The 243,377-nt window shown below is 44.2% G+C and overlaps 4 protein-coding genes across 16 annotated transcripts; 1 reads left to right on the top strand and 3 right to left on the bottom strand.

The window, feature by feature from the left end:
• Positions 1-21,729: 21,729 nt before the first annotated feature.
• Positions 21,730-23,114, bottom strand: LOC132365230 (transcriptional enhancer factor TEF-4-like). Its single transcript, XM_059921919.1, is given in 2 exon segments — positions 21,730-22,563; positions 22,566-23,114. Coding segments are annotated over 2 exon segments (1,302 nt in total). The 5' UTR covers positions 23,091-23,114; the 3' UTR covers positions 21,730-21,786.
• A 27,296-nt stretch (positions 23,115-50,410) lies between these two features.
• On the bottom strand, positions 50,411-56,159 carry ANAPC13 (anaphase promoting complex subunit 13). Its single transcript, XM_059920294.1, has 3 exons — positions 56,049-56,159; positions 54,605-54,730; positions 50,411-50,816 (listed from the first exon to the last, which is right to left on the bottom strand). The coding sequence occupies exons 2-3, from the start codon at positions 54,701-54,703 to the stop codon at positions 50,691-50,693; spliced, it is 225 nt and encodes a 74-aa protein (XP_059776277.1). The 5' UTR covers positions 54,704-54,730; positions 56,049-56,159; the 3' UTR covers positions 50,411-50,690.
• Positions 55,856-138,061, top strand: CEP63 (centrosomal protein 63). Of its 11 annotated transcripts, XM_059920283.1 has the most exons (16): positions 56,323-56,579; positions 58,763-58,800; positions 63,989-64,057; positions 65,008-65,185; positions 88,045-88,140; positions 88,983-89,105; positions 94,510-94,623; positions 122,980-123,213; positions 123,491-123,630; positions 124,434-124,571; positions 127,182-127,296; positions 128,481-128,678; positions 130,403-130,489; positions 134,598-134,803; positions 135,585-135,864; positions 137,663-138,061. In XM_059920283.1, the coding sequence occupies exons 1-16, from the start codon at positions 56,337-56,339 to the stop codon at positions 137,819-137,821; spliced, it is 2,418 nt and encodes an 805-aa protein (XP_059776266.1). In that variant the 5' UTR covers positions 56,323-56,336; the 3' UTR covers positions 137,822-138,061. The 11 variants fall into 11 exon arrangements, with proteins under 11 accessions (XP_059776271.1, XP_059776275.1, XP_059776270.1 ...); XM_059920288.1 differs by lacking the exons at positions 56,323-56,579; positions 58,763-58,800 and adding an exon at positions 55,856-56,141; XM_059920292.1 differs by lacking the exons at positions 56,323-56,579; positions 58,763-58,800 and adding an exon at positions 55,961-56,141 and having other exon boundaries at positions 63,971-64,057.
• Positions 138,062-153,780: 15,719 nt separating this feature from the next.
• On the bottom strand, positions 153,781-201,732 carry KY (kyphoscoliosis peptidase). Of its 3 annotated transcripts, XM_059920280.1 has the most exons (12): positions 201,554-201,732; positions 198,216-198,278; positions 194,375-194,437; positions 189,753-189,842; positions 183,703-183,777; positions 181,876-181,938; positions 178,247-178,329; positions 174,030-174,138; positions 171,967-172,084; positions 163,542-163,730; positions 162,053-162,243; positions 153,781-158,153 (listed from the first exon to the last, which is right to left on the bottom strand). In XM_059920280.1, exons 1-12 carry the CDS (start codon positions 201,687-201,689, stop codon positions 157,258-157,260), a joined length of 2,076 nt encoding a protein of 691 aa, XP_059776263.1. In that variant the 5' UTR covers positions 201,690-201,732; the 3' UTR covers positions 153,781-157,257. The 3 variants fall into 3 exon arrangements, with proteins under 3 accessions (XP_059776263.1, XP_059776265.1, XP_059776264.1); XM_059920282.1 differs by lacking the exon at positions 189,753-189,842; XM_059920281.1 differs by lacking the exon at positions 198,216-198,278.
• Positions 201,733-243,377: the final 41,645 nt, after the last annotated feature.

Below are 243,377 nucleotides of genomic sequence, written 5' to 3'. Positions count from 1 at the left end.
AAACAACCTTCCTTCCATTGCAAAGCCTCCCTTTCGCCCTTTTCTTTCTTCTAGGGTCCTCATCTCAAGCCCCCTCTCTGGAGCAGGCACCTACAGTTCATCTCTGAGCAAGGCTGGATGCTGGTCTTGGAGGGCACGCAGGGGTGAGGACACAGAGGCCCCCTCTCAGGGAGAAGTTACTTTCAGTTCCAGCTCAACCTTTCACCATCCAGGCCTCAGTTTCCTCACGTGTAAAATGAGCGGGCAGGCATAGATCAGTTATCCACGTACAGCAGTCCCATGAGATGCTCTGGGGAAAGCGACACTTTGGACAGTAAGCTGTGAGCCACCTGGACCACCTGGGAAGGCCTGCAGGTGAAAGGTCAGCTGCTGCGTTGCACCCAGCCCAGCCGCCCACCCTGGTGGGACACAGAGCTCTTTCCTGCCAGGTGCCTGCAGGCAGCTTTCTGGGAAGAGCCCGCTGTGGGTCTCTGGAGGCCTTTCCTAGTCAGAGCACAGGGCTGTGAGGCTCTGGGCACCCTCTATGACGTATGGCCTGTGGTCACATCCCGCCTCCGTGGAGCTGCTCCCGCTGCAGTGGGGCCTGGTGCTCTGCAGGCTGGTGGTTAAGGGGGCAGGACCCAGCCAGGTGCACAGCCGCAGCCGTGAGCAAGCGGGGCTTCGCTGCCTGCAGCCCCAGACAGCCTGCCTCATCCTGCCCCTTCTCACACCCTCCCCCAACCCCTCCAGCTTTTCAGAGATTCCCTGGGGCAAGTGAGACTCACGCTGAAGTTCGGAAGATACTGTGGAGGGGCAGGTCGGCCTTGCCTGGCGGGGACCCCTGTCAGAGTCACCAGCAGGGACATTGCACGGCTTCTAGAAGCGGAAGAGGGGCAGTACCATCAGAGCAGCTGAGTTAGTCTGATTCCAGAAAGAGGTGACAAATGAACCATCCTTGGTGAAGGAAAGGAAGGACAGTGCACAAAGCCTCCGGTTACTGAGACCATGGTGGCAAAGGTCAGTGAGAGGGAGATGGTGACCTCAGCCTCTGCGAGGTCGACCAGGAGCCCAGCTGGCACAGCTGCAGGAGCCAGCAGGAGGTCTGGCTTGAGTGTAGACTGAGTCATCCCGGGACGGCGGAGTCCAGGGTAGTCACCCCTGTGAGTGATGAGCACCTTGAGGGAGGTCAACGTCACGGACGTGTCTGGAAGGTGAGTCAGGGACCCACAGGACAGAGGTCTCGGCAATCCTGGGAATGGCTTCCTCTACTGCCTTTTTCTCATGTGTTTTCTCCCCTGAGTGACCTCAAAGGAATGAGAGCCTCACAAAAGACATTTCTACAGCAAAATGAGCCAGTGTGCATCAGCGCTCCAACGGGTGGTAACTGTGGGGATTCAGAGGCTGATAACTCTTCTCTTCTTCCCTCCCTCCCTCCCTCCCTCCCTCCTTACTTCCATCATGTCTATATTCATCTTTCAAATATTTACTAAACAACTACTGCGTGCAGGCAGTGTGGCTGGGGACAGAGAGATGAGCGAGACACGGATGGTCCCTGCTCCCACACGCCCTGTGGTCTATGGCGGGAGAAGGTCACTAAACAATCACAAATAATCAAGTGCAATTTTAACCTAGTCCTGGGGGCTCTGAATGCCTCTAAGTGGACTTGGCAGGACCTGGAGGGCCAGGGAGGGCTTCCTCAAGGGCAGTATGCTTAGGATGAGACAGACAGGGTGGAAACTTCACAGGGAAGAGTGTTCCAAGCAGAGGAGACAGAGGAAGTGGAGGCTTTGAGAAACAGTGTGGTCAGTGTGGCCTGAGAGAGGGGAGTGACGGGGAGGGACAGGAGTCAGGCCAGGCAGGGCCTTGGGGGGCTGCGCTGAGGATGCCGGGATTTATCTTAAGGGCAATTCTCAGGTAGGGAAGGGTGGAGGACAGGGTCTCCGGTGGCGCTGCAGTTGTGAATCCTGCTGGTGGAGTGTTCTGATCCCCCACCATAGTCACACCTGTGTAAGGGTGCGAGCCCACGGTCAGGGAGAGAGAGGCTCCGGACCAGATGTTCTGCCCCAGGAGGCTGGCTTCCAGGTGTCATCCTGCCCAGGCCCACAGTGGGTTGAGTAAGACTTGGATCAGCATGTCGAATTTCTAAGGGGAAACGATTGCAGTTGCTGGAGGGGTGCCCTGTGCTCTTCTAATGGACAGTCTAGGCCTAGATAGAGGCTGCTGACTGCCCTGCTCCAAGCCAGCAAACCCTGGGGTCACGGAACATAGCAGCCTCTTCATCGCGAGGTGGTACCTTACTCTAGGAATTGGAGAAATCCCAAGGAAGAACCAAGTAGTTCACAGACACTTTGATACAGTAGAAAGAGTCCAGGCTTTGGAGCCAGAAAGACTTGGACTTGCATTCTGGATCTGCCACTAGCTGTGTGGTTCACTTAACCTCTCTGAGCCGCATGTCCTCATCTGTGACTCAGGAACAGTTGCAACAAGCTACCCTTATCCAGTTGTTTCAAGGATTACAGATGGTGTTTGTAAGTAGTGGAGGTAGGGAAATGTTCACACCATCTGAGAGAGGTGGCTTTTCACCTGTGTTCTGAGAAAGGAGAAACTTCCTCTGCCATCAGGGCCCTGTGACAGTCCTTTATCCATCAACCATCACTGCCAGAAAGTCCTGCCCTGCGCCTCTCTGCGTAGCAGCTGGAGCCCATCTTCCTTGATCTGTCCCAAGATGAGACTGGCCGCGTCTGGGCACCATCACCAGTGAGAGGTGCCTGAACCCCTGGCCACTTACAGGACTCCTCCCCTAGTTCCCACATCAGAGCTTACAGATGCAGGGAACACTGGTACCGCTGAAACAGCAGGAAGGCTGCCTGCATTAAACCCTGTCAACGCAGGCATAGACACCCCCTCCCCATCACTGTCTTTGAGCCACACACCAACACCTATCACTGCAGCACTAAACCTTCCCAGGACCAAAGCAGGAGAGACCCACCCTGAAGTGAGCAGGGGGCCAGGATGAGGATACAGGGTTCTGGGGCTCCAAACACACACATACATACACACAAACAAGGACACACATGGGAACACATAATTATGTAACACACACAAGGAGAGACGTGTCAGGGGACCCAAAACCTAGAGACCCCCAGACACTTCAGTCCATGAAAATGTTATTTAACTTTTCCAGACCTCAGGTCTCCTGTCTGTGAACAGGGAGGATAATAAGAGGGTAATGGGGTTAAGGTTACACAGAAGGTACGTGGAACACTGCGGGGCCCAGAGTGGACGCTCAGTTTTCGTTAGCTGTGATTCATTACAGTTGGAAACCTTCATAGGACACAGACAGACATGGGAACACCAGTACACCAGGCCCTCAGGATCAGATCACAGGCACACATACCCCAGGTCTGGTCACAGATGTAGGTGCAGGGGCCCATCTGAGAGAAGCCTGCTGGTGGCCAGTGTGGTAAGGCCCACACGGTTTGGCCTTGGCCCAATTAGGCCTGGTCTGTTTCAGCCAGACTGCAGAAAAAAAAAAAAAGAACGAAAAAAGAAATTGCCTGGCAAATTCTCATGAGCAGAATTTTGAGGAGTGTGGAGGGGGAGACCAGGGAGAGAAGGAGGGTGTGAGGAGAGTAGGGGGGCTGGGCCTGAGAGTCAGAGCTTCTCTCCAGAGTTCAGATAGTCTGTTTTTAGCTGTCTAATGACTGGGCCTGCAGAGTCGCCCCGTCCCCAGCCCCTGCCTCTTCAGTGGAAGGTGTGTTGCTAGCAGCACCTGACATAACAGGTGTTCGGAGATGACCCAAGAAAGGGGGCTGTGTCCCCATCTGAGTTACTGCAGCGCTGGCCACACTTAGAGGCAATGCATAAGAGATGATGGATTCAGTGGGAGCAGGAAATCAGAGCCTGCTGACCAGGACAAAGGGAAGGGGCCTGAGGCCACTTGAAGACGGGGATTGGAGCCATTTCTATGGCTGGACGGCCATCTGGGTGGCCAACTTCTGAATTATAAACAGAGCTGAAATGTGAGCACATCTGTCCAGCTCTCACTAAAACAATATCCCCACCTGCTAAGGGAGGCTGGAGGGAGGGTGTGGGAATTGTGTGGGTTTCGTAAGAGGAAGCTCTGTGAAAGGTGAGTGTGGAACCAAGGAGACCTACATTGCGGTTGACCTGAAAGCAGTGCGCGTTAGATGGTGAGGGGCTCCTCCAGGAACTTTCTCTCCATTCACTAAGAGATTTCCCCTGCTCCCACACTGCGTAGATTTAAGAGGAGTCTGTGAGTGGCCCTCGGATAATCAGTCCCTATCATCTTTCTTTCGAGGATGAAGCCTCCCTCCCCCCCAAAATCTGTGATTGACACACACCGGCTCTGGATGTCACTGGGGGTTAAAGGAGGGGGTGAGGCGCTTTTGAAGAAAACGTGGCCATCTGGAAGGTGCAGGTGCAAGGGCTGGGCTGGAAGGTGGCAGATGGTTTGGTTTTCTGAAGACAAATTAGGGAACACGGAAGATGACAGACAGGCAGGTGTTGTGAAAGGGTTTTGCCCAGGTGAAACAAAGAGTTTTTTCTATTTAAATTTGGGATAAGCGCAAAGATTTCATCACTATTTATTAACTGCCTTTCAAACTTTGCCCACAAACACAGGAGGAATCTCTTTAGGGCAAGTTAATTTGGGAAATAACTCAAGCAATAAAAAGAAGAGAAAGGAGAAGACAGGCAGTCCTAGCATCCCTTACCTGCAATTCCAACAGGTAAGACAGCTCTGAAAACTGCAAGTTTTAAAAAAACTCATTTGGCAGCACGACCTGACCTGAACTGACCTGTAGGTCTTTGTCATCTTTATCCCACATAGTGCAAACGTTTGGTGCAGAAATACTGATGCATTTGACTATTGAGTCCTGCCCCAGGCCCCACCGGGGTTTTACATAATACAAGTAATATGCACTATAGTAACTTTCTAAAATCCCCAAAGTTCTGGATTCTGAAACACATTTGGCCCCTGGGGTTTGTGGACGGGCCCCGCCCACCTCCAGGGATGGCTGAGAATGAATGCTGGGTGGGCTGCCTTGTGGTGGGTCTCAGTGTGGGATGCTCAGGTGAAAGAGAGTGGGAGAGGCTCCAAGGAAAGGCTGCAGCTCTTTGTATGGGTACATTTGGGGAGGGGGTGGGGTACACTTGGGGAGGGGGTGGGGTACACCTGGGAAGGGGATGGGGGTACCCTTGGGGAGAGGGGATCAGGGGTACACTTGGGTTAGGAGGAGCAGGGATATGGTACATGCCCAGGCTGGTTCTACTGACTCCAGGTTGTGAAATAAAGAAAAAGAAGGAGAAGCCCTTAGGAAAGCCATCCTCCTGGATGAAATGATAATTCACTTTGACATAGCGCTAACGATTAAAATATTTTTGATGGCAGTTTTCTTTTTAACAGACTCATTTTGTTAAGTCCACCTGCCAAGCCACTCCCACTCCTTTTACAACACATTTCAGAAGTCTGGGGTGTGATTTTGCTGTCCCCTGACTTGCCTTTTTGTCTCCATCAGGTGGGTCCCAGTTCTTGGCCCCTCAGTGTCCCTGTCTTGGCAGTGAGGAGGAAGGTGGAGGTGGGAGGGATCGGGGCCAGGGGATCATAAATAGATTCCGCCTTCCCCGTTCTTCTCACTGAGGCCTCCTGAGCTACCCCAAACAGCTGCAACAGCTGCAGCCGTGGCCACAGGAGTGTTGGTATCACCCAGGACACAGCATCAGGTAAGAGGGGTCCTGCTGGCTGGGAGCTCCAGAGCAGCTGATGAGAAAGGCTCAACAAGTAAACAAACACCCAGAGAGCTCTCATAATAAAGGAGAAAACTTACAAACTTTTTGGACAATTTTTTAAAAATAGAGCGTAATTCAAGAAGAAATATCCTGTGTGGTGTTTCTGCAGAGAACCTTGAGTGACCTGCATCTGTAACAGTGGTTTTGCCATTGACACAAATGTAAATTTTTAATGATTTTTTTGTTGATGTGACCAACAATGGAAGACCTCAAAAGAGGCTCCAGACCAGTGATTCTTTGGGGGCCACCTCGAGCATTCAGCACAGGCACTCCTGTTACAGAGGATGTGGTGCAGGCTGTGCTAGGTCCCCTGCACAGGGCGCAGGAAGAGATGCTCTCTGGCAGAGCTTATTAGGCAGGAGAGGCTAAGGCTCTTGGTGGGAACCCAGAGTCCTCTTCACAAATTAAAGGACTTCCAAAAGAAGGAGGAATCAGGGAACCAAGACCAAGGGGAGGAGTCTCTATAGTCACCTTCTGTCTGACTCCATCGAAAGAATGCTTCCCAAATGATGGAATGGGCTGTAGGGGGAAGTAAGGAGCTTCTCATCACTGGAGGTGTTGAAGCAGAGGCTGGCAAGTCATTGACAGATGGGCTGTCGAGGGAATTCATGTATCAGGTGGGGGATTAAAATAGACAAGTTATTCTAGCAGGAAAGACAGTGGAGAGAGGGTTTCTGAATCCATGGGTGGAGGGGGTTAGAATTTACAGTTGTCTTTGGAGCCACTGATCTGCCGCTCCCCAAATCTTACATCGTGAGTTGCTGAAGCCGGTGGGCAGGTATCGTGTCCTTTAAGCTGTTGGGGAAGAGAGGTTGAGGATCTCTGGGCTGATGCTCTCACCTGAGGTGCTTGGAGAAACAAATACCTGGGTAACTAATGGACAATACTGCGTAAGAGCTTCCTAGGAGTATTTCAGCCCAGGAAGGGAAGCTGAGCTCGCATTTGACAAAAAGCAGACTTCCCAGGGGTTGGCTTCTTCCCCAGGTAAGCAGGACCCCGAAACCCCACTGCATTCACTGGCCTGGCTAGGGGCTGCTTCTGGTCTGTAGGCGATTGAACATAAAAGACTGTGGTGTCGGCAAGTATTTAAAACCAGGAGAAATGTGGATCTATCTAATTTATGTCTGTCTCCCACTGCCTATCCCCAGGCCAAGCGCTATCCAATAGAATTCTCCGCGATGTGAAAATATCCTCTGATCCAATATGACAGCCACTAGCCACAGGTGCTCCTGAGCACTCGCAGTGTGGCTAGTGACAACGAGGAACTGAAATGTTTAGTTTCATTTAATTTTCATTGGTGTAATTTAAATAGCCACATGCTGCTTAAGTCTACTATGTCAGATGGCACAGTACTAGACTATTTTGTTCATGGGTTCTGCATCCATGGATTCAACTAAGCTCAGATCAAAAATATTCAGAAAAAAAAATTCCAGAAAGTTTCAAAAAGCAAAACTTGAATTTACAACTATTTACATAACATTTACATTGTATTAGGCATTAAGATGATTTAAAGTATACGGGAGGATATGCATAGGTTACAAGCAAATAGTATGCCATTTTATATAAGGGATTTGAGCATCCTTGGATTTTGATATCCCAGGGGGTCCTGGAAAAAATCCCCCATGGATACTGAGGGACAACTGTATTTATTCTTTGAGAGCAGGCATTGTTTTTTAAAAAGTCTTTGTGGGACTTTCCTGGTGGCCCAGTGGTTAAGACTCCGGGCTTCTACTGCAGGGGGTGCGGGTTTGATTCCTGGTCGGGGAACTAAGATCCCGCATGCTGCGCAGCACGGCCAAAAATAAAAAAAAACTTTTTGTCTTCAACTCCTTGGATAATGCCAGTAAGTAGATACGCGATAAACAGATAATAAATGAAAATGAGGACTTTCTGGGAGGTTTCTGGAGAGAGCATGGTTGAAATCTGAAGGCTAAAGGATTGCTTTTAGTAGATTAATGTAGAAAGCAAGTCACTGGAGATTGTTGGCTGGTTTGTCTGCAGTTTTGTTCTCAGTGGTTTTGGTAATTTCTGCCATTTGCATTTTGACAAATGTACACAAACGTGTCACCACCACCAAAATCAAATATAAAACGTTTCACCCCTACTAAAAGTCCCCTTGTACCCAGGGTCGGTTTCATGGGTGTGCGACCTGTGCCCTCACACGGGGTCGGGGAGTCAGGCTCAGAAGGGCCCCTCGCTCGGTTTAATGCTCTGCTGTCCCTGCCGTGAAATTCTTAACTTCTGAACAGGGCGCCCCACATTTTCATTTTACACTGGGCCCCACAGATTACGTAGCCAGTACTGTTAGTACCTCTTCACAGCTTATCCCCTCCGGCAACCCCAGTCTCAAGCAACCACTGATCTGCTTTTGTCGATATAGGTCAAATTTGTCTTTTTTTGGAATTTTGCTACTGACCCAAACTTGGGTTCACTCGCCTGGTTTGCAGCAAAGCCAATGTACTGACACCAGGTTGCGGTGAAGGAAAATACAGGGTTTATTGTAGGGCCAGGTAAGGAGAATGGGCAGCTCATGCTCAAAAGACCAGAACTCCCCAATGGCTTTTAAGGAAGGGTTTTTAAAGACAGTGTGAGGGAGAGGGTCACAGGGTGCACAATCAGCTTGTAGGTAATTTTCTGATTGGTGGGTGGTGAGGTAACAGGGAAGGTCACGGGGGTCAGCATTATCAGTCCTCAGGCTCCAGCCCGTCTGGGGGCTCATGATCACCATGCAGTTAGCTTCTTCCACCTGGTGGGGGTTTTAGTATCTGCAGAACAGCTCAAGGATATGGCTCAGGATATTATCTAGCCCTTGAGGAAGAACTAAATGTCCTTGATTTTGTTTTATGGCTAAACTATTTTTATTTTGTCTCGCTTGACTCTTTTTCTGTGTCTCTGCATTTTCTCACTTCTCTGATTAAATTTGCTATTTGGAACTCAGGGAAGGCCTAGGAGGCTAAAGCTTTTACATAAACAAGAGGCATGGGACATGCAGGTGCGTACCTGGGAAGGCCCCACAGGGTCCCACTCAGTTTCAGTTTCATATAAATGGACTCACAAATATGCACTTCTTTGTGTCTGTTTTCTTTTACTCAAAACAATGCTCTTGAGATTCATCCTGTTTATGTGATTAGCAGTAGCTTGTTCCTTTTTTATTGTTGACTAGTATCCATTTGTGTGGATATGCCACAATGAGTCTATCCATTCATTTGTTGATGAACGTTTAGGTTGTTTACAGTATTTGTATATTATGAATAAAGTCTTTGTGTGGACATAGGTTGTAATTTCTCCTGGGCAAAAACCTGGGGATGGGATTGCTGAGTTGTAGTTTAAGTGTATGGCTAACTTTTCAGAAGCTGCCAAACTGTCAAATCGCCAAAGTGTTTGTAGCATTTAGTATGCTCACCAGCAATGTGTGAGAGTTCCAGTTGCTCCACATTTTCGCCAGTTCTCTGTATGTCCATCTTTTAAATTTTAGCCATTCTAATAGATGGGTCATATCTCTTATTGTGATTTTACTTTGTATCTACTTGGTAATTAGTGATGTTGAGAATCATTTCACATGCTTTTGATTATTTGTGTATCTCCTTTTGTGGTTTCTGTCCAAATCTTTTGCCCATATTTGTTTGTTTGTTTTCTGATTATTGAGTTCTTTATATATTTTAGATATACATTCTTTGTCAGATGTGTATGTATTTATCAGATATATTTTCTGCCATTTTGTGGATTGCCTTGTCATTTTCTTAATAGTGTCTTTTAAAAGTAGAATTATTTAGGACTTGCCTGGTGGTCCAGTGGTTAAGACTCTACACTTCCACTTCAGGGGACGCAGGTTCAATCCCTGGTCAGGGAATCTTCATGCCGTGTGGTGCAGCCAAAAGAAAAAAGTAGAAGTATTTTTAACTTTGAGGAAGTCTTTCCTATTTAATAATCTTATCTTTTACGGTTTGTGCTTTTTGGTATCCTAAGAAATTTTGCCTACCCTAAGATTACAAAAATCTGCTCTTAAGTTTTCTTTTAGAAGTTTTATAGTTTATTCTTTATCTTTAGGTCTATGATGCCTTTTGAGTACATTTTTGTGTATGGTATGAGATAAGAGAAAAGGTTCTTTTCCTTTTTTTTTTTTTTAAACATACTATATCCAGTTGTTCCAGCACCATTTTTCCAAAAACTTCTCTTCCAACATTAAATTACCTTTGCACTTGTGTCAAAAAACAATGGCCAAGTAAGTGTGGGTCCATTTCTGGATTGATACGTGTATCCTTATGCTAATGCCACATTGTCTTTCTTTTTAAAGCATCTTTATTGGAGTATAATTGCTTTACAACGGTGTGTTAGTTTCTGCTTTATAACAAAGTGAATCAGCTATACATATACATATATCCCCATATCTCCTTGCTCTTGCATCTCCGTCCCACCCTCCCTATCCCACCCCTCTAGGTGGTCACAAAGCACCGAGCTGCTCTCCCTGTGCTATGCTGCTGCTTCCCACTAACTCTCTACTTTACATTTGGTAGTATATATAAGTCCATGCCACTCTCTCACTTTGTCCCAGCTTACCCTTCCCCCTCCCCGTGTCCTCAAGTCCATTCTCTACATCTGCGTCTTTATTCCTGTCCTGCCCCTAGGTTCAGAACCATTTTATTGTTTTTAGATTCCATATATATATGTGTTAGCATACGGTGTTTGTTTTTCTCTTTCTGACTTACTTCACTCTGTATGACAGACTCTAGGTCCATCCACCTCACTACAAATAACTCAATTTCATTTCTTTTTATGGCTGAGTAATATTCCATTGTATATATATGCCACATCTTCTTTATCCATTCATCTGATGATGGACACTTAGGTTGCTTCCATGTCCTGGCTATTGTAAATAGAGCTGCAATGAACATTGTGGTTCATGACTCTTTTTGAATTATGGTTTTCTCAGGGTATATGCCCAGTGGTGGGATTGCTGGGTCATATGGTAGTTCTATTTTTAATTTTTTAAGGAATCTCCATACTGTTCTCCATAGTAGCTGTATCAATTTACATTCCCACCAACAGTGCAAGAGGGTTCCCTTTTCTCCACACCCTCTCCAGCATTTATTGTTTGTAGATTTTTGATGATGGCCATTCTGACTGGTGTGAGGTGATACCTCACTGTAGTTTTGATTTGCATTTCTCTAATGATTAGTAATGTTGAGCATTCTTTCATGTGTTTGTTGGCAATCTGTATATCTTCTTTGGAGAAATGTCTACTTAAGTCTTCTGCCCATTTTTGGATTAGGTTGTTTGTTTATTTGATATTGAGCTGCATGAGCTGCTTGTAAATTTTGGAGATTAATCTTTTGTCAGTTGCTTCATTTGCAAATATTTTCTCCCATTCTGAGGGTTGTCTTTTCATCTTGTTTATGGTTTCCTTTGCTGTGCAAAAGCTTTTAAGTTTCATTAGGTTCCATTTTTTAATTTTTGTTTTTATTTCCATTTCTCTAGGAGGTGGGTCAAAAAGGATCTTGCTGTGATTTTTGTCATAGAGTGTTCTGCCTATGCTTTCCTTTAAGAGTTTTATAGTGTCTGGCCTTACATTTAGGTCTTTAATCCACTTTGAGTTTATTTTTGTGTATGGTGTTAGGGAGTGTTCTAGTTTCATTCTTTTACATGTAGCTGTCCAGTTTTCCCAGTACCACTTATTGAAGAGGCTGTCTTTTCTCCATTGTATATTCTTTATTTTTAAATAAATTTATTTATTTATTTATTTTTGGCTGTATTGGATCTTCATTGCTGTGCGAGGGCTCTCTCTAGTTGTGGCAAGCAGGGGCCACTCTTTAGTCGCAGTGCTCAGACTTCTCATTGCGTGGCTTCTCCTGTTGCGGAGCTCGGGCTCTAGGCACAAGGGCCTCAGCAGTTGCGGCTCATGGGCTCCAGAGCGCAGGCTCAGCAGCTGTGGCACACGGGCTTAGCTGCTCCGTGGCATGCGGGATCCTCCCAGACCAGGGCTCGAACCCGTGTCCCCTGCATTGGCAGGCGGATTCCCAGCCACTGTGCCAGCAGGGAAGCCCTCCATTGTATATTCTTGACTCCTTTATCAAAAATAAGGTGACCATATGCGTGTGGGTTTATCTCTGGGCTTTCTATCCTCTTCCATTGACCTATATTTCTGTTTTTGTGCCAGTACCATACTGTCTTGATTACTGTGGCTTTGTAGTATAGTCTGAAGCCAGGGAGCCTGATTCCTCCAGCTCCATTTTTCTTTCTCAAGATTGCTTTGGCTATTCGGGGTCTTTTGTGTTTCCATACAAATTGTGAAATTTTTTGTTCTAGTTCTGTGAAAAATGCCATTGGTACTTTGATAGGGATTGCATTGAATCTGTAGATTGCTTTGGGTAGTATAGTCATTTTCACAATGTTGATTTTTCCAATCCAAGAACATGGTATATCTCTCCATCTGTTGGTATCATGTTTAATTTCTTTCATCAGTGTCTTATAGTTTTCTGCATACAGGTCTTTTGTCTCCTTAGGTAAGTTTATTCCTAGGTATTTTATTGTTTTTGTTGCAGTGGTAAATGGGAGTGTTTCCTTAATTTCTCTTTCAGATTTTTCATCATTAGTATATAGGAATGCAAGAGATTTCTGTGCATTAATTTTGTATCCTGCTACTTTACCAAATTCATTGATTAGCTCTAGTAGTTTTCTGGTAGCATCTTTAGGATTCTCTATGTATATAGTATCATGTCATCTGCCAACCGTGACAGCTTTACTTGTTATTTTCCGACTAGGATTCCTTTTATTTCTTTTTCTTCTCTGATTGCTGTGGCTAAAACTTCCAAAACTATGTCGAATAATAGTGATGAGAGTGGGCAACCTTGTCTTGTTCCTGATCTTAGTGGAAATGGTTTCAGTCTTCACCACTGAGAATGATGTTGGCTGGGGTTTGTCATATATAGCCTTTATTATGTTGAGGTAAGTTCCCTCTATGCCTACTTTCTGGAGGGTGTTTTTCATAAATGGGTGTTGAATTTTGTCAAAAGCTTTTTCTGCATCTATTGAGATGATCGTATGGTTTTTCTCCTTCAATTTGTTAATATGGTTTATCACATTGATTGATTTGCATATATTGAAGAATCCTTGCATTCCTGGGATAAACTCCACTTGATCATGGTGTATGATCCTTTTAATGTGCTGTTGGATTCTGTTTGCTGGTATTTTGTTGAGGATTTTTGCATCTATGTTCATCAGTGATATTGGCCTGTAGTTTTCTTTCTTTGTGACATCTTTGGTCTGGTTTTGGTATCAGGGTGATGGTGGCCTCATAGAATGAGTTTGGGAGTGTTCCTCCCTCTGCTATATTTTGGAAGACTTTGAGAAGGATAGGTGTTAGCTCTTCTCTAAATGTTTGATAGAATTCGCCTGTAAGGCCAGCTGGTCCTGGGCTTTTGTTTGTTGGAAGATTTTTAATCAGAGTTTCAATTTCAGTGCTTGTGATTGGTCTGTTTATATTTTCTATTTCTTCCTGGTTCAGTCTCGGAAGGTTGTGCTTTTCTAAGAATTTGTCCATTTCTTCCAGTTTGGCCATTTTTTTAAAAAAATTCTTATTTATTTATTTATTTATTTATTTTTTGGCTGTGTTGGGTCTTCGTTTCTGTGCAAGGGCTTTCTCCAGTTGCGGCAAGTGGAGGCCACTCTTCATCGTGGTGCATGGGCCTCTCACTCTCGTGGACTCTCTTGTTGTGGAGCACAGGCTCCAGACGTGCAGGCTCAGTAGTTGTGGCTCACGGGCCTAGTTGCTCTGCGGCACGTGGGATCTTCCCAGACCAGGGCTCGAACCCGTGTCCCCTGCATCGGCAGGCAGATTCTCAACCACTGCACCACCAGGGAAGCCCCCAGGTTGTCCATTTTATTGGCATATTGTTGCTTGTAGAAATCTCTCATGATCCTTTTGTATTTCTGCAGTGTCAGTTGTTACGTCTCCTTTTTCATTTCTAATTCTATTGATTTGAGTCTTCTCCCTTTTTTTCTTGATGAGTCTGGCTAATGGTTTATCAATTTTGTTTATCTTCTCAAAGCACCAGCTTTTAGTTTTATTGATCTTTGCTATTGTTTCCTTCATTTCTTTTTCATTTATTTCAGATCTGATCTTTATGATTTCTTTCCTTCTGCTAACTTTGGGGTTTTTTGTTCTTCTTTCTCTAATTGCTTTAGGTGTAAGGTTAGGTTGTTTATTTGAGGTGTTTCTTGTTTCTTGAGGTAGGATTGTATTGCCATAATCTTCCCTCTTAGAATTGCTTTTGCTGCATCCCATAGGTTTTGGGTTGTCATGTTTTCATTGTCATTTGTTTCTAGGTATTTTTTGATTTCCTCTTTGATTTCTTCAGTGATCTCTTGATTATTAAGTAGTGTATTGTTTAGCCTCCATGTGTTTGTATTTTTTACCTATTTTTTCGTGTAATTGATGTCTAGTCCCATAGCGTTGTAGTAGAAAAAGATACTTGATACGATTTCAATTTTCTTAAATTTACTGAGGCTTGATTTGTGACCCAAGATATGATCCATCCTGGAGAATATTCCATGAGAACCTGAGAAGAAAGTGTATTCTGTTTTTTTGGATTGAATGTCCTATAAATATCAATTAAGTCCATCTTGTTTAAATGTGTCATTTAAAGCTTGTTTCCTTATTTATTTTCATTTTGGATGATCTGTCCATTGATGAAAGTGGGATGTTAAAGTCCCCTACTATTTTTGTGTTATGTCGATTTCCCCTTTTACGTCTGTTAGCATTTGCCTTATGTATTGAGGTGCTCCTCTGTTGGGTGCATAAATATTTACAATTGTTATATCTTCTTCTTGGATTGATCCCTTGATCATTATGTAGTGTCCTTCTTTGTCTCTTATAATAGTCTTTATCTTAAAGTCTATTTTGTCTGATATGAGAATTGCTACTCCAGCTTTCTTTTGATTTCCATTTTCATGGAATATCTTTTTCCATCCCCTCACTTTCAGTCTGTATGTGTCCCTAGGCCTGAAGTGGATCTCTTGTAGACAGCATATATACGGGTCTTGTTTTTGTATCCATTCAGCCAGTCTATGTCTTTTGGTGGGAGCATTTAATCCATTTACATTTAAGGTAATTTTTTTTTTTTTTTTTTGAGGCGAGGAATACGACTTTATTCAGAAACCCAGCAGACTGAGAAGATGGCAGACTAGTGTCTCTGAAAAACCATCTTATCTGGGTCTGGATGCCAGTTTCTTTTATAGAATCAGAGAGGGAGAGGCGGTGAGGAAGTTAAATAAAAGGGCCATCAGTCTTGCGAAACATCTCCTGGAATGACCCTAAGGTAATTATTGATATGTATTTTCCTATTACCGTTTTCTTAATTGTTTTGTGTTTGTTATTGTAGGTCTTTTCCTTCTCTTGTGTTTCCTGCCTAGTGAAGTTCCTTTAGCATTTGTTGTAAAGCTGGTTTGGTGGTGCTGAATTCTCTTAGCTTTTGCTTGTCTGTAAAGGTTTTAATTTCTCCGTTGAATCTGCATGAGATCCTCACTGGGTAGAGTAATCTTTGTTGTAGGTTTTTCCCTTTCATCACTTTAAATATGTCCTGCCACTCCCTTCTGGCTTGCAGAGTTTCTGCTGAAAGATCAACTGTTAACCTTATGGGGATTCCCTTGTATGTTATTTGCTGTTTTTCCCTTGCTGCTTTTAATATTTTTTCTTTGTATTTAATTTTTGATATTTCGATTAATATGTGTCTTGGCATGTTCCTCCTTGGATTTATCCTTTATAGGACTCTCTGCACTTCCTGGACTTGATTAACTATTTCCTTTCCCATATTAGGGAAGTTTTCAACTATAATCTCTTCAAATATTTTCTCAGTCCCTTTCTTTTTCTCTTCTTCTGGGACTCATATAATTCGAATGTTGGTGCGTTTAATGTTGTCCCAGAGGTCTCTGAGACTGTCCTCAATTCTTTTCATTCTTTTTTCTTTATTCAGCTCTGCAGTAGTTATTTCCACTATTTTATCTTCCAGGTCACTTATCCATTCTTCTGACTCAGTTATTCTGCTATTGATTCCTTCTAGAGAATTTTTAATTTCATTTATTGTGTTGTTCATGATGGTTTGTTTGCTCTTTAGTTCTTCTAGGTCCTTGTTAAACGTTTCTTGCATTTTCACCATTTTATTTCCAAGATTTTGGATCATCTTTCTATCATTACTCTGAATTCTTTTTCAGGTAGACTGCTTATTTCGTCTTCATTTGTTTGGTTTGCTGGGTTTTTACTTTGCTCCTTCATCTGCTGTGTATTTCTCTGTCTTCTCATTTTGCTTAGCTTACTGTGTTTGGGGTCTCCTTTCTGCAGGCTGCAGGATCGTAATTCCCATTGTTTTTGGTGTCTGCCCCCAGTGGGTAAGGTTGGTTCAGTGGGTTGTGTAGACTTCCTGGTGGAGGGGACTAGTGCCTGTGTTCTGGTGGATAAGGCTGGATCTTGTCTTTCTGGTGGGCAGGACTGCATCCAGTGGTGTGTTTTGGGGTGTCTGTGACCTTATTATGATTTTAGGCAGCCTCTCTGCTAGTGGGTGGGGTGTGTTCCTGTCTTGCTAGTTGTTTGGCATAGGGTGTCAAGCACTGTAGCTTGCTGGTCATTGGGTGGAGCTGGGTCTTAGTGTTGAGATGGAGATCTCTTGGAGAGCTTTTGCCATTTGATATTACATGGAGCCAGAAGGTCTCTGATGGACAAATGTCCTGAACTCATCTCTCCCACCTCAGAGGCACAGGCCTGACACCCAGCCAGAGCACCAAGACACTGTCAGCCACTCAGTCAGAAGAAAAGGGAGAAAAAAAAGAAAGAAAGAAAGAATAAAATAAAATAAAGTTATTAAAATAAAAAATAATTATTAAAAATAAAAAAATTAAAAGTAATAAAAAAAGAAATAAAGAAGAGAGCCACCAAATCAAAAAACAAATCCACCAATGATAACAAGCAGTAAAAACTATACTAAAAGAAAAACAAAAACAAAACGGACAGACAGAACCCTAGGACAAATGGTAAAAGCAAAGCTATACAGACAAAATCACACAAAGAAGCATACACATACACACTCTCAAAAAGAGAAAAAGGAAAAAAATATATATATCTATATATTAAAAAAAAAAGGAGGAAGAGATCAACCAAATTAATAAACAAATCTACCAATGATAATAAACTCTAAACACTAAACTAAGATAAACATAAAACCAGAAACAAATTTGATGCAGAAAGCAAACCCCAAGTCTACAGTTGCCCAAAGTCCACCACCTCAATTTTGGGATGATTCATTGTCTATTCAGGTATTTCACAGATGCAGGGTACATCAAGTTGATTGTGGAGATTTAATCTGTTGCTCCTGAGGCTGCTGGGAGAAATTTCCCTTTCTCTTCTTTGTTCACACAGCTCCTGGGGTTCAGCTTTGGATTTGGCCCCACCTCTGCCTGTAGGTTGCCCGAGGGCATCTGTTCCCCGCCCAGACAGGATGGGGTTAAAGTAGCAGCTGATTAGGGGGCTCTGGCTCACTCAGGCCGGGAGGAGGGCGGGGTACAGAATGCGTGGCAGGCCTGTGGAGGCAGAGGCATGACGTTGCAACAGCCTGAGGCTCTCTATGCGTTCTCCCGGGGAAGTTGTCCCTGGATCACAGGAACCTGGCAGTGGCGGGCTGCACAGGCTCCCAGGAGGGGAGGTGTGGAGAGTGACCTGTGCTTGCACACAGGCTTCTTGGTGGCTGTAGCAGCAGCGTTAGCATTTCATTCCTGTCTCTGGTGTCCGTGCTGATAGCCGCGGCTCGTGCCTGTCTCTAAGCTCGTTTAGGTGGTGCTCTGTATCCCCTCTCCTCGTGCACCTCAGGTACGTGGGGAGTTTCTTGCCTTTGGGAAGTCTGAGGTCTTCTGCCAGCATTCAGTAGGTGTCTTGTAGGAGTTGTTCCACATGTAGATGTATTTCTTTTTTTTTTTTTTTTTTTTATTTATTTATTTTTAAACATCTTTATTAGAGTATAATTGCTTTACGATGGTGTGTCAGTTTCTGCTTTATAACAAAGTGAATCAGTTCTACATATACATATGTCCCCATATCTCTTCCCTCTTGCATCTCCCTCCCTCCCACCCTCCATATCCCACCCCTCTAGGTGGTCCCAAAGCACTGAGCTGATCTCTCTGTGCTATGCGGCTGCTTCCCACTAGCTATCTATTTTATGTTTGGTAGTGTATATATGTCCATGCCACTCTCTCACTTTGTCCCAGCTTACCCTTCCCCCTCCCAGTATCCTCAAGTCCATTATCTAGTTGTAGATGTATTTCTGATGTATTTGTGGGGAGGAAGGTGATCTCCACGTCTTACTCCTCCACTATCTTGAAGGTCCCCTGCCACATTGTCTTGATAGTTATAGTACTTAGTAAGTCTTGAAATCAGGTAGGTAAGAACTCCAAATCTGTTGTTTATAAAAATATTCTTAACTATTCTAGATCCTTTGTACTCCTTTATAAATTTTAGATTAAACTCATGAACATCACATTGAATCTATAGATCAATTTGGGGGGATTTGATTTCTTAATGATATTGAGTCTTACAATTCATGTACTCTGTCTCCATTTATTTAGTTCATCTTTAACTTCCTTTAGTGATATGTTGTAGTTTTGAGTACCTGTCTGCACATTTTTTGTTAAATTTATTATTAAATATATCATGCTTTTTCAGTGGTATTGTAAATGGAATTATAAAATTTCTGTTCGAATTGTTCATTGCTACTGTATAGAAATACTTCTGTTTGATTTTTGTATATTGACTTTGTATTCTGATATCTAGAACTTATTACTTCTAGTAACATTTTGTAGGCTCATTAGATTTTCTATGTACACAATTGTGTTATCTGAAAATACAATTTTACTTTTTAAAGGTTTATTAATTTGTATTGTGGTAAAATATATATAACATAAAATTTATCATTTTAACCATTTTAAAATGTAAAGTTCTGTAACATTAAGTACATTCACAATGTTGTGCAACAATTACTACCATCCATCTCCAGAACTTTTTCATCTTCCTCAGCTGAAACTCTGTACACAGTAAACAGTGTAGTTTTACTTCTTACTTTCCAATCTGAATGCCCTTTATTTCCTGTGCTTGTGTCTTACACTGACTAAGACCTCCTGTACAATGTTGGATAGAAATGATGATAGCAGACATTCTTTCCTTCTCCCTGATCTCAGGGAGAAAGCATTCTATCTTTACTATTAGATATGAAGTTAGCTGTAGGTTTTTCATTGATGCTGTTTATAGGTTGAGGAAATTCCCCTCTGTTTCTGATTGGTTGAGAGTTTTTACCATGAATAGATGTGGAATTACGTCAAATGTCTTTTTTTTTTTTCTTGAGACAGTCATGTTGTTTTTCTCTTTTATTCTGTCAATATGGTGGATTATGTTGATTGATTTTCAAATGTTGTCAAGTTTGCATTCCTGGGATAAACCCTACTTGTTCATAATACTTTACCCCTTTTAAATATTGCTAAACTTTCTGTGCTAATGTCTTGTTAGATATTTTTGTGTTTGTATTCATGAGGGATATTGGTCTATAGTTTTCTTTTCTTGTAACATCTTTGCTTGATTTTAGTAACAAGGTAATGCTGCCCTCATAAACCAAGTTGGGAAATGTTCCCTCCTCTCTTTTATAAAGAATTTATGTAGTACTAGTATTAGTTCTTTCTGAAATGTTCAAAAGAATCCATTAGTGATACCATCTAGGACTGCAGTTTTCCTTATGGAAAGAAATTTATTTACAAATTCAATTTCTTTAGTAAGCATATGATTATTCAGACGTTTTATTTCTCCTTTTCCAGTTTTGTTAAATTGTATTTTTCAAATGATTTGTTCATTTAAGTTGTCAAATTTATTGGCATAGAGTTGTTCCTAATATTCCCTTTCATCCTTTTAATGTCTATAGCATCTGTAATGATGTGCCCTCTTTCATTCCTGATATTAGCAATTTGTGTCTTCTCTGTTTTCTTCTTGGTCAATCTACCTAACTGTTTATCAATTTTACTGATCTTTTAAAAAAAAACTAGAGGTTAAAAATTGATGTTCTTATCGTTTGTCCATTTTCATTGATTTTCACTCTCTCTACTTTGGGTTTAATTTGATCTTCATTTTTTAGCTTCTTAAAGTGGAAGCTTATATACTTGATTTTAGACCTTTTCAAATATAAACATATAAAGCTATTAATTTTTACCAAGTACTGCTCTAGCTATATTGGTCTAATTTTGATATGTTGTGTATTCATTTTCATCCACTTCAAAATATTTTCATCATTTCTTCTTTGACCCATAAGTTATTAGGAAGCTTGTTTTTTAATTTCCAAATATTTGGGGAATTTTCCCCCTAGATATATTTGTTACCAATTTCTAATTTAATTCTGAGTGGGCAGAGAACATATACTTCAATATTTTTATATTTATTGAGACTTGTTTTATGGCCCAGAATATGGTCTATACTGGTGAATGTTCCATGTGTACTTAAAAAGAATGTATGTTCTGCTGTTTTTGGTGGAGTGTTCTATAAATGTTATGAAATCAAGTTGGCTAATTACTGTTCAAATCTCCTATATACTAGCCAGTTTTTCTGTCTACTTGTTCTATAAATTAATAGAGAAATGTTGAAATATCTAACTATAATTATGGATAAAGTCTATTTCTCTTTTCAGTTCTGTTAGTTTTTGCTTCATGTGGTGTGAAGTTTTACTTTTGGGTACATAAATGTCTAGGATTGTTATGTCCTCTTGGGGAATTGACACTTTTATCATTATGAAATGTCCATCTTTACCTTTGATAATATTCTTTGAACTAAAGCCTACTTAATTAATATTAATATAGCATTGTTAGCTTTCTTATAGTTAGTATTTGCATTTTATATCCCTTTCTACAAAAGACATTTTTACCTTTAACTTTTATGAGTCTTTATGATTAAAGTAGGATTCTTATAGACAGCATATAGTTGGGGCTGTTTTCTTTTTTTTTAATCCAGTTGGTATTTCACTTCAACTCCACTTTTAGTTTTTAGCTATATGTCTTGTTTTATTTTTTACTGGTTGCAATAAGATTTACAATGTATATCTTTAACTTACCACAGTCTACATTTAAATAATATTATATCACTTCAGGTGTAATAGAGAAATTTACAGCAATATATTTAAGCCCCTAATCCTTTGTCCTATTGTTATCCTACATATTACTTCTGTTATGAATCCTACAATATATTGTTATTATTTTTTTCTTCGAACAGCCAGTTATCTCCTAAATAAATTTTTTTTTTTTTTGTAAAATAGCTTTATCCTCTGTCAAAACACAAACCAACACACTTTGAGGGGAGGGGAGGAGAAGGAGGCAACACAGTCTAGCCCCACGGCTCATTTAGAAGAGGACATGAGATTTAAAAGCCTCACCCCACTGCTTGTCCAGCTGAGAAAAAGTCACGACCCTAACACCCACTTATAAACATCTCTTGTTATATTAAAAAATATATATATATTTCCAGGGCCCACCTGGTTCTACTCCTGCACAGAAAGGGTTAACATTCAAAATTCAATATCAGGGTCCCGGGATGGGGCTGGTAAGGAGAGGCAGATTGGGAAGAAGGGGGTGCTGAAAAACAGAGAGGGACAAGCCAATGTGTAACTGGGGCCCTCCAAAACATCCAAAACAGAGAAGGGGGAGGTTGCCTGTCAGAGACAGAAACCAGTGCTGTCCCAGGGGTTGTCTCACTCCTGTCCCCAGTGTCAAATGCTCTGGAGTGATCTGTCCTTTCAGACACCCCTGTCAGGTCCCAATATCAGGATCCATCCATCCTCTCAGTCCCAGCCCATTCGACTCACCACCGAGCTTTTAAGGTCCCAAGAGGGAGCAGCCCACCCCCACCCCCACCAAGTAAGAAGCGTGAGGAAAGCTGGAGGTCCTTCCTGGGAGGAGGGTATTCCGGGGGTGAGCCACTTCTGGGGTCCCCCTTCAGTCCCTGACCAGGCGGTAAATGTGGTGCTGGGCCCCCCGCTCACTGGTGGAGACCTCGAAGACATAGGCGGTGCAGAGCAGCAGTTCCTGGGTGTCTCTGTTTGTCACCATCTGGAGGATGGTGAAGTTCTCCAGGACACTGTTCATCATATAGCACTTGGGTAGCTGCCAAAGCTTGTGCAGGAAATTCACCAGGTGCTCACACATGGGTGAGCGCAGCAGGCGGTACACGAACCTCCCGTCCTCCAGCTGGGCACGCTGCGTCTTGGAGGAACAGGTGAGGGCCATGTGCTCCAGGCTCTTGTACTGGCTGCTCACTCCATAGAAGCCACCACTGCTACCGCCAGCCCCCACCTCCTCGCCACTCGGGCCCCAGTTCAGGTCCGCCCAGAACTTGACCAGGAAGAAGGCGTGGGGGGGCCCACGATCATACAGCTCCCGCAGATCACCCTTTTTCTCAGGGAATTTGTCATAGATCTGCCGGACGTCCACACTCTCGAGGGGGGGTGCTCCGGGGCTGGGGCAGTGCTGGCTGATGTGTACAAACAGGTGCCTCTGGTAAGAGTCAGCTGAATCCGGAGGTTCCACAAAGGCCGAGAACTCCACCAGCTGCAACCGAGCAGTGCCCAGAGCCCGAGCCTGCCAGGCTGGGGGTGATGGGGCAGGTGGGGACAAAGCAGGAGGTGAGAGGGCTTGGGGGGGCTCGTACCCTGTGAGGTCAGTAGATGGAGGAGTCAGTGACAAGGAGAACGGTGTCTGCGAGAATGGCTTCTGGAATCTGGAACATTCCAGGGGGGCCCAGAACCCCCCGACCAAAACTGGAAAAGCTCTGGGGCCTGAGGACCAGCGGGACCAAGTTTGGCCTGCAGGGAAGGTAATGAGGTGAGCTGGGCTGAGGACATGGTGGCCATTGTCTGGAAAGCCTTGTCCACATTCAGGGCCTTGAGCTTGGACTGGATTTCCCTCGATTTCCTTCGGGCCAAAACCTGGATATGACTAGAGACCTGTTTGCGAGTTCGAGTCTTCCCTGTTCTCAGCTTGATGTAGCGGGCAATCAGTTCATTCCGACCATACATCTTGCCTTCATCGGACAGGATGATTTTCCGCCGGCCACAGGGTGGGTAGATGGCCAGGGCCTCCTGGAAGCTCTGCTCGATGTCTGGACTCCAGACACCCTCTGCGTCTGGGCCCCCGTCTCCACCCGCCCCCTCACTGCCGCCAGTGCCCTCCTCGCTTCTTTCCTCACTTCCTGTCCAGCCGCTGCCATCGTCCAGGGGGACCCCAGCCCGGGGTTCCCCCATCTGGGCCTCCCGGCCTGGGGCTGGGGAGCTGCCCTAAATAAATTTTTAAATGAGGAAAAGGTATTTTATATTTACCCACTTATTTACTATTTCTGACACTTTTCATTCCTTTGTGTAGGTACCAGATTCCATCAGAGTCATTTTTCTTCAGCCTGAAAAAATTCTATTTATATTTATAAAAATTTTCTATTTATATTTATAAAAAATATTATTTTGTAAAGTAGGTCTGTTGACAATGAATTCTCTCAACTTTTGTTTGTCTGAAAATATCTTTATTTCACCTTTAGTTTTGAAGCCTATTTTCACTTCTTATAGAATTCTGGACTGATTTGTTTTTTCTTTCAGCATTTAAAAAATACCATTTCATTGTCTTCTGGCTTGCATTTTTTCTGATGATAAATTTATGGGAATTCTCATTTTGTTTTCTTTTTTTTTTAATTTATTTATTTATTTTCAGCTGTGTTGGGTCTTCGTTGCTGTGTGAGGGCTTTCTCTAGTTGCGGCAAGTGGGGGCCACTCTTCATCGCGGTGCGCGGGCCTCTCACTGTCGCGGCCTCTCCCGTTGCGGAGCACAGGCTCCAGACGCGCAGGCTCAGTAGTTGTGGCAAACGGGCTTAGTTGCTCCGCGGCATGTGGGATCTTCCCAGACCAGGGCTCGAACCCGTGTCCCCTGCATTGGCAGGCAGATTCTTAACCACTGCGCCACCAGGGAAGCCCCCTCATTTTGTTTTCTTTATGTTGTATGTCTTTTTTTTTTTCTCTGTCTGCCTTTAAGATTTTCTCCTTATCCTTGGTTTTAGCAATATGCCTTCATGTTGTTTTATTTGTGTATGCCCTTCTTGGAGGTTAGTAGAGCTAATTAGATCTGTGATTCAAAAAAAAATTACCAAATTTGGAAATATTTCAGACATCATTTCTATATGAACACATATGTTCAACCACTTGACTTGTTTTCATGGTTCACAAGTTCTATTACTTTTTTCAGTTTTTTTTTCCTTTCCATGTGTCAGTTTGAGAATTTCTATTGTTCCATCTTCAAATTCACTTGCATTTTCTTCTGCAGTATTTTATCTGATGGTAATTCCATTCACTAAACTTTTCATTTCAGATATTGTATATTTTATCCCCAGAATTTCTATTTGTTCTTTCTTAACCCTTCTATTTCTTTCTTCATTATGCCTATTTATGTTAACATATATATAATAGCTGTTTTAATATAATTGTTTGCTTATTCCAAAATCTCTGTCAGTTCTAGGTATGCTTCTGTTGCCGATTTTTTTCCTAGTTATGGGTCACATTTTCCTGCATCTTTGTATGTCTAGTAAATTTTTGTTGGGTGCTAGGCATTGTCACACTAGCCTTTTTGAGTGGATTTTTTTGTTTTTTGTTTTTTTCTTTAAAGAATATTGAATTTTGTTTCAGCATACACTTGGGGAATTTAGGATCAATTCAATTTTTTGAAGATTTGCTTTTAAATTTGTTAAGGCAGGTCTAGAGTCGCCTTTACTTTAGGTCTATTTTAGCTCTACTGTTAAGATATAACCCCCTAGGGTCTCTACTAAGTGCCCTTGGTGTCCAGTGAACTCTCTTCCTTGGCTGGATCTATACTATCTCATATCCCTGAGTAAGCTCTGGGATTGTGCACCACAGATTCCCAGTACTTCTTTGCATAGCCTCTTGGAGTTTCACCCTAAGCATTCACAGCTTGGTTTTCAGCAATAGACTCAAGGAGACCACTATGTAGATCCAGGAACTCCTTCTTCCCATAGTTCTTTCCTCTCTAGTACTCAGCCCCATAAATTCCAGCCATTTCTGCCTCTCTGAACTCTGATCTCTGTCTGTTTAACTTGACAAGACTGTAATGTTATTCTGCACCACTGTCTGGAAAAGTGGCTCCTGACAGAAAGCCAGAGCAATTGTAGGGCTCACTGTGCTTCCTAACTCTCCTCGACCAGTGTCCTGCACTGCCTGTTGTCCTGTACTTGGAAACAGCAGTTTCATACGTTTTGTCCAATTTTATCATTTTTTTAATAGTGGGAGGACAAGCCTGGTACAAGTTACTCTATCATGCCTAGAAAGGAAAGATGGATTTTTAAAAAGACCACATTCATAGCAGTGGTGATTCTAAACATTTTTTATAGAGCCACATACCAAGGGACTTTGGGAACTGGAAAGGACTTTGGAGAATATGAGGTATGGAGATTTGACAATGGTAGCAGAGGCCCAGGATGCCAGGAAAAGGATCTCAGCAGAAAATCTGACAGTTTAATCTAGAACAATTGTAATTCCTGGTGTGCAGGCTGAGAATAGGATAGGAAAAGGATTTGAGTATTTTCTATCTAAACATTATTTGCTTCTTCTTGAAGCAGAGAACCCAGTATAAGATGGACCAGGGACTTTTCTTCTAAGAACTGGGTCTCAACCCTGGGTACATATTAGAATAATCAAGGGAGTGTTTACAAATCCTGATGCTCAGAAGTACTGAAAAAAAAATGTCAGTCTCTAGATGGGTCCAGGCATCTGTATTTTTTAAAGCTATTTAGGTAATTCCATTGTGCTGCCAAGGTTGAGGCAACTGACCTAAGAAGCTCCACAGTCAGCATGAGGGCTGTAGTTCTTTCTCCTTGGGGAGCTGTATCAAATGCTCTCTCTGTATCAGATGTGTATCTCACCTACTTAACACCCTCTTCCTTTACTTTCCTGAGCATCTTCTCACCTTGCTGTTGTTCTGCTCAGAAGGAGGCACAGGTGATGAGACAGTGGGGAAGGCCAGGCAGGATGCGTTGCAGTGGGAAGGAGGAGTGTGGATCCAGGAATGGCAAGGGAGGTGGGGGCAGAGACCAGAGGATGCAGAAACAGAGGGGGTCTCCACTGCCCCTTCCCCTTCTCCTGCTCTCACACTTTCTTCTTATACCCAGGCCCATATGAGTTTGGAGCTGGGCAGCTCGGTTGGCGACTGCCCAAGGACTTCTGCCCACACTTCCTGGCCACAATTCTCCTTTCGGGGTGGTGAAAGGGTCCTGGAAGTCCCTTCCTATTTACCGAAGAAGTGTGGGCTTGTTTCTTGGGAACAGAATCCACAGACTTTCTGTGATGAGAAGCAGCCTGGGTCAGAGCTCCTGCCCTGCAGCTGACTCCAGAGTGATCTGGCTCAGTTGCTTCTCCTCGGTGCCCCTCTGTTTCCCCACCTGTAAAATTAGGGGACCACGCTGCATGGCTTTCCTGGTCTTCCATCTCTGATAGTTTGGACACGTGAAGGAGGCCTTGGGTTCCATTGGGAAGACTCCAGAACTAGACTCCAGAACTTCTCCTGAGATGTGTGGTGTCTGGTGGATGCTGTCTCTGATCTCCCCTCCTGAGCGTGCCTAGCTCTGAGAAGCAGGTTGGAAATGGAAATCTTCGGCAGCTGAGAAGCTGTCAGGTGGATCATTTGATGTGTAACAAAGAATCAGTGGAATTGGATCGTAGCATGTCCTTTTCTTTCTTTTTCTTTGAAACTGAGAAAAATGACTACTTTGAAAGGGTCATGCGGGGGACAGACTAAATGTCTATTTTTATCTTTTTATTATTATTTTTAAAAATATTTATTTATTTATTTTATTTATTTGACTGCGCCGGGTCTTAGTTGTGGCACGCGAGATCTTCAATCTTCGTTGTGGCACATGGGATCTTTAGTTGCAGCATGCAAAGTCTTTAGTTGCGGCACGTGGGATCTAGTTCCCTGACAGGGGATCGAACCCGAGCTCCCTGCATTGGGAGCGCGAAGTCTTAGCCTCTGGACTACCAGGGAAGTCCCTAAGTGTCTATTTTTAAAGGAACCATGCAGTACTACCACATCGTCTGGGGAGGGAGAGACCTGCTCTCTCAGGACTGAGCGAGTGCCATGGAGTTGCCTGGGGATTAGGTGGGGTGAGGGTGGAGAGCCATATGGCAGGTGCCACAAGAGGTCCTCAGAGGACGTCTGGGGGCTGGGAGAAGCCAGCCAACCAGACAAGGGGCTCAGCAGAAGGAGCCTGGCCCTGTCTGAGAAGATGCGTGGAGCAGCGGTGGAGGAGAGATTTCCGGTCATGGGTGAGGGGCCAATGTCAGAGTTAGGTCTCTAGGCTGGGCCCTGCAGCAAGGCTCTGGTGGGGCTCAGCCCAGCCACCCAAGGAGACATGCCTTCACGTGGACATTAGGCAGAGGGGCAGCAGTGCTGGGGCAGAGGATGAGTGCGGAGGCTATCTGGAAGCATGTCTCCAGAGCCCACCAGGGAGCAGACTTCAGACAGCCCGGATTCCCTGACTGGGAGGACGAGGGCTGAAGTAGAACAAGACGTGGTCTTTCCTTTACAAGCTGGGGTGTGAGGGATGCTTCTTACAGCAGTACACAGAGATACCACACAGAACAGGGCAAAGAGCTGATTACAAGAGCAGAATGTGTAAGACCCAGTGCCTTTGGGTGTGTTTATAGAACTGCTGCTGTGATTATCACCATTGCTAACGATCCATCATGGGAATATTTTCATGAACTGTGGCCCAATTTTATGGATCCTTTTGTTGACTTCTTCTGGGTAACAGGGGTACCACAGTCCAGGCCTGATCCTCAGATTTGAGGGGCCCAGGCCAAGAGTGCAAAGGGAGGCTTATGTACTGAAACGTTACAGATTCAGCTGACAACCAAAGTTAATAGCAATGGGAATGATGTAATAAAACTGTAAAATGTTCCTTAGCCACCATATATACACAACTGCTGTGAATGCAGCACTAATTGAGAACATCTAGAAACACACACTGGAACAGGAAGAGAACAGGAAAGTAGATGCTCAGTACGACTGGGAAATTATATTCTGTTATGTAAGAATCTATTGCATTCATACTTTCTGAGAGGAAGGATCAGGCAGGTTAATTTGTCTTTCTTGATCTGAGCACCCCATCTCCACCTAAGCACACTGCACCTCTCTGAGGCCGCCCCTTCACAGCAATCCGACAGTCACTTTGTTTTGAGAATTCAGGACAAAAGCTCTGGGGACAGGTTTTCCCAGGCTCTCAGTGGTGCTCATCACGAGGGTGGATGTTTGGATTTTGTGTCTGTAACATGTGGGGTGCTCAAAAGTATGGGGCCCCTCTCGCTGGGTTAGCATTGTTTTATTTCATTTTATTTTCTCTTTGGACCTTAGCTACAGAGATTTTAGTTCAGTGTACTCCTCATTTCACGATACAATATAATCCTTGGTGTGTCCAGGGGCCTCTTAACATTGGATGCAATATTCAGGATGAGTTTTTCAAAGAACTATTAAATTAGACTAAAGATACTGCTAAGATGTTCTATTCTATTTTGAGAAATATGACTTAAAATTAGTTTAAGATAGATTCAGCTTAATTCTTGAATTTTTTATCAAAACAATTTTCAGGTGTTTTCTTTGATATCAGTTACTAAGCTCCTGAAGATCATAAGGATTGACACCATTGGGTGTAGATGGGTGTTTATAGAGGCGGGTGTCTAGATTTGCCCCAAGGAGAATATAGGGAACCAAGGAAGAGGAACTAAACTTGCGGGCTGGGCTGCCTGCCTGTGAGGATTGTGTCATCACTGGCCTGTCCACGTGGCCACTCCTGGCGGTCAGCCACTTCCTGTCGCCCTGTGGCTGCACTTCCCACCACTGAGACCCCCAGTTGTCATTCAGCCATCACAGCTGGCACCTCTTGAGCCTTGGCAAAGTTTCTGGTGTCTCCTCAAACCCCAGGGGTCCGCCTGCGCCCTCTGTGCCCACTTCCCCCATCTCAACCCTACTGTCTTCCCCAGAGGCCAAAGGCTCTGCTTATGGAAAGCCTCCCTTGGTGTCCATCACGGCAGTGGAGGCTGGAACCGTGAGTGAGGCCACCAGCATGGCTGACCCTGTGGGCAGCCACTGGAGTGAGCCACGCAGCTCTCCCTTCAAGAGGGAACCTGTCCAGAGGAGCTAATAGGCTCCGGCTGCACCGCCCCCAGGATCCGTTGCTGTGTTACAGCCGAGGCCCCACTCTTCTGGGCAGCAACAGGCAATGACCACGTACATGACGGTCTCTGTCCAGTGCAGGGCTCCTCTCATGGGCAGTCCTTGTTCCGGAGCTCCCAATGGGGCTGGCTGAGAGTTTCTGGGGGTTGTACTGCTCTGAGGCTCTTGCTGCTTAATTCTCCTTCCTTCCTTCTGTCTTTCATGGGGTCAGAACGGCATTGTGGTCTGAAGGCTCTCCCTGCCTCCCCGCCTTCTTCTCAGTCATCTCCTCCAGGAAATCCCTTGTCCTCCTAACTCCATCTTGGTGTCTGCTTCCTGGAGAACCTGAACTGATGTAACATGTGAGGAAGTCTGTGTGAGAAATACCACATGTGGCTTTTCAGCTGTCAGCAGAGAGGGCGAAAACGGTTTGAGGGCGGGGCGGGTCAGCAGTGGCCTGCCCAGAGCCACTTGCCCCTGAGGGCATGGCTGGAGCAGGAAGTGAGATGGGGAGAGCTTTGCGCCTTTGGTTTCTGTGCCTCCAGCGATCTCCCCTTTTCTGGGTGGAGTATAGGCACCCTGGGGTCCAGGGCTGCTGCTCACCTTCTGCCTCTGGCTATTATTGGCCCCCATCCCACCCCCAACTCCTTGCAGGGTTTTTTTAACAGGTGGAGTATGAAAGGGAAGAAACTGGCCTCATGACCCTCTTTTCATTTGGCCAACTTACCTACATATAAGTCATATCTGTATTAATTCCTGGCGCAAATACCTCTTAAATGTCTGTCTTCACCTCTACAATGTCATCTCTATGTGCAAAGGGGCCCTGTCTGTACTGTTCAGAGCTGATTCCTTGGAACCAAAAATGGTGTCTGAAACATAACAGCAACTCAGTAATGTTGGCTGATGAATAAATGAGTGAGTGAATGCAGGATGGACCATATTTTTATACTTCCAGTAGCTATAAAAGTGAGTGAAGAAATAAAAGCTTTCCCAATAGTTCAGTATTCTAGCCAAAAAATACACCCCTCCCATGGCTACCTTTCTAATGGGCATGGTCCCTGTGTTGGGTCTGGTTACCCTCTCGCGCCATCACTGAGCAATCCTTCCCTCCTGAATATCTGTCCCTGCCCTAGAGATGCCATTCCTGTATTTAAGATGTTGTTTAAAAAAAATTCCTTGTAGGAAGCCTCTTCCCCCACCCTCTGTACCCAGACTTCCCTGAGAAGCTAAAGCCAACTCCACATTGGCCAGCATGTTTAGAGTGCCTGGAGATTACTCCTAACTCAGGAAAGCCTGTGAGATGACATTCCAAAGAGTACTCCTCCCATCTTCTTTCATTTAAATAATTACGGGTCTCTTCCTCCTGAGGTGCTGAAAGAAGTTTCCCATGGGGCAAAGTCCTTGGAAGGTGATCCAAGCCTGGCTTTGTTGATGTGCATGCATACTTTAAAAACCATCTTCTATCAATCATCTCAGGCACTGGGCACGCTAGCAAGCAATTATTTATATACCAAAAGGAAAAACGATAGTCACACTTGAGAGTTGAACTGAGCTCGAGGCTCTGGGCTTTCAGAGTGGAGGAGGGAGGTCTCTGTCTATGCTTCCCTTCACAGAGGACCAGAGGAGAGCTAATGGGTTGAAAAGGCAGTAAGCACCCCATAGGCTGGGTGTTGCTGAGCCGTGGCTCCTTTAACAAATAAGGTCAGCTTGCTCTTACGGAGTACGTTAGATGTGCTCACAGAGAGAGCTGGGCTCTGGATAAAGTCTTGTGTTCCCTTCCTCCTTGGTCACCTCAGGACACTAAACCAATTAAAGGGCAAGTTGCCATACCAGGGATGAGTCCTTTCAACACAAGAGTCTTTATAGCTGAGTCTCAGTCACTCACTTGCTCTGTTTTCCAGAAAACATTATGTTACGTAGGAGGAAATCTCTCCAAGAGCAAGGTGGGAAAGAGTAGGTTCAATCAATCATTTATTCATTCAACAAACGTTCATGACATGTGTACCATGTGCCAGGAATTGTTCTAAGAGCTGAGGATGTGGTAGTGAACAAAGCAGACAGGGTTGCTGCTCTCACAGAGCTTATGCTTTCATGGAGAGGAAACACTAAAACAGGCAGAAAATAAATGAGCAAGACAATTTCCAATAGTAATGAGTTCTTGGGAGACAATAAAATGGATAATGTGATGGAGAGAATGGGCGCTCTCTGGGCACATGTTGAGGACAAAGTTGCTAATTTGGGTTGGTGGTCAGGAAAGAACTCACCAAGGACGTGCCATTTGAGCTAATACCTGAACAACCCCAAGAAGCCAGCTATACAAAGACTTAGAAGTAGGGCTTTCTGGGTAAATGGAAGAGCAAGGACCAAGGCTCTAAGATGGGAATGAGCCAGATGTATTTGAGGAATCAAAAAAAAGTCCAAGTGATTCAAGTGCAATGAAATTGGGGGAGAAGAAGAAGTCAGAGATATAGATCATGTGGTGAAAATTGCCAACCTGCCACACTAAGGAAAACATTAACTGTTCTATGCCCATCTCGATCTCTAGACCCCTAACACTAGGTGCCAGTGGGGCAGGGAGCTGACTTTGGCCACTTCCATAGTCACACATATATGCAGGTGTATGTAGAATCCTTTGTTCCCACCAGGCTTCTGGCTGGTCTCTTCCATATTTTACTCTCATCTTGGCCAAGTCAACAGAAGTGACTTTGCAGATAAGCATTCCAAACCAACTACAGAATTCCCATTTAAAGAATTGGTGTTCTACAAAAGGGAAGTGGTTAGCCCTCTATGCTTTCCAGTGAGGCCTCTGACTTCCATGTTAACTCTCTTATTATGCAGCATCAGGCTATAGACCAAAGCTGATTCAGAGAGTTAACGCCAAAGCTTCTCAATGATCAAGCCAGGACCTTGCAGAGTTTTGCAGTACCTTCATTCATTTTCCCTAGTGATTGTATCTTCTCCTACTTTCTGTTGACAGCTAGGGTCAGAAGAGTCATTTGTGATTCATGTTTCCCACCCAGTGAAGGGATCTCAGTGCCAACATCCTTGTCAGGAAGCCATCCATCCTTGACTGGATTGTTCCTCTGATAAGGAGGTCACCTCCATCTGAAGGAGTTGGTCCCTTTGTTGCACAACTTTATTAGAAAACTCATCTACCTGCTGAATGGACACAGTAACATCCATCAACATGGTATTTGAAGACTTATTGTATAGTATTAGAATCTTCTCTTCTCCGGATTACATCACCAGTTCCTCAGCTGCTCTCCTTGGTGAAGTTTCCAGATCCTTCCAGGCACTCAGATACACTTGTATCAGTTAGGATACAAGTTTGTTACCCTTTTGGTAACAAATGACTGAAAATCCAAATCAAATAGATTTAAGCCCCAAAGAGAAATTATTGGCTCAACTAACTGAAAAGTCCAGGAGATGCTCCAGGACTGTCATGGTCCAGGGGCTGGTTTCTCCCTGTCCGGCTGACAGGCTCAGCCTTACTTGGTGTTTGGTTCATTCTAGCACCCCATGTGATGGCCTTCGGAGCTCCAGGCTCCAGAGTTTACAAGTGATGCTCTGACTGGCTGGTCCTGATCACAGTCTCACAGGTGGAGAAGGGGTACGAATCCACGGCACTAGGAACAGGTACACTGACCATGGAGGAGAGGCGGTCCCCCAGAAGAGAAGTGATGTACAGCTACCTGGAAAAAAGAGTGAATAGATGCTTTGGGGGCAAAACAATAGCACTCCAACTAAACCACAGATTTAAAAGTAACCAGGAGGGGATATGGGGATATATATATGCATATGGCTGATTCACTCTGGCACACAACAGAAACTAACACAGTATTGTGAAGCAGTTATACTCCAATAAAGATCTATTAAAAAAAAAAAGGTAACCAATATGTTCCACTTCATCTGCTTGGGGTACAATTGAGGTCATATCTCTCTTTGCAGTATTCCAATTAAACATCTCGTGCCCCCAATCTCAACTCATGTTTTCTCTCTTCCTGGGGTCTACCCTGCCAGGATAAACTGAGAAGTGTCCAAGTTGTTAACTTGTGTTTGTTTCATCCTGCCTCACAGTGGAGAAGAACTCAGACCTATCCCAGAAGCCAGGAATCAGGCATCACAGCTGATGTCTCTGATGTCCCTGGAGACCTCTGCTGCTGTTGGGACCCTCACCACAGAAGGATGTCACACCACTGGTCACAGGTGAAAATCAGTGGCCAGTTGGGACTGAGTCTCCTATTCAGGTGCAGCCTCTGGCAGAGGTGGAGGGTCTGCAGGTGGGGATGGAGGCTGACTTCCTTTTCCTCTCCCTTCCCACACCCTCATGCTGAGGCTCATACTTTGGTGTCCTCAACAAAGCATGGCCTGAACTCTAAGCATGTACATAAACAATTCTTTAATGGTTGAGGGCTTTTGAGGATGGAGAAGAATTACTACTCCTGCACTTTGTTTACTGGTTCATTCATCAACCTTCCAAATTTATCAAATGATTAACATTCCACTAATCTTAAATGTTCCATATTTCTCTACATATTCACACAGCAATTACACAATTATAAATCAAAACTCATTGACTTACAAATTAAATTTTCCCAGTCATTTTTTCCCACTGATGGAAAATTATTTAATTTTCTAAACATTTATCATATTCTAAATCATATTCTAAAATTACAAATTCATTAGATTAGACTTTCTTAAATACTTCAAATACTTTAAGAAATAATAACACTCCAAATATCACAGTCATTATAAAACTGATTATTAGATTTCTATTAAAATCATTTACAAAAGTGCTAGTACCTAGATTTAATTATTATTATTTGTTCTTATCCTAATTCTTACTTTTATTCTAATATCTCATTGAAGTTCTCTTCCTAGGGTTTACAACGGTTTTAAGGTTTTATTTTAAAATAGAAACCATCTATGTTTCTAGCTTTGTCATTGTAAATAGACTGCTTGTACCAAAGGACGCTTCTAGAAAATTCAGCTTCAAACTTGGTAAAGTCCAATTTACTTCACAATGTTAATGTAGCTTACATCTGGGGAGTGGCAGTGGGAGGAAAAAGGAGAAACTTTAAAGTTTACTGTATATACTTGTGTATCGTTGGAATTTTTAATCAAGCATTTACAATTTGTAATAACAAATGCAATTCTAAGTGCTCTGAATAATACAAACTAAACAACCCATGGTAAACACTGTTAATACTTTTTGTGGTTTCTTCTAGTCTTTTATTTCTCTGAGGCATGTATTCCATTTTGTACAATTAGAATCATAATCCATACTTGATTTTTTTCATCCTACTTTTTAATTTTAACTTAACATCATGTCACAGGCACTTTCTCACCTTAAATATTCTTGGGAAACAAAGGGATTGTAACAGCTGCATGATACTTTATCATGAGGACGCACCATAATTCATTGAGTCATCCTCCTATTGCTGGCAAAGAATTGCTTCAAATCTGGGACGTACAGGAAAGAGCATCCCATTTTTCTTATTTTCCAGATGAGAACACTGCATTCCCCGAAGCTAGTAACTTGTCCAAGCACGGCCAGCTGGCCAGAGGCTCTGCTGGGACCTGGCACTCCCAGGCCCAGCCCTCTGCCCTGGCTTCACCACATGCTGCCTCCTGGGCCTCTGCAAGGCACTTTTTGGAACCTAACTGTAGGTCACTGCCTACATTCTTTCTAAATTACATTTTCTCATTTGGGGCCCGTTATTCCTGCCTGTCAAGCTCATTTCTTATCTTCTGTCATATAACCATTAGGTAATGAGGGACACCATAGCCAACATTGGAAATTATGGCTTTTCCCTCTATCGAGATGTGCTTCCTGAATCATCTCTGTGCCAACGAAGGGGGACTATTGTCATCACTTTTATCAGATAATTCCAATAGTCACCAGCAATTATGGGGAAGGGTGCTAATGAGCATACCTCTGTCCATGTTTCTCGGGGATCTCCGGGTTCTCACCTTCTGTGATTAACACACCAGCAGATGCCTGGGCTCTGCCTAAGGGCTGATGCTCACGAGGTGGAAGAGGAGTAATAATTGGGTGGGAAAAGAGGGGAGGAGGGAACTAACATCCGTGGCCGACTCCTTGCCCAGCTCTGGGTACCAGGGTGTGGATGCCACAAGCATCACAGGAGGGGGACCGTGGAGGACGGGACTGGTGTGCCTGGGGGGAAGCAGGTGGACCAGGGTAGCTCCCTTTTACTCAGTCTCATCTTGAGGCTGTACTGTTCAGTTCTACATGGAGGAACTCAGCATGGTACAGGAGACTGCTCTAGAAGGGCTGAGCCTTATTCTGCTTCTTCCTTCACATGGTATGAAACACATTTTATCCAAGCTTTACAAACAAGTCTTGACATCAGTGTCTGTCATCACTAGAACCACTTTTTGAGTCACCTAATGTTGTATTTTTCCAGGATTCCATGTTCCCTCCCACCTAATTTCTTGGAGATACAGCCCCTTTAAAAATCTGTCTTTGGAAATGTTGTGGCTTGGGCTTATCCTGCATTAATATTTTTTATGTGTATTGCTTTTCAGAAAATGCTTAATTCATATGAATGTGATTGGCAGGCGCCACAGAATGTGATGGTTTCTATTTATGGTTGATGTTAATCCCTTGACCTTATGGTAGTTTAAATTTCTGGTACAAATTCCTTTTCCACGATGTTATAGCTCCTTCCTGGACTGCTGTAATTGTGTAATTTATCAATGTGAAAAATGGACTTTGAAATGTAATAGTCCAGAGCTAATATGGGGAGCAGCAAGGGAATTTAGTATGCTTAGAGAAGAGCTGTTTCCATGGAAACTAATTCCTTTGAGCAAGGTCCCTGGGTCCCCTGGCTGCAGGGTGATTTGTGTGTCCAGGTGATATGACCTGGATTCCAGGCTTAGCTCTGACATGAATCACCAAGTGAGGTAGGCAAGTCCCTTAACCTCTCTGGGACTTAATGTGCTTATCTGTGACTTGAAGAAGGCAGACAAGTTCAGTGTTTACTAGACTTTGGAGTATTAGTGACTGGTAATATATCTTTTAAAAGTTTTTATTTGGGAATCATTTTAGATTCATAGAGAATTTGCAATGGTAATACAGAGAGTTCATCCAATGGGTACAATCTGGAGTCGGTCAGAAAGGGACACCTTGCCTGGAGAACACTTTCTCATGACAAATAACTGGGTACCCTGGGCTGAGATGATCTCGTCTAAGGCCCTTTCAAATCAGTCAGGCTAGTGCTGCGTGCTGTAATGGTGTGGAGGCCACCATGCCAACAGCAGTGGGGACCTTTCAGTGTAATTATCAGTGAGATAATGAAAAGCTGAGTGATAAAGGTTTTTTTCAAATAAGATTTTTATAAAAGGATAAAAGGTTTTTTATAAAAGGATAAAAAGTGATTTTTAAAATCCTGTTTAAACCCCCTTTTTAGAATCACTGGGATTAAAAAACAACAATAGTAACAGTGTAATTATCACTGAGAAAACAAACACCAGCCCATGGTTTCCCATTAGGGAGTCATCATTTCAAGAGCTAAAGGAATGACAATTTGGAAATACATTGACTTCTCCCATCTTTATGTCCTATACACTCACTTTTGCAATGATGTATATAAATAGTTTTTGCTTGCCCTCTAAGCTTTTAAAAATTAAAACAGTTTCTACTCCTTCCCTCCCTCCCACACACACTTTCTCACGAGCAGACACATACGTGAATACACTCAGACCTCTTGTGGATCCACATATTTTGGGCATGTACATGAAACCATTTATGGGGGTTTAATCCATGAATCATAAACAGAAGATTCTCATTAAGAATGGGCAGTGGCTTCTTAAAGCTTGCATAGTACTTACGGTATTATGTACTCTCAACACTTTATGGGAGTCTCAGAGATTCACAGCAGACTCTGCATTGTAATATTAACTCAGATACGGTATTAAGCCCAAGAGGCAATAATCTGATACAGTAGCAGCCCTTTATTCAGGGCCTGGCACAGAGTACGTTGTTAAAAATATTTGCTGAGAAAATGAATGACATTCCCCCCCCCATTTTTCACAACTAAATAAGGGAAATAGGGGTTTCAGGGTAAAAGTTATAAGGCAGAGCTTTAGGGAAAACCCAGTGACTTCAGGATAAATAGCAACTATTCCTGGATTACTCACTGAAACAATTTTTAAGTTTCTATATAAATTTCAACATGGCTGTTGGCAGTTGGGCAGATTCGTCACTTTCCTGTGAATGAAATTTCATCTTTAGTGTAAAAGTGGCTCTGTTTCTTGAGCCCATGTTTTGGGGGTAGCTGCTGCTCTCCGCAGCCCACACAAAGCCATCAGGGCCTGGCCCTCACACTGCTGAGAGGCCAACACTTTCCTTCTTGGTCTCAAATTAGTTTCACTGAAACCCTATCTTTATGTGGGTCAGGGCTTCCTTTTTCCTTAAAAACTTTTTTTTTCCCACTTCAAAAACAAACAAAAAAACACCCTCCTATTTCCAGAAATTCCTTGCAATTCTTTATTTCCTGTTGGCTTCTTCAGGGGCATTTTTTGCTAATGAAGTTTCAAGATGATTTCTTGAAACTGTTATAAAGTTATGTAACTTTGCTGATTTAAAACTATCTTCTTTGCTAAATTCTTAACTGTTGAGTCTCCCTCTCTTTTCAGAACAGAGACTCGTTCTTAACTATTGATGATCACGATGGTGAAACTAGGGAGGATTTTACACCATATCGATCTCAGTTGCGAAGAATACGAAGTTAAGCATTTTTCCCCTTTTCTGTAACTGTCCTCTGCTCTGTAACAGTTGTATTACCTACTATTTTAACCCTGCTGATTCCTACTATTTCACGAAAACCCACTTTTGGACTCCAGGGTCAACCATGGGCTTGTTTCTGGGTTCCTGGGACATGCTGTCCAGAAGACAACCTTGTACCAGGAGCCAGGACATGGGGCCCAGCCCCCGATTCTGCCTTGGTTTCCCTGTCTGCAAAGCACAGAGCCCGCAGTGAGTGTCTTTACGGTTCCTTCAGGCCCAAGTCTGCTTCTGTCTAGGTATTCTGCCAGGCATTCTATTTCTAAAGACCTCAGAGAAGAAAATTCTAGAGTCCATGGGTTCTTTTTTTTTTTTTATTTTTAATTGAAGTATAGTTGATTTACAATGTTTCAGGTGTACAGCAAAGTGATTCATATACATATATATTCTTTTTCAGATTCTTTTCCATTGTAGGTTATTACAAGATATTGAATATAGTTCCCTGTGCTATACAGTAGGACCTTGTTGGTTATCTATTTCATGGGTTCTTTTCTTTAATTTTTTCTGCCTGTTAGCTCTAAAAATTTCTTCCTTCCATCATATAGATCTTTTCCCATTCAGTCAAGATCCGCTTCTTCAGCCACAGGGATAGTTGGCATTTGTGTGCTGATGGATGTAGAATAGTTGACTTTTCTTCATAAATGTTGACTACCATAATTATTCATTTGTTTCGGAATAACGATTACAGGTGGGATGGCCTGGTGCAAGAAGGATGGGCTGGGTTGGGCAGACCGCCCTCCGACCTTGGCTCTCTGAATTTCCTTCCCCCCTGTGTAAAGTGGGGACCTGGCCACCCTGGCCGCAGGGCTGTTGTGAGGCTGAATTGAGACGACGCGGAGGGGGCCGTCCTCAGGCTCTGCGATTTTGGGGCCGCCCATCTCCCGCTGAGGCAAGGATCGGCTGTGCACCGCCACCTCTCAGGAGCGCCTTTAGACCCGGTGCAATGCTTGGTGGAATGCGGGGGGCTATAAATAATAAAAAGAATAAGGTGAAGATAGAGACTCCGAGAGAATCTGCCTCCCTGTGATTCCGTTGGGGTGCCGGGCAGGGAGCGTTTATTCGGAGCACCGCAGCTCCCTCCTGTGCTTCCCCCGCCCAACCCCGGGTAAAAAACAAACAGAAAAACTTTCCCGAACTTTCCCATTCCTCCGTGGCCTGGCTGCGAACGCTGAAATTCCAACCCGTGTTTGTTGTCACCCGCGGGCCCGTTTCCATAGTTACCCAGATTCCAGGCGCTGGCCCGGGGCCCACCACAACGCATCCCCCAAAGTCTCCTTGACGGAGGAGAACCAGAGCGAAGAAGGGCCCTCTCCTTCTCCCCGCAGCCCTGCCTCACCCCCGGGTCGTGTGCGATGTGTGTGTTATAGGTGGTTCTGTTCAGCAGCAGTTTTGGGGGGTAAGCACGATATAATTTCCTCCACTTCTCTTTTCCTCTTTGAAGCTGAGGAATTACTTTCTTATACCAAACATTACACACTTGGCAAACACTCCAGATGGTTCTCATTAAAATTCCAATTCCTTTTTTTGCAATTCCTTTTCCCCCCATTCTTCTCACACTGCTATCTCAAAAATAAACACCAGGTGGAAGACTGATGAAGGGTCCTGTGGCCATGAAGGAGCCCCCTGGTACTCTTCTTACCAATGGCCACCTCTGCCCTTCATGGGGCTGGCTGGCATAAATATACACCTGGGGTGGGGCATATTTCATGTTAAAGGTGCCCTTGGCTTTGGTCTCTGTAGGAAGAGGGGCAGAGAGACAGCTAGGTCCCTGCTCCCCACTAGGCCCTGGCCCAGACTCTGCCAGCAGAGGGACTGGGGAGGGGGCTGCTGACCACCCCAGTTAGTGCACACTGAGGCCTCTGCAGCGTACTCAAGACACAGGAGTGAGACACACTTGCTTTAAGAAGCCAGAGGGAAGGATTGCCAATGCTTTTTGGCCATAATTGCAGCCGAGCAAGCCACAGGCTTTGCTCCCACATCTGGAAAAATTTGCTTGCGCAGGAAAAGTGTGTATGTGTCCAAGGATGTGTATTTGATGTGTTTTTATTTCCAACTTTATGAGAAAAAATTTTAAAATAGTTGAAAAAATAATACAGTGAATACCCATATCCCTCCACCTAGATCCAACAAGTATTACATTTTGTCATATTTGCTTTCTCTCTCTTTCTCTCTCCCTCTCTCTCTCTCTGCGTCTTTCTAGATAGATGGAGAGATGATAGATAGATCAATCTCTATGTCAAATGTCTAGGCATTTGGAAGTTGGAATCTTGCTCCTGTAGTGTTTTATAACATTTTATGTATTATAATTATGTAATATATGAGTACATTCTTATTGTAAAATATTCATACGTTCAAATAATACAGAAGATTAGAGAGTAGAAGCAAAAGCCCTGTCCTGGTCCCTCCTCAGCCTGCCTCCTCACCCTTCAGGGTAGTTTGGTTTGTGTCCTTCTTGACCTTTGTCTGATTTTTGCAGACATATGCATGTTTAAATAGAAACATATACTTTTGTTATATGTGTTTTTAAACATAAATGAGATCATACTATACATGCTCTTTTGCAATGTGTTCTTCACTTTAAAATATGTCTGAGATCTTTCTATGTTAGTACTTGGAGCTCTGCCTCATTCTTGAACTACTGTGGAGTAGTTCCAAAAGATGGTTGTACAGTAATTTTCTTAACTATTCCCTCTTGATGGACATTTCAGTTATTGTTATTTTTCCATTTCTCACAATGATGCAGTTAATATCCTTAGAAGATATTTCCTTCAGGACATGTAGTAGTATTTCTCTTTGACAGCCGCTTAGAGGTAGAATCCTGAGTTGGATGTGATGCATATTTTACATTTGGATAAATACTGCCAAATTGCTTTTCAAAATGGCTCCTCCAACATACACAACCACTGAGAGACCCCACTTCCCCTCATCCTCATGAACGTTGAATTTTATCAGTCTTTTTTAAGTGTTCACATTCTGATGAATGAGCAATGATTTCATTGTTGGCTTAATTTGCATTTCTTTGATTATTTGTAAGGTTGATCATTGTATCAGAGTTCAACTACAGATGACAGAAACCACTCTACATAGTTTATGTAGAAAGATAGGTAGAAAGAGGGTAGCGGAACTACTTGGATTAAAATAGGGGATTGGGTGCTTACAATTTTGTCAGATTAGGTGGAAGAGCAGGTTCTAGGTTGGGATCCTAGGACTGGCTCCCAGATCTCTAGCTCAGAACAGACCCAGCAAAGCAGGCTCCCCTTCTGCCACGACCAGGAAAGTGGGGATTGGAAAGCTGTGCCCTGACTGCTGACTTGGCAATCTGGGAACCAGGAAGCCTCAGCCACACCTGGTCTCCAGGACCACACTGCCTCAGCTGCATAGCGAATGCCTTGCACCCTGTCCACAACACCCATGAAGCTGGAGACTGCATCTAGACACAGATCTCTACTATGTTGATGAAGGAAAAAAACAAACCTAACCGAACCAAATATGAGAAATAAGGATTCCCCCTTAACTCAGTGTACCAGCAGAGTCAGTAGATCTCCTGCGGGTACATCTGCCCAGGGGAAGCCAGGTCATAGGCAGAAGCTCAGCTCTAAGGGAGCCTGAGAACTGTAGGCATTAGCTTTTCAGGCTCCAGCATGTGGCAAGGCAAGCTACAAAGTGGTAGGCACAGAGTTGAGTGAATCAATTTGAAGAGTTTGTCATGATCATATTTTCATGTTTTGTACCTTCTTATTTTTTTCTGTGAATTGCCTGATTAGACCTATTGACTATTTTTCTATTTGGGTTACTTTATCTTTATAATTTGTAGAAGCTTTATGGGTTATCTGGAAAATAATCTTTGTTATATATATTAAGACCAACTTCTATTCTTTCAACATTATATTTTTTGCCATGTAGAAATCTTAAATTTATCTAGTTTTATACTTTCTGGTTCCTAGGTTTTGTAGATTTAAGAAGGCCTTTCCTATCTCAAGGTTCCTAAAGTATTCAACTACATTTTCTCCTAACAACATCTTTAAAAATTTTTTATGTTTAATTCTTTAAATCATCTTGAATATGTGATGTGAGGTAGGGATCTAACCTAGGTTTTATTTTCCCACATGGAAAGCCAGTTGTCCCAGCATAATTTGTTGAATGAATTTACTTTATTATACTTTAAATTTGCAGAAGTTTAAAAAATATAGAATGACTGCTTAGCTTTTGCTGATGCAGAACCAGGGTAAAGCTTTAAAAAATTAACTTGTTATCACTTCACATTTTGGTTCTCTTTAAAATAGGGGTTTGGCATATCTTAAAGCAGAGGTATGACAAGATCATTCCCCTAATCAACGACCTTGATTGAGCCTCCTTTTCTTCAATACCTAGGTTTAATCTCTGTGGACTAGCCCTCTGCCTGCTCATCGCCCACCATGGGCCTTTCCAATCTTATTTCCCTCCTCCTTTGCCTAGAAGAGAGGTCACAACATTTGATTTGGCTGACAAAAGCAGAGAACATGTGCATATATCTATGTCAGCACTTTCTTTATGACATTGTAATAATCGTTTATGATGCTTCTCTCACCAACTGGTATTTCTCAATGCGGTCACCATCAATATTTCAGAATAATTCTTTACTGCAGTATATTTAACAGCTCTGGCCAAAATACCACTAAATGCAGCAGTAGCCTTTGACACCTCCCTTCCCCACCACTCCAGTCACTGTAACACCAAAATTTCTCACGTTTCTAAACATACCAGCTCTGCCTCTTAGTTGGAAGGAAGTGAGAGAGGGAAGGAAAAACTGGGATTGAATCAGGAATGACAGGATATCATCACTAAGGGACGTTCCCAATTCCCCTTTTCATCTCTAGATGTCCAAAACCAGCCTGTCTTTCAAAGGCTATCTTTTCTACAAAGCTTTTCTAAATTCCCTCAGCTCTAGACCTATTCCTCTTCTGCCTTCCTTCTTTCATGGCATTATCTTTATATCTCCATCCATCCATCCATCCATCCATCCCCGTGTCCATCTATCCAGTAAGTATTTACTGAGCACTTATAGTACACCAAGCACACTGACCACTTTCTTCTTAGATTATGACTCTTTGCCTAAGTGTCTTATCTGATCTGTTGTAATCTCAGATAAAATCCCACATCTGATCTACTTTTGCATCTCCCAGAGTGCTTCACACGGAGCTGGTGTTCCTGCTGAACGTCAGTAGAATGAGTTACTGAATGCTGACACAAGTTTTAATGTACGTTCCAAATCTTTATTCAAAGGCAGTGGAAATACTTTTTTAAAAAGCAATGTCGTTCTGATTTTCACTATATCTACATTATAATTTTCAAAAGTTATCCATAACCCCAACACTATCCTTTTCCAGAAGAAGATAGAGTAAGATGTGACAATTTCCTTCTTGGCCGGTCTAATCTTGTTCCAAGAGGCAACCACTGCCAATAATTTGCTGTCTTTCCTTCCAGACTTATAAAAACATGTTTATGTACATTTGCATACAGATATACCTACATGTACATTTTTTATGTTTAAATTAGCACATATGTTGAGTTATATGAAACATGAATTTTAGAATAAATTGTGAATTTATGAAGTAAATAAATTAAGATGTCTAATGTAAGTGTATACAGTTCTTTATAACTACAAAACAGTTTTGAATTTATTGTACTCATTTTATTCCCTAACCCTGTGATGTAGGCTCAGAGAGGTTGACAGGCAGGCTCCTGGTCACACAGCTGGTAAGTAATAGAGCTAGAACTTGAACCCAGATGTTTTGCCTTCTAATTCATTGCTGGTTCTATTATATAAAATAATCCCCGAGGATTTGGGGGGAATAATTATCTACATAATAAAATGAATTATTCTTTGCTTGACTTCTGAGTATCAGTGTAGAATTTTTTTGGAAACGCTTATTTTATTATATTGAAAACAAATAAGAGCTAATATTTATCAAGTGCTTCCCATGTGCCAGAAATTGTTCTAAGCACTTTACTTGCATTGTCTCATTTAATCCTCCAATAAGCCATCATGTAAGCAGTATTGTCAACCCAATTTCCAACATGGAAACTCAGGTTCAGAAAGGTAAATAACTTATTTGAGGATGGGCACCAGATGTGCTACGCTGGTTTTTTTTTTTTTTTTTTCTACGCTGGGTTCGCAACCTAGGTCTTTCTGCCTCCAAAGTCTGTACTTTTAGCCACGATACTTTGCAAGAGCCTATATATGCTTTACTTATATGTAATTTCATATAAGTAACTATTATGTAAAATAAAACAAGATGCAAATGTGATGTGAGTTCTACTTTAAAGGAATTTGCAACATGAAAGAAGAAAGATAAGTCTAATGTATAGAGGAAGATATTTAGATAAATGCTTGAATAAGAGAAAGGGAGAAAAATAGCAAGAAAGAGAAATAGGAACATACACAGAGAAAGACTGATTCCTTGATTGATTTTAGAGAAAGACTGAAACCTGGTGAAAGAGGCAGGAAGCAGTCAATGGGAGGAGGGGCGACCAGAGCCACAGCCCTTCCACTCCTGTCTTGAGTCCAGTCCATCGGGAACCCTGCAGCCCGTACTGTACTCCTTATACTCCTGAAGCCTCTGCTGCCTGTACTCCCCGGCTAAGAGCTTGGATTTGTCAGCACTGGGCAGCCCTGGCTGAGCAGGAGCTGTGAGTGGGGAAGAAGGAGCATCTCCCAACATCTGCATAGCCCTGGGAGTTGAGAGCCTGAGCTGGGAGGAGAGCGGCTGGGAAGGCGAAAGCCAGGAAGATGGGCCTGAAGAGAAGGGCCTCAGCAGGCAGGCCTGTTCCCATGTGTCTGGGCTGAGCTGGGGTAGGCGGCGGAGGGTCTTATTGGATGACAGATGTAAGGTGTCCCCACTGGCAGAGAGGCAGGGAAGCTGCCACCTCGCTCTTCCTCAAGAAGACCTCAGAGTTAGACTGCCTGCCAGCTAGAGTGAGCACCGATCTGTGAGCACGGCGGTGGGGGCAGCGGGTAGTGCTTGAGGCTGAGCTGCATGGGCAGAGGTGTCAGGAGAATGGAGGCAGGACCACGGCAAGGGTGGAGGAAAACCCCTTTGGCCTTGGGTGGTGGCGCGACGATAAAGGGGAGCTGAGTCACTAGGGGAGGCATGGAATCACTGGGATGGGTTTATGCATCAACCTCCCTCACTTCCTTTCCAGTCATTTGGCTGTTTTCACATTCTCCACCCTTTGCCAACTCCTCACCTCCCCCATCAAATCTGGTGTGTGTGTGCGCTGTGTGTGTATGTGTCTTTGGGTGTATTCATGCACAGTTGGCTCTAGGCAAGAATATGAGCTAAAGACAGAGGAAATTGTGACTGAAGATTTCGACCTATAAAAGCAGCTTTTTCATATGGCTTAACACAGAAGGGTAAACTAAATAAAAACCTAGGTAGAACCCGTCACGAAGGAATGTGTTGACGGTGGTTCCCAGCGCTGTAGTTGTGCTTCTCCTCTTACTTGGTCAGAGGCTGTATCGTGAGCCAGCTGCATTGTTGTACCCAGGGCGACAGAGCACACATCCATATAGTAGTTGGCCGAGCTCCAGATGAAATTTGGGCAAGAACATGCCTGGGATTGGGTGATCACCTCTCTTCAGGTTCTCTTAGCCATCCACAAAAATCTGTCTTGCTGCACTTCTAGCATTTCTATACATACCCCTCACCCCAGTGTCAGCTATCAGGCAGCAAGAATGACAGAGATGCTCAGGAAACAATTTCAGCAACTGCACTTGTAGGATTTGGTGAGGAGCCAGAATACATTTCAGGACTCCGCAGGAAGCCTGGAGGTCTGCACCAGCTTTTCTCTTGCTTTTCCTGGACCTGCCTGCTTTTCTGTCACCCCAAAGGCCGATGCTCATGGTGTCTTGAATTCTCACTACCAAGGTGGAACCCCTACAGATGGTTGTCAAGGACCAGCTACAGAATTTACGGACCCCAGTACAAAATGAAAATGTGGGCCACTTGTTCAAAAATGATTACTGGTTTCAACAGAGCCACAGCAGGGCCTTCTGCGTGCAGGGCCTGTATGTCTGCACAGGTTGTGTGCCCACGAAGCCAGTCCTGGTTGGCTCAGGTGCAGAGGCCAAGGCCAGGAAGGCCACAGACGTGAAGTCTCCTCAAGAGTTCGCGCAGCTGCTTTTCCCCGACAGCCCCTAACCTCCCCCATTACTTCCCAGAGGAGCCCATGGATGAGGTGCAGCGTGGCAATGGACTGGGGGATGAATTTAACCGTGGCAGGGCCACATCAAGGAAGGAAGATTTGGGAAAAACAGTCTTTCTAGAGTCTAATAGATCATTCCAGGATGGTACCTAACATCTCCAAATAACTTAACACAAAGAGCTGGAAAACAGCATAGTAAAGAGTCCCCAGGGCAGACTATGAGTATAAGCTGGGGTCACCGGTGGGCAAATCCCCTGATTCTGGCTACCTTCTTCTGTAACCCAAATTCTGAACTCCCCGCACCTTCCACGTGCCCTCTTGGCCCCCCACAGAGCGGGAGTGAGAAGCCCACTAGGTGAGCTGTCCAGTCCATGTGTGGCCAGCCAGAATTCCGGGGACTCACACAAACCCTTACCCAGCACACTGGGAATCCAGATATGCAGAATCGCTCCCAAGCAAAACACCACATTTATTCAGGACCTTGAGTTAGAGTTTACTTAAAGTTCCGCCAGCAATTCTGACTTTCTTAAAGGAATTGAGCGCCTCCTGCTGGGTACATTGACATCAAACTGTCAAAGCACCAAAATCTGAAAACACATCTTAGGGATTTGACCTTGTACACAAACCAGTGACAACAACATGACTCATGGTGGTAAAATTATGAGTTACATGAATTATATATAGGATTGGTAATAAGTTGAATTTTTAAATGTTTCATGACTCCTACATTCCTAGTAAAAAATTTTCAGTTTTTTTTAATCTCAATTGTAAAAGAAGGTAGACATTTGGAAGTTCTAAATGATCCAATAGGATTTTCTTCCCATTTCAGAATGCAGTGGTCACAGAAGGTTTTTCAGGGGATGTCACGTGGTCCAGGAAGAGGACACAGATTTTAGGATCAGACAGCCTAGGTTGGAACCCATTTACTATTTGAGTGACTTTAACTTGGAATGAGTTATTCAATTTTAAGCTGCCATCACTTGATCAATGAGGACAATAATATCCACCTTAAAAAGTGGACATGAGGGCTGGAGGTCACGTGTCTAAAACACAAAGAAGCCCTCAGTTAACTGTATTATTGTTACTATATTATTAAGAAGTGGGTTTAAGTTGGACTTCAAAGGATCGGCAGCTCTTGGACCAGATTCTCCATTGCTAGAGGACAGAGGCTGCACCCAGAGTCCTGTGTCTGGCTCAGAGAATTTCCCCCTTGGTCACAGGTTAGCACTCACACTGGGCACCCGAGTCTCTATTGAACCACACAACCACCATCCGGGGTGCTGGCTTCCTGACACACACCTCTCACCTGGCACTTGTGGGCAATGACCTCTAAGATACTCCAAGTCCCTCTACTGCCACCCCCATATTGCTGGTTCAAGCCATCATCATCCCTCACTTGAGCCAAGGCAAAGCTCTTCTGTCTTTCCACTTCTGTTCTTACCTGCTCAAACTCAGAGTGACTTATGTTAAAAAAAATAAAACCTGATCAGGCCACTCCTCCACCTCCTCCTGCCTCCCCACCCACCTTGTTCGGGACACCAGCTCCACCTCTGAGCTTTATGCAATTTGCTCTTGGCCATCAATCCTCACCCCCCAATTCTTCCCTTGGCTACTCCTACCCATCCATCAGGTGTTGGCCCACAAACTCAAGGAGGGTACAAGAAATATCATGTTTTCTTATTTTATTCAGAGCAAATTAAATCTTTTCGGCTCCATTCTGCTGTGCTGCAGCAGAAGTTAGATCTGTGGTCCCTGAGGCATCCCTTCCTCTTTCAGGGTCTCACAAGCATTTAGGATGTTCATAAATGAGCTTGAAAATGGGTGAGGACCTCTACTCTCCAGTCCATCTGTGTCCCTACTGCTATCCTCACCATCAACTCTGAGGGGCCCTTGAAGGAGGTGGTTCCAGTGCTAGGGTGTCTTTGCCCCAGCTGGGAGACTCAGGTTGACTTCAGGTTTCCCTTGGGGCACCCCCAAACCGCAAGCCTCTGAAGTTCACCATCTCCCTGGGTACCACCAGCCACTGGGGCGCAGACTTCCACTACTCCTAAGAGGCTCCTCCTCTCCCTCCCTCCCCTGCTCCCCAAAAGGGGGTAGGGTTGGTTTTGAGTATATGCTCTCTGCTGTGAACAGGAAGCACTAAGGACCTGGCCACTTCCTTGGACAATGGAAAAAATTCAAATACAAAATATTTGAAATTATGTGCTATAAAAGCTACTTATCACAAAGTTTTGCTGTGATTATCTAATCTAAACCAGGTCCCCAGTCATACTCCCTATACCCTGCAATAGTCACTGCTGGGGCCCAGATCCCCTTTGCCCGTCTGTCTGTGCACCCATTCCCTGACTGTGTTGGCTGCCAGGAGATGCGCTGTTCCCTGGAGAGCCCTGTCCCCTGGCAACGCCTGGTTATGCCCTCCCTGGGGGACGGAGGGAGGGCAGAGCCAATGGCTGACTACCGCCAACACGAAGGCCTAGGATCTTGCTTCAAGGTGGGAAGACTCTTGGTAACATCATGCTCTGTAGCTCCTGTGGGATCAGGCAGAGGCCAGACTCCAGCTGAAGCCACATCTTTGCTCAGGTTCTTCCCCTGCCCTACCCTGCTTCCCTCACAGGTTTCTCCTGAGCGCACAATCTCAATAAATTCCTTGCACAAGAAACTGCTTCAGATTTTGCTTCTAGGAACCTAAGGGACATATTCTATTTTTTCTTCCTAGCATGTGTCACAATTTAAAATCAAAGATTTGTATGCCTATTGGTTTAATGCTTGTTTCCTTCACTAAATGAAGGCAGAAGCCATACTTATTTTGTTCACTGCCATATTCTCAGCACCAAGTGAGGTGCCTCCCATAGAGGAGAGCAACACACATGCTTTGAACTCGAAAGTTACAGGAACCAAGGCGCAGGAACCAACTGGAAAGCTATAGGGACACAGCCTCTCAGCCTCCCTCTGCAGACACTTTCCTCCTTGGGTATTCTGGCACATAAGGTTGAAAAGGCACCCTACAATGGCAGCCTAGCATCTCTCGTGCCCATCATCCTCAAGTCAGTCCTAGATGGGAAGATTCCAAAGCTGCAGTTGACAATTTGGCCCAGAATTTGTCACCTAATTCCTCATGAGCTATTGGTCTGTCACCACATCACAGGTCACAAACTTGGCGTGGGGGCAGTTTTCAGATAAGGGTCACAAGCCAAGCAGATAAACCAACAGCTGCCTGTCTTACAAGCCTAATTCTGATTCAGCTGAAATCCAGACAGCTTTCGTATTTCACTGGTCTACCAGTACTCCTGGGAAAGGCTGGGTCCACAAGCAAGGCTGGATTCATATGAACATCTCCTAATATCCAGATGTCAGTGTTTCAGGTATTATATACCACAAATAAAGTTGTAGTAAAGCCCTCATTTAACTAGAACGTGGAAGAACTGTGGAATTTTAGGTACTTTAATTTTTTGAAAAGCTTTGTTTTCTCTTGGTATAAAATGTTTTTTCTGAACATCATAATTCTCTTTTCTACTGGGTTGTCTGTCTTCAGTTATTGAGGGACTGCTGACCTGGGGTCTTTATTCTGAGATAAATGACTTCTAGGCAAGTCACTGATCCACAAGGAGATCAGCCTGGGTGTGTCTGGATGTCAGGTGAGTTGTTACAACCATGTTTCTGATCGAAACCCTAAAATTGGCTCATTTGTTTTGTGGTATACTTCCTACTCCTAAAAGGTATGTAAATAAAATGACCCAGTTAAAAAAACAATGAGAAGAGAGATTTCAATTTTTCAGTGTTTCCAGTTTTTCAATGAGGGATACAGATGTAAAAGCCAGGGCCTCTTCCCACCGAGTTTACAATCTGGGGAGAGAACAAGAGAGATACCACATAAAAGAGGCAAATAATTCTAGGAGATAATGTCCATCAATGCGTTTTTCAAAATACAAGTTCTTTCACAAACGTGTAACTAAATATTGACTCCATGGTGCTTCAGTTATATCTGAAAGGGCTTTGAGAAAATAAGAAATCCAGTTACTGGATAAAACTAGTGGTCTATCTCGCCTTTCCAGCGGCACCAAAGGAAGCTGGAGGGAGAGCAGGGGTTAACTGTCAAGATAGCTTTTAATTTGTAAATTTATCCAAAGTTTGAAAATATCATGGGGAATCTTAGGAATCCCAGTAGTCAGCGAATGGGCTATCTATATGTCCATTACATCTACAGACTCCACACACACCCACTCAGATGATTCTCAGAATGGGGGTATATGATAAGTTAATTCTCATGTCTGGCTTCGTTGTTCTTCGCCTTTCCCTCTCATATCTTCAATCACCTGTGTCACAGGACACATATAAGTAGTTGGGAAGTGTTAAACTGACAGTAAAGCAAAATCAGAGTTAAAGGCAAATGTTTAATGAATCATGCTCAAATACTAGCTAGTCAATGAAGAACTTTAGGTTCAAAGGGTCAGATATTCTGCAATCCCAAGAAATCGCAATCAGCTTCTCGTTCTGGTTGTGTATTTTCACATTGCATTTTGTGGCCACAAAATTAGTTGTACATTTTTGAGCGTTGATCTAACACTAAAAGATTCAAATTAGGAGGCTGAAAGAAAACATTTTGTATCTGTGTATTTAAAAAAAAATCTGTGGATGAACAAGGAGCCAGGCGTCAGTTTCCAATGGGGGGAACGTTCTCATGGAGGTACTGTAAGGCCAAGTCAGTCCACTTCATTTCTTGTTCTTTAACAGACTCTGTGGTGCCGCCATTGTCCTGTTCAGGTTCAGGAAGCTCATTCTGAAAAGGTACAATGGACATTCAGGACGATGTTACACTCTACATTAACAAACCCCTTAAAACCCAAGAGCACTTGGAATTAAAACCTGTGAGTTCCTAGAAACAGGCAGCATAGAAGCGTATCCTAAGGAAAGAGCTAGAAAATAAAAAATGTGAGGAAACATCAAAAGTCACGCTCAAACGTGCCCCATCCGTCTCCAGCCGGGAGTGATGGCATTATGACTCTGGTACTTGTATGGCAGGCAGCATGGCAAAAGGCTCAGGACACAGGCTTCTGGGAGCCCCTGGGATCCAAGGCCATGACTCCACCATTTGTTGGGTTACTCAGGCAAGGTATTCAGACCCTTGCAGCCTTTGCTTCCTCTTAGGCAATGAGAGAAAAAAGTAGTCATCATCTCACAGGACTGCTGTGAGGGCTAAATGAGGAAATGCAGGTCAGGTGCCCAGCACTGCGTGGGGTATCCAGTGCAAGGACTACCTGTCATCCTTACTAGCGGCTAGGAACACTGAAAAAAGCCAGTACTAAATCTTTTTTGGGGAAGGCTGCTTTACAGAATACCACATTTGCTGGCATGTTCCTTAAGCACAAGAAAGGTATTCAAAACGATCCTGTATCCAATGTGCCTATATTATAATGGAGGTAGGAGCACTGAAAATGTAACACAATAGATGAGGCTTCCCCCTAGTGGTGGAGCAGGGCAACAAAAAACAACATAGCCTACCCACAATTTTCTTAAAATGGTAAGCCATGGGCCACACTTAGTGTAGAATCTGGGGTAGTTTTCTTATATATTTCCAGCTTTACTGAGATTTAATTTACATATAACATTGTGTAAGTTTAAAATGTACAATGTGATGACTGGATACACATATATATTGTGAAATGATTACTGCAATAAGGCTAGTTAACACATCCATCACCTTGCATAGTTCACCATTTTTTGGCGTGTGGTGAGAAGTTTTTGATAGTTTCCTTGTATTTTAAATTTAAATTTATTACTACTGGAACTCTGTTTCATACTAGAATTCACTGATACCAATATATTTCTTTTCAGTTATCTGAATTTAGACTTTTTTTTAAGGGTAGCAAACTGCTATTCAATATCCAGACTTACGATTTCCCACTGGACTCCAATGTGCAGTATATGAATATAATAACTTTTTTCCTTCAAAGTGATGTTCAATATGAATAAAATGATTTAATTACAATATGTACAAGTATGTTTGAATCACATCTTGCTCTACAAATACTCAGATTCAAACATACTTGTACAAATTGAAAGGAACTACCATTTTCTCTAAAGCAATATTGCAAAGAGAAAGTTTTGTTTCAATAACTACTTACAGCTGACAAAGCATAAACAAGTCCTTGGTTAATCAATTATTTAATTCAGGTATTATTTAATTTCATCTTGTTCTAAAATAACACGTTTTTCATTTGGTCACTATTGTCTCTTGCAATGAATGCCAACATATAAAATTGCATATATGCCTGGAAAACAAACACAAAGTATCATAAAGTATCGTGAACACAACAACCATCTATTGTGGGGTACTGCAAAAATGGCCACAATTCTTTGTAGCCACTCTTATGAAAAGGCACTATTTCCCCAGTCTTGCATTGGGACTGATCATGTGACTTCTTGGCCTAGGCTCCATGAAGCCTTGCAGTTTCCTCTCATGCTGCTCTTAGAACCCTAAAATGATTGTGAAGTCTGGGCTAATCTGCTGGATCATGAGACTGTGGCCTAGTCAGCTCATCATCCCAGCCTCCAGCCAGCCTGCTGGCCGACTGCAAAACACCACCAAGTCCAGCAGAGATCAACCGAGCTGGCAAAGATCAGAAGACTCTTTCAGCTGAATGACAAAATCATGACATAAATAACGGTTGTTTTAAGCCACTATGTTTTGGGGTTATTTGTTAGGTAGCAGCAAAAGCTAACGACACAAACATTGCCTTAGAATCACAAGTCCTGGGAAAAAACACAGATTAGCAACAGGGCCAGGCTACAACTTGGAAGTCAGCATGGAAATCTACATCTCCTTCAACCCCTTCCACACAAATGGTCCCCAAATCCTGCTATTAGCATGTCCAGAATTCAGCAATTCCCCTCCACTTTCTTGCTTTTGTTTAGGTCCTCCTCCCTTGCCTAGACACTGCATTAGCTTCCTAATTGGTCTCTTTGCCCTGTCACTGGCCCCTTTCTCCTTGGCACACATTCTCTAACAATGCTGCTAAACTGATTTTCTAATATATTTGAGCACGGCAGATCTCTACTTTGAAGACCACTCACTCCTGGATATCCTCAGGATGAGAGCTAAGCATGGCATCAAATGCTCCTCTCAAAATTGGGTCCAAGATCAACTTTTCTCCCTACCTTTTATGAGAAGTATAACCTCTATCCACACTGAATTGCCTCACCATCTCCCAAAGCAGTTTAAAACTCTGAGACTTTGCACATCTGTCCCCTCTGCTGGTTGGCCCTTGTCTACCCTCACTAAACCTCTTCCTCCCTATGACCAGCTTAAATGTGATTTTTCTCTCTGAAGCCCTTCCTGATGCCCACCAGGCAATCAGCCACTTCTTACACTACAGAGCTGTTCACAACCCTCACTTAGAACACTTACTATTACAATTATTTATTGATATATGTTGCCTCTCTAGACTCCGAGGGGCAGGAACTGTACTTATGTTTACCAAGTCTTAAGGCACACAGTAGGCTTCAAGAATTGCTTGCGGAATGAAGGAACCACCACCGGACAGGATCTGGAGCCTCACAGACTTCGGTGTGAAGTCCAACTTATTGGCTACCAACCTTTGGGCAAGTTCCCCTCTTTGATCCTGTTTCCTTCCTGTACAGTGGGTAGAACACCACCACCCCTGAAGGGTGTTTTAAGGATACAGATAATGTATGTCAGATTTCAACCTTGGTCTATGACACAAAACAGGTATTCAATAAGTGGAGCTATAATTCTCATTATGCTCTTTTGACTATTTTCCTAAACTTGAACTAAGCTGTTACTTGTTATTTGTTATGTGTATTTTTCACTGAACATATTACCTCTTATTCTTAGATGAAAATGTAAATGGCAGCAGCACACGGTCTGCCTGCAAGCTCTATTTTATTAATGGCTCTTTGCAATTGGAAGGCTCTAAAGAAAAACAGTCTCTGTTCTCCTTGCTAGGCCTCTGTGACATAAATAGGATTTTTAATAAATATTTATTCAAGCAAAATGTTTAGATCACTTATTACGTGAGGTTTAACAAACTCATTGCAGGAGAATTTTCCAGAGGTCAGGAAAGAAAAGAGCATGATGGTCTAAATGCAAAAGAAGAAAAGCCAGGTCTCTTCCAATATTTTCCAGGGAACCTAGAATAGGTATGTGTTCCAAAAACGTGAGTTTCTAAAAATGTCAACTGACAAACCACAGGTAGAGAAGAAATAAAGTGCATATGCCACTGCTTCTTGTTCCTCCACATGGTGTGCATTAAACTTTCACTATTTGGTTTACTAGCTTTGGTGTGGTGGACAGAACATGGCTCAGAAGACCTGGGTTCTAGTTCTAGAATGACCCCCTAACTGAGCTGGTCACGTCAGCCCTCTGAACCACATTTCTCTTCAAATACAAAGTCAAGCTAAATGTTCTCCAGAAGCTTCTAGAGTTAGAGGACTCCACAGCTTTGATTTCTTTGCCTTACTAGTTTATTTGTCTTGATATCCTACCCCTACTAGGGTCTACCAGATCATACCTTTAACCTATCACCCTCAGCACAAATTACAGCCTACCAGTGGTATTGCAACATCCTCATAAGGCAGCTTGTCTTCTCGCCAAGCATCGTCAATCAAATCCAAGATCCTTCCATCTCTCTGTACCTCACTGTCCATTCTCCTGCAGCTTTGATCTTGCCAGCTCTGTAAGCCAAAAAGATTATTTCTTAAACATGAAGGCTGAGGAGATGCTGTAATTCAGCAGTAGGGCTCTCTAGGCTTTTTAGCCTGAATGTGAATTTTGGCATGATATCACCCTGGGAAAGACTCATCTCATCTGGGTCAGGTTGCAGTTTATTTATAAGACCATCGTCCCTCCCAGCTGATTTTCCCAGTCACACACAGATTCCACCTTTCTGTAAAGTTTTCTCAGATCACTCCAGCTTCAGCACACATTCCGCCCTTCACCGGTTCTTGCTTGTCCTTATGATCCACTAAACAAGTTAGGTCGTCTTTGTGACTGATTGCTCAGGCATTAGTGTTTCCAATTGCTGTGTGTAAATTTTGTATTAATGACTCACCATAGCTTTCCCCAATCTGGCCTCAATCTTTTCCCACCTGTCCCTCTTCCAAACACCTCTAACCCTGTCATACTTTCCAACCTTTGCACTTAAAGGTCTCTTTGCCCCATCACTAACACCTACTCTTCCTTCCAATCTCAAAGTTGGGCGTCAGCTCATCGGGGTCAATATCCCATTTCCAGAATTAGGCGTTAAGATGCCTTCACTCTTCAGGAGCTGGAAGGGTGGAAAGCATAAGGCGTGCAATGACCAGGACACGGCCACTGTCCCAAGCACTTGGCCACACTTGCCAGAATAAGCCATTACCACTTTCCTGAACAAAATTTGTTTTACACATGTGACTATCCCAATGCTTGGAATGCAGTATCTTGTTCCTTTTTTCCCCAGCTAACCCCCAGTCAGTCTAAAAAGTTAGCTCCCAGGTCGCCTCCTGCAGGAACTTTCTCTAAGCGCCAAGGAGAACGCGGTCCCCGCCCCTCTGCAGGCCCCATAGTTCCCTGGGCGCAGTGAATGGTCCCCATCGGGAGCTTGTCACACTGCCCGTCACAGGGTCTTCGCAGACAGGCGGTGCGTACGTTCCCCGGGGCAGGGCAGTTTTATCCATCTCTGATTTAGAGCTCTACAACGTGTAGTTACAGGAGCAAAGCTAGAACTCCTTTTCCCGCGCTAAAAATGACCCTCGCAGGCCACCACCATCCGTACAGGTGTAGGAGGCGGCCCCACAGCCGCGGCTTCCGGCCCGAGGCAGGATATACCAAATGCGGCAGCGGGGGAAGCCCAGGACCGCCGCTCAAGTCCCTTTCCACCCCTCCCGACGTGCGGTAAGGGGAGTGGTTATGAGGATGAGGTGAAGAGAACGGCCTCGGCCAAGAGAAGCAGCATAAGTCCGAACGCGCTGCCGCTTCTCCAAGACCTAGGCTAGGGAGGCGGGAAACCCTTACCAGCACCCTGCCCAGCGCGGCGCCCGCCTCCACCGGACCACACCCTCAGTGTCACGTGACCGGCACGGTCTTCTCTCCGGTCCCCAGATATGGGTGAGCCCATTTGCAGGCGCGGAGGGGGAGTCTGGGAGGACGTTGCTTCAATTAAAAGTGAGGGGGCAGTGGGCGGAACGAACGTGCAGACGACGGTGGCTGGACGTCAGGTTGGCGGTGACGCGCGTGCGCGCCCCCGGCCGGAGGTAACGGCGGGAAGCTTCGGGGGCGCGCTCGCGGCATCCCCGTAACCGCATGTGCGAACGTCGGACTGGCGAGGGGCGGCGGTGTCCACAGGCAGCCCTGGCTGCGGTGGGGCCGCGGCCCGAGCGGCCGTATGGCCCGGGGCCGGCTTCTTCAGCGGCCCGCTGGCCTCCAGGCTCGACCCCGCCGGCCCGGGTCCGCCCCGGCGCCCCACCTCTCGGCCTTGCGGCGGACGCTCAGCGGACCCGCGAAGCCAGATATGGCCTCCCGCAGCGCACTGTCCGGGCCAGCCAGGTGGTCAGCCCTTCTCCGGAGGCCGGGCCGGCGGGAGGGCTGTGGGGTGGGCGAGCTGCTCATCTTCCCCGAGCGGAGTCGGCCGCGGGCCAGTCTTCCACTTCAGGGGAGAGACCCCCGGCCCAGCCCTCCCGCCTGGGCTGCCTCATCTGGTTAGCTTCCTAACATTGTTGAGACTTAGGTCTTTGATGGCAGGTGTTAGCGGTTCATTTATGGGTGGGAAGTTTAGCAAGTTGTAAAAAGTGAGTTGATTTAAAAATCTTAATGTTAGTACATTAGGTACGGAAATGTGTCAGAAATCATGAAGGACTGAAGTTGGGGAACCCTGAACTTATGGATTGCTCCATTCAAATCAGGGATGGGAAATAAATAATGAAGTAAGGGAATAAAAGGAACGGGTTCTTAGAATAATCATGAAGGTATTTGAAGGCAGTAAATCTCGGCTCATAATGTGGTTTTTTTTTTTTTTTAATGTTTCTTACAACATCAGGGTAAAGATGAGCTTGCTCTCAGCGACTAGTCTTCATTTATAGTTACAGCACTCTTACTTGCAGAGTAGTTTTCCTTGAGCCTTACAGATGATTCCTAAGCCAGTCTTAACATTTTTTTTTCTTCGTTTAATAAAAGCAGTATTGTAGGATTTGTGCCCTGTCGTTATACAGTTCCCCACATGCTTGCATTTAATTTTATTTAATAGATACGAAGAGGAAATCATAAGGATCATTAGCTACATGTTACCTTCAAATATTTATATTTATATTGATCATAGCTGTAGCTTAATGATATAACAAAGGGTATGTATTTTCTTATTTGGAATGCAGTATCATCTTTAGGTTGATTTTTATCCTGAGCTTCTTGCCTTTTGACTATATCATTACCAGTGATCAGTATGGTAAGAATGACTGAAATTAAAATGGGTTAGATATTTATAAACATTCAGTTACACTGCTCTTTAAAATGTATTCAGGTTTTAACAATTCTTTATAGTTATTGTATATGTTAATTGTACTGATGCCACTTGTCTCCCATTAAAAGGTAGAACACCTTTGCTTGTTCCTTCCCCTTCTCACTTACGTAGTAGTGGTGGCAGATGGTGACAGCATCAGTGGTCCACTTTATCAGAGCTTCCTACTTTTAAGCATATGTCAACTTGATTTGAAATTCAGCTAAAGCCAACATTGACCTGGGTTTCAGGAATTGAATTTTCGGTTTTTATGTTACTTTAGGTTATTTTTCTTCAAGAACTAAGTTTGTGTTTTCAGTTTTACAAAACCACAGTATTGTCATCACATCTATGAAAATTAATAAAAATCCCATAATGTCAATATTCAGCCTGGGTTCAGGTTTCCCCACTTGCCCCATACATGTATTTTTATAAGTAGCTTGTTTGGATCAAAATCCCGTAGAGATCCACGTGTTGCATTGAGTTGATAACACCTTTTCAATCTTTTTTAATATAGCAGTTTCATTGCCTCTCTTTTCCCTTAACATTCTAGATTTAGTTGATTGCATCCACATGGTATGCTTTAACTTGTACATCTATTCCCTTTATTCCCTCTAAACTGGTAGTAAGGTCTAGAATTGCACTGTCCAATATAGTAGGTATCAGCCATCGGTGACTATTTAAATGAATTAAAATGAAATAAAGCTAAAAATTTCAGTTCCCTAGTGCATTGGCCACATTTCAAGGGCCCAATAGTTTGGTGTATATGTAAAATATTTCCATAATTGCATAAAGTTCTGTTGAACAGCACTGCTCTAGAAGCTTGATCAGATTCAACCTTGACTTTTTTTGTGGGGTTGAGGGCAGGGCAAGATTTCATCAGTGGTGCAAAACAGGGAGGCACATGATGTCTGAGTTTTCTCTCTGTGATGTTAAAATTGAGCATCGTAGTGGGTTCAGGCGTTGTCGGCCCAGTCCATCCATCATGAAATTCTCCATGAGCCTTTTGCTTAATGGTGAGATCCTTTCGTGGATTTAGGTTGCCTATATCCACTATTGCATTAGCAGTTGCAGTACGGTGATTTTCTGATTCTGTCATTCTTCAGCATTTATTAGCTGGAAATTTTTTATGAAGAAGAACTTTTTACTTCACCAGCTATTTGACTACCCCACCAGCTATTTGAAATAGTTTGTATAGGAAAGACGAGAAAAATGCTTAATTCTTTCCCTCTATTTTCAGAGCACAGTAATGAGTTGGTGGCCTAGCAACCTCCAAAGGTAACCATGAGGGTTTTGCCTTTTTTTTTTTTTTTTATCATCATGAAATTATAGACTTGAATATATTTGAACTGTTTCAACCTACTGCAGTCTTTTTTTTGGGGGGGGGGGCTTCTCAAGTTGTCCTGTTGTTGGCGAGTGGCAGCCTGTTTAAGTTGGCTTCTGTCCACTTTGATATGACCAGTAATCTTTGAAAGTTTCCTTCTTTTCTGGTAAAACATATTCCTGGCTCATTTAAACATTTCTGGCCACCAAGAAGCCCTGGTTCCTTTCAGTGGGAGATGGTGTTTAGAGACCAGTCTGGGTGCTGAAGGCACTCTTGCTACTAGATTGGTCACTGGTTTTAGGATTTACAGTGGCCAAAGTTAGGAAATATGTACATGTTTTAAAAAGAGAAATATCCAGAATTCACACTGATATTTCCAATTTAATTTCATAGTTTTTTTTAAACACTTGATTTTATATTTGTATCTTTTTCTCTTTTGCCTATTAACATACTTTTTCTGTATTATATATAATGCTTTCAAATTAGTGATACCAATTTTACTATTAACAATATGATTCCTGAGTGATGTTTAGGGTTTCTGTATAGTACATTTTTGTCCTTAGTGTGTATCCCAGTTGGAATATGTACAGTAAAATTGTTGCATTTTAAAACCAATGAAACAATTTGTTATATGGTAAGGCTGCCAACCTGATATATAGTTGATAGTTGATTTATTTCATTTTGTTTCCAATATTTTTCAATACTGCTTTTTTTTTTTCCAACTGGATTTGTTTCATTATATTATAAAACATTAGCATAGTGCCTATAAAACAAGTAGCTGTTAAGGTATACATCCAGACAAGTTTAGCTTCCTGTTTTCTCTACCCTATTTCCCTTCCTTATAGGTATCATATTTACCAGCTTTGAGCTTATCCTTCCAGAAGAACAAATACACTATATATATTATATATTTATATATAATTATATATCCTTAATATATTCTGACATTTGTATTATACATAACATATATAATATATAATTTATATTTATGTAATATATATAATATATATAATATATATCTATAATTTTCTCCCTTTCTTAGGTAAAAAGTAGTGTTTGCATATACTGTTTTGTATCTTGCTTTTTTCATCTAATATTATATGCCGTGTAGATCCCACCATAGACATATGTAGAGGTCATTTTCCCTTTTCACAGCTTCATAGTATTATTCCATTGGTGGATGAATAGTCAACTAGTTCCCTGTAGATAGGCATTTGTGTTGTTTCCTACTCTTGCAAATAGTCCTGCAATGTATATCCTTCTGCATGTATGGTTTTGTATTCTTGCCAACATATGTTTGGGATAGATTCCTAGAAGTGGCATTGTTGGATCAAAGGGTAAATGCATATATATCAGTTGCTAAGTATTGCCAAAATTTCCTCTATAGTAGTTGTACCGTTTTGCATTCCTACCTACAGTGTATGTGAATGCCTGTTCCCATAGCCTTGTCATCAGTGTGCATTTTCAAACTTCTAATTTTTCATTAATCTAATACAGAAGAAAGGGTAACCCAGTGTAGTTTAAATTTGTGTTTCTCTTATTGTGAGCAAGGTTGAGCATGTTTTCATACGTTTAAGGTCATTTGCATTTCTTTTTATGAGAACTCTTTGTTCATATCTTCTGCACATTTTTCTATAGATTTTAATTTTTCCTTCAGTTTTTAGAAGCTCTTTATATATTTGGTTAATTAACCCCTTGTGATAAAACTTTCAATTAATGTTGTCATTTATCTTTCAGCTTTGCTTACAGCGTTTTTCCCATGTAAAAGTGTATTTTTGTCTACTAAGGTTTCTTAGTCTTAGCCCCTTATTCTTTCTGGATTTTGAGTCATAGTTTGGACAGTGTTTTAAAATTTCATTTTTATTTTGGAAAATTTCTTTGATACTTTATCTGATAATTTTTTCCCTTAAATTTAAGTAGGAACCTTTCTGGGCAGTCATAAATGATATTGATTATTTATTGGAGCAGGCACAGTTTATCAGTCATAGTATATCTGTCATAGCCATAGATCTTTGTAATCACAGTAACACCGAGGCAGGTAAGGGACAAAGCATTGTTATCTTCCTTTAAATGAGACTTGATGAGTAGGCATATTCCTTCTCTTAGTGCACATATCTAACCAGAGTTTTTATTTTCTTCCTGTGTCCCATTTTGTGAGTAATTTGATCTTGGGTGCATACTCTGGATATTTTTCCTGATCTGTAAAATAAAGAGGTTAAATTGGAGCCCTTCAGGTTCTTTCTAGCTCTTAAATTCCAATATGTTAATGAATATCAAAGATTTTCCCATTATTAGATACCCTCTTTGTTTTTTGTTTTTTTTATTTTGGTTGCGCTGGGTCTTCGCTGCGGCACACGGGCTTCTCTAGTTGTGGCGCGCAGGCTTTAGTTGCCCTGCAGCATGTGGGATCTTAGTTTTCTGACCAGGGATTGAACCCGCGTCCCCTGCATTGGAAGGCGGATTCTTAACCCCTGGACCACCAGGGAAGTCCCTAGATAACCTCTTTGGATTCTTTTTTCCCTAAGATTTAAAGTATGTTTTCCCTGCTTCCCAGACTTGGTGAAAAAGCCTGTATTTCCTTTAACCATTTTATTCTAGATTTCACTGATTTAAAGTAGTCTTCATTTGAAAGGAGAGTTTTAATTATAACTTCTGTTCGTTGATATCTTGGTCTAACTGCAGAAATGATTAAGAGTGTCCTGTACCAATTGTAGAGCTACACAGTTTCCATTTAACTACATTAACATTTCATGTTAGTGGCAAGGAGTAGCAGATTATCAAACAGTAATTGCTTAAATTTGTATTTATTTGGATAAAGAATAAAATTTATATAATTACCACATGGCACAGGCAAAAAAGAAAGCAAGTGATGTAGTGCATGGAGCTGAATGAGGGTCAGGTTGGTTAGGAAAGGAGTCAGTGATATAGCTATGAGAAACTCAGGTGAGAAAAGTCCACAGAAGAGCTGAGTCCTTGCTATTTACCTGATCCTCAGGAATGAGAAATGATGGTGTTTGTCAGCTGCTCGAGGAGATAGTGAAAGTATTGTTAAAAGATCATTATATATTAGTAAGATTATTTTCCACAGAGAATGTTACTGGTTCCTCCCCACCCCATCCCCACCTTTTTTTTTTAAAAACAGAGATCTCCTTATCTAAGTCTTAGACCATGATTTTAATTTCTGAAATGGCTATTTTCCCCTATGTGGACTATTTTCACTGTTGTGCTACTGCCACCTGGTGGCCATGGTGGTGACGTCATAGTTAAGTTTGTATATTTTTTCCTGTGTCCAGACTTTTCAATTTGGTTTGATTTTGTTTATGCCAAGAACACATTATTAAATCAAAAGAAGATATGCTGATGTATTTTAAGATCCGGAATACTGTAAAATATATAAAGATTGCACATTGGCTGGAACTTAGGAGTCACATTGCCTAGGTTTGAATCCTAGGACTGTGGTTTGTAGTTTACCATAATCAAGTTATTTAACCTTCTGAGCCTCAGTTTCCTCAAAGTAATAGTATTTATGTTTTAAAATTGTTATGAAGATTGAATCTGACAATATAGACAGGCAGAACAGTTGAGTATTCAGTGACTTTTAGCTTCTATTATAAATATTCCTAATTACTAAATAATATCCAGAAAATATATTATGTATTATATGTTACTAAATCTGTTTCTAATATATATTACTAAATGTATTTTCTAAGAATAACATGACCTAAAGGAGTATAATTTTACTAATGATAGTTTTGAATAACTGTAGTAGCTCTGTCCTTAGGAAGAGCACTTTCCTACGTATTTAATAAATACACATGTAGAGTTGTCAGGAGCATGATACAGAATATATGTAATTGGCTATTAGAATCCCATTAAAAAGCTGGAAGAAACCGTGCAGATTATATAGATCATGCTTCTTACTTTATAGAGGCAAAGACTGAAGTCCAAGGACACAAAGCTACTTAGTTGCAGAGCAGGACTCTATCCTGGGTTTCCATCTGCATGGTACTGTGTGAACTGTGTACTGCCTCTCAGTTCCCTAGAGTGGATCAAAACACAGAATCTGCGTTGTGTTGTAATTGACTGTATCATTGTTTGAAAGAAAGTGGAATAGACCATGAAAGCGTTTTTCTTTAGGTTTTTATTTTGTCTAATGTTGGTGTAATACAAAGGATAAACCAACTGGAAAGAAATCCTCTCTGCCATATTTGTGCATGAATAGTTATTTAGTACTCCTGTTAGTAACTTTAGAAATAGATGCAAATAACGTGTAGTGGTTGTATTTTCCAGTCTTCTCATTCTCCTGTGTCTCTGTTTTACCTCCCTTCCCTTCTTTCTCTGCTACACTCTTCTCTGTAGTTTTCCAGCTATGACCAGTTTGCATAGGGGGGGTAGGTGAAAAGGGAGGGGAATTGAGATAAGTTCAGTCAAAAGCATTCAGCACAGGCCAGGTTGAAATGCAACTCTAAGCCCTGGAGCTGCAGGCGTGAAAAAAACTGGTTTTCTACCCTTTACGGTTGAATAGTAGGGGAAAAAGGTGTGCAAAAGGACATTCCCAGGGTGGTGTAACTCCTATGAAAGAACCTGTTAAGGACTAGGAGCAATGAAGTACAGAGGAGGGAGGGCCCACGTAGCTGCCTCTTAGGTGAGGGAGGGTGTTCTAGGAGCTTCATGGGCCTGTCATCTAGCGGGTGAATAGGATCTCCCATGATGGACCAAGAAGTTGAAGCACAGGGCATTTAACCTTTTTACAATATCTCTTTAAAAGAAGCTACACTTTTCCTCTGACCTCTCATTTTGTTAGTGTCAGTGTTCCTCTGCTGCTAGCACCCCACCTCCACCCAGGCCCACTCTTACATGAGGAAGTAGGGATGTGACAGTGAGGTATTTGACTTCAGTCGTGCAGGGGGAGTGTCAATGGCAATTCAGATCATTTTAAATTGTTGTGTTTTAGTCTGAAATGTGTTTGGTTCTAGTATTTCTTGAAGAGATATTCCTTGACTGCTTCTACAGTCATCTTAAGAAGTGCTGCATTTTCTCATTGCTATTTGTGTGCTTTCATTCACATTCTTAAGTTTGTAAGTTGGAATGTTAGAACATAAAAAATGAATTTTCTCCTGACAGAGTTCTTTGCTTTCCCAGTTGCCAAAACAAAGGGGATTTGGCGATGGAGGCTTTGTTGGAAGGAATACAAAATCGAGGACATGATGGGTAAGTTTGCTTTGACCTTAAGCTTCTCACTGAGTTTAAAAAGCATGTCTGAGTTATGCCTCTGACCATTTTGTGCTTTGGGTACAGAAGCAGAAGTGTGAGCAAAATCTAAGCTGATCCATGTCGTGTTTGTGGACAGTATCGCTCCTTGGGGTGTTTCCCTCATCTCAGCAGTGTGAAGCTGGATGCTTACCATCATCCCAGTTAAGTTTTCTGCTTTTAAAAAGCAAAAGGCTATAGAGGTTTTGTGACACTAAGAACAAATGCTTTTTTTAAAAGAAGTATTTAAGCCTTAGGAGTTATCTCTCTGTGGCCATTCCCGGAAACCTCTGAATCCAATACATCTATGTCCAATTCTGTTTCTACCTTTGTAACATCTGGCATCTCCTGAAACACTGAAGGACATCAGTAAGTTTACAACAATAAGGTAGGATGTGGTAAGTTTCTAATAATAAGTTGGAAAGAAATAGTTGGAATAAATTTGGCTCAAGGATGGAGGTTCTTAAAACAGCTCTTAAAATTGTATTGTCATTTTCCCAATAGCCTACTTGTTTCCAAAGCTTTTTATTTTGTTTGACGAGCTGAGAATGTGACATATGCTTGCCTGGATTCTTCCTGAAAGCTTCCCTAAAATGTTACAGAAGAGCTAGTTGTTTGTTGTGGAAGTCTCACTCACAAACCAGACTTCAAACATAAACCTTGCGTTTGACCAGTTGACTTAGGCTTTAGGTCGGCTACTGGAGGAAGACAAACTTCCGTGGAATAAGTGATCATCTTATGTGAGCATTAAAAGGAAAAGCTCAGAGATCCTGTTCTCTGCTTCTGATAATTTATTTGTTGACACTGTTCCACTTCAGGTAGCTTTACATCTGCTGTATTTTTACATGTGAAAGATGAAAAGCCACTTGGAGATATGTTCTATGTTCTTAAGGGTCTGTCCTTATTTATAGGGGATTTTTGACATCCTGTGAAGCAGAACTACAGGAGCTCATGAAACAGATTGACATAATGGTAGCTCATAAAAAATCTGAGTGGGAAGGACAGACACATGCTCTAGAAACTTGCTTGGACATCCGTGAACGGGAACTTAAGGCTCTCAGGAGTCAGGTGGATATGAAACACAAAGAGGTAAAGCGGATGATTTGCTACTCTTTGATATTTTCACCTTACCTTTTATAATAAATATGTTTCTTAAATATGTGTTGAAGAAAGCATTTAAAAAATTTTGAATTCAATTTATTTAAAACAAAACAAAACACAGTTCACCCATTTCTCCCACCCCCCGATCCAAGCCTTGTCTCTTGCAGCCACCAATCTGTTCTCTATATTTATGAGCTTATTTTTTGTTTGTTTCTGTAGATTCTACATGTAAGGGAGATCATACAATATTTGTCTTTCTTTGTCTGAATTATTTCAGTTAGCGTAATGCCTTCAAGTTCTATCCATGCTGTGGCAAATGCAACTGTTATTTTTTGGCTGAATAATATTCTTTATATGTGTGTGTGTGTGTGTGTGTGTGTGTGTGTGTGTGTGTACCACAGTTTCTTTATCCATTCATTGATCAATAGATACTTAGGTTGTTTCTACATCTTTGTTATTGTAAATAAAGCTGCAGTGAACAGGGGGGTGCATATATCTTATTGAATTAATGTTTTTTTGTTTTCTTCAGATAAATACCTAGAGTGGAATTACTGGATCATATGGTAGTTCTATTTTTAATTTTTTGAGGCATCTCCATACTATTTTCCATAATGGTTGCACCAACTTAACATTCTCACCCAAGTGTACAAGGGTTCCCTTTTGTCCACACCCTTGCCAGCACTTGTTATTTGTTGTCTTTTTGATACTAGCCATTCTGCAAGGTGTGAGTTGATATCTCTGTGGTTTTGATATACATTTCCCTGATGTTTAGTGATGCTGACCATCTTTTTCATGTGCATGTTGGTCATCTGTATGTCTTCTTTGGAAAAATGTCTTATTTGGATCTTCTGCCCATTTTTCAGTGGATAGTTTGGTTTTTTGCTATTGAATTGTAAAAGTTCTTTGTATATTTTGGATATCAGCCCCTCGTCAGATACATGATGTGCAGTTATTTTCTCCCATTCAATAAGTTGCCTTTTCATGTTGTTGATGATTTACTTTGCTGTGTAGAAGCTTTTTAGTTTGATATAGTCCCACTTGTGTAGTTTTGCTTTTGCTGCTTTTTTGCTTTTGCTTTTGGTGCAGATTCAAAATATCATCACTAAGACCTATATCAAGGAGCTTACTGCCTATGTTTTCTTCTAGGAGTTTTATGGTTTCAGGTCTTATGTTCAAGTCTTTAATCCATTTTGAGTTAATTTTTGTGAATGGTGTAAGATAGTGGTCCAGCTTCATTCTCTTGCATGTGGCTGTCCAGTTTTCCCAACATCATTTATTGAAGAAACTGTCCTTTCCCCATTGTATATTCTTGGTTTATTTGTCATAAATTAATTGACCATATATGTTGGGTTTATTTCTGGGATCTCTATTCTCTGTTCTGTTCTGTCAATCTAAGTCTCCGTTTTTATGCCAATACAATACCGTTTGTATGTAATAATAGCCTTATAATATACTTTGAAGTTAGTGTGGTGCCTCCAGCTTTGTTCTTTCTCAAGATTGCTTTGGCTATTCAGTTCCATGCAAGTTTTAGGATTTTTTGTTTTATTTCTATGAGAAATGCCATTGGAATTTTGATAGGGATTGCACTGAATCTGTAGATTGCTTTGGATAGTATGGCAGTTTTAACAATATTGATTCTTTCAATCCATGAGCATAGAATATCTTTCCATCTATTTGTGTCTTTTTCAGTTTCTTTCATTAATGTCTTGTAGTTTTCCGTATACAGATCTTTCATCTCCTTGGTTAAATTTATTTCTAGGTATTTTATTCTTTTTGATGCAGTTGTATATGGGATTGTTTTCTTAATTTCTCTTTTTGATAGTTTGTTATTATTTTAAAAAACACAATCGATTTTTGTATATTGATATTGTATCCAGTAACTTTATTGAATTCATTTATTAGTTCTATTAGTTTGTGATAGAGTCTTTAGGGTTTCCTAGCTATTTTCACGTGATCTGCAAACAGTGAGTTTTACTTCTGCCTTTTCAATTTGGATGCCTTTTATTTCTTTTTCTTGCCTGACTGTTCTGGCTAGGATTTCCAATACTATGTTGAATAAAAGTGGTAAGAGTGGACATCCTTGTCCTGTTCCTGATCTTAGAGGAAAAGCCTTGAGCTTTTCAACATTGAGTATGATTTAGCTGTAGGCTTGTCATATATGACCTTAATTATGTTGAGGTATGTTTCCTCTATACCTGCTTTTTTGAGAGATTTGAGATTTTATTATAAATGGATTTAAATTTTGTCAAATGCTTTTTATGCATCTGTTGAGATCATATGATTTTTGTCTTCATTTTGTTAATGAGGTGTATCACATTGACTGATTTACAGATGTTGGACCATCCCTGTATCCCTGGAATAAATTTCACTTCATCATTGTATATGATCTTTTAATGTGTTGCTGAATTCAGTTTGCTAATATTTTGTTGAGAATTTTTACATCTATGTTCATCGGGGATATTAGCCTGTAAAAAAAAATTTTTTTTGTTTGGTGGCACTCTTGTCTGGTTTTGGTATCAGGCTAATACTGGCCTCATAAAATGTGTTTTGAAAAGATTCCCCTTCTTATATTTTTTGGAAGAATTTGAAAAAGCTTGATATTAATTCTTCTTTGAATGTTTGGTGGAATTCACCAGTGAAGCCATTTGGTCCTGGACTTTTGTTTGTTGAGAGTTTTTTTTTACTGAATTGATCTGCTTGCTGGTAAGTGGTCTGTTCAGATTTTCTATTTCATCATGATTCAGTCTTAGTAGCTTATATGTTTGTCAGAGTTTATCCACTTCTTCTAGTTTGTCCAATTTGTTGGCATGTAATTTTTCATAGTAGTCTATATGATCCTTTGTATTTCTGTGGTGTCACTTGTAATATTTCCTCTTTCACGTCTGACTTACTTGAGTCTTTTCTCTTTTTTTTCTTGGTGAGTCTAGCTAAGGTTTTGTCAATTTTATTTCTCTTTTCACAGAACTAACTCTTAGTTTCATTGATCTTTTCTGTTGTCTTTTTAGTCTCTATTTCATTTATTTCTGCTCTAATTTACTAACTTTGGGCTTTGTTTGTTCTTTTTCTAGTTCGTTAAGGTGTAGTTAGGTTGTTTGTGTGAGGCTTTTCTTGTTTCTTGAGGTAGGTGTTTATCACTATGAACTTCCCTCATAGAACTGTTTTTGCTGCATTCTGTAAATTTTGGCATGTTACCTTGAGAAAAACAAAATGGGAATGTATTTTTTGATTTCTCTTTTGATTTCTTCTTTGCCCATTGGTTATTCAATAGCATGTTATTTAATCTCCACATATTTGTATATTTCCCATTTTTCTTCGTGTAATTTCTCATTTCATGCCACTGTGGTTGGAAAAGATACTTGATATGATTGCAGTCTTCTTAAATTTATTAAGACTTGATCTGTGGCCTAACATATGATCTGTCTTGGAAGATGTTCCATATACACTTGAGAAGAATGTATATTGTGTTGCTTTTGGATAGAATATTCTATAAATATGTGTTAAGTCCATCTGGTTTAACATGTTGTTTAAGGCTGATGTCTCCTTATTGATTTTCTGTCTGTATGATCTTTCCATTGATGTAAGTGGGATATTAAAGTTCCCTACCATTATTGTATTGCTGGCTATGTCTCCCTTTAGGTCTGTTAATAATTGTGCTACATGTTTAGGTGCTCCTATGTTGGCTGCATAAAGATTTACAAATGTTATATCCTCTCATTGGATTAACCCCTTTATCATTATGTAATGTCTTCTTTGTCTCTTATTAAAGCATTTGTATTAAAGTCTTTATTTTGTGTGTGTGATATAAGTATAGCTACTCCATCTTTCTTTTCTATTTCCATTTGCATGGAATCTCTTTTCCCGTCCCTTCACTTTCAGTCTGTGTCCTTATATTTAAATTGTATCTCTTACAGGCAGCATATGTAGGTGTGTCTTGCTTTTTATTCCTTCAGCCACTCTATGTCTTTTTGTTGGAGAATTTAGTCCATTTACATTTAAAGTTATTATTATGGGTATGTGCTTATTGCCATTTTGTTAATTGTTTTCTAGCAGTTTTTGTAGTTTTTCTCTGTTCCTTTTTTCTTCTCTTGCTCTTTTCCTTTGTGGTTTGATGACTTTCTTTAGTGGTATGCTTATGTTCCTTTCTCTTTCTCTTTTGTGTATTTATTCTAGGTTTTTGCTTTGTGGTTGCCGTGAGTCTTACACTTAACGACTTATATCTATAACAGTCTATTTTAAGTTGATAACATCTTAAGTTTGATCCCATTCTAAAGCTCAACATTTACTCTCATGTTTTACGTTTTTGATGTCACATTTTATGTATTTTTACCTTGTGTATCTTTTAGCTAATTATTGTAATCATAGTTCTGTCTTTTAACCTTTATACTAGCTTTATTAGTGATTAATCCACTACCTTCACTATATATTTACTTTTCCAGTGAGATTTATCCTTTCATATGTGTTCTTGTTACTAATTAGCATCCTTTCTTTCAGCTTAAAGAAGTTCCTTTAAAATTTCTTGTCAGGCCAGGTTAGTTTAGTGGTGGTGAACTCCTTTAACTTTTGCTTCTCTGGAAAACTCGTTATCTCTTCTTCAATTCTGAATGAAAACTTTGCTCAGTAGAGTATTCTTGGTTGGAAGTTTTCTTCTTTCAGTACTTTGAATGTATCATGCTTTCTGGCCTGCAAAGTTTGTGCTGAAAAATCTGCTGATAGTTTTATGAGGGTTCCCTTGTATAGAACTAGTTGTTTATCTTCTGCTTCTTTTAAGATTCTCTCCTTGTCTTTAACTTTTGACATTTTAATTGTAATGTGTCTTGGTGTGGGTCTCTTTGGTAGCATCTTTTTTGGGACTCTCAGGGCTTCCTGGATCTGGACATCTGTTTCCTTCCCCAAGTTAGGGAAGTTTTCAGCCATTATATTTTCAAATAAGTTTTCTGCCCCTTTCTCTCTTCTCCTTCTGGGAGCCCTATAAAGTAAATGTTAGTCTGTTTGATGTTGTTCCATAAATTCCTTTTTTCATTCTTTTTTCTTTCTGCTGCTCTGATCGGGTAAGTTCCACTGCTTTGTCCCTGAGTTGACTGATATTTTCTTCTGCTTCATCTAGTCTGCTGTTGAACCCCTCTAGTGTATTTTTTTCAGTTCAGTTATTACATTCTTTGGCTCTGTGACTTCTATTTGGTACTTTCTTATATTTTTTCATCTCTTTGTTGAAGTTCTCACTGTGTTCATGTGACTTCTATTTGGTACTTTCTTATATTTTTTCATCTCTTTGTTGAAGTTCTCACTGTGTTCATCCATTCTTCTCCCCATCTTTATGACCATTACTTTGAACTCTTTATCAGGTAAATTACAGATCTCCATTTCATTAAGATTTTTTCTGAGGTTTATCTTATTCTTTCATTTGGAACATATTCCTCTGTTTCTTCATTTTGCTCGACTCTCTGTTGGTTTCTGTACAGTAGATGAAACAACCACTTCTTGCGGTCTTGATCGAGTGGCCTTGTGTAGGAGATGAACCTTGTTATTCAACCCTGCGTCAGTTCCTGGTTGTCTCTCAAACCTCTGTGCTTGTCCAGGCAGCCTATTATATTTTTAGTAGCTCCCAGTAGTTGAGGATGTACCAAAACCTGTCACTGTCCCAGAGTGGAGGATCTCAGAACCTAGATTCAGGTTGACTGGAAGCTGGACCCTCAGGCAGCAGCTTTTAAAGTATGCAAATATATACAGTTCTGAGGGGTGGTGAGGGTAGACCACATTGGTCCTCAGAACCAGGTGATCTGGAGGTGTCCACTTTGTGGGCTCCAGATGAACTATTTTCTGGGTGATACTGATGGGTTGGAGCAAGGCAGAGGGAGAGTGCCTAGATGGCGTCCACAGCCTATATTCCTTGATAGCAACTCCGTAGGCCACTAAATGTGAGCCAAACCTGAAGCCTGCTCCTCAGGCTGAAGGTCCAAGACAAGTAAAGAGGACTCTTTCACAGAAACCCTAGGGAGTGTGCCTCATTCTGCTTTCTGTGCAGTGCCTTGGGGGTGGTAGCCTGCCAAGAACTATCCCTCTGATTGCCATAGTCTTGTGGGATCCAGGAATGCAAATCCCTCCAGTCACCTAGAGCTAGGTAATCGAGGGGAGTCCCCTGGGCACCAGCCACGTGTATAGCTACCCTCCAGGAGACACTGGTGCACTAGAGGCAGCAGAGTGTGAGAGCAAAGGTAGCGCCTGCCCTCCAAGGTCTCTGGAAAGGATTAAAGTCAACTCCAAGATGCATGCCTAAAAAAAAAAAGAAAAGATGCATGCCTAATCAGAAGCTTGCCCCTTAGTTAGCAGTCAGGATGATCAGTTCATAGTCTCCCTTCGCAGAAAGATTGAGCTCCTGGGTCTCTTGCCTTTGCTGTGCCCTCAGGGTTGTAGCTGTTTAAGAACTCTTTCTCCTTGGGCTACAGTCCTGTAGGACCCATGAGTATAAGCCCCACTGACCACCAGAGCCAGTTGATGTAGAGGTGTTCCCTAGCATCCGTCACAGAAATCCAGGCACCAGACAGGGGAATGAGCTCCTTTCTGGGTGACACCAATTATTACAGTTCCTTGGGACCCAGAACACAAGCTCCCCTGGCCTCCAGAGCCAGGTAACCAAGATCATATCCTGGGTAGCAGCTGTAAAAGTCAGGACACCTGATGTGTGTAAAATCTCCCTTCTGAGAGATACTGGTGCTCTGGAGCACAGCAAAGGTAGTGCCTGCCAGTCTTTGTTCCCAGAGTGTTCCAGCAGGCTCCTAGATGTGTGTGTTGAACTAGACGCCTGCCCCTCTGATGGAGGTTTTAATATAAGCAGGTGAGCCTTATTCACTTTACGTCTAAGCATGATTGGCTGCGTCTGAGCTGGACTCTGGGGTGGGTGAGTCTAAGCACATGAGCCCTCTAAGAGGTGTTTCTCATCACTATCATTTTGTGGGTCTTGGGACACAAGACCCATTGGTTTTCAAAAATTAGATGTTTTGGGGGCTTATCTCTCAAATGCATGTCTTAAAAGCTGGGGTGCCCAATGTGGGGTTTGAACCCTTTGCTCCTCAGGAAGTTTTGAGTTCTCTTCTGGTTGTTGGTTGCTATACCAGGGGTGAGGTTTATGTTGAGATTGTGTCCCCATCTCCCCTGCAGGCTTTTGTATGGTTTTCTTCTCTTTTACCCAATGTGTGGTTGTCACTCAGCTAGGCTTTAGGTTCTTTTTTCAAGAAGAAATTGTTCCATATTTAGCTGTAGATCCAGTGAGTCTGTCGGAGGAGGTGAGTTCAGGATCTTCCTACATTGCCATCTTGAACTGGTGATACTGTCTTTTTCATAATGCAAAGAAAGCATTTGTGTGTCAAATTCTGATGGTTTCTTTCAGAAGAATTCATTGGTGAAAATGCATAAGAATAGTAATATTTATTTCAAGGATCATGTTACCTTGGTCACATGGAATACATACAATAACTTCTTTAAGAAAATGTAAAGGGTGTCACATGATTTTTGTAAAAACCTTCATTCTATTACATGCCTATGTTAATAATCACCGAGTTTAGCGAATGTTGTTTTTGGCCTCATTGTATGACTAGTGTAAAAAGTTAAGCCCCAAATTCAATAATTGGCTTCTTTTGGTTAGGTTTAAAATAAAATTCAGGAAACTCTTCTTAAAAAATTTATATTTGCACTTGTTGACAATTAGGGAAAAAGAAAGAAAAGAAAATAAATATTATTTGAGATCTCATCACCCAATGTTATTGGTGATTTGGGGGAAAAGTTTAATAACATTTGCTAATTGATTTCTCTTAATTTAGCTGGTACAGTGAAAAGAACATTGAATATTGGAAGGGAAGCAGAAAGCATATATAAGTGCAAGAATTGCCCCTAAATTTCTGGCATCAATGTTGACCTCAGAAGGATTGGAAGAGTTGTAGGGAAACACTGGTCCCAAGCCCCACTTAGATGGGCTTTCCTACCAGTAGGATCACCACTCATTAGTGCTGTCATTCAGCTTCTTCAGGGGTGTTTCTGTGAATGGTAGATTCTGTTGATGATACTCACTTATCAAGAATATTTTAGAAATGTTTCATGTCACAAGGAAAGAGTTAGGCTTCATAAAGTGTTTCTTTCCTTGTCAAGAGAATCTCTCAGTTGGCCATGTGCACTTTGGGTCAAAGCAGTACAGTTGACCCTTGAACAATGTGGGGGTTGGGGGCATCGACCCCAATGCACTTGGAAATCCACATATAACTTTACAGTCAATCCTCCTTATCTGAGATTCCACGTTCATGAATTCATGTAGTACTGTAGTATTTACTGAAAAAAAAATCCGTATATAAGTGGACTCATGTAGTTCAACCATGTTGTTCAGGGGTCCACCGTACATAGTAACATTGGCCGTGTTAGATTCAGTGTTCTGAGAATGCCACTTGCTAAACTGGAATTTATTTTAAAATTTGGGTAGACTTTTGAGAATGTATTTTAAAATTACACCTCATGGGACTTCCCTGGTGGCGCAGTGGTTAAGAATATGCCTGCCAATGCAGGGGACGTGGGTTTGAGCCCTCGGCTGGGAAGATCCCACATGCCACGGAACAACTAAACCTGCGAGCCACAACTGCTGAGCCCGAATGCCACAACTACTGAAGCCTGTGCGCCTAGAGCCCATGCTCCGCAACAAGAGAAGCCACCACAATGAGAAGCCTGTGCACCACACGAAGATTAGCCCCCGCTTGCCGCAACTAGCGAAAGCCGGTGCGCAGCAGTGAAGACCCAATGCAGCCAAAAATAAATAAATAAATTTTAAAAAATTAAAAAAAATAAAATTAGACCTCATGAAAAGATATAGAAGGTGGGTAAAAAAGTGCATGGAATGATAATCATATTTGATTTTTTAAAAATTGTAATTTAGGTAGGGTCAGTGCTCCTTGGTAAGTTACTTTAGTTACTACTTCTTTATTGCTCCTGGGGCCAAACAAAAGTAGTTCTGTTTAGAAAGTTAAGGTGATAGTGCTTTCCTAGTTAAAAAACACTATACAGTTGACGCTTGAACAACCTGTGGGTTGGGGCACTGATCCCCGATGCAGTTGAAAATCTACATATAACTTTACAGTTGGCCCTTGTGTCTGCAGTTCTGAATCCGCAGATTCAACCAACTTTGGGTGGTGTAGTACAGTAGTACATATTTATCGAAAAAAATCCATGTATAAGTGGACCTGTACAGTTCAAACCCATGCTGTTCAACCATCAACTATATATGTGGATATCTAAGTTGTTTAACTTTGTTAGAAACCCATTAAGGAAATTCCTGTGTGTGTGATCATGAGAATATTCATGCCCAGGCTGTTGAAACTTATTCCTGCAGCTTAGTTTTGATGTCAAGGGCATTACTGCACTACAGGCAGTAATAAAACTACTCGTTTTGTTGCGCTTCACTCTATAATGCTTTGCCGATACTGTATTTTTTTACAAATTGAAGGTTTGTGGCAACCTTGTGTTGAACAAGTCTGCTGGCACCTTTTTTCTAACAGCATTTGCTCACTTCATGTCTCTGTGTCACATTTTGGTGATCCTTGCAATATTTCAAATCCTCTACCAACATAAAGATTATGACTCACTGAAGGCTCTGATGATGGTTAGCATTTTTTTTCATCAATAAAGTGTTTTTAAATTAAGATATATACATTGTTTTTTAGACATAATACTCTTGCACACTTAGTTGACTACAGTACAGTGTAAACAACATTTATATGCACTGCAAAACCGAAAAAATTCATGTGACTCATTTTATCACAGTATTTGCTTTATTGTGATCTGGAAGGAACCTGCAGTATCTCTGAAGTATGCCTGTACTTAATACCTTAAAGAGGAATTAAAGAGATTGAGTAGATAGGTTCCTTGGTAAAGATTTGAAGATTACAGGTTTGGCCTGGGGACATAAAAGATGTTTAGAAATGTAGCTGTCAATGATTTGCAGCTTCATTGATTGGGTTGCTGGAAGTTGATTAAGTTTCTAGAGGTAAAGTGTTTTTACCAAATACTAATTATAGGAATCTGTTCCATAGAGTTTGTCTGTGAAATTGTAATTTCACTGTTATTGGTAATACCATGTTTATAATCTACTTTGAATAGCACATGATAGAAGAACTAGAATATAGAGCTTTAAGTTTTTGTCAGTTTTATTTGTTTGAAAGTTTCAGGCCTAGAAGCAGTCAGTCCTATGGTATAAACCAGTGCTACTGAAATGACAGGTCCATGGTGAGATAAAAGGCTTGCACCAGAATGTGAAGTAGTACATTGCATCCTTCACTTCACAGAAAGTTTTGCTGTATAAAACTGTCAGTTGCACTACACAGTGTGTTTTGTAACATAGTTGATTTACATTCTGCTTCAAGGTTCTTATCTCACACTGGATTGCTGTTGTGACCAGCTCCAGCCCATCTGCAGATCATACTTGGAGTACTAGTATAAACAACTCATTTCATAAGTGAATGATCTGTTTTCTGATTACATTGTTGGGATTCGATCGGTTTTAATGGACATTTCTGCTGCTGTTACCTTCTAATGCCCTACAGAGCAGGTAGAGCTAATGAAACAAGTAAGGAATTTGGAGTCCTGGCTGTGCCTTTTCTCAGCTGAATGGCCTTGGCCAAATAATTTAACCTCTCTGAGCCCATTTCATCATGTGTAAAATTAGGATATAATCCCTATGTTCCCGTGTTGTTGTGAAGATTGAGTTACTGTTTAAGAAACCACTTTGAAAACTCTAAATTGTAGTTAAAACGATATCATCCATACTGACAGTTTTCAAACCTTCGCTTCCATTTCTCTAATGCTATCTCTTGCTCTCAGCAATTAACCTCTTTTTTCCTCCTCTTTTTCTTTAAGAAATTTAAATATTGTTGCGTGCCCATTATGAACCAGACTCTGGTAAATAAATGAAATTAAACAATCTTTTCTTCACATTTTATATTTATGCTTGCCTCACATAGTAAATGAAAAGAAAAATGGTTCTACAAAGCTCGTAAGAAAAAACAGTGATCATCTGCCCTATTCCTCTGAACCTAGGATTCTTGCTTCTCTGAGGCAGTCATTTCAGTGTCTTTAACTCTTTTTGTTGTTGTTGTTATTCTCTTCATATTTCTATATAACATTTTATGGCAATATTCTTAATTTTCAGTTTTAACTATTTATCTATTAACTTGCTGCTATAAAAAATAAGGGCTTTGCTCTCATATACAATTTCCATCCCCTCACCCTGCCAGAATTGTATATCTTAATTTTTGGTTAGGTCAGTGTTTAGTGTTTATATCATTAAGATGGTAATTATTATTTACAACTGAGTCAGATAGCATAATAATAATCAAACTTATTTCTTGTACAATGTTTTTGTTTTCTGGGGAATTAGTAACTGTCTCATTTTTATTTGCTTTTTTAAAAAGTACCTTCTCAATGATAGGAAGAATTGATAATGCCAATATCTAGATTTGCCATGGATCTCTTTCTATCTTTTATTGCTTCTGCTTTTTTTCACTTTTGTTGTCTTATCTCCTTGTGTGTGTGGGATTACTTTCTGAGTGGGTTATCAAGCACTGTATTTGTAAAATTATTTGAAGAAATAGTTTAAGACACAGAATAGTGTTTTTTTTCCCTTTGGAGAAAGTTTAGGTTGCTTTTTCCAAGTTTCTGGAGTCCCTAGCACTTTGGAGATGCCTGGGGACAGACATTAGCACTCTCTTAAGATCATCTTAAACTGAGTTTAGAGATTCAGATGTCTGCAGTTGATTGGCGATTTCAAGAAGGCCTTTTCTACATCTGGCTCATTCTTACTCCTAGGGTACAGCCTTTCAGGGTCCCAACTCAAAGCAAGGAGGGGTTCAGAGCTGTCTTGGGCACCAAATCTTTTATTCTCATAGCCCCTCGAAGTTATCAAAACCCCCATTTGGCCTCTTATCCTTTCAGCTGCCTTCTCTAGTTTCAATTAATACTTGCCCCAAACTCTGGGCTCACCTCCCTCCACCTCTAGCCTAGCCCAGATGCTGACCTGGTAATTCTTCCCTATCATGTTAGCACTTGACTTCAGGCACATTTTTTAAGAAATCTTACTTATATAGTTGTCCTCAGTGTATGGACTGGCCCAGAATACCTAGTCTGCCATTACCAAATGTTAAAGTCTGAAAGATTCACAATTAACTAAAAACATCCTGAGTGAAATTTACTACTAAATTCTACAGCCAATCAAACTTTCAACCAGATGTGAAAAGAGAATAAAGGTATTTTCAGACATATAAAATCTCAAAAGAATGTTCTACCAAAATGAGAAGTAAACTTTTGAAGAAGATGACAGAGAATTTTTTTAAAAAGCAAAAAGCAGAAAAGCACAGAAAGCCTCCAGAATAATGGTGAAGGGAGTTCCCAAGATGACAGCTATACAGGTAGCCTAGAGTAACTTACCAATATTTGAGAATGGCAAGCTCCAGGAAGGATGTTTTCACAGGAAGAAAGAAAGTAAAAGAAAGAAAAGGAAAGGAAATTACAATAGCTATGTTTACTGTGTTCAAGGAGATAAAAGATAAGATTGAGCATTTCAGGAAAGAATTGGAAACTATTAAAAGATGAGTGGAAATCATAATGTTGAAAAATAGAATAAATGAAATTAAGGCCTTAAAGATTGAGATAATTGGTGAACTGGAAGATATGACAGAAGAAAATGTTTGGAATAAAGCACAGACAGAATGATAGAAAATATAGAAGAGAGGATAGGAGAAAGGAGGATACAATGGGAAGGTCAAATATGAGTGTTTTGGGAATCCCTGAAGGAGAAAACAAAGTGAGAATGGGCTAAAGCAATATTTGAAGATAAATTGACTGAGATTTTGCCAAAAGTGAGGAAGGCCATGTACTTAAGAAATCCAAAAACCTCAAGCAAGATAAACAAAAAGAAATATTTACCTAGGTTGACAACTAAAGACAAAGAGGACATCTGAAAAGTTATCAAAGAAAACAAAATAAAACAAAACCAGATATTTACCAAGAAGAAAAGGTGATCTACGAACAGCTTCTAACAGCTGACTTGTCAGCTAAAACAGTGAAAGCCAGAAAACAATAGAATGATGTCCACAAAGAAATGACTTTTTTTCCCTGCCAAACCAGAAATAAATTCTATACCCAGAATAAAGGTGAAATCAAGACATTTTCAGAGCAACAAAGATTGAGAGAATTTGTCACTAGGAGACCTGCACCAAGGAAATACTAAAAGAATGTCCTTCAGGCAGAAGGAAAGTGACCCCAGATGGAAGCTCAAGGGATAAAGGAAGAAGCGAAAGACGACAGTAAATATGTGGGTAAATCTAAACGAATATTTACTGTATATAGCAACAAGAGCCTTCAGTTGAACATATATGTGGAATTATGATGGCATTTCAGTCAAGTTGGTGGGGGGTAAATGGAATTAAAGTATTTCTATAGTCCTTGGGTTGCCTGGGAATTGGTAAAACTAATGTTAATGTTAGCTAATGTTAATCTAATTAACATTAGTTAAGTCTAATATTAATTAGTTAAGTTTTAATCTTGAGAGAACCATTAAAAGTATATAGTAATATGTTAATAGAGTATATGTCTTCTAAGCTAACAGAAGGAGAAAAATGAAGTAAGAAGTTATCAGCCCCAAAGAAGGCAAGAAAGGAGAGAAAAAGAAACATAGGAACGTAGAGCTTATTAAGTACAAATAGCACTTAGTAAGACAATAGATATAAATCCCAAGAGGTCCGGTAAATGTAAATGTACTAAATGGCTTAATTAAAAGATAAAAATTGTCCAACTGGGTAAAGATAATTGAACTCAATTATTTGATGTTTATAAAGATACAGCAAAGTTGAAAGTAAAATGTAAAATTAAAATATATACCATACAAACACTTTGAATAGAGGGATGGTGTAGCTAAACTGTACTTGAAGCAGAAGCAGTGAACATTACCAAAGGTGAAGAGAAACACTTCATAATGAAAAAATATGAACTCTCAGGATATGTAACTGTAGCAGATATTCTTATTGGCCTGTATCACATCCTCCTTGCCCCCGCATTTCACCTGGATATTACATACAGCTCACTGTGTACTGCCAGCATCTCACTACACTGTGCTTCTCTTTCTGGAAACTTAAAAGCTGCTCAGGTGAAACCTGGGATTGTGGGGGCAGTTAACACTCCTGGGGCAAGCCTCAAGCAGTGGAGGGACTGGAATCAGTGGATAAACTCTCCAACTTCCCATCCCTTAGAGGAACAATTCTGAAACACATTCTGTTTGGTTCCTTGGTGAGTTCCCTGTGGGAGTGGCTCCAGTGCTTACTGCAGAAATCAGCTCAGTAACACACTTTATTGGCTTTCTTTCCTTCTCTGGATCTCTCTCTTCATTTCCTTACTGTGTTTCCTGGGATCACGTCCAATTACCTACCTGCCCTAAAATCTACACTTTTGGGAGAACTCAAACTAAGACAAAAAAAAAAATCTGAATTTGTAAGTATCTAATTAATTTTAAATTTCTCTCTCTCTCTCTTATCTGTATGCAAAGAGTGGCAGAACTACAGGGAGGAATAGATGAAGCCACAATTGTAGTTGGGGATTTTAACCCAATTTTCTTAGTAACTGATGGAACAAGAGACAGATATCAGTAAGGTTGTAGATTTGAGCACCATGATCAACAAACTTGACCTAATTTATATATACAGAACATTGCACAAGAGAACTGTGGTGTACGTTTTTTTCTAGCACAAGCAACTCTTTCCAAAACTGACCATATGATAAATCTTGCCACAATTCAGAGTCTTGAAATAATGGAGTATGTTCTTTGAACATAGTGGAAACAAGTTACAAAAAGATACCTAAATACTAAAAACCCTTTGACGTACTTTTGTAAAAGGTTTTCTCAGTTTATTTGTTTTTAATTTTAATGGGATTTTTTCAAATAAAGAAGTTTCACATTTTGCAGAGTCAAATCTGTCATTCTCAAATGACTCTTTCATTAGTTTTAAGCTCAGTTTCTCCCTGTCCAGGAATTCAGTAAATACTCATTTAAATCAAAAAAAAATTTTTAAGCAGTTTTTTCTATTTTAATGGCTATATTTAATCATTCCTCTGGTTTGAACTTCAGAATCACTTTCTCGTTCCAAAAAAGAATTCTACTAGAATTTTTAATTGGAATTGCATTAACTCCTTGTTCTTTTTTATTATTTTATTTTCATTGGTTTAACTTTCTAACTAAAATAATTCATATAGAATCTAGTTTAATACATTTAATGCTGATTTTTATTTGTTAACTGATGATATGCTATATTTTCAACTTCTTTTTTTTTTAATTTTTTTTATTTTTACAAGAGATAAATAGACTGACACCAAGCATTGTACATGGATGACCACAACAAAAGCAACAATGATTGCCATTACCAAACATGAAACACACTCATACTATGTCATAATATTGACATTCAGTCCAGTAATCCTCCACTGTAACAGCTCCTTTACTTTGCAGTGAAAATTGATTTGTATATTCTTTGCCTCTGAGTCCTTGTGGGATTTTTTCTTCTTTTAAATTCAAACAGAAAGTCACAAAAATTATACTCATCCTCATCAGTTCACTCAGTCCCACGTAATTAATTTTTTTTTCATCTTGATCTTTTGTTAGCACTTTTATGAGTTCATCAGTTTTTCATTAGAGTTCTGAAAATGCTTATTCATTCAGTTCAGCAGTACAGTCAGTTACCAGAAACCTGTACTTGTCAGAGTCTTTTCCATGAATTTCCTGAAGATGAAACCCTTTTATAGAAACATATTTACAAAATCATCAGAGTACACCCAGAACTGTCTGTAAATGACAAAAGACTTAAAAATGACCACGGTTAAAGATTTGATGAAAGTTCATAATAATGCAGTTGACAAGAAAATTAGTTATTTCTGAGATATACATTTTAAAGTAATAACTAGGATTATGACATAACATTATACCAGAACATATAAGATTTTTAGAAATTTCATGTAATGTCTGAAACATTTATATTAACATATTTCCATACAAATAACCCAATGAAAGTTTAGTATTAGTTGTTTTGTTTGTTTGTTTGTTTATACTGCAGGTTCTTATTAGGCATCAATTTTATACACATCAGTGTATACATGTCAATCCCAATCGTCCAATTCAGCACACCACCATCCCCACCCCACCGCAGTTTTCCCCCCTTGGTGTCCATATGTCTGTTCTCTACATCTGTGTCTCAACTTCTGCTCTGCAAACCGGCTCATCTTTGCCATTTTTCTAGGTTCCACATACATGCGTTAATATACGATATTTGTTTTTCTCTTTCTGACTTACTTCACTCTGTATGACAGTCTCTAGATCCATCCACGTCTCAACAAATGACTCAATTTCGTTCCTTTTTATGGCTGAGTAATATTCCATTGTATATATGTACCACAAATTCTTTATCCATTCGTCTGTTGATGGGCATTTATGTTGCTTCCATGACCTGGCTATTGTAAATAGTGCTGCAATGAACATTCGGGTGCATGTGTCTTTTTGAATTATGGTTTTCTCTGGGTATATGCCCAGTAGTGGGATTGCTGGGTCATATGGTAATTCTATTTTTAGTTTTTTAAGGAACCTCCATATTGCTCTCCATAGTGGCTATATCAATTTACATTCCCACCAACAGTGCAGCAGGGTTCCCTTTTCTCCACACCCTCTCCAGCATTTGTTGTTTGTAGATTTTCTGATGATGCCCATTCTAACTGGTGTGAGGTGATACCTCATTGTAGTTTTGATTTGCATTTCTCTAATAATTAGTGATGTTGAGCATCATTTCATGTGCTTCGTGGCCGTCTGTATGTCTTCTTTGGAGAAATGTCTATTTAGGTCTTCTGCCCATTTTTGGATTGGGGTGTTTGTTTCTTTAATATTGAGCTGAATGAGCTGTTTATATATTTTGGAGATTAATCCTTTGTCCGTTGATTCATTTGCAAATATTTTCTCCCATTCTGAGGGTTGTCTTTTCATCTTGTTTATGGTTTCCTTTGCTGTGCAAAAGCTTTGAAGTTTCATTAGGTCCCATTTGTTTATTTTTGTTTTTATTTCCATTACTCTAGGAGGTGGATCAAAAAAGATCTTGCTGTGATTTATGTCGAAGAGTGTTCTTCCTATGTTTTCCTCTAAGAGTTTTATAGTGTCCAGTCTTACATTTAGGTCTCGAATCCATTTTGGGTTTATTTTTGTGTATGGTGTTAGGGAGTGTTCTAATTTCATTCTTTTACATGTAGCTGTCCAGTTTTCCCAGCACCACTTATTGAAGAGACTGTCTTTTCTCCATTGTATATCTTTGCCTGCTTTGTCATAGATTAGTTGACCATAGGTGCATGGGTTTATCTCTGGGCTTTCTATCTTGTTCCATTGATCTATGTTTCTGTTTTTGTGCCAGTACCATATTGTCTTGATTACTGTAGCTTTGTAGTATAGTCTGAAGTCAGGGAGTCTGATTCCTCCAGCTCCGTTTTTTTCCCTCAAGACTGCTTTGGCTATTCGGGGTCTTTTGTGTCTCCATACAAATTTTAAGATGATTTGTTCTAGCTCTGTAAAAAATGCCATTGGTAATTTGATAGGGATTGCATTGAATCTGTAGATTACTTTGGGTAGTATAGTCATTTTCACAATGTTGATTCTTCCAATCCAAGAACATGGTATATCTCTCCATCTGTTGGTATCATCTTTAATTTCTTTCATCAGTGTCTTATAGTTTTCTGCATACAGGTCTTTTGTCTCCCTAGGTAGGTTTATTCCTAGGTATTTTATTCTTTTTGTTGCAATAGTAAATGAGAGTGTTTCCATAATTTCTCTTTCAGATTTTTCATCATTAGTGTATAGGAATGCAAGAGATTTCTGTGCATTAATTTTGTATCCTGCAACTTTACCATATTCATTAATTAGCTCTAGCAGTTTTCTGGTGGCAGTTTTAGGATTCTCTATGTATAGTTTCATGTCATCTGCAAACAGTGACAGTTTTACTTCTTCTTTTCCAATTTGTATTCCTTTTATTTCTTTTTCTTCTCGGATTGCCGTGGCTAGGACTTCCAGAACTATGTTGAATAATAGTGGTGAGAGTGGACATCCTTGTCTCGTTCCTGATCTTAGAGGAAATGCTTTCAGTTTTTCACCATTGAGAATGATGTTTGCTGTGGGTTTGTCATATATGGCCTTTATTATGTTGAGGTAGGTTCCCTCTATACCCACTTTCTAGAGAGTTTTTATCATAAATGGGTGTTGAATTTTGTCAAAAGCTTTTTCTGCATCTATTGAGATGATCATATGGTTTTTCTTCTTCAATTTGTTAATATGGTGTATCACATTGATTGATTTGCGTATATTGAAGAATCCTTGCATCCCTGGGATAAATCCCACTTGATCGTGGTGTATGATCCTTTTAATGTGTTGTTGGATTCTGTTTGCTAGTATTTTGTTGAGGATTTTTGCATCTATATTCATCAGTGATATTGGTCTGTAATTTTCTTTTTTTGTAGTGTCTTTGTCTGGTTTTGGTATCAGGGTGATGGTGGCCTCATAGAATGAGTTTGGGAGTGTTCCTTCCTCTGCAATTTTTTGGAAGAGTTTGAGAAGGATGGGTGTTAGCTCTTCTCTAAATGTTTGATAGAATTCACCTATGAAGCCATCTGGTCCTGGACTTTTGTTTGTTGGAAGATTTTTAATCACAGTTTCAATTTCATTACTTGTGATTGGTCTGTTCATATTTTCTGTTTCTTCCTGATTCAGTCTTGGAAGTCTATACCTTTCTAAGAATTTGTCAATTTCTTCCAGGTTGTCCATTTTATTGGCATAAAGTTGCTTGTAGTAGTCTCTTAGGATGCTTTGTATTTCTGCGGTGTCTGTTGTAACTTCTCCTTTTTCATTTCTGATTTTATTGATTTGAGTCCTCTCCCTCTTTTTCTTGATGAGTCTGGCTAATGGCTTATCAATTTTGTTTATCTTCTCAAAGAACCAACTTTTAGTTTTATTGATCTTTGCTATTGTTTTCTTTGTTTCTATTTCATTTATTTCTGCTCTGATCTTTATGATTTCTTTCCTTCTGCTAACTTTGGGTTTTGTTTGTTCTTCTTTCTCTAGTTTCTTTAGGTGTAAGGTTAGATTGTTTACTTGAGATTTTTCTTGTTTCTTGAGGTAGGCTTGTATAGCTGTAAACTTCCCTCTTAGAACTGCTTTTGCTGCATCCCATAGGTTTTGGATCGTCATGTTTTCATTGTCATTTGTCTCTAGGTATTTTTTTATTTCCTCTTTGATTTCTTCAGTGATATCTTGGTTATTTAGTAACGTATTGTTTAGCCTCCATGTGTTTGTCTTTTTTACATTTTTTTCCCTGTAATTCATTTCTAATCTCATAGCGTTGTGGTCAGAAAAGATGCTTGATATGATTTCAATTTTCTTAAATTTACTGAGGCTTGATTTGTGACCCAAGATGTGATCTGTCCTGGAGAATGTTCCGTGCACACTTGAGAAGAAAGTGTAATCTGCTGTTTTTGGATGGAATGTCCTATAAATATCAATTAAATCTATCTGGTCTATTGTGTCATTTAAAGCTTCTGTTTCCTTATTTATTTTCATTTTGGATGATCTGTCCATTGGTGTAAGTGAGGTGTTAAAGTCCCCCACTATTATTGTGTTACTGTCAATTTCCTCTTTTACAGCTGTTAGCAGTTGCCTTATGTATTGAGGTGCTCCTATGTTAGGTGCATATATATTTATAATTGTTATATCTTCTTCTTGGATTGATCCCTTGATCATTATGTAGTGTCCTTCCTTGTCTCTTGTAACATTCTTTATTTTAAAGTCTGTTTTATCTGATATGAGTATTGCTATTCCAGCTTTCTTTTGATTTCCATTTGCATGGAATATCTTTTTCCATCCCCTCACTTTCAGTCTGTATGTGTCCCTAGGTCTAAAGTGGGTCTCTTGTAGACAGAATATATATGGGTCTTGTTTTTGTATCCATTCAGCAAGCCTGTGTCTTTTGGCTGGAGCATTTAATCCATTCACGTTTAAGGTAATTATCGATATGTATGTTCCTATGACCATTTTCTTAATTGTTTTGGGTTTGTTTTTGTAGGTCCTTTTCTTCTCTTGTGTTTCCCACTTAGAGAAGTTCCTTTAACATTTGTTGTAGAGCTGGTTTGGTGGTGCTGAATTCTCTTAGCTTTTCCTTGTCTGTAAAGCTTTTGATTTCTCCATCAAATCTAAATGAGATCCTTGCCGGGTAGAGTAATCTTGGTTGTAGGTTCTTCCCTTTCATCACTTTAAGTATATCATGCCACTCCCTTCTGGCTTTTAGAGTTTCTGCTGAGAAATCAGCTGTTAACCTTATGGGAGTTCCCTTGTATGTTATTTGTCGTTTTTCCCTTGCTGCTTTCAATAATTTTTCTTTGTCTTTAATTTTTGCCACTTTGATTACTACGTGTCTCGGCGTGTTTCTCCTTGGGTTTATCCTGTATGGGACTCTCTGCGCTTCCTGGACTTGGGTGGCTATTTCCTTTCCCATGTTAGGGAAGTTTTCGACTATAATCTCTTCAAATATTTTCTCGGGTCCTTTCTCTCTCTCTTCTCCTTCTGGGACCCCTATAATGTGAATGTTGTTGCGTTTAATGTTGTCCCAGAGGTCTCTTAGGCTGTCTTCATTTCTTTTCATTCTTTTTTCTTTAGTCTGTTCCGCAGCAGTGAATTCCACCATTCTGTCTTCCAGGTCACTTATCCTTTCTTCTGCCTCAGTTATTCTGCTATTGATTCCTTCTAGTGTAGTTTTCATTTCAGTTATTGTATTGTTCATCTCTGTTTGTTTGTTCTTTAATTCTTCTAGGTCTTTGTTAATCATTTCTTGCATCTTCTCAATGTTTGCCTCCATTCTTATTCCGAGGTCCTGGATCATCTTCACTATCATTATTCTGAATTCTTTTTCTGGAAGGTTGCCTATCTCCACTTCATTTAGTTGTTTTTCTGGGGTTTTTTCTTGTTCCTTCATCTGGTATATAGCCCTCTGCCTTTTCATCTTGTCTATCTTTCTGTAAATGTGGTTTCTGTTCCACAGGCTGCAGGACTGTAGTTTTTCTTGCTTCTGCTGTCTGCCCTCTGGTGGTTGAGGCTATCTAAAAGGCTTGATGGGAGGCTCTGGAGGTGGGTAGAGCTGCCTGTTGCTGTGGCAGTCAGAGCTCCGTAAAACTTTAATCCACTTGACTGTTGATGGGTGGGGCTGGGTTCCCTCCCTGTTGGTTGTTTTGCCTGAGGCAACCCAACACTGGAGCCTACCCGGGCTCTTTGGTGGGGCTAATGGCAGACTCTGGGAGGGCTCACGCCAAGGAGTACTTCCCAGAACCTCCGCTGCCAGTGTCCTTGTCCCCACAGTGAAACAGAGCCACCCCCGCCTCTGCAGGAGACCCCCCAACACCAGCAGGTAGGTCTGGTTCAGTCTCCCCCAGGGTCACTGCTCCTTCCCCTGGGTCCCGATGCACACACTATTTTGTGTGTGCCCTCCAAGAGTGGGGTCTCTGTTTCCCCCAGTCCTGTCAAAGTCCTGCAATCAATTCCCACTAGGCTTCAGAGTCTGATTCTCTATGAATTCCTCCTCCCGTTGCCGGACCCCCAGGTTGGGAAGCCTGACGTGGGGCTCAGAACGTTCACTCCAGTGGGTGGACTTCTGTGGTATAAGTGCTCGCCAGTCTGTGAGTCACCCACCCAGCAGTTATGGGATTTGATTTTACTCTGATTGCGCCCCTCCTACCGTCTCACTGTGGCTTCTCCTCTGTCCTTGGACGTGGGGTATCCTCCTTGGTGAAGTCCAGTGTCTTCCTGTCGATGATTGTCCAGCAGCCAGTTGTGATTCTGGTGCTCTCGCAAGAGGGAGTGAGAGCACGTCTAACTCCTTGTTCTTACAAGAATTTTATTTCTGTATTTTTTTTATTCAGGTATAATTGAGATATAACATTATATTAGTTTAGTTATACAATGTAATGATTCGATATTTGTATATATTGTGAAATGATCACACAGTAAGTCTAGTAACATCTGTCACCATACGTAGTCACAAATTTTTTTTTTCTTGTGATGAGAACTTTTAAGATCTGCAGTTTTTTTATTTTTAAATTACCATTCTGTATTGTGATTGAGATTACTACTTACTATTCCAAGTTCTTCCTTTCCCTTCTAGCTATTAGTAGATGAAATGCTAACTGGTTATTGAAAGATGTAGAGAAATGCTGATGGATATTGATGGAAGTGAGGGCTGGGCATGAGCTAGGCTGCGGCTGGCATCAAACCACTGAAAAATGGGTTAGGATAACATGCTCACTCTGGCTGGTGAAACTGGTTTTCTTTGAAGTGGGGTAAATGGTAAAGCAGGTACAAGTCGCCTGCTGTCTTTCTGTCTGATGTTACTATTTTGTACTTTGATTTATAGAATTTATTCTTGAAGTCTTATAGATTTTTGTTCCATATTTGTAGATTCCAAGGTTCTTGTAACTTTATCTCTCTTAATTTTATGTGAGGTTTTTTTTTTCGATAAAAAGCGTTGGGGAGAATAAATGAGACAGAGGAAGTTTCCCTGTAAACTTAGAAATTCTAGAACAGCTGCTTGTTTTCCATTTTTTGGCATTGTTATGGATTATTAAATAATTAGATATTTGACTTCCTGAGAAATTGTACAGTTGAGAACGTGTATTCACAGATAAGTACAAAGGTTATTTTCTATTTTTGTGTTTCAGGGTTATTGTTTCAATGCTAATAGTGAAAAATGCTACCACCTCTCTGCTTTTAGGTTGGAATGTTGCGTCAGCAGGTTGAAGAACATGAAAAAGTCAAGCAAGAGATGGCCATGGAGTATAAGCTGGAGTTCAAGAAACTACATGAAGAAGTAAGATTTTAATTCTGTTATGTGTTGTATAATTCTGTCTCTTCAACCCATGAGAATTTTGTTAATGAGCCAGTTTCTACTTCATAGAGTGGATGTATATATACCAAGGGAGGTGCAGGGGTGGAAATCTATTTCTCTGTTCTTAAACCCAGGTAAAGAATCTTGCCTATTTATATGTTTGATACTACCTACAACAGCGCTTCTAAAATGTGTTTGTTGGTTGAGTACCTGAAAGAAATAGAGCTATTTTTGTATAATACCATGAAATACTGATACCAAAAGCTTATATTAAATGTTTTAATTTTTAAGTTGAATCAGTTACTAGATTTTAAATAATGGAGGATCCAAAGGTTTCAGAAGCATTTTGGGATAGATAAGAAAAGTAAGAAAACTCTATCAGTTAACTCAGTTTTATTCTTCAGATTGGGAAAAAACTGCTTTTATTTTCATTTAATTCCACAGTACTCCTCTCTTGCTTACTTACTCAGTGTTCTGCAGGAGAATGGTTCAAGAACCACAGGCCTAGAGAAGAGAGGGGTTTTATTTGCTGCTTTTATTGTGGGGGCAGGTTTGGGGGCCCCTAAGTGTAAGGCGATTGTACATTGTAAGAAAAATTAAACTTCTGTTTATAAAATATTTTCCCTTTATTTTTTTCTTTGACTCAATATATTTCTTTTCTGGTGTTTATTTTTTATATGTAGTTTTGAGTTATTTTATCTGACATGCTGTCTATTTTCAGGGGTACTAGTGAGCTCTATGCGTGCTTTCATAATGCCAATTTGTTGTATCAGCACTATTTACACATTCTTAAATTTTAAGTCTAAAAATAACTGTGTCTACAGTTAGGCAGACTGAAGAGAAGCTATGAAAAGCTACAGAGAAAACATGTAAGAGACTTCAGAGGAAATGCCAAAAATCACAGGGAAGATCGGTCTGAAATTGAGAGGTTAACTGGAAAAATAGAGGTATGTTCATAGTACAGATTGGCTCATAGTGTCAACCTTCATGTAGGAAAATGCTGTTTCTAATAGTGCTATTTCCTGAAACCAATTTTCTCTCATCTCTAGGACTACTACTGAGCTATTTCAAAGGTGGAAGGGTGATGCGCTGTGCATCCTGTCACCAGGATGGTTACTAGCTATCAGTAGCTCTCAACAGGGCAGTACCATCCTTTGAGGGCATTGGAAATGTATGGAGACATTGTTTTGGTTGTCAGAATGACTGGGAGTGAAACTGGTGTGTAGGGCACAGGGACCAGGGACACTAAACATGGTTTGGACTTTTCCACACAGGAAGGAGTATTGAACCCAAAATGCCAATATTGAGGAACATTGACTACCAGTTACTAGCTGTCCTCCATGGGCAGTGTCCTTGTCTTATTTATCACCTAACAGCGTAGGGGCTTTGTAAGTGTTGAAGGTACTAAGTGTTGAAGCTTTTTTGTACAGAGTACTCTGCATATCAGATTGTTTATCGTCAGTTCCCATTTAGATATGGTAAGTAACTTACCTCCGCCTTTGCTGACTTTGTTTTTATTAAAACTGATAACTCCATGATTATTGTATATATTCATTCCCTAGAGGAGTTAAGGGAGCGGTGGGTTAACACCACCAAGAGTAGATGAAAGAGCAGCACGAGGCTGTCACTTTTTTCCCCTTAGATCCCCTCCTCTGTCTATGCTCTTGGTTCTCAAGTGTACCTAAGAGTCACCCAGGGCCCTCTTTAGGCTCTCAGAGATTTTGATCCAGTTGTATGGCATGCGAGCTAGGACTCTGCATTTTATCTAGCTTCCCTAGCCAATGCTAATTTGAGAAACATTGTTCGACATCTTTGTGTGATTACTTACAATTTTTCTACTCAGTGACCTGTCACCCACAAATGCCAGTATGTTATTACTACCTAGAATTTTAATTTCTGCATTTAATATTTTTTTACATCTCAATATTTTTATACATTTGAAGAGCTTAGAATCAGATACTGCTTTCCCTCCAGCCCTCTTCAGTGAAATCTGGGGTTTTTTTGAAAAACCCTTCATGTTCTTGTTCCCCATTACCACTTCCTGACCATTGTCTTTTCTTTGTACCTCAGAAACTCCATCTTTTTTTTTTAACATCTTCTTTAGAGTATAATTGCTTTACAATGGTGTGTTGCCACTCTCTCAATTTGCTTTATAACAAAGTGAATCAGTTTACATATGTCCCCATATCTCTTCCTTCTTGCATCTCCTTCCCTCCCACCCTCCCTATCCCACCCCTCTAGGTGGTCACAAAGCACCAAGCTGATCTCCTTGTACTATGCGGCTGCTTCCCACTAGCTATCTATTTTACGTTTGGTAATGTATATATGTCCATGCCACTCTCTCACTTTGTCCCAGCTTACCCTTCCCCCTCCCCGTGTCCTCAGGTTCATTCTCTAGTAGGTCTGCATCTTTATTCCTGTCTTGCCCCTAGGTTCTTCTGACCATTTTTTTTTTCTTTTTTTAGATTCCATATATATGTGTTCACATACAGTATTTGTTTTTCTCTTTCTGACTTACTTCACTCTGTGTGACAGTCTCTAGGTCCATCCACCTCACTACAAATAACTCAGTTTCGTTCCTTTTTATGGCTGAGTAATATTCCCTTGTATATATGTGCCACATCTTCTTTATCCATTCATCTGTCGATGGACACTTAGGTTGCTTCCATGTCCTGGCTATTGTAAATAGTGCTGGCAATGAACATTTTGGTACATGACTCTTTTTGGATTATGGTTTTCTCAGGGTATATGCCCAGTAATGGGATTGCTGGGTCATATGGTAGTTCTATTTTTAGCTTTTTAAGGAACCTCCATACTGTTCTCCATAGTGGCTGTATCAATTTACATTCCCACCAACAAGAAACTCCATCTTTGATTTTCATGTCATCAGCATATACCACCAACCAGTGTACATACAGCCAAAGTTAGTCATCTTCTGATCCCTGGTTACTCCCCTGTTCAAAGACTTCAGCTCCCAGTTCACTGTCATTCTCTCCAACCTTGCTCTTACCGTAATTCTTGAGGATTTCAGTATCCACAGGGATGATGCTTATAATACTGTGGTCTTTGAGTTCCTTGGTGTTCTTTTCTCCACAGATATCTTGATCTCCTATCTGTCTCTTCTCCCTTTTCCCATTGCCATTTCTTAGGTGTTATCATTACCAATACTTGCAACCCTCCTAGAATCACATTTTTAAGCATCACATTCTCCAACTACCATCCCTGTCTTTTCAGCTCTCTCCCTCTGGCTCCTGATGCTCGATACTCACCTGACCCCCATCCCTTAAAGTGCTTGGATCCTGCCACTTGTCACCACTCTGTCTCTACCTTGTGTCCTCAGTTACCAGTCCTTACCCAGCTTCCATCCCATGGTTACACTCCTTATAGTCCCCTTCAATTCTGTGCTCTCTCTTACTTCATCGCCTTTGCTTGGCAAAACTGTAACTCTCGTTAAATCCAGCTTTCTCCCCACTTTCTACCTGTCGTGTGTGGCAGACCATGGCTGGAGAAAAATATAATCGTGCTGACTGGCCTCATTTTAAATTCATGGTCACTCACCTCAAATGGGTCCTCATGCTGCCCAGAATCATATTATATTTCCCCTCACTCTCCTACTTTCCATAATGACTGTTTCATACTTTCTCTTTTCTTGAATTTTCAACACTTTGCCCCACATCCTCACTTTTGGGGATGATCTTTCTTTCTATTTCATTGAGAAAATAGAAGCTAATTTTCACAAACTTCCAACCTTGTGTCTACCTGCCTATTTGCAACTGCACCCACATACTCTGCCTTCCTGCTGGAGGGACTGTCCATGCTCTCCCTATTCCCTACCCACAACATCATTCTAGAAATGCTCCTCTCTTCTGCATCTTCAGGTTTTTCCTCCCTCCTGGATATTTTCCACCAACATGCAAACTTCCCCCCTCTTAAATATCCTTTCTTGACCTCTCTCTTCATCCTCTGGATACTGCCCCATTTTTCTCCTTCATTTTATAAGTAAACTACTTTAAGTACCTATACTTGTCTCCAGTTCCTTTCCTTTCATTTTTCTTACACCCACTCAGTAACGCTTTTGCCCCCTCTCTCTGCAGAAGCTATTTGCATGGAGGTCACCAGTGACTTCCCCATTACTCAAGCCTGTGGCCAGCCCTCATGTTCCCCATCCTGTCTGCAACATTGGACCCAGCTGGTCTCCGTCCTCCTTACAACTCTTTCTGGATTTGGCTTGGAGAACGATTGCACTTTCCTGGGTTTTCTCCTACCTTGTTTGCCACTCTTTCTCAGTCTCTTTTGTTCCCCAACCTTTTAGCATTGGAACACCTTACGGTTGTGTCATTGTACTCTTCTTTTTTCTGTCTAGGCCCACTCCCTTGGTGATATCATTCAGTCTCATAGTTTTAAGCATTGTGTATATGTTGATAATTCCCACATTTGTATATCTAGTCCTGACCTCTCCTTTTTGCTACAGAATAATTTGCAACCTCCTGTTTCACATCTCCAATGTCTAAAGCTGTCTCAAACTTGACATGTCCAAAATAAAGGTCCTGATTTTTTTCTCTCCCATCTTCCAGCACCATTTCTGTTTCAGTTAATGGCAACTCCATTCCTCAGATTGCTCAAGCCTAAAAACCTTGGAGTCACCCTTGATTTCTCTTTTCCCAGCACAATAGCCAGAATGATTCTGTTGTAATGTAAGTCAAATCATGTCCTCTCCTGTACATAAGCCTTCCAGTAGCTTCTCTCAAAAGACAAAGTTATCATAATGACCTACGTAGTCTCACCGCCTGTTAACTCTGACCTTTCCCTTCCTTTTTTTCCTTTTACTCACTTATTCCAGCCGCACCAACCTCCTTGCTCATCCTTGAACATACCAGGATGCTTCCACTTCAAGGCCTTGTACTTGCTGTTCCCTCTTCCCAGAATAGTATAACTTCATCCCTGTCTCCCTTGGTGTTTACTTAAATGTTACTCAGTGTGGCCACTCCTTTTTAAAATTGCAGCCCCCAACTCTGAGCACTTCATGCTGTATTTTCCCCAAAACAGGTACAGTTGGCCTTCTGTATCTGTGGGTTCTGCATCCATGGATTCAACCAACCATGGATCTAAAATATTCTGGGGAAAAAAAATTCCAGAAAGTTCCAAAAAGCAAACCTTGAATCTGTCATGCGCAAGCAACTATTTACACAGCATTTACATCGTATTTACAACTATTTACATAGCATTTACATTGTATTAGGTATTATAAGTAATCTAGAAATGATTTCAAGTATATGGGAGGATGCGCATTGGTTATATGTGAATAATACACTATTTTATATAAGGGATGTGAGCATCTGTGGATTTTAGAATCTGCAGAGGCCTGGAACTAGTCCCCCACAGATACTGAGGGGTGACTGTATTACTATCTAATGTACTGTACAATGAATGTGTTGCCTATCTCCCTCCAACTGAGTGGGGCTAGAATTTTTGTTTTGTTAAATAGTGTATCCCCAGCACGTAGAACAATACCTGGCATGTATATGGTAGAAATAATGAATAAGTGAGTATCAGCTGGTGAACAGTAATTACCCTAAGCTAGCATGAGACTTCTGGAGTTGAGGCTCCTGGAGGACAGTGATGGAAAGACTGAGTTTCCTTTCCCTTTGGTTTGCCTCATTTTCATAAATACTGGGCTCATTTTTTTGATTATGCAACTTGAAGTTACTATTGATCCATCATTAATTTTGAACTGTTTGGCTTTGGGTTACAGATATCTGCTAAAATTTAATACAGATATTTCTTGTTATTCATGTCTTTGCAGTTCTGTTGAGATAATAAAAATTTGGATATCAAAGGATACTGTGTTAACTGAATCTATTTGGTTTCTGAGTTTTAGACACTGACAAGAATTGGGCTGCCCAGGGATTTATCTGAAAATTTAGTTGAATCCGTTCAGTTCCTGGGTTTGGATGTCAAGAATTTGGGCAGTGAGGGATATCTGTAATCATATTTTGAAATTTTCATTATCTTAGCATCAGTTTTCTGAAAAATCACTAAAAAAATTATTAGCAACCCTTAGGTGGCAGCAGATCTTTGAAAATCATGAATCCAGTATTTAGCATCTGTGTTTCATACTCTTCACCATTAGGGTGTTAAATTTAGAAAGACAGATCTCCAGAGGCACAGTATGTAAGGAATTTAGTATTACTCTATAGTTCTATCAGCTAAGTGAGTAATGGGGCTCCTGCTGTGGAGAAAGGTGCATGTGTACCCAGGGACCTGGGGAAAAATTAAAGTAAAAGTGAATCTGGAAAGTAGTGACAGCAAGGGGAAGCACTTAGAAGTTAAGTACCTTAATTGCCTCTTCAGGAATTTCGTCAGAAATCACTGGACTGGGAGAAGCAGCGCTTGATTTATCAGCAACAGGTATCTTCTCTGGAGGCACAAAGGAAGGCTCTGGCTGAACAATCAGAGATAATTCAGGTAAGTTTAAGACATTTTGGGATAATGAGAGGCAGAGAGGTTTTAATTAAATTTGAGCTAGCTTAATGCAGTGCGCATGTGCTCACCATGTCCACCCATGTCCCCACGCCCTCTTGCTCCCTTGCTTGCTGCTTTCCTCAGCGGTTCCTAACTCCTCACTCGTGCTCTTTCTTGCTCTCTCACTCTGTCGCTGTCTTGCATTCTCATGCTCACTCAACACTCACATTTGTTTCACTCTCCTAATCTTGGTCTCTCCCTGTCTCCTTTTCTCTTTCTACCTCTGCTCTCTCTGTCTCCTTTTCCATTTCTTTCTGGCTCTGGCTTACTTATTCTGGCTGCTTCTGGCTCTTGCCTTGGTTCCACTTCTGTCTGTGTCTTGTTCCATCTCTGATAGTTCGGGGTGCCTTGGCTGAGGTCCCTCAGCCAGGGAGCTTCGGCCAGTCCACCTGTTTGGACACAAATATTGAAAGATTCACGCTAGCTAAAAGCAGTATCTTTGTGGCAACAGAAACACTTCTTAGAACACTACTAGAAACTGTTTTTTAATGAAAAAGTAATGGCTTAAACAAAACAAAAAATTAGCTACCTAATTTAGGAACTTTCTTCTTAGAACATATTCAGTTTGTTTGCTTTTTCAATTAAAAACCAAGAACAAAAGGGAAATGAAAGTAGAGGGTAATGAATATTTGTGACCATCTTCTGTGTGCTAGACACTGTCTCAATGCTTCTTCTAAAAGTAGTTATCTAGAATATATAGTTATATGTTATCTGTTTAATACCATGATAATTTGTCAAGGTTGGTAGTTATCTCAGTTTTACAGAAGAGAGAATTACTGGAGAAGTTAAGAGAGCTAGAGAGAAGCTCTAAAAAAAATTTTTTTTAAGAAACAATCTGTATTATTTGCTGCTCTAAGTCTCAGTAATATATTGGCTTTTAATCATCCCCCCTGAAATATCAGCAGGCTAGTAAGCTACCACAAATGGCTCTGCTGTTAGTGAGTCTACTCAGAATGGCAAGAGGGGCCCACAGCAATCTCAAGGAACAAAATTACTTACTAGGCTGTAGCAAGCTATGCAGCCAGAGTGGGCCAGCAAAATCCTGGATGTCTAGACCAGCATTTTTTGGCCTGAATGCTAAAGCACTGTATAAACATAAATAGCTATAAGATATTGTAGACTTCAGATTGGCAAAATAGAAAATTGAGTCCTAGTTTTTAAGTTCTCAATTATTCATCTATGTAGTATGCTTATTGTTGATTGTAGATCCTTTTTTCAAATTACTATTGTGATTACTCAGCATAATTAAAGCTTCATTGTTAGTAAAAATGAGATTTTTATTTACTATAATTTAGCTGGGGCTAGAGTAAGATGCCTTTAAAAAGCCAATGTTTGTTTTCCCTACTTAAAGGTATTAGAATTATTCTTCTGATAGTTTTCTTTAAACTAAAACTGCTCTGATTAAGTAAAAAATGTTACTTATATTTCTTTTTCCCTTTTGGTCCTCATTTAAAAAATTTTTTTAAAATAAATTTCTGTATACTCATTACTCAGCAATAATAGTTATCATTTTGCCAGTCTTTAAAAAAATTGTGGTAAAAAGCATTAAAACTTACCATCTTAACCATTTTAAAGAGTACAGTAGTGTTAACTATATGCCCCTTGTTGTGTAACAAATCTCTAGAACTTTTTCAGCTTGCAAGACTAAGACTCTTTGAGCAACAACTCATTTTGTCTAATTTGTTTCATCCTTCCCTACTTTTTACTTTTGGCTGGAATATTACAGAGCAAATCACAGACATTGTCTTATTTCCCAACAGATAGGACTTAAAAAAAATAAACATACCAGAGTCACATTAACAGACTAAATAACTTCTTAAATAATTTAATATTTAGTCTGTTCAGATTTCCTGAGTTGTGTGAAATAATGTCTTGGACTCCAGTTAAGGTTGAAACATTGCATTTTGTTGATATGTGAATCACCATTGAACAATAAAGGTAGAAAATCTTGCAGATTGGATAAATGGATATCAACATCCACACTTCCCCCCAGTTTGAAAAAAATTTTTGATGTAAAGTTTTTTCTTCTGTATTTTTTATCATCTAAAAGTGGAGTTCAGGGAATTCCCTGGTGGTCCAGTGGTTAGGACTCAGCGCTTTCACTGCTGTGGGCAGTTCAATCCCTGGTCGGGGAACTAAGATCCCTCAAGCCACGTGACCAAAAAAAAAAAAGTGGAGTTCAGAATAACTTCTCACTCTTTGAGTCATATATTTGCTTGATTTTTTTCTTTTAGTCAGCTATTAAAATGACATAATACATGTTCATTTTAGAAAAATGAGAAAATGTAGATGAAATGAGAATTAAATAAAATCACTCATAATTCCATCCTTTAGAGATTTACCATGGTTAACATTTGCGTGTAAATTTCTTCTGACTTTTTCTGTGTTTGTATGCCGTGTACACTGCATTCATGTACATTTGGTAGGAAAAACACTATGTGTGTGTATGGGAAGAGAGGAATAGTTGCAAACTTAAAAAATTACTAAGAATGGCAAAATGTTGATAATTGTTGAAGTTAGGTGATGTATAGGGGTTCACCATCTTACTCTTTCCATATTGTATACGTTTGAAATTTTCCATAAAACATAATGTGAAAATGTAAATTATATGCTTACAATGTGACAAGCAGTATGCTAAGCACTTTATAATGCAATATTTTATTTAATTTTCACAAGTTAAAAATTTTCCTTTTTAAATACGACATGTCAACAAATGTGAGTCATAATGATTGTATAGAAGTTCAGTCTACCATTAAATGTCTTAATTTATATAACCAGTCTTTTGTTGTGGAACATTTAGTTTTTTTACTTTTTCACTCTTATAAGTAGTGCATGGGTGAACATCCTTATTTAAATATTTAGGAGTATATGTCTATTTATTTTCTTGGGAAATGACCCTAGAAGTGAGATTGCTGCATCAGAGTAGTCGTACATTCTTAAAGATTTTAATATATATTGTCAAAGTACTCTTCAAAGGTGCATTGATACACACTTTCACCAACAGTGTTTGGGAATGTCCATTTCCTCACACTTTCTCAATATTGTCCATTTCCTGCCACTCTCAGTATTGGGCACTATTATTTATTTTATTATTTTTTAAAATTTCTCCTACTTTTAGTCTTGTCTTTGTCAATCTGATAGGTGGAGAAAATGGTGTCTGATTATTTGTTTTAATTTGTATTTCTTTAATTATGAACGAGATTGAGCATTTTTTTCATGTACTTATGGCTATTTCCATTCTTTTGTAAATTATTTGTGTTCTTTTCTTTGCTCTTTTTTTTTTCTGGTTATTTTATTTATCAAAATCTGTTGTAATTTTAATCAGTAGAGATAATATTTTAAACTTTGTTAATTAGGAGAATACTTGCTTTCTATAAATTCAGCATATTTTTTGTTTCACAACAATAAAATAAAAATGTCTAAATGTACAAAGCACTAATCACTCTGACATATTATGTGGAAGAATGTAGAGCAGTTCAAGTCACAATACACTGATTTTCAAAAACCAGTATATTTTCTTCTATTTCAATCAAGCATTAGAGCCTGAGACCGAGAAGAGGTCATAATGAAACCTTATCCAACCAAATCAGAACTAAAAAAAAAAATTTTTTTTTTTTAATTTTTATTTATTATTTATTTATTATGTTTATTTTTGGCTGTGTTGGGTCTTCGTTTCTGTGTGAGGGCTTTCTCCAGTTGCGGCGAGTGGGGGCCACTCTTCATCGCGGTGCGTGGGCCTCTCACTATCGCGGCCTCTCTTGTTGCGGAGCACAGGCTCCAGACGCTCAGGCTCAGTAGTTGTGGCTCACGGGCCCAGTTGCTCCGCAGCATGTGGGATCTTCCCAGACCAGGGCTCGAACCCGTGTCCCCTGCATTGGCAGGCAGATTCTCAACCACTGCGCCACCAGGGAAGCCCAAAAAAAAATTTTTTTTAAACCAATAATGCACTTTTGTAGTCTCTTAGCACAGTTACCAAATGCTGCTTACATACATTCAACATCTAGCTTACTGGCATGATTTTTTATAAAAATGAGAAACTTTTGCAGATATATTATTAGAAGGTACACAGATTGCATTACATTAAACACAAAGGCAGTGTGGTCCTTGTAGGAGAAATCAAGTCAGTACCCCCTGGTAGAAATGTTCTATAAAAATGTGTCACGTTGAAGCGTCAGTGTTTTCAGCCAATTATCTGTCCCTGATGTATTTCCTTGGAGTATATGATCTGTCAGGACTTCAGGTTTCTTAATTCAAAATATCTGACTGAATTTAGGTACATCTGGAAAGCAGCTGAAAGGGTTTCTCCAATAGTCTGACATCACAGAAAGTGGGTTGAGAAATCCCTCTCTTTACCCAAAGGCATACTTGTTCTACTTCAGTCGTCAACAGCTCACAAAGGAAAAGAAAAAAAAAAAAAACAATCAAAACTTCCCCTCACACACAATCCCACACAAGCTAAACAAAAACTACCCCCTCCCCCCATAAAACCCCAGCACCAAAGTGTCAGTCATTCCTGGGAAATAGAACATACCCCTTGGATTCTCTGATTTATTAGCTGTTCAAATTTGAAGGACAGAAATGACCTTATGTCTTTGTGGGGAGGAGGGAAGACGTGTTAATAATGACCAGAGAGCCATTGAGAAAGTGCATTATCTATTACACAATCAACTTAGAGACCTGTCCTCCAACAGAGGTGGCCACAACTTCATTTAAATTCTTTGCTCATTTTTTTAAGTATATTTATATTTTACTATTTTGAAAGAGCTCTTCCTACATTAAATATATTAACTCTTTGCGGTTTCATTGCACTTGTGTGTGTTTTCCCAGTTTACCTTAATTCTGCTTAGTAATTTTTATGGAAATACAATTGTTTTATAAACAATTGTTTAGAATGGCTTAATTCTATTAGTTTTTTCTTTAAGGTTTTTATCTTTGTTGTCATACTATAAATCCTTACTAAGCCAAGATTTCTTCTAATGCTTTATAATTTCTTCTTAATATATTTGATCTGAAAATTATTTTGGTATAAGGAATTTGATAGGAATCTATATTTGTTTTTTTCCAAATGGTTATCCACATAATTTGTTGACTGTTACATTTTGAGAACTTTATAGAATGATTCTAAAATTCATATGGAAGGATAAATGAATGGTACTAGGCAACATTTTTAAAAAGAAGAGTAAAGGTGATGTTTCTTTTATCAAATATTAAAATGTATTAAATTTAAAAGTACAGTTGTTAAACAACATGACATTATTAGATGCAAAGACAGAATGATGGTTATATAAGCATAGGAAAAGATCAGTATAGTCACTAAAACATAAGGTCATTTCTGTTTAGAGGTCAAAGAATCACTTGCTCCTTTCCCTCCTGCTCAAATAATATAAGAGTGAAAAGGAAACATTCAGGGAAATCTTAGAGAACATAAGAACATTTGAAAAAAAAATTAAAAGTATTAAGCCAACACAGAGTGTAAAATATTTAGCTTATTCATAGTATGTGAGAAAAGTAAAGGCTGCATTGTATATGTTTTCCTTTTGAAATATTTAGATGAGCTATGTGGTATTGTTCAAGTTAGTTTTAGATCCTCTGTTCAATTATATATTTGTAGGTTTGAATATATGTTATATTTTTAAAAACACCATTTTCCTTACGAGGAAAGGATGATCCTAACTCAAATGTTAATCTGTTTTCTTGGTAGAATTATCACAGAGTTAATTGAATTGGCTCAGACCTACTGTTTAAAAGTTTATGGTGACAGAGACACAACAGTGATAAGAAGGTCTTACTGGGAGCTGTACCATTAATGGGCTGGCTCTTCAAGCTGCTACTTAGTGGAAATACTGCAGAGCTGTGGCCTGCACTGACACATTTGGAGTTGACTCTGATGGGGAGCTTCGTAAAAATTGATGCCTGCAGTGGCCATAACTTCATGTTGAGATCCTTTGGAAAATAAAAAACCCTTGTTGCTTTGTATCATATTCTTCTCAGTAATCTCACTATATGGAAAAGTTATTTTCTTGAAGTCCCAGGATTACATACCACAAAGCCAGGGGAGGATTTGTGTTCAACCCCCAATCCCCAGCCCTTTCCAAACTATTCTCACACTTTAGCTGCCCACCCTTGGTTTTTGTTTTTATCTCCATGACATAAATTGCTTTCTTAATTATTTCTTTACTTTTAACCACCTCTGTTGTGATTTGTGTTGTTGAAATAATTCTACCCACTCCACTAGAATAGTTAGGATGCTATATATTATATTAATAAGAGGAAACTCTGGTTTCTGGTTCAAAAAATTAGTGGCAGTGGTTAGTGGGAAAAAAAAAGGTTTAAAAATATATTAGCCTTAAGATACCTCTAACACCAGATATTTAAGAGAAATAATCATTATTTTATAACTGGTTTATATCTTTATTTCTGACTCTCTTCATATTGGAAGAGGTAGTCTTGAGATATTCTAGTGTAGCTCTGTTCAATAGAAATATGAGTCACCTATGTATAAAATTTTCTAGCAGTCACATTAAAAAAGTAAAAAGAAACGAAATTAATATATTCTATTTATCTCAGTTTATCAAAAATATTATCATTACATTTACATTTTTAAAAAATTGAGTCTTTGAAATCCAGTGTGTATTTCACGCTTTGAGTACATCTCAATTTGGATTAGCCACAATTCAGGTGCTCAGTGGCTATGTGTGGCTAGTGACTGCTGTATTGGCCTAGTTTATTCATTCTAGTTAATGAAAATTTAGAATTTGTTCTTGCAATGATTATGTAATTTTCACTATGCTTAAAAACGGTGTATTTGTATGTGATTGAATACTGAATTAATTAAAGATAGGCTATGCCTGCCCACAGCAGTCATGGCCAGGCTTTACAGTCAGCTGGCCTGGGGACCAATCCCACCTACAAGTGTGCCTGCAGTAATTGTGGTCCAACCAAAACAAGAGGGCACACCCACACATCCACACAAGGGGATACCCCCGGAGCACTTGGCTGAAGATGTAGCTGATATACCTCATACATAGAAACAAACACAGAGTTAGGCAAACACAGAGGAGACAAAGGAATATCTTCCTAATGAAAGCTAAGACCAAACCTCGGGGAAAGAAAACTATATGAAGCAGAGATAAGCAATTTACCAGATAAAGAGTTCAAAGTAATAGTCATAAAGAATCTCCAAACTTGGGACAAGAGTGGATGAACTCAGTAAGAGCTCAAAGTGATAGAAAATATAAGATCCAGTCAGAACTGAAGAATACAATAACTGAAATGAAAAATGCACTAGAGGGAATCAAAAGCAGATTAGAGAATGTAAAAGAATGGATCAGCAATATGGAAGACAGGGTAGTAGAAATTATCCAATCAAAACAGCAAAAAGAACAAAGGATTTTAAAAAATGAGGATAGTTTAAGGGATCCCTGAGATAACATCAAGCATACTATCATTGGCATTATAGGGGTCCTTGAAGGAGAAGAGAGAGAGAAAGGGACAGAAAACCTATCTGAAGAAATAATGGCTGAAAACTTCCATAACCTGGTGAAGGAAACAGGCATGCAAGTCCAGGAAGCCCAGGAGGAGTTCCAAAGATGAATCCAAAGAGGCCCACATAAAGACACAATATAATTAAATGTTAAAAGTTAAAAATAAAGAGGATCTTAAAATCATTGACGTGTGTGCGTGCGTGCGCGCGCGCGCGCGCACACACACACACACACACACACACACACACACACACACAGGAACTAGTTATATAAAAAGGAATCCCCCATAAGGTTGTCAGCTGCTTTTTAAGCAGAAACTTTACAGGCCAGAAGGGACTGGCATGATATATTCAAAGTGCTGAAAGAAAAAAACTTACAACCAAGAGTACTCTAACTGGCAAGGTTAGAGCTTCAAAGGCTCAGGGGAGAGTACAGCAGCTGGCTTGCGGCAGGCAGAACAGAGAGAGACCAACACAGACAATCCTAGCCACCTCGCCGTACTCCCCAGATGGAGACATGTATCTGATGGTGCACGTGGGGGCTGGGTGCTGAAACTCGGGCTTCAGAGGACAGACCTGGGGAGAGGACTGGGGTTGGCTGCATGGAGATAGCCTGAAGGGGCTGGAGTGTTGGCCAGTCCACAACTGGGAGTGTGTGCAGGACAGAGCCCAGGTCCACTTTAGAAGCCCCATGGTTAACATGCATGCAAAGGGAGAGGTGGGGCCCCACGATAGGAGCCTCATTCTCAGCGTGCTTGCAGTGGGTATGGCTCTGCCTGTATGAGCTCTGGGAGTGTGCAAGCGCGGGAGGGTTGCCCACACATGGAAGCGGGGCTGAAATCTGAGCAGGTCCCCAGGGGCCACATGACTTTGGAAGCAGGGCTGAAATTTGAGCCATGTCTGACGGCTTTGCAACTTAAGTGGATTTACGCTGAGGTGCCTTTGTAAGCTCATTGTTAGCAGGACATCAGAGCAGATTACTGGTGCTCCTGTGGTTGGAGTGGGTCTGGAGTTAGCAGCTGTGAGCTTTGTGGGCAGGCACTCATGGAGCCAGGGCCAGGGTCTGCACTGATACTGTAGCTCCCATGGTGGGTCCAGGTGCACAACTACTCGTGACTATGGTGGGTCCCAGTGCCTGACATAAGTAGATCTGTGCCAGTGGATCTGTGCTGGTGACTTTGTGAGCACAGTGCCTGAGGACACCTGGTCCTACATTCCCACAGCTGAGGTGGGCCTGAAGGCAGTGTCAACAACAGTGTACTTTGTGAGCATGCACAACAGGTGCCGGACAACAACACAGAGCGTGCTTCCTGGTGGACAGCTCCTGCGGAGGAATACTCAGTGACTCCTCTCCCAGTGGAAGTGCTCCAGTCCCACCTACCCCACACTGCAGCTCACAAACAGATCTGGGGGCTTCTACTCCAACAACTTGGGAGAGACCCTGTTCCTGACAGGGCTTTGACAACCACAGAGCAAAGAGGAGGCCCCGCTCAACATCCAGTGCAGGCTCTGGTCACTACAACACCAATCACACCCTGTATCAAGGGGATAACAGCCAGCACAACCTGAGGAAAGACATGGCAGGCACCCATACTAAAAGCCCTTGCACCAAAAACATTAGACTCATGCAGGCCACACAGGGATGCTTCCATATAAGAACAGCCCTTCAAGACCACAGTAGATAACTATTTCTCCTAAATTTATAGAGTCAGAGAAATATAAGGATAATGAAGAAGCAGAGGAACCACTCCCAATTAAAAGAATAAGAGAAATTCCCTGAAAGAATAAACAATGAAACAGACCTCTCCAATCTACCAGACCCCAAGTTCAAAAAGGAGGTAATAAAAATACTGAAGGAATTAAGAAAGGCTATGAGTAGAAATGTAGATCACTGTAACAAGGAACTAGAAACTATAAAGAGGAGCCAATTAAAATTAGAAAACTCATTTGCCAAGATGAAAGCTGAACTAAAGGCAATAAATAGCAAACTAAATAATGCAGAAAAATGAATAAGTGATCTGAAAGATAGAATAATGAAAATCACCCAATCAGAACAGCAGACAGAAAGACAAATGAAAAAAAATGAAAGCAGTGTATGAGACCTATGGGGTAATATAAAACATCCCGACCTATGCATAATACAGATCCCAGAGGAGAAGAAAGAAAAGGGGATCGAAAGTTTATTTGAAAAAATTATGGCTGAAAACTTCCCAAATGGAAAAGAAGCAAGAATCTATAGGGAAGAGAAAATCACAATTGGAAAGTAAATCACTTAAATAAGCCAGTACATAGATTAAAATTTCTTCGTGTGTGTGAAAGTGATGATAACTACAATGAACAGCAGAAGGATAAACATGAAGATGTAAAAGAGGACATCAGAATCATAAGGTGTCGGGGAGGGGAGTAAGAAAATGTAGATTTTTTTTTCAAGAATGTGTTTAAGCCTATATGACTATCAGTCTAAAGCAAGTATATAGTAGTGGGTTAACATACTTGAAAAACAGGGGTAGCAACAAATCAAAAGCATACAGTAGATTCATAAAAACCAAACAAAAGAGAACTCAAGTATAATACAAAAGAAAACCATCAAACCACAAAAGGAAAAACAAAAAGAAAAAGAGGAACAAAGAAGAAATACAAAATCAACTGGAAAATAAGGTTTAAAATGGCAATAAATACATATCAATCAATAATTACTTTAAATGTTAGTGAACTAAATATTCCAGTCAAAAGACAGAGTGTCAGACTGGCTAATAAAACAAGAACCTACAGTATGCTGCCTACAAAAGACCCACTTTAGGGTGAAGGATGCACAAAGATTGAAAGTGAGAGGATGGAAAAAGATATTTCATGCAAACAGAATGACAGGAAAGCAGAGGTAACAATACTCATATCAGACAAGATTTAAAGGTCATAAAGACACTATATAATGATAAAAAGATAAATACAAGAAGTTATTACACTCATTAACATATATGCACCCAATATAGGAACACCTAAATACATAAAACAAATACTAACAGACATAAAGGGAGAAATTGACAGGAATATAATAATAGTAGGAGACTTTAACACCCCACTCATATCAATGGACAAGTCTTCCAGACAGAAAATCAATAAGGCAAGAGATCCTAATTGACACAATAGAACAGTTAGATTTAATTGACATTTTCAGGACATTTCATCCAAAAAAAAAAAAAAAGACTTAAAATACACACTCTTTTCAACTGCACATGTAACATTCTCTAGGATAGACCACATACTAGGATGCAAAACAAGCCTCAGCAAATTTAAGAGAATAGAAATTATTTCAAACATCTTTTCTGATCACAATGGCATGAAACTAGAAATCAACCACAGAAAGAGAAACGAGAAAAAGAAAACAATGATTATGTGGAGACTAAACAACATGCTACTAAAAAACACTGGGTCAATGATGAAATCAAAGAGGAAATTTAAAAATACCTTGAGACAAGTGACAATGAAAACAACCATGTGAAATCCATGGATGCAGCAAAAGCAGTTCTTAGAGGGAAGTTCATAGTGATACAGGCCTTCCTCAAAAAACAAGAAAAATCTCAAATAGACAACCTAACCTACCACCTAATAGAATTAGAAAAAGAAGAACAAACAAAACCTAAAGTCAAAAGAAGGAAGGAAATAATAAAGATCAGAGAGGAAATAAATAAAACAGAGATTAAAAAAACAATAGAAAAATAATAAAACCAAGAGCTGGTTTTCTGAAAGGGTAAACAAAATCAATAGACCTCTTGCCAGGCTCACCAAGAAGAAAAGAGAGAGGACCCAAATAAATAATATAAGAAATGAAGGAGGAGAAATAACCAATACTGCAGAAATACAAAAAAAAAAAAAAAACCATAAGGTAATACTGTGAACAATTATATGCTAACATATTAGACCACCTAGAAGAAATGGACAAGTTTCTAGAAACATACATCCCACCAAAACTGAATCAAGAAGAAATAGATAATTTGAAAACCCCGATCACTAGAAGTGAAATAGAATCTATAATAAGCAAAAACAAAAAACAAAAACAAAAAAAAACCCCTGCAAACAAAAGTCCAGGACTGGATGCCTTCAATGGGGAATCTACCAGACATACAAAGAAGAACTTATATCGATTTTTCTCAAACTATTCCAAAATAGAGGAGGCAACACTCCCAAAGTCATTCTATGAAGCCATTATCACCCCAATACCAAAACCAAAGACAGTACCAAAAAGAAAATTACAGGCCAATATCTTTGATGAATATAGACGCAGATATCCTCAATAAAATATTAGCAAGCCGAATCCACCAACTCATAAAAAAGGTGATACAGCACAACCATGTTGGATTCATAGGGTCACAAGGATGGTTCAGCATATGCAAGTCAATCAATGTGATACACCACATCAACAAAAGAGAAGACAAAAACCACAGGATCATCTCAATAGGTGCAGAAAAAGCATTTGATAAAATTCAATACCCATTCATGATAAGAACTCTCACCAAAGTGGATATAGAAGGAATATATTTCTACATAATAAAAGCTATTTATGGCAAACCCACAGCCAACATAGTACTCAATGGTGAAAAGCTGAAAGCCTTCCTGCCAAAATCTGGAACAAGATAAGGATGACCACTGTCACCACTTCTATTCAGCATAGTACTGGAAGTCCTAGTCAAAACAATTAGACAAGAAAAAGAAAAGGTATTCAAATTGGGAGGGAAGAGGTAAAATTGTCATTATATGCAGATGACACAATACTATATATAGAAAACCCTAAAGACTCCACACAAAAACTACTAGAACTGATAAACAAATTCAGCAAGGTAGCAGGATACAAGATTAACATACAGAAACCTGCTACGTTTCTTTACACTAACAATGAAATATCAGAAAGGGAAAGTAAAAAAAAAAATCCCTTTTAAAATTGCATCCAAAAAAATAAAATACTTACAGATAAACCTAACCAAGGAAATGAATGACTTATTTTCTGAGAACTATAAAACTTTGATAAAGGAAATTGAAGGTGATTCAAAAAATGGAAAGGTATCCCGTGCTCTTGGATTGAAAGAATTAATATTGTTAAAATGGCCATACTACCCAAAGCAGTCTACAGATTTAATGCTATCCCTATCAAATTACCCATGACATTTTTCACAGAACTAGAACAAATAGTTCTAAAATATATGTGGAACCATAAAAGACCCAGAATTGCCAAAGCAATCTTGAGGAAAAAGAACAAAGCTGGAGCCATAACCCTCCCAGACTTCAGGCAATACTACAAAGCTACAGTAATCAAAACAGTGTGGTATTGGCACAAAAACAGCCATATGGATCAATGGAACAGAATAGAGAGCCCAGCAATAAACCTCACACACCCACAGTCAGTTAATCTTTGATAAAGGAAGCAAGAATATACAGGGGAGAAAAGACAGTCTCTTCAGCAACTGGTGTTGGGAAAGTTGGACAGCTGCAGGTAAATCAATGAAGTTAGAATACCCCCTCACACCATACACAAAAACTCAAAATGGCTTAAAGATTTAAATATAAGAAAATGACGCCATAAAACGCCTAGAAGGGAACATAGGCAAAACATTATCTGACATAAATCATAGCAGCGTTTTCTTAGGTCAGCCTCCCAAGGCAATAGATAAAATAAAAAATAATAAAATGGGACCTAATCAAACTCAGAAGCTTTTGCACAGCTAAGGAAACCATAAACAAAACGAAAAGACAACCTATAGATGGGGAGAAAATATTTGCAAACAGTGTAATCAGCAAGGCATTAATTTTAAAAATATAGAAACAGCTCATACAACTCAGTAACGAAAAGGCAACATAATCAAAAAATGGGCAGATGACATAAATAAACATTTCTCCAGAGACATACAGATGGCAAATAAGCACATGAAAAGATGCTCAATATTGCTAATTATTAGAGAAATGCGAATCAAAACTACAGTGAGGTATTACCTCACACTGGTCAGAATGGCCATCATTAAAAAGTCTACAAATAATAAATGCTGGAGAGGATGTGGAGAAAAAGGGACCTTCCTACACTGTTGGCGGGAATGTAAATTGGTGCAGCCACTATGGAAAGCAGTATGGAGGTTTCCTTAAATACTAAAAATAGAGTTACCATATGACCCAGCTATCCCAATCCTGGGCATATATCAGGAGATAACTGTAATTCAAAAAGACACATACCCCCCAGTGTTCATAGCAGCACTATTTACAACAGCCAAGACATGGAAGCAACCTAAGTGTCCATTGGCAGATGAATGGATAAAGAAGATACGGTGTATATATACAATGGAATGAAATAATGTCATTTGCAGCAGCATGCCATTTGCAGCAACATGGATGGACCTAGAGATTATCATACTAAGTGAAGTCAGAAGAAGACAAATATCACATGGTATCACTTATATGTGGAATCTAAAATATGATACAAGTGAACTTATTTACAAAACAGAAACAGACTCACAGACATAGAAAACAAACTTATGGTTACCAAATGGGAAAGCAGGGGTGAGGGGAGGGATAAATTAGGGGTTTGGGATTGGCAGCTGGAAGCTACTGTGTATAAAATAACAAGGACCTACTGTACATCACAGTGAACACTATTCAATATCGTGTAATAAACTATAATGGAAAAGAATATGAGAACCTATATATATATATATATATATATATATATATATATATATATATATATATATATCTTATGTATATGTATAACCGAATCACTTTGCTGTACACCAGAAGCTAAGACAACATTGTAAATTAACTATCTTCAATAAAAAAATTGAAAAACTAATACAATAATAAAATTAGGTAAGTGATACACAAAATAAATGTAAAATATGCCATCAAAAACAAAACAGGGAGTAAAAATTTAGTGCTTTTAAATGCACTCAAATTTAAGCAACAATTTAGTTAAAATAGGTAAGTTGTTACATATGAACCTCATGGTAACCACAAACCAAAATCCTGTAACAGATACACAAAAAAGACAAAGGAATCCAAACATAACACTAAAGAAAGTCATCAAATTCCAAGGGAAGAGACCATGAGAAGAAGAAAGGAATGGAGAAGTACAAAACAACCAGGAATTAACAAAGTGGCAATTAGTACATACCTATCAATAGTTACTTTAAATGTAAATGGACCAAGTGTTCCAAAAGACAAAGGGTGGCTGAATGGATAAAAAAAGGCAGAGATTCACCTACAGGATCTCGCTTCAAATCTAAAGTCTTGCACAGACTGAAAGTGAAGGGATGTAAAAATATATTCCACGCAAATGGAAACAAAAAGAAAACTGGAGCAGCAATACTAATATACAGAATAGACTTTTTTTTTATAGGTTTATTCCCTCATTAATCAAAAATTTAATGTTTAGTTAGGCATAATAGGAGAAAGTGTTACAGAGGTGGATATAATTCCATCCCATTAAAAAATTTGCATGTACATTTTATTTATTTATTTTTATTTATTTATTTATTTTATTAGTCATCAATTTTATGCACATCAGTGTATACACGTCAATCCCAATCGCCCAATTCATCACACACACACACCCCCACCGCGGCTTTCCCCCTTTGGTGTGCATACGTTTGTTCTCTACATCTGTGTCTCAATTTCTGCCCTGCAAACTGGTTCATCTGTACCATTTTTCTATGTTCCACATATATGCGTTAATATAAGATATTTGTTTTTCTCTTTCTGACTTACTTCACTCTGTATGACAGTCTCTAGATCCATCCACGTCTCAACAAGTGACCCAATTTTGTTCCTTTTTATGGCTGAGTAATATTCCGTTGTATATATGTACCACATCATCTTTATCGATTCATCTGTAGATGGGCATTCAGGTTGCTTCCATGACCTGGCTATAGTAAATACTGCTGCAGTGAACATTGGGGTGCATGTGTCTTTTTGAATTATGGTTTTCTCTGGGTATATGCCCAGTAGTGGGATTGCTGGATCATATGGTAATTCTACTTTTAGTTTTTTAAGGAACCTCCATACTGTTCTCCATAGTGGCTGTATCAATTTACATTCCCACCAACAGTGCAAGAGGGTTCCCTTTTCTCCACACCCTCTCCAGCATTTGTTGTTTGTAGATTTTCTGATGATGCCCATTCTAACTGGTGTGAGGTGATACCTCATTGTAGTTTTGATTTGCATTTCTCTAATCATTAGTGATGTTGGGCAGCTTTTCATGTGCTTCTTGGTCATCTGTATGTCTTCTTTGGAGAAATGTCTATTTAGGTCTTCTGCCCAATTTTGGATTGGATTGTTTGTTTTTTTAATATTGAGCTGCATGAGCTATTTATATATTTTGGAGATTAATCCTTTGTCAGTTGCTTTGTTTGCAAATATTTTCTCACATTCTGATGGTTGTCTTTTGGTCTTGTTTATGGTTTCCTTTGCTGTGCAAAAGCTTTGAAGTTTCATTAGGTCCCATTTGTTTATTTTTGTTTTTATTTCCATTACTGTAGGATGTGGATCAAAAAAGATCTTGCTGTGATTTATGTCAGAGAGTGTTCTTCCTATGTTTTCCTTTAAGAGTTTTATAGTGTCCGGTCTTACATTTAGGTCTCGAATCCATTTTGAGTTTATTTTTGTGTATGATGTTAGGGAGTGTTCTAATTTCATTCTTTTACATGTAGCTGTCCAGTTTTCCCAGCACCACTTATTGAAGAGACTATCTTTTCTCCATTGTATATCCTTGCCTCCTTTGTCATAGATTAGTTGACCACAGGTGTGTGGGTTTATCTCCGGACTTTCTATCTTGTTCCATTGATCTATGTTTCTGTTTTTGTGCCAGTACCATATTGTCTTGATTACTGTAGCTTTGTAGTATAGTCTGAAGTCAGGGAGTCTGATTCCTCCAGCTCCATTTTTTCCCCTCAAGACGGCTTTGGCTATTTGGGGTCTTTTGTGTCTCCATACAAACTTTAAGATATTTTGTTCTAGTTCCGTAAAAAATGCCATTGGTAATTTGATAGGGATTGCATTGAATCTGTAGATTGCTTTGGGTAGTATAGTCATTTTCACAATATTGATTCTTCCAATCCAAGAACATGGTATATCTCTCCATCTGTTGGTATCATCTTTAATTTCTTTCATCAGTGTCTTATAGTTTTCTGCATACAGGTCTTTTGTCTCCGTAGGTAGGTTTATTCCTAGGTATTTTATTCTTTTCATTGCAATGGTAAATGGGAGTGTTTCTTTAATTTCTCGTTCAGATTTTTCATCATTAGTGTATAGGAATGCAAGAGATTTCTGTACATTAATTTTGTATCCTGCAACTTTACCAGATTCATTGATTAGCTCTATTAGTTTTCTGGTAGCATCTTTAGGGTTCTCTGTGTATAGTATCATGTCATCTGCAAACAGTGACAGTTTTACTTCTTCTTTTCCTTTTATTTCTTTTTCTTCTCTGATTGCCATGGCTAGGACTTCCAAAACTATGTTGAATAATAGTGGTGAGAGTGGACATCATTGTCTCATTCCTGATCTTAGAGGAAATGCTTTCAGTTTTTCTCCATTGAGAATGATGTTTGCTGTGGGTTTGTAGTATATAGCTTTTATTATGTTGAGGTAAGTTCCCTCTATGCCCACTTTCTGGAGAGCTTTTATCATAAATGGGTGTTGAAAAGCTTTTTCTGCATCTATTGAGATGATCATATGGTTTTTATTCTTCAGTTTGTTAATGTGGTGTATCACATTGATTGATTTGCATTTATTGAATAATCCTTGCATCCCTGGGATAAATCCCACTTGATCGTGGTGTATGATCCTTTTAATGTGTTGTTGGATTCTGTTTGCTAGTATTTTGTTGAGTATTTTTGCATCTATGTTCATCAGTGATATTGGTCTGTAATTTTCTTGTTTTGTAGTATCTTTGGTTTTGGTATCAGGCTGATGGTGGCCTCACAGAATGAGTTTGGGAGTTTTCCTTCGTCCACAATTTTTTGGAAGAGTTTGAGAAGGATGGGTGTTAGCTCTTCTCTAAATGTTTGATAGAATTAACCTGTGAAGCCATCTGGTCCTGGACTTTTGTTTGTTGGAAGATTTTTAATCACAGTTTCAATTTCATTACTTGTGATTGGTCTGTTCATATTTTCTATTTCTTCCTGGTTCAGTCTTGGAAGTCTATACCTTTCTAAGAATTTGTCCATTTCTTCCAGGTTGTCCATTTTATTGGCATAGAGTTTCTTATAGTAGTCTCTTAGGATGCTTTGTATTTCTGCGGTATCTGTTGTAACTTCTCCTTTTTCATTTCTAATTTTATTGATTTGAGTCCTCTCCCTCTTTTTCTTGATGATTCTTGGCTAATGGTTTATCAATTTCAGAGTAGACGTTAAAACAAAGATTGTAACAAGAGAAAAAGAAGGTCATTACATGATGATAAAGGAACCAATTCATCAAGAGGACATAACACCTGTAAATATGCACCAAACATAGGAGCACCTAAATACATAAAGCAGACATAAAGGGAGATATTGACAATGATGCAGTAATAGTAGGGCGCTGTAACACCTCATTTACATGAATAGATATGTCATCCATACAGAAAATCAATGACACAGCATTGGCCTTAAAATGATACGTTAGACCAGATGGACTTAATAAATATATAAAGAATATTTCACCCCAAAACAACAGAATGCAGATTCTTTTTAAGTCCATATGGAACATTCTCCAGAGTAGATCACGTTAGGTCACAAAACAACTCTCAGTAACTTTAAGAAAATTGAAGTTATATCAAGCATCATTTCAATACCACAATGGTATGAAACTAGAAATCAAGCACAAGAAGAAAAGTGGAAAAAACCACAAACGTTGTGGCTAAAGAACGTGCTTTTGGACAACCAGTAGGTCAATGAAGAAATGAAAGAGGAAATTTAAAAAATACCTTGAGAGAAATGAAAATGGAAACACAACATTCCAAAATCTGTGGGACACAGGAAAAGCAGTTCTAAAAGGGGAATTCATCACGATACAGGCTTACCTCATGAGACAAGGAAAATCTCGAATAAACAGTGTAACCTTGCACCTATAGAACTAGAAAAAGAAGAACAAATATAGCCCAAAATTAGTAGAAAGAAGGGAATGATAAGGATCAGAGCAGAAATAAATGAAATAGAGACTAAAAGGACAATAGAAAAGATTAATGATACTAAGAGAAGGTTCTGTGAGAAGATAACCAACTTGATAAACCTTTAGACAGACTTATCAAGAAAAGAAGAAAGGGCCCAAATAAATAAAATCAGAAACAAAAGAGGTTACAGCAGACACCACAGTAATACAAAGGATCATAAGAGACTGCTATGAACAACTTTATGCCAACAGTTTGGAAAACCTAGGAGAAATGGATACATTCCTAGAAAATTTCAATTTTCTAAGGGTGAATCAGGAAGAAATAGGAATTTTGAACAGACTAATCACTAGTAATGAAACTGAATCAGTAATCAGAAAACTTCAAAAGAAAAAAAAAAAAAAAGTCCAGGACCACAGCTTCACAAGTGAATTCTACCAAACATTTAAAGAAGAGTTAATACATGTCCTTCTCAAACTGTTCCCAAAAAATTGAAGAGAAAGTCTTCCTACACTTCCAAACTCATTCTGCAAGGCCAGCATTACACTGATACAAAACCAGATGGAGATGCAACAAACAGAAAATTATAGGCCAATATCCCTGATGAACATACATGCAAAAGTCCTCAACAAAATATTATTAATCCAATAATACAATAAAAGGATCATATACTATGATTAAGTGGAACTTATTCCAGGGATAAAAGGATGGGTCAATATCTGCAAATCAATTAGTGTTATACACCACATTTAAAAATGATAAAAAATCATATGTTCATCTCAGTAGATGCAGGAAAATCATTTGACAAAATTCAACATTCATTTATGATAAGAACTCTCAAGAAAGTAGGTGTAGAGGGAACATACCTCAATATAATAAAGGCCATATATGACAAACACACAGCTAGCGTAATACTCAACTGTGAAAAGCTGAAAGCTTTTCTTTTAAGATCAGGAACAAGACAAGGATGCCCATTCTCACCACTTTTATTCAACATGATATTAGAAGTCCTAGGCATTGCAGTCAGACAAGGAAAAGAGATGAAAGGCATCCAAATTGGAAAGGAAGAAGTAACTGTCACTATTTGCAGATGGTATGTTACTATATATAGAAAACTAAAGCCTCCACCAAAAAACACTATTAAAACTAATTAATTCAGTAAAGGTGGAGGCTACAAAATCAATATACAGAAATCTGTTGCTTTTTTGTACACTAATGATGAACTATCAGAAAAATAAGACTTCTGTCCCATTTACAACTGCATCAAAAAGTATAAAATACCTAGGAGTAAGTTTAACCAAAAAGGTGAAACACCTATACTTTGAAAACTATTAAGATGTTTTTGAAAGAAATTGAAGATGAAGATGACACAAATAAATGGAAAGATGTACAGTGCTCATGGATTAGAAGAATAAATATTGTTAGGATGGCCATACTACCTAAAGCAATCTACACATTCAGTGCAGTCTCTATCAAAATTCCAATGACATTTTTCACCAAACTGGAACAGATAAATCTGAAGTTTGTATAGAACCACACACACACAAAACCAAACCCCAAATAGCTAAAGCAATCTTAAGAAAGAAGAATAAAGCTGGAGGTATCATATTCCCTGATTTCAAACTATACTATAAGTCTATAGTAATCAAAACTATGTGGTACTGACACAAAAACAGACACATAGATCAATGCACCAGAATAGAGAGTCCAGAAATAAACCCACGCTTATATGGTCAATTAATTTATGACAAGGGAGCCAAAAATATACAATGGGGAAAAGACAGTCTCTTCAGTAAATGGTGTTGGGAGAACTATTCATCTGTAGACAAAAGAATGAAACTGGATCACTTTCTTATACCCTGTACAAAAATAAACTCAAAATGGATTAAAGACTTAAATGTGAGACCTGAAAGCATAAAACTCCTAGAAGAAAACATAGGCAATATGTTCTTTGGCATCGTTATTAGCAATATTCTTTTGGAACTGTGTCCTCAGGCAAGGAAAACAACAGCAAAGATAAACAAGTGGGACTATATCAAACTAAAAAGTCTTTGAAGAGCAAAGGAAACTATCAACAAAATGAAAAGGTAGACTACTGAATGGGAGAATATATTTGCAAATGATTTATTTGATAAGAAGTTAATACCCAAAATATACAAAGAACTTAAACAGCTCAACATCAAAAAACAACCTGAGTAAAAAATTGGCAGAGGACCTGAATAGACATTTTTCCAGAGAAGACATACAGATGGCCAACAGACATGAGAAAAGATGCTCAGCATCACTAATCATCAGGGAAATGCAAATTAAAACCACACGGAGATACCACCTCACACCTGTCAGACTGGCTATTATCAAAAAGGTAACAAATAACAAGTGTTGGTGAGGGTGTGGAGAAAAGGGAACCCTCAAGCACTGTTGGTGGGAATGTAAATTGGTGCAGCCACTACAGAGAACAGTATGGAGATTCCTCAAAAATTAAAAATAGAACTACCATATGATCTAGCAATTACACTTCTGGGCATTACCCCCCCCCCCCCCCCCCGCAAAAAACGTCAAAAAGATATATGCACTCCTCTATTCATTGCAGTGTTATTCACAGTAGCCAAGGTATAGAAGCAACCTAAGTGCCCACTGACAGATGAATGGATAAACAAGATGTGGTATATGTATACAGTGGAATATTAGTCATGAAAAAGAATGAAATTTTTACCATTTGCAACAACATGGATGAACCTAGAGAGTACTACTCTAAGTGAAATAAGACAGAGAAAGACGAATTCCATATGACCTCACTTACATGTGGAATCTAAAAGACGAAACAAACAACAAAACAGGCTCATAGATACAGAGAACAAATGTAGTTGCCATGGGGTTGTGGGGGCGGGGAGTTGGGCAAAATAGGCTAAGGGAATTAAGAGGTACAGACTTCCAGTTATAAAATAATTAAGTCATGGGGATAAAATGTGCAGAATAGGGAATATAGTCTATAATATTGTAATAACTTTGTATAGTGATAGATGGCTACTAGACTTATCATGGAGATCAATATGTAATGTATATGTGTAGAATCACTATGTTGTACGCCTGAAACTAACATAATATTGTATGTCAACTACAGTTAGAAAACATAAAGAAAAAAATAAAGCTATGTTCTTCTAGAACAAAAAATTTCACAATTTGCATGGAAACACTAAAGACCCCGAATAGCCAAAGCAATCTTGAGAAAGAAAAACGGCGCTGGAGGAATCAGGCTCCCTGACTTCAGGCTATACTACAAAGCTGCAGTAATCAAGACAGTATGGTACTGGCACAAAAACAGAAATATAGATCAATGGAACAGGAGAGAAAGCCCAGAGATAAACCAACTCATGTGTGGTCACTTTATCTTTGATAAAGGAAGCAAGAATATACAATGGAGAAAAGACAGCCTCTTCAATAAGTGGTGCTGGGAAAACTGGACAGCTACATGTAAAAGAATGAAATTAGAACATTCCCTAACACCATACACAAAAATAAACTCAAAATGGATTAGAGACCTAAATGTAAGGCCAGACACTATCAAACTCTTAGAGGGAAACATAGGCAGAACACTCTATGACATAAATCACAGCAAGATCCTTTTTGACCCACCTCCTAGAGAAAGGGAAATAAAACCAAAAATAAACAGATGGGACCTAATGAAACTTAAAAGCTTTTGCACAGCAAAGGAAACCATAAACAAGACGAAAGGGCAACCCTCAGAATGGGAGAAAATATTTGCAAACGAAGCAACTGACAAGGATTAATCTCCAAAATATACAAGCAGCTCGTGCAGCTCAATATGAAAAGAACAAACAACCTAATCCAAAAATGGGCAGAAGACCTAAATAGACATTTCTCCAAAGAACATATACAGATTGCCCACAAACACATGAAAGGATGCTCAACATCACTAATCATTAGAGAAATGCAAATCAAAACTACAATGAGGTATCACATCACCCCGGTCAGAATGGCTATCATCAAAAAGTCTACAGACAACAAATGCTGGAGAGGGTGTGGAGAAAAGGTAACCCTCTTGCACTGTTGGTGGGAATGTAAATTGATACAGCCACTATGGAGAACAGTATGGAGGTTCCTTAAAAAACTAAAAATAGAACTACTGTACGACCCAGCAATCCCACTACTGGGCATATACCCTGAAAAAACCATAATTCAAAAAAAGTTATGTACCACAATATTCATTGCAGCACTATTTACAATAGCCAGGACATGGAAGCAACCTCAGTGTCTATCGACAAATGAATGGATAAAGAAGATGTGGCACATAGATACAATGGAATATTACTCAGCCATAAAAAGAAACGAAATTGAGTTATCTGTAGTGAGGTGGATGGACCTAGAGTCTGTCACACAGAGTGAAGTAAGTCAGAAAGAGAAATGCTAACACATATATATGGAATCTAAAAAATAAAAATAAAAGGTTCTGAAGAACATAGGGGCAGGTCAGGATTAAAGACACAGACATAAAGAATGGACGTGACACGGGGAGGAGGAAGGGTAAGTTGGGACGCAGTGAGAGAGTGGCATTGACATATATACACTACCAAATGTAAAATAGCTAGCTAGTGGGAAGCAGCCGCATAGCACAGGGAGATCAGCTCGGTGCTTTGAGACCACTTAGAGGGTGGGATAGGGAGGGTGGGAGGGAGACGCAAGAGGGAGGGGATATGCGGATATATGTATATGTATAGCAGATTCACTTTGTTACACAGCAGAAACTAACACACCATTGTAAAGCAATTATACTCCAATAAATATGTTTAAAAAAAAAAAAAGAAAGCTATGTTCTTGATGCCACAAAACTAGTTGTTTAGTTTTTAAGTATCAAATCTTGGCCAGCTGGTTAAACTATAGCTTAGTTAAACTATAACTTCAATACCAGTTTACTTTAAGGTCACAGATCTGAACTGAATAATGTTAAATAGCTGTTAACAGTGTTAAAAAGACAATGCTAGTGTTTTGCAATTATGTATTGTTTTTCATCCTGAGCGTCCAGTTGAGCAGTGGTTTTCTAGCTATGTTCTGTCAAGCCCCAGGGCTGCTATGCAGTTTAAAGTAGGGTTGGGGAGGTTCAGCACACTGGGCTCTTTCTTATCATCCTCATCCAATGTCTTCAGGTATTTATTCTGTTCAGAATTCTATGTAAGATTTCCCCTTGTTGGGGGTGGGTAGTTTATATTGTATTTTAAAAGTTTGGAGACAGTTGCATCCTGGCAGTTATTCTTGTGCATTTAAACCTATTTGATGTTCTTTTTTCACACTGTTGCAGGAATCTGGTAAAAAAATTTTTTTGAATCTTTGTGCTGGAATCTTGGATCTGTAATTTATATAAACACTATCTGCCTCTTTGCCTTTCTCCTCCCACCCTCTTTCTGGCTTATGGGCATTGTTGAGCGTCTACTTTATGCACGCACAATACAGCATTTTGGCCCTGTACTATTCACAATAAAATCCTTAAATCCACAGCAGATAGATTTCCCAGAGACATTTCCACTTAAACTTCTAAAATAAAATTGTGTGCTTTACCTTTTAAAAATATTTAGAATAATGGAAGTTTTACTTACACAAATGATTTATGTCTGTCTTCAGTGTGAAGATGAAGTACCTTTCAGGATGCTGGATTAAAATTTGTGAAAACTAGAAAGTTGGGAGCTAAAAACCGGTATAGCTGGGATACATAGCCTAAAAAATCATCCAAGTTATAGGAACTGCAGGTCCATGAGACAGTTGCTAAAGTGGTCTTATTGGTATGTAACTCAGTAGATAAAGCATAGAAGGAAACTTTGAGATGCACTATATTTAGTTGAGTCTTTTAGCTCAGGGAGTGTCCAAAAATTGATGACAGAACAAATCCTTCCTCCCCTCCACGCACCTTTTTCCTGAAGGAACAAAATTCTACAATTCTCTTCTCCCCACTCCTTTCCTCCTACAGGTAAACATTTTTGTGGTCAATTTGAATCATTGGAATGTGTGTGATTTTCATGAAAAGAATGTTAAAACACAATAATTAACTACATGCAACATGTTTTGGGGTGGGGAGAGAGGAAAATTTGATCTGGAAATTTAAGTGGTTTAGTGACTTTTAAAAAATTTTAATTTCTGCACTTCTGTAAGAAATAAAATAATGCACTATAGTTCCTTTTTCCTATGTTTTAAATAAGAGATAAATCCAGTTTTCCTATATGATGAGTCATGGATATAGTTAAACTTCTGCACAAGTAGGTAGAATAATGCAGCTGTCTTTTCAGTAGGTAGGCAGCATCTCTTCTCCATCCCTCCATAAACACATCCATCATTATAATATCATACAGATTATTTTCACTGCCATAAATTTCCTGTGTTCTGCCTATTCATCACTCCCCTGCCTACCCTCCCCATAATCACTGATCTTTTTATTTTGTCTATTGTTTTCCCTTTTCCAGAATGTTGTATAGTTGGAATCATACAGTATGTAGCCTTTTCATACTGGTTTCTTTCACTTAGTAATATGAGTTTAAGACTCCTTCATGTGTTTTCATGGCTTGATAGCTTATTTCTTTTTAGCATTGAATAATATTCCATTGTCTGGATATACCACAGTTTATTTATCCACACACCTACTTGGTTGCTTCCAAGTTTTGGCAGTTATGAATAAAACTGCTTTAAACATCCATATTCAGGTTTTTGTGTAGACATACATTTTCAAACTTCTTTGGGTAAATGCCAAGAAACACAATTGCTGGATTATATGGTAAGAATATGTTAAGTTTTGTAAGAAACATCAGACTGTCTTCCAAAATGGCTGTAACATTTTGCATTCTCACCAGCAATGAATGAGAGTTCCTGTTGCTCCTTATCCTTGCCAGAATTTACTATTATCAGTGTTCCAGATTTTGGCCATTCTAATAGATATGTAATTGTTGTTTTAATTTGCATTTCCTTGATGACATATAATATAGATCATCTTTTCATATATAATATTTATTTGCCATCTGTATTCAAGTCTTTGGCCTATTTTTTAATGGAGTTGTTTTCTTGTTGAATTTTAAGAGTTCTTTTTATATGTTGTATAACAGTCCTATTATCAGGTGTGTCTTTTGCAAATATTTTCTCCCAGACCTGGCTTGTCTTCTCATTCTCTTGACATTGTCTTTCACAGAGTAAAAGTTTTCAATTTTAATGAATTTCGGCTTATCAGTTATTTCTTTCAGGGATTGTGTCTTTGGTGTTGTATCTACAAAGATATTGATCTCAGAGAGATAGCGGTCCTGAAGAGAGATCTTAGTTTCCTGACAAGGAATTGAACCTGGGTAGTCTGGATGAAAACCAGGAATCCTAGCCGCTAGACCACCAGGGACTAGAGGCTAGAAGCATTGTGGACCTGGCTCTTACCCCCACTGAAAGCAAGAATGTTTCAAGAAGGCAAAAACTGTAAAAACAGGTAGAAAGTTTATTATTAGAGACACAGCATATCATGTGGGAGAGCACACAGAGAAGCAGTTTATTTAAGACAGAAGCAAGGCAGAAATACACACCAGGAGAGGAGTGCAGTCATCCTGAATGAGGAGTGCAGTAAGTCAGAAGCTAGGCATAAATACACACCCAGAGAGAAAGAGTACGTGCGTCCTGTCTAATGAGGAGGAGTGCGGTAAAGAGTTGATTTAAATCCCTTATGTAGGACAGTTCTTCCAGGTCTTTGTTTACCTTTGGCCAGTTATCTTGTTTCTTTTTTCACACCTGACTGGTCCTAGGACCCTCCCCAAGATGCGTGCGCAACTTTTTGCTAAGATGGATCCCACTGCAGAGGCCTGTGGGGATATGTCCACACTTATTATGGGGTGGTGTCCCCTCTCTTTTGGACCCCCAAGGAGCCTTCCTGCACATATGCAGACAGGGAAGTTTTCCTTGACCTCAGGACTGGTCATCTTTTTACTTCAGCGGAGCTCAGCTTCTGCCACCTGCTTTGTCCTTGGAGTGGCTGAGTGAGAACAAAGCTTCAATTTTACTTCACTTGCAGACACCAGCTGTCCAGCCCAGGGGTCTGTCTGTCTCCTACCTCAGTAGGTCCTCTATCTCCTGCTGTACCCAAAGTCATCTATGTTGTCTCCTATGCTATCTTCTAAGAGTTTTATAGTTTTCATTTTACATTTAGGTCTGTGATCCATTTTAGTTAATTTTTGTGGAGAGTGTAAGGCCTTTGTCTGGATTCATTTTTTTGCATGTGGACGTCCAGTTATTCCAGCACCATTTGTTGAAGAGACTGTCTTTGCTCCATTGTATCACCTTTGCTCTTTTATCAAAGATCAGTTGACTATATTTATAAAGGTCTATTTCTGAACTCTATATTCTGTTCCATTAATCTATTTGTCTGTTCTTTTGCCAGTACTACACTGTCTTGATTACTGTAGCTTTATAGTAAATCTTGAAGTTAGGTAACATCAGTCATCCATCTTTGTTCTTCTCTTTTGATATTGTATTGGCTATTCTTAGTCTTTGCCTCTGCATATAAACTTTAGTTTGTTGATATCCATAAAATAACTTGCTGATGTTTTGATTGGGATTGTGTTGAATTCATAGATAATATTGGTAAGAACTGACATCTTAACAGTATTGATTCTTCCTTTCCATGAACATGGAATATCTCTTCATTTATTTAGTTTTTTAATTTCATTCATCAGAGTTTTGTAGTTTTTCTCATATAGATCTTGTACATATTTTGTTAGATTTATACTTAAGTAATTTCTTTAGGTGTTACTGTAAATAGTATTGTGTTTTTAATTTAAATTCCACATGTTCATTGTTGACATATAGGAAAGTGATTGACTTTTATATATTAACCTTATATCCTGCAACCTTGCTATAATTGCTTACTAACTCCAGGAGATTTTTTTTTTTTTTTTGGTCAATTCTTTCAGATTTTCTACATAGATGATCATGTTATCTGTGGACAAAAACAGTTTTATGACTTCTTTCCTGATCTGTATACCTTTTATTTCCTTTTCTTGCCTTATTGCATTAACAAGGATATCCAGTGTGACATTGAAAAGGAGTGGTATGAGGAGACATCCTTGCCTTGTACCTGATCTTAGTGGGAAAGTATCAAGTTTCCCCCCTTTAAGTATAATGTTAGCTGTAAGGTTTCTTTAGATAGTCTTTATCAAGTTGAGAAAGTTCCCCTCTATTCCTAGTTTTTATCATGGAAATTTTTTTTTTTTTAAATTTTTTTTTTTTAATTTATTTTATTTATGGCTGTGTTGGGTCTTCGTTTCTGTGCGAGGGCTTTCTCCAGTTGTGGCAAGCGGGGGCCACTCTTCATCGCGGTGCACGGGCCTCTCGCTATCGCGGCCTCTCTTGTTGCAGAGCACAGGCTCCAGACGCGCAGGCTCAGCAATTGTGGCTCACGGGCCCAGTTGCTCCGCGGCATGTGGGATCTTCCCAGACCAGGGCTCGAACCCGTGTCCCCTGCATTGGCAGGCGGATTCTCAACCACTGCGCCACCAGGGAAGCCCCTATCATGGAAATTTTTAAAATCATAAATGGATTATATATTTTTAATGAGCTAATGCTATATGTTTTTATGGAAGTAAAACTCAGTTTCATTTTAGTTTTCCTTATTCATTGATTATTCTTTTACCTTTTCACTTTTACCAGTTGGTAATTTGTGTGTTTCTAGGCTCAGCTTGCCAATCGGAAACAAAAATTAGAGTCTGTGGAGCTGTCCAGCCAGTCAGAAATTCAGCACCTGAGCAGTAAGCTGGAGCGGGCCAATGACACCATCTGTGCCAATGAGTTGGAAATAGAGCGCCTCACCATGAGGGTCAATGACTTGGTTGGAACCAATATGACTATTGTGCAAGACCAGCAGCAAAAAGAAGAAAAATTGAGGGAATCTGAAAAACTGTTAGAGGTATGTTTTTAAATTGTAATATACTGTAACTGAGGAAATGTGTGTATGTGTGTTTTAAGAGAGACTAATGAACTTGGAACTAGGTTCCAAGATCTATGGTTTCTTCCCTGCTCTGTAGCCAATAGATATTGATATTAATAACAGGATCAGATATTAATAACAGGCCTTATTAATGTGGTGCCTGTTATATAACTTACAGTTTGACTCCCTGGCTACCTTTTCTCATGAAATAGAAAAATTTAATAACATCTGACTTTTTTTCTGAGTATTTTTGCAGGTTCTGCAAGAAGAAAAGAGAGAATTGAAGGCAGCTCTTCAGACTCAAGAAAATTTCATGCATGAGACAAGAATACAAAAGGAGAAGCTACAAGCAAAATTAAAGGCAACTGAGACTCAACACACAGTAGAGACCATAAGGTATATTTAATCTTAAATATTATTAATCTTAGCCACGGGGTGGCTTAGCATTAAGCACCATTTTAAATATTGCATATTCATAATTTTGTGTTTGATCATATTATAGGTTTTCTTATTCAGTTTTAATTTCTGAGTTAAATTTTTTTAGCTTTAGAAAATATTGTATGATTAGTTTTTTCTGCCTGCAGTTTGGGTCCCCTAACCAAGAGACTCTGATATTTAGAAAGTTAGGAACCCTTTTGTCAATCCATACCCTTGCCAAAACTGCACACGTGAAAGGAATTATAGTCTACGTCTCCTGGGAGACCTCCCTTCCTTGGTAGAACAGGTCATGTTTAGTAGCTGCTTATCATCAATACCATCAATAAGCCAGCTATTGAGATAGCCCTTTAAAAAAATCCTAAAGTTAATTTTGTTTTTATGTATGAATTGTTGCTCTGAAGTTTGTAATTTAAGTCTGGTGCACATTTCTGTTTTTGTCTATAACTTTTCAGTTTCTTTGACTCAAGGTATCAAGTGTCAACAAGGTGATTTTTGTCATTTTGTCTTTTTCCCTTGAAAAACAGGCCAAATCCCAGTTGAGAAAGGAGTAAACTGTTGCTGACTTTTTTAGAAGCATCATCTCTGCCTCTTTACTCTCCCAGTTTTTTGTTTTGTTTTGTTCTTTTGTAAATCAGGAAACAAATTGAAGAGTTCTGAAGAGTTTCATTACCAAAAAGAGTTGGGAAATATGAACTGGCTGTGTGTTGTTTTTGTTTGCAGAGATACAAGGCCTTTAACAGTCCTCCTGTGTCTTCCCATAGGTCACTGGAGGAGTCTCAGGCAGAAAGGAGGTATGCCTCTCAAGGGCAGGGAGACTTAGAGAATGTGCTCTCCCGACTGGATTTTACCCACACTAGTGAAGAACTTCTGCAGGCAGAAGTGACTCGTCTGGAAGGCAGGTAGGTAATTACATACATTTCAGAAACATTCAAATTGTTAGAAACTATTTTCAATCATGTATTGATAAAGTAAGCTAATATAACAAGTGAAAATATGTTTTTTTCTCTATCATTCACAAATGGCCTAACTTCTTATTTCATTGAGGTTAAAGGAGAACTGTAAATCTCAGTTAAAGGAGAACTTCCTAATATTCTTACCACCAAACCTACCAGTTAGCCTGCAATCTGTCTGTGTCCTTAATCTGTTAGAGTGAATGAATCAGTGGATGACGTCTGTGCTCCTAAGACTCCACTTACGTACTGATTCTGCAGCTTCTCCTTTTCTCTTTTACATCATCAAGTTTTTAATATCTGCTAAATCATTTCCACTAGTATAAAATATGTTTTAATATTCCTCATCTTGGGAAAAAAATGAAAATCCTCCTTTAATTCTATATCCCTGTCAAGTTACTTCTGTATTTCTCTGCTGTCCTTTAAAATCAAGTTCTTCAAAAGAGGTGTCTCTATTGACTGTACATCTTCACATTTCTCCTGTGCAGAAGGCCTTCAGTTAGGCAGCCTTTCCCCTCTACCAGCCACGCCACTGGAGCTGCTCTTGGGGAGATCTCCCTGGACACGTGGTGCTCCTTCCTTCTGTGCTGAAATGCTGTTGATATTTCCTAGTGTGTTGATTGAATCCTGACTTACGCTATACCATGCCCAGCTCACTTGTATCACCATACTGTGAACTTTTTTTATCATCCTGCTAAACTTTCTGATCGGGAAGAGTTTGATATTTTGTTTTAAACGTAAATCATGGTCATTTGTACAGTAGTATTTTCTGTGTGTAGAAGATAAAAATACAATAAATTGTTAGCCTTTAGGCAAACAGATAACCAAAAAATTGCCATTTTACCCTTTTAAGTACAGTAATAAATTTTTTGTCCTATCTTTAAGTAATATATCTTTTATTTCTGTTTTTGCAAACCACTAAATATTTTCTTTACATATTAAATATACATGCATACACACACAGAGTTTTTGCTTTATTTCTTTCTCACCTTGGAATACTTAAGATATTCTTAGTTGTCATTACTGAGGTATATTTGCATACTTTAGATTGAATAAAATAAAAGCTTAGGATTCTTATTGACATTAGAACTAATATTTACATTTTTTATCCTGATTTTCCATTGATTGACTTTTTAGTGATCTTTTACATGTTTTGCTGTGCTCTTAGCAGGCTCTGAAGACTTGCCTCTTGTTTCTGACACACTGCCTCTTGCATTGTGACCTGGGACACTTTAGTCTCTTTAGGCCTCGATTTTCCCATCTGTAGATAGGACAAGATTATCTGATTTTCTTCTCTCTCTATCTCAGTGTTTGACACACTGTAGTCACATTCTAAGTACCAAATAAATAAGCATTCTAGGATTTTTAGAAATAAGTAAAGTTGGAATAAATGGATACAAATACCAGTGTTCAGTAATAAAACAAAGACTTCCAAAATTATTTTTCTGTTTCAAAAGGCAAGTAGAAAAATGAACCCTTTTAGACAGCTTATTTGTGTTGTTCAGTTTGAAGAGAATATTCCCTGAAACAGGAACTGGAGGAATTTAAGTGACTGTTTTTGTGTTGTTGTATTGTAGAGATGTTATTTTTGAACGGTAGCTTATCTGGTAAGTTGGCTGTGTGGGTGAAACAACCTAGATAGTTATTAAGCCTGTATTGGACAGTCTGGAACCAAATGATGCAGGGCATAAGGGTATGGTGGGCAAGGTTAGAGGGAGGTAAGAAGTAAAAGACATTATTTTAATCATAGAATTTGTAGTTCGAGAAACATAATATGCACATTAAAGGACCTAAGAGCAATTTAAAGTGAAAATTCTAGAAAATGTCTACATTCAAGCTCTAACAATTGAAAATAGACTGTTTTCAAGGTGATTAAGGAATGAGGGTCAGTGTGGCTCTATCCAGGTACATGTTGATCTGATTCTTGAAAGGGTGTTTACTATCCATTGCCTGGTAGGAGGGGAAGGTGCTGTGTGGTCAAGGGGATGGTGTGTGAAGAGACAGGAAGTCAGGCTTAGCTAATGGCACATGGCAGACAGTAAAGCCTAGCAATTTAGCGGCAAAAAGACTTTATTAGTAGATATGAGCTGTGAGATAAGAGAGGTATGGTGCCCCTGAGGTTCTTGTATCTGATGAGTGATTGATTCTTAAGTAAGGGTGACAAGTGGGAAACTCTTTGAAGAAGATTATTTTGGCAGCTGTGTGTAGGATGGGATTGTAATTAAGTTGGTGAAGACTGAGATTATGATGCAGCTCCTGTACAACTAGAGAGAAAAAAACTACCTAAGTTGCTATAATCTTTAGAATTTTGTAACCAGTAATATTCTAAGCAGAGAGAAAAAATACAGGTAAACACAGAACTCAAAAGTATCTCCAGAAGTGTGAATTGAATTTAGCTGCCTCCGGTGATAAGGAAATCGGAAATGAGTTTTATTTTGGGGTGGGAGGTGATGTTTAAGGGTATTTCTTGGACATCAAGAAGGTAGGTTAGGTAACTCAATTTGTGGGTTTCAGGGTTTTGTTTTATTTTAAATATGTGACCTTAATTTTGTCATACAGCTTGGAATCTGTGAGTACAACTTGTAAACAGCTGAGCCAAGAGCTAATGGAAAAATATGAAGAATTGAAGAAGATGGAAGTGCATAACAATGAGTACAGGGCCGAGATTAAGAAGGTAAAGGTCCGCATGCCTGGGATCACAAAGCCCTTTGTTTTTATGGACTGAGCTGTGGGTTGGGAGGTTACAGGAATTATTTTTAATGAGAGAAAAGTGTAATCCAGAGGCCATTTGATGCTCACGAGTAGAGAGTACATGGAAGGTGCTTAGGAGAGTGTCTTTCTGTGTCATCCCCAGGGATGCCGTGTAAGTATTTTCAAGATAGTTGAAGCCTGCCCCTTTGAACTCTACAACGTTATTTTATATAATTCCTTTATTTATTTATTTATTTTTGGCTGTGTTGGGTCTTCGTTTCTGTGCGAGGGCTTCCTCCAGCTGCGGCGAGCGGGGGCCACCCCCCATCGCGGTGCGCGGGCCCTCCACTATCGCGGCCCCTCCTGCCGCGGAGCACAGGCTCCAGACGCACAGGCTCAGCAACTGTGGCCCACGGGCCCAGCTGCTCCGTGGCACGCAGGATCTTCCCAGAGCAGGGCTCGAACCCGTGTCCCCCGCACTGGCAGGCAGACTCCCAACCACTGTGCCACCAGGGAAGCCCTACAACGTTATTTTAAATGTGCCTTGATGAAAAGTTTTCTAGAAGCTACGCACCTTCTTGCTTGCACAAGCATATGAACATATTATATGAGCTGGCATTTAATATTTTCTTAGTGACCAAAGGTGGTGATGGATGTGTATTCTCTTCTGTGCTGTTGGTAGTTATATCCTCATTGACATTTGAAGTGTGCAGAGTTTGTCTCTATGTTAGTGGGCCCTGGCTGTCCTGTTTGTTGACTCATATTTTTTTATTACTTCTTTGAGATTACGTCTAGCCCCTTTCTTCCTCTTGCCTTTCTGTTGTCTTCTGTGGACCAGGAAACTATATAAGCAAAATTTTTAGATTTGCAACTAGAAAAAGAATGAAGGTCACAGGTGCTGTCCTCTAAACAATGTGGCTTCGACTTTGATACTGGTTCTCAGCATTTGAGTAAGGCATCTCTCCCTGTTTTGAGATCTAATAGGTAATTGTGGGTATAACCACCTGACCTTCAGTACAGATACGCAGCTTGGTAAGTTGCTAATTTTCTGCAGATTTAATCAGGGAAAAATTCATGTCTTGAGGTAAGGTAAAAATTACTTTATTATTATATTTTTCTATCTAACATGTCTTCTCTTAATTTTTAATGCCTTCTATTTCTTTGTAGTTGAAAGAACAGATTTTGCAGGCTGAACAGAGTTACAGTTCTGTACTAGACGGAATGAAGATGGAGATCTCCCAGCTAACTCGAGAGTTACATCAGCGAGATATCACTATTGCTTCCACCAAAAGTTCTTCCTCTGACATGGAGAAGCAACTCAAAGCAGAGATACAAAAAGCAGAAGAAAAAGCAGTAGAGCACAAGGTGAAATGAACAAAAATTCTCTTTATTTGAAGATTGTTTTTGTTTTTTGATTTTTATATTTATTTATTTATTTATTTTTGGCTGCGTTGGGTCTTTGTTGCTGCGTGCAGGCTTTTTTTTTTTTTTTTTTTTTGTGGTGAGCAGGGACTACTCTTCGTTGCGGTGCACGGGCTTCTCATTGCAGTGGCTTCTCTTGTTGCAGAGCACAGGCTCTAGGCGTGTGGGCTTCAGTAGTTGTGGCATGTGGGCTCGGTAGTTGTGGCTTGTGGGCTCTAGAGCTCAGGCTCAGTAGCTGTGGCGCACGGGCTTAGTTGCTCTGCAGCATGTGGGATCCTCTCGGACCAGGGCTCGAACCCATGTCCCCTGCATTGGCAGGCAGATTCCCAACCACTGTGCCACCAGGGAAGCCCGTGAAGTTTGTTTTTGAAGATTCAACTTATTAAAGGTATAATTTCCGTAGTAGTTAATTCGGTAAATTTTTATTAGCCCTCTTCTTCAGGCTAAGGGTAGGCTGGTTAACAAGCAGTCTAGTGGAGACTGGTGGGAGGTGAGAGTAGATGAGGCAAGTGAAGAGACCCTCTCTGTGGTGTGTAGGGTGTGTAGTGAGGCTGTGCCACGTTCGCTGTGACAGACCAGAGTTCAGATGGGGCGAGTGGCCGGGGATGAGACTGGAAAGCAGTGACCTGCTCCTGAAGGGCCTGCCCACCCTGTGCAGGAGTAAAAGGTCTCTGTGGTTGTCGTGTGGAGAATAAGTGAGGAGGCAAAGAGACCACTCGGATGCTGTCACAGCAGCGAGATGGTGGCCCGAGCACTGCGCCAGGGAGGCAGAGGGAAATGGATGCATCCTGGAGAAAATCGACTGGGCTTTGTATTTGATTGGACCGGGAGAATGAGTTAGACAGCGTTAGGAAAAGATGTCACTCAGGATTCTGGCTTGGGCAACTGAATAGAAAGTGATGCTCTTTAGTGAAATACAGAAAAGATAGGGAGCAGGTTTGAGGAGGATAATGATTTTGTATAAAGTGTACACAAAATAGGCAAGCTGGCACATGGGACACTGGTTTGAGATAAAGGCTGGACTTCCATATGGAAATATCTAGTAGTCAATTCCACAGAAGGCCTGGAGTTCAAGATTAAAATCAAGGTAAGACATTTAGCTGCGGAAATCTTTGCATGAAGTTGGCACTGGAAACCCTGAGAGACTTTGATATTATAATGAGAAGGCATAGAGTATGAAGAGGAGAGACTTGCACCAAACTTAGGAATCTACTCATTTAGGGTAAAAAGGTGTTGGAATGGAGCTAAAAAGAAAAGTAGCAATAAGGAAGGAAACCAGGTAGTTTTCACAAAGGAAGCAGGAAGGCAGGGAAGGAAGGAATCTTTTCAAGTAGGAATGGCTAAGCAGAAAAGCTAAGGAGAATGAGGACTGAAAATAAGTTTTACTACCTTGTGAAAGGAGTGCAGTCCACATGATGCTGGAGGTGGAGGCCAGTAAGAGGAGTGCTGGCGGTTACCAGTGCCTGATTCATCTTCTTAGAATAGTATTCTAATTGCATGCATATGAAGTCATGTTGAAACACCTTTTCAACAACCTTTCAGAAAGTATTTGTATATATGGATGAAGAATGTGACCTCGCCTAATGAAAATTACATGTGGAAAAATTTTATAAGATGCGTTTGATTTATTTGTTACATTTATTTGTTTTTTGCTTTTCCCTTCTCAGGAGATTTTGGCTCAGTTGGAGTCACTCAAGTTAGAAAATCATCATCTTTCTGAAATGGTGATGAAATTGGAATTGGGTTTACATGAGGTACATAAATAGAAACTTAAGTTTTTCTACTATCCAAGCCTTTAAAGAAACCACTTTGTAAATACTGATATTGTAAAGAGAAAGTTAAGATCAAACTATGAAACGATCCTTCTGCAAAAACTTTCTCAAATGAAAAGAAGTCAAGACAGTGATGGGAGTGAGCACAATATGACTCTCCACTCCAGCAATTGGAAGATTTAAAAAAATATTATGTATGTGATAAAATACACAATGTGTTCTTAATAGGGCAAATGTATGTAAAGGGCTTAGCATAGTGTCTGGCATTTAGTAAGTACAAAATAAATGTTTGATGCTGTTATTATTATTACTGAAATTATTGTGTTCACAATATCTTTTCATTATGAAGTATAGGATCTTTTAAATAGTTTGGTTTTAATTATATTTTTACAAGATATAGTTCATTTCATCAAATATTCTAGAATCTTTTATGTTCAAAGTATTTTAGTAGACAATGTAATGGACACAAAGATGAATTAAGACAAGATTCTTACCTTTACAAGATTGAGGGTAATCTAGTAGGGAGGATAAGAAATGTAAACAAACTGCTGTGAAACCAGAGAACATGATCAGCTAACAGTGAGTTATAAACTGTGTGGATGCTCTTTGAACTATTTTGTTATAAAATCTTTATAATTTTCAAAATGACCCATCTGGTCTGACCCATCTTTTCTTGATGTAGGTGAGATGCCCAGAGATTGTAGAAATTCTTTTTTTCTGTATTTCCAGAGAGTGTGTGCCTCCAAAGATTCATGGTCACACAATGCCCCTATTTGCTCCTAAGTAGTTTTAGTTCCACACTCATGGATTATGGAGGCTGGGGTGGGAGAACATGCAAAAAACTACATGAATACGTTACTTCAGCTAAAAGAAAATACGGGGGACCATTTTTATAATCTTTTGAGAGGGTGAGACTCTCTTAGCATCACAAAACCATAAAGAATTTTGCAACATAAGGAATTTTACAACATAAAAATATAAAATTTCTGGATGACAAAAGACCCCATTAAAAAAGACTAATAGACTAGAGGAAAACAATCTATTAACAGATAAAAGGTTAATATAAAATATTAATATATAAGGGTTTCCTGTAAAGATAATAAAAAGCTTAGAATCCAGTAGAAAAATGGGTAAAGGACATAAATAGATAATTCATAGAAGTAATGCAAAAATCCAGTAATGAAGAAAAGCAGTTACACCCCTTTAATAATCAAAACAAAAGAAATAAATATTCTTTTATTTATTGGCTTGACAGTGACTTTTTAAATCCAGTATAGCCAGCGTTGGCAGGGATATAGAGGAACAGGCCCTTCAGTGCTCTGTTAATGAGAAAGTGAATTGACATAGCTATTCTAGAGGGCAATTTAGCAATATCCATTAAACTGTATGTAAATACATGTAGCCTATAAAGTCCTGAGTCATGTGTTTTTCTGATTTTGATCATCATTGTTTTCCAGAAAGGTCATATCAGTTTTCATTCCCAAAGAACCCATCCTATAGGAGCAAAGGCATAAAAATGGTCATTTCAGTGTTGTTTGCAATATCCAAAATTTTGAAAAAAACTAAATGTTAATCTATAGAGGGACAGTTAATCATGACTTTCTATACTAGGAAATATTATGCCATCATTTAAGGTGGCAGATGAATGTGCACATCTAATCTTGCTCCCTCCCCAAATACCTCTAAAACTATAATGAAAGGATTTTTTTTTTTTTAAAGCACAAACCTACAAGGATGGAAAAAGTGGGAGAGGAGACAACAGCTAAACATTTTGTAAGGGGGAAGATGGAAGGAAGGAAGGAAGGAAGGGGGAAGGCGGGAGGGAGGGAGGAAAATGACTTTATATGCCCTGATTAAATCCAATACTAAGTTAGTGGTGGAGAAAACCAAGAACCAATCTGATATGCACCACAGAATCTTCAGAAGGCTCAGGATTTGGCAATAGCTGATTGACAGAATCTTATCTTATGCAGTGATTACCTATTCATATTTAAGAGTTGGGAACTCTCAGGGATGCGTAAGCCAGACTATGACCAGAGACTCTGTTCAGCTTAATTTCTCCTGAAACCTCTATCTAACAGTGGTGATAATGTCCTTTCTTTACACAGCAAGGTGTGTGCTTGCTATGCACTTTTTATATTACCTTCCACATTCATTTATCTGTAATTGTTGTTTTTTTTTTTTTTTTTTGATGTGGACCATTTTTAAAGTCTCTTGAATTTGTTACAATATTGCTTCTGTTTTATATTTTGGTCCCTTGGCCGCAAGGCATGTGGGATCTTAGCTCCCCGACCAGGGATCGAACCCGCACCCCCTGCATTGGAAGGTGAAGTCTTAACCACTGGACCGCCAGGGAAGTCCCTATCTGTAATTGTTGATAATAAAATAATAAATTTGAGAAAAATTTAAAAGATTCCTGCCTGGCAAAAGCAAACATTATCTTCTTTTAAAAAGTATATTTAATGACATCAGACATCAAACTCTGGCTGGTGAGAATCCTGTTAGCAGTTTATTCTTCCTCCGGTTTTGAAGTTACACAGAGTGTAAACGTGGTGTACGTATTAAGAACAATTATTGGAAAGTGCCATTTTGCATTTTACCATGTAGGAAGGTGATATTACTTTTACAAATGAATATTTTAGCTAAATAACTTTTAATAAAAGTATCTAATTATCTTAATAGTAAAAGCAATAGCACTGATAAATTATTTACCACGGTAAAAAAAATTGACAGTAGTTTATAGTTTAACTCCTATGTCCTGCAAATTTTTTTTTGAGATTTTAGCATTTTGTAACTTACTGTCACTGCTAGAACAGATAGTTAAACGGTTGTATTTTAAGATTTATTTTTTTGTTAGGTAAATTCTGTTTGTCAAACCACTGTTTACCAGCTTATTTTCGGAAAGTTCTTTATAGAAAAGACCAAACTAAACATCAAATTAAATTCCAAAGAAGATAACCGTAATTTTTCAGAATGCTAATGAAAATATTTTGTCATTGGAAGAAAATGGTCCAGACCTCTGTTTTTTTAGGTACTATATTACCAGGAAACACCTAGAATTGAAGAACAATAAATAATCACAGAATTCAGACCAGATCAGAGTAGTCATACCTACCTTATCCTTGAATACTGCCTTATCATGTCCAAATTTATTTCACATAGGTGCCAACATTATGTAAAAGTCTTTAAGACCAGAGAGTTGTTTATTTAAAAGTTGTCCCTGCCAGCCGGAATTCCTTTTCAGAACCTTATGTCCAAATTTCTTTCTTTGAAATAGGTCTCTTGATTTTCTTCCACAGGTATTCTGGGGCTATTCAACCTTCTCTTTCCTGTTTTTTTTTTTAATCAGTAGCTTTTTTTTTAAGTTAAAGCGTAGTTGTATAATTGTATAGTATAGTTACAATATTATATTAAAGTGTACAACATGATTCAGTATTTTTATAGATTATAGCCCATTTAAAGTTATTGTAAAATAATGGCTTTATTCCCTGTGCTGTACAATATATCCTTGTGGCTTATTTATTTATAAATATACATGCATTTGTACCTCTTAAACCCCTACCCCTATCTGGTCCCTCCCCCCTCCCCTCTCCCCATTGGTAAACTACTAGTTTGTTCTGTGTCTGTGAGTCTGTTTCTGTTTGGAATATTCATTTGTTTGTTTTATTTTTTAGATTCCACATCTAAGTGGTAACATACAGTATCTGGATTTCTCTGTCTGACTTATTTCACTAAGCTCAACGTTCTCTTTCTTGAGGAAGAATCCATGGCTGCTCTTTTCTTTCTTTTTCCCTGTCTTTGATTCTCATCTGTAGCTTTCTTCCATCCTAGTTCCAGGCTTCCTCCAGTTCCTTGGATATTCCTTGGCACATCAGGGAAGCCCATTGTGCTCCTCGTTTTCTACCCCTATTTACTGTAAGAAACAGAACGTTGTTTCTCTTTTAGGCGACCAAAACCAAATCTTCACTTTTTCCTGAGTTAAAGCCATAGATTAACTAGTCACAGCTGAAAGTAATTTTCCAACAGCAGTATCACAGATTACAAGTTATTCTTGTACAAATTAAGTGACTCTAGTATTCTTTTTTATTAGGCAAAAGAGGTTTCACTAGCAGACCTCCAGGAGAATTATATTGAGGCATTAAATAAATTAGTGTCTGAAAATCAACAACTACAGAAAGATTTGATGGATACCAAAGCTCAGCTGGAGATTTCTACTCAGATTTGCAAAAAAAACCATGACAGGATCTTTAAACCAACACACAGCAGAGTACCTGAGTTCAAGAACACGGAGTTCAAGTAAAATTTCTTCATAGTTTATTTAAAATATGTATCTTTATAATATAATTCTCATTTCTTTGAGAATAATTTCCAATTTACAGAAATTAAACCTTCGTCAAAGGACTCTGTTTAATCCCAAAGTACACCGTGCACAAGTAAAACTGTTAGGTTAAGAGGTGCGGGAGTTCTAAGCACTTTCATCGAGGCTTCTGGATGTAGGTGTAAATGGCAGCCTGTTCCACTGAGCCTCCTCATGCCGCCTCCCACCTCTCCAGCCCCACTTGCCCCATAAGAAGTAGAAGTTGGCTTTTTATAAAAAGCTTCTTTCGTATTTTTGGTCAACTAATGATAGACTGTTACCTAAGAAGTCAGCATTCAGTGAAAAACCACCTGGCTTCAGCTCGTACGGTACGGCTTACACATTTTCCTACCAGGAGCCTTTGCTGACACCCTCACCCCGACTCCCACCTCTTCCCCACATGAAGATAAGGGCCTTCTCTCTGCACAGTGCTTCCCTCTATCCTAAGCACCAACCACACGGGGTCACCCTGGCAGCTTGCTTATCTTCCTTGCTGTATTGTTAGTGTGTGGGGAGCAGGGGCCTGGCGGTGGGGATCGCGGATTGGGGCCGGAGTGACGGAAAGAACATCTAGTCGGAGCGGGCTGCTCATTTGGTAAATTACAGCCTTCTCCTTAGCCTGGTCCTGTGATTGTAAGTGAACTTCCAACAACAAGGATGTTTTAAAAGAGGAAAGTTGCTACAACGTTTATCTGTTTTATTTTCTAATCCGCTATCCAGGCCAACCAGTGGCCAGCTCAAGCATGACGGGATGAAGGCTGAGCACTACAAAGCAGGTCTTCATTCTACGCAAGGACAAGCGTCGGATAGCGTAGAGCCTGTGTCCAGGGGCCTCAGCCCCCCGAGTCATCAAATCAGCCCTTGCTGCTCCACCAGCTCTCTGCCTTCCAACTTACTGTGCAAAACTCACTCTCTGCCTTCAGTGCTAGATACAGATGAAACCAATTTTTCTGACACTGTCTCTGAAAGTATAAATGACCAGGAAGACTTTCTATCTTCGGTATGGAGACTTGCTGAGCTTACTAGTTTATTAAGTTTATTTAGTTTGATTTTATTTTTTATTTTAAGGCAGAGCAGTATTCCCCCCCCCACCCCTTACTGGTCTCTCTCTTAAGCAGCCTTTGTTATCCTCAATTATTTCTGTCTTAAGGTTTTGCTTGTGAAGACACTGTCGGCCACGACTACTTTTCAAAATGCCTCTTATGAAATATAATATAAGTTATAGGTATTCATTTCTTTTTAGCCTGAATGGGATATTCCATGCCTGCCTTTTTCAGAGAGGGTCAATTTTGTATTGGGATGATTGGTTCAAGGAATATCTCTGCCTGCCAAATAGTCCTGGGGCATAGACAGTGGGGAAGGAGAAAAGGAACGGTTGGAAAGGGAAAGAGGTGGGTAGAGGCGGGTGAAGGAGTCGCATCTGACGTGTCTAGAACGTGGACTGGGTGCCACACAGTGGTGGCCCTGGTGACAGAGGCTGCCTTTCCACATGGACTGGCCCCTTGTTCCTTCCTGCAGCTGCTCTGAGGACTCCACTCCACCATCTTTTTTTTTACCTTCTGTGCGGAAGCACTCGCCTCTGGCCATTCATTCCCATCAACCTCCCGTGGTCCTGTACCTGTGAAAGTTCAATATTTTTGACTTTTTAATGTGCCATCAAGTCCATGGGAAGGTTTTCTTTTAGTTGTCAAAATACATGTAATATATGTAATTCTGAAATCCAAAAAAGTCCTGACAACTAACTTTCTTCCTAAGTTTGTCAGCAAAACTTAATTTGGCACTGAAACCTGACCTGGCCTGAACTGAACTGATGTGATAGTATGTATAGACTTTATTGATCCCACTTAGCATTTTACTTCAGAAATATCAATGTGTTTGATTACGGGAGTTACCTCAGACCCCTCATGAGTCTGTATTTGCGAATTCATCTACTCACTAAACTGTTTGTAACCCCTGAGCAGTACTCATGAGCACTTCCACAGTCATTCGTGAACATGTGCAGAGGTGCACAAAATTTGAGTCACTGGACTTGGATGTTTCCAGCTGAGGTCAGTCAAGGTGGCACTTTGCCCTCTTGTTTCAGCTCTTGTGCTGAGTTGAGATACCCAGAGGATGGAGCCCCTGGGGGGCAGCACAGTGCAGTGCAAGAAGCTCGGATGCTGGCATTGAACAGGGTTTGAACCCCAACTCTGGCACCCTTTAGTGGGGTGGCCTCGAGCAGGTCACTAAACACTCTCAACCATGTTTTCTCTTTTGTAAAATAAAGAAAATAGAATCTGCTGGATGAGTTGTTTTTAGGAGTTAGGATTATAGTCTATGTGAAGTGTGTGTGTGTGTGTGTGTGTGTGTTTCCCATAAGAGCAGTGTTTCAGTATTCACTAATTCAGTGTTTGAGATGACTTTCATAGGAAATAACTACTGCAAATGAGGATTGACTGAATTTGGTACATGTGACCTTTCTAAAATCTAAATTCTGAAACCAGTGGTTTCAGGTAAGGCACTGTGGACTCAAATTTTGGAAGAAGGAAAGTATTGATTTTAACTGATATCTAATTTATTATAGGTAGATTTTCTATGCTTTAAAACGAAAGTAACATTCAGATTTTAAAAGTGTGTTTGAAATAATAGGCATTAAGTATTTCTCTTCTGGGGTATAGAAGGATATACAAATGCTTTCAGAGGAAAGCATTTTTTAAAAAAATCACCTTTTAATATTGCTAGTTAGAAAATATCATGAATAATGTGTCTTAGAAATATACTATTCAACTTATATATGTCAAAATGTGTTTCTCTTCTAGTGTCCCTTGCCTCTGTCTCCTCTTGGTTCAATAGCCACAAGATTTTTGGAAGAGGAGGAACTGAGGTCTCATCACATTCTAGAGCGCCTAGATGCCCATATTGAAGAACTTAAAAGAGAGAGTGAAAAGACAGTGAAACAATTCACAGCCCTAAAGTAGCCTCGTAAAAACTCACAAACTTGGAAATAAAAATAAACACCGAAGAGTTACTGTCATCCTGAAGTAGCGGCTCTTTGAAAGGCTGAACATATAGAAACCATAAAAATGAGATGTACTAATAAAGCTGCCATGAGGAGTTTGAGAAACTGATGTTAGCTCTAAGGTGTTTTCACTGCACTGGTTTGTCTGAAGGACTTTTTCCAGCAATAACTTGTAAATAAACCACTTTGCTAGACTTTTTCTCTATCGTAAAGTGATACTTTCTCACGCTGACTTAAATGTGAATAGCTGTAGACTAATTAAAGTAAAGATTTTATGATTCGTGTTGAAAATAAAGTAACTATAGGAACTTCCTCTGAGCGCAGTAGCATTGTATGTAGTGGAAGCATGGATTCCAGACTCAGAGCGATCCAGGTTGGTGTACTGGTTTTGCTTCTCATTAGGCAGCTGGGCTGGTAATGTGTGAGGTTGGGCCGAAGTGTGTAAAGGGGCTGAAGGACTTTGACAGGAAGGCTTCTCTTGCTCAAAACACAAGTGGAGGAGAGAGGTGGGGGTGGAGCCTGGGGCTGGGTTAGTGTGGGCGCCTGGGGACACACGTTGGAAATCTTGCTATCTGCATTTCTGAGGAGAGGTCTAAAGGGGAGACAGAGCTCTCAGGTGCAGGGGCATTTGAAGCCATGGAGAGCTGAGGAGGAGGAGGGCAAGGAGAGAAAAGGCACAACTTAGAACTTGGTTGCCCTGAAGGACACCAGCACAAGAGCATCATGCAATTAGATCCAGCAGAGGCGCTGGAATGTGCAACTAGAGACCAGCAGGTGAGGTGTAGGGCTCTTGCCGCCCAAGGATGGGGCTCCTGTGATCTGACCCTCTCGGTGGATCTTTCCCATCAGCATGGAAACATCCTGTTATTTCTTCTTTCTTTAAAGCAAAACAAAACCTCGGTTCCATATCCTCCCTATCTACTGCTCCATACATTTGCTCCCCTTCACACAGACATCTCTGGTGAGAACGGTCTGCAGTGACCATTGCCATTGTCTTCTTAACCCTCTCCATCCCCACTTCCCTCCCTGCCATGAAACTGCTCTCCTGCTCTAGAGGTCGCCAGTGACCTCCTTAGTCCTGAGCATCATTTCACACACTTGGCCTCTCCCTCTTCCTCTCCTGGCTTCTCTGACCTGACACTCCTGCCCACTGGCCACTCCATCTCGTTCTACTCCTGTGGCTTTTCCTCTTCTAAAGGCCCCCCTAGGACTTCGATGTGGGTTTTCTCACTCAACATGCTCTTCCCTAGACTGTTCCATTCAACTTCAAGCCTTTAGTACCATCTGTAGGCCAGTGACCCCTGCATTCAGAGCTGATCTTGACCTCTCCCCAGAGCTGCTGCCTTACATATTGAACTGCTTATGGAATATCTTCACTTGAATGTCTGATAAGCATCTTAGGTTGAACATTTCCAAGAGAGAACTCTTGATTCTCCCTCTTGCTTAGATTCCGTGTCAGGACAGCATCATGTGTGCCGATTGCTAGGAGTTATACTTAATTCCTTCCTACCCACACATCTGTATCCAAGCCATCGGGAAGTCCTGTCCATGCTGCCGCCTATCTCAGGCCCAACCATTTCTCTCCTTCTCCACGGCTGCCAACCAGTCACTCACCTAGATTCTGGCAGTAGCCTCCTAATTGGTATGACGACTCCTACTCCTGACCCCACTAATTCATTCTCCACAGTGCCTCCAGAGATATCCTTTAGAAATGTAAATTAAACACCGTCAAGCCTTCAAAGGCTCCTTACTGCTCTCAGTTTAAATCTGAATTGCTTGTCATCGCCTACAAGGCACTCAGTACCCCATGCCCGCCTCCGTCACCCACAGCATCATCGTCCTTCCCTCGTGCTCCAGCCATGCTGGCCTCCTTTCTGCCTCTCGAGTGCTGCCAGCTGTAACCTTTGAGGGTTGCTGTGCTTGCCGTTTACCTGGAGTCCCTTTCTCTCACCGCGCCTGCCATAGGCGCTTTCTCCAAAGCCTCCCTGACTGCTGTCTCCAAAACCCGCTTCTCCCAGCTTTTCTCGCTCCCTGCCCTGAGTTATTTCCTTCATAGTACTCGCCTCTCTGCAGTCATTTTGTTACTTGATTTACGTTTTTATTGTCTATTCTGCCTTTAGAATTAAGCTCCTTGAGGGGAAGGACTTGGCAGTCTGGTGGGGCCCTCATCTCTCCACACAAGCCCAGCACTTGGAGGTGCTCAGTTCAAAGAGCAGTGAATAAATGTCCTTCCTCAGAGGCAACACATTTTCCCTTTGTGCCTGCGTACATGCCGTCCCTTCAGCTAGCCCCTCTTCCCACACGCTCCACCCCCGCCCCCACCACCCCGTGCCCTTAGTACCTCGACTGGCAAGGCTTTCGTACATCCCAGGGGGAGTTCCTCCTCGTTTCTCACAGCGCCGAGCACCCTTGCTTCCTCTTCCATTTCTGTCTCTGCCACTGAACCGAAAACTCCTCAAAAGCAGGGGCCATCCTCAGTCAGCAGGCTGCCTAACACATAATAGATACTAAGCAAATACGAGGTGGATGAAAATCACCACCATTCTAGCTTTCATTGTACTGACCTCTAAAACGGGGATAATACTTCATGGGGTTGAGAGGATTTACTGAAAAGATATTTTGAGAGCGCTTTGCAGACTCTGAAAATACTGTACCAGTGTGGACTGGTATGAGGAGATTCTGAGTTTCAGACTGTCCCAAGGTTCCACTTAGAATATGTAGGGTACAACCCCTGCTTCTGGAATGCTCCTAGTACTTGTTGACTAGGAGGAACAATGGCAGACTCTGTAGTCACTGGAAACACTTAAGGAATCATGAGGTGCTATGTATTTCCTTAAATTTATACTGTGTTGTTTAAAGTTGAAGTAGTTAATGATTGTCTGAATTTGTCAGAACATTTGATTGTAATTTCATCTCTCAACTTCATTCTTCAAAAAGATATGCCAAATATTAAAATGTGTCAAAATTAAATTTGAGTTAGTTTCTTCATATACAATACATTTTACAAAACCTCTCGGTGATCAGGGTGCCCAAATCAGCTGAAAAGATAAGGGTGCTGTTGTCTACTTTTGGGTTTTCAGATGGTGTTTTGTTGGGTGAGTTATTCTTCTTGGCCTGGATTCTAGTGAAGTTGTGTTTAGATTTCTACACAGATTTTAGCTGAAGAAGACAAAGATGAGTTCCCACTATGGGATGGACACGACCTTTCCATGGAGCCTCATTTGATTTCAGCAAGTCTAGGAGGCAGTGAGTGTCATTGTCCCATGTGACAGGGAGGATTTAAGTGGCTTGCCCAGGGTCCCAAAGCTCCAGCTCTTTCTAGCAGCGCCTGGGGATAGAGAGTGTGGACTCTGCAGGCACACAACCCTGTTCCTAATCCTAGCTCTGCCACTTATTAGCCCTGTGACCTTGAGCAAAATAATTAACCTCTCCATGACTTCATTTTCTCATCTGTAATGTGGGGGAAATAAAAATTGTACTTACCTCCTAGGATTTGTGAAGATAAGTATTTGTAAAGCACTTAGAACAGTGCCTGGCCTAGTAAACATGAAAGTATCTTGTTGAATAGAAACAATACAATGCTATGTGTTTCTATTATGTCTGCTTAGCTGCAAAAAATTCTACCTTCCCTTTCATACACAGACATGTAACACCTGGTAAACTATAGGTGATGGTTGTCTGTTTGCAAAATATCCTTGAGTCCAGAACCTAAAACTTTGCACGTGAGAAAAATAACTACAAGATAAGCTCTACCTGTCACTGAGAATGTACATTAAGCAAACAGCTGTCATGCATGGTGTTTCATGAAGTGCACAACATGAGGTGCAGAATGGCAAGGTTAGAAAAAGAAATGTGTTGACTTGTTCTAGAAACAGCTTGAAATAGTATATAAAAATGCTTTAAAAAGGAACTAACAGTGGGGTTGGGCCAAAGGACAGGTGAGGGCTATAAACGCTGGTCACAAACAAACAGCTAGTCCAGTCCAGCTGCCAGAGGCAGGCAGCAATGCTGCTCTGAGCTTCTTCAGGGCCAGAGTAGAGACGAAAACATTATTACTTATTTATTTATTACTTGCTTAAGTACATAATTAAATTATTGTTAATTAATTATTACAAAATCAAAACACCATGGGTTCAGGAGAAGCACTCTCTTCCTCAGTGTGTGTATGAGCCGTGGGAGCGGGACACAGCATTTTTGTAACTGACTAATAAGAGGATCGGTACATCCTTACAGGGGGCTTCCGTGTGGACTGCTGGCATGAGGCTGAAGTGCAGTTCAGAGGAACCGGTTCTCAGAAGTCCCCAACGTGACGGTGAGAAGCTCTCATGGTTTGGCTTGGCTTGATCAAAAGGGAACAGTTAGAGGAATGATGGACTGCGGTCATCTATAAAAGCAATCTTCTATAAAAGCTATTTCTCCACAGTGCGGTTTTAGTAACTTTAACAACATGGTTCACTCTATCTCTCTGTGGGAGCTTAGAATTTGGGAAACTTATGTTGCCCATTAAGGCCATGTTCAAATGATTTGACAATCCAATCAGAAGTAGGTTTATACTTCTCTTATGAAAAGAAGGAACCTAGTCGAGGCAAAGCTTGAATGGTGGGAAGTCCAGGAATTCCCTGATATTAAATGCAGGGAGAAGATCCATAGTTCTCACCTGACTCTCAAAGATATCTGTGAGCCAAAAAGAGATTAAGAACCACAACTTTAGGGGCCGGAATTCTCCCAGAATGGTGTTCCGTTTCCTGGGGAGAGATACAAAATTGGAGGAGCCCAACAAATTCCTATTGGGGCTGAGTTTTAAAGTGCAGTTGAATAGTCATGAAAAATTCAAGCTTTTCAATAATAAAAAGACAAATAACCCAATTTAAAAGAGAGGAAAAGATCTGAATGAACATTTCTCTAAAGAAGTTATACAAATGGCTAATAAGCACATGAAAATATGCTCTACATCATTAGTCGTCAGGGAAATGCAACTCAAAACCCTTCACACCCACTTGTAATAAAAAAAGATGGAAAATAACAAATGTTGATAAGGATGTGGAGAAATTGGAATACTCATACATTGCCGATGGGAATGTAAAATGGTTGTTACTTTGGAAAACAATTTGGCAGTTCCTCAAAAAGTTAAATTTAGATTTACCATATTACCCAGCAATACCAAGCCTAGGTATATACCCAAGATCAGTGAAAACATATGTCCAAAGGGTTGCACACGAATGTTCATAGAGACATTATTCATAACAGCCCCCAAATGGAAAAAACATAGATGTCTTAGATGGCGAATGGATAAACAAAACATGGTATATCTATATAATGGAATATTGTTTGGGAATAGAAAGGAATGAAGTACTGATGCTACAATATGGATGAAACCTGAAAGCATTACGCTAAGTGAAAGAAGCCAGTCACAAAAGAACACATATGTGTGATTCCATTTATTTGAAACGTCCATGATATGCAAATCTGTAGAGACAGAAAGTAGTTGCTGGTTGCCTTGGGCTGGGGGGTATGGCAGGATTGGGGGTGAAGACTAAAGGGTAAGGGTTACTTTGGGGGTTATGAAAATGTTCAAAAATTTGATTGTGGTGATGGCTGCACAACTCTGAATATAGCACAACTCTGAATATAGCACAACTGAAAACCATTGAACTGTACACTTTAAATGGATGACTTATATGGCATGTGAATTATATCTTAATGAAGCTCTTTCCGAAAAAAGCCTCTGATGCACAGCAACACCTAAAAAAAGTCAAGTTTATATTCAGAAAACATTACAGCACATACAGCACATGCTATTCTAAAATTTCATATTTTCCGTGTTCACACTCGGGAGTAACAGTGGCACCCCTCTTTAGAGGGTGGTGATCAAGCTCTGTCTGAATAACTGCTTGTGTGGGGGCAAGATTACACACTGAGACACCGTGGGTAAGGGCTTTGCCGGGATCCGGGCCACCGAGGGCTCCTGCTCTCCCCGCAGTGGAGCGCAGGCTTGTGCTGCCGCTAGTGGGGCAGCTTCCAGGATGACTGACGGCCCTGGCAGCAACGTCCGTGGTAAGCAACCAGGCAGAGTTTCTTGGCCAAGTATATTGTCTGGAGGGGCTACGGGAATGCTCGGCGCTCTCTCAGTGGTTAGAGGAGGGCTGTTTACAGAACGTTTTAGATGGAGTTCCAGACCACTGCTGGGAAGTGTGGGAATACAAGACTGTGCCCTAAGACCGCTTGGCCAGTCCCCAGTGTCTTTACAAGCGTGACAGCAAAACAGAGGAAGAAAAGCCAGGTACACGCCATTCACCCTCTCATTTCTTCAGCTAGGGGAAGAAGATCAGCTAAGACACCGGTCGACACCCCTTTGCCCGGTGCTGTTATGGACCCGCCACGAGCTCCGGGAGCTGTCCTGAGGCCCGAAGCCCTGGCCTGGGGAAGCGGCATGGGCCTCTCACTGGGCCATCTCTTGGATGTGTCTTGCCCCTGATGTGTAATATGGACTAAAACAACTCACCAGTCTGAATCTTTCTGCAATCTAGGATGTGCATTTCAGATCCTCAGCCTAAAATTAAATGCCACAAACAAGGCGACAAGTGTTTTCTACCAGTTAGTCCCTTCAGCCATGGCTGAGCACAGCCCTTGCTCCCAGCAGGAGCATGTGCTACAGTGTGCAGGTCCCCGTGTAACCCGACAGAGTGGTGGCTGAGGCAGGAGCCCTGTGGCTTCCCTAGTGATTCTCCTCTGGGCTGATGGGCGCCTCAGCCCAGCGTGGAACGCTGGCAGCAGCCTGTTCATATTAATAAGAGTTGGACCGTGAGCAAAGGATGGGGAAGGTTCTAGACGGGTGATGTGTCCAACCTGCTACCTTCTGCATGAGCTACTGCTTGTGGACTAAGAAGGCATCCCTTGATCTCTTTAATTTGCTTCAAAAGTTTTAACACTAACACATGGTTTAGCAACACCACTCAATTCCAGTATATTCCCAGGTTAAGTCATTCCTTAAATCCACACTTCTCAAACTGTGTTCCAGAGACCTGAAATTTTTCAAAATGTTAATAAGAGCTCCTTAGAAATGTACCAAAGCAGAATGGGAAAGGCTGCGTGTCATTCCCCCAGAGCGGGGATGGAATTGGGAGAGCTGCCTCTCTTCCTCCCACTGGCCACGACCCCTGCATCCCTCTCCCTGATGGCCTCCCCTGTGCTTTCCAAATCACTGGGAGCTGGGGGCCTTAGGCACTTAGAGGTTCTTAACATTTTGTGTGCCAGGGACTTCTTTGGCAGAGTGATGAAGCCTATGAACCCCTCAGAATAGTGACTAAGTCCACAAAATGAAATATATAATGTTAAAAAGAAAACCAATTACAATGACATTCATTTATCAAAACCTAAGAAAAAACAAATTTGTGATTAAAGTATGACATGCACCTCTTTATTAACTCATTAAATAACGAGACCCAGTGACAGGTCTATTGCCCACTATGTTTTGAAGCAATGATGCATGAAGATACTATTTTGAGGTGTCTGCAACAACTGTAGTGAGAGGTGAAAATACCTGTGATTTCTCTTGGAATAAAGCCCCAGGTACTGCTAGCACTGCTGTAGTTTATGGCCAATATTCCTAATAGAATGGAAACTAAATTTCAGTTAGAGCTTATTGAGAATAAGGATGTCGAGTTTTCCCACTCAAGTTCATGGAGCCTTAAATTCTCTCCTTGGACCTCTTGGTAGGGGGTCCATGGACTCCAGGTTAAGAATTTAGAGGCTTAGAGCTTATTTATGCTTCACCTTGTCCCTGGTCAGTCTGGTTCTCTGTGAACATTCACTTGTGTAGTGGGGGCAGTATTTGTGCTTAGTGTCACCTGTGATTCTAAGAACTCAGTCTTTAAACGGATGAGATCACAAACCAATTTATGCAAGGGGAACCTTATTTTTCATTATTCGTGGACTGACTTTGGGCATCTTGGAGAACTAGTGTCATGCACTCGACAGCTCAGAGCATTCCCCTGAGTTACAGGGGACCCTGGGCTCTGGATGCTCTCAGCATTTAGGGCAGCCAGGTCAAGACTGGGATGGTCACAGCTCCTGGCCTGGGGCTCCTCAGAGGAAAGTTAGGTTTGGCCAAGCATCCCACAGTCCCTGTAGGTGACAAACCCAGTGGGTGACAAGTGGCATCTTGGGCTTGCTGCACATGATCAGGGAGAAGCTGGACCACTCGAACGTCTCCTCCAACCGAGCTGCAGAGGGTGCCGCCGTCCGCTGTGGACAAGGAGCCCATGAAACACGGGGGTAGCTGGGGCTCTGTGCACCCAAGCAGAATTCTGTAGCCCAAGGGCAGCCACCCGGGGACTGCGGGGCAAGGGACAGGAGGTGGGTAGTTGGTGCAGGTGAGACAGGCTGGGACCTGGGAGCCTTTGCTGCAGTGCTTGCCCCTGGACACACCTATCCTCGAGCGACGGAGTACAAAGAACGGTAAGGGACTAAAAATAACTGCATGCATGTGCAGTCGGGGCAAATTATGAACAACAAAATACAAAAAGACCAAAAACCCACACAGCACCATCAAGGGGGTGGGCAGACTACCTAAGCCACCCCTCCGGCCCAACCCTTGGACCAAACCCTACGCTCACCCCATATAATTAACCAGCTCGCCGCACCCCCGCCCCTTGGGGATCGAGGAAGGGAAACTGTTACTTGTTCTTGCTCCCCCCTGCTGCAGCAGGGGCCCCAATAAAGCCTTGCCTGAATTTCTTGTCTGGCCTTTGATCAATTTCTATTGATTAAGGAGGCCAGGAACCCTGGTTGGTAACACAGGGAGGCCAGTCGGAGTTCCTGTGGGTACAGCTCTAGATGGCGGTCCTGAATATCTGTCTTCACAAAACAATCCAGTAGTCTCTGAATCTCAGGACATGCATTTTGGACTCTTGGCCTAAAATTAAATCCTACAAACAAAGCAAATGTTTTATCCAGCAATGGTCATATAATCATAGTTCTCTGTTGTGTACCCTGCCGCCTCTCACCCCAAGCCAGCTACAAGATGACTACTCCAATGAGAAACAGAAGTTCCCTAAACTAGTGTTTCTCATAATTTAACAGTTGATTTAAAAATGCTTCATTGGATTCAAAATCTCTCCACAAATTACCAGAAACTTCAACAATAAATTTGTCAGTTAAAGAAGAGGAATTGCAATGGGTCTTTAAATACATTTTGTAGTGTGATAGTTTTCAAATTAATGTTGTAAAGAAAATTATCACTACTTTGTAAAGTTTCTCATCAAGGTGTACTAGAAGGACTTTAAAGACACTGTTAGCTAAAAATATCTTAATTAGGAATTGTTTGTAACAATTTCCAGCATAAATCCTGATATAAAAAGTTAAGGTCATTAATCATACTTAAAAGCTTTTGCACAGCAAAGGAAACCATCAACCAAATAAATGAAAAGACAACTTACGGAAAGGGAGAAAATACTTGCAAATGATATGACCAACAAGGGGTTAACTTCCAAAATATACAAATAGCTCATACAACTCAATATCAAAAAAAACAAACAACCCAGTCAAAAAATGGGCAGAAGACCTAAACAGACATTTCTCCAAAGACATACAGATGGCCAACAGGCACATGAAAAAATACTCAACATTGCTAATTACTAGAGAAATGCAAATCAAAACCACAATGAGGTATCACCTCATTGGTCAGAATGGCCATCATCAAAAAGAATACAAATAAATGCTGGAGAGGGTGTGGAGAAAAGGGATCCCTCATACACTGTTGTTGGGAATGTAAATTGGTGCATCCACTGTGGAGAACAGTGTGGAGGTTCCTTAAAAAACTAAAAATAGAGCTACCATATGATCCAGCAATCCCACTCCTGGGCATATATCTGGAAAAGACAAAAACTCTAATTCCAAAAGATACATGCACCCCAATGTTCATTGCCAGCACTATTTACAATAGCCAAGACATGGAAGCAACCTAAGTGTCCATCAACAGATGAATGGATAAAGAAGATGTGGTACATATATACAATGGAATACTACTCAGCCATAAAAAAGAATGAAATAATGCCATTTGCAGTAACATGGAGGGACCTAGAGATTATCCTAGTAAGTCAGACAGGGAAAGACAAATATCATATGATATCACTTATATGTGAAATCTAAAAAATAATACAGATGAATTTATTTACAAAACAGAAACAGACTCACAGACATAGAAAACAAACTTATGGTTACCAAAAGGCAAAGGGGACGGGAGAGGGATAAATTAGGAGTATGGGATTAACAGAAACAAACTATTACATATAAAATAGATAAGAAACAAGAATTTATTGTGTAACACAGGGAACAATATTCAATATTTTGTATTAACCTATAATGAAAAAAAATCTGAAAAAATATATATGTAACTGAATCATTTTGCTGTACACCTGAAACTAACACAATATTGTAAATCAACTATATTGCAATAAAAAAAGTTAAGGTCATGAAAGAAAGCTCAGGGTTTTCATTAAAAATTTTGAAAAGATCATATTGGAAGTGTTATATAAATTCAATGTCTTTCCTAATACTTGCATTTTATTTTTATCATCAAAATTACATATGGCAGAGAAAATGTAATGAATTTTGTCTCATATAGACACCCTTAAATCCTCTCCAGTTTACCCCAGAGGGTTGTGCAAATATTATTGTCTATGCTTTTCATGGGAAGTCTTCCCTTAAATGAGAAGGGGGCCTCGGTGGCGAGCGAGGGTTTGGCATGGGTGCACTGTAGACTACCCTTCCTCCTCTTCTTTTCTGCCTGAGCTAAAATATTTCTGCAGGTAAAATGCGTTGTGATTAATAGTTAAACCTATGTGGGCTACTCAGATGACAGTTCATCCATTTATTAATTCATTCATCAAATATTTAATCAAGCAAACTCCTCATCTTAGAAGCCTGAGCACCTATGATTCCCTGAAGATGCTGGGGACACAGACCCCAGCTCTGTTCTTGCTCCCAGAACCTCTGACAAGTGTGCGTGACGGGTCTAGTAACACACCTGCGCCCTTAGCAATTTGCATCACCAATGCTTAAAGAAGGCCCCAGTGCCCAGGGGGATGGGCCGAGTGAAATGAGTCTGAGAGCAGAGAGGGAAACCTCAAAGCCGGGTCTCCACTTACCAGCTGTACGCCCTTGGGCAGTTTCTTCATATGCAGAATGTGGACTCTGATACTCGCTCAGTGAGGTTGTCGTGAGGCCAGGTGAGATGCTGAATAGGGAAGAGAATCAAAAAGCTGTTGATGGGGCCTCACAGGCAATATCCGTCACTGAAGGGGGCAGCTGTAGGAAAGCATCCACTCAGGGGCGGGCAGCTGACCCTGGCTTCAGGGTCTGGGAGATGGTCAGAGGGAGAGGGGTAGGAGGACCTGGGCACCCAGTCCGTCCAAAGGGGGCGCTGCAACTCCGTTCCCTGTGGAGCTGTTCACAGGCTTCTCGGGGAAAAGTTGCCAGTCAGATTTTAAGGTAATTTTCCTGATTTTTAAATGGTGGCACCGATTAACACTGTGAAGTCTGAACAGTAAGGTTTGTAACCTCTACCCACACCAGTGTGGAGGTGATAAGGACGACCTGGGGCCAGGGTGCATCACCACAGCCAAGGCCTCCCCACCACCCCCCCAGTCAAGCCAATGTTTACAGAGCGAAACCGAGGTTTCAGTCCTGCATTAATGGCTCGCACAAGGCAGCTTTTGCTCAAACAGTGACCAGCGGCTAAGAGGCCATCTTTCCAGAGAGAAGCCCATTGCCTTCTTTTTAAAATGGGCTTTTAACACTCTCGTTGAGCTTTAAAGATGTCAAGCAAAGCTTTCACGGACAAAGTCGATTTCCTCCCAAGATCAGGTTCTCTCCACTGCGTTTCTCCTGGGAGGTGGGGAAGGGGATCTGAGGCTGATGAAACAGACACGAAAGGGTTCTCGGTGCCCAGGCTCATCCCAGTCCTGAGGGCAAGGTGATCACAAAAGATGGGGAGCAGCCTCCAGATGCCTACGGTATCTTGGCTACATTTAATTTTTTGTCATATAATGAAATGATCAATGTTAACTTTCAGATCCCCTTGGTGTTCACATACACACTAACACATATACAGACCGGCAGAGTGCTCACCAGACAATTTGTCATCCCGCAGTCATTTCTTTTGCATAAACTTTCCTCGTCCTCCCTCATCACCGCTCTTTGTCCATATGGGAGCTGCCAGGGGCCCCTCACTCCTAACATCTGTTCTCCGTTAATCACGTGGCCCAGTTCCTCTCGGCCATTCTCGGTGTGGTTGCCCCTCTGCCCTCATGGCACAATCCTCCCCACCGTCCTCCCTGCCACCCTGGAGGGGGCGTCCTTGCCCGGTCCCTGCACAGCTGGGGCGGAATTAGGTCTGATTCCTTGTGTCACGGAGGCATTCAGTCGTCCCCCCAGTGGAAACAGAGCAATCTCAGCACAAGCCTAGGGCGGCAGTTCCCCCGGGAAGAAGGGCACTCCTCCGATCGATCGGTTGCCCTGATTGCTTTTTGGAGGTGAACACCAGGAGCACGCCCAGCCAGGTGGCAATCTTTGTGTCCTTTAAATCCACATTTCCCACAGGGGCAAAGGAGCTCGTCGCCCAGCATATAGTTTTCAGTTAGTTGGGAGAAAGAAGATGACTCAACAGTCTTTTGGGTCAACAACCATGTAAATAAATCCAGTGATTTATAATTTCGTTTTTGAAAGGACAAATTGATGTTCACTTCAAACACGTACTGATTGCTTATTCTAAATGCAAGCTACCGGGCTTCCCTGTGGCGCAGTGGTTGAGAGTCTGCCTGCCAATGCAGGGGACACGGGTTCGAGCCCTGGTCTGGGAGGATCCCACATGCCACGGAGCGACTGGGCCCGTGGGCCACAATTACTGAGCCTGCGCATCTGGAGCCTGTGCTCCGCAACAAGAGAGGCCGCGATGGTGAGAGGCCCGCGCACCACGATGAAGAGTGGTCCCCACTTGCCACAGCTAGAGAAAGCCCTCGCACAGAAACGAAGACCCAACACAGTCATAAATAAATAAATAAATAAATAAATAAAAGAACGTGAATTTCTTTAAAATAAATACATAAATAAATAAATGCAAGGTACCGTTTCATCATGAGATGGAATAACACACAAGTTCGGGGTGCTTCCTCCTTCCTGCAGCACTATGTCTGCGTGCGTGCATGTGCTCCACGCGGGTGGCTTGGGTGGTGACCTCCTGGAGCCCAGAGGTGGTCAGGACGCCTCCAGAGCAACATCCTCAGGTCTATGGTGGGAGGTGACTGGTTGTCCGCCAGTGGGCAAAGTTTGCTGGGAAGCCAGCGCTCACCCACTGGTCTGAATAACCTCCTGTATCATTTGGTCTTGGCTTGAGTTTGGCTGCCTTTCGGTCAGAATTGGCAAATAAGTGGTGCACCTCACCCTTCAGTCCAGTGTCTGTGGATCATTAGGTAATCACAATACTCTTTCCTACTGAGCCCGATGTGACCTCAGAATCCTTTTTAACCCAGTGCTCCAGGCAGCAGTGACCAAACATGTGGAGAGCCGGTTTAAGTCCAGGTTTCCTTCTCATTCTCAAACCCTGTGACTCAGCTTTGCCACTGGATACACAAGGACCTTGAGGCACTTTGTCTCTTTTATGTCTCATCCTGCAGGCGCTTCTCTTTAGAGCATCGGCCTTGGGGACAATGCTGCTCAAAGAACCAGGAGCTCTGAGTGTTCACTGGACCATTGCTTTCCGAGACATCAACCCTCCTGAAGATAGTCCTGAAAGTACTCAGGCTTTGTCAGTAAAAACTGTTTATGCTTTTTGGTCTTAAATAACAAAAGATGTGCCAGTTTTGCAGCTCTTTCCTAAGGTAACAGGTTTTCCTGGGGTTTTAGAAGCTTTCCTGTAGGAAGGTTTATTCGCTGGGCTTGTTTGTGTGGGACCGGCAGGTGCCTCCAAGGGTATTTGTGTTCCTGAACGGAAGCACCAAGCTTAGGTTATAGAGCCTCCTTCAGACTGGGCCCTGGGGGAGAAGCTGGGGCAGGAAACATCATTAGATGAAGGAAAGGCAACTCCATAAGACTATTCATGGCCAGAGGGTCCCTGACCATCCTCTGCCATCACCCTTACCAGCAGGGGGACCACCTGCAGCCACCACCACTGCACCTGTCAGAGTTCTCCCCTGGCTGTGGTGCTATCCACACACTGTGGAGCTATCCTCCACACTGTCCCCTAGAGACGTCCTCAGCACCTTGCCTCTTCAGAGTCCAGGAAAAGGAGGAGACTCTGGGATTTTACCTGCCTCCCTATTAAAACCAGGTTTTGTTTGAAGACCTACATTTTCCACCAACACCTGACCAAATTATGCCTTCTCCAGAGGTGGCGAACTTCTGGAAGGTTTTCATGGACACCTTGTCTTAACCAACACACTAGTCCTGGTGCTCAAGTAAGAGGAAGCATGGAGAGTCACAGGGCAGGTGGAGGTTCATGTCATCAGAGGAAGCAAGCACACGGTGTCACTGGGAGATGAGGAGGGCCTGAATTATGGCAGAGGCCGCTCAAAGGAGTGCCCACGGCGTTGGACTGTTCCCAATATGGAACACGGCAGAATGGACCAGATTTCCTCCCTGAAGGGGATGCTGGGGTTACTAGTGGCCACGATGAGTTTGACTTAGGGGATGGGGATGCATTTGTTGGGGGCCCAGGAGGAGGTGGAGGTAATCTGGGGGAGAGAAGTGACTTTGGTTCAGTATCTTTTGACTCAGGGATGCGGGTGGGACATCCAAGAGACGGCGTCCCAGTTGCCGCCTGAATTTTAGTTTTCTTTAGTTCTGCTCACAAAATCAGAGAGCCCCTGAACATCCTGTCAGGGGCTGTTGCTTCCCCTTTGGTCCCTCTGCTGGGTTTTCTCCAGCCCCTTGCCCTCAGGCAAGAGAGGAGCCAGCAGCGCAGTCTGCTGGGGGCTGCAGGGCAGGTTCTTAACCCAGCAGGGCCCTTCAGGTGTTCCGTCACTGACAATCCCAGGCCTACCGCCTGCCAGCATCTGTTCACGGAGACACAGCATCACAAGCTCTCTGGACCGGAAGGGATTTTAGAGGTCATCCACTGCAGCCTCGGGGCTGGCATTTTCAAACTGGTCTAAGAATTTGAGAGTCCCCCCTTCTATTATGCGGAAACTGTGTCTTCTGACTCTCCCTTACCATGCTGTTAAAGATATGGGTCACCGTGGGCCTCCTTCGTAAAGAGAAGCGTGCTGGGGCTTGTGTTTGTGGGTCTAGCAGTGAGGGGCGTGACAAGGCCAGATTTGGGAACACGAATTCTTTTTGTCCTTCACACGACAGCTATGAGAATGGTCTCCATGGTTACGGCAGCTTCTTAGAGGTGTCTAGATTTTCAGTTTCTGTATTTCCCTAAATGTCTAATTTATGAATAATCTGTTTAGGTAACCTGCTGGAAAGTTTCTGCAGGTATATGTATATCAAGGAATATATATTTATATATATTCACAACAACAACAAAAAGTAGGCTGATAGGCATTTCTGGAACATTTTTTTTTTCTCCCACTAAAAACAGAAATTAGGATCGAATTAAAAAATTTCAAGTTAAACAAGATTCAATGAAATGAACACTGCCTTCATGTTCTTCAAAGGCACGTGAGCCGGAGAGGGGCTGGAGCTAACCTAATTATGTTTCCTTTAATGTGAAATAGCTATTTGCCTGACATTCTATTTGCATCTCACCATCACATTCAAATAGCTGGGACATTGATTTTTTTCCCTAGCGTTCCCTTTGAACATGAAAGTGTTTTTTCCTGTTTTCCCCTCCTTGTGAGAACAGTGATAAGAATGGATCGATAATTACATTGTTGGATAAAAATGAATATAAATTTTATTGAAAAACAACACGAGCAACAATGTGGGGGAAAGCATACTCAACAGCCAGCGGCCCACACAACTCAATGCACACGTTATGAAAACTAATCACCTCTTCAGAGCTCCAACTACTCATCCAAATGAAAAGAAATGATCGACCTCAGATAAACTGACGGGGGACACAGATGCAGACAACCTCTGAATGCTTAGCCAACAGCAAAGGACGCGACCATACCATTGTGGTCCCCTGTTTGCTGTGGGTGATCGAGCGTATTTCAAGAATTAAACTGGTTTGGAAAGAACCTAGTCCTTCCAGTGAGCGTGGCATCAAAGACCCCAGACCACTGGGAAAACTTCTCTATTTTTTCCGTCCTTTAAGAAGAGGATTTCACAAACTTTCTTGGCAACTTGTCCCTCCTGCTTAACAACAGGAAATACTTTGTTATGTCTAGCCTAAATCTTTCATGCTTCAGTTAATCTATTTATTTCCTTTTAATCTCAGCAGGCTGTGAGGGGTTCTCCGTGGTGGGACAATGTAACATATGGGGAACACACAATGATCACAATCAGATTGAAAACGGAGTCCAGCTGTGCTGGTGGCGCTTCCGAAACAAGCTGAAAAGAAGTTAATTGCAGTTGTGTTTGTAGCCCATTTGCCCCATTCTACTCCCCCCACCCTCCACGACCTTCCATGCCCTTCTGGGGACTTGCAGCAAAAGCTCTCTGAGTTCGATCAGTTCCAATCCTTCAATGGCGCAGGAATGAGTGTGGTCAAACTGTTCCATCCACTGCTACGGGATTTCCGGGCAAAATACTCCCCAATCCTATTACATTCACGTCGTCTCACCATGCCAGGCAGGCCCCAGTCTCGCCTCACAACTTGTGCGTGGCAACGACGTGCTCCATGTATACACGAGGAAGCGCTGAGAAGCCACGAGAAAGCACTCAGTGAATTTAACATAAACATCTCAGCTGCATTTTTCAAATTCTGTGAAAAACCCCGGTGATAGATTCAGCCTCAAGGGGATTTGCAGCGCCCGCAGCTCCGCACATCGGGCACCAGGGGGCGCCCGTGCCATTCCGCTGGCCGCTGGAACGCCTCGACCGGGAAACAAAGATAGGGATTTGAATAAAAGACTTCGAAATGCAACCTCGAATTCTACCCTGAGCAGCATGCGTGTAAAAATTCATGAAGATTGGATTTCATTTCATGTATTTTTACTTTAGTGGGAAGAAATGCACGTGTCGTCTGACTGTGCCTACAGCTGTCTTTACAAGGGGCGGGGGCGCCTGGTTAAATGAGCAGGGGGGGCTGCTGACGCTCCCCAGCGCTTTGAGAGGCTGGGCCTCTGTCTCCGTCTAGGGACAGCTCCTATTTTTCTGGGTGGCATCCTTTGTGTGTTCTAGAATGTATAGATTAATTACATTGTTTTGTAAAGGATGCATGTTGTTCTCGGCAGGACCGGCAGCCAGCTCTGGGTCCCGGGAGGGACATGAGTCATAGAAGGCACTTATTATTTTGATGAAACACAGCATATTTCTTTCAGCCCATAAAATCAAAGGGGTGAGAAAAGGCTGTTTTCAGGGTGTAAAAACTCCCCTTGTTTCCCTGTTGTGGTGCACAGCGGTTCTGCGTCTGCGGCCCTTGTGCATTTTCCAGGCATGAGTGACACGGTGCTGAATGCCTGGGTGGCAGAGCCTATCAGAGGACGGCTGGACACAGGCCAGGGCAGCTTGGCCCCCCACGGTGTACTGCCCTTGAGTTCCAGGGCCCCCCGCCTGGTGGAGGATGGGCACCCCGTAGTAACATCTCTCTGGACCCGGTCCATACTGGGTGACAGTGGGGATTTTCGGGGGAGAGACCCTAGGGGGATGATGGACTGAAGTGTTAGGAGCCTGGAACTTGAAACAGGCCTGGGCAAGAGAGGCTGCCGCCACCCACCCTGAGCTCTGGGATGGCAAGGGCAGGGTCCCTTGGTTCCCTCTGTAGCCCCAGCATGAAAGGTCAACTGACGCCATACCTGGTGCTTATTAAGTGCTCCACGAACATTTGTTGAATATACAAATGTGAGGATGAAGGCACAGGAGGCTGTGAGGATCCCCGGGGGCCCTGGCTGTAGCTGAGCCCGGGCGTTTGGAGCGACAGTGTGGGGAGGAGAGTGCTGGGCAGTGCTGGCTCTCAGGGGCTGAGGCACTGATAGGCAGGGGCTGCAGAGCTGGAGAAGCCAGGAGGGCAGGCGGAACCACCTCCAGTGTCTCCATGTGCTGGGATGGTGCTGCAGTGGCCACGCAGGGCCTCTTGGGGCCTCTCCATCCTTCCCTTCCTGCTGCCCTTGCTGGAGCCAGCCTTTCTGCTGTTGCCATGGCAACGTTGGCCCGAGGTGCTGCTAAGGGCCGGCTGGGCAGCGATGCTTCTCAGGCCCGAGCAAGTAAGGGTCTCTGGACTGTCCCTACGGAAGGCGGGCCCTGGGGGGTCTCTCTTGTCTGAGAAAGGCAGGAAGGGGCATAGGATAGCGATCAGCACAGAAACTGCTCCCAGGACAGGTCGAGGTCCCCCCAGGTGTGGCTTTGGTGGTAGGGATCTTGGAGCTGGCAGGGCCCTGTTATCGTGGGGGCCCCTTGGCGCTGCGGCATTCTCACTACTTCACCCAAAGTCTTTATTTAGGGTTATCGTCAGGGCTCCCCAAGGGCCCAGCAGCCTCCTGGGGCTTCCTGTGAAGGGTGCAGGCTGGGGCCTGAGAGGGCCTGGAGGGGCCGAGTGAATTGCTCTTAGACAGAGTGGACTGAATTACTCCCTCTGAGAGCAGAGTCGGAGGTCTTACATCCTTAGACTCAGGTGGCAGGGCTGTCAGCTATCCCTGCACCTCCTGGCCCCTACCCAGGACACCAAGAGCGGGCACTGGCTGCTCTTGGCCTTGGAGTCTCCCATAACTTTTCTGTTGCCACGTTCCCAGCACACACCGGGATTGTGGAGGCCCGCAGCCCCCAGTCAGCTGGGGGGCAGTTAGTTTCCTCTCCACAGCTACCTTCTCAGACCCTGGAAGAACAAGAAGTGGCGTCGGGAATGCGGAAGGCGGTCAGGTCTGGGGAAAAGATGACAGTCCAGCCTCCCCTGGGGTCCAGGAGTTGGTGAGAAACACCGTGATGCGCCTTGAAAGGGGCTCTAGGATTCAGGACGACTCAGCCCCGTAGAGCCCGCCCTCTCCTCTCTCCCCATCATGGGAGAAGCTTTCGGCCCGGGCAGCATCCCGGCTTTCCCACACCAGCCAGATAACAACGACGAGAGCATCAGCACGAGAACGGGGCGTCTGGGCAGTGGTGTATAGTTTACAGTACCTTAGATTTACATAGCACCTTTGTCTTCTAAAGGGCCTTTGCCTCTGTCCCCTCGGCCACCAGAACACAGACGTCAGAGCAGGGAGACTGAGGCAGAGGCCCAGAAGGGATTCCATGCAGACTCGGGGGTGTCTGGGGCTCTCTGCAGTGCCCGGAGCAGGGGTGGCAGGGCCCCGGTCCTCACTGGGCGTTCACCTTGTATTTCAGGATGTAGGAGTAGAAGTTGTGGTTGGCATTCTCCAGCACCATGACGTAGACCTCCTGGCAGCCGGCCGTGCTGCAGCTGCCCTCCCAGTAGCCCTCACGGTTCAGGGTCAGGGGCCACGTGTCCTGCCCCTTCACCAGGGCTTTGGCGACACCGTGCAGCTTCAGTTTGAACGGGACGTTGCGGTTGGCAGGCAGCACGCCCGACAGGGGCTCCAGCAGCTCATTTTCCTGCCCCCAGTTGCCGAAGCTCTCGGGGAACACGGGCCAGTTCACCTTGCTGTTGGTGCAGCACAGGAGGTAATTGAAGACGAAGATGTAGTTGCCCGGTTCCTGCCTCTTCTTGACGAAGATCTTGAGCGCGAACTTGCCGGCGTGGGGCAACTGGACTTTCAGCTCCGTCCGCTTCTCCCACTGCAGCTGGAAGATGTAGCGCCGCTGTGTCTCCTCGGTGACGGGGCCATCGTCCCCGTGCAGCGATGCCAGGACGCTGATGCCCTCCTCCACGCTGAAGCTGACGGAGCAGCGCCCGTCGCTGGTGTAGATGACGGGCTCGGGGTGGGACGGCTTCGTGATGCCCATCTGCTCCGAGAACCAGCTGGGCCCCACGGGCTGGTGCAGCTCCGCGGGCAGCCGGACGTCGATGTCTGCGTAGTGGCACTTGAGTGTGTACTCCAGCACCGAGCTGTAGATCTCCGAGTTGCCCTTGGCAAAGATCTGCAGCTTGTGGGTGCCCACAGTTGGAGGGTACACGTCCAGCTTCATCCCGTTCTTCCTGAGGCTCAGCAGCCCGTGCTCCTGCTTGCCGTTGAGCATGAACATGAACAGCGTCGGGGCGCAGCTCTCGATGGTGACTGTGACCTTCCCGTTCACTGTGGAGAGAGAGCCGGGGTCAGGTGAGAGGGGTCCGGCCTGTGCTGATGTGCTGGTAAATGTTTAACAACGGGATCTCTGGGGGGAAAGCGCTGACATATAGCGTCTGCCCATTTCCGTGGTGTAAATACCTTCACCGCGATAGTTTTAAGTCACCAGTGTGACCTCACTGAACACGATATAAGCCGGAAGCAGCACACCTCTGGAAGGGCTCCCCTACCCCCCTAGGTGGTTCTCTTCAAGAGCTGCAAGCTGGGTGGGAGGGGGTCTCAAGAAAAAAATCTGCCCCCAGCTGTATGTGCTCACCTTGCCCATTTGATTCGTATCAGATAAGTGTTGCACGAAGCCTTAACCTGATTCTAGGGCAGGGGAGAGGGCCGAGGGACAAGGAGGGCCCAAGACTCTGGCTGGAGAGCCTCCAAGTCTCAAGTCTTGCTTTCACACTGCTCCCTCCAGCATCTGGGCCTTACCTTATCACAGCTGTCATGTCAACACATCACCTTAAAAACGGGTTGGAATGGCTTCCCTCCTGGAGGCTGTGCTCAAGGGGGCAGGGCTGCTTCCTTGCGTGTCCCTCACTCTCCCTGCGCCCCCCCTGCCACCCCAGGCCGCATGTCTCTAATGGGGTCAGTGAGTGCAAGGGAGGGTCTTCTGCACCCACCTTCCCCACTCCTTGCCTCTCCCCTTGCCCTCCAGCGCTGTCTTCCTCTGTCCTGGTCATTGCTGTCAGGGAGAGGGGCTGAGTTCTCTGGTTATTGCAGCCCACCAGCACTCCCCTACCTGGTCCTCCCTGCTTCACAGGACCACAGGGAAGGGGAGGGCTTCTCTGAGAGCCTGGCCTTCCTCTCAGAAGCTGATCACCTGCTCGTCCTCCCGGCCACCTCCCCAGTCCCGTGCGTGGATGAGCGCAAAGGAAGGAGACAGACTAGTGTCTGATCCATGCTCCCTAGTAGCCTTTCCCCAATCGGGGGTCCAGTGCTCTTGCTGGGTAGGCAGAAAGCCATGCCCAGGCTCTAGGACAAGTGTCCCTGAGACTTCCTATGTAATCAGCCACGAGGTCCCCGACTCCAGGCTGCTCAGCTACTGCATTCAGTGCTACCTCCCATCGTGGGAGCGAGTGAGAATCCCCACACAGGCAGCAGGACCGGGATGGGGGCTCCATCAGCCTCCCCCCTTCCTTCTTCATGGCTCCTCCATCTGGAAGACTGTCCCTGCCTTCCCAGGTACTGCCAACTCCTCACCGACCTTACTCTCCCAAACACCTCCCCACTGCAGCTCCCCTCCACCCAGTCAGCTCTCTGAAATCTGGCCTCTGTTCCCGTGCTCCAAGTGGTCAGTGACTTCCTTGGAGGATCTGCGCCGCTGGCCATGCCCTCCTGGAAGTCCTCTCCTCGCCTTGCATCCACCACCCTCTCCAGCCTGGCTGTCTCCCCACCCTCTGACCGCCACCTGATCCCTTCCCTTTCCCGTACACTAATTGTGGCATTCTTTGTGCTTATGTGTTATTTTCTTTGTCTACACTCTTTCTCCACTGCCACCAGCCACCATGGGACCTGGTGACCTCCAAAGGAAAGTGACCAAGAACAGCAAACTTGTTATCAACATCTCGCGGTTGAATCCCTCCCCTCCCCTCACTTCCTAATCTAAGCCAGCTCAGAGGGCAGAAGCTGTCTCAGCCCTCAGCTGCTCATGGACCCTGTCCTGCTCCATCTTGCACCACAGTTGGTTGTGTGGTCCCCGTGCAATTCACCTTTGATGCATGGAGCGCTCCCAGCATCTCCACATGGCAGCCCGAGGGCTCCTGAAAATATCCACCCGGTCACTGCGGGACTCACTTCACCATCAAACCGGAGGCCAGTGGAGAGGCCTGCCCCCTCCTGCCTTGCCTGAGTCAGGACCGTCTTCGGGCCCACATGGTATTCCCTCACATCCTCCCGGGGGACACCCCTTCACGTCCCAGGGCCCTCACACATGCTCTTCCCCACACCGTTGTCCCCCAAACCTGGATAAGGCCTCCGTGTAACGTTCTGACTGCAAAGAAAGCTTTCCTGATGCCCTGGGGTGAGGCTGAGCTGCCTGGAAGTTTCTCTCCTGGCTCTGCATCTCCTCCAGGGAACTTAGCACCATAGTAATGAACTGGTTATGTGTAACACCCGTCTGTCCTCCCTGCGGGCGCCACAGGGAAGGGTCCGCCTGCCTCCTTTCCTGCCATGTCCCAGGCCTGGCCGGCATGCCTGGCCCAGGGCGTTCTTGGCAAAGGTGAGTTGACTGGCTGGGAAGACTTGAAATAAAGGTTTGGAGACCCCTGGGGACCAAGTTGGAGCCTGTGACTTCCTCTTCCCCTCACCCCTCCTTTGCCTCCTCTCACTCTCTCCTCCCTGCCTTTTGCCCACCTCAGTTTTCCTCTCAGCTTTCTTCCCATCCCCAATCTTAAGAAAACTAGCTCCAGCAAAGAAATATTCTATAAATATGCTTCATGAATATGCAATCACATTTTAGGTTTACTATATATTAAGAAACCCAGTGTTTACATTTCTCTGTCTCTTGAAAAGGCAAACCCCTTGGGGGCACTGTTTTGACGCTGGTGTGACCTGGCCCATTCCTCCCCGTGGCCCCGTGGCCCGCGACAGCTGGAGCAGGCCCCCATCTGACGTACATGGCAGAGCCGCGCTCCTGAGACGGCAGCTTCACGCCATCACCTTAGCAGCGGGAGCTGCCAGGTATTTGTAGTGTTAAAAAAAGTATTCCAGAGCTCAGCAGCCTAGTTAAGGAGACTGTTGTGAGGTGGAAGGGACAAGTCAGCTGGGACTAATGTGGGTGCCCCCATAGCCCTGAGTGTGGGGTGGGGGTCCCCCGAAGACCCTCCCACAGACCCCGCTGTGCTCACACCAGGTGAGCTCAGGCCTTCTCTCCTGGGAGCACACAGGCCCCCGGGGGCAGAGATGGGGCCCGTAGGCAGTCCTTGGAGGGAGTGTTGGGGTGCACTGATCCTGCTGGGCTGAGCCCTGACTGTGGCTCTGGCACCCCTGGGCCCAGCCCCCCATAGGCCTTGTAGTGCCCAAACACACCCAGCTGGCTGCCCGTGGCCCCTGTGGGGAGGTGGGGAACAAAGGTCAGTCCAGGCCAGCCTTGGGGACAGCTTGGCCGGGGGTCCTGCATGCCCAGCCCTGGGGAAGTCGGCTGAAGAGGCTGGTTCTGCCTTCAGGAGGGAAGGAAACAGGGCAGCGGGCAGAACCGGCAGGCATCCAGGCGGCGAGGGGAGCTCTGAGGGGCCAGGCAGCGCCCCTGGAGCCCGGCCGTCGTCTGGGGTGCTTGAGCTCAGACCTTGGAGGCCTTGCTGTGTCCTTCCTGGAGCACTTCCTCCCATCTCCCGTGATGCCTGCTCTCCTCCAGCTCCCAACACCCAGCTCAGTGGCCACCTCCCTACTACAGCCCCCAGCGCTCTGTCCTGGGACACCCCCGCTGCTCGCCCACTAGCTGCTTAGGCCACTGACACGCAGACCCTGGCTCAGCCGGGTCAACACACATTCTCTGCCAGGAGTTTAGGAGCATCTGTCGGGCACCTGAGCTGGGAGGCGGGTGTAGCCCGGGCTGAGGCAGTCCTTTCCCTGCTGTGTGAGCTGAGAGAGACTCCCCCAGCTCGGGCCCACCAGCCCTGGTGCCCCGACCCCGGGCTGAGAACGCGGCCCTCAGGCCAGGGAAACCTCGGACCCCCTACGCATCCCTGTCTTGGTTTATGCTGGTGGGAGGGGCTTCCGTCCCCGCAAATGTGACCTGAGGCTGCGTCCTGCCCTGATGGCCTGACGGCCTGGGCTGCCTCTGTCGCCCCTGCACAGCCCCCATATACAGCGTCCAGCGAGCTGGGCCCTGGCAGGGCAGCCCCACGGGCCCGGGTTACCTGTTTTGATGATGGAGGTCTGCGGGTGGGCGCTCAGCATCCCCTTGTTGTAGAACTCACTCTTGTGGTACATGTTATTCTCAAACTGCCTCAGAGATTGAGGAGGTTTGAGCAGTTGCCAGTTCTTGTTGTCCGGGAAGTGGTCCTCGATGAACAGCGCAGGGTGGGTGAGGAAGTAGAATTCATTGTAGCTGGAGGGGGAAAGCAGGTCAGTAGTCATGTGGGGGAGCAGGCCTCGTCTGTGCAGAGGGGCGGGGGGACCCACAGGGGGTCTTTGGGGCCTTCTTTGGGCTAACATATCCTAGGGGAGAGGCACCATTTCCAACCCTAACGTGGGCGCTGCAGATGCCCCCTCAGTGGCTGCTTCCATAAATAGGAGGTGAGATAGGATCTGAGGCCCCTTTTAAGAGCAGGCCACTGCCCAGGCGGGGCTGTGACCAGGTGGGGAATGGGCTGCCCCTGCTCTCAAAGCCAAAGAGATTTGAAGGGAGCAAAGCCATGATCCACAGACCAGGTGCCAGTGGAGTGGAGGGAGGGCAGGGAGGGAAAGCCTGGTGCACCAGCTCCGTCCGCATGGTGACCTGATGTGAGCAGCTGTGCAGGTGGGAGGCCCTGATGTGGTCCCTGGGGCTGCCTAGACGTGGCTCTCTGGAGGTCAGTGATGGGGATCAGGAGAAGAACGGGAGACTCATCCGACGTGGGCGAGCCTTCACTCGACCCGAGCTGATGCAGCAAAGCAGGGTGTGACTGAACGCGTCCTGCACGTACAGGCTCTGTGCACGCACTTGTATCTGCCCCGCGTGCAGGACCGTCAGGATTTTAACTGCACAAATGGGACAGCGCTCTCATTTATCTGGATGAAAAGGCATCTGAGCTGCTGATGGACATCAAGATCCAGCACGAATGTCATGGCCTTAGCTTAAGGCCTGAGCCTGAGGACAGATGCGCTCCAGCCCCCGGTACCCAGGCCACCCTGCCCCGCTGTGGCCACAGGGAACCTGAACACCCCAGCACCCCCTCCCGCAAACCAGACCCCCTTTCTCAGAGGTGGGATTCAGCTGCATTCAGCCCAGAGAGCAGGAGGAGGAATCCCTGTGTCTGGGAGAAGCAGTAGGAGAGAATTCTGGCATCTGTAACACAGTCAGTGGCCAAAGGCCTGATGGGAACTTACGGACTATTGGAGAAGCTTCTCAGCCCGGCCTTTCCTTGCACTTGGCCTGTGGGCAAATACTGTGCTTTTAGCGCTTGGGTGGAGGGAGCGTTGGGGAGCCAGAGGGGGGATTTAGACAGTGGAGAGTGAGGTGACAGAAAGGTCTGGGCCCTTATCATTGGCCTAGAGCTAGCTCACTCCCTCCACCAGAGGAAGGGTGGGAGCGGCCAGCAGCACACGGAGGCCCCCCAGCTCTCCTTCCCCTTCCATCCAGCCTTCTCCACCTGCTGCCTCCTCCATCTCCACCCACCAGACACCCCGCAGAACCGAGGTACTTACAGGAAGGTGAATTTGGAGGTGGTGGAATCCACCAGGCCGCTGCCCCAGGTGCTGTCCACCAGGTGCCATCTCCCCTCCAGGAACACGGCGTTCCAGGCGTGGTCAAACTCCCCAGAGAAGCTCTGCCCCGGCTGGTAGCCAAAGCCCTTGGAGTAGCCAGGCACGGTCACGCACTGCACGCCAGCGATCCTGGGGCGGGACAGGGCTCTGAGAGGCGGCTCCTGCCGGGGCTGCGTCCAGCACCACAAGTCTGTCTGTCTGTGGCCCCAGGCCTTAGGCGCATTTGCTGTCCGGCAGTCCCTCCGGGCCTCTCCTTTTCCCTGCCTCTCGCCCAGTCACACACACACAGCCTTTTGTCTGCAGAGCCGGGGGACAGGGGGACACAGGGCTGGCTGGCCCCTCCGGCGCAGCCTGGCTGCAGTCCCCGCTGTCTGCTCCCCCTCCAGCCTCTACAGAGCACTTGGGGATGTCTCTCCCCAGAGCCTGCCTGAGGGCTCCGTCGGCAGCCGCAGGAGGACACTGGTGCAACAGTGAGGAGCGCCTGGCGGACACGGAAACCAGGGGCATGCCAGTGCTCTCGACTCTACACGCGCGGCTGGGGAGCTGGGTCGAGGCGACACGGGTGGGGCGTCAGGCAGGGTGCTGCACGCGAGGGTGCGGGAGAAAGCTGAGCCCACCTCCACCGCCACGTCCTGCTCACGGACACCTGGGCGGGGGCCCCTGGGGCAGGCCAGCCGGGGTCCCCGTCTTGACCTGGGGAGGACTGGCCCACTGCCAGGGCCACCACAGTGCATTAAGGCCATTTGCCGACTGATCGCCCCGGCCACGGTTTCAGAGTCCCCTGTAGCTGTTACTTTGGGAGTGGAAATGCTGAGCGGTCAGCCCGAGCTTTTATCAAGACCCCCTTGACAGTGTGTTCCCCCACTGCTCACAGCCAAGCTGGCCTGGACGGTGGGGCGATGGGTGCTGGTCACCTCTGGGGACCAAATGGCAAGCTCTAATCTGGGCGCCTGTAGCTGGAACCCTGAGGCCCAGACCTGGGCTGTGGGCAGCACCCCACGGCCATGGCAAGCACCCCGAGAGTCTTGCCATGGCCAGCTGGCCCTCTCCTTCAGCAGCCCTGCCCCCACATGGCAGCTCTTCTGGCGCAGGGGACCCCCGGAGCTAGCCCTTCTGGGGCCTCTGTGTGAGTTAGAACAAGGTGCTCCTTCTTCAGGACACTTTCCTTTCACTGTGGAAGGTTGGTGTAATCAACGCCCAAACCCGTGATATCCAGGATGTTGGTGACGGCCCATCGGATGGGGGTCAGCACGAGCTGCCCGCTGACTCTGCCCTCACCTTGCATGAACCGGGGCTGTGCTCCAGGTGTCGGCCCGGCCTGAATCAGGGAAGCGGCCTCGGGCAGCTGGGGTCCCTCCGGGAGCAGGTCTGCAGCCTCAGTTGCTCTGAACAAGAGGCCATGGAGCCTCAGGCTAATGGGGTGAAATGGCCATGCACACAGGATAGGAATGGGGAAATTTTCCGTATAAAAATGACCATTTAATTAACAATTAGTAGAATATTGGATTAAATACGACTTATCTCTATTTACATATCATTTGTTGAGAGACCTAGTGAGGCAAGATATGGAGCCTGCAAATTACCAGATTCCACCTTGCCATGGGGGCCGCGCATGTGCCCACGCGGCCTGAGCTCCCCCCTCCTGCCGGGGGCAAGCCTGCTCTGCTGAGGCTCCTTATGGGCTGGGAAGTTTTGCAGCCCCCCACCCTTCTGCCTGCCAAAAGGACGTCCAGGCCTCCCAGGCTGCCTAAGAAATCCCATGGGAACAGACCAGCTGGGCCCGTGGGGAGGATTTCGGGAGCACTTGGGGGGCAGGGGCAGAGAACAAGAGAAACCAGATTCCGATGGATGTCAGGATTCTGCTGGTAAAAGCCAGCACCGACTCCCTGGAGCAGAAGGGCCTCCCAGAGGCCCGAGGCCTGGGAGGGGTGGGCCCAGGACCCCAGGGGAGGGAAGTGCAGCAGGCATGCCTGGAGAGCCCCCTCCTCATCTAGCTGCAATGGGATGAGGCCCAGGGGGTTTGTTCTCAGCCTGTGTGACCTGACTGAGTTTACAGTCTTAGAGGAAACAGCCGGCAGAGGGGCGAGGCGAGGGTCGCATGCCAGGCCAGAGGGGTGGGACTGAGGTACGTGGCATGGGGGCACCTTCCATAGGCGGTAAGGCTCCATATACTCAGAGAGTGGACGAGGAGAAGGAATGTTGTGAAAAACGTTTAACGAGGTAGGAGATGCTCCTGACACGCTGTTAACTGACAAGAGCCTGTAAAACCCCACCATCAGCACAGGGCGTGTGTGTGTGCGTGTGTGTGTGTGTGTGTGTGTGTGCGCGCGCGCGCGTGCGCATGCATGGAAAACAAGAGGTGGGGGAGGGCAGAGTCAGAGAGGCAGCACAAAAGTCATCTGGCCTCTTAGTGATGGGATTATGGGTGGTTTTAATTTTCTTCTTTAAGCTTCTCTTTATTTTTAAAATTTTCAATAATGATTATGCGTTACTTTTCGAATTGGAAAAAAATCCATAAATACTACTTGAAAATGACACATTTAGTGAGTTATTTTCCTTTCTTGCCCAGAATGTCGGTGCATATGATTTTCTAGGATGATGTGGAGGAGCGTGGAGTACTGGGACAGCAGTGTTTACACACGGGGCTGCTTTGCAGGAAGGGAGGGGAGCTGTGGGCCTCGGGAGGGTGTCTACTCCACTCTGAGCGGAGTCAAGGGGGGAAGGAGAGGTGCTGAGCGCCCATGCGGCCTCCAGGTGCTGTGAGAAAGATGGGGCTGGTGCTGATGTGGGCAGATGGCCAGCTCGAGCTCTGCCGGAGTGTCCTCCTGGGAGAAGCCGTGTCCCTGGGCGGAGGTATCCTCCCACCACGGGGGTGAAGTGGAGGTCAGAGTTGAGCACCAAGTACGGGAATAAGAATGAACACCCCGCCCCAAGCCTGGAAAGGGCCGGAGGAGGGAGAAGGGAGTGGCCAGCTGTCCTCCCAGAGGGCTCGGGGCTGGAGGGGGTGGTGACTGGGCTGAGCCGGGAGAGCGGGGCTCACCCCAGCGTGACCTTGCCAGGCTCACTGTGGGCAAAACGGAAGGTTGGCATTAAATGATCTCTACGGGTTGATTCTCTTCTGACAGGCTGAGGAGAAGCTGGGAGGGCCGTGGGGAATGCCTAGGGCAGAGTAAAGATGAAAAAACCCCCTCAGCTGTAAGCTTCTGCCATGCTTGACTATGATATGAGGATATTTTATTACCTGGCAGCAATGCGCTAGATGAACTGGACAGAGAAGTCATAATGTAAAGCATTATTGTTAATAATCCATAACTCTCATGCAAGGGTGTGGACCTAGTAATTCTAGCTGCTGGTTGCTAGACAGATGACCCGCCACCATCTCAGGTCATCAAAAGATCACCAACTGTATACACTCTGTGCAAAGCACTGTACCAGGTGCAGGCACCAGGGGATAATATCACATATCATATCATTTCAAAATGTAATAAATACTATAACATAATAAATTGTAATATTCTAAACATAAAGCTCACTGGCTACCCTAGATGTGCTCATAGTCGGAAGGGGGCAGATATGTGAACCGTCACGAAAATGCTAGTGATAAGCGTGGCCCTTTCAGGGAACCCAAAGGAGCAGGAATTTGCTGGAAAGTTCGGGGAGAGCACTGAAGAAGGGCAGAGGACGAGAAACGTTTCTGCCTCTCAAAGAACCCCAACCAGCCATCCTAGAGCCCCAAAGATCAGCCAAGGAGATGTATCTAATTAACCTCAGGCTGCGGAATCTTGGTTTTTACTTTTGACAGTTTTGAAAATCCCAGCGCCAGTGGTCTGACTGAGGAGGTGATGGATCCAGACTGTGACTGTCATTTTAAACAGAGACGAACCGGGCCTCGGCAGCAGGGTGGCTGAGTGGCCTGGGGTGGGCGGTGTACCCTGCACATATCAGCCCCTGACCATAGTGGGCTTCCTCAACTCTGACCACTTCTCCCAGGATGTCTGAGCCACACAGAAAAAAAGCGAGGGTGGGAAGGCTATAGGAGAGGCAGTGAAGCATGCTCTTTTTTCCCATCTTGATGAACACATTGTGATTTCTAATAGTAAAATTAGGAAACATGGTTTCGTTAACGTTAAGCCCAAGGGCCAGTTTAACTGGGCAAACATGTGAATTAGAATTTTTAGGGCCTTGCTGTTCCTGAAATGGTCCTCAAGAAGGTCATAGAAAACAAATTTATGGTTACCAAAGGGAAGGTGGGGGAGGGATAAATTGGGAGTTTGGGATTAAAATATACACACTACTATATATAAAACAGATAACCAACAAGGTCCTACTGTATAGCACAGGGAACTATACTCAATATCTTGAAATAACCAATAATGGAAGAGAATGTAAAAGAATATATATATATATATATGTATGTATAACTGAATCGCTTTGCTGTACACCTGAAACTAACACAACATTGCAAATCAATGTTTTTCAATAAAAACTAAGAAAGGTATATTATATAAATCCAAAAAAAGGTAAATTTTAAACTGGCAAAAAATTGTGATTTCTACACTACAGCAGGACATGAATAACCATGATTTATGTTTCACAATTTATGTAGTTGATTTCTTGTAAATTTGTCGGTGTCTTTATATTTCTGCTATATGGTCCCCTTACCCTTTTCTTATACCACCACCCTTACAACAAGGTCAGTAACTGTAATCACGGTAATAATTTTCACTCCAAAGCCCCGTTTAGAGCCTTTTGAGGTTGACTTCAGCGGCCTCCTCTCTGACAAGTGAGGAGTTGGCAGTTCAGAGAGGGAGGCTGACTTGCCTGGGGACACTCAGTAGGCCAGGGGCCAAAGCAGCGCCGGGACTCATTTTTCCTGATGCACAGTTCAGGAGGCTCTGTAATTGCACCGGCCCTTTTGTACACCGAGATTTGTTTTAATCTATAAACTTCTGGGTGGTATACAGAGTGAAATTAAAGGCTGGTTTGCTATAGTGACGTAATTCATCTTCGTGAGCGCTCTCCTTTGGTGTGTCTATAAGGACGGGAGAGTTTAGATGCACCTTTCAGAGGCCGTATATGGTGAGGATAATTTAAGGTTATTTAATGCATCCGGCCTTCTGGGCCTTTGGAACCAAGTGATGTTCTGGGATGGTCTGGGGCATGATGCCACGCAGCAGCATGCCACTGTGACAGCCGGAGGATGTGTGGAAAACGCACTGACATCTGATTGGTGGCAACCAGTCTCCTCAGCACCAAAGTCTCAAACGGGTAATAAGCTCCTGGCCTTATCAGAAGTCCCTGGAAAATCTGCTATAGCTGGTGGTGCTAGCGCGGTGATAACGGGGAGAGATTGCACTGGAGGCTGACTTAGTGGCAGAATTCTGGGGAATTAAGCTTGACCCTTGCAAGGAAGTGAAGCAAAATTCATGAAGGCTGTCGGGGAACGGAGGCAAAAGGAGAGACATCAATGCTGGACGAGAGAAAGTCAGAAAGAAACTGGTCCAGCAGTTACAAGCAACAGTGCTGACAAAAAAGGTATATTGGTTACTTGGGAAAGACAATGAAGAAATGAATGACGTTGCAAAAATATCTGAATTCCCCACCAAATTACTTTATTAAATCTGTCTTTAATGAGGCCATTGCAGGGAGGTGGAATGGACTGGCAGAAGTAATGACGGCCGTGTGGATACAACTCTTGCTAAGAGGCCACCTTGACAACTAAGCAGGGGCAAATCAGCAAGTGTGGATTACACGTCTTCAGTTATTAAGGAGTCCGCTAATGAATTTACCAAACCTTCAGCAGTTATTTTAAAGGGAAGGGGACTTAGGAAAGATGTATGGACGAGGTTACTGATCTTTAAAGCCAAAGTTAAAGGAATTCAGCGAACTGTGAGCTATTGTTAAATGTCCCAGGCAATGCAGAGAGTATTTCACACGGTAACTGCCAGGTTGGAACCTAACTTTAAATGATGCAAAACGCTGGGATGTGTTTTAATGATCAGCTTCAGGCCAGAATACGGCCGTTGTTAAGCATCTGGACCAGGCCCAAAGAGCTGACAGTTCCACTCAAGGCCAATGTCAATTTTCTGAGCCTATGTGAGTCTACGTGGGTCTGTAGGAAAGTTTTACAGAGCAAAGACACTCCAATACTGTGGGAAGACAGGGAGGATTAAAAAACACAACAATCCCCAAGTCAGGTTAGCAAACTCCAAACTGCATGTTCTCATTTAGTCCTGCAGTCCTGCCAGTAGGCAATAAAGTCCCCAGTGTACAGATAAGAAAACTGAGGCTCCCAGAGGCTTAGTGCCTTCCAAAAGGAACAAAACTAAAAAGTGGTACATTAAGGACTGGAAATCAAGGACTGGTAAACTAACTGAGGCCTGGAAGTCTTTCTGCTATAAATCTGGTACTCCTTCCATACCATGCTAAGAAGGCTTCTACTGGATAAAGAAGGATATATTCTATGACTTAAAACCCTGAGTGTTTTCAAATTTGCAAATTAAGATGAAAATGCTGAAAGGTGCTAGGCACAAATAGAGCTGAACACAGATGGATGGCTATTCCATTATTTAAAAAGAGAAGAAGGTCCATTTCATACAAGTCTGCTAAGAATATCCTGTCATTTCCTGTCACTGAGGGCCTACTGTGTGTAGGATTCTGAGATGTGTATTCACAGGGAAAGCAGAAAGGGTTGGGGGAGGCATATGAAGACATATAAGACCTATAAGACCTATAAGAAGAAATGAGCACAGGCAAAGCCTACATGATAGAACAAAGTCCAGAAAGGAATATGACAAAATGTCAAGTGTTATCTCTAAGTGGTAGGATCCAGGGTAACTTAATTTTCTTCTTTTTGCTTCTATGCACTTTCTAAATCTATAGTTAAGTTTTATTTTTAATTTACAAAAGTTAGTAAAGAAAAGCCTAAGCAAGACCTGAGCTGGGGTACGGGTGTGCCGACGGCATCCCGGGAGGGGAGGTGGGGGCCGTCCTGCAGCGGCGCCCGGAGAGCATTAGGGAGAGGAGAGCTGAGGAGCCTGAGGAGCTGGAAGCGGGGGGAGGGGCAGACGGGGCGAGGCCGGAAGGGAGGTGAGGCTGGAGCTGGGAGGACATTACGGGGCAGTGTAAGCCTTTAGTCTTGTTCAGGAACCCAGGGCCTGGGAGCCTGGGCAGGGGGCCGCTGAGGACCCCGGTTTCTGGAGAGGCCCAAAGGCATGTGGGGTGCCTGGGTCTGGGATGGGGTGGGAATGCGGGGGTTGGGAGATGGGTTGCACCTCTGCACCCTGACCCGCCGTGGTCCCCTCTGGGGCCGTGGTCTCAGGGGCGGGCCCTGGCGGTGGGGGAAGGGAAGAGCAGATGGTGAGCAGGGGGGTGGAGCGGCATGTCTGTGCTTGTTGGGCCTGGGAGGCTGGACAACTGGGGCTCAGGCTGGGAGTGGGATGCGTGTCCCCCAGGAGCAGGACATCCTGTGGCCGCTGTCCAGCACGGACGCATCACGATTGCCCGCCCGTGGACTCTTAAGTGTCTGTTGCTACTCTTGGTTTGATGAATCGCCCCCTGCAGTCCTGGCTGGCTGATGTCTGGGTGCCCGAGAAGACCGGCTCCCAGAGGGTTGCAGGGGCAGTGGGCACAGTCTGTCTACACCCTTGGGGAGGGGCTTTTCAGTGGTCCCCAGGGCTGGCTGACTGTTTCCCGGGGAACACAGCAGACCTCAGAGAGCGGGCACAGGAAGCTGTGCGGGTCGGCGGGGCTGCCCCGGCCTTGAGTCTGTCTCCAGGTCACCTAGAACCCGCAGTGAGGTCTCCAAACACAAATGAGAGCAGCCACTCGCCTGCTCTCACCCGCCTGGGCAACCTGGCCAGGTGCTCGCTCCCGGAGCAATGGAAACGGAGCCCAAAGGCTCCGAGAGACGAGCTGCTTCCTAGTTATTCAGCTTTTCCAGCTGACAGATCTTTTCAGGTGGGGGAGCTTTGGTGTCCCCCGAGGGGCCCCTGTGCCAGCCCCGAGGACAGCCTTTCACAGTCCTCTTGGCGCCCGGAGTCACTGTCCTCGCGCTCCCAGATCTGCCATTCTTCTAACCTTCAGCTGCACAGAGATGGGAGAAGGTGGAAAAAGGGCCTTTTATAACCAAATTATCTCTGTGCATTCATCTGCCATTATGTTAATGTATCCCGAAGCCCGACAGATGGTACAAAGTCAATTATGCTGGTGTTAAAAAGGGAGAAATTGACCTTTTCAGGACTCACTTGGATTCAGAGCAGAGTTTGCAAACTCGGGTTTCAGGCCTGGTACATGGGTGAAGGCGCAGGGCGCTTGGCAGGGGGAGGGGCTGGGTCAGGGTGGTCAGCCCGGGACGCCTCTGTACCTGCACATTCTCTCAAAGAGCCCAGCGTAGCCGTCACAGTTGGTCTTCTGGGTCTGCAGGATGGTGGTGGGTTTGAAGGCCTGGCGGTCCTTCTCCTGGGCGGCCTCGATGTCATACTCTGGAGGGCAGAGGAGGAGGCCGTGAGGAACCAGGTCCCTGGAGACGACCCGGCTGGTGCAGAGGAGAGAGGGGTCCACCATCTGTGGCACCGCCCCTGCCCTCCACTGGACTTCCAGCATCACTTGGGCTGGCCTCCCTCAGGCCGGGGAGAAACCGCTGTGGACTGAAGGGAACAGGGCCCCAGTCCAGGTGCTATCTGGCAAATGTCCCCTCTGTGTGTGGGTGAGGGCAGGAAGAGCAAGGCACTGGCTGAGGGGCCACCTGGCTCCTTAGGCCTCTGAGGAGGGGCTGGGAGGGGAGGGACCAAGACAGCACTGGGCTGGGGTTTGCCCGCGTGTCCCCACCACAACGCAGCTCTGCAGGCAGGGCCAGTGAGGCTGCTCACCCATCCCTGCGGCAGCCCCCAAGGCCAAGGCCTCACACTGACCTGCAGGGGGCGAACTGAGCTGCTATTAAAATGTCCCAAATAGAGAAGACAGTCACTTCAGTAACAGTAGAGCTTAAGGCATGGGGGAGGCCCTGAGGCGGAATCCCTGTGGCCTTTGAGGGCACAAAGGAGGTGTGTGTGTGGGGGTGGGGGGGTGGGGGGTGGTGTGTGTGCGTGTGCGTGTGTGGGGTGGGGTGGGGTGTGTGTGTGTGTGTACGTGTGTGTGTGGTGTGTGTATGTGTGTATGTGTGTGTGTGGGGTGGTGTGGTGTGTGTGTGTGCGTGTGTGGGGTGTGTGTGTGCGTGCATGTGTGGAGTGTGTGTGTGCGTGTGTGCGGGGGGTGGGGTGTGTGTGTGTGTGTGGTGTGTGTGTGGGTGGATGTGCGTGTTTTTGGTGTGTGTGTGTGTGTTTGTGCACGTGCATGTGTGGGGTGGTGTGGGCTGTGTGTGGGTGTGTGTGGGTGTGTGCATGTGTGGTGTGTGTGGGGATGTATGTGTGTGTGTGTGCATGTGTGCGTGTGGGGTGGGGTGGTTTGTGTGTGTGGGTGTGTGTGTGTGTGTGGGGTGTGTGTGTGTGGTGTGTGTGTGTGTGTTTGTGTGTGTGTGGGGGTGGGGGTGGGGTGGGGCAGCAAACAAAGTCCTGACGGATGTTCTGTTTCCCATCCTGTCCCCTTAAAGCCCAGGCTGCGTGCCGGGGTTGGAGTTGGAGGAGGTGGCTCCTCAGGTCCTATGGCAGATGCCCTACCTGTGTCAGGCGAGTTCATCCTCTAAGCTGCATCCCTAACTGCTGCTCTGGGAGGACAAAGAGAAAGCCCAGTGGCAGCAGGTCAGGGAAGCACTGTTGGTCTCTATGTCTCAGGGAAGTCACTAGAAGTCCATCCCACCAGCCAGCTCCTCCATAGACTGCGGGGTGCGGCATCCAGCTTCCCCTTAGCAGCTGCCTGTGGGCTTGGCTTGTGCTGGTCAGACTCTCAAGGCTGTCCCATGCAGAGCTGTGGGCAGCTGCACAGGCCCAGGTCCCCTGGGGTGGCTCTGAGAACCTGGAGACTGGGCTGAGAGCAGCGGCCGAGGCCCCCACTGTGGGAGCAGGGAGCCGGGAGAGGGTTGCCCACCCTTCCTGGCGCGGGTGTTTTGAGAAACCTCTGGTGTTGCAGTAACTTTTCAAATAGCTATGGCTCATCCCCAGCCTCCTCCTTCTTGGAGACGACCTTCTGCCCTGGGTTCTCATCTCTGCGGAGCAGGTCGCCCAGGAAGGCAGGACTGAGGGAAAGCTGCCGCTGGGTGAGGGGCCTCAGCTCTGGCTGTGGGCAGTGGGCCACGTGGGATCCCCGCCCATGCACCCTTCATGGAGACTGCTAGCACACAGTGAGTTAACCTTGGTTATTGAACCCAGCCATATGAGAGCCCCTCTCCTCCACCTTCCCTCTTCCTCCACACACATGGGTGATGGAGTCAAGCCCAGAGACGTTCCTCTGGGAACAGGGTCCCAGAGCCAGTGGCCCCACAGGCAGGCCTACCTATGTGGTGGCAGATCCAGATCCAGATGGCACGGACCCTCTCCAGGTCACTGTGGGCCTCCTGGAGCAGGTCGCTCACCAGCGCGTCCAGGCCGCTCTTGACTGTCACCTGGGAAGTGGGAGGGGTGTGCCACGTCAGGGCCCAGCCAAGGGCTGTGGGGAGCCCGGTGTCTTGCCACCTGCAGCCAGCACTGCCCTTCCTCTGGGCAGAGAAGGAGGAGAGGCCCAGAGGCTCAAAGGCTGGGCTTAGGGCAACCTTGATGCAGGGCTGGACGCGGCGGGCCGTGCTGACCAGCTGAACCACTGGCCCTAGAGCCATCACATCTTCTCTCTGCAGCTCCTGGGCCAGCCAAGTGGCCATCTGGGCGCTGTAGCAGCGCCTAGTCATGGTCAACACTACCCGAAGCAATCGACAGATTTAGCACAATCCCTATAAAAGTCCAACAGCCGTTTTTTGCAAAAATGGAAAAACCAGTCCTCAAATTCATATGGAATTCTAAGGGGCCTGGAATAGCCAAAATGATTTTGAAAAAAGATGAACAAAGTTGGAGGACACAGATTTCTGGATTTCAAACGTACTTAAAGTTACAGAAATCACAACAGTGTGATATTGACATAAGGGTTATATAGACTAATGAAACAGAATGGAGTCTAGAAATAAACTCATACGTCTATGGCTAATTGACTTTTGACCAGGGTGTCAGGTCCATTCAATGGGGAAAGAATAGTCTCTTTAATAGATGGTACCTGGCAACTGGATATCCATATGCAAAAGAAGGAAGTTGGACCCCTACATTATACCACATATAAAAATTAACTCAAAAATAATCAATGACCTAAATATAAGAACTTAAACCATAAAACTCTTAGAAGAAAACACAGGGGTAAATCACTGTGACCTTGGATTTGGCAATGGATTCTTAGATATGATACCAAAAGCACAAGATATAAAAGAAAAAATAGATTAATTTGGCTTCATAACAATAAAAATCTTCTGTGCATCAAAGGACAGTATTAAGAAAATGAGAACATAACTTATAGAATGGAAGAAAATATTTGCAAATCATATACCTGATAAGGGTTTAATATCCAGAATATATAAAGAACCCTTATAATTCAACAACAAAAAGACAACCCAATTTTAAAATGGGCCAAGGACTTGAATATACATTTCTCCAAAAATGTATAAATGGCCAATAGACACATGAAAAGATGTTCAACGTCATTAGTCACTAGGGAAATGCAAATCAAAACCACAGTGAGATACTATTTCATACCCACTAGGATAGCTATAGTAAAAAAAAAAAAAAAAAAGGCAATCATAAAAAAATTGGCAAAATTTGAAGAAATTAGAACCCTTGTACATTGCTGGTGGGAATGTAAAACGGTGCAGCTGCTGTGGGAAACAATTTGGCAGTTCCTCAAAAATTTCAACATGGGATTACCATATGACCCAGCAATTCTACTCCTAAGTATATACCCAAAAGAACTGCAGACAGATACTCAGATACCTGTTCACCAATGTTCATGGGGCAACATTCACAATAGCCAAAAGGTAGAAACAATGCAAGTGCCCATCACAGATGAATGGATAAACAAAATGTGGTATATCCATGCAGTGAAATATTACTCATCCATTAAAAGGAATGATGTTCTCAGAGATGTTACAACATGGATGAACCTTGAAAACACAATGCTAAGTGAAACAAGTCAGACACAAAAAGACACAGTGTATGATTCTTACTTATATGAAATATCTAGACTAGACAAATTCATAGAGACAGTAAATAAATTAGAGGTTACCAGGGGCTGGGAGGAGGGAGAATGGGGAGTTATTGCTTAACAGGTACAAAGTTTCTGCTTGGGGTGATTTTGGAAGTAGACAGTGGTGATGGTTGTACAACATTGGGAATGTAATTGATGTCACTGAATTGTACACTTAAAAACGATTCAAATGGCAAATTATATGGCATATATTTTACCATAACATATAAAAAAAGAGCAAGTTAGGTTTTCTGCAGGGATCCTCAGGAGGAAACAGGGCTGGGGTTGCTGGAAAGGCAGCCCTGGCCATGCTCACTCTTTCTAGAGAAGCAGGGGCACCTGTGCTCTTACCTCTGCAATGGTTGCCCATGCCTCGGTCAGCTCCCACCCTAGGTCCTCCTGACCTGTTCTCCCCTGGGACGGTTCCGCCGCTCACCCGGGAGCTCCAGCACCCACCCTCTGAGCACAGGGAGACCGCCAGGCCCCTCCGCGTCCCCCCTCGCCCAGCTGCTCCAACACCACAGTCCTGTCTTTGTCTCTCTCCCAGGGCCTAGAAGCACACATTGCAGGCCCACATTACAGCCTGGCTGACTCCTGACTTAATCCCCAGTTTCGGTTCTATGGCTTCTGGTCCTTTGGTCCCCGCTCACTGCTCTCTGAGCCTGTCCAGCAGCGTGTCCATCCCTTCTGGCAGCCATGACAACATATCCCACCCTGCACAGACTCTGGACGCCCCCCCTTCCCTCCCCTCACTCTCGCAGATGACCTGGCCTCGGACTCAACAAGGCCCAGGCAAGACTTCCTTACCAACGAGCCCTCCTCCTGCTCAGCTGGGCTCTCTGCCGGCCTCGGAGCCCGGCCGCCTGCCTTGGCAAAGCCTGTGCTTCCTTCCTCAGGCACTGTCCTCGCTCGGCCGTGTCCTCACCTCCTCCTCCCTGTCCTGGCGGCCCCAGCCTCTCCTGTCTGCCGTGTCTCTTCAAAACGCCCCCCAGTCTCTCTCTCAGGACTGCCCACATCTAGTCTCCCTTCCTTGCCAGGCTCCTGTGGGGTCTTCCCTCCACTCCCTCCCCCTTCAACCCCCATTTGCCCTTCAGCCTGCCGGAGCCTGGCCGAGGCCTTCAACCTCCTCTGAGCTGCCCCCCTGGAAGTACGAAGGGCCTCAGTGCTGAGCAGTGGAAGGGAGCCTGTCTAGCCTCGCCTGGCCAGAGTGAACCAAGCCTGCACCTTCTAGAACACTGACCCTTCCTGGTCTTGCCCGGCCTCCGGCGGCTCCTGGCGGTGCCTTCCCCAAGACGGCACCCTCCCTATGGCTTCGGCTCTTAGCTGAATCTGGCGGCTCCCAAAGCAGGGTTTCCGGCCCAGACCTCTCCAGGCTAGATACAGCTCCAGGCTCGGCTATCCAGCTGCCCAGGGGTCATCTCCACAGGCACTAGAGCCCACTGCCTCCCACATGAACCGTCACCCCCCGACACATGCTCCTGCCCCCTCGCTCCACGTGCCGAGGAGCTACCCTGCCTGCCCTCCACCACTCAGCGCAGTGACTGGGCAAGCCCTGCCCCGCCTTCGCCTCACTGCACACACACGGGCAGGGGTCCTTCCCCTCTGCTTCCAGCTCCTCTCCGTTCTCAGTGTCCCCGCTTCATCCAGGGATGCCTCCTCCTGCCGGGACAGCTGGACACCCCCTACTGGTGTCCCTGCCTTGAATCAGACTCTCTGATCCGGGCTCCTATCATCACTCATCAGTTCAGCAAACAAGGTTCCTGAGTGTCCACTATGTGCCAACCCCAGGGTGGTTTTTCTAGGACTGTAGACGATCTCCCGGCTTATCGGCCTAGGATTGCTCACTCTGACCTTAGCAACGGGTCCAGCTCCTTAGCTGCTCCAATCAGACTCTCTGTGGTATGGCTCCTGCCCGGCTCCCAGGACCCCAGTGTGTCCCTAGGGCATCAGCTCTTGTAGCTGCCCCTCCCCACACCCGCCCCAGATGTGCCCAGGCCCAGAGGTGTGGGAGCTCAGCCGCCCACGTGTTCGGGGGTGAGGACTGCTGTGGTCATGTGGGTGCTGGCCATCTGCATCTGTGGTCCTCCCCCCATCCTCACGTCCCTTCCTTCATGGGCCGGGGCTGGCAGGGCTCAGCAGCAGCAGTGCCCCAATGGGCAGGGGAGGATGGGACAGGGCTGGCCGGAGGCGCCTGCCAACGGGGCGGCACGGGGTGTGTAGCCTGGGGCGAAAGCATCAGGACCGTGGGTGGGTTGGGAGGGCGAAATGGCCTCTGTCCGGGGGCCTTCTGTCCCCCTCCCACACGCTGTGGAAAAGCGCTCCGTACTGTCCATCCAAGGGACTCAGGATACACTCAGGAGGGGTCTGGGGAGAGCCTTTGCCGCTCTGGTTTGGGAAACTCCAAGCCGCCTTGTCGGGGTGGCCATCGCGGGCAGAGGGCCCGGCTCTCCTACCTGTGAGGCATAGGTGTCCAGTTTCTCAAACTGACGCAGGTCCAGGGGCATGGATTTCAGGCTGGAGCGATCCCAGGGGTAGGCTGGAAACACAAGGAGGTTGGTCAGGGGCTGAGACTGGCCAACAGGCCTGCCTGGCCCAGGGCTCCCTGTCTTTTTGAGGAGCTGTGACTGCCTGACCTTCAACATGATTCCCAGACTGCAACTCTCAATAGTTTAGAAGGGTTCCTCGGTCCAGCTGGTTTGGGAACCGTGGTAACTCCTCTGGTCCTCTGGGAGACTCACAGGGACAGTAAGCAGACCCCAGAGGTCAGCAGTAAAGAGAGTGATGGATTGCACCTCAACGAATTCAGCAGCCCCAGACGGACTGATGACAGAATCCCTTCTCCCCACCCCCCAGTTTCCTGCAGATTCCCTGCTAGCTCTTTCAGGAATGAATGCTCTGTGGGAAGCTTCCAGGCAGTGCCGCTCGCCACTGATGTCCTGGCCACGGTGCCCAGGGGAGTCTGAAGGGCACCCGGCTGTGGGAGAGGGCATGATGGTCCTGGGCCACCTGGGCCTCCGTAGGGTGAGGTGCGTTTGGCACCCAGACAGGCTTCTTCCCTTGCCCATGGTTAGCTGGAGACTGACCACTTGCACCCCAAGAAAGTTAAGAGTTCTGGCAACAGGTGCCCAAAGTACAGTGGGGGGCCCCTGAGGGAAGCTGGGCCTCAGAGTCACTCTTCCACACACAGCCTTTCTCAGAGGAAGCCAGGACACAGGACAGCCCCAGGCAGCTGCTGCAGGGCTGACTGACCAGTGGTCAGACCAACCCATGGATGGACGGGCAGCAAACTCCTGTCCCAGCCCAGAGAAGAGCCTGGGCTCTGGCTGGGTCTTTCTTATTCAAGGCCCTCTGAGCCAGGCTGACCAAAATCAGGCAAGCTGGATAGGAGGACAGGGCGGGGGTGAGAGGCGGATGCGGCCAAAGGGGCACTGATCCGCTGACTCCAGTGGATCAGCTCTCAGCCTGCCATGTCAGGAACCTCCGGGTGAGTAAGGGGTGCTGGTGGGACCCCCGGACATGACAGCAAGCCTGGGAAGAGCAGAGTAACATGGGAAAGTGCCTGGTGGGGCTGCACAAGGCCTGGGGTCTAGTCCGGTGACCTCCCCCTCCGGTGACTGGGCAGTAGTGCTAAAGCCAGCAGCCCAGCCTCCGGCGCAATCTACGGGGCACCTGGGGGAGTGAAAGAGACCGTGGATCACGTGGTAAGGTCAGCACTCTTCTCCCTGGGAGGGTGCAGGGTGAGGGTCCTTTGCAGGCAAGCGCAGAGCGGGGGTGTGAAGCCTCTGTGCCCGGTGCGGGGCTGCGCCTGCGTGTACCCACACAACCCCCGTGGACTGTGAGAGTCCTTTTTTTTTTTTCAGTTTAAGCAGAAAAATAATTTATTAAATGTCTTTAAGTAACTGCGTGAGCTGCAGGGAGACCAGAACAGCACGTGTAGAGGCTGCACAGCCAGAACCAGGGCTGTAAGTCAGACTGTAGAACAGCGGGGGACAGCATTTTGGAGAGTGTCGCCATTCCCACCGAGATGGAGACAGTCGTTTCCTTGGTGCTATAGACCTGAGAGGTGTGCTGAGAGGGTGGGGACGCCACCAGCGCTGGCTGGAGCTGCTCCACGACCCTCTCCGGGCCAGCACTGGAGGTCAGGCAGTGCCAGCTGGTCAGGGAGCTGGTCAACGTCTGGTCACAGAGGAGCTCCCAGCCTCCAGCCAAGTTCAGCTGTCAGGAGCAGGCCACACGGGTCCTTCTGCACTTCCCCACTGCTGTGGGTCCCTTCCTGTTAGGACCCAGGCCCTTCTCCCTTCTCAGCCTCAGACTGGATTTGGCCCCCTCTCTCTGCTCCCTCGGTCCCTGCTGATGCCCTGCAGGAGTCCTCGTGGGGGGGGGGCAGGGGGGAGGAGGGTGCGGGGCAAGGAGTGGTGCTGGTCCCTGTGACCTCTGACACATCCAGGATCCGAGGCTGTTCCTCTCCTAAGAGGGGACAGGGTGCGTGGTGGGCAGGCAGGCTGTGCAAACTCTACAGTGAGGCTGTGGCCTCGCCCGGCAACCTAGCATTTTCTTTCTTCATTTTCTGCTCCTCTAATAAGCACCAAGATTCCCTGGACGCCCCCTGCCCCCAGCCTTCTGTCCTGTACAGTCTTACCCTGGCGCTCCCTAGAAGCCCAGTGCCATCGCGGCTCAGTGACTGTCTGGTGCCAGAGCTGGGATTTCTCGCCTCCATCACTCAGATCACCTCAGGGCCTATCCTGGGTGGTCTACCATGCGGCCCTTGTCCAGCCAGACCCTCAGAAGGGAGGGGAGACACGGCAACAGGCCCTGCCAAGCTTCCCCCCTTCTTGGTGCCCTCTTCCCCCCACGGACGCTGGCTCCTGCCATCCTCTGACAAGGGCCGTCACGGTGACCTAAGTGGATATGAAGTGGACTTACACATTTAACAAGCGTCAGCTCTGCAAATGAGGTCTCCCCGCCCCCATTTCAAAGAAGGATGGTGTTTCTAAAATGGGACTGAAAAACCCTATTATTAGTTTTACCCTTTCTTGGTTCCATTCTACAATATCTGAACATTAAGAATATCCATAATGATTTATGCCTCATTAAATTTACTTTCTGAGCAGATTATATAATATTTGAATATGATTTTGCATAAATACATTTAAAATACCAGTGGCATTAACTAAGTTATTCTAATTTTAAAGCAAAACAATGGGAAGAAGTACCAAACTGTACTAAACCTTAGATGCCATCTGGTCTACTGAGGGGGAAACTGAGGCCCAGGGAAGGTGAGTGATGACCAAAAGCCGGATTCAAACCCAGGCCGTCTATTACCCATTCGGGATTTCTTCCTCTGCCCCACTCTGCTCATTCAGCATGCCTCCCTCCGTACAGATGCTTGGCATTCCATTTAAAGTTAATACAATTCTGAATTCTGTTTTTAATGTTTCCCATAATGGGCTGCCTTGTTATTGGTGGGGTTTATGCTTTAGCTTTGGGATCGCATCTGGCGTGTGAGCTTTTTACCTCTCTACCTGTGTCCGTGGCAGACGTTGCCAATCGATCATGATACTCCTGTCCCCTGAGCCCAGAGGTGGCTGGTGGGGTTTATGCTTTAGCTTTGGGATCGCATCTGGCGTGTGAGCTTTTTACCTCTCTACCTGTGTCCGTGGCAGACGTTGCCAATCGATCATGATACTCCTGTCCCCTGAGCCCAGAGGTGGCTGGTGGGGTTTATGCTTTAGCTTTGGGATCGCATCTGGCGTGTGAGCTTTTTACCTCTCTACCTGTGTCCGTGGCAGACGTTGCCAATCGATCATGATACTCCTGTCCCCTGAGCCCAGAGGTGGCTGGTGGGGTTTATGCTTTAGCTTTGGGATCGCATCTGGCGTGTGAGCTTTTTACCTCTCTACCTGTGTCCGTGGCAGACGTTGCCAATCGATCATGATACTCCTGTCCCCTGAGCCCAGAGGTGGCCCCAGACTCCAGGCACAGTGCTCCAGGGAGCCATTTCCAAGTGACCGCAGATTGGCTCGTGAGGCTAAACCAGCTTACCGTCTCAGAGAACGGCTCCAAAGAAGGCCCCGCAACTTACCATGGGCGTCTTTCCCTCCAGGCTGCCGGGGTCTTGTGTTTCCATTCTTATCGCCTTGGAAACCTGCAATATCCCCAAGGTCAGAAGTAGAGACACTTCAGAAGAAATAGAAATGCAAGCACAGATGATTCTCCGTGTGGGTGTCCTTGTTTCTGACCTCTCCTCTTCACTCTCCCTCTCACAGCCTTCTTGCTCCCATCCCCACCCACCACGGAATTGCTGCTGGGATTGCCCCGGGCTTCCTGCTGAGGAATAGGGAGGACTGGGAGCCAGTGAGGGGAAGACAAGAAAGAGAAGTGCAGTCTGTGAGCAGAGGGAGAATTTGCTTGGGCATCAAGCCTTGCGATTATTCAGTGGGCCTGCCTGGAGCTCCGCGTTCCTCCCTCCTCTGGACGCTCCTGCCGTCTTGGACCACAGCTGGGGATCCTGAGAGCACCAGTGAATTCACTACCAGATGACCCCAGGACAAGAACTGACCATGGGCAGTTCATGAAAGGGGGGAGAGGGGAATTATTCCTCGGGAAGGTTCAAGGACAACCAAATCCTATAAATCCAGGACTGCTAAGGCAGAATGGTCAGCCATTGTTATTAGACTCCACAGGCAACAGGAGAGAATTTCCTGCTGATCTGAAGCCAGGTCAGGAAGATGTGGGTCCCTGATGGAACCAGGAGGAGCCAGAGGTGGGGATGCCAAGGCAAGTTTTTCTCTGCCCTTGAAGGCCACTGTAGGCCTTCAAATGTACAGAAGTTTGCAAAGTACATAGGCCACTCTGAGAAACAGTGGGCCTTGTCTTTCTTACACCCACATTTTGTTTCTACCTACATTCTTTGATAGAATGATGGGGGTTCAAAATAGTAGCCAGATTTTTTGTGTACTTACTATACCTGGATTGTGCATTATTGACTATCTCATTTAACCTCATGACAATCCTATGAGGGATGTTGAATTATTTTCCTCCTTTTATACATGAGGAAATTGAGTCCAAAATAGAGGTTAAGCCACTTGCCTGAGGTCACACAGCTGGGATCTGAACCCAGCCAGTCAACTCCCAGGGCCTGACCTCTCTACACCTGCCTGCCCTTCCGAGGGCCTGGCTACTGAGGGCTGCAGGACCAGGCAGCCTTGGAGGAGCTGCCTCGGCCCCCCCTATGAGCGGACATGAAGGTTCACTTCATGAACCTCAGCCTTGGCTGTTCTGCAGCCTCCGTTCCTTGGCCAACATTTCCCCAGTCCCCTGTTTACCCACAGGATGGACAGATGCAGGGAGAGGACAAAGAAGGGAGCAGAGGAGACATCGTGGGCCTGGGTTGGGCCTGTGCGCACAGCATAGAAGGCAGCCAGGTACGGTGGTTAAGGGTACAGACTTCATTAGGACCTGGGTTCTGATCCGCTTCCTAACTGGGTGACTGGCAGTTATTTCACCTCTCTGAGCCTCTGCTGGTCTGAAAGGTGGGGATAATACTGGTGCATATCAAAGAGTTAAAAGCTTATTGAGTGTACAGTGCTTAGCACCGTGCGTGCCACTTTTCAGGCAGTCAATAAATGGTGTCTAAAAACAACAGCACTCTTGTGATGAAATTCATCTTTAGCTAAATGCCTTGTGTTACCCACACCTAATGGCAGAGACTTAAGAACAGGGGTTGTTGAGTGTGGAGAAGAGAGTGCCCCAGGATGAAGCTGTCCTGTCTCTGCCTCTTCCCAGCGTGTAGGCCCAGGTCACTCCTCTCCTTCCCCAAGAAGGTGTCCAGGCTGAGCTCTGGCCCTTCCAGCTACCCTCAATCCTCCCTGCCAGCCCTCCACACATGAGTAGCCCTGTACGTACGTACGTTTAGCCAAGGAGAACTTCTTGAGCAGTTGGGGCATGGCATCCTGAGGGTGGACCTCCACAGTCAGCTGTGTCCCTGCAAAGGAATAGGAGGTGATATTCTCAGCCAGACGCTGCCAGGAAAGGGTGCAATGTCTCATGACAGATGTTTGATCAATAAAACACAATTGGTTTTAGAGCTTTCTTTTGAATATGCAAATAATTTTTGTTTACAAAACCAAAAACCAAGAAATAAGCAGACAGTTTCCAGATATGGGCGAGATGGAGTAAACAAATTCTACCCTGTCTCTCCCACTGAGTGCAACTGTAGGCATTGGAAAGAATGCATGGGCTAACTATTTGAGGACTCCGCAAAGTAAATGATAGGCAAATTGGGAAAGAAGATTAGAATTTAAAGCATCATCAAATTGGCAGAGTTGACCATTCCCCACCCCCAATGGTATTACCTAGACTGGACTCAAAGGCAGCCCCAAATCCAGCAGTGCACAACGGATGCAGAGAAAAAGTGCTCTAAGAGAAGCCCTTTCTTTTGGTCTGTGGAGTGAGAAAGGGAAACTCTAAGAGTCAGAGTGGGGGAAATCCCCTGTTGTTTTTTACCCCTTTTTTCCATTATCTCCTGACTCAGCCCCCAGAGAAATTCTGCTGGTATCAGTGCAGCAGTGAGTTTGGTGGCCCGGCAGGCACCTAAGTCTTTGAGGGGAGGTACCAGTGAAGCTATGATTCCCAAGAGTGTGGGGGAAAATACTCATTGATTTTTTTCTCTCTTTGTTCTCTGCTGATTGGTTCCAGATGCAGGCAGAATTGTGAGAACTACCCAGAAGAGTGGGGAAACTAAAACCCCAGTTTTTGGGCCAGAGGACTGGGAAGTGGGTCATAAAGAGGAGGGAGCTCAAGAAAGCAATTCCATAAAGCTATGGATGAGCTCCTGTGGTCACTTCTGCATGGACGGACCTCATTCATGTTGTGCATGCTTTGCTCTCATCCTAAGCATCATATCACAGTCTTTGAGAACTAAACTAGGGGGTAGACCAATGCCCGGACTGGCAGCTGGGTGGTGCATGTGCGGGGCAGATCTGCATAGCATTGCAAAGGCTACAATCCCAAATTACTCAGTATAGAGAAACCCTAGAAAATATCAACTTAAAAAGGAAAAGAAAATCAACAGATGCTAACCCCATGATGACACAGATTTTGGAATTATCAGACAAAGACTTTGAAAGAGCCATGATAACCATGCTCTAAAAAGTGAGGGCAAATAGTTTAAAATAAATGGAAAGATACAAAGTATCAGCAAAATGTAGAAGACATAAAGAAGAAAGAAATAAAAATTTTAGAACTGAAAAATATAGTCGTTTAAAAAATTATCTGGATATGCTCAATAGCAAAATAGAGATGACAAAGCAAAGAGTCAGTGAACTTGAACATAGATCAATAGGAATTATTGAAGAAAAACAGAGAGAAACAGTGAACAGAGCCTCAGGAACTTGTGTGACAATGCCTGAAGATCTAACATTCATGTCACCGAGATCCCACAAAGAGAGGAGAAATAGTGTGGTGCAGAAAAAAATATTTGAAGAAATAATGATAGAATAATCCACAAAACCAAGAGCTGGTTCTTTGAAAAGATCAGTAAAGTAGATAAAACTCTAACCAGAGTGACCAAATAGAAAAGAGGTAAGACACAAATCAGGAATCAAGACACCAATATCAGGAATGAAATGAGTGATATCACTACAGACCCCATATATATTAAAATAATAATAAGGGAATAGTACAAATAAGTCTATGAAGAGAAATTCTGCAACTAAAATGAAGTGAACCAATTCCTTGAAAGTTACAAACTACCAAAACTCACCCAATGAGTAGATAACCTGAATTTTCCTATATGTATTTTTAAAACTAAACTTGTAGTTCAAAATTTTCCAAAAACAAACAAGCAAACAAAAACCAGGCCCAGATGGTTTCACTGGCAAGTTCTAACAAAATTTAAAAAGAAATAACGCCAATGACAATTTTTCACAAGATCCTTCAGAAAACAGAAGAGTATTGAATAATTTATATCCATTTTATGATACCAAAACCAGACAAAGACAGTATAAGAAAAGAATATTACAGACCAATATCCCTTATGGACATAAACATAAAAATCCTCAACAAAATATTAGAAAAATAAAATCCAGCAATATAGTAAAAGAATAACATACCACAACCAACTGTGGTTTACTTTGGGAATGCAAGGCTAATTCAATATTTGAAAATCAATGAATGTAATTCACCATATTAGCAGGCTAAAGAAGAAAACCCACATGATCATATCAACTGATGCAGAAAAATCATTTGACAAAATTTAGCATCCATTCAACAGAACCTCCCAAGAAGCTAGGAATAGAAGGGAACTTCTTAATCTGAAAAAGGGCATCTACCAAAAACTCAGAGCTAAGAGCGTATTTAATAGTGAAAACTGGAATGCTCTCCCCCTAGGATTGGGAATAAGGCAAGGATGGCCACTCTCACTGTTCCTAATAAACATTGTACTGAAAGTCCTACTCAGTGAAATAGGACAAGAGAAAGAAAGAAAAGTCATATAGATCAGAATGGAAGAAATAAAACTCTTCTATTCACAGATGACATGTCTGTCTACAAAGAAAAATCCCAAATAATCTACAAAAGAATTTCCTAGAACTAAAAAGTAAGTTTAGCATGGTCACAGGATACAAGGTCAGCACCCTAAAATCAATTATATTTGTATTGGAAATAAATTATTAGAAATTGAATTTAAAATTACTATTTCTCATATCTCTGAAAATGAAATACTTAAGTATAAATCTAAAAAAAAGTGCAGGAACTCTAGGCTGAAAACTAAAGAATATGATCACACGAATTAAAGAGGACTAAAATAAGTGGGGAAGCATATCATGTTCTGAACTGGAAGTCTCGATATTGTCAAGTTGGCAATTCTCCCTAAATTCATCTATAGATTTAATGCAATTTCAATCAGACTCCTTGGAGGAATTTTATAGATGGTAGATATAGGCAAGATGATTCTAAAATTTTGATAGAAAGGTACAGCAACTAGAATAACCAAACTAATTTTGAAAAAAAAATTAAGAGGACTCCAACTGATTTTAAGATGTACTATAGGACTTCCCTGGTGGCACAGTGGATGAGAATCCGCCTGCCGATGCAGGGGACACAGGTTCGATCCCTGGTCCGGGAAGATCCCACATGCCACGGAGAAACTAAGCCCGTGCGCCACAACTGCTGAGCCTGTGCTCTGGAGCCCGCGAGTCACAACTACTGAGCCCACGTGCCACAGCTACTGAAGCCCGCACGCCTACAGCCCGTGCTCTGCAACAAGAGAAGCCAATGCAATGAGAAACTTGCACGCCGCAACGAAGAGTAGCCCCCACTCGCCGCAACTAGCAAAAGCCGGTGCGCAGCAATGAAGATCCAATGCAGCCAAAAATAAATAAATTAATTAAAATCACTTAAAAGGAAAAAAAGATGTACTATAAAGCTAGAGTAATCACAACAGTGTGATATTGGCAAAGGGATAGAAATATAGCTCAATGGAACATAACAGCGTTAAGAAATAGACCCACGCAAATATGGCAAATTGATTTTTTACAAAAGTGCAAGGACAATCCGATTAGAAAATGGGTAAAAGAATAGATATATCACCAAATAAGATGTTCAACATCTTGCTGTTGTTCAACATGATTAGCCATTAGGAAAATTCAGATTGAAAGCAGAATGAGATATCACACCTATTAGAAGACCAATAATAAAAAAAATAGTGGCAATACTATATGCTGACAAGGTCATATATGCAGGTGGGACTGTAAAATGATACCGCAGTTTGGCAATTTCTTATAAAACAAAACATGTACTTAACATATGACTCAACAATTACACTTTTGGGCTTTTATCCCAGAGAAATGAAAACTCATGTTCACACAAAGACTTATACACAAATGTTTATAGAAGTTCTATTCATAATCACCCCAAACTGGAAATAACCTAAATGTCCTTTGATGGGTGAATGGATAAACACCTTGTGGTACATCCGTATCAAGCTGTACTTCTCAACAATTCTCTTAGGAATGATGGGAGGATGTGACTACAAAGAGTCTGCACAAGAGACTTTTTGGGGTGACAGAACTTCCCTGTATTCTGATTGTGGTGTTGGTGACGTGAATCTGTGCATGTGTTAAAACTCATAGAACTCCACACCAGAAAATCCAATTTTACTGTACGTTAATTTAAATTAAAATAAAAATTTTAAAATACCAACCAAACACCAAAGTCAAAGCAGAATTAAAACAAAACAAAAACTTGTATGATACAGAAAGATGTAAAATAGAAGGTGACACTGAAAAGCAGGATTATAATAAACATGCTTTTTGTATCCTGCTTTCTTCACTTAAGTCTTTACATGTCTGTGAATATAAAGTTATCTTCACAAGTCATCATTTTAAATGGCTGCATAATACTCTATTCTATAAATGGTTTATAATCATTATAAGCAATCCCTTTTTGTTGGATAGTTAACATTTCCCGAATGTTTTGCTATTTAAACAATGATGTGATGAACATTCTGATACACACTGCTTTGCACACTCTTCAAGTCAATTCCTTCAAATACATTCTTAAACATGGAACAAAAGGTATGGAGATTTTTAAGGCTTTTGTTAGATATTGGCAAACTTTTCTCATGAATGATTTTAAGTTTACGATCCTCTCAACAGTGCAAGGGAATGCCTATTTTGCTCATCCTTGCTGTGTTTGATGGCAAGATTGGCCACAATACTTTGTACTTCTTCCTAAGAAGAGGTCTTTCATTCCTTCCCTCACATTTGGCCCAGCCTGATGATGTGATCTGGCCAGTTAGCATGTGGTAGAAGTGATTCTGTGCATGCTCGGAGCCTAGGCCTAGAGACTTTGCAGCTGCCACTTCCATTCTTGGGATTCCAGCCACAACTGCCGTGTGACTGCACCCAGGCTAGCCTCCTGGAGGATGACAGACCACATGGAGCAGAGCAGAGCCATCTCAGGTGAGGCCACCCTAGACCAGCTGCTCTCCTGCCAACCCTCCCACTGACCACACACATGAACGAGCCCAGCCAAGACCTGCGATCAGCCAGGTGTGGCTCAGACGAGAATATCCAGCCAACCTGTAGACTTGTAAGCTGGTAATTGTTTTAAGCCACTGAGCTTTGGGGTGGTTTGTAATGTAAAACTAGATTACCAATACACTCACTGACATTTGATTGTTATTAATCCTTTACATTTTTTTCAATGAACAATGACATCTCATTGTTTTTGTGTATTTCTTTAATTTTCAGTGTAGTATTTTTCATATACTTATTTGCCATTTTAAATCTTATTTAGTGAATCACCTATTTTCCTACTGATGCGTTATTTTTTCCCCGTTGATTTTGTAAGAGCTCTTTTAACCCTTTGCCTGTTAAATGTATTTTCACAGAATAACAATACTGACTTTCTTGTGTAGCTCATGAACTTGTTCTGCATGCCAAAGAGGGTAATTCTCAAACAATTTTAAAAGATACAATGTGGCCTCCCGAGGGATTACTTTAAAGGGGTTAATATTCATTTTGAGTTTCTAGTTTCTAGCACATTCACTGTCAAAGAAAATCAGCCTGCGACTTGATAAGACATTAAGCATTTCAGAGTTCAAAGCATCATTCAGCTCTGGTCCCAGGATCGGGTACCATCGCCATGGGCAGCAAACTCTGCCTGTGTGTCTTCCCAAGACGCATAAGGCACAGCCGGCTCACCTCTGCCTTTGTGCTTTCTCCCCCAGAGACACTCGGAGTCAGTTTTCAAAGTGGATGCCAAGCTGTACTTGGCTGCCAGATTCCTTGTGAGAAAAATGCCCACTTTCTCCCCTTTTGTAGTTCGCAACACACAATGCTCTGAGAAGTCCTGCAGAAGTCTACTTGACCCAGTACTATTTTATCAAACAAAATCTGGAAAATGCTGAGCTGCAACAATCTCCAGAAGTGCAGGGAAGCTGCAAAACTGACCCACCTGTTGGTTTAGGGCTCAACAACAAACCTCTTCCCTGAACTTCTCCTAACGTCCGGGTACTTCCAACCACTCCAATCCAGCCACGTCGCTCTGTCAGAGAATGAGCAAGCCGAAAAATAAAATACTCTTTAAGCCCTTCCGAGGTGGGTGCTGACGTGGTCTCCCACTGGGAACTCGCCCTGGCCGGAAGCTCCACCCATCACCGTTTCTCATCCCCTCCTCCTCCCTGCACTGCCTCTTCTCTCTCCCCTCTTGGACAGGGGCTGACGTCCAGCATCCTCCTGAGGCCCACTCCTGGCTCTGCCCCAAAGTGGTGCTGGTGATCATCACTCCCCTCCCTGCCTCCCTGATGGGTGTAGGAGTGTGATTCCCGCTCCCATTCACAGGTGTGTGAGAGCACTTCCGGGAGGCTTCTCTGCTCCACACGGGCCTGGGTCTGGGCACGCTGTCCCCAGGTGAGCAGGGTCACAGTACCCATGCTTCCTAAAGGTGTGAAGTGCTAAGAGTTTGTTGACTACAACATTCCTGTATCAAATAAAACTCTTAATTTATGGAAAAAATTAATTTGGCCAATCTCCAATGATAAAGAGTGGAGCATTACTTGGAGCATAATTTAAAGTGAGATCTAAACCCTAAGTACAGTCAGATACCATGGCATTAATCTTAGTCACATCTAAACCCAAAGTAGTCCCTTCCTGGGATTTCGGGTCACCTGGCTGGCTCTCTCATGGCACCCCTCCCCATTTCTACCAGTTGTCACCCAGACAGCATTTTCTGAAGCTGAAACTCTGGCTGTCTTAGTAAAAGTGTATTAGCGATTATTTTCTGCTGCATCTGAGAAGTGGTTCCCAGGCCCTTTTCCCAGATGCTATGGGCTCTGCTTCCGTCTCCCCACCCTCGCAGACGTGGAGATGCAGCAGGCAAGCCCAAGCCCATCCCCTGGCCTGCTGCCCTGGGCCTGCCTTCTACCCCGTCAGGAGAGTCCTCCCACTCGAGAGCTTATCTCCAGGTCTCTGCGGGTTTGAATCAGGCTTTGTCTAAAGGCCTAATTTGCTCAGAATTCCTAATGCAGAGATGGCAAACAGATTTCGTGTTGTTCATTAGCTCTGACTGATTGGAAGTGGCTGCCTGGAGCGCTTATCAATTAGCAAAGATTGTCAGGTATGTGCGTGTGTACGTGAATGTGTGTGTGTGAGTGTGCACACACACACGTGGGTGTATATCAGTGTGTGGCGGCTGCAGGATTCACGTCAGATGTCTGCCGTCATTGACTTAAGGCGGTCCTTAATGCTCTCTGTAACTGGCTGCTGCCTTTACAGCCTGGATCCTCTGCCTTGGAATTTTTTCCTGCCAAGAAAACCTCAGCTAAATCATTTGTAATTATTAAAAAAACGACCCTTAAACAGCCCCTGGCTGGGTGTTCAACAGAGGTGTCTACCCAGAGTATGGCAGTCAGCTTTAGTGCAGGAAGCGTAAGCTCTGACATCCCAGGAACAGCGAGCTGAATGATGACCCGGGACAGTCCAGCTCTGTAGATCCCGCACCGGGTACTGCAGTGGCTCTAGTCGTGGGATGACAGAGAGTGTGCAGAGCTCAGGGCCAAGACCTCAGGGGCACCCGTCAGGGGGTGATGAAGGGCATCTCCTGCAGCCCTGACTGACCCTGGCTTCCACTGGGCTCTTGAAAACCCAGGGCCATTCATGATTCTTTCTGCAGAATGGAGCTCGACAGGGATGTCACAAGTCTGGAAACACAGCAGTTGGAGCCTAGTGCATGCATGATCCAAGAAGGCACTGAGGGTCTGCGTGGGGAGGAGGGTGGGTGACCTGGAAGGATGAGACCTCAACCCAAATCTGATTCGTCACGAATAACTTTCGGGGCCTGAGGTCACTGGGGCTCCTGTGATCGTTCCCCTCTCATTCAACGCACACACCCATTGCAGATGAATCCTCCGAAGCCCTTTTCTGCATGAAGATCCAAGATTCCAGTGATCTTTCCGTCACCTGTTGCATGAAGTTACCACACCCGGTGTCCCTCTGCGGGGAGCTCTTCCCCGGAGGCCGCATGACCCGCTGCTCTACCGCCTCCCTTACTCAGATGTCACCTTCCCAGGGAGGCCTTTCTCAATCACTCTATTTTAAATCATTCCCTGTGGTAGCTGCATGATGGCCCTTAAAGCTATCCATGTCCTAATTCTGGGAACCTGTGAAAGTTACCTTATATGGCAAAGGGGACTCTGCAGATGTGATTTGCTTAAGGATCTCGTGATAGGAAGGCAATCCTGGATTATCCGGGTGGGCCCGATGTCATCACCAGGATTCTTATAAAATAGAGGGGAATGTATCTACTTTACGGAGAGAAGGCAATGTCATACTGGAAGTGGAGATTGGAGTGACGCAGCTACAAGTTGGCAAGTGCCAGCAGCCTCTAGAAGCTGGCAGAGTCAAGGAAAAGGTTCTTACCCAGAGCCTCCAAAAGGAACCTGCCTGCCAACCGAGAGACTGATTAGCCCAGCGAGGCTGGCTTGGGACTTGTAGTCTCAGAACAGTTAAAGAGAATACATTTGTGTCAAGTTACCAAGTTTGTGATAATGTGTTACAGCAGCCATAGGAAACTAATACACACCCATGTGCACCACCCCCCCATCCCCCTTCCTGCTTTATTTTCTCCCCTAGCCTTATCTGACACCTTGCATTTTTCTTGTTAGGGTCATCTGTCTCCCTCGCTAGGTGTCAGCTCCACGGGGACAGGAGCCTTTGTCTGTTCTCTGATGGATCCCCAGTGGCGGCATCCAGAGCTGCTTTTTGTGGAATGGACGGGTCACCGTCAGTGTGGACTCTGGCTCAGCCCCAGAGCAGGGCAGCCTCTCCCTCGCTGTGGTCCAGGCTCCCTTAAGACCCGGGGGTCCCATCCTATCCCAACCTACAGTGGACCCTGTCCTGTTTGTCGGATGCCAAGGCCACCCTCCTTCCTGCCCTCTGGAAGCCTCAGATGCTGGGAGGTGGCATGTGAGTGGCCCATGAGAGCCGGGGTATGGTGTGCCAGGTGAGGCTCTGGAGAGCGGCAGGCCCCATCCCCCTGGTCCCGCCGCACAGGTCTGACAGGAGCACCCCACTCGGGGACTGCAGCAACCCCGGTCCCAGACTCCTCCTCTGTAAGCAGGGATAACACCATGACCCCACCGGGGATGTGGCCAGAGCCAAGCGAGAGAAGTGGCTGCTAATCCACTCTCACTTTAGTGAGGTGTCACTTACTCTTGTTTGGGGTGAGCTGCGCTGCTAGTCATTCCAGAGAAGCAGGGGGCCTGGGTTTGTCCTCGCGGTGCTCAGGGGGGTAGCAGGTCGTCGTGGGCCCACGGAGTGCCCTGGGGTTTGTCCTGGAGCCATAGTCCCAGGAATTCTGCCCTAAATGGATACTGACCTAGATTGCAAGGACAGCTGGCCACCTCCTGCTGGGAACTTGAGCTGACAGGCCCTTCCTCACTACCTGCCAGTGCCTTTCCCTGGGGATGGTGGGTTAGCCGGTGTCTCAGAGAGCAATTCCCCGAGGACCTCCGAATCCTGCAGGGCCTCCTCCTTCCGCACTGCACCCTGGACGTAACCCTTATAGATTAGGACATCAGTGCTGAGAGCACCAGTGGTGACATCTTAGGGCTGAGTCTATGAGAGCTCTCAGGCACCAGGCCCTGAGCAGAAAAACCGAGCTGGCAGGAGGGGAGGTTAGTGAGGGGGGGGGCAGTGGAGGTCTGTAACCTGGCCTCTCCTCCAGCTGTAGCTACGGAGCCAACCCGTCTCTACCCCGTCGTGCTCTCAGATCCAGTCAACTGCAGAGTCCGCACGGGGGTGCCCTTGCCTGCCCTCCCTGACCCCCCAGGACCCGTCCTGGCAAAGTGAGGATTCTTGAGGAAGGGCCCTCTCACTCCCCATTGCTGAGTTAAACTTGTCCCTGGGTGGAAGGCCCTGGAAGGCTCAGCCTCAGGAGGAGAGGCCAGGGAACCGCTGTGACTCAGTGGGAGGGAAGGCTTGCACGCGGCGAGCCAGTAGGGGGGAGGCTGGTTTCTAGGGTGGCTGCGAGAAGCAGAGCTGTGAGAAGTGTAACAGCTGAGGCCCTGGTGGTGGTTGGGGGGGCGCAGGGGGTGGGCAGGGAGGGGGTTGGGCCGCTTCTGCTCTGACTCTTGCTGGCCATGTGATCTTGGACGAAAGAAAACCTTTCTAAGCCTCAGCTCACTCATCTGCGAAATGAAGATAGTAAGAGTACCCATCAAATATGACTGTTGTGAGGCATAATTCACATGAGAATGATCATGTACGTGGTCTGGCAGGGCAGCTGACATGAAGTTAGCACTCAGCAAATGTCAGGTACAGTGATGACAACCAGGGTGACGCTGATGACAGCCGTGGACGCTGGAGCCCGAGGACTTTACTCCCCTGTTCCATGACACATGCAGCCTCTCACTGTTCTCCATGGGATGTGGGAGAGGGGAAGCGTGCTCCAGCATCCCCAGGACAGAGAGGCCCCCGCTCCCCACAGTCTGGGCTCTGCACCTGCTGTCTCTGGCCAGGACAGTGGATCCGGGCACACAGGAGCTGGAGGAGAGGTCACAGGTAGTGGCGGAACCTTACCTTGGTTGTCGTAGGAGGTGATGACCTGGGTCTGCTGGGGGTGCTGCTTCTCCACCAGGTTTCCTATTTGAGGAAGACAGAGGGACCTGCAGTGACCACTGGGCCCACGGTGGGGTGGATTTTTCCCTGGGCGGAGGAGAGAGCTGCCAGGCTCGGCCTAAACACGTGTGAATCGGCAGAGTCGCACACCTGAACGCAGAGGCAAGTGACCGGGAGCCCACGTACGCACAGCCTCACACTCTCGGCAGGTGCCGGCAGAGGCTGGGTTTTTCTAGAGAAGCTGGGGACACCTCCCATGGGCTAAGTGACCACAGCTCCTGACTTTGCTGCAGCCGGGCCCAGTTCCCAAAGTGCAGAGGGATGCTCCGCTGAGCTCCACACCTTTCTTTGGAACAGCCAGGGAGGCTCCTATCCTGATTACGGGCCTGCAGCTTCGACTGGTTAACTTTGCCAAAGACCCCACAGCCAGGTGAGACCCCGGACTTGAACCCAAGTCTCCAGCCTCCTGCCTCCCTCTGAGAGAAATGGGGGAGTACCCTGCCGCCTACTCTAGCCTAGGAGCTGGGCTGCTTGCAGTTTGGTTCAGTTTCACAGACACTTGCAGGGCACCCATTCTGCAGGGTGAATGCTCTCCATGCACTGGCGATATTCATGTCCTGGGACACAGAGCTGTCCTCAGAGCCTAGTGGAGCCACGCTGCTGTGGAGAGATGCCCAGCTGCTGCCATAGGCCATGGAGGGGGAACCCACAGGCTTATCTGCCCCTCCTACAGGAAGCACCGCCTTCCCTCCATCTCTCCCTTTACAGCTGCTGTGGTGGCCTGGTCTTGCCCTTGAACCTCTGCTTCAGAGGGGTGGGGGAAGGGCCACTACCACCCTGGACTGCCATATTCTCCCCTGGCCTCCCACTGGGCTGCAGAAAGGCTGTTGGGCCTGTCACTGGAAGTGACCACTGGCACATGTGCCTGGACCTGGTGCAAGCACTCAGGGGCACTGGCCTGACCTGGTTCCATTCATATGACATCCCTTGTGTACCCAACCAGATCTGCCACTCAGCGTTTCCCATGCCTGGGCTCAGGCAGAAGCCAGTCAAGGCGGGTGAGTGGGTGGGTCACTGAGCTGGGCTGGACTTGCGATCCTCCTGGTGGGGTCTTGCCCTGGGAAGCCCATCCTCTCCAGCCTCTTCTATAAGCAGGCCCAGCCAGGACCCTTAGCCCCACCCCGGGCTGAGGTCGGTTGGTTGGCCAAGGGCCAGGACCGCTGTGTGTGCCAACCGAGGGTGATGCAGTATGCTGGGCTGTAGCTCCAGGCCAGACCCAGGCGAGGACAGGGCAGCTGCCTCCTGTGGGCACAGCTGGCCGCATCTCTGCTCGGCTGGCTGATGGAAGAAATAGGATCTGGGAAGGGAATCCTCAAGGAAGATGATTGGCTGGCATAGCTGCAGTGGGCTATTTATAGTCAGGGTTGCACAGTTGGTTTCCCTGTAGCTGTGGGGCATTAGTCCCTGTGCTGCTAGGCAGACTTCGGCCAGGACCAAGGAAAGCAGCCAATCACAGCAGGGGAAGCCCGTTGCCGGGCAAGCTGGTGGCTCAGCCCAAACACCTGCTGCTTGGAAAAGTTTGGAGCACACGGGCTCCCCCCACCCTGTCAACGCCCCAGCCCAAGGAGTGCACAGCGCAGAAAGAGGGGGGACATGTGCCCTTTTGGACCAACCCCACGTTCAGCCCCATTTGTGCACACTCCACCAAGCACAAGCCATCAGCTGCTTCCTTCTCAGATGAAAGCCATCCAGTTTCCAGGGCTGGACAGCCTGCTGGTTACCAGGGCTGGGTGCCTTGGGCACCAGCAAGGCAAGTATGTACCCAGGACCTCACCATCAGAAAACACAGAAAGAAGCTGGAATTTTAACTTCTTCACGGATGCAAGCATGCCACTCAAAAAAATAAATAAATTTTGACTTAAATTTTAAATTGCGTATGTTGGTGGAGTGGAGGAACTTTCCCAGGCTCAAGGCCTTTCCATCCTTCCCAGGCTCAAGGCCTCTGTGCGGCCTCTCTCCAGCCCTGCACTTACCTGAAACTCTCAGTTCTTGGGTGGTTTTGCAAGAACTATAATCATTCTCTTTATTGGCTGGTACATCATACTAAGACCCACTTCATGTCTTAAGGAAGAGTCTTGTAAGAGTTATCGTGTCTCTTTGTGTTTTGTTATATTTTTTCACTAAACTTTCCCCAAACCAGGAACCCCGAAGATGGTAAAAAGAGGATGAATTCAGTATATTTCAGTCCTCTCCTGAGGACTGATAACATTAATAACATGCCCGAGAAGCCATAAGATGAATTTCCAACAACTCAGGCAAAGTAAGAGCTGCAACAAACACAGACGCAGTGTCTCTTTCCTCCCACGTGGCCCGTCTGCCCTCCACCCACCCGCACACTGGCCGAGCATGCCTCCCTGCATGGGCTGCTATGTGCTTCTGTGGCTGTCAGGTCTCTGGAGGTCTGATTCTTACTGTTATTCTCAAGAGCCCACAGCACAGTTTCGCTAACCTTGGCGTCTGCTTAGGTAGAGCTGGAACTGGTGCGTCTACCATCTGATGACCCCGTATCAAGGTTTAGGAAGCCATCCCACTTATGCATGCCCATCAGCCAGGACTCAGAGGGTGGTCCCTGGTGGGGGGGTTGTCTTGAGGATGACTTATCTCCATGCACAGTGCAGTGGACACAGGCAAGCTCTTCACCTCCAGAGTGCTGAGACTCGGCTGTGGTGAATGGCATTATGATGCAATCATTCTAACATGGCCCCAGGAGGGCAGGCGCTCCTGACTGTCCCGTTCACTGTTCCCTCTCCAACAATTAGAACCCTTCCCGGCACAAAGTAATCACTGTCGACCTTTACTGAGGGAATGAATGAATGAATTTACTTTTAGAAGTTCATCCTCCCCTTTTGTTACTGTCAGAAGGATGGCAGAGCATAGGTGCTCTGTTTTGTTCACTTGGGGTCCTGTTTCCCCATTTGTGGAGGGTCATGGGGGGGTGGGTCCCCTCCTACTGGCATTTGATGAGTCAGTCATCCGATCCTGGGGCTCACACAGTTGGAATCTGACTGAATCCCCTACTGGGGCTCTGGGAATGGAGGTCTGATTCTTACTGGAATTCTCACATGCCCACAGTGCAGTTCCACAGTGTTTGTTCCTGGAGGCCGGGCTTATGAATCTCACAATAAGGGCACAGAATAAGGCCCAGTATAACGGTTCATGCATGGCACGGCCAGAGAAATCCTGGGCCTGCAGGGGGAGACACCTGGCACCATAAAGAGTCTTTGGAAGCTGATTTCTTCAGATCTTATTGTATTCTGGATCCCAGGCCAGGAGCCACAGAACCCTTGAGTGGCATCTCCCGAGGCCTTGAGTAACACCACCCAAGGCAGGCCGCTGTCTTCTCTGTTCAGAAATATTTTCAAAAGATGGGTGCCCCAAGATGCATGGGACGCATGACCTGGGAAGCCCCACCTCCCATGGGAACACACCCAAACCCACCATCCCAAATGATGCCAAGTTCTTTATAGCTCAGCCAGCGAACAAGTGGGTTCTCAGGGTTATAGCACTGCTCCGCCCGCCTCCCCGCACATCCTCCAGGAAATTGGTGGACCTGTTGCCAAGGAAAATGTTCCAGGGTCACAGTGGCCCCAGAGGCCTGGCTGCGTCACAAGCAGCCACTGTCTGAGTGGTTAGATGTCTAGACTAGTCCTCAAACAAGTGAAACCCAATGCTTCCAGGCATTTTTCCATGTGTTGAATTCCAGAGATTGGAAAGAAAACAAAATGAAAATGAGAGAATTTACCATGTAGTTCATTTCTTTCTAATTTCTGCCATCTCCGGATTCCGTTTCCAACACCTTGAAGCCCTGTGAAGTAACAAGGACCGGCATGAGGCTCTCTGCAGTGGGAAGACTCAGGTCAAGTGTGTGATGCACCAGTTGCAGACTGATCTGGGCTAAAGCGGGGCTGGTGGAACTTGGCTCTCCCGGGCTCCGAGGGAGGCTGCCCACGAATGAAGTGCACTTGGAGGCATGAATGCAACCCTCCACATTCAAAACATTAAAAAAATATTACCACGGTAGTTTCCAAGGGTGGCGGGTTGGTTATCAGGATCATCCAGGGAGAATTTTCACAATAGAGATGCCCCTTTGTCACTCCCACATTTCCACTGCATAAATATGGAAGCATTATTGTGAAGACGTTTGCCATTCATTTTTCCTGCCTACTTCTGTATGTGGTGAATCTCCCACTTTTAGAGTCTTGATGTGGGGTGGGGGGTGGGCAAAGATGGAAACTGATGGATCCCTATGGGAACTGAAAGTGATGGTTGCCTGCCCTCCCAGCCTCCCTTGCAGCTAGAGCATGGACCTGTGTGGCCGAGGCATCCACTGAAATGAACCTGTGTCCCATTCTCTCTTGGGACCTAGTGAGGCAACAGGGAAGCGAATGGAACCGCGCTCTCTCTCTCTCTCTCTCTCTCTCTCTGGTGGCGGCTGGAAGTGATGGCTGCAAGGTCGAGTTCCTGGCACAGAACTGGCAAACGTTCTGGCAGCGCAAGCAGCTGCAATAATTTCAAGTTCCTGGCGCAGAAGGAGCGTCTAGGGCTCCTTGGTGGCAGCGGAGGCTTCCTCACCAAACCAGCCATTCTGCACAGCTTATGGTCGCGTTCCTGGAAGCTCAGCCTCCAGTCTGGGTCTCCAACCCTTTCCACCACTCTGAGCGCCCCCAGTCCTTTCCTGACACCCTTCTTTTCTGCAGAGCCCTCCATAGTCAGTGTCTGGGCCTTACCACTCGGAACCTTCACCGACACCCGGGGAGTGGAATGCACACATCCCATCCACTTTGGGGATAAAACCTAAGGCGTTGAAGCTTTTTCAGACCTGGTGCGGCAGCTTTAGGCTACCTCCTCCATGGCCAGGGGAATATACAGTAGGAGCTGAGGGCTTCTAGGCATGTTTTGGAGAAGTGCGGCTCTAAGGAAACTGCTGAGGGAATGCTAGGGCCCTGCAAGAAAGGGGAGGGGGTATTTGTTGCCTTGCAGCCCAAATTCCCAGTGCACACGCTCTCTGCCCCCTTGTCCCTCTGACTCTTTTCTGCCACAAGGACACAACAGAAAGCCACCGGGTCACACCCTTACTCAGTCCTCTGCATGTGAGAGTAACCGAGCTTTGCTCTTTTCTCAAAGCAGAGCTCAGGCCCTCCTTTGCAGAGCCGGGGAACATTCCCTGTACAGCCGGGGGCCTGGAGCGGGGAGGAGACTGGAGGAGACGCCTGGAAGTGGGGGAGGGGTGGGTTTTGGATGTCTGTGCACCAACAGGAGGCCTTGGAACAAGCTAGTCTTGTTCAGCATTTCCCCTCCTTAGCTTGTCCCAAGGAGTGGGCCCGCAGGCTGGCTTAGCCAGGGGTCTCCTGGACGTCACTGCTGCCCAGCGGGCCTTGGAGGTCACACACTCTCCCTCTTCTCTGCTCTGGTGCAGAACTGTCTGATCGTCAACAAGTGACACGGGTCTCTCCGCTGCCATAGCGCCTGGGAGAAATGTCTGTCAGGAAAATATTTGGAGAAAAATATCAGCAGAGAGGGCTCAGCAAACAGGGGTCTTCTTTCCCCGAGTCACGGTCATGAGTGTGAAGTGCATCGGTCTGGCCTCATGTAGGCTTTATGCCGGGTGCTGGACACTTCTCTGAGCAGCCCCGATGTTCTCTGTGGGGCTCTGTGTTCTCTGCCCTCTCTTTCTAGTGTCAGAGCCTTTCGGAGAGATGTGATCAGAGGGGGAGAGGGAGGAGGGGACTCATGCGCTCACCTGGAGCTGCGCTTCGTGGGGGGCCTCTGGCCTTCCGGACCGCAGTCCGTGCAGTAGGGGCAGCCGCATTTCTATCAAGGAAGGCCAATGGCCTCTGCCAATTTCCTCATTACAAATACCCCTGCGCGGGCCATCTCCCCTTCTCCCAGGGGCAGCTCTGAGAACTAAAGGACCAACTAACCCAAACAACTCCTGGGCCCCAAATCCCTCAGGAGACTGGGGCACCTGTCAACATTCTCAGCTCTCCAGAATCTCTTTTCTTTCTCCTGCTTGCCTCCCCAGGAGGTCACCAGGAGCTGCGGGGCAGCTGCAGGTTGTGGGGCTGGCGGGGGGCAAAGCCACCCATGGCACCGTTGCTTCAGCAGGGTAGGTGGAAGGTGCATGTTCAATGTGCGTAGGGGCTGTGGGGACAGAAGAACTGGGGACGGACTTCAAGGAGCTCTGGAGCTGGAAGGGAGACAGGAGGCAGGTCATTTTATCTTGAGGGCTGTGAAGCTTCGCTCGCAAAGAACCAGGACACAGTGCGTCTAGTGCGCCCTCACACCAGCCTCCTCAAGGGCTCCTGAGGGCTTCCTCAGAGACTCAGGACCAGGGGGTTCCCAGATGTATGAGGGGCTGATTTAACCGCCATTGTTATCCATCTCTACTCTCTTCACGTTGTGTCCTGTTCTCTGGAGAGTACAGAGGCTTTCCACAATCACTCTATGAAAAGTCGCTTTATTTTACCAGTCTACCCTTCCCCAGAAAGTCTGTAGGACAAGTAGAATCAATAGATAAGCCAAAGTGGGGAGAGCAGATTTCAAGTCTAACCCTACCCAAGCTTGTGTGCCTTTTTACACCTGGCATGCCTTCTACTGTAGGAGGCTGGGAGAGGGCTCAAGAAAGGGGACAGTGAGGCCATGAATTGTGCAAGGACACCAAAGGAGGGTCCCACCTCAAAGTCTGACTCAGCACACGAATCCCCCTGCGTCCCCTGTGCCCTGCAATGTGGCCTGTGGGGAGCAGGCCTCGGGCACGCAGGAGTCAGGCCCGAGGTCCTTTTCTTCCAGGGCATCTTCCAACCTGATCTGCACCCTTCAAAGAGTGACCAGGAGGAGACCTACTGCCGGGGGTGACGGAAGCACGGCAGGCCTGCACGGGGTGTCAACCGGGGCAATCGCGGGGCTGCGCGTTGCCACGGGATGCCAGAGGCGCAGCGCGGAGGCGCAGCCAGCCTTGGGGAGCGGGTCGGCCTCGGGGACCTCATTCGGGGGCGCGTAGCGCGCCCCCCCGACAGGCGGGCCCTGGGGCGAGGAGGTCGAGGGGCCGGGGGTGCGGGGCCCGGGCTGGGGGCGCATTACCTCCTCTGCGCTGCGGAGGCGCGCCCGGGTCCGCCTGCCGGTCCGAGTGCGCGCCCTGTGCGGCGCGCCGCTTCTCCGAGTGCACGATCAGCAGCATGTCTATGGATACGGCGTTGCTGTCCTTCTTCAGCTCCATGGTGCCGCCCGCTCCGGCCGGTGCGCGGCGGCCGCTCGCCAGGCTGCCTGCGCTGCAAATGGCTCGTGCGCGCCGCTGCCCGGCGCGGGAGACGGCGAGGGCGCGGGAGAGGGCGCTGCTCGCCGCCCGGCCGCCGCGCCGGGTTTCGCTGACTCTGCCAAACTCGCCATTAGGGCCCGCCCGGGAGGGCGCTACCCTAATGAAGAGGCTCTATGTCACCTTTGAAAGGAAATTCCCGTCCGGCCGCTCTCCGGAGCCTCCCTCCCCGCGCCCCCTGTCTCCCGCCCCGGCCGGCCGGGCGCTGCCCCATCCCGCGCTCCCCGGGGCCTTCCTGAGAGGGCCAGCAGCAAATCTCCGAAAGCCGCGGCAAATACAGAAATTGTACAGTGCTGTCAACAGGGAGAATCAGTGCAGGAAAAGAGAAACTGCAAGGGGGCTCCAGATTCAACTGCAAAATGTGGAGAAATTGGCCAAGTTTTGGCCTTGGCTCCACTGCCTCCCCGGGTGGGCTTGGAGGTTGACAGCTCCCTTCGTTAGAGGGAGGTGTGTGGGGCGTTGGGGTCAGGACTCCCTCCCCCGTTATGGCCCCACCAGAACTTGGAACTTGCCCACTGGGCGTCAGCCTAACAGCCCTGTCTGGTCTGAAGTGAAAGTCTTAACATCTCTGTACCTTCTAGAAGCCTGGCTCTAGCCCGCTGGGGAAGGGGGAGGGGGAGAGGAGGAGGCTGGGTGTAGGGAGCGGCCTGCCTCAGTTGGCAGTCAGGGAGCTGGACCTGAGGGCCCGTCTATTTTTAGCGAGGCCTGGCCTGCCCAGCCAGCGGCAGCACGGCCTTTGGCTCTGGGACTCAGGAGTGTTTACAGCGCATCTGCTTGGCAGCCCTTGGCACCGTGGGCCTACCGGGCTGGGGTCAGTCCCCTAAGTTGAGTTTCCACCGTTAAGAAATACCGTGGATGTGGAGACCTTCGCTCTGGGACCCTCCTTGCTGTGGAGTTAAGTGACCCTACCTTGCAACGTGGCCGCTGAGACCTCCCGCTACCTCTTGGAGGCAGACCGTATGGCACAGGCCTGGGTTCCACACTTGCTGCCCCTGTGACCTTGGACAAGCCACTTCCCCTCATTTTGTCACTCGTATCATGGGCATAATGCAGATCCTCACCAGGCTGCTGTAACAGTGACATGCATGTGAGGTGCCTGGTGCATTGTAAGTGGTCTTCAAGAGGTAGCTGTCATTCTTACCTGATTCTAAGGGCGAGGAAAGGGACAGGTGAAGTGACAAGTCAGTGATGGAGCTGGGGGTCACAAAGCTGAACTCTCAGATTCTGAAGATCTTTCCTCGCTGACTGTGGCTCACAGTTTAGTCACATGTAAAGACCACCACCCCATTGTATCACCGCCGCCCCATTGCCCACCGGGCATCCGATGAAAGGAGCAGTCACTGGCTTCCGGCAGTGTTGACTGGAGTCCTGAGAGAGCTGAGCGCAGGACCAGTAAAAGTGATGACTCGCAAGGCAGTTTCTTCATGCAGCAAGCCCTGTCCTTCTCTGTCCTGTCTGCATGTGGGCATGTACACACACACACACACACACACACACACACACACACAGGGCTGGGAGGCTGGCTAAGCCTTGCTCTCTAGATGACTAGGGAAGTAAGAACTATGGATTATTCATTATCTGAAGCTGCTGGGGTCTTGGAGATTGCCTAGGCAGCTCTCTGGTCCCAGCATCACCTCACCACTGGGGCTAAGTCCTTTGAGGGTGTGGATCACAACAGAAGCTCCTGTGCAGCACCTGAATGGGGCTGCGTGGGGAGGGCAGGGAACTGAAGCCCCCTCAGCAGACATTTGCGTTCCATCCCCCATGCTTACTCCCCTGCTGGGAGTGTCATTTTAGGAACTCGCTCACCATGCCATACCTTCCGTAGCTGCCTTTGGAGGAGGGGGTGATGACCTGGGGCAGGGGGGAGGGTGGTGGTGCTAGCCTGAGCTCCAGGAAGATGGTCTGGGACACCCTGCCTTTCCGGAATACTTGAAAACAGATCTTTTGGGGCAGGGCTTCTCCCCATGGCACTATGGACGTTCGCGGCCAGAGAACTCTTTGCTGCAGGGGGATGTCCTGTGCACTGTAGGATATTCAGCAGCACCCCTGGCATCTACCTACTAGATGCCAGGAGCACCCACTTCCCAGCTGTGACAACCCAGAACAACTCCAGTTGTTGACGTATGTTTCTTGGGGGACAAAAATGCAGTGAGAACACCGCTTTGGAAAAACCCCATGAATATAGGGGCCGTGTTGCCTTGACTGCTTTGGGAGGTGCTGCCGCTCCTGGACCCTGAGGCTGCCCAGAATTTGGACCCACTCTGCAGAGGCTCCCGCCCACAGCCCTCAGTCTTTGGGCCTGCCAGGAGCACGAGCAGAAAGAAGGGGTGCCTTCCTCACCCCCAGCCTCCCCCATGCCCGGCCCCAGGTGACCCATACCCTCATCCAGAGCCTCAGCAGTTTTGGGCTGAGAGGGAGACACCACAGGGAAGGTGATGTGGATGAGGGCATTTGGATGCATCTGGAAAGGGGAGGGGGAGCAGGAGTGAAGACTGAGGCTATGAGTTATCCGTCAGAGGGCCTATCCCTCTGCTTAAAATCCCTCTCCAGTTGTTCCTACAACCAGTGGGACAGAGAACAGACACTCAGCCTATGATTCACACCCCAGTCCAGCCTCCTTCTACAGACCCATGCCTTCCTCTTTCGCTGCCAACTCACACACGCTGCAGCCACGGCCATGTCCACTGTTCCCCGAGCGCATCTGGCCTTTCTGCTTTCAGGCTTTGCTCTGCACCCCCTGGCCCCTCCATCCTGCCACCATCTTGAACAACACGGGATTCAAGGACCTCAGTATTCTGACCCAACTAATTAATCTACACCTTCGTCTTAGGATCTGACAAGCCAGGGGATATCTCCATTTTAGGGCAGAACTTTAATTATTTTAATCACAATGAGTTGGAAATTCCAGGACACTGATAGACAAAGAGCAGTCAAATGGCTGTATTGTCTCCTTTATCCTCTGTCACATTTAATACCCAGACACGTCCAGCTGTCACCGGCATCGCTTTCACGCCTTTGCTTGAAGGGGGGATCTGTCCATTGAGTGGTTCTGAGCTCCAAGCCCACTTTGCTGTTTTGGCGGTGGGGGGTGGTTGATGGGAGGAGGCTTGCCCTTGCCAGAAGGGGTTGTGTTCTGACTCACATTATTGTTTTTCCTCAGAAATAGTAGTTCCTCAGGGACCACCAGTCCTAACTCTAACTTCTCTAGAGATTCCAAGAGGCAAGTTTTTCCCTTTTCTATAGATACCTAATAGGTAAGCCAACCCATGGAAGGCTCTTAGCCGGCAATCTGTAGACACAACATGCTTTTCTCCATTGGTGCAGTGGGGAAGGGGTGCACAGAGAGTGGGGCGACTCGGGGAAGGGCAGCCGACCAAGTCCCCGCCTCTTAACACTCTCGCTTCCCCTGAGATGGGCAAACAGTTACACGGGGGACCACACATCTTTCCCAGAAACCTTTTTGACAGCTCTTGTGGGTTTCTCCTGGAGTCATGACCAGCCTGGCTTGGCTAGCTTCTACTTCTGAGTCTTTGTTATTGCTTTCACTTCTTCCTGGAAGACTTTTTAGACCTCCCTGGCAAGCACGGTCTAGCCATCCTTCAAGGCCTGACATGAGACCTCACCACCACCCTGAAGTCTTCCTGGGTACCCTAGTTCCTGGAAATCCTAGAGAATGCCAGCTCTCTGTGGTGCCTCTCTTTGTATCCATCCCGATAGTTAACAGGACTTGGAAGATTATCCCAGCTCTGGTCCCACACTCATCAAATTTAGAAAACCTGTCAATTCCCACTGGAGCAGTTATGCCAGGAAAATGTATGCTTCCAGATTCCCTCCTAGCGGGGTGACCTTGGGCAATGTATTTAACCTCTCTGAGCTTCAGTTTTCCTCATCTGTCAAATGGGTGACGGAGTTGAGATAAAGTGCTTAGAGATAGCTTAATTAAAGCTATAGTGGCTTCCTGTATTCTGGTGAGACTCCTGTCTGTTCTGGTCTGAGGAGGGTCTCATGGATGTGGTTCCACAGTTGGGGAGGGGGGACAGAAGAAACTGGAGGCATCCTTGACCCCCTCCTGGAGCAGGAAGTTGCCTTCCCTCCTGTGTCACTGTTCTCTGTCGCTGTTCTGCCATTGCAGAGAAACTCAGTGGGCCACAGAATCCATTTCTTGCACAACTGACTTCAGATCTGTGCAGCGGAGTGTGACTCAGCATAGCTCTTCTTCCTTCCCCCCCTCCCCCCGCACCTATACTCTGTGAACACGGTGTGCATCCAATGGGATGTGCCTCTGTATTATCTCCATTTTATGGATGAGAAAACTGAGGCTTAGGGATCTCAGCAGACCTATACAAGGTCCCACAATGTCTCATACATAGCACTGATGCCCTAACCCTTGACACCATACCCTGTATGACTCCAAAGCTCAGGTGCTGAACCACCCCCTGCCCCCTGAGACGATCACATGCTTGTGAGTTGAGGTTGCGTAGCATCCCAGCCGAGGGGAAGGACAGCCGTCAGCCTGCAGGGGAGATGCTTTCAATGGTCATAATGAACACACCTTGAGCCAGGAGCCCAAGACATCTGTTGAGGTTCTTGGGAAAATTCTCTGAGCTCAAGCCCTGAGTTGGGCCTTTGGGGACAGATTTCTTAGGCTCTGTGCCATCTCAGTGGGTGAGAACTGGTGGCAGTGGAAATAGACAAAAGTTGGTGGTCGGGAACACTCAGCAGCCTTTAGGAGCAGTGAGGGATGGAGAGGGAGGCAGAGTTCTGCCATTTGCAGAATCATTAGGAGGTGTGCTGCAGAGAGGATGGTTAATCTGTAAAGAAGCCTTGTTATTTCTGCTGGGTTTGTCTTGAGGATGCTTCCTGGCACCGGCTGCAGCTTGTTCCTGAGACCCTACTATGGGCAGTGCCATCATGATGAAATGAAACAGTAAGCGCTCAGGGAGGGGGTACCTGTCTTCCTAAAGAGGAGGGTCCAGGAAGGCTATGAGGTGGGGCTGACATCTGAACAGTGTCCTTGGTGGTGAATGAGTCGGAAGAGCCCCAGAAGAAGGGTGAGGACTTTCCAGGCTGAGGAACAGCCTGTGGGGGAGGGGGTGGGGGGCAGGGAGAGTGCTGGAGGTGAGAGAGAAGATGACACGTTTCAGGAAATGAAAGCAGGGTGGTTTGGTTGATGCCGCACTACAGGGAGGAGGGTTCAGAGGAGAGCCCAAGAGCAGCAGGGGGTCAGCATGAGGGGAGGCCTGCAGTGGGTGGGGCTCCTGCTGCCAACCTGAGCTGTGATGGACGTTGTCAGCAGGGAAGGGAGAGCAGGGAGTGTTCACGAGGGGGAGGGGCAGGCCTGAGGGTATGTTCTGTGGGCTGGGCTCCTGGAGAGGCTGCTGGGTAAGGGGATGCTGGTGTGAAAAGATCGTCAGACACCACACTTGGGCTGTGTGGTGAAGGGGCGTCTGGGAGTGTGGTGCGAAGTGCCCAGGTAAGGTGGGGAGCTGGGCTCAGAGCCGGAGCACAGGCGGGGGTCAGGCGCTGGTGGAGCAGGCAGGTGACACAAGGAGCCTCCACTCCAGCTGGAGGGCAGACCCAGCTCAGCCCTCAGACACAGGTGACGATTCCTGGTGAGCGCAGGACCACGTCCTGCAGGGCTCCCTAGAGGGGTCTGTGAAACAAGCCATCCTGCCAAACTCACGCTCATTATTGAAAATTTAGGAAATGCAAGCGTTATATAGGGAAGAAAATAAAATCACCCAATCTCATCATCTAGGGATAATCACTTTTAAACATTTTGTTATTTAACATTTCCTTCAACTACAACATATAATTATTACAACATATATAATAAATGTGTGTGCGTATTTACATATATACACACATATATATGTGTATATATTTATTTAAAAAATAAAACTGGGATCACACCATATAGAGTTTGGTGTCGTGATTTTTTTGGTCTCAACACAGGTAGTGAATAGTTTACTAAAAGGTATTCAAAACCTAATTTAAAAGGCTGCTTCATCACCCACGATACCAATGTGCCATAATCCATTTTTCTATTTTCTTGTGGTTGAACTTTTATAGTTTGTTTTGCATTTTCCACTTTTATAAATAATATGTTGATAAATATCTGCGTGCTTATACCTTTGACCACATTTCTGATTATTTCTTTAGAAGTAGATTCCAGGTAGTAGAATTACTGAGTCAAAGGTTATGACTATTTTAAGGCTTGAGATAGATATAATGTCCAATCACTTTCCAGAGAAATCGTGCCTGTTTACAATCTCACTAGCTGTGTATGTCCACCTTCCTGTAGACCGTCACAAGCAGTGAATACTGTCATTGTGTGAACCTTTGTCATACTATAATTGATACATGGTAACTCTTTCTAATTTTCATTTTAAATTTACCACTGAGATTGAACAATATCTTTTACATAAATTTACGTGTGTGCGTGTGTGTGTGTGTGTGTGTGTGTGTGTGTGAAATCATTAAACCTTAAATAGTTTGTATCCTTAGTTCCTTTTTCCTACTGGAATGGCACAAACATTTAAATATTAGTTTGAAAAAAGAATACTCTTCCAAACTACCTAGAACTTTCCTATTTCATAGCAAAGTCTATGGTGAGGTCATGGCCACACTGGGATCACGTTAAAGTCTTTGAGGACCGACTCATGGTCTTCCTCATTCCTGAGTCCCCCTTCCTGTGCCTCCTATTTGTCTTGCACACAAGAGGTGCTCAATAAATGTTTGAATCAAATGGGGTGTAATGAGTGCTCCCAGCCAGCAGGACCTCTCCCTTTAGCCCAGAGGGGTACCAGCCGTCCAGAGAGTGGTAGCACTTGCTCTTCTGTGTTTCCCTCGGACCTTCAGGGGATGGAGGAGAAGGAGGTTAAATGAGGACAAGCAGCTCTAAAGCGCCTCCCCCGCTCCTGGCGGAACCATCTGGAGCACGGATCTGGGGAGAGTTTGGTTCTGACAGCGCTGCTCAGTCCCACGCAGCCGCCCCACCTCACCGCAACCGGGAGCCAGAGCTGTGACATTTCTGTTAAACACGGTTTCCGTTCTCAGCCTTTCTGGTATGTCTCTCCCCAATGGCCCGTCAGCCGTTCCCTGTCAGTATTTCTGTCCATGACACCCTCATCACCAGTCCCTATTTTTCTGTCCATGGCTCATTCCGACCCCCTCTTCTTGCATATAATGAGGTGCACCTGTGGGAAGAACCACATCCAAGTTCCAGGTAGTTTAAATTTTCGAGTCTTTATACTCGCTGGCATTCTTGGCCTTTTCCTGTGGATGGATATGATGAAAATCAATTTGTCTTTCATCATCACTTCCAAAATATCTCAGGCCATGCCAAGAGAGGTATCCAGTGGCACATGAAAGCCCATGGAGAGATTACCTCTTCAGCTTCACCAAGTGTTTATTGCCGAGCTATTGAAATGCCCCCTGCATGTTCCTCGATCCGCTTCTCTCTCCGATGGAAGCAAGGCGTCCTCACACCTACTTCCTGCTTCAAAGTTCGTCCACCTGCCGTCACCTACTTCTGTGCAGAATTCTGCATTTTTACTTCCATGAACTCATGTCGTCCTCGCTCTAACCCAAGGCTGGGCTGATGCCTTTGTGTCTGTTTTATTGGTAAAGAAACAAAGGAGCAAGAAATCTGTTCACACAGTTTCAGTAGTGTGCCAACTCTGGCTTCTAGATGGGCCCGGTGCTCACACCAAGCCTCACACACTTGCCGTCCTGCGTGTTTTAATAGAAAGGGCACAGATGTCTTTTCTGGGAGCAGGCTAAGACTTGGGTGGGCCACTTGCGGGGCCCAGAGCTGTGCTTCCGGTGACGCGTGTCCCCTGGGGAAGAGCCCTCGTGCCTCATGGTGGGAGGCTGTCTGACGGGGCGGTGAGGAGACTCCCAGAAAATGGCTTTGGAGTATCTGAACAAAAACACACCTGAAGTCAGAACAACCTTTTGATCATTACTGGAGATCTCTGGGGACTGTCGGGAGGAAGCTGGTGCCCATCTGCCCCAAGCGGGACAGGCCCAGTGGCCTAGATCCCAGGGGGCACAAGGGAGCCGGTTTTCAGTGTCAGTGAGCGCTCCAGCCTTTCCTGTTCCTGGGCAGAGCCTCTAATAGGAGACATGGGTATTTTTAGTCTCACGTGTGCAGGCACAGGACAAGGCGAGCTGGAAGGGAACAGCTAATAAACCATGGTCCTTATTAAGTTGGGAAGGATGAAATGAGGGGAGGGTGGGGAGCCTGGTGGAACTTTTTTGCACATGCCTCATTTTCAGAGAACTCTCTTTCCATAATTCACAGAGAAAGATTGAGGTCAGGGCGATTATGCATATCCCTGGTTACAGAAGCCTGAAAGTGGAGCAGCCTCACCTCCTGCAGCCTGCTGGCCCCCTCCCCACCGACCCACTCTACCCTCTGGTGAGCAGGTGGGATGGATGTTCAGCTTTGGGGTTTGGCTATCAAGGCTCTCGTGGTGGCAGGGTCTTCAAAAGGACCAGATTAGAACCCATGCCCAAGATGATCCTCGCAGCCTCAGGAGATAGTTGAGTGGTATCAACTATTATCCTGATTTCACAGGATTTGGAAACGGAGGTTCAGAGAGGTGCAGGCACTTGGGTAAGGCCACACAGTTGGGAAGTGGTGGAGCTGGGCTTGAAACTCAGTGTTCTAGATCAAGGTTTACTGTTGTTTTCCAATACATTCCACTTTTCCCCAAATGATAGTCAGTTGTGTGTAAGACTCATTGTCCATTTTAGAAACCATAAAACTTTATTTTCTATGCCAACTCTGTGTCAGGAACTCTATCATTGGAATGAGGCAGTGATCAGTGGCAAGGATACAGCTGTTGCTCTCAAGAGCTCTGGTCTTGTTGAGGGTAACATAGACCCATCCCCCTCGTTCACCTACTCCTCCATCCCCATCCCATTACCAATTCCTTCATTCCATCTAGAACCAGACACTGCGTTCCAGGCCTTGAGTCTGGTGTGGTGGGCACACAGAGATGAATGAGTCTCTCTCTTGTAGTCGACCTAGAAAACAGTGTGCAGATCCACGTATGAAGGAAACAGTGGAATTTAAGAGGATCCTGAGAGGAGCAACAGAAAGAATATTGCTGCAGGATAAGGAGAAGAGAGGGGGCTGAAGGAGAATCAACTAAGGTCACTAGCTTCTGCTTTGGGGGGAAGATGAAAGAAAGAAAGAGAGAGGGAGGGAGGGAGAGGGAGAAAAGAAGGAAGGAAGGAAGGAAAGAAGGAAGGAAGGAAGGAAGGAAGGGGGAGGGAGGGAGGGGGTAGGGAGGGAGAGGGAAGGAGGGAGGGAAGAAGAGGGGGTAGGGAGGGAGGAAGGAAGGAAATATGCATTGAATATCCACTGCATGTGAGACCCTGTGCTAAGTGCTTTCATTCGTCTTAATTATCTCAACAACACGCATTCTGGAGATGAGGAACTGGGTCTCAGATAGGGCATCTGTTTAACATGAATAAAACCTGAAGAGTGGGGCTGGGTTGAGTATGCCTGCTATCACAAAGCATCAGAGCGAGAGCGAGAGCTTGAAGCGAATCGGTCTAGGACAATTAAAGAGAGTGCTATTTGACAGTTCACTTCGGGACTGTGTTGCCTGAAGTTGTGCATGTGGACAGGAGCCACGAAGCTGATCGGCTCCTGTGGTACTCAGAAGGAGGTCATGGGGGCACGCACAACTGCTGGAGTTTGATGCCAGGTAGTATCTGTTTGACGTGGAATTGGAGCCTCCCTTGGAGGCTGCTCCAGATTCAGGGTCCTCCTGGAAGATTCCTGGCCCTGGACCCTCTCTGCAAGGATGTAGGCTCAGGCCAGACCTACTGAACCGCAGCCAGTTCAGTGTCCAGCTTTGCTTTGCTTTTCTGGTTCAAGACCTCCTCCTGGGTGTAGGGTCTTGTGAAGACCCAATAGAGCCCCAGAGAGGAGAGTTCACCTTTACTTCCCACCTGTTAGGGCTTCAGCCAGGGCTCCGTGAGCCCCAGCCCCAGGCCCCTCTGACACCCAGGATGTACAGTTTTCTGCTGCTGACACATCAGTCCTGGCACTTTCTGGATCCACACACAGTCCTCATTGTTTGATGTCACCAAATAGTTCCCTGACTGTTGTGATGAATCTCTAAGGACACTGATTGTCAATCTCTGTCCCCAGGCTGGAGTGTCCTCAGATGTTTAGGTAGGTGGTCCAATCAACCAAGGACTCTAGTGACAGCTCAAGGTGAAGGGGCCCTGTGGTTTCCCAGGCGGATGCCTTCCAACAGGTGCAGAGCTGTGGGGTTAGGGAACAGCACGGAGGCTGGGTGGGGATGGCAGTGTTAATTAGAGATTCTAGAATTACAGAGGTCTCATTCAGTTGAGCCCTGCTGCTTCCTACAAACTAGTGGGTCTTCTCCCTGGTGTCAGTCTGTCTGTCTGTTGAGAAACTGCTCGCTGGGCCTTTGCCTGCCTGCCCTGGAGAGCAGGTGCCCAGGTATCAGTCCGGGGCCCAGTGGCTCGGCCCCAGCACCCAGGACTGGGAAGGGGCATGGGTGGGGAGAGTGGCTGCTCTGGGCCCAGTTCCCTTGGCCGCCCTTCCCCCCCAGCTCTCCCCTCGTTATGGCCAGCCCACCTGCCAGCTCAGCTGTCCTTGCGCACCACGGAATCCCTGCCAGGAAGAGGGGGGAACATGAGCCGGGCCTTCTCCCCATGCATCCTGCCATCCTGTCCTCCTTCTAGCCAGGAGGGACGGGAGGGGTGCTGGGGACAGGGAAGGGCAGGGCGCAGGCTCAGCTGCCTCGGGCTGCTGCAGCAGCGGCGGCCTCCTGGATGCGCAAACCCCACAAAACCAGGCCTTCCCTCTGGAGCCCGCGCATGCGCAGGGCCTGCTCTGGTTTCTGGCACCTGGACACCTGCTGGGCCCGTTCAGCCCAGGAGAGTCTCTCCTGCCTCCCCTTCGCTTCCCTGGGTCTGGGGTGGGGAGCCCTGCTGGGTACTTTTATTTCCATCTTAAAAAAAACACTTGGGACCTAGGGAGCTCAAAGTCCTGGCGTGGACAAGCAAGTCAGAGCCTCAGTCTCCCCATCTGTAACCCAGCAACCATCATGCCTGCCGCCCTGGGTAGAAGACAAAGTGACATAGTGCAGACCGTGGCCCAGCACACGCTGACGCGGGGTGGTGCCTGTGTACAAGCCGTGCAGGCCGGCCCTGAACCTGGACATGGCTGCTTCCCTCATTGTCAGGGGCGTCTCTGTACATTGCACGGGAGGAGCACCTCTCCATGGGACCCCAGGGACAGCAGGGTGGGGCGCAAGTACTGCATTCGTTGTGTGCTCTGCTGCCGGGGCTGTCTTTTGTTTGTGTTTTCCTATAGTAGCTGCTTACTGCACATGACCGGTGCTCCTTTCAGGCAGTTCTGAGTGTGTATGCACATGTGTAATGAGGCCGTTTGGGTCCCCCACTAGTGCTGTGGGACCTTGGAGCAGTCTTGTCCCTTCTCTGGGCCTTGGTTTCCTCATCTGGACAATGGGTGTGCTGATTCCTGCCTGACGCAGCTGTTCTGGATTCTGCAGCGGGCCCCCTGCGTGGCACAGTGACCCCCCCATCCAGTGCAGAGGTTTTCTCAGCTGCCTTAGGGTCTGCTCCAGGGAAGAAGGGGGGACTTGGGGAGGACACTGCATGGGCAACAGGGGTGTGGGGGGCCCTGGCTTTTCACCAGACACTGACGCTCTCTGCAGACAGAGGTGGGGCAGCGCTGGCTGTGGGTCAGCAGCGCAAGGCCACTTCTGGCCACCCCCTGCAGGTCTGGGAGATATTGGGCAGGGGGCTTTAGGGCATGCCACCCAGCCTGGCTTCTCCCTGTCTCCTGCTAAGGGAGGGGGCCAGAGCGGAGGCCTTGACCTTGCGTTTCAGTGAGAGATGGGGCTGGCCAGTTTCCATGGAGGACCCCGACCTCCACGTGATGCTCCGGGGAAGAGCTGGGAAAAGCCTCCTGGGTTCAAGCCCCCGCCCCCTCCTCGAGGCCGGGCCTCTGGCTCTGGAGCAGCTGTTGTGCAAGCAGAGCCGGGAGCTTGGCCTTGCACAGGGTTACCCGAGGCAGGCTGGGCCCCGGGCTGGGCCAGGCCCTGGATCTCGGTGGTGACAGTGACCTGTTTGTGGCAGGACAGTTTGCACTCTCCCCAGGTGGTTGCTGAAAAGCCACCAAGGAGGGAGGAGCCTGTGTGATGAGATGGGCCTCGGGCCAAGCCTGACAGCCAGCTGCTCCACCACCAGCCTGCAGGCCTCCAGGGAGGGAGAGGGCAGGGGAAGACACAGAGGGAGAAGCAGAGGACAGAGAGGGACAGAGACCAGACACAGAGAGACAAAGAGACAGAGACAGAGACAAACACTGAGAGACACAGAAACAAAGAGACACTCAGAGACAAAGGGACAGAGAGAGGAAGAAGGAGCCACAGAAAGGCAGAGAGACACTAAAGAGGAAAGGTGCTCAGAGAGAAAGAGGCAGACAGAGGACGGGAGAAATGGAGGACAGATACAGAGGCTAGCGAAGAGAAATAGGACAGAGAGAGAGAGACAAAGAGACACAGAAGGAGAACAATAGGAGCAGAGGAACCAAGAGAGTGATGGAGGGACTGGGGGGGAGGGTGGTGGGGTGGAGAAGGGGGCAGGGGATAGAGACAGAGACAAGGAGGAACTAGAGAGACACAGGGAATCAGAGAGACAGGAGAAGACGGACATGGAGAGAGAGAGACAAAGAAATGCCTGGAGACGGGTACAGAGAGGGTGCGAGCTGGGGCAGCTGGGGCAGCTGGGGCTGGAGTCGGGGAGACGGGCAGATGCTTCTGGTCAGGCTCCTGGTGGAAGGAGCGTCTTCAGAAGGAAGAAGTCACACTTGGCTGGGGGTCCTGGGTCCAGGGTCCTAACAGTGGTTCTCAGATGTTAGTAGGCAGCAGGATCACTGGGAGGCACGTTCAAGTTCAGGTGCCGGCTCCATCCCCAGTCTAATCCACTGGTCAAGGGGAGGCCTGGAATCTGCATCTCCAGCAGGATCCCCAGGAGAGTCTACTGTGGGGTCACGCCAATCACAGTCAGGATGCTGCACTAGAAGGGCCCAGGGCCGGGTCCCTCTCCCTCCCTCTCCCTCCCTCTCCCTCCCTCTCCCTCCCTCCTCTCCCTTCCTCTCCCTTCCTCTCCCTCCCTCTCCCTCCCTCCTCTCCCCACACTGCGGGGGGGCCCTAGGGGGGCAGGGCCAGGGCTGGGAGGGCTCTGAGGGAACCGTCTCCACAGACCTGGGGGCTTCCTACCTCTTTTGTTTCATCACCAGTGATCCCAAGAAGGGTTGGGGGCCTGTCTAGCCCTGGACGAGCAGTCTGGGAAGCACCTTAGAGCTCATGATTCAGCCCTGGCCACTCTGTGCAGTTGGGGAAGCTCCATGGCTGGGCCAAGGCAATGGCGATAACATGAAATGTTAATTTATCAAGCCCCTGCCCAGGCTGTGTGCTCAATACTATTTCATTTCATCCTCTTGAATAGGGTAGGGGTCATCACTCACTCCACCTTAGAGGTGAAGACATGAGGCCCAGAGGTGACAAGTAACATGCCCAAGGTCACAGAGTTAGCAAATGGCAGATCCTGGACCAGAATCCATGTCGGTTTTACCCTAAAATCCATGCGCGCTCCCAACCTCTCCCTTATTTCTGCTAATGGCTCTTTTGCCTCTCAGGCTGAGATCCCAAACTCAGCTACCTTGGTTCCTTCCACCTGTTCCCATCCATTCGGTGTCCAAGGCCTGCCGACGCCAACCCCACAATAGTCCCTCATCATCACCATCTTTTCCCACTGTAGTGTCTCTTCCCAAATTCAGCCTTCATATCTCTTGCATATCTATCTGGACAGTAATCTTTCAAACCAATTTTTCCCTTAAACTTGTTACCTGTACCACTGGAAGGGAGAGAGATGATTTTAGGCAGCTGTCTTTCCAGGTACCCTAGAGAACAGAACCGGAGCAAATTCCTCCACTGACACTTTCTGAGAGGAGGGTGGTGGGTGGGATGCAACCCCAGGGCAGCAAGGGTGAGGGGGGATTGCCACGAGGCAGTGAGAAGGGAGAGGACAATCAGGAGGGCGTGTTACCGAGCTGACCGCAGTCTCAAGAAGCAGAGCTCGTTTCCTCAGGCACATGGGCTGTTTCCAGAGAAAATCAGTGGAACGCCTTCCCTTGAAACACTATGTCTGTGGTTGAAAGGGCCAGGGGTTCCTCTCTCTGCTCCTTCTTGTCTTTTACTCTCACCTCGAAAGGCATTAATTAACTTCCCTGTACTTCCAGGCTGTTACCTGGCTCCTCCTGGGCAGCTGTGGGACACCCTGACTTGGCGCTGGAACTGTTGCACGCCTCACCGTGGAGGGTGTGACAGGCTGCGCACCAGCTGGCCTTCACCCCCGGGAAGGTGGCAGTGTTAGGAGATGGCGTGAAGGCACCAGGGGCTGGGATCTCCTCTGAGCAGACATGGAGTAAATTAGACAACAAAACATATACCAGTACGGTTAAGTTCACGTTGTATTTAGAAACAGGTGCACTTGTGTCTGGAAGCGGCTTACTGTGTTTTCTTCCTTTCACACTACACCACACTTACAGCACTCAAACCAGCGCCAGATGTGTGGCTTTCCCACACCAAGCAATTCTGACGCTAACAGCCTGGAGCTAGCGTAGACCCCGTAGGTTAGGAGCTCAGTCCCACAAGACTGACCCCACTCCAGACACCAATTAGAAGTCGTAGGTCCCCAGGTTATCCACTTCTATCTGACTTGACTGCAAATTGGAGATTCCCGGGACCCCTCCACAGGTTTAATAATTTGCTGGAGGGGCTCACAGAACCCAGGAAAACGTTACCTACTATTGCAAATTTATCACAAAGGATAATGTGTACAGATGAACAGTAAGATGAAGAGAAACACAGGGCGAGGTCTGGAAGGGGCCCCAGCACAGGAGCTTCTACCCCCATGGAGTTGGGGTGCATCACCCTCCTAGCACCAATCTGGAAGCTCTCCAAACCCCACGCTTTTGGGATGTTTATGGAGGCTTCATCACATATCCATGATTGATTATTAACTCATTTTCCAGCCCTTCTCCCCTCTCTGGAGGATGGAGGGTGGGCCTGAAAGTTCCAAGCTTCTAATCATGGCTTAGTCTTTCTGGTGACCAGCCCCTATCCAGGAGCCCACCCAGAGTCACCTCACTGGCGCACCTATCCTCCTATTACCCAGTACCTCACAAGGGTTTGAAGAGTCTGTGTTGGGAACCAGGCACTGGGGCAGAGACTAATATATATATTATATTTATTATTTCGCAACTTGACCATATGAAAAACCCAGTGAAACATCCATGCGTCTGTTTTACAGACACATCTGCCTCGTGACACTTCCTGGAAGGGGACTCCCTGGCTCAATCGTAGTGGCCTGCAAACTTCATGATCCAGCCACTGGGGAAGGGCTTGCAGGGGGCTGCCCCCTTGCCAGACCACAACCTCTGCCTGGACCCATCTGATGGAAGGGCCAGGGACCAGAAGTGTGGGCTCCAGAGGGCTGGGGCTGCACCGTGAGGTTGCCTGGCAAGGAGGGTTGTGAGGCCCGTGAAAATGTGACATCCAAGTCTGCACTTTGTGAACTCTTGGGGTGCTCTGACCCGCTGTTTCTCATATGCCCCTGGCCAGGTCATGGGGGCGGGGAAGCCATGAAGCCCACAACCATGGCCTTCCTGTCTGCCCAACCATCCACCTTGGTGTGAGGAGGAAGTTGAGGACTGAGAAATGCTGTCCAGGTGTGAGCCAGCCAGGAGGGGAGCTGCCAGTCCACCCTTGGCTCCCAGGAGCTGGGCCTGCCCAAAGCCAGGAGCAGAAATAAGAGGTGGCATTATGAGCTCACCACCTCCTTGACCTTCAAGACAAGTCAAGAACAAGTCCTGGAGCTGCTGCTTATAGCGAAGAGGGCTTTCCACATCTTCTGAATGGCTTTCTGTCTGATCTGAGTGCTGTCCAGTTAATGCTCATGAGAAAATAATTTCTGTTTCTTCTTTTAACTGAACTCAACAGCTCTTCAGGTAGATGGCCGCTCACATCATGTATATTTCCACACAGGTGGATGCACTCTCTACTTTTCCCTTGGACTGGTCCCTTCTTAATAAGGCACAACTTATTGCCACATTTCTATCAAGAGGTCACCACCTCCACCTCCACCACCATTTTCACCTCCACCTTCACTGCCCTCATCATCTCCACCTCTACCACTCCCCTACCACCATTGTCATCTCCATCTCTATCATCATCTCCACCTCCACCACCATTGTCATCTCCATCTCTATTGTCATCTCCACCTCTACCACCATCGTCATCTCCACCTCCACCTCCACTGTCACCTCTACCTCCACCACCATCATCATCTCCACTTCTACCACCCCCCCACCAGTATCTCCACCACCCCCACAGCCTTCACTCTCACTCTCACGACCAAAAGAGTTTGTCCTACTCCTCAGAGACCCTCAATCTTCAAATTAGCCGCTAATGGAAGTGGGGCAGACTTCCGTCAGAGGTGCACACACCATGGATGCAGAGCAGCAGCCCTTTCCCTCCTCTTTGTGAACCTGTTCTTGGGGTTCTGGTTAGACACTGTGCTGGCGTCATGTCCTGGCTTCCCCCTCTACCCACTCCTCCAGCCCTGAGGCTTGTGGCCCACATAATGCAAGAGTCTGGCAGTGCTGTAATGACAGGAGCTCTCTGGCTTTGCTTACTCTTTAACTGGTTTTCATGGTCTGTCTGCACCAGGCTGTTGACAGGTGCTATCTGATGGATTGATCAGCCTCTGTGTGGTACAGATCATTAAGTATTTTGCACAACACCAGTGCTGTCCAGGCTTACTGTGACTCAGTTCATGTTACTTATTGATAAGGCTGATGGTGACTTCCTTCATGATAAAGCTCTTTAGTCTTGTTCTGTAGTTTTTGGGGGACTAAAATGCCTGGGTAACTGGATCACAGAATCTTAGGTAATAATAGAGCCAGCGCATGTTAAAAGATGGAATTTGGGGGGCTGGCAAATTATTTCTGAGCACAAGCAAATGTTTTCAACCGTTGCCAACTAGATAACCCAAATCAAATATGATTTGTGAGGCTCTCTGAGCTATGTTAGAGGACAGTTTTGCAAGTTGTTGCCCTCCAATGTGAACGTATTCCTCCCAAATCCACACACAGCCCCTCTGCATCTAAAATTTAAATTTGGGTGAAAAATCAGTTCTAACTAGGGGGTATCTGATTTGATAGGAGCACTTGGGGAAATGCTCTGGAGGATCTTAGATGGTCACAGTCTGAGCTTACAAACAGGGAAAGTGCATCCATCACTGTAAGGTAGTTCCTTCAAGAGTCAGCCATGGAAAAGAAACGGTGCTGCAGAGAACAGCAGTGAATTCCCTCTTTCATGTTAGAGGATAGCGTGGTCAGCAACACCATGGTTTGCTCTGGGTAAGTGGACTGCTCATAGCTGACTGGGGGGAATATAAACTGTTATAATACTTTTAGAGAGCAATTTAGCAACGTCTAATAAAGTTGAAATATACATGCCCCATGACCCAGCTCAGATCATTAGAGGTTGTTTATTATAGTAGCGTTTGTAAAACTTACAAACTGGGAAGTGTCCATGGTCAGGAGGGTTGTACAAATCATGATGTCCTCTCGCATTGAAAGTCTATGTGGATGTTACCATGGATGAACTAGATCTCCATGGAACTGTATGGGTAAACATCTACAACAAAAAACTGAGTGAATGAACTAGGGTTGGAATATTATAACATGATATCACTTAGATATAGTTTTAAACATCCAAAACAATATGTATTGTCCACACATGTATACATGTGTGGAAAATGTTTAAAGAATGAGTAGAATGTTCTGTTACTTGTGGATAGTGATTCCATGTGGAGAGAGAGAACTGGGGAGGGATTCATATAGATCATCAATACATCTGTAATAGCTGACTTTCATTAAAAAAAGATCTGAAGCAAACATAGAAAAATGTTAGCCTATATTCACTCCCAGTGGTGGACACATGGGTATTTGTTATGTTATGGGTGTCAACAGTGCTTTTCTGTGTGTTTGAAATATTTCATAATGAAAATAATAGATGTGAAAGGAAAACGAAAACCAGGAGTCCTGCATTTGTGGAAGCTTTTAAACAGAGTCTGTACAAGTGTCTGTGGGTACAGTGAGCCAATGCTTCTTGCATGAGGGGTGTTGGGGGCTGCAGAAATGCCCTATATATCAGATAAAAGGGTTTGAACATGATTTGTGGGATGTCACAAGTGGTGGGGTTGCCCCCATCTCTTTGAGCCAGTTTCCTCATCTAAGAAATGGAATGCTGTGAACTGAGGGAGGTTGTGTGTGGATGTAGATGGGGAGCATGGAGTCATGTACAGTAAACATTATGACCTGGGCTGGCTCAAGGTCTCCCTTGGGAACCTCCAGTGACAGACAACTTGTCAAGTTGAGTAATATTTAAACAAATGTGTAGGGTGGAGACTTTAAACAGATTTTGAAAATGGTGTTCCATTTTCAAGGACCACAAAACCCATGCTGTGTTAAAAGGGGGTGCACTGGGCTTCCCTGGTAGTACAGTGGTTGAGAATCTGCCTGCCAATGCAGTGGACACGGGTTCGAGCCCTGGTCTGGGAAGATCCCACATGCCATGGAGCAACTGGGCCCGTGAGCCACAACTACTGAGCCTGCGCGTCTGGAGCCTGTGCTCCACAACAAGAGAGGCCACGATAGTGAGAGGCCCGCGCACCGCGATGAAGAGTGGCCCCCACTTGCTGCAACTAGAGAAAGCCCTCGCACAGAAACAAAGACCCAACACAGCCAAAAATTAAATAAATAAATAAATAAATAAATAAATAAATAAATAAAGGAGTGTACTAATTCCATCACTGAGAGTTCAGAAAAAAATCCATACATCTATGACAATTGATTTTTGACATGGATGTCAAGACAATTTAATGGGGAAAGAATAGCCTTCCACAAATGGTGCTGGGACAAGTGGATGTCTACATGAAAAAGAATGAAGTTGGATACCTGCCTCACAACATAAATGCAAATTACATTAAGATGTATCATAGGCCTAAATGTAAGAGTTAAAACTATTAAACTCTCAGAAGAAAACATAGGTATAAATCTTTATCACTTTGGGTTGAGTTTCTTAGATATGACACGAAAAACATGAGTAATCAAAGAAAAAAAATAGATAAAATGGACTTCCTCAAAACCAAAAATATTTGTGTTGTCAAAGACACTAACAAGGAAGTGACTTTTTACAACTCACAATATGGTAGAAAATATTTTCAACTCATGTATCTCATAAGGGACTTATATCTGGAATATATAAAGAATTCTTACAACTCAATAATAAAAATGACAACCCAACTAAATAATGGGCAAAGGATTTGAATACACATTTTTCCAGAAAAGATACATGATGATTAATAAGCATATGAAAAGACACTCAGCATCATTTGTCATTAGGGAAATGGAAATTGAAACTACAATTAGATATGACTCACACACATTAGGATGGCTATAAAAAAAGATAGATAATAATAAGTGTTAGTGAGGATGTGGAGAACTTGGAACCCTCATTCATTGTCAGTGGCAATTTAAAATGGTGCAGCTTCTGTGGAAAACAATTAGGCAGTTACTCAAAAAGTTAAACACAGAGTTACCATATCACCCAGCAATTTTACTCATAGTTACATATACAAGAGATTTAAAACCATATGTTCACAGGCCTCAGGAAGGGAAGTTGGCTAATATGGTGAAATAGAAAGACGCTTAGCTCACCTCTTCTTATGGGCACACAAAAATTATAACTATTTGGCAAATTGGTACAGCCACTATGGAGAACAGTATGGAGGTTCCTTAAAAAACTAAAAACAGAGCTACCATATGATCCAGCAATCCCACTCCTGGGTATATATCCAGAAAAAACCATAATTCGAAAAGATACATGCATCCCAATGTTCATTGCAGCACTATTTACAATAGCCAGGACATGGAAGCAACCTAAAGGTCCATCAATGAACGAATAGATAAAGAAGATGTGGTACATACATACAATGGAATATTACTCAACCACAAAAAAGAATGAAATAATGCCATTCACAGCAACATAGTTGGAACCTAGAGATTGTCATACTGAGTGAAGTAAGTCAGATAGAGAAAGACAAATATCATATGATATCACTTATATGTGGAATCTAAAAAAATGGTACAAATGAACATATTTACAAAACAGAAATAGAGTCACAGATATAGAAAACAAACTTATGGTTACCAAGGGGGAAAGTGGGGGAGAGATAAACTGGGAGATTGGGACTGACGTATACACACTGCTATATATAAAATAGATAACTAATAGGAATCTACTGTATAGCACAGAGAACCCTACTCAATACTCTGTAATGACCTATATGGAAAAAGAATCTAAAAAAGAGTGGATATATGTATATGTATAACTGATTCACTTTGATGTACATTAGAAACTAACACAACATTGTAAATAAACTATGCTCTAATAAAAATTAATTTAAAAAATTACAACTATTTGCAGGATAACCACTGATGAAAAAGATATAAAGAAGAAACTACAATGAGATGGGTAGGAGGGGTGGAGTAGGGATACAGTCAAGTCCCATATTATCCCCAGGTAGGTGATCCAAAAACAGGTGAATAATTACAACTGCAGAGGTTCTCCCAAAGGAGTGAGAGGTCTGAGGCCCACATTGGGACTTCTGTCCAGCCCAAGAGTCCTGCACCAGGCAGGTGAACCCCCAGAGCATTTGGCTTTGAAAGCCAGTGGGGTTCACTTTTGGGAGTCCCACAGGGCTGTAGGAAATAGAGACTCATCTCTTAAAGGGCACACACAAAGTCTCACATGCTCTGTGACCCAGGGCAGAAGCAGTAATTTGAAAGGAGCCTGGGTCAGATCTACCTGCTGATCTTGGACAGTCTCCCAGAGAGTCAGACAGAAACTGTAGCTCACCTTGGGGACATAGACACTGGTGGCTGCCATTTGGGGGACCTCATTCTATCACATGGACACTAGTGCTGGCAAGTGCCATTTTGGAATCCTCCCTCTAGATTATTAGCCCCAGGACCCAGCCCTGCCCTGACCCAACAGTCTATAGCTGCCAGTGCTGGGATGCCTCAGGCCAAGCAAATAACTGGGCATGAGCATAGCCCCACCCACCAGCAGACAGGCTGCCTGAAGATCCCAGGAGCTCACAGCTGCCCCTGGACATGGTCCTACTCACCAGAGAGCCCAGGACATAGCACCATATATCAATATGCAGGCACAATACCCAGGAACCCCAGGACCCTGCAGCCTGAGATGTTGGGACACTGCTCTACCCACCAGTGGGCAGGCACCAGCCCCAGAATCCCGTTGACTCCAGTCCCACCCACCAGCAAGTCTGCTCTATCTTTGGAACTTGCTTCATGTACCAGTGGGCAGACAACAACCTCAAGACAATTGCAGTCCTGCAGGCTGTAGACCTGGCCCACCCACCAGCAGGCCAGACCCTGCCCTGAGACTGGCTGAGCCCTGGTCCTGCCTGCCAGCAGGCCAACACAAGCTTTGGGACACCCTGGACCCTGCAGCCAACTGTGTCAGGAACCAGCCTCACACACCAGCCATGTGACACCAGCTCTGGGACCCCTGGGCCCTGGAACCAGACCCCAGGACCCATCTCTGCCTGCCATTAGGCTGTCACTAGCCCCAGGATTTGGCTTTACCCACCAGTGGGTGGGCAAGAGGCCTGGGGTCACTTGGACCCTGATTCCACCCACCAGTGAACCAGCACTAGCCCTGGGGCCCCCTGGGGTTCTGCAGTCAGCCATCTCATGACCCAGCCTCACCAACCAGTGGCCTACAGTCTCCACACAAGGCAGGACCTGGCAACCAACTGGACTAGGAACAGTAGTCAGCTCACCACAACAGAAGTACTCACACAGCCCACACAGGGGGCATTCCTAGAGCATATCGCTCTGCTGAAAAGAAGACAGTACACTGCTGGGACACATAGGATGTCTCCTAAAAAAGGTGACTTCCCCAAGTTTGAGAAATGTAACCAACCTATCAGACACATAAAAATAAAAACAGCAACTTAAGTAAAATGAGGTGACAGAAGAACATGTTCCAAAGGAAGGAACAAGATAAAACCCTAGAAGAAGAACCAAGTGAAGTGGAGTTAGGCAACCTATCCAAGAAATACTCCAAAGTAGTATTGTAAAGATGATCAAAGAACTTGGGAGAAGAATGAATGTACAGAGTGAGAAGTTAGAAGTTTTTAACAAAGGGTTAGAAAATATAAAGAACAACCAAACAGAGATGAAGAATACAAAAACTGAAACGAAAAATACACTAGAGTGTCAGCTATACCCACCACCAGAGCCTCCCATCAAGCCTCTTAGATAGCCTCAACCACCAGAGGGCAGACAGCAGAAGCAAGATAAACTACAATCCTGCAGCCTGTGGAACAAAAACCACATTCACAGAAAGATAGACAAGATGAAAAGGCAGAGGACTATATACCAGATGAAGGAACAAGATAAAAACCTAGAAAAACAATTAAATGAAGTGGAGATAGGCAAACTTCCAAAAAAAGAATTCAGAATAATGATAGTGAAGATGATCCAGGACCTCGGAATAAGAATGGAGGCAAAGATCGAGAAGATGCAAGAAATGTTTAACAAAGACCTAGAAGAATTAAAGAACAAACAAACAGAGATGACCAATACAATAACTGAAATGAAAACTACACTAGAAGGAATCAATAGTAGAATAACTGAGGCAGAAGAACAGATAAGTGACCTGGAAGACAGAAAGGTGGCATTCACTGCTGCGGAACAGACTAAAGAAAAAAGAATGAAAAGAAATGAAGACAACCTAAGAGACCTCTGGGACAACATTAAACGCAACAACATTCGCATTATAGGGGTCCCAGAAGGAGAAGAGAGAGAGAAAGGACCAGAGAAAATATTTAAAGAGATTATAGTTGAAAACTTCCCTAACATAGGAAAGGAAATAGCCACCCAAGTCCAGGAAGCAAAGAGAGTCCCATACAGGATAAACCCAAGGAGAAACACGCCGAGACACATAGTAATCAAATTGGCAAAAATTAAAGACAAAGAAAAATTATTGAAAGCAGCAAGGGAAAAATGACAAATAACATACAAGGGAATCCCCATAAGGTTAACAGCTGATTTCTCAGCAGAAACTCTACAAGCCAGAAGGGAGTGGCATGATATACTTAAAGTGATGAAAGGGAAGAACCTACAACCAAAATTACACTACCCGGCAAGGATCTCATTCAGATTCTATGGAGAAATCAAAAGCTTTACAGATAAGCAAAAGCTAAGAGAATTCAGCACCACCAAACCAGCTCTACAACAAATGCTAAAGGAACTTCTCTAAGTGGGAAACACAAGAGAAGAAAAGGACCTACAAAAACAAACCCAAAACAATTAAGAAAATGGTCATAGGAACATATGTATCGATAATTACCTTAAACGTGAATGGATTAAATGCTCCAACCAAAAGACACAGGCTTGCTGAATGGATACAAAAACAAGACCCATATATATGCTGTCTACAAGAGACCCACTTCAGACCTAGGGACACATACAGACTGGAAGTAAGGGGATGGAAAAAGATATTCCATGCAAATGGATATCAAAAGAAAGCTGGAATAGCAATACTCATATCAGATAAAATAGACTTTAAAACAAAGAATGTTACAAGAGACAAGGAAGGACACTACATAATGATCAAGGGATCAATCCAAGAAGAAGATATAACAATTATAAATATATATGCACTCAACATAGGAGCACCTGAATACATAAGGCAACTGCTAACAGCTATACAAGAGGAAATCGACAGTAACACAATAATAGTGGGGGACTTTAACACCTCACTTACACCAATGGACAGATCATCCAAAATGAAAATAAATAAGGAAGCGGAAGCTTTGAATGACACAATAGACCAGATAGATTTAATTGATATTTATAGGACATTCCAACCAAAAACAGCAGATTACACTTTCTTCTCAAGTGCGCACGGAAATTCTCCAGGATAGATCACATCTTGGGTCACAAATCAAGCCTCAGTAAATTTAAGAAAATTGAAATCATATCAAGCATCTTTTCTGACCACAGTGCTATGAAATTAGAAATGAATAACAGGGAAAAAAACGTAAAAAACACAAACACATGGAGACTAAACAATACGTTACTAAATAACCAAGAGATCACAGAAGAGATCAAAGAGGAAATCAAAAAATACCTAGAAACAAATGACAATGAAAACACGACGATCCAAAACCTATGGGATGCAGCAAAAGCAGTTCTAAGAGGGAAGTTTATAGCTATACAAGCCTACCTCAAGAAACAAGAAAAATCTCAAATAAAGAATCTAACCTTACATCTAAAGGAACTAGAGAAAGAAGAACAAACAAAACCCAAAGTTAGCAGAAGGAAAGAAATCATAAAGATCAGAGCAGAAATAAATGAAATGGAAATAAAGAAAACAATAGCAAAGATCAATAAAACTAAAAGTTGGTTCTTTGAGAAGATAAACAAAATTGATAAGTCATTAGCCAGACTCATCAAGAAAAAGAGGGAGAGGACTCAAATCAATAAAATGAGAAATGAAAAAGGAGAAGTTACAACAGACACCACAGAAATACACAGCATCCTAAGAGACTACTAAAAGCAACTCTATGCCAATAAAATGGACAACCTGGAAGAAATGGACAAATTCTTAGAAAGGTATGACCTTCCAAGACTGAACCAGGAAGAAACAGAAAATATGAACAGACCAATCACAAGTAATGAAATTGAAACTGTGATTAAAAATCTTCCAACAGGGTAAGAGAGTGTCATGGACATATATACACTACCAAATGTGAAATAGCTAGCTAGTGGGAAGCAGCCGCATAGCACAGGGAGATCAGCTTGGTGCTTTGTGACCACCTAGAGGGGTGGGATGGGGAGGGTGGGAGGGAGGGAGATGCAAGAGAGAAGAGAAATGGAAACATATTGTGTATGTATAACTGATTCACTTTGTTATAAAGCAGAAGCTAACACACTATTGTAAAGCAATTAAACTTCAATAAAGATGTTTAAAAAAAAAAAATCTTCCAACAAACGAAAGTCCAGGACCAGATGGCTTCACAGGTGAATTCTACCAAACATTTAGAAAAGAGCTAACACCCATCCTTCTCAAACTCTTCCAAAAAATTGCAGAGGAAGGAACACTCCCAAACTCATTCTATGAGGCCACCATCACCCTGATTCCAAAACCAGACAAAGATACTACAAAAAAAGAAAATTACAGACCAATATCAGTGATGAATATAGATGCAAAAATCCGCAACAAAATACTAGCAAACAGAATCCAACAACACATTAAAAGGATCATACACCACGATCAAGTGGGATTTATCCCAGGGATGCAAGGATTCCTCAATATACGCAAATCAATCAATGTGATACACCATATTAACAAATTGAAGAATAAAAACCATATGATCATCTCAATAGATGCAGAAAAAGCTTTTGGCAAAATTCAACACCCATTTATGATAAAAACTCTCCAGAAAGTGGGCATAGAGGGAACCTACCTCAACATAATAAAGGCCATATACAACAAATCCACATCAAACATCATTCTGAATGGTAAAAAACTGCAAGCATTTCCTCTAAGATCAGGAACAATACAAGGATGTCCACTCTCACCGCTATTATTCAACATAGTTTTGGAAGTCCTAGCCACGGCAATCAGAGAAGAAAAAGAAATAAAAGGAATACAAATTGGAAAAGAAGAAGTAAAACTGTCACTGTTTGCAGATGACATGATACTATACATAGAGAATCCTAAAACTGCCACCAGAAAACTACTAGAGCTAATCAATGAATTTGGTTAAGTTGCAGGATACAAAATTAATTCACAGAAATCTCTTGCATTACTATACACTAATGATGAAAAATCTGAAAGAGAAATTATGGAAACACTCCCATTTACCATTGCAACAAAAAGAATAAAATACCTAGGAATAAACCTACCTAGGGAACCAAAGGACCAGTATGCAGAAAACTATAAGACACTGATGAAAGAAATTAAAGATGATACCAACAGATGGAGAGATATACCATGTTCTTGGATAGGAAGAATCAATATTGTGAAAATGACTCTACTACCCAAAGCAATCTACAGATTCAATGCAATCCCTATCAAATTACCAATGGCATTTTTTACAGAGCTAGAACAAATCATCTTAAAATTTGTATGGAGACACAAAAGACCCCGAATAGCCAAAGCAGTCTTGAGGGAAAAAAACGGAGCTGGAGGAATCAGACTCCCTGACTTCAGACTATACTACAAAGCTACAGTAATCAAGACAATATGGTACTGGCACAAAAACAGAAACATAGATCAATGGAACAAGATAGAAAACCCAGAGATAAACCCACACACCTATGGTCAACTAATCATGAGAAAGGAGGCAAAGATATACAATGGAGAAAAGACAGTCTCTTCAATAAGTGGTGCTGGGAAAACTGGACAGCTACATGTAAAAGGATGAAATTAGAACCTTCCCTAACACCATACACAAAAATAAACTCAAAATGGATTTGAGACCTAAATGTAAGACCAGACACTATAAAACTCTTAGAGGAAAACATAGGAAGAACACTCTTTGACATAAATCACAGCAAGATCTTTTTTGATCCACCTCCTAGAGTAATGGAAATAAAAACAAAAATAAACAAATGGGACCTAATGAAACTTAAAAGCTTTTGCACAGCAAAGAAAGCCATAAACAAGACGAAAAGACAACCCTCAGAATGGGAGAAAATATTTGCAAACGAATCAACGGACAAAGGATTAATCTCCAAAATATATAAGCAGCTCATTCAGGTCAATATTAAAGAAACAAACAGCCCAATCCAAAAATGGGCAGAAGACCTAAATAGACATTTCTCCAAAGAAGACATACAGATGGCCAAGAAGCACATGAAAAGATGTTCAACGTCACTAATTATTAGAGAAATGCAAATCAAAACTACAATGAGGTATCACCTCACACCAGTTAGAACGGGCATCATCAGAAAATCTACAAACAACAAATGCTGGAGAGGGTGTGGAGAAAAGGGAACCCTCTTGCACTGTTGGTGGGAATGTAAATTGATATAGCCACTATGGAGAACAATATGGAGGTTCCTTAAAAAACTAAAAATAGAATTACCATATGACGCAGCAATCCCACTACTGGGCATATACCCAGAGAAAACCGTAATTCAAAAAGACACATGCACCCGAATGTTCATTGCAGCACTATTTACAATAGCCAGGTCATGGAAGCAACCTAAATGCCCATTGACAGGCGAATGGCTAAAGAAGTTGTGGTACATATATACAATGGAATATTACTCAGCCATTAAAAGGAACGAAATTGAGTCATTTGTTGAGATGTGGATGGATCTAGAGACTGTCATACAGTGTGAAGTAAGTCAGAAAGAGAAAAACAAATATTGTATATTAATGCATGTATGTGGAACCTAGAAAAATGGTACAGATGAACCGGTTTTCAGGGCAGAAGTTGAGACACAGATGTAGAGAACAAATGTATGGACACCAAGGGGGGAAAGCTGCGGTGGGGTGGGGATGGTGGTGTGCTGAATTGGACGATTGGGATTGACATGTATACAGTGATGTGTATAAAATTGATGACTGAGTAAAAAAAAAAAAAGAAAGAAAAATACACTAGAAGGAATCTAAATGATAGACTAAATGATACGGAGGAATGGACGAGCAAGTGGGAAGAGCATCAGCGGAAATCACTGATGCTGAACAGAAAAAAGAAAAAAGAAATGAGGACAGTTTAAGAGACCTCTGAGACAACATCAAACACACTAATATCTGAAGAAGAAAATAGGAACAAAAAAGACCTACAAAAACAACTCCCAAAGAACTAACAAAATGACAATGAGAACATACATATCAATAATTTCTTTAAATGTAAATGGGCTAAATGCTCCAATCAAAAGACATAGATTGGCTGAATAGATACCAAAACAAGACTCATCTATATTCTGCTTATAAGAGACTTACTTCAGATCTAAAGACATATACTGAAAGTGAGGGGATGGAAAAGGTATTCCATGCAAATCGAAACCAGAAGAAAGCCAGAGTAGCAATACTTATATCAGACAAAATAGACTTTTAAACAAAGACTGTTACAAGAGATGAAGAAGGACATTACATAATGATCAAGAGATCAATCCAAGAAGATACAATTGTAAACATATATGCACCCAACATAGGACCATCTAAATACATATTAACAGACATAAAGGGAGAAATTGACAGTAACACAATAACAGTAGGGGGCTCTAACACTCCACTTATATCAATGGATAGATCTTCCAGACAGAAAATCAATAAGGAACACTGGCCTTAAATAACATATTAGATCAGATGGATTTAATAGATATATATAGAACATTCCATCCAAAAGCAGCAGAATACACATTCTTTTCAAGAGCACATGGAGCATTCTCCAGGATAGATTGCATGCTAGGCCATGAAACACTTGGTGGGAATGTAAATTGGTGCAGCCAATGTGGAAAACAGTATGGAGGTTTCTCAAAAAGCTAAAAATAAACTACCATATGACCCAGCAATCCCACTCCTAGGTATATATCTGAAAAAAATGGAAACCCTAATTCAAAAAGGTACATGTACCACAATATTCATAGCAGCATTACTTATATTAGCCAAGATATGGAAGCAACCTAAGCATCAGCAGATGAATGAATAAAGAAGTTGTGATATATAGATAGATATATATATAAAGAAGTTGTGATATATATAAAGAAGTTGTGATATATATATATAATGGAATATTACTCGGCCATAAAAAAGAATAAAATTTTGCCATTTATAACAACATGGATGGACTTGGAAGGTATTATGCTTAGTGAAATAAGTCATAGAAGGACAGATACTGTATGATATCACTTATATGTGAAATCTAAAAAATAAAGCAAACTAGTAAATATAACAAAAAAGGAACAGACTCACAGATATAGAGAACAAACTACTGGTTACCAGTGGTGGGAGGGAAGGAGGAGGGGCAAGATAGGGGTAGGGAATTAGGAGGTTCAAACTACTATGTATAAAATAAATAAACTACAAGGATGCATTATACAGTGCAGGGACTATAAACAATATTTTATAATAACTATAAATGGAGTATAATTTATAAAAACATTGAATCACTATGTTGTATACTTGAAACTTGTATAATATTGTACATCAACTATACCTCAATTAAAGCATTTAAAAAACCAAAAACAAAAAAGTTCATATAAAAACTTATGCAAGGACTTTCATAGTAGCATTACTCATAATAGTCAAAAAGTGGGAACAACTCAAATATCCACTAACTGATGAATAGTAAACAAGCTGTGGTATATCCATTACAATGGAATATTATTTAGGCATCAAAAGGAATGGAGTACTGATACCTACAACATGGGTGAAAAAATTATGATAAGTGAAAGAAGCCAGACACATAAGTCCACATATTGAGAAAGAGAGTAGATGAGTGGTTGCCAGGGGCTGAGGGTAGGGGGAAATGGGAAATGACTGCTGGTAGGGACAGGTTTTTGGTGATGGGTGAGGAAAAAGTCCTAGAATTAGATAGATAGTGGTGAGAGTTGCAAACCTTGTGAAAAATGTCAAAATGATTTTAAAGTATAATTGTCCACTTTTAAAGGGTGACTTTTATAAGTGAATTATACCCCCATTAAAAAAAAAAAGATTAAAAAAGGTGAATCTGTTTGAAAATGGGGTGGATGGTGAGGAATCAGGAACAGGAGGTGGAGGCGGAGAAACCTGATCCTGTGATACTGCTTGAATCCCCATATCCGGTTATGCCAGAAGGCAGACTACCTTGGAATGTTTCAGTTATGTGAGCCGACAAATTCTCGGCTTCTTAGGTCAGGGTGGCTCAGGTTTTCTGTCACTAACACCCAAGGGTGCCCAGGCTGGCACTCATGCCCTCTGACTTCCTGGGGGCCTGGTCCCTCCAGCAGCACTTTTCCTTCTGTTTCTCCCCTCTGCTTCTATTGGCTTCTGCTTCATGCTTCTTCCATTTAAAAAGGAATTCTCCTTGAGTCCACTTCACACCTTTCTCTCTCCCCCATTTCACTCAGATCTCCCTAAGAGTGACTTGTGTTTGCTATTCTCTTTCCTCAGAGTCCCTTTCCCTCTTAACCTGGGGTCCCTGTCCCACACTCCCCGGCGGCTCTACTGCCCTCCTGTGGTCAGTCTCCCGCACGTCCTGCCCTCCATCGTCCTGGCCCTCCCTCCATCTGGGAGGGCTCTGAGCTCTCTGGGCAGCCCTCTGACCTCTGCTCCTCGGCTTCCTGGTGGTCCGTGCCTGGTCTACTCATCCCTGGACGTTTGCGCCTCCCCTGACTTTGGGCAAGGCCTCTGCTCTGCTCCTTCTCCCTGGGCAGCTTGTCTCCACGCTCCAGCCTCACAGCTCGATTCCTCGCAACTGGATCCCCTGCCTGCTCTTGGCCTCCTCTGACCCTCCTTCTCTTTTGGAAACACTCCTGTGGACCCAGCCACCTCTCGCCCTCTTCCTGCAGTCACTGAGTCATGCTGTGCCAGGTCCCCTCCTGAGCACTCCTGGTGTCCCTGCTCTCTCTGTACCCCCATCACACTAGAAGCTAAGTCACCCAGCCTGCCACCCAGTTGGCTCCTGGGTAGTCACTTAGCTTCTAGTGTTCTCCCCTCTGGTTCCACCTCTTGCTGTGCTCAGGTTTAAAACAGACCTACTAGAGAATGGACTTGAGGATATGGGGAGGGGGAAGGGTAAGCTGTGACAAAGTGAGAGAGTGGCATGGACCTATATACACTACCAAACGTAAAATAGCTAGCTAGTGGGAAGCAGCCGCATAGCACAGGGAGATCAGCTCGGTGCTTTGTGACCACCTAGAGGGGTGGGAGGGAGGGAGATGCAAGAAGGAAGAGATATGGGAACATATGTATATGTATAACTGATTCACTTTGTTATAAAGCAGAAACTAACACACCATTGTAAAGCAATTATACTCCAATAAAGATGTTACAAAAACAAAAACAAAAACAAACAAAAAAACACACATCCAGGTATGCCACTCCCTGCTCAAACCCACACGGGTTCAAGTCCAAGCCCTTAGTGCGGCACTGGGCCCCAGGCACTGGCTCCCACCTGCTTCTCAGATGTGTTTCCTGTCATCTCTGCTTATACTTAAGCTCCTCCTACCCAGAACTGCCATGAGTTGCCAAGGGGACCACACTGCCCCACGTTGCTCTGCACATGTGCCCTCCCACTTCCACCCCTTTTCCAAGGCATTCTTGCTCTTGCTTTATGATTGGACCAGGTGACATGTTCTTAGAGATGCTCTTCTGGACACCCCATCCCTCCACCCCGACTCAGGCCAGGTCACGGGCTCTCCCTGGTTTCCATAACTTGTCGGGCTTTATCTCTGTGAGGATATGTACAACAGTGTTTAAACGGTTTTCACATCTGTGCATGTTGTGTGCTTCTGGAGGGCAAGGCTGTGTGTTCCCGGAGCCCAACATAGTCCCGGCACCTACCAGATGCTCAGTCACGGTTTAATGAAAGAACAGGATGAGCTAGAATGGCTATCGCTCCCGGGTTACTGACTACGTGCCAGGCACCTCTCTAAGGACTCTTCATATATGAACTCATTTAAACTCCGCAACAACCTTATGTGGTGGGCACCACAATTGTCCCCATTTTACAGATGAGGATACTGAGGCACAAATGAGGCTAAATAACTTGCCCAAAGTTATGCAGCTGAATTCAAGCCAGCTCTAGGGGCTGGCCTATAACCCATCACACTGTGCTGCTTCTACAGCCCAGCCCTCCCCCACTGCTGACTTCTGCGCCACATCTCCTACACTGGGAATATCGGTGCCCCGTCACCTCCCCCACCTTGCTCAGGACCCAGCTCAAGGTCCCACTTGCACAAGTCATGCTCAGTCCACACCGAGCTCCCTGGCCCAGCAGTGAATGAGCCCTTTACGTGTACCATTCATTGGAACAAAGCACTGCACCCCCAGAGCTCATTCTAGGCCCAGAGGCCTTGTAGCCTCTCAAAGAGAGCTGGTGACCTACGGGCCCATCAGACATGGGCCATTAAGAAACACCACCACTGATAGCCATGCCTTTGAAAATGCCATCTTTTTGTGGGGGATGTGTTAGCTTACCTGAAAGGAAAAAGAGACATAGTTTTAATGACTTTCATTTATTTGGTATTGTTACAGTTCCCAATGTGCTGCCACTTCCTGGCTGTATCTTGTTTGCTCTCCCCGCTTCCCTGGGCAGAGTTCAGGACAGATTGGCTCCACTTCACTGAAGAGACAACTGAACGTCAGCTGCAGGCCCCGCAGCTCACCGGGACCCGGTTTGCTGGCTCTAAGCTTGTGCTTGCTCCCCGTGATTCTAAGCACTCTCTGGCCACAAAGTGACCCCAGGACAATGTTGTTCCGCTGGCAGGTGGCCGAGAAGGCCCTGCACTTAGGTGTCTCAGCACAGACCAGGGTCTTGTCCCTGGGAGTTAGGACTTCAATGTATGAATTTGCGGGTGGGGGGAACAATTTGGTTCACAACAATATGTATGTTTTTAAAAGAGAAAACTGCCTTGGTAATTAAGAACACAGTGGGACACCCTCATGGGAGTTCCATGCTGCTGACCCCTCAGATGTGACTGTACGTGGAGATGAAATCTTTAAAGAGGTGGTTGAGGTAAAATGAGGCAATTATAGTGGGTCCTAATCCGATAGGAGTGGTGTCCTCATAAGAGAGGAAGAGACACCAGGGATGCACCTGCACGGAGGAAAGGCCATGTGAGGACACAGCAGAAAGGCGGCCACCTGCAACCCAAAGGGAGAAGCCTCAGGAGCAACCAACCCTGCCAACACTTTGATTTTGGACTTTAGTCTCCAGAACTGTGAGAAAATACATTTCTGTTGTTTATACCCCCGGTTTCTGGCATTTTGTTCTGGCAGCCCTAGCAAACTAATATACGCATATATTGTAAAGCTCTGTTTAATCCTGTGATCATTTATTTATGTTCAGTTTTTCAGTAGCCCTAGTTTTGTCAACACTGTTAAGTTTACCCAGATACTGACCATTGAGGAATGGACTCCATAACTCATGTCGACGTCACCCTTTGAAGGGCTGTGCACTGTCCTCATACTGATGAGGCAAGAGCTCTGGGCAGCGTCCAGCTTGGCCGCTCACTCCCCGAGAGGTCTGGGGTAACAAGCAGACTTGACCGAGCCTCAGTGTCCTCAACTGCACGATGAGTATGTGGACACATAGGACTCAGCTCCCTTCCAACCCCCAAATGCCATCAATTCCTGATGGGAGAGGGAAGGAGATTTCTGGTTCAGTGATGCTCTGAGATATTCATATTTCGGGTTGGGAGGGTCCACAGCCCCTCACACATCTCTTTCTGTTGAAAGGCTTAAATACAAAAGGCCCTTTATTTCCTTTGCAGGACTGGGGCTGGTGACATGACAAGGAGATTGTTCAAAGAGATGTAAAAGAGGCTGGAACTGCCAGCTCACAGGAGAGGTGGCAGGAGTTTTACAAGAACTTCAGCGAGTGCCTTTGAAACTTTCTGCTATTCAAGTCTGTTTAAAGCTTGCTCCTGAAGCCTGATATCTTTCAACTGGTTGACTTAATTCTTCCCTCCTGCCTCGGGGGCTGAGCCCAGAGGAGCTTTGTAGGACAGCGGCACTTGTGAGTGAAGCCCCAGGACAGGTGGCACTCGGGACAGGAGCCTGGGAACATGCAGGGGCAGGCCTCATAGCGGGACAAGGTTCCAGGATGGGGAGAGCTGGGGGGAAGGGCGGGGAGGTGGACCCTCTCCGGGCCAAGCCCTGTAAGGGGCCCTCTGTGTTGAGGGCAAAGCCGGGAAAGCATGACTTTTGAGGCAGACACCATGAAAAGGGGGCTGAAGGGGGGGGTGAAATTGGTTTTCTGTGGCCGTTCAGATGAGAACATGTCACTTTGTTCTGTGGCACCATGTAAACTGTGAAGTGAGGGACAGTTACCGTACCCCTCTGGGGATGACTCGCTTACACGTGACCAACAGGAATGCTGGCCAAGCACAGACGGGAAGGCCAGAGGCTTCTGAAGTGCATTTAAGGCAGAGACCTTCATCTCAGGGTACATGTAGCCCTAGGAGGCCCGTAGAGGGGCTTCATGGAATCTGAGTCACATGCAAAAGCATGGTCATTTTTACAGGGATAAGGACCATAGCTTTTGTTAGATTTGCAAATATATATGGCCCTTAGAAGGTTCAGAAGCTCTAATTTGGGGTGAAATATGGTGAATGTTAAACTAGAACCTGCTCTAATGCTTTTCTGTGGGAGGGCTGCCTTGACGTTATGGCAGGAGAAGGTGGAATCTGGGAAACGATATATTTAGAGTTTATCCATCACTCAGCGGGGAGAGTGATCCAGGGTTCAGGGGCTGATACTGGCTCTTGGCCAGAAATATATCCCAAGAGAAGGAAGGACACTCAAAACAGTAGCCTTGGACCACTTGTTGGTGAGACAAGCATTTGACATGTATGATCTCAGTCAGTTCTCACAGCCACCTTGGGGTAAGCACCATGGCCCCACTTTATAATTGAAGAAACTGAGGCTCAGAGAAGTTAGAAATTTGTCCAAAGTCACCCAGCTAGAAAACAAGTCTTGCTAGAATAGAAACCCAGCCCTACTGCACCCCTCAGCCCTCTCTCATTATACTCTGCAAGCCTCTTGGGGGGTTGACACCTCCTGATTGGCGGGCCCACTTTGTTCTAGTTCTGCAGCCAGCCAGCAGCCTTTTGGGGGCTCAGAGGGGGTATCTTCTGGGAGGGAGTTCTTGAAGCCATGCCTGAGACTAAGGGTCTGGTCTAATCTAATTCCTATTATGCTCAATAAATGGTCTTCCTGAGTCATCAGTTGGTTTCATTTAAGAGCAGTTTAGGAGAATTGGTTCCCAAATCCTGTTACTTCTGAGTGCCCACAGGGAATTGAGTTCTGGGGTCAGCTGGTCACTCTGGGTATCTCTTAGCTAAAACAGACATAATTGGGGAATGAGTCTACACTTGTATCGGAAGCAGTTCATATTAGATACCCAGAAGAGCAAATTTATACTAGGAGCTGCAAATCATCATTAACTAGACATCGTGGGTCCTGAAAGCCAATAGCAAAAGCTCCAAAAAGAAGGGATTTGAGGGGGGGCTCGAGAGTGGGCAGGAATAGCAGGACAGGGTGCGGGCTGTGTGATCTGTCTCTTCTGAATTGCTACTTTTACATCTCTAGAACACCATCATTAATAAGTTGAGTGAAATAGACTGGCTATAGCTACAGCCGGGTGGTACTCATTAGAAGTTGGAGGGAGAGTAGAAGTTTTCTGGTACCGGAAACTAGCAGATGACACATCTCCACCGTGATTGTGGTTCTATGTTTTGCTAAAGCAAAGAGATCTTACACAGTTTTACTCATCTGAAATTTGATTAAACTTTTAAAAGTTTTATTTTAATGTTTTGAATCCACATTTTTGAAGAAAGTTTTGTGTCTAAATCTGAGTGTGAAAGTTGCTAAGAGACTGCTTATAGAGCACAAATACTTGGCCTTATATAAATAAGAGGACCTGGGAGATCGGGTCCCATGCCTTATTTTCATGAGGACATGGATATGACTTGTTCAAGGTCAGACAGCAAGAATTTGATGCACATTAGAAATAACCTAGGTCTTTTACATAAGGCCAAGAACTAAATAATAAGAAAGAAGGAAAATCATTCTTTTTTAAGGTTGAGATGTGTTATCAACACAAACTCTGTCAAGTGATAGAACAACAAACTTAGGTGATCAAGCAAAAATAGAGAATATATCCCTTGCTCATGGAAGTGAAAAGTCCTGGATTCTGGCTTTAGACATGGGGCTCAAATGATATAATCAGGTCTCAGTCTGTCTCTCGGCCCACTTTCCTCTTTCTATCTTTGCTTCATTTTCAGGCAGGTTCTTCTCACAAGCCACCAAAATGATCCCAGTGCCTCCAAGATGGCTTAGCAGATAGGGAACCCCTCCCCACTTCCCACCATCAACAGTTCCATCGCATTAGCTTGGACTGGCTGGGTTGGGGTCACCTGTCCTCACTTGACTTACCGCCAGGAGGGAGTGCGGTGCTCTCATTGGCCAACTTGCTCACCCTTGCATCAGGGGTGGGCTCAGACCCACCGCAAACCACACTGCCTCAGGGGGTGGGCTCAGACCCACTGCAAACCACATTGCCTCAGGGTCATGGCATTAGCAGACCCAGGAGAAATGAACACAGGCTGGCAAAACAACAGATGTGCGATACAAGTTTTCATGAGAGCCAATTGCTCTAAGACAGTTTTCATTCTCATTTGGCTTTTGCCATGGAAGGAAATGTAGTGTTGACTGAGGCCATGAGAAGAGTTAAGAACACCTTTTGGATTGAGAGGAAAGTAAACAGAGCGCCCTCATCTATATCAGGGGCTGGAAGCAAGCCCCTGGCAGATGACACGGCTGCCGGTAAGAGTTTTAGGTGCAAAGTTGCTCAGAGCACCTAGAAGTGTGCCCGTATTCTGGGAACATGAGCTCAGCCCTGGCTTGTGACTGTGGGCAGGTGATTGCATGTCCCCTCAGGGCCTCTTCTATGTGGCTCTCCCCTGCCCCCACTCTTCTTCCCTGAATAACTGGGGACCACGCTGTTCTAGGCTGGCTGCACGTTCCAGCTACAGGGAAATCTCTCTCCATTTTAGCCATCCTTCTGCCTCAGGGGCTGTGGCCTAAGTCAAGTCCTCCTTTTCATATTTTCCTATGACTCTCTGGTCAAATAATCCATATGGGGAAGTGTCTTTATTGCTTAAGCACAGACTCCTTCATGAATCCCTTATTTTCTTCCACTATCTCTTCCCACTTTTGCCTCATTATCTCAAGAAAGTCCCTCCCTTTTCATTTATCTCTAGACACACCTCCCGCCTGCACGAGGATGCTTTCCTGCCTCAAAGAGTAGAAAACTCCCTCAAATTCAACAGAAATTCCTGCAAAACAGGAAGTCCAGAGGCAGGGCCACTGCGGCGGCAGTGAAGCCCAGGCTTGGTGTCCCTGGGTTCTCTGGCCCTGAGCTCCTCTGCTGCTGCTCTGTTCTCAGCAGCCTCACTTGTGCTGGCATAGTGGCTCCCAGAGGCAACTGGGACACGTTCATGCTCAGCAAGAGAGCTAGGAAACCTCTCTTCCACCCACAGCATCAAGGACCGTTCCTTCAGTCCACCTGGACCAATGTAGGTCTCCCTCCCCCTCCCTGGACCAATGACAGTCGCCAGAGGCATGTCAGGTGCTGACTGGATGCCTGAACACATGAGATGTGCTTATCATGCTGGCTCCACTAACCAGAACCCTCACTGGAGCTAGAGCTGGTCCAGGGGCCTTGGTCACATGGCTTGAGTGGAGGAGGGAAGAAGGCTTGGATGCAGGTAGACATTATATTGTGTTTAACTGGGCTGTACATGTTTAATGGGTTCTAACATAAATATTTTTCATTAAAAAACAGTATTGCTGACATGTTATGATTTAAACAGACCTTTACGGATTTAAACTTATAACCTAAGCATCATGTATAAGATTGTCTGTTTGGAAAAAATGTATAACCTTATGCCAAACATCTTATTTACAAATGCGTTTATACCAATTTAAACTCTGTTGGGATGAAGCATTGATCAGAATAATTAAGTCTTTGTTTGGGGAACTGAGGTCACTCGGACACCTTCTAGAGCTTTGGGGATGCCCTGTCTGCCCCACCACAGGACCCGTGTCAGGCACACGTACACGCAGATGTGCTTCTCTCTGGGGAAGCTTGTCACACCCCTCGTATGAAGATTCTCACCTGCGTTTATCCTTTGCCCTTTCTCCCAGAGTCTGGGTGTAGACAAGTGGTCTGTGGCCCTCTGTGTATTGATTAGAGTCTGTGTTTGGAACAAGATAACTTGGGGTGTCATCTCTGGGTGCCCATCTTTAGCCCTTTCTGAAGAGTATTCTGGTTGGGGGGCAGAAGAGTTTGGGTAATAAGAAGCTATAAACAATGCTACCCCCAGCTTAGCTGGTGTTTCCCACCCTCTTCCGACTGGATCCCTGTGCCTGGGTGCTTCCTGCCCGCCAGTCTGTCCTCCAGCAGTTACAGGGTGCGGACAAACACACAGGAGGTGCTGTAAGTACACGGTGGGTGGGAGCACGAGCTTGTCAGATCTCTTCAGATTCTGGCCAGATGGACGTCTCTGTCCTCATACTTAAAGAGGGGACACTGTTTCCTATAATCTATTTGGCTGCCGTACACTGAGGGCTTCCTCTGTGCCGGGATCTGGGCTCCCAAGCTTCCCTACATCACCTCATCTAATTCCCCCAAACCACAGCAAGCAGGTATTATCATCCATATTTTACCAATGAGAAAACTGAGGCTCCAGGAGGTTAACTGACTTGTTCAAGATCAAGATCCTGGGGCTCAAGGCCTGGTCTGACTGCAGTGCCTCTGCTCTTATGACTCACTCCCCCACTGGCTGTAGACATGGAGAAATGGGAAAGAGCACAGAAAGACAGTGGTCCAGGATCCACACCCATCCATGGGGTGTTCACAAATGAGGCCGGGTTTTGCTGACGCCATAGTTGTTATGAAAAGCCAAGGTCCTGGACAACCCCCAGCATGACATCCGGCCCTGCAGAAGCTTGAGCTGGGCATGGTCTCCTTGAAAACTTGTTTATTGCCCATGTGGTTGCCTGAGGAAAGAGTTGCCTGCCCGCTCTCAATCTCTCAGGCCCTCAGAAGGTAGACTCGAGTTACTGAGCACATCCACCTGTTGTCCTGGGCCGGGAGGGGCTGGAGAGCTCAGGTGACACAGCACACGTCTGACCTGGGCTGGGGTCAGCAGTGTCCTTGGCAGGATGAGGGGCTGGCCTGCCAGGAGCCTTCCAGCTGGGGGCGGCAGCAGGATCTCATGGCCAGAGACCTGACAGGGGCAGCGGGGGCGGCTCTGGGCCCTCAAGCTTCCCCTTATGTCCTCCTGGCCCCCATGCCCACCCCAGACAGAGCACAGGCTGCTCCCCAAGGCAGCTCCACATCAGCAGCAGTGAGGGCAGCTCCCAGCCCCTGGGAAAGTTCAGAGAAATGCAAGGAACAACAGCTATGAAAATTGCCAATGCTGGTGAATGCTTCTTAGGCACCAGGATCCAGGCTCAGGGCTCCCTCTTCACTGTCTGATGTGACCTCCCAACACACTGAAATGAGTGAAGCACTGTCACGGGTGTCACTTTAGGGCCGGAAAAACTGAAGCTGAGTGAGATGAGGTGACTTACCTACCCGAACACAGCAGGCACAGTATGACTTGCTTGCTATGTCTAGCATGGAAGTTTACTTTCTTAACCATGATGCTGAAGTGCCTCCCCCAAAGCAAAAGATTGGGGCAAGGCTGTTTTATCTCACTTCCCCTCAGTAAACGTTGGCATAATGCCAATGTTGGGAAAAGTGTCAACCACGAGCAACCAACCAGACACCATTCTGGTTCTCTCCTTATCACGAAGCCTCACAACGGTCCTGCAGACTACAGCTCGGAGAGGTCGGGTGACTCACCCCAGGTCACAGAGCTCTCTATGCTTCCATAGAACCAACTTTGGTCACCCAGGAGATGTTCTCAAAGTGCATGAGGACACCTTTTCTGATACCTCCATCTTCATTAAATTTCTCAAAAATTTGGCCCTTCTCAAAAGATACTGACCCTTCTCACTGCTTGATGTGATCCTCTGGAGAGACTCTAACTTTAACTCAGCTGAGCCTGTGGCAGATCCAGAGAGGTGAGCTGCAGCCTGAATGAATGTGCTGCTTGTCACCCAGGTGCCTGGAGAGCTGGGAGATGGCACTATCCTCCTTATTGCTGAAGGCATTTCCCTGTGTTGTCTGCACTAAGAACAAATCCCGACCCACCTGATGCCTGCTGGTCTTATTCCAATAGGCGATGTCAGCTTCAACTAGAGTCAGGAATGGGCCGCCATGGGAAGTATGCAATTCAAATGGGTGTTGTTGCAAGTGACAGAACCCCACGCAATCTCACTTAAGATTTTTAAAAAAAAACATTGTATTGAAAAGATATGGGGATAATATACAGACCCCAAAGGGAGCAGAATAATCAGGCCTCAAGAAAGGTAGGAATCCAAGGACCTGATGCAGGATGAGAGGCATCTTTCTTGGTGCACTGCCAAGGATGGGTCAGCCACAGCTGTGGCCTGCCCTCACTTCATGTGGCTCAAGATTCAAATTCCCAACCCACAAATACCTATAATCTAAAAGGCAGACAACAACACGTGTTGACAAGGATGTGGAGCAACTGGAACTCTCCTACATTGTTAGTGGGAATGTAAAATGATACAACTACTTTGGAAAACAATTTGATACTTTCTCAAAAAGTTAAACATAAATTTACCATGTGACCCAGAAATTCCGCTCCTATGTATTCACCCAATGGAAATGAAAACGTAAATCCATGCAAAGACTTGTACACAAAGGTTCCTAGCGACGTTGATAGCCAAAAGGTGGAAACAACCAAACGGCTGTCAACCGGTGAATGGATAAACAAAATATGACATATCCATACAATGGAATGCAAGTTGGCTATAAAAAGGAATGAAGTACTGATACACGCTGTGATGGATGAAACTCAAAAACATTATGGGTACTGTACGATTCCATTTATATGAAATGTCCAGAAATAACAAATCTATAGACAGAAAGTAGAGCAATGGTTGCCTTGAGCATAGGGAGTGCCTGCAAATGGGCACAAGGTTACTTTTTGGGGTGATGGAAAGGTTTTAAAATTAGACTGTGGTGATGGTAGCACAACTCTATACATTTTCTGAAAGTTACCGAATTGTATCTTTAAACCAAGTGAATTTTATGGTATGTAAACTATACTTCAGTGAAACTGTTACAAGAAAAAGATTTGGATTTCCAATAGAGAGTCTGCATCACTCGTGTGCTGTCGCTTGGCCACCTTACTCCCAAAAGGCCCAGCAAGAAGATGACAGGGAACTGGAGACAATCAGGCTGCTGCTCTATTAGCAGCTGAAGTGGGAAGAAGGGTTGCTGACAGGAACTTCAGACACCCCCTCCTGCCCTCAGGATGGCAGGTGGTGGCTGGGACCAGCATTTTGGCTTCCTCAAGTGTCAGAGTCACTGGTCCCTGAACTGCACTCCTCTGCAGCTGAGGTCGGGCTTATGACACCCTCCCCCAGCATCCAGGTCCTCTTGACAAAGGTCTTCTTCTGCCAGGGGCTTAGCAACTGAGGCTGGGATTGGGTTCTGGCATGGAGACCTTGAGGATGGCTTCCAAGGACAAGCCTT

The sequence above is a fragment of the Balaenoptera ricei genome, chromosome 4 (assembly GCF_028023285.1).
Source record: "Balaenoptera ricei isolate mBalRic1 chromosome 4, mBalRic1.hap2, whole genome shotgun sequence".
Lineage (NCBI taxonomy): Eukaryota > Metazoa > Chordata > Mammalia > Artiodactyla > Balaenopteridae > Balaenoptera > Balaenoptera ricei.
This window is presented reverse-complemented; position numbering and strand designations above follow the sequence as displayed.

Coding starts and splice junctions, on each gene's coding strand:
- CEP63 (XM_059920283.1), top strand. CDS start 56,337: ATGTGCGAACGTCGGACTGGCGAGGGGCGGCGGTGTCCACAGGCAGCC. Junction 56,580..58,762: donor GCACTGTCCGGGCCAGCCAG/GTGGTCAGCCCT, acceptor CTCTATTTTCAG/AGCACAGTAATGAGTTGGTG. Junction 58,801..63,988: donor TGGCCTAGCAACCTCCAAAG/GTAACCATGAGG, acceptor TTGCTTTCCCAG/TTGCCAAAACAAAGGGGATT.
- ANAPC13 (XM_059920294.1), bottom strand. CDS start 54,703: ATGGACAGTGAGGTACAGAGAGATGGAAGGATCTTGGATTTGATTGAC. Junction 50,817..54,604: donor AGGATGTTGCAATACCACTG/GTAGGCTGTAAT, acceptor GTACCTTTTCAG/AATGAGCTTCCTGAACCTGA.
- KY (XM_059920280.1), bottom strand. CDS start 201,689: ATGGAGCTGAAGAAGGACAGCAACGCCGTATCCATAGACATGCTGCTG. Junction 172,085..174,029: donor CTGGATCTGCCACCACATAG/GTAGGCCTGCCT, acceptor TCTGCCCTCCAG/AGTATGACATCGAGGCCGCC. Junction 162,244..163,541: donor ACCTCCAAATTCACCTTCCT/GTAAGTACCTCG, acceptor TTCCCCCTCCAG/CTACAATGAATTCTACTTCC.